At 42.8% G+C, this 288,358-nt stretch overlaps 1 protein-coding gene across 5 annotated transcripts; it reads right to left on the bottom strand.

The window, feature by feature from the left end:
• Positions 1-99,368: 99,368 nt before the first annotated feature.
• CCSER2 (coiled-coil serine rich protein 2) lies at positions 99,369-251,538 on the bottom strand. Of its 5 annotated transcripts, none has more exons than XM_069980636.1 (11): positions 251,327-251,538; positions 239,155-239,230; positions 208,596-209,967; positions 204,568-204,770; positions 176,323-176,413; positions 167,787-167,931; positions 164,132-164,336; positions 150,307-150,393; positions 133,948-134,040; positions 131,227-131,325; positions 99,369-102,151 (listed from the first exon to the last, which is right to left on the bottom strand). In XM_069980636.1, the coding sequence occupies exons 3-11, from the start codon at positions 209,932-209,934 to the stop codon at positions 101,114-101,116; spliced, it is 3,300 nt and encodes a 1,099-aa protein (XP_069836737.1). In that variant the 5' UTR covers positions 209,935-209,967; positions 239,155-239,230; positions 251,327-251,538; the 3' UTR covers positions 99,369-101,113. The 5 variants fall into 5 exon arrangements, with proteins under 5 accessions (XP_069836737.1, XP_069836738.1, XP_069836739.1 ...); XM_069980639.1 differs by lacking the exons at positions 239,155-239,230; positions 251,327-251,538 and adding exons at positions 124,513-124,597; positions 217,064-217,276 and having other exon boundaries at positions 101,953-102,151; XM_069980637.1 differs by lacking the exon at positions 239,155-239,230.
• Positions 251,539-288,358: the final 36,820 nt, after the last annotated feature.

Raw genomic sequence — 288,358 nt, 5'->3', positions numbered from 1 at the left:
TACCAGCCTAACCATTACCAGCATGCGCAGGCATATGAGTGCTAAACACCCCACTCAGTGGAAACAAGGCTATTCAGTCAGTGCAAGTCGCACCCCTGCTCCTTCCCCTGTGTCACATGCTGGCTCTGTCATTCCCCCCACCCAGGCCCCAGGCTCGATCGCCTCCTACCCCTTCACCTCCACTATGCTCCACACCCTCCAGCTAGGTGTCCAAGCGCAACGTTCAACTGTCCCTGCAGCAGACCTTTGAATGGAAGAGCAAATACACTGCCACTCACCCGCACGCACAAGCCTTAAATGTGCACATAGGCAAACTGCAGAGCCTGGAGATGCTGCCCTATCGGCTGGTTGAGACAGAGGCTTTTAGGAACCTCATGGCGGTGGCTGTCCCTTGGTACTCTGCCCCTAGCTGCCACTACTTTTCACAGTGTGCCGTCCCAGCCCTACACCAGCACATGTCGGATAACATCATCTGTGCCCTGACCAACACAGTCAGTGACAAGGTCCACCTAACCACGGACACGTGGGGTCGTTCATATGCTACCTCTGTTTTTAATGGTTCTTTGTGTCCTCACCGCCATGCTGTGTCAGGCTAAATTTTGGAGTGGTTCATATGCTACCTCTGTTTTTAATGGTTCTCTGTGTCCTCACTGCCATGCTGTGTCAGGCAAAGTTTTTGGGTGGTTCATCATATGCTACCTCTGTTTAAATGGTTCCCTGTGTTCTCACTGCCATGCTGTGTCAGGCTGAGTTTTTCAGTGGTTCATATGCCTACATCTGTTTTAACCAGGCTGTTGCCCAGAATTTGGCATAATGGTGTGATTAGGCAGCCTCAGAGGCATCCATACATGCTGCCCCTGCTGTTTCCTGTCCATTTTCGTGGTGTTTCCATCATTTTCTGAGGTTGACAGGTTTTCACATGACCTTCCCTCTACCGAACTTGGATCCCCTGCAAAAATGCTTAAATTTCCCATTGACTTCAATGTAGTTCGTAACTCGAAATGAGCACTCGAGTATTGGGAGATATTCATCTCGAGTAATGAGCACCCGAGCATTTTAGTACTCGCTCATCACTACTGATCATCATTGCCGACCTGGGTCATCAGGAGCACACTCTGGCAGCGGCACAGTAAGTGTACTCCGAGTCTTTCAGGAACTCGCAGGCGAGTGGCATTATGGAGATTCAATCATTTCCAAAGCAGCGCAGGCCACTGTGCTGAGTTTTGAATCCTGCAGCTGTGCTGCAGGATTCTGCGTGACTGGCAGGTCTTGCTGCCAGTCCTTTATGTTTTATTACGTGTTTTTTTGTGAGGATCAAGGGGCTGGTCCAATCACATTCTGGACCAGACCTCCTATCATCAGGTTCCATGCATTTGTTTCTGACTTTCCTGACTTCGACTTTTGCTATCTGGTTCCCCTGACCTTGGCTATAGTGACCTAAATATTTTTTAGGATTCTGATTGTGTACCACACTGCCTGTTTGATTTTGACCTGGCTTTTTAACCTCCCTTTTTGGTTTGTTTGACTAGTCTGTGTTCTCTGTTTCACTGTTAAGAACTCACCTGCCGGGGCTCCTGCGGCGTCCTCTTCGGTCCCGGCTCCTTCTGTCGGCGCTAGGACTCAGCGCCGGCACGGCCGCCCGAGTCGGGTGACGTCACAAAGATCCGACGGCGTCCCCGGTAACCAGGGACGCCGCGGCTCCGTGTCACTCGTGGCGGCCGCCCAGACTGTGCAGCTGAACGGCATCACGCTCGGGCTGAGAGGCGGAACGCTCCGCCACTCAGTCTGTAGCATGCCAGCTGCTGTGTGTTTGGGATCAGAAGGTCGGACCAATGGTGTGCTGGTCCGGCCTCCTGACCCAGTATAAAGTGTTCTCACTGCCAGCTCACTTTGCTGGCTATTGGTTCTACTGATCCCAGCTTCCCAGTTATTCCCTGCATTCTACCTGTTCCCTTCTCTATTGCTCTACCTGGATTTTGACTTTTTGCCTGTCCCCTGACTACCCGCTTCTTCCTGATTCTGTACTGCGTTGCTCGTTCGGTTTCTGACTTGGCTAGTTGACCTTCCATTATTGTGTTTGTCTGTCTGTCTGCGTTTTATGTGTTACACTTATCCAACGTAGGGATTGTCTTTGTGGTTGTCCGCGACCGTTTAGGGTCGACTGAGGCAAGCAGGTAGGGTCAGTGGGTGGATTCAGATCAGGGCCCACTGTCTCCGTCCTGTCTGTACTAACCAGCCGTGACATTCACGTATTGCAAGTTAGGGACTGACGCCCAGTTACCCACAGTCACTTACGGCTGTCCGAGGCAAATAGGCAGGGACAATGGGCTATGCCCTCCTGTCCCTTCCCTGGCCAAATACCACCAGCACTACCATGACACCAATGCTGCTAAAGTTGGTTCTTTAGCCTATTGATCCATAATGTGCACTTACTTTTTTACATGTGGCTTTTCCCTTTTGGCTTTCTTTTCATTAAATAATAACTAGATAAAATTTGTTTTTTGATGTTTATCTGAGGTTGTACCTAATATAAGACCTTCTAAGGACCAGGTTTATTTTTTATTATGTCCTAATATTTTTTTTCCTGCCTTCTTGAATTCCCTTCTGTCTTCAACCATTACTGACTGCAGAAGGCATTAATTCTTAGACAATCTCTTTCCCAGACAGGCTCACAACTTAGTATTACAGAATCATTAAAGGAGAATTCTGGTCATTTGAAAAAAAAAAGACCGCCAGCACAGGGAGAACATAACAAACCTCTCCCCATGCCTGCGAAACACTGGGTCACAGGTGCCCCGCCGTATGGCATTTTTTTTTCCCCAAGTTGTGATGACACCACGACTCGGGGGAAAATACAGTCCCCAGCTGATGGAATGCCCAACAGTTAATCAGTGGCTGCAGCGATCCTGACGTTGTCCATCAACCAGGTCCTGATGTTGCTGCCAATGAAGGTCCTGTAGCCCAGCGTGGGACCCAGAGCAGTGAGCCAGTGCTGGAGAGGCAATTTTTTTCACATGGTAAGACTTCTCCTTTTAAGATGTCTTCCATCTAATTCTGCTGGTTATGTGCAGTGACCTGGCATACAGTATATGTGATCACTCAAAATTGCATTGGAAACGTATTTGCCTTTTTACCCAAAGTGTTAACAACCCAAGGTAATGTGGTAGCTATCAACCAATCTGTCTGGTCAATACTTGGGGTCAATCTTGCCATCCTTTACCAACCTCAAATAGACAAAATTTGCAATAGTTTATGTGATCTTTCTGGATGCTGTAGCTCACCTATTACTATTTATTAGTCTGTATGCTTGCTTAGAAAAAGGGACCCCAGAGCCTGCATCAAAGACAGGGACAGACAGTTTAAGCCCTAGTGGCAGACCCCTGAATACTGTCCCCACCTACATGCCGGTCTTGCGCAAGGCACAAGCAACAACTGGGGTCGGTCCCTATGCTGGGTAAGTTAAAGACAGGACAGGACAAGATGGACAAACATAGACAGGCGGAGCGAGCAGCCGATGGAGTAGGACGTGCAGAGGAGAGCTCCTGACCCACGCAGCTTACACAGAAGACCCCTTCACTCCTAAGGCACCCAGTACATGGGGAAATCTACCAGGAAGTCCTCAAAGGCACCCTCCGCTACCCCCAGAGCCGGTTCGGGGGTCTCACCCATAAAAAGGTACTTTGCCCGCCTCAGTACCGCGGCCCCTCTCTCCCCTAGCCCTCCTCCCTCAGTGCTGCGGAGATCGAGGAGAGCCCGCACCCGGCCCCGCACTGATCCCCCTGCTGCTGACTTACCCCACGGACGAGCGGGAGCTCCGACAGCGGGGGAGACCCCTCTAAGCACCCCGGCTTTGCCCACGCAGCCCTCTCCTCGGCAGGCGCCAGAAGACCCCTCGGCTCCGGGCCCGGCGCCATCTTGCCGTCACGTGGGACGAACGCAGTGCCGGCTAGGAGATCTGCACGGAAGCAGCCCGGACAAGCGGACCGGCTTCCTTGCGGTCGGTGGCTCTCTGTTGCCCACCCCATCTGAGGAGAGAGCAGGGGGGAACTGTCGTGGTGGGAGCCCGCCATCTCCCAGCCTGAGAACTGTGCCACCACGATCCCCTGCACGGAGGCTAGGGAGTGTGCCTCACTGCGGCTCACCAGATAGTGTGCACCTGCTGGGCACCCCCACTCAGCTCCTGCAGCCCTTCCATCGGCCTGACGGACCGGATTGCCCACCATTAACCCTCTCAGGGCTGATAAAGGGGACTCCCCCCCCCTCACTACGTGCAGCCTCCATCACTGAGGCCCAAGCCTATAGCTCTACCATGGCTTCCCAGCCTAAATCACAGAGAGCTGAAAAAGGGCGCCTGGCCACACGGGCTCTCACCCATGTAGCTGCTGAGATCCATGCCTCCCCTGCTGACCCCCTATACCCGCTGGGGGCGGATAGCTCTCCCTCAGGGATTTGGCCCATGCCCCAGGACTCGGACACTGACTCTCTCACCCCTAAAGGGGCCTCCATGCAAGATGTCCGCCACCTCCTATCTCAACTCCCTACAAAAAATGACTTCCTTTCATTGATTTCTGAGGTCAAGAAAGCGTGTATTGAAATATCTGAAGTGCGAAAGGATATCCAGCTGATTACGACTAGAATGGAGACTCTAGAGGATGATCATGACGCTACCAGGGGTTATATAGCACAATTACAATCCACGGTTTGCTCCCAAACTTCCGCCCTGAGCCACATGCAAAGACACCTTGAGGATTTGGACAATAGGGGGAGGCGGAATAATGTAAGGGTTCGGGGCTTACCAGAGGCTACGCGAGATGAGGATCTACCTGAGACTCTGGAGGCTATCTTTAACTCCATCCTGGGGGAGCCTGCATCCCACAAAGTGAAGCTTGATCGGGCTCATAGGGCCCTACGGCCACGGTCCTCCTCTGGTGTTCCCAGAGACGTAATTTGCTGTGTGCATGATTTTCAGCTGAAGGAGCGTATAATGAACACGGCAAGAAATATGCATAATCTGGAGTTTGATGGGGCCCCAATTCAGCTATTCCCAGATCTCTCGTGGATCACCCTGCAGAAACGACGTTTGCTCCGCCCCCTCCTGACCTTGCTGAGGGACAATGACATTACCTATAGGTGGAACTTCCCATTTGCCTTATCTGCCCGCAAAGATGGACGCTCTGCTGTTCTGCGGGACCTCTCGGATCTTACTCGATTCTGTGACACTCTGAATATCCGAGTACCCAAGATTGAGGAGTGGACTCTTTCACCGCCGCCCCCCCCTCTTCCTCCGGTCTGGCAACAGGTGGGGCAAAAGAAGCGTCGACGTCGATCTGGAACTCTGTCTCCTGGTCATCGGTCCTCCCATGGGACCCCCACCTGAACCCATAGTAGCTTGAAGCTAGAGGACTTGGGTTCGACTATGTTTGCCTTAATGCATTAACGGTATTCTTATTGCAATTAGGGTCTTCTCATTGGTTTTTGAAATGTGCATTTTCTTCTCTCTGCTGCGTGGGTCTGCTCTGTAGACCGGAGTTTGTTTCTCTTTCTGCTCTCTCCTCCCCTGTCCCTATTCTTCCGCCTCCGTTGGGGTTCAGGCTTTCTCCGTGTGAGTTTATCTCCCTGGCTTTTTCTTTACCCCATTCCCTACGTTTGGTGTATGGGGCATTGGCCTTGTGCCTTCACTGTAATGTTAATACTTTACCCCTATGGGTTAGTCTTGTCTGTGTCTTCCCCTGCCTTCCCTACCTTGTCTCTCCACAGTTATGTCCTAGTTTACAGATCTCCAGTCCGGCAGCGTCTCTGCCAGGTCGAATCTACTGAAGGTACTCCTCCTGCGGGTCTTTGTTGCACCCTGGAGCCGGGTGAGCCTCCATATGGGCAAGTATCCTCCCTTTATTGCTCCCAATGATTAAGTGTATCTCTATTAATGTGAAAGGACTAAATTCTAATGTTAAGAGGAGACTGGCACTGAGAGAATTGAAGGAGGCCCAGGCTGATGTAGCTTTCCTGCAGGAAACACACTTTGATCACACTGCTAATTTTAGGTTTGCCCAGCATCAGTATCCTCAGGTGTACTCTGCCTCGGCGGGTGGTAAATGTGCGGGGGTGGCTATTTTAATATCACGGCACTGCCCTTTGCAGGTGACTTCCTCCTTTCAAGACCCAGGGGGGAGATATGTTATTGTGGAGGGTACTGTTCAGGGGCGACCGGTTCTACTCTGTAATGTGTATGCGCCGAACCGCACTCAGATTCCCTTTCTCCGCAGGGTCCTCAAGCGAGTGGCTGCCTATCCACCATCGCCACGTGTGATTGGAGGGGATTTTAACCTTCCCATGTCTGGGATGATGGATAGGCACTCTGTTGCAGGTGCGCCTCCATCTCCTGAACTACTTAGACTTTCTAAGGAATTTAGGAAGCTAATTCGTACCCACAATCTTTATGATCTGTGGCGCATTGATCACCCTGCGGAGCGCTCCTATACATTCTATTCTCATCCCCGTCAGACGCATACTAGAATCGACTACTTCTTTGGGAACGTGCCGACTGTGCGTTTGTTAAAGGGTGCCTACATAGGGCCGATCTCCTGGTCGGACCATGGCCATGTCGCCATATCATTGGCCTCTCTGCTATCCCCTACCCGCTGCTGTCATTGGAGGCTAAATGAAACACTCTTGAAGACTGAGATTCATAGGGACTCTATAAAAGAATGCATTTCCACATATTTTAGGGAAAACGAGGGCACGGTTGGGCTGCAGTCCACCCTATGGGAGGCTCATAAGGCGGTAGTCAGAGGGCACTGTATCGCACTAGGCTCCCGACTTAAAAAAGACACCCAGGCACAAGCACAGACTGCTAGGACAGAGATAGCGACACTTGAACGGAAGTTGACTGATCAGCCCACCCTTGGGACATTGCGTAAGCTCATAGCGGCTAGAGCGCGCCTAAAGGACCTTCTCATGCAGAAGGTGGAGCGTCTGTTGCTCTACTCTAAACAGAGATTTTATGAGAAGGGGAATAAAGCCCACACATTGCTGGCACGCATGCTTTCTGACCGCTCGGCCGCTCAGACCCCGCATGTCCTCAAGGATCATATGGGCAATCCTAAGTATCATCCCCGGGATATTGCCTCTGTATTCTCTCACTTTCTCTCTAAACTGTACTCCCTCCCCTCCACCTTGCCCTCGGACCCTGGGGCCCGCCAGCGGCGGATACGGGACTTCCTGAAGGACTGTCGGCTTCCGACCTTGCCCTCAGAGGCACTAGAGGAGCTTAACGCCCCAGTTACCACGGAGGAACTTCAGGAGATTCTGAAGTCCCTGCCGTCTGGCAAAGCCCCGGGCCCGGACGGCTTTACGTATCTTTACTATAAAACTTTTTCTCCTCTTCTTCTACCTCACCTTGTCCTTTTGTTTAACGCCTTTATGCGAGGGGAACAGATGCCTACCCCCCTTCTCCATTCATATATTACCCTTATCCCTAAGCCGGAGAAGGATCCGTCGGAATGTGCTAACTATAGGCCGATCGCGCTACTGAATTCTGACCTTAAATTGTATACTAAGTTGTTGGCGACCCGACTGGGGTATTGGCTCCCCACCCTTATACACAAGGACCAGGTTGGTTTTGTGCCTGGACGCCAGGGGGCAGATAATACCCGCACGGCTATAGATCTCATTGACGCAGTGAATAAGCAGACGGGACGGGCTCTGATGCTGAGTTTGGACGCAGAAAAGGCGTTTGATCGCCTTAGTTGGCCTTTCCTCTTTGAGACCTTACGCTACTATGGCATCTCGGGCTCGTTCCTGACTGCAATTCATGGCCTCTACATTAACCCTACGGCCTCGGTTAAATTACCCAATCAATTGTCTAGTCCCTTCCAGATCCACAATGGCACGCGCCAGGGGTGTCCTCTCTCACCGTTATTATTTGCATTGTGCATAGAGCCCCTGGCGTGTGCCATTCGGAACAACCCTAATATCCGGGGAGTGAGGGTGGGGGATAGGGAATTTAAAATTATGCTTTTTGCAGATGACATCCTGCTGTCTCTGACGGACCCTCTCACTACCTTGCCTGTCCTCCACACCCTCCTGACCTCTTTCGGCCAGCTGTCTGGTTATAAGGTTAACACGACTAAGACTGAGGCCCTTCCTATTAACCTCCCTCAAGCCCAAGTAGTGCACTTGCAGGCCAACTATAAGTATAAATGGTCTACATCGTCCTTAAAGTATCTGGGTATTAAGCTCACACCCTCGTATGATACTTTATATGCTGCAAACTTTCCGCAGCTATTTAAGGATCTCAGGATTCTCCTGGGGAAGTGGGCCTCCCAGTATATCTCCCTCTTGGGTCGCATAGCCTCGGTGAAAATGACCATTTTACCGAAACTCCTATATTATTTTGAAACCCTTCCTGTCCGAGTCCCCCTGAGCGAACTGAAAGCACTGCAGGCGGCGGTCTTTCGTTTTGTATGGGCTAATAAGCGACATAGGGTGCCTAAATCAGTGATGATGCATAATAAGTCCCAGGGGGGCCTGTCCACCCCCAACATCCTCCATTATTATTGGGCCACACACCTGCGCCAGATCTCAGGTTGGGCGTCCCAAAGCACGTTTAAAGTATGGGCGGTGATAGAAAAACTGTGGTTGGCTCCTGTTCACCCGAACTCCTATCTGTGGTCTTCTGCCCCTCCCCCCATTCCCTCCTCTTCCACGCTAGGCCCGATTCTCTTTACTAGACAGATATGGACCAAGTGCGCAGCTCGGTTCGGCCTTTACTCTCGGGCCTCTCCTCTCATGTCCTTCTTGCTAACGCCCGCCCTTGAGATAGGCATGTCCCCCTCAGTGGTGAGACATTGGATAGATAGAAGGTTGTTCCACTATGCGGACATTGTGGACCCAGTGACGCGAATCCTCCGGCCCTTTGATAAGCTCAGGGACAAGTACGACCTCCCTGGTTCGGAGTATTTTTCCTACCTGGCCATACGACATTATATGCACTCGATTTTTGGGTCATTCACAGTTTCGAGGCCCACAGCCTTTGAGCAGTTGATAAGGGCTGGAGGATCCACCAGAGGCCTCATCTCGGCCATATACCAAATTTTGAACTCTCCTGTGGGGGATATGCCTGTTCGACACAAATACATGGATAGATGGGAGGCTTCACTGGGTAGAGTGATCTCCCCCGAGCTGTGGCAGGTGATATGGAGCAGGGCGGCCTCTTCTTCTATCTGTACAAATTATAAGGAGACCCACTACAAGTTCCTGATGCACTGGTATCATACCCCTGAATTGCTACATAAATTGAATAGCACTATTCCCTCGGCCTGCTGGAGGTGTAATGGTGGGGTGGGTACCCTGCTCCATGTCTTCTGGGACTGCCCGCTTATAACGGGCTTCTGGCTTCAGGTGGCTGCAATGCTTTCATCAGTCTTGGAAGTTTCGGTCCCTTTAGATCCCCTAACATACCTTTTTAATGTTACGCCTAAAACACTAGGTAAAAAACCTACCAAACTGATGCTACAGATACTTACAGCAGCTAAGACCCTCATCCCCCGCAATTGGAGGCGGACATCCCCTCCATCATTTGAGGACCTACTGGCTAGGGTAAAAGAAATCAGGGGCCTTGAAAGACTCACCGCATCCCTGAACAACCAACTTCCATTGTTTGAATCGGTTTGGGCTCCCTGGGAAGCTTACTGTGGGCGCTCTGGAGTATCTCACTAATAGAGTAGAGTATTGGATAGGTTGACCTGTACCTCCCCCCCCTCCTTTTTCCCTGCTTTTCCTTTATGTGTTTTCCCTAAGTCTGCGTGTATTTGTGTTTTTACCCTTAGTTATACTTTGTGGTGGGGCTACATATTGTTTTTGATAAAACTGCATAGGTGTATTGATGGTTCTGGCTGATATATGTTAATTATGGTTAGCAATGTTATGTGTCTGTTTTCTAACTTTGCATTTAGCCATACACCCAAATTGGTATGTGTTTGGTAGCCCTATCTACCTGTTTACCTTGTTTTTCTTCTAAAAAAAAAAAAATGTCAATAAATATTACATTTATAAAAAAAAAAAAGATGGACAAACATAATAAAGAATGGTGAGGCAGATACAGGTCAAAGTGGAGATAGCAGAACAGTACAAAAACAGCATGCAAAACTGAGGTCAGAAAGACAGGCAAAGAGGTCAGAATTCCAAGTAATCCAATCCAATATAAGTACTAGCTAAAGCTACAAAAAAACTATTGCAATGAAGTTCCTACAGCACCTTCTTATACGATGTCAGGGTCCCAGTCCAGAGAGTGATTGGACAGGCCCTCTGACATCCAGACCACACAGAACAAAGACTAGCAGGAAGGGGAGGTACAGTAAGTGGAGAAGGCAACTGTCTATCACCACTCAGTCTAAACTATCTGCAGCCTAGGACTAGAGCTAGCAGAAAAAGCAAGATGAGTGTGGTGGAACCGTCCCATCACCAAGACAAAGTTCAGACTGGTGCAAAGAAAACATACAATTATGGCACTGATTCATGACCAAAAGTGCAGTCTCGGACATACTTTACAGGCAGAGTGATGTCTGATGTTTCTTTTGCCTTTATGCCCCAAACTGTGTGTAATATTCCATTGTAATCTGACTAGTGATTTGAAATGTGCGATCCTTGTTTTTGGTATGTGCATTCATGCCCCTGTTTGCTTTGGCATTGGCCAGTGATCAGTCATTGATAGGGTGGTCTCTTGCTTGGCCCTTGAGGTACACTATTTTGTCAGGGTCAGTTAGGGCTCTATTACACCAGCAGATTATCTGACAGGCTTTTGAGCCAAAGCCAGGAATGGACTATAAACAGAGAACAGGTAATAAAGGAAATACTGAGATTTCTCCTCTTTTCAAATCCACTCCTGGCTTTGGCTTAAAAAAATCTGTCAGATAATCTGTTGGTGTAATAGGGCCCTTAAACTCTGAAAGTTCCTCAAGGTTTGTTGCGATTCGGATGTTGAAATCTTTTTTTATATAAAGGTCTTTGGTAAGATTTATCACAATTATTTCTTCATCTCTGTAATGGTTTTCATAGTTACTATAGGAATTATTTGCAAACAAAACAGGCTTTCTAGCCACTAGCCCTTAAACGTGCACTACAATATCTCGCAGTGATTGACATTTTCCCTTAATGCTTGCTGAGTTCTTTTGTGAAAAAAACGCATCACAAGGGTGCATTTTATTTTAAGAACAAATAACGTTATCAATACATCTAACAGTTGACTCTGCTCCAATACTTTTCAAAGAATTTAATTATGTACCATTCATCTCTTCCTAAACCAGCTAAGGTAATATGTCTCTGTATCAACACATTGGCACTGACAACAATCTAGCCAAACACATATAAATTCCTTTGTAGAACCCACTGATTTTCTGAAGTAGCTAAAATGAAGAAAGCAAAGCCCCCTCCTACAGATGCCCTGAGGTCACTGCTAATATACAAAGAGAACAAAGTAATACAATAATAAAAACTGACAATAAGATGTCTGCATGATTTATGGAATTATGAAATGATACTCAGTGGAGACTTTTCATATTTTTATTTTCCCCACAAAGTAGAATCGCAGTAACCCACATCTGAAATGTAAGATGTTCCATTAATATGTATCTACATAAAAAGTAAAATATATGTACATTCTGCTGTCCTATGACCTGCTATGATGATCATAATTAGTAGCTTTGTATTGAAAATATCATAGTTAAGATGGGTAGCGTAATACAAATTTAAAAATATAAAGGGGGTAAGATGCTGGCTATAGAATAAAATGTCTACTGACTAGCAGAACTTACACATCACACACTTAAGGTCTTCATACACCTTTTACATTTGCCAGCTGTTAGCCTCACTCACAGTGGGTTTGGACGTTGGTATAAAGTGTTTGGGGCTCTCCTTACTGTCCACTGAAAGATTATGTCGATAGACATAGGGGTCGGTGTGATGGAAAATCACTACCTGACCCCTTTGTTCTCAGAGACAGTAGGTGCAGCCAGAGTAATGTTGCGGCAGTTTATCTCTCCCCATAGAGAATATAGGAACGCTCGGCTGACTGAACAAAAGTTCAGCCGTAAGTTGTTGAAGTTGTATGCAGGGGCAGTCTTAGCATTTCTGAGGCCCCAAGTGAAATTTTGTCCGGGCCCCCCTCACCAAACCCCTGTGTGCTGCCCCGGTTGTATATAGACCCCCTGTGTGCTGCCCCCAATCGCATATACCCCCTGTGTGCTGCTCCCAATTGTATATAGACCCCCTGTGTGCTGCCCTTATTGTATATACACCCCCAGTGTGCTGCCCCAAGTCATATATACCCCCTGTGTGCTGCCCCAATTGTATATAGACCCCCTGTGTGCTGCTCCCAGTCGTATATACCCCCTGTGTGCTGCCCCCTGTTTATATATACCCCATGTGCTCCCCCACTTGTATATAGACCCCCTGTATGCTCCTCCATTTGTATATAAACCCCCTGTGTGCTCCTCCACTTGTATATAGCCCCCCTGTGTGCTCTCCCACTTGAATATAGAACTCCTGTGTGCTCCCCCAGTAGTATATGGACCCCCTGCATGCTCCTTCAGTAGTATATAGACCCCCTGAGTGCTCCTCCAGTAGTATATAGACCCCCTGTGTGCTCCTCCAGTAGTATATAGACCCCCTGTGCGCTCCTGTGTCTTGGCTGTGGTCAAAAGAGCGGCCTCTTGTGACCTCAGGCAAGACACTTGGGCACCAAAGCAGGGCATGGGGGCCCCATGCAATTGTGTGGGGTGCTTGGTGCCCAAAACCGCTATTGGGTGTATGGCCACCTTTACACAGCTCAAAACTAACCTGATTTAAACTTTGCAGCACAAATACTGTCTAAAACCATGGTAACTCCCTGTACCTATCCTGGACATTATGGTCAGGAGTAAACCAATGACAACTACTCCTAGAAAGTTTACTAAACTGTTTAACTAGGGCAGTAAGAATAGAAATAGTACCACTACATCACAGAACACTACTGAATCAGGAATTAAAGCCCTGCATCAGGACTTAGGGTGCTTTTACATGGCCCGATATGGTACATTGCAAGGGCGCAAGCGTGCACCAATCAGCAAGATCACCATTCCTTCACAGTGCCAGAATCCATTTTAATGTCTATTAGGAGATATACAGTACATGTTAAAAAGTGAAGGAAGCCAGAAAGACGGCCAGTGGATTCCTGAAGTAGAAGTGTACCATCAGTCACATCCATAACAACTAAGTTGTACTGAAGCAGTGCAGAGATATAAATAATGTGTCCTGAGTGTTAGCAATGTGCCATAGTGCTGAGACACTGGTACCGAAACCTTGGCTCAAGGGTCAGAGCAGAGATTGTTTCTGTGTAACACCATTCCTATATGCTCATGGGAAACAAACTGTTATCAAAATATACGCCTCAAAGTGAGAACCATGAAACATTGTAAACTTGTTCTTCCTATAATTGCCAAGTTCAAAGTGAAATTCAAAATTGGAGTAAATTGTCACAGAGCTTGCAAAGGTCTGTTGCTGTGCCATATCCATAGTAGGTGCAACATCACCATCTGCCCATAAAGATCATCATCCTATTAGGTCACTGATACAAGGTCTCCTGTAACATTAGTTATGCCACATATAATCCTTGGGAATCTCTCTCGTATCCTGCTTTTTAATTTTTAAACTTTATACACACCTGTATGGTACTGTGAAACATATTTCTATGAAACTCACATCTTGTCTTGACTGGTTAGGACTAGGTAAGTTAACTCATGATCGCTTTGATCTGGAGACTACAGAAAATAATCATTTGGCTCAGTTCACACTACAGAATTTTTCAGCTGTCATTGCCGATGGCCACCAAAGAGACATGCGATATTTGCAGATGACGACCTCCTACTGGATAGTGATCATGACCATTATAGAGGCAAATATTGGACATCTTTTTGACGGTCTTTGGCAATGACGGCAGCAAAATCCCATAGTATGAACTTAGCCTCAAACTGTCTTTTTAAACAATTCAAGACAAGGGAATTTTATCTGGTAGGTAAGCAGTTTCAGGAACATATAACTATTGAAGTTACTTCTATCTTATCATGCAATACAGGTAAGTTTAACATTCTTTGATACACAAACAGCTTTCTTTTCTAGGCTATATTCCCACATCAGGATTTTACGGCCATCTTGTTTTCAGACAGACTTCTTTTCGAATGTGAGCAAAATCCCGATGTGTGAACATAGCCTTACATTGCATAACAATACACTTATACTTCTTTTTATTTTTGGGAGGTAGGATCCAGTTTGACGCTGACAATTTTAGTAACAGTTTCAGCAACAGTATCATGCTTATTGTTTCAATGAATCACAAAGCACACACTCACATCAGGGAATATAAAATCTATTGGGACAGACGTGTAATTGCTTTAATTACTGTAGATGTTGCGGAGACAGACATTTCAGATACAATAAATATCATACTTGCATTTTCCAATTTATCCGCAGTAGGTATACCAGAAGAGGAGAAATAAAATTACGTGCCAATACTTACAATTTCCCCATGACCAGCAATAATAAAGTTTTGGTTTCTATAGCAGACTTACCAAACATTTGATGTAAGAAAAGGTTACTCTGTTCCTGACTGCCCTTTTGAAACTATGGCCTATTAATATTCAACCTACTCTATATTGTATTACAAAGAATGTGGTGCTCTGTGTTCTTGAATAATATATTGTGGTTTCTTGTAAATTAACACTTTTTCAAGAGAAATGTTAGAAAATATATTGAGGATTCTGCTTAGTAAATGAAGATGAGGTCAGCGGGTGCCCAGCTCAGATCTACATGCTCCAGAAGATGAGTTTTATTTTTCAAAGCTACTGCACACTACTGCAAAGCAGTGCATGGCTATGTTCCTACTATGGGATTTTGCTGCGCTCATTACCAATAGACAGACGTCTTTCTGCCTCTTCCAGGCTGTGCTGCCCTGCTCTGTGGTGAGTCTGTCCATAAAATGGCTGACATGGAGCATGTGACCTTGTCCCGCCCCCCTGTGTCCACAACGAGCCTTTATATTTCCATGGAGGACACTGGGGGCGGGGCATGGTCACATGCTCTTCCATGTCAGTCATCTTATGGACAGACTCATCATAGCGCAGGGCAGCACAGCCTGGAGGAGGGGAGTCTGATTTTTTTGCACATACAATGCTAACCTGCCAACAATATTGCAGCGGTGTAGAGTGTTTTGTTCTACCTCATCTACATCTGATGCCTTTTGGACTACATTATTATGAAACAAACTAAGACAAATGTTATTTTGTTTTTTACATTTTTTAAATAGATTATACAATCTTGCTTTTCTAAATTGATCCATATAGTATAATTTTTTTTTCTTGTCACCTACCTTATAGAGAAGGTAATGAAAAGGAAGTGTGTAAAGCCTGTATTACACAGGGCGATCTTCAGGAGCAATCGAATGCCTCATTCCACGCTCGCTGCCAGCATTATTACACTCGCCGTCAGCTAGCAGATAAATGGGGGGCGGGGGCTCCCCTGCCACAACTCCTATTACACGGAGTGACAGCAGATCGTTGCTATCCCAGTTATATGTCTTTTAACATGTTGAAAGACAATGAAAGACAACTATCAGCCGACATTGACTGATCATTGCCTTTTATTACACATAGCAATTATTGGCCGTAATGGCCCCTAATTGGCCAAATAGGGCCAGTAATCGCTTTGTGTAATAGGGCCTTTAGACTGGGGTTCCATGCGGACCACCACCCATCTATAAAGAGAATACACATTTCTACTTTTCAGATTGAAAACTAACTTTGTTGTTGTCATTTCATACATAGCACACAGCTTTAGTAAGGTCTGCTGCTCTAATGTGATAAGCACTAAAGTCATCTCCAAATGGTTCATCTTTGCAGGGACTTTAAGGGCCAATATTTTTCCGGTCTGGACCTACAATATGATTGTTCCGGTACTCTTGAGAGACAATCCAACCATAATCAGGAACCTATATTAACTCAAAAGGGCAAAATGAGGGACTAGGGCATATGGAGAGGGACCGCCTATAATGGACAACAAATGTAAAGGGTACTTGCCATATGGCATAGTGTCATGTCACAAGTATAACTTCAGGCGTCCAAGTAGGGAGACCTCCCAGGTACAGAGACTTCAATCAATCAATTGAACGAAAGATAAGAGGTTCTCAGCGGAGTGGAGCGTTCTTCGCTATAATTAGCTTTGTTCTGCTCTCCTTGGAGAATTGAACAGAGTGGTGAAGGGCTCGTAATCTATTCCTATACAATGTTAACCCCACATCTGCCAAAATGAACCTATTAATACTAAAGAGGCACAGTGCTCAGTGTACAGTACATTCTATATCATGTTATTACTTATGCTATCATCTATGCTTTTGTACTTGTAGGATGCACTCGTATGCTCTACTTATGTCAAGTGAAAAGTGTATTTAGCCTGTTTTATGGGGATGACAGATTGTAAACATCTTTTATGATCATTACAGTATTCATTTGCTTACAACATTTCTTGTTCTTTCCAGATGGTTCAAGTCAAGTGCGATGCTTTGGTGAATATTTTGTGAATGTGAAGCGCCATCTGGCACCACAAAGCAGCTACGTGGTATTTACAGTACATTCTTTTATTTTGATGCAAACATTTTAAATTATAGACATCTAAACAATTGAAATATTGTTAAGGTGAATGATCCATATCCCCTATGTCAATTCGATTCCTTGGTGTATTTTGTGAAAAAATGCTCCACCCTTCACGACTGATCCCTATAATCATGAGTTGAAAGGTAAATTTCAGTTATTTAGGAATAATTCAATAGCAGCTACTTTAGTGTTTTCAGTTTACTTATTTGAAACATTCCTTAAAATGCCCCCCCCATACTGGGTCAAAAACATGACGTAAATATATGTGCAGGATTTTACTATATGGGTAAAAACTAAAATGGATTGCAAAGATCAATCACCAAAACATGCTTTAACCCCTGAAGGACACAGTAATGGTTACATAATTACAAATAATTATGAAAAAATTGTAACTCTTATAACCATTTTTCCACCTATAGGGCAATTTAGAAGCTTTTTTTGTACAATGATCTATAGTTTTTATTGGTACCATATAGATGAGGATGGGAATTTTTGATCAGTTTTTATTATAATATATATATATATATATATATATATATATATATATATATATATATATATATAGTGTTGCCTTGGATTACGAGCATAATTGGTTCCAGGACCCTGCTTGTAATCCAAACCCACTCTTAAACCAAAGCAAATTTTCCATTAGGAAATCATTGAAATGCAGACAATTGGTTCCCCACCCCAAAAATAATGATCTTTTTTATTCTGAATAACATGTAAAACTTATGAAACAAACATTTATAAACAGCTATATGTGATATATATTATATGGTGTATAATGTATAGTAAGAGCATAAACCTGAAAAAACAGGAGCAGTTTGTAGATACAGGATGGAACTGCAGCTCCCCATAATGCAGTAGCGTAGTACAACAGGCTAGAATAGAGAAGCAGGGCTGCTGTCAGAGGTCTGCATGGTCACATGACAGCAATGGGGAAGGGGTGTGTGTTCAGCATGGACCAATCAGGACTAACAGAGACTGCAGGGAGCATGAAGGAATGAGCAGGACATTTGTGGGCACAGTATAGCAGCGCTCTCTGTCCGGGGAGAGAGGGGTTACAGCTATGAAGAGATTACCCCCACAGTCCTGTCCCCTGATGTGAGATCTGCTATGATTTGGAAGGTGAGGGAGACTTCCTGGGTCAGAGTACAGTTCTGTTAACCCCGCTATGCACACCATGCCGCTACCCCACTCGCCCTCCCACCAAGTACAGGGAGCTCTTAAACCAAAGCAATGCTCTTAAACCAAGTCACAATTTTGAAAAAGTGTGAGCTCTTAAACCAAGTTACTCTTAAACCAAGGTACCACTGTATATATATATATATATATATATATATATATATATATATATATATATATATATATATATATATATATATATAATGTAAGTGTAGTGTCCATTTAAGGCTATGTTCACACAACCATTTTTTGAGCTCCGTTAAAAATGACGTCCATCATTTTGAGTATAAAATAACAGCTGTCATTTAGCAGCCTGGCCTTCCCTTAGTGCAAAGATGGCTGTTGGTACATTATTCTAGTTTGGGGTTACTAATTGGCCTTTGGGTGTGGCTTAATTAAAAAGTCCATTGAATTTAATAGTAAAAATGGAGACAGAACGGAAAAGAAAAACCGCTTGTGAACAGGCTGATGATGCAGACAGGGGGCAGGGCGTGATGTCACAGGAGGCTTGGCTGGATCCCCCAATCCCCTGAGTGATTTACCATCTCTGTCCAGCCTGAAGCAGCTGCAGCAAAATTCTGGAGCTTCATTGCAGTACTGCATCGTATTCACAAAAATGATGCAGTAACACAATTAAATGATGCTAAAAGGCCCAGAGGATCAGAGTTGGCTTTGTCAGTCCCACCTGGACAAAAAAAGGCATAAACAGCATATCACATGTAAGATAATATCGGATAAAGTCCTTATTATGGGGCTCAACCTCAAAGATAAAAGATACTTGATCATAATATGCGTGTGGAGATTAAAAGAAAAAAAAAATTAAGTTAAAAAAGTTCTTTACTTTATTACAATATTGGCACTACAGGTAGAGAATACAGTGAGCTGTGTGGTGTTACAGGTAGTAACAGTGTGCTGTTTCGGTGGGACTACAATGAAATGATAAAGTACTGCAGAAAATTCAGTAACACAATGAAACTGCAATGTGAGAACGCAGGCTAGATGTTCTGCAACAGTTTAGTGCAGGGGATGGGCAGGGTGGAGGACTGCAATGAACAGATAAGGGAAAGCATTGCACTCTGGGACCTTTAGTACTGTGTAAAACTGCTCAACCAGGAAGTACAGAGACACAATACAGAACAAAGACCCCCAAAACAAATGGAGTTTTGGTAGTTTCAAAACTGGGATAAATAGATAAGTAATGCTTCTGCAGACGTTTCATTTTTTTCCCCCTCTAGGAGTACCCCTTTAGGCTATGTTCACACAACGTATGAGACCGGCTGTTCCGTGACACCGGCCGGGTGATCTTTCCGACCGCAGAGCTCTGATGCGGGCGCATCAGCGTGCGCCCGCATCAGAGCTTACCATAGCCCACAGTGAAGCGAGCGGCCGGAGCTGCTCGCTTCACTGTGTGAACTGACAGGTCTTTCTGCGTCCGGAATTCACTAAATTCCGGCCGCAGAAAACTGACCTGTCAGTTTTTTCTGGCGCCATGCGGGATCCCGTCCGGAGCGTATATGATGTGTGTATGCTCCGGCCGGGATTCCATTGCACATAAGGCTTTGTTACGCACCACAAAACTACGGCCGTAGTTTTACGTTGTGTGAACATAGCCTTAAAGTGTAACCGTCACTTTAGGTGACTTTTCAGAATGTGCTGTCCGTGAAGAGCAGCACTATAACTGCCCATTATACCTTCCTATCTCGGTTTACTGTCTTTTTTTGCCAATGAGTGTATTTCATTCCTACCTGAATATACCTATACCATATTGGTATACGCTAGAAGTAAAATAATAAAACAGCTCTATTTATTTTTGTTCAATAGCATCAAATATCTAAATACATAAACAACAGTAAATACCAAATAATAAATATATAATAAACTTTACATTTTTATAAGCTTTATCTCAAAACCTAAACAATTGGCCCTATTTAATTTAAAATGCACCTACATTTTTGTACAATGTTTCCATATATTCTTTATTTAGTACATTTCTCTCTCACATTTCTCATGTTAATCTATTTTGTAAGTTATTCACTTTACCTGTTTTTTGTTATGCGATGTATAAGAATAAGATAAAGTACTTACCATAATAAACAAATTAAAATAAAATCAGAGATGCTGAGGCTTGTATTCTGTAAACACCCCAGTATTGAAATGAACAGTCATTCTGACATGAAAAAGCAGACAATAATTACATGAATAATTGCCTACTCATTTTTAAGCTGTCATACAATTAAATTTAATTGAAAATGTGAACACTTGACTAATCTTGTATAAGAAAAGATAAATGATATGCCATGGGTGTGGCAAGTGTAGAAGGTGATATTTTCAAGGTTAAATCTAATAAATAGCAACATAAGCAATCCAGAAAGTCAGTTCTCAGACAGACACTATCTTTTTATATGAACATATACACAAAAACAGTAAAGGGTTGAACAATTGTTTTTGTATAAAGCCTTAAGCCAGTCAATGTGGCAAAAGGACCAGTCCGATTCTGTCAGGTAAGGGGATTGGTTCTTTTTGTTGGTGCTGTGGACAAGCAATACCCTAACTTCTCAAAGCAGCCTAGGAGGTTCATGATTTTTCTACTCAATATTCTTTATTGAGTAGAAAAGCTGTTTCATATTAATTTATTTTAAGCCAGACTCTGCTGCTGGCCAACATTGCAACTGTCTTGTTTTCATGCAAATAACTTTTGTCTTTTGTAAGGCTGAGTTCAGATTAGGTTTTTGCACTGACTCATAATGACTAGCCCTATGTAGCTATTTGCCTAAATTATAACTTAAACATGCAAAAGAGGAGCCCGTGGAGCCTCATCAAAGAGTCTCGAAATGCAGGACTAGCCAGATATCCCTCCGGGAAGGACCCAGCCAAGGGGTGGCTCCTGTAAGAAAGCCACCAAAACCACCATATTAAGTGGCCCTATAAGTCAATGTAATGACAAGGAAAAAACAAAGGACAGGTAACTATCCACATACAGCTGTTTCGTGGTGTTGCCCCTCATCAGTGTGGAGCAGGATTCTGGCTAGGTGGGAGCAATGCCTAGCAGAACCATAAGAGAAACAGATCGCTGATCTCAGGGAGACCAGCCAAACGACAACACAGCCGGTTGCTAGTGAAAGCGCTCAAAGCGTTGAAGTCCTAGGCGCATTGCCCCCTGGGAAACATGAACATGCAAAAGAAGAGCCCGTTAAGCCTCATCAAAGAGTCTCGAAACACAGGACTGGCCAGATATCCCTGGCCTTGGTTTTTCCGTTGTCATTACATTGACTTATAGAGCCACTTAATATGGTGGTGCCATCCCTTGGCTGGGTCCTTCCTGGAGAGATATCTGGCTAGTCCTGTGTTTCGAGACTCTTTGATGAGGCTCCACAGGCTCTTCTTTTGCATGTTCATGTTTCCCAGGGGGCAATGCACCTAGGACTTTACTGCATTGAGCGCTTTCACTAGCAGCCGGCGGTGTTGTCGTTTGGCTGGTCTCCCTGAGATCAGTGATGTGTAACTTAGGCATCATTAATATCTAGCATTTTATAATTCACTTAATTTTTTTTTAGTATTTTGTTGAGTGAAATTCAAGGTTATAACATTGGCCACTAGGTGTCACTATATTGAGCTCCACTGTCTGTTGTCAAGAATGAACATCAATAAATACAGCAATTTAGAGGTGACTAGGAAGAAAGGGATGGGGAGATTTAAAGCTCTGCTTTCATGCTGTCAATCACAGTGCAGGGAGCTAGCAGCAGAAATCGGAGAGACAGACAGAGAGGAACATAAGGTAATATCCTAGCCGAATCCTGTATATTTTGAGTATATGCTTTTTACATCTATAATTTCATTTTTATTTTATAAATAAGCATTTCCTTATATTGAAAATTAGCTTTGTGGCATTTTTTTTATGCAATTTTACCCCGTCTTTGACAAAATCATGGTAAAAATAAAATTATGCAGTTTTACAGTAAATGGCAAAATTCTTGATAAAACTGCAGAGAAAATTTACATCAAATTTGCTTTAAAAATTACACCAGTATTCCCATGATTGATGCACATTTTTCTAACCACAAATTCACAGTAAAAGTTATGTTTTTTCCTGTTATTGTATTGTTATTTTCAATGAATTAGTGGTAAAAAAAAAAAATGGCAAGAACTGTGCCATTTTTTTACTGCAAATTTGCAGTAAATTTTTACACAATTTTAGAAAGATTTGTGCCAATTGATTAAAAAACGTGTACTCTTTGGCCACAAATTTGCAGTAAAATTAAGTAATTTTGAAACATTTGTGCTGATTGATTATTACATTTTTTTTTTACTGTGAATTTGCTGTAAAAATTGTGCCATTAACTGAAAAATTGCATAATTTTTACTTTGATGTTAGCTTATTTGCTGCAAAATTTCACTAACACATGCAAAAAGATACATTCGTTCAGGAGATTACAGCCCGCACAGCTCTGGGAGTTGGGTCATGACATCACCATTTTATCCCGGAAGTGAAGCCTTAATGCTGTAGTAAGTGCGGGGAAAGAAGCACTTTATGTGCATTTCCCATAATGATGGTGATTTGTATAACTTTTGGGGGGGGTAATACAATACTCTAATAAAACGGAATCCGCAGCGGATTTCACGCTGCGAGTTTGCAGTGAAATCCGCTGTGGATTCTGGTAGTTTGAAGTGAATAGGTCACACACCAGCGGCTGTGTGTGAGGATCCCGGCTGCCCTCGCTCCCCATCAGCCAATCATTGCTTGGGGAGTGAGGGGAGCCTCACACACAGCCGCAGCACCGAGCAGGTAATGTATGCTCCGGGCTGGGGGCTGGGATCGGCGGGGGGGTTAAAGGGACCGGCTTACATATGTAAATCCATAGACCTTCACACTTCCCGGATCCGCAGCGTATTTCGCTGCAAACTCGCAGCATGAAATCCACTGCGGATCCGGTACGTGTAAAGGCACCCTAAATCTCCCTCACTTCCTAGTCACCATCTAAATTATATAGTTACATATTGTTAAAAAGGTTAAAAAAAGACATGATTTAATTGTTTACGTGTCAGTCTGACTTTTGTGGATTTTATTTGTGAAGCTGAATAAATGTCTATGCTACTGATAAACTCACACTATCTGTGCACCGGGTGGAGCTAATTTGGACAGGTGCAGTAAGCTGGTTAAAGACTTTCTGGTAAAAAGACAAGTTCATGACCCTCATGAGGCAGATGCCAATCGCCCCATCACAGGGAAAAAAATTCTTCTCCAATTCCAACATGGCAATCAGAATAAATCCATGGATTAACCTCTTATCACATGAAATGTAGTGCCCATAATTTATATATATTTTGAACTTATTAAATGATCATGCATGCCCATATGGAATACGCTTTGGGGATCTTACAAGGCACTAATTCTTCCTTTCTTGTCTTTTATTTATTGTATCACACCAGGTTTTATGTTAGAGTACTGTCAATGTGAGGGTTAAAATGAGCTGGACCCGGAAGTGTTTGTCCTGATGCTGTTTAGTACTTAAGAAAGGCTCTCCTATATTTAGAGAGCTGAAATGTATTGCTAATAGTCAATAAATTGTTGTTATTTTATATATGCCACTTGCCTGCTGCATAGTTTGTTACTGCAATAAAAACAATGGGGGAGACTTATCAAAAATGGTGTAAAGTGTAACAGGCTCAGTTTCCCCTAGCAACCAATAAGAATCCACCTTTTATTTTCTAACGAGTCTGTGAGGAATGAAAAGTGGAATCTGATTGGTTGCTAGGGGCAACTGAGACAGTTTCACTTGTTTTATGTATGTGCACTTACTGAGCTCTGTTCGCTGTGCCAGCGCTCTTCCACTCCAAGGAAACTACACTCACCCCCCAGCTATGTACAGTTAGGCTGGGTTCACACTACGTATATTTCAGTCAGTATTGTGGTCCTCATATTGCAACCAAAACCAAGAGTGGATTAAAAACACAGGAAGGATCTGTTCACACAATGATGAAATTGAGTGGATGGCCGCCATATAACAGTAAATAACTGTCATTATTTCAATATAACAGCCGTTGTTTTAAAATAACAGCAAATATTTACCTTTAAATGGCGGCCATCCAATTAATTTCAACATCGTGTGAACAGAGCCTTTCTGTGTTTTTAATCCACTCCTGGTTTTGGTTGCAATATGAGGACCACAATACTGACTGAAGATTCTCAGAAGCTTTAATAAGATAAGAGACGACATGTTTCGAAGGATAACACTCTTCATCAGTTCCAATGCACTACCAAGTATGCTTTCTGGAACCTCAGCAATAGACACAAAGAAAGCTTGTCCCACCCCTGGGATCAACTGTGTCAACTATGCTTTACAATTCCGTTTTATTACTAAAGAAAACTGTATACTTTGAAGAATAATCACTGTTTAAATAAGTTCATCTTATTTATCCTGCAGATAATTTATTTGCAAATCTGATTTATAATCCACAGGGAAATCCAGAAACACTGTGCCAAAATATGGTGATTTTATACAGATTTGATACAGATATTTAACTGTAAAACACAGTCCTAGTAAAACCTTTAGCAAAACCCCCAGCAGTCCCGTGGTGTGGATATTTTAAGATTTTTTCTTTTAAGACTTGCTGATTTAGTTGTGGATTTTGCCTTCACATTCAAATCAGAGGGTATAATAATCATAATCTTCTACTGCGGCAATATTTCTGCCACAAATCAAGACAGTTAATTTGCAGCATTTGAGCTATTTACTAGAGATGAGCGAACCTTGAGCACACTCGAGTTTGTTTGAACTCGAACACTCTGCATTTAATTACCAGTGGCTCAAGAAATTGGATGCAGCCCTTGGGAGTCCTGAAAAACATGGATACAACCATAGGCCATGTTCACACATGAACATCGGCCATTGTTTGACACGGCCGATGTTTGCCGTGTCAAACAATGGCTGAAGTCTCACATGTTCACTCGGCCGTGTGAACATCACTTGATTTTAACTGGAATGCGGGCACATTCGGGTCTGCCCGCACTCCAATTAGTCATAGACCACAGTATAAAGTACGGTGAGGAGCCATACTTTACACTGTGTGCACAAGCTATCTTGTACAGCCGCTGTTCCATGAATAGTGACTGCACAAAATAGACCTGTCGTTTATTTTGTGCAACGGCCGTAGTGTATACAGTGTTTATACACTATGGCCGTCGTTCCAAGCACACTAGTGTGATTTTACTCTGTCAATAAACAGCAACTGTCATTGCAATCTGTAACAACGGCTGTTGTTTATGGTAAAAATACATTGTGTGAACATAGACTGTATCCATATTTTCTAGACAACCTTAGATCTGCATCCAACTTGTCCAACAACCGGTAATCAAATGCAGAGCATTTGGGTTTAGACTAATTCAAGTATGTTCGAGGTTCGCTTATCTGTACTATTTACCATAATAGTAAGGCTGGGAAAACTTTCCTCAGTCTTCATGTCTTATGAGTCTGTTCTCTGACTTGTGGTAAACAACCTGATTCAGACTCCACAAAAAATGTTGTCTGGTCTAAAAGTTATCGTTACAATATGAAACTGAGTAAAACTATATTCACAAGAATAATATTGTTAAATGTGTTACATCATTCATACTTTAATTTCTCATCTATTATATCACATGAAACCTGACGAGACTGTCATCGGTGACAATAGAAAAAGACGCTTTTCAGTCATAAAGTTGTGAATGGTACAATTATATCTTCTCAAGCTTGAAACAGTGTTAACTGCTGTCAAGGAAAAACACCGACATGCAGTGCCCAAGGCAACATTAGCTTTCATAAGATATCCTTTACAAAAATGTCATAACTCTGATAGCAGTGCATGGTCTATCGATTGCTCTCTATCTACCAGCAGGAACGTGTCAGGTGCAACAAAAGTAGCTTCACATGTATTGGAAGTCCTTAGAAATTGCCCTGCAGCAAAGCAATAAGGATAAATAAAAAAAGAATAATGCCCATAGAAATATGCTTTATTGAATTTTGCTCCATTTTTCAAACACATTGTAGCAACAATCTTTCATTTACGATTTAATAACTTGACTTTGGAATGTCTGTTTATCCTCAGCCCTGGTAACAAGGAAATAGCCACCCTGTTACCCTTAACAATAACCCAACACTGCGTAACGTAAAGGAGATGGCCACAGCTACCTCTCTGTGTTATTTACATATTTAACAATGCAGATGAAATATATAAACAGCAATATATTATATATTAACCAACATGTTAGACACAGACAGCCGGCAATGCAAGTAAGCTTTCCCTGCGGTATCGCTAAGTAAAGAGGCGGACACTGGGGTGCATAAAAGAAGTGTGTAGACTATGCAATACAACATATAATGTTACATATAGTAAGAAATATAGAATTCAAATCCAGCACCCAGGTCATTGTTTTCTAAAGTTTATTGAAGCAGAGATGTAGGAAGAGGTTAAGGTGGAGGAGGAGCAGGTTAAGATTTTAATTATACATTTCATATTATATATAACATTATATGTAACAGGATAGATAGATTATGACCTACGTATACAACTATACAAGTATACTACGTATACTAATCTATAGACCTGTGTTTGGAGTTTGGTCTTTTTAGTGGGTTTAGGGGCAGACAAAGACTGCAGAGAGTCCCTGTTTAAAAAATGTGCTTATGCCCCCCATAACCTAATTGTACCCTCACCCTTCTACCCTATGGGTGGGTTCACACTGAGGAATTCTTGCAGATTTTCAGGTGGATTTTGCTGAAAAATGCGGGTGGAATGTAAAGAAAGAACATTGTGAATGTACATTGGCTTTATTGGGCGTTCCGCTTATTTGTTCACACAGTGGAATTTCCGCGCTGAAAATTCCGCCGCGTATCCGCTTCCTGCCTGAAAAATTGACATGTCAATTCTTTTGGCAGATTCCGCTAGAGAAGTCTTATAGAAGTCTATGGGGCTTTAATTCTGCTTGAATTCTGCTTAAATTCTTCTCCTATTCTGCCAGAGCTGAATAGGTGATGAATTTCAAGCAGAAAACTTTCTGCTTCTATTTCTCGAGAATTCCTCAGTGTGAACCCACCCTATTTGAGTGATCACTGGGCAGTTACAACCATTTCTTTGATTGGAGTTGTTTACTTCTATCCCCTCCTCCATCTGGCACTGCCTATCACGAGGACTTCAACCAGCCACAAATCATCTCCAAAGAATCTTCCCCCTATAAAATAGACCTTTTTGTGCCACTATATATCAGGTAGCTTCCCTCTCTGCTCCCATATAGTAGTTAGTTCCCCAATATGCCCCCATATTGTGTTAAGCCCCTTCTGTGCCCCAGTATAGTAGTTAGGCCCCCTAAAATCTAGTATTAAGGTCCCCTTTGTGCCCCCATGTAGCCTATAATAAACACATGTTATCACAACACCACACTCTCCTGTGCCCTCTTGTATTTCGGTTAGGTCACTCTGTGCACCCATATAGTAGCCAGGTTCCCCTCTGTGCATTCATATAGTAGGTAGGCCTCTTTTCAGGTTGGTCACCCAGTAGGTAGTATCCCCTATGTAGTTAATTCTCCCTGTAGATAGGAAGTCTCCCTGTAGGTAAATCCCTAGTAGTAACCCCCCCGCCCCATGTATTATTCCCCATGCAGGCAATTCCCTGTAGGTAATCCCTTTGCCAGACACACACACACACACTATGTAATATCACCCAGTGTAGTAGGGACCCCATCATGGTAGGTAATACCCCTGCAACAACCCCCCCCCCCCCCCCCCCCGTAGACTGCAGTGGTTGCAGCGCAGTGATTGGCTGAGTGGCCTGTCAGTGCAAAAACACGCTGTTGGAACATTGACAGGTAAGCTTGGTATCGGAAGCTAAGTAATACATTTTTACAGGTCCATGGCATAATATTATCCCAGCAGAATTTTAATCTGCTGAAGAAATGTAGTGCCATAGACTTTAATAGAAATCAGTATCGCAGAGGATTTTACTGCAAGAAGCTCAGTACATGTGAATCCATTCCCAAAGTAAACTCTGGCCATCTGGTAAAATGCTTCTCTTATTTCCAATGTTACTAACTAAGCTAGTGTACAATTTTCCTTTGAGGTTAATACAATTCTGTAATAATCGACTTTTAAAGAACATGTCAAAACTGTTAGTCAACTAGTATCTACCACAACCACTAATAAATTCAATAGTCAAAAAGTGACTTTTAAAAATAAAAGCCTTTCCATAGCTTGGCTTCATGCATTTTACCAGACAAAAGTATAATCCAGGGTCTCAAAAATGTCCTCCTAAATCATTTTTCAATTCAAAATTCTGAAACACAAAATGTAAGTTTGACAATGTGATTTAGGTATTACATGCTTTATTTATGATTCACATGAAGTCTCCATATACATCTGTGATTTATGCTACACATAAGAATAACTCTTATATGTGTAAAATATATGCAGAATAAGGCTAGACACGGTGCAGTATTTTATAGACATCTCAGGTGTTCAAAGAATACCTTGTTTCCTTGATTTACAGGGACCATTGAGGACCTGATTTACAAGTATACCGTCAGACTTCCTCATACAGCAGAAAAATGTGTTGTAGAATAGTATTGTCCTAACAGTGACATATAGCTCTGGTTTTAGCTCTTGTGCAAGAAAAATTTTCAGATTACCTTGAAAAAAAACGACTGTCAATCATATTTTAAAACCCTGCCAATGTAAAGATTGAGACTATTCAGAGTTTTAATCAGTTTTAATTCTTATTAGATTAATCTAGACATTAGATTCATCTTGACATACACTTTTTTATTGTAAAGTGGTTTTCAGGGATACATATTCTTGGTTTCTATTTTTATACAATTTTATATATTCCAATATGCTTGCTATGCCTATTTCACACTATTGTCACACCACTGCTACCACGCTGTGTACAATCCTTCCCGAGGCTGTGTTGCAGCGCAACACATGATCATGGTAATAAGTTACTAGCCGCTTATGGACATAACAGCAACTCCGTAGGTAATGTTTCGTGTCCATGGTTACATAACAGACATGATAGGTTTGGAATTGGAATGTTATGTATCGATATATGTAGTGCATAATATGTACTGTGTATATATTAGTTGGGACTATTGTTTATGTGTAACAGAAATGCAGATATGTTTATGTCGTATAACCCTCAGGACCATGGGTTATTGATTCCTTAATGCCCAGGTTGTTTTTAGATATCAGCTTATGGGATCATAATCATCCCATAAGCTGATGTCCATAGCTCTGCCCCCTCTCCTCTGTCCCCTGCCACTGTTAGAAGCCTGTAACAGCAGCAGGGGAGAAAGGGGAGGGGGCAGAGCTCACTCTTGCGGCGTGCCAGCCTTACCTCTCTTCAGTTCCCCTCGGCCTCCATAGGTAGAAACCAGAAGCCTGAGGCTTCTGATTTCCACGGCTGCCAATGGGGCTCTACGATTACTTCGCAGAGCCCGATGGTTACCGGACAGAGAATTCTCCCTCTGTAGAAGCCCTATAGATGCTGCTGACCGCAGTATCTATAGGGTTAACTCTCAGTACCGGAGTGCAGCTCCGGCACTGAGAGTTGCGGTGGGTCCCCGGCTACCAATGATAGCTGGAACCTGCCGCGCATGACACAGACACATCTTCTGCGTCTGTGTCGTCCTGCATCAAAAATTAACGTCGCTGCAGCATCGGGCATAGACTGCAGCAACATTAAGCGTGCAGCGGTGAGAGGGGGATAATGAAGCGGAATTTCAATCTGACGAAGTGATGGCATGTCAATGGGATTGTTGTGTCCCCCTATTCTCAGGAATGGGAGAGTTCCCATAGGTCTGTGATATTAGGAGAAATCGCTGTATAAAGCATATTGCTTCTTCTTTTGTTGGCTAGTCATTGGTATATATCCAGTGATGGACTGAGGTATCTGGGACCCACCAGACAAAATTATTCTGGCGGTCTACCAATGAACAACCAGTGAGAAATGACATGTCAGTCAGTGTTTGTGCAGGTTATAAAGCAGGGGGCCAACTGGAGGATCCGACACTGCATATATCTACTACTTCCAGCATCCAGGTACTTAACCCCTTAACGACATCAGGAGTAAATGACGCCCCCCACAGGGTGGGTTTTAACGCAAATGGACGTAAATTTACACCCGATGTTTCCCCGATCGGGGAAGATGGCCTGCTATAATTTATCTCTGCTTGTCGGCACGGGGGCTTCACTCTAGTGCCCTCTAGCGGCTGATCAGTGTATATTATTCACTGATCAGTTGCTTTGAGTTAAAAAGAGTTTTCTGGGGGTTTTTTTCAATTTTTTTTTCTTTTTATGCACCCTAACGCCGCTGAGTGCTGATCAGCATCGCACGTAAGTGTGCCGCTGATCAGCAACTACTAAAACTAAAAAAAACACTACATTACACCACACTACATAAAATAAAGTTTTACACTACACTACATTACACATTTACATACCCCATATACTAATCCCCGTATAAAGATGGCCCCCAGGGTGTTTTCGGTAGAGGACGCATAAGCTATTATTGCCTCCGACACCGAAACAGCCAGTGAAGATGAATGGGGAGATCCTTTTTTCCTCCATTCATCCTCATCCTCATAACCCAGTGATGTGTCTGGGGGTGGCGTAGCGTGCGCTGCCCCCCAGACATGTCTTTTCCGCCAGTACCGTCCCAATAAGAGATGACTGTATGGCATGAAATTCTACAAACTCTGTGAGAGTACCTCAGGGTACACTTACAGATTTAGGGTACGAGAAAACTGCAGAATGGCAAAGGATAACCCTTTGTGCATTCCGCAGCTGGCACCCGCCGGCGGACTGATGCGGGCGTGCGCATCTCCGCCCGTGTCATAGACTCCATTCTATGCTTGGGCGGATTCCATCGTCCATCCAAAGAATGAACACGTTCAATCTTTGGACAGAGGGCGGAATCTTCCCGTGCATAGGAAAGAGTCTATGATCCAGGGATTATTCTAATTGCCATTTTGGAGTCGGGAAGGTATTTTTTCCTGTGATGAGGCTACTGTCGTCTGCCTTATGAGGGTTTTTTGCCTTCCTCTGGATCAACACAGGTTGAATTTGATGGACTCCTGTAATTTTCAACCTTATAAACTAATAATTTGCCTAATACCCCCAAGTAAATTAAAAATGTCCTTTTTCCCCAGCTAAAAAGGTATGGCCGCCATTCCTATTAGAGACTTGCCATGATGCAATTACAAAGCCTCTGTTCTTCCAGGACAGTAGAAACCCCCCACAAGTGACCCCATTCTGGAAACTACACCCCATAAGGAATCTTACAAGGGGGGCAGCGGGGATATGGCCCTCTGGTGATGGACACATTTGTGCCGTAAAAATGAAAAAAAAAATGGTATTTTTTATTTTCACGGCACATGTTCTACATATGTGCCCGTCACCAGTGGGGTCCATATGCTCACTGCACCCCTTGTTAAATTCCTTATGGGGTGTTGTTTTCAGAATGGTGTCACTTGTGGGGGGGTTACTGTCCTAGCAGCACTGGAGCTTTGTAATTGCGACATGGCCTCCATCCTCCATTCCAGCCTCTAAATGGCGCTCTGTCCTTTGGTGGCTTGCCCTGTTCCCATATGGTACATTATGTCCACATGTGGGGTATTTTCGTACTAAGGGGAAATTACCCTACACGTTTTGCGTTCATTTTCTTTTTTAACCCCTTGTGGAAATGTAAAAAATCAAGGCTAGACCAACATTTAGTGTAAAAAAATGTTTAATTTTTACACTAAATCATTGATCTTGTCTTGATTTTTCCATTTTCACAAGGGGTTAAAAGATTTAAAAGAAAACACAAAATGTGTACGAACATACCCCACATGTGGACATAAAGCGCCATGCGGGTGCAGGGTAAGCCTCCAAAGGGAAGGAGCGCCATTTGGTTTTTGGAGGCTGGATTTGGCTGGAATGGATTTCGAGGACCTTGTTGCATTTGAAAGGCCATCGTGTTGCCAAGACAGTTGAAACCTCCTACAAGTGACCCCATTATGGAAACTACACCCCTCAGGGAATGTATCAAGGGGTGTAGTGAGCATATGGACCCACTGGTGATGGGCACAAATGTGGCACAATGTGGCGTGAAAATGAAATATTACATTTTTTAAACTAGGCTCGGTTCACACTATGTACATTTCAGTCAGTATTGTGGTCCTCATATTGCAACCAAAACCAGGAGTGGATTAAAAACACAAAAAGGATCTGTTCACACAATGTTGAAATTGAGTGGATGGCCGCCAAATAACAGTAAATAACTGCCATTATTTCAATATAACAGCCGTTGTTTTAAAATAACAGCAAATATTTGCCATTAAATGGCGGCCATCCACTCAATTTCATCATTGTGTGAACAGATCCTTCCTGTGTTTTTAATCCACTCCTGGTTTTGGTTGCAATATGAGGACCACAATACTGACTGAAATATACGTAGTGTGAACACAGCCTTTAATATTGGTTTAGCCTTAAATTTTTCATTTTCACAAGGGGTTAAAAGAGAAAAAAAAAACACAAAATGTGTTGAGCAATTTTCCCCGAGTCCGTAAATACCCCACATTTAGACATAAAGCGCCATGTTGGCGCAGGGCAAGCCTTTGAAGGGAAGGAGCGCCATTTGGATTTTGGAGGTTGGATTTGGCCAGAATGGATGATGAACGCCATGTCGCATTTACAGAGCCGTCGTACTGCAAAGACCGTGAAAACCCCCACAAGTGACCCCATTCTGGAAACTACACCCCTCAAGGAATCTCACAAGGGGTGCAATGAGGATATGGACCCCTTGATGATGGGCACATTTGTGCCGTGAAAGTGAAAAAAAAATTAAGTTTTCACTTTTACGTCACATTGTTCCACATTTGTGCCCATCACCAGTGGGGTCCATATGCTCATTGCATCCCTTGTTTGATTCCTTGAAGGGTGTGGTTTCCAGAATGGGGTCACTTGTGGGGGGTTTCCAGTGTTTTGGCAGCACGAGGGCTCTGTAAATGCGACAAGGCCCTTGAAATCCATTCCAGTGAAATTCAGCTTCCAAAGGTTAATTGGCGCTCCTTCCCTGTGGAGGCTCATCCTGTGCCCGCTTGGCGCTTTATGTCCAAATATGAGACATTTCCGTACTCGGGAGAAACTGCGCTACAGGCATGGTGTTTTTTTTTTCTTTTATCCCCTTGTAAAAATGAAAAATGAAGGCTAGAACAACGTTTTAGTGTAAAAAATTTAATTTTTCCTTTTTTACGCCACATTATTCTGAAAATCTGTAAAGCACCTGTGGGGTCCAAATGCTCACCGCACCCCTTGTTACATTCCTTGAGTAGTGTAGTTTTCTAAATGGTGTCTCTTAGGTTTTGGCACCCCAGAGCCTCTGCCAACCTGAAGTGGTACAGTCAAAAATGACCAAATATAATGGAGGCTTTGAAATTCACTAGGCGCTCCCTTATATCTGAGGCTTGTGGTTGCGTCAAATAGCGCAATAGGGCCACATATGGGGTATTTCTATAAACTGCAGAAACGGGGCAATCAATATCGGGGTGCATTTCTCTGGTAATAGGTTTATAATTATGAAAAATATTGGATTACAATAAAATCTCTGCACAGAAAATTTAAATTTTTACATTTCTTACACACTTAGCTTTTATTTCTGTGACTCCCCTAAAGGGTTAAAAAAACTAATTTTGAAATTTCACAGAAAATTTGGAAAATTGTTGCTAATGTTTTAAGCTTTCTATTGTCTAAAAAAAATGAAACATAGTTTAATAAAAGCCGCCAACATAAAGTAGACATGTTGCTAATGCTATTTAATATATAATTTATGTGGCATAACCATTTTATGTATAAGCAGAAAAGTTTCAAAGTTTGAAAAATGCCTTTTTTCACAATTTTCCATGTTTTTTTTCCCCCATAAAGATTCGTTATAAGTATCGACTCCAATTTACCATAAATGTTAAGCACCATGTGTCACGAGAAAACAATCTTAGAATCAGCCGGATAGGTAAAAGCATCCCGAAGTTATTAATGAATAAAGTGACACAGGTCATATTCATAAAATTTGTCTCTGTCCTTAAGGCCATTTCTGGCTCTGTCCTTAAGGGGTTAAAGAGACTCTGTCAGTAGGTTTATACTGTCCTATCTAAGGGTACCAAAAACTAGTGACAGAGAAGTTGAACAGAATGATGTATTACTTACAATCTCCTCTCTATTATGTGCGTGAGCACAGTAGTCCTGCATATTCATAAGAAGCAGAAAACTCAGCCCACCAGCTGCTGATTGGAAGTTATCTATCCAGAACTCCCAGAAGATTTGCTTGTACAAATCACTTCACCATTTATAGTTGATTTGCACCACACATGTTGCACATGAGTAAGAGTTACACATCTGCACACTTTGGGGGAGATTTATCAAACATGGTGTAAAGTGAAACTCGCTCAGTTGCCCTAGCAACCAATCAGATTCCACCTTTCATTTTCCAAAGAGTTTGTGAGAAATGAAAAAGTGGAATCTGATTGGTTGCTAGGGGCCACTGGGCCAGTTTCACTTTACACCATGTTTGATAAATCTCCTCCATTATTTCTATATACTTTTGTGTGCCTTTATGCACTAGAATTTGCACATACCACTACATGTAGATTTTGCACAATTATATTAATGTCAATTGACACTATATATTACTAATGCTTATTTAGACAACTTGTATATGGATGTATATTAATTACAATATACTATACTTTTTAAATAGTAATGTTTTTAATCCTAATATCTTTTATTTCTGCATATAAAGAAAACAGGAAAAGCATTTAGCGCAAATGTAGGCTACCCTATTCACTGTTCCTGATTAATGATTTTTGGCTTAACCAAGGACCCGTACAGAGAGTGACATCACTGAATCTCCCGGGAAGTTTGAACTGGACTATCGGCATAGTTCACTGTTGAGAAGTGCCGCCAGCCGGGGCACCTCCAGCACAGACTTTACTGCATTACTGCACAGCAGACACAAGGCATCCAATCATACCTATGTACAGCAAAGGAATCTACTCCATAGACATCGGCTTACAGACGAAGTGAGATCCCCTCCACCACGGACATCGACACATGGACGGAGAGATAGTACATTTATCAGGTACTCTCACAACACCACTTACTGCTCTTTTTTGACAGCTACTATCAGCTACTATTCATTTACACATTGTTATCAGGAACAGTGAATAGGGTAGCCTACATTTGCTCTGAATGTTTTTCCTGTTTTCTTTTGGATAATCAGGTATTTTAGAGATTTTCCTTTTTATACCTATACCTTTTAATTTCTGTAATCTGGAGACGCAACTATTTGCATAAGTGCATAACTGTATTTTACATAGCGTTTCTAGTATGTTCTATCAGTTCCATATGTATTTACCAGCAGATGCCCAGCTTCTTATATTAATCACAGCCGCTATACACACCCTCATTGGACGCCAAACTTATTGCGGACTGCGTCCCTGCGTCCATGGCAACGCGTCGCTTTGATGTCCGGCCCACCACTCTCCAGAGACTACGTCACTGGAGGAGCAGGCGCTTGGATGGAGTGGTGCCTCGTCATCAGCGTGGTGGCGTAGGATGCATGAAGGAGACGTCTGGAAATGAGCAGGAGGATATTGAGCGCATATATACCGGGATGGCGCTAACATGAAACGTGCATTGGGGAGGAGGAGGAGGATCCATTGACCACCAGACATTAGGTATATTTGGCACTTAGCCCTTTATGCATATAGGAAGCTGGGCATCTCTATGGCTGGAATTACACTGTGTTATACCGACATCAGGTTATTGCCATGATATAGGAGCGGGATATCAGACACTGTATTTATGCACTTGCACTTTTCTCATCACTCCTAGATTGATCTGTATATACTTCCTCTTTAATTACACAGTTCAGGTGATTTCTGTGGTCTATCCATACCATTTCTGTATATCTGTGACCATATGTGTGTCTATTAACCTCTTAAGGACCCATGACGTACCGGCACGTCATGGATCACTGTCACTTAAGGACCCATGACGTACCGGTACGTCCGCCCTTTAAACGGGCGCCGCGGCCGGCCGGGTCCCGATCGGGGGAGATAGCCTGCTATAATACATAGCAGGCCATCTCTCCCTGTCGGCATGGAGGGTTGTTAACCCCCCCCATGCCGACGATCGCCGCTATTGGCTGATAAGCCCATAGCGGCGATCGGAACCTTTCCGGGCCATCGGTGGCCCGATGACCCGGAAAAAAATGGCGGTCGGTGCTGTCCGAGGACGGCACCGACCGCCATTACTGTAAAAAGTAATGGTGGTCACGGTACCACCGTCCCGATCGCCGTGAACGGCCGGCCAGCCGGCCGGCCGTTCACGGCGATCAAAGTCCCCACAAGTAATAAATACCTGCTCCGGACCCCTCAGCTAGGTAGCTGAGGGGTCCAGAGCAGGTATTTGTACATTACTCACCTGTCCCGGGGTCCTGATCGGCGTCTTCCGGGTTCCCGGCGTCCTCTTCATCTTGTCGGGACTTCGGCTTCTTCCGTGAGTCCCGATCGGCTTTTTCCGGCTCCAGCGTCGTCTTTTTTCGTATTTTTCCGGCTCCAGCGTCGTCTATTTTCGGATCTTGCGCTCTGCTGCCCCCTAGCGGCTGATAAGTGTAATACACGTATCAGCCACTACAGGGATGTTCAGAATGTAGTAAAAAAAAATTTTTTTTTCCCCAATTTTTTTTTTTTCTATTTTCCGCACCCTATCGCCGCTGAGTGTTGATCAGCATCGCACAAAAGTGCGCTGCTAATCAGCAACTCCTCCTTTTTGGCGTAGGGTGTTTTTTTCTATATTCTACTGCCACGGTCTGCTGATAAGTGCCGAACATGTAACTTTTATACCAGCACCCCCTCTTCTGGTCCCTCGCTGCCCGAGCTACTATAGCTTGCGGCACGATCCGAACATATCAGAAGTAGTAATAGAGCCCTAATATTTAGCAGCCATGGAGCGGACCCAGCGCTTCTGGATATGAAGGACCCCGTATCGCACCAGGACAACATTTTCCAGGTGACGTCCCCCACACTGGAGAAAGGGAGACCCCAGAAGAAGTGCAGAGTGTGGGGTAACAGGGGGATCAGGAAGGACAACATTTTCCAGTGTGACACCTGTCCTGATCCCCCCGGCCTCTGCATACTGGATCGCTCCAAGGCGCACTACACGTCATTGGGGTTCTACATTATCTAAATTCTGTCCCTTATTCCTATTTCAGGGGTCATATTGATCCAGGGATTATTCTGATTGCCATTATGGAGTCGGGAAGGAATTTTTCCCCTGTGATGAGGCTACTGTCGTCTGCCTCACGAGGGGTTTTTGCCTTCCTTTGGATCAACACAGGTTGAATTTGATGGACACCTGTCATTTTCAACCTTATAAACTAATAATTGGCCTAATACCCCCAAATAAATTAGAATTGTCCCTTTTCCCCAGCTAAATAGGTATGGCCGCCATTCCCATTAGAGGATGCCATGATGCAATTACAAAGCCTCTGTGCGGCCAGGACAGTAGAAACCCCCCACAAGTGACCCCATTCTGGAAACTACACCCCATAAGGAATCTAACAAGTGGGTCAGCGGGTATATGGCCCCCTGGTGACGGCCACATTTGGGACGTGAAAATGAAAAAAATGGTATTTTTTATTTTCTCGGCACATGTTCTACATATGTGCTGTCACCAGTGGGGTCCATATGCTCACTGCACCCCTTGTTAGATTCCTTATGGGGTGTAGTTTCCAGAATTGGGTCACTTGTGGGGGGTTTCTACTGTTCTGGCAGCACAGGAGCTTTGTAATTGCGACATGGCCTCCATCCCCCATTCCAGCCTCTAAATGGCGCTCTGTCCTTTTGGTGACTTGCCCTGTGCCCATATGGCAAATTATGTCCACATGTGGGGTATTTTCGTACTCAGGGGAAACTACCCTACACGTTTTGTGTTCATTTTCTTTTTTAACCCCTTGTGGAAATGGAAAAAAATCAAGGCTAGACCAACATTTAGTGTAATTTTTTTTTAATTTTTACTCTAAATCATTGATCTTGTCTTGATTTTTTCATTTTCACAAGGGGTTAAAAGATAAAAAAAAACACAATGTGTAGAGCAATTTCCCCTGAGTACGGAAATACCCCACATGTGGACATAAAGCGCAATGCGGGTGCAGGGTAAGCCTCCAAAGGGAAGGTGCGCCATTTGGTTTTTGAAGGCTGGATTTGGATGGAATGGATTTCGAGGGGCCATGTTGCATTCAAAAGGCCCCTGTGTTGCCAAGACAGTTAAACCCCCCACAAGTGACCCTATTATGGAAACTACACCCCTCAAGGAATGTAACAAGGGGTGTAGTCAGCATATGGACCCCACTGGTGATGGGCACAAATGTGGAACAATGTGGCGTGAAAATGAAATATTAAATTTTTTACACTATAATGTTGGTCTAGCCTTGAATTTATCATTTTCACAAGGGGTTAAAAGAGAAAAAAAAACACAAAATGTGTAGAGCAATTTCCCCCGAGTCCGTAAATACCCCACATGTGGACATAAAGTGCCATGTGGGCGCAGGGCAAGCCTCTGAAGGGAAGGAGCGCCATTTGGATTTTAGAGGTTGGATTTGGCTAGAATGGATGATGAACGCCATGTCGCATTTACAGAGCCCTTGTGCTGCCAAAACACTGTAAACCCCCCACAAGTGACCCCATTCTGGAAACTACACCCCTCAAGGAATCTAACAAGGGGTGCAGTGAGGATATGGACCCCTGGATGACGGGCACATTTGTGCCATGAAAGTGAAAAAATGAAAATTTTCACTTTCACATCACATTTTTCCACATTTGTGCCCGTCACCAGTGGGGTCCATATGCTCACTGCACCCCTTGTTAGATTCCTTGAGGGGTGTAGTTTCCAGAATGGGGTCACTTGTGGGGGGTTTCCAGTGTCTTGGCAGCACGAGGGCTCTGTAAATGCGACATGGCCCTTGAAATCCATTCCAGTGAAATCCAGCTTCCAAAAGCCAATTGGCGCTCCTTCCCTTTGGAGGCTCGTCCTGCGCCCGCTTGGCACTTTATGTCCACATGTGGGGTATTTCCGTACTCGGGAGAAACTGCGCTACATGTTTTGTGTTTTTTTTTTCCTTTTATCCCTTTGTGAAAATGAAAAATTGAAGGCTAGAACAACATTTTAGTGTAAAAAATACTTTAGTCTTTTTTCAAGCCATATTGTTTGGAAAATCTGTGAAGCACCTGTGGGGTCCAGATGTTCACCGCACCCCTTGTTACATTCCTTGAGGGGTGTAGTTTTCTAAATGGTGTCCCTTTAGGGGTGTTTTTTAGGTTTTGGCACCCCAGAGCCTCTGCCAACCTGAAGTGGTACAGTCAAAAATGACCAAAAATAACGGAGCCATTGAAATTCACTAGGCGCTCCCTTATATCTGAGGCTTGTGGTTGCGTCAAATAGCGCAATAGGGCCACATATGGGGTATTTCTATAAACTGCAGAAACGGGGCAATCAATATTGGGGTGCATTTCTCTGGTAATAGGTTTATAATTATGAAAAATATTGGATTACAATAAAATCTCTGCACAGAAAATTTAAATTTTCAAATTTCTTACACACTTAGCTTTTATTTCTGTGACTCCCCTAAAGGGTTAAAAAACTTTCTGGATGTGCTTTTGCAGAGTTTAGGGGTGCAGTTTCTGAAATGGGGTGCTTCGTGGGGCTTTCTAACACACAGTCCCCTCAAATACACTTTAAACCTGAACAGTTCCCTAAAAATATCTGATTTTGAAATTTTACAGAAAATTTGGAAATTTGCTGCTAATGTTTTAAGCTTCCTATTGTCTAAAAAAAAGTGAAATATAGTTTAATAAATGCCGCCAACATAAAGTAGACATGTTGCTAATGCTATTTAATATATAATTTATGTGGTATAACCACTTTCTGTATAAGCAGAAAAGTTTTAAATTTGGAAAAATGCATTTTTTCTCAATTTTTCACGCTATTTTGGGTTTTTTCATAAAGATTCGTTATAAGTATCGACTCCAATTTACAAGAAATGTGAAGTACAATATGTCACGAGAAAACAATCTCAGAATCAGCCGGATAGGTTAAAGCATCCCGAAGTTATTAATGAATAAAGTGACACTGGTCAAATTCATAAAATTTGCTCCGGTCCTTAAGGCCATTTCAGGCCCGGTCCTTAAGGGGTTAATATTTATTATTTTTTTCAAATTTCAATAAAGTAATCATTGTTTATACTTCAAGTGTACAATTTTTCTTGGTGGGCTACTATTTTGTTAAATATATCGCTGCTCTTACAATAAATAATCACTGTCTGTGCTAATGGTTAAACCTTCTTACCTCTAGATGTAGAGGATGCCCTCTTGTCTTACAGGCCTCGGTGTAAAAAGATCACTACAAAGATCTCTGTACTGAACGTTCATACACTCACCGGCCACTTTATTAGGTACACCATGCTAGTAACGGGTTGGACCCCCTTTTGCCTTCAGAACTGCCTCAATTCTTCGTGGCATAGATACAACAAGGTGCTGGAAGCATTCCTCAGAGATTTTGGTCCATATTGACATGATGGCATCACACAGTTGCCGCAGATTTGTCGGCTGCACATCCATGATGCGAATCTCCCGTTCCACCACAACCCAAAGATGCTCTATTGGATTGAGATCTGGTGACTGTGGAGGCCATTTGAGTATAGTGAACTCATTGTCACGTTTTAGCAGAAATCGAGACTCATCAGACCAGGCAACGTTTTTCCAATCTTCTACTGTCCAATTTCGATGAGCTTGTGCAAATTTTAGCCTCAGTTTCCTGTTCTTAGCTGAAAGGAGTGGCACCCGGTGTGGTCTTCTGCTGCTGTAGCCCATCTGCCTCAAAGTTCGACGTACTGTGCGTTCAGAGATGCTCTTCTGCCTACCTTGGTTGTAACGGTTGGCTATTTGAGTCACTGTTGCCTTTCTATCAGCTCGAACCAGTCTGCCCATTCTCCTCTGACCTCTGGCATCAACAAGGCATTTCCGCCCAAAGAACTGCCGCTCACTGGATGTTTTTTCTTTTTTGGACCATTCTCTGTAAACCCTAGAGATGGTTGTGCGTAAAAATCCCAGTAGATCAGCAGTTTCTGAAATACTCAGACCAGCCCTTCTGGCACCAACAACCATGCCACGTTCAAATGCACTTAAATCACCTTTCTTCCCCATACTGATGCTCGGTTTGAACTGCAGGAGATTGTCTTGACCATGTCTACATGCCTAAATGCACTGTTGCATTTGCAGTTGTGCAGTTGGACAGGTGTACCTAATAAAGTGGCCGGTGAGTGTATATTGGTTCATTGTAATCAGATTGCCCCTAAGACGTCTTTTTTCTTAACTAAAAAGCCCCAATCTTGACAACCTGTCTTGGTACTATAACCCACCCTGACCTTGGTCACCCTCCTCTGCACCCACTCCAGTTCAGCTGTGTCCTACTCATACACTGGTGCCCGAAACTGTACACAGAATTGCATATGTTGTCTGACCAGTGATTTATAAAGAGGCAAAACTATGTTCTCATCCTTAGCATCTATGCCTCTTTTGATGCATCCCATTATTTAATTAGCCTTGGAAGCCGCTGGCAATGATCACTAAAGTTCAGTTTACTGTCCGATACCCCCGGTGCTTTTTGAAAGGGGTTTTACCTAGTGCTTTATTATTTAGCACATAACTGTACTTATTATTTCTACTGCCCAGGTGCTTAACTTTACATTTATCCACATTAAACTTCTTTTGCTATTTTTTCTGCCCAAGCCTCCAGGTTATCTAAATCCCTCTGTAAGGGTTCATTCACACGTACAGGATCCACGGCAGATTTGATGGCGCAGATACCAATGTAACAAAATAACAACACAGCATCAAATCTAAGCCATCAAATCTGCTGCGGATCCTGATACCTGTAAACATGGTGGTGATTTCCTTTACTCAATTTAGTGTCATCTGCAAAAATGGAGATTCTACTCTGTAGCCCCTCTATAAAGTCATTAATAAACATATTAAAAAGAAGTGGACCCAATACTGACCCCTGCGGTACCCCGCTAGTAGTTGTTACCCAATCAGAGTATGTTACATCAATGACCACCCTCTGTTTTCTGCCACTCAGCCAGTTACTTAACCATTTACATATATTTCCCTTAGTCCCACCACCCTTATTTTAAAGACGAACCTTACAAGCATGCAGTATCAGGCCATGTTCACACAACATATTTTCGTAAAAGCACGGTCGTTGTTGCTGATTGCAACAATGGCCGTGATCAATGAAAATATATGTTACTTTGCCGTCTATGGAATTCCGGCTGGAACGTATACACATAGTATACGCTCCAGCTGGTATCTCTAGCAGCGCCGCAAAAAACTGACGTCAGTGCACAAAATGAAGCGCGGCTCCAGTCGCACGTTCCATTGTGTCCAGTAGGGAGTTCTGATTGGACTTCCCCAGGCCCAGTCGATAACTGACCTACTCATAGAAGCTGATCAGATTAGTCTGACAGGACTGATCCCTCATAAATCCATGCTGGTGCTGCGTTATAATATTATTTTCATTAAGATACTCCAGTATAGCATCTCTTACAAAGCCCTCAAATACTTTACCCACTATAGATGTTAGACTATGAAGAAGCTGATCTTTTAAGTTTTTGCAACATCTGAACGACACTAATGGTCTCCCACAGAGACAATTAGCTAGAATGGGATCTGCCCATATCAGGTCCCAAATTTTATTGACTGCTTTCCATATAACATTTGCCATTGGACTGAATTTAAATGCCCTATTACTGGCAGCTTTCAACTGTTCTTAAGGGTAGCCTCTAGTAATAAATTGCTCTGTTAGTTATTTTGCCTGTATTTTATAGGAAGTGTCAGAGTTGTTAATTCTGCGCAACCTGAGGAATTGCCCATAAGGCAAAGCGCTTTTAATGTGTTCCGTAAAGTAACTAGTATGATGCAGCAGTGTCATTGCAGCTGTAGGTATTGTGTTAAAAAAAAAAAAAAACATGTTCATAGCATTATTGTTTAAATAAGCAACAAATTCAGAAAAGTTTCTGATTGTTCTATCCCACAAGATGAAAATATCACCCTCGGACCAGTGATATCGATAAATCTATTTGGTGAATACTCCTTAAGTATAATCTTAAAAAAGGTACCAGCATTACTTAAAGTGACACTGTCACCTCCTTTTTGCATTCTGACATCTCTACACAGGTGTAAAGGGTAAATTTAGCAGTTTTCATACCTTATTTTATATCATACGTCATGGAGCTTGTTCAAGTAAAAAGTAATCTTTTATCAACTGCAGATTGTGTTAAGTGGGCGGCCATTGGAACAGGCAGGCAAAAAAGGCCTAGACCCCACCCCCTTTACATCGGCCATCCAATGGGCGTCAAGGGGGCGGGACCAACGGTGCCATTGTAGGCAGGTCTAAGTGGCGCCAATGCTGTGAGGCCACGCCCACTTAATACAATCTGCAGTTGATAAAAGGACACTTTTTAATTGAACAAGCACCATGACGTATGATATGGCATAAGGTATGAAAAACGCTAAATTTACCCTTTACACCTGTGTAGAGATGTCAGAATGCACAAAGGGGGTGACAGTGTCACTTTAAGAATACCAGTGAATTTTATTACACTTGAGGCTATCCACTGGCATTCCAATTTGCTCCTATGTACTATTGACATAGAAAGCTTATATGCAAGGATTCTGCATCAAACAGGTTGATACTATTAGACATCTATTCAAACGGATGGTTCAAAGCGTAGCATATACTAATTTTGTCTGTGAATCACTCACCTTTATCCTGCAGAACAATGCCTTTGTCTTTGACAGCCAATGGTATATGCAGCACGAGTGTACCTTTGCTAATCTATACTTAGCTGTATTGGACAGAGAAATTATTTTTTCAACAACCAACCCTTTCACAATTTTTTTCTAACTTGGAATTTTCTGCACTGACTGTGCAAATTATTAGGCTGCCTTTACACAGAGAGATTTATCTGGCAGATATCCTCCTGCTCATTTCTCCTCTTTTCAAATCCATTCCTGGCTTTGGCTTAAAAAATCTGTCAGATAAATCTTTTTTAAATCATGTGATGATTTTGTAGTGTCCCAGTACAGGTGGTTCCACTAAGTTTTGTTCCACCTGAGCAAAGTATTTCTATTTGGTATCTCACAAAGGGGATGAAGGAGATGTTTTCCACCCTAGGTGTCACTTTCTTTATTATTGTATATTATGCGTGGAGCAGGTATAGTGGGTTAACTGTTGTTCGTCACATGTTCTTTTTGTCCTATTACAGGTGCAAGTCCTTTCACTCACTTTTCCCACCTATAACACTTCTTCTCTCTCCTCTTTTCACAGCTCCACCAATCTAAATGCCGTTTAGTCACCCCTATAAAAGGGAGGATACTTCCTGGCGGCAGGTCTTTAGTTCTTCAGGTCTTCAGTCAGTCTTTTATCAGTAGAGGTAAGGAGGCACTGAGACATTCAAGCAAGCACACTACTTTACTGTTGCTGCCTATCTTTAGTAGGCAGTGGTAAACCCTTGGAAGGGGTCGCCATCCTCTGAGGAAGCCTTGTCAACACCTGAGATTCTTCTTCAGTAATCTAAGGGCAATAACCACAGTAACCCCAGTAACAGTAACCCCAGTAGGACAAATAGCTGGAAGATGACGTATCCTACCGTCTGCACACAGCTCTCCTGGGAAGTCTCAGAAAGTCTGCTATAACCAGTTGTAATGGCCTAGGACTCGTACTACCCAACCTGAAACTAGCTGAACTGGTTAGGGCAGAAGGGGTCAGACAGCACACTCTCACTCTTTAACACTTCTTCTACTAACTTATCCCAGCAGAGTACACTACTACCTGGACAAGGCCCCCAAGACGCACCCCTACTCTTTTCTCTGTACAACTACTTCTAACTACCTGCCTCTGCTCTGAAAGTTACTACTACCATTTTATTGTATTGCACTGAAGATTTTAAGTAACTGTTCATCTGGTTAAGTGCTATCCTCTCTGTTAAGCGCAGATATTGAATCTGAGCCCTTTGCTACTACGCTGGCTTATAGACTGACTAGTTTTATGGCCCACATACACCTTCAATAACTAAATGAATAGTATCTGCACAAAACTGGCATGTCAGTTTTCCGTGAGGCCGCTAGGGATCATGGACGAAATGCAGGTAAGTTTTATATCTAGCAAATTACCAACAACAGCCGTGATTAATACAAAACTTACGTTGTGTGAACATGGCCTTAGGCTAGATTTACACGTAACGTATCCGCAGCATGGGTTAATGACGCTGAGTTTGACATCCACCCAGAGGAAATGAAAATCCAGCTGCGAGTATGTCAGCCCATTGAAGTAAATGGGCAAGTATCAGCAGCGGATATTGCTGTGAATTTGCAGCGAGAAATCCGCTGTGAATACGTTAGATGTGAAGCTACCCTAATAACTGACACCTTGCACAGGAATGTTTGTCATGGCCGAACATTACTGTGTTCTTTATGGGGAGGTGTAAGCTGCAACCAGAAAGCTTTGACTGTGGCTTATCTTTCCTAAAACAAAGGGGTTGGGCAGTGATTTTCCCCATCATGCCTGACCCCTATCACCACTGTCATCATCTGCAAGTGGTCGTTCGGGTGCAGCCGACAGAAGTATAACATGTATGGAGACCTTAAAGTGTCACTGTCATTATAACTTTCAAAATATAAATCAACAGTAGATGTGATACAAGGCAAGTTTGCAATTTACATTTTTTTTTTTTTTTTTAGTTATCATGGAAAACACAGCACTTCCTGTTTTTTGACTGTTTTATTTTTCTCAAAAAAACAGGAAACAGTCAGAAAACAGAAAGTCCTATGTTTGCCAGGCCATCTGTGCACTCACACAGAAAAGGCAGTCATGTGATTGATGGAAATATTGAGCCGTGACTCTCTGTACTGGCCGGAAATCCTGTGTTTACTCTGTTTCTTTCAACCAGAAAATCTGCCTTCTGGTGACTGGACCTGGATTTCTGCTAAGTTCAGCTTTGTTTTACAGCAAAAAAATAAATAAATAATGAATGTATATTGCAAACTTGCTTTATATCACATCTACTGTTGATTTAGATTTTAAAAGTTATAACGACAATTACACTCTAAGGCTGTGTGCACACATTGCAATGAAACTCATTGTAGTATGCATTATTTCATTGCAGTACTGTATCATTTCTGTGAAGATGCACAAGCCAAAAAGACAAAAATGGCTGCACATCGCACTCATGGCTGACACAAAAGCTTATTCAGCTACATTTAAAACCAACATCAGAAGTTAGTATATAATTTGGCCAAACCATATTGCCTCATGTACCACGTGCAGGTCTTCTGATACACATGAGTCCCTAACCAAAAAACATCACTGTGCCGGCCAGCGACCACAGTCCCCGCAAAGCGTGCGCAAACAGAGAAGGGGGGCCACAGAATGGCCCTGCAACCCCATTGTCACAGGACCAGACCCTAAAGGGCCCCCCCAACCCCGCAGGCGCCACCGGCGGAAAAAGTGGACGCCAAGCAACACAAGTGTGAACAAGCTCTTACCTCTCTCCATTCCTCTGCAGGTAGAATGGGAGAATACTAGGAGATCCTCCCCTTATGTACACAGGTGCTTCCTGCTAATTTGGATCACATGGGTCTTACAAAGCATGAGTGCTAGCCACAATGAAAAAAGGGACAGAATACATAAAATATGCACAAGCCAAAAAGACAGAAATGGCTGCACATCGCACTCATGGCTGACATGAAAGCTTATTCAGCTACATTTAAAACCAACATCAGAAGTTAGTATATAATTTGGCCAAACCATATTGCCTCATGTACCACGTGCAGGTCTTCTGATACACATGAGTCCCTAACCAAAAAACATCACTGTGCCGGTCAGCGACCACAGTCCCCGCAAAGCGTGCGCAATCAGAGAAGGGGGGGCAACGGAATGGCCCTGCAACCCCATTGTCACAGGACCAGACCCTAAAGGACCCCCCCAGACTCCGCAGGCGCCACCGGCGGAAAAAGTGGACGCCAAGCAACACAAGTGTGAACAAGCTCTTACCTCTCTCCATTCCTCTGCAGGTAGAATGGGAGAATACTAGGAGATCCTCCCCTTATGTACACAGGTGCTTCCTGCTAATTTGGATCACATGGGTCTTACAAAGCACGAGTGCTAGCCACAATGAAAGAAGAGACAGAATACATAAAATATGCACAAGCCAAAAAGACAGAAATGGCTGCACATCGCACCCATGGCTGACACGAAAGCTTATTAAGCTACATTTAAAACCAACATTCCTGCAGAGGAATGGAGAGAGGTAAGAGCTTGTTCACACTTGTGTTGCTTGGCGTCCACTTTTTCCGCCGGTGGTGCCTGCAGGGTCGGGGGGGCCCTTTAGGGTCTGGTCCTGTGACAATGGGGTTGAAGGGCCATTCCGTGGCCCCCCTTTTCTGCTTTCGCACGCTTTGCGGGGATGGTGTTTGTTGACCGGCACAGTGATGTTTTTTGGTTAGGGACTCATGTGTTTCAGAAGACCTGCACGTGGTACATGAGGCAATATGGTTTGGCCAAACTATATACTAACTTCTGATGTTGGTTTCAAATGTAGCTGAATAAGCTTTTGTGTCAGCCATGGGTGCGATATGCAGCCATTTCTGTCTTTTTGGCTTGTGCATATTTTATGTATTCTGTCCATTTTTTCATTGTGGCTAGCACTCGTGCTTTGTAAGACCCATGTGATCCAAATCACAAGGAAGCACCTTTGTACATAAGGGGAGGATCTCCTAGTATTCTCCCATTCTACCTGCAGAGGAATGGAGAGAGGTAAGAGCTTGTTCACACTTGTGTTACTTGGCGTCCACTTTTTCCGCCTGTGGGGTCTGGTGGGGCCCTTTAGGGTCTGGTCCTGTGACAATGGGGTTGCAGGGACATTCCGTGACCCCCCTTCTCTGCTTGCGCACGCTTTGCGGGGATGGTGTTTGCTGACCGGCACAGTGATGTTTTTTGGTTAGGGACTCATGTGTATCAGAAGACCTACTCGTGGTACATGAGGCAATATGGTTTGGCCAAATTATTTACTAACTTTTGATGTTGGTTTCAAATGTAGCTGAATAAGCTTTCGTGTCAGCCATGGGTGCGATGTGCAGCCATTTCTGTCTTTTTGGCTTGTGCATCATTTCTGTGAAGATGCTGCAGTACCGTGACAGAACTGCAATAAAACACCAGTGTATGTGAACACAGCCTTAAATGATTTAATAAGAGAATTTAATGTTAGGCTTAAAATATTGAAAAAAAGCAATGTTTAGGTGTCACACAGGAAGGCTGATGTATTATATTACTATATTAGTGTATTGTGTAATATCTATGGAGCAAACCAAGAAAATTGTCAAAATAGACCAATATTACAGCTAGGGCTGGGCGGTATACCGCCAAAATACCGATACCGTCACTGGCGTCGGTTAACCGACCTCAACTCTGCCAGGACGGTATCTGCGGTATTTCCCCCCCTCCTCACCCTGCGGCCGCATGCTCTGCTCCCCTCAGTTAATCTTCCTGAAGAGGAAGGCTGGAGATCTGAAAGGTTGCGCACAGGCGTGCTGTGTGCTCAGCGCTGCTGCTGCTTCCGGGCGGCCCTGGAAGCTGCACGGTGTGCCCTGCCTCCCCTCTCCCGTACATAAAGTGGCTGCAGGGGTCAGGTATGGGTCGGCACATCCTCCCCCCACCGGGCACCGCACTCTCTCCCGCACAGGAATCCTCGGCGCCTCGTTATCTTTTTGCAGTGTTGGAAGCAGCCGTGTGTGACGATCTGCCCGGGACACTGACAGCAGATATATGTGCTACATCACTGAGTGACAGGGGCAGAGGATTCCTGTGCAGGAGAGAGAGAGAGCGGTGCCCGGTGGAGCATGGAGGTGCCGACCTATACCTGACCCCAACTGTATGTGCGGGAGAGGGGGGTCCAGAACAGCATGTGACTGTGACTGGGGGCAGATAATAGATAGAAGGAGAGAGATAGATAGGAGTCCTATCTATCTATCTATCTATCTATCTATCTCCTATCTATCTATCTCCTATCTATTTATCTCCTATCTATCTATCTCCCTATCTATCTATCTATCTATCTCCCTATCTATCTATCTATCTATCTATCTATCTATCTATCTATCTATCTATCTTCTATCTATCTATCTCATATCTCCTATCTATCTATCTATCTATCTATCTCCTATCTATCTCCTATCTATCTATCTATATCTATCTATCTATCTATCTCTATCTATCTATCTATCTATCTATCTATCTATCTATCTATCTATCTATCTATCTATCTATCTATCTATCTATCTCCTATCTATCTCTATCTATCTATCTCCTATCTATCTATCTATCTATCTATCTATCTCCTATCTATACATCTATCTAGCTATCTATCTATCTCCTATCTATCCATCCAGCACGCACACAGACAGACAGACAGACAGGAGATAGATAGATAGATAGATAGATAGATAGATAGATAGATAGATAGATAGATAGGAGACAGGTAGATAATAGATAGATAGGAGTCCTATCTATCTATCTATCTATCTATCCATCTCCTATCTATCTATCTATCTATCTATCTATCTACTGTATATATATATATACTGTATAGATAGATAGATATAGCTAACAATATGGGCAGCACACTAAACGAACTGTGGGTGCCAGCAGACGAATCCCAGACCTTGGATCAAGTCAGCAAGTAAAAAAATACTCTGCAGCACTCCGATGGTAATACAAACGTGAAAACGTGAATTTATTCCATATCACAATGTGCAGCAAACTTCACAAGTAATATATGACGTTTTAGCGTCTCCTATGCCATTTTCAAGTGCCACTTGAAAATGCCGTAGGAGATGCCAAAACGTTGTGTATTACTTGTGAAGTTTGCTGCACATTGTGATCTGGTATAAATTCACGTTTGTATTACCATCGGAAAATAGGGTTTTTTAAAAGGTGTGTAGCTTTTAAAAGGGGTGTGTCATAATTATCGTTCAATTTATCGTTACCGTGACCACATGTACGATAAACCGCGATATTGATTTAGGCCATTATCGCCCAGCCCTAATTACAGCTATTAAACACATAATCAAATGTATAGTGAAAGGGATTAGGGAAATTATATATTACACTTCAATAACTTTAATGTTGTACTTGAAGATTATAAATACACATTTGTGTCCACATAATAAAAAAGAATTGCTGCAATAACAACAAAAAGAAGAATAGGAAAAAAGAAGCTCATTTTCTATGTCAATTTTTAGTGCTGTGTGAAAAGGTTTTTCTCTGCGGCTGTTTTTACTTTGTGTGCCACTCACAATGAATGCCTGCTGATGCAATCTAGAACGCAGAAGGATTCTTCTCTATGCCTCCTATTGTGAAGACACACTTATATTTGAGAAATTACAGATCCCGCACGAACCCAGGCTAAGCAGCTACTGTTGAATAAATCACGTCTTAACAATGGAATCTTTGATATTAAAGAATCGCTTGTCATATATAAATTACAGTACATGGGCAATTAATCTTTAGTCTACATAAGATATGAACTTTAATATTGCAGTTGTGGCCAGAGTTTCATAATGTCAATGAATTTAAAGCACAAACAGTTTCAACTGTTCAACTCTAAAACACTAAAAACTTTGCACTTGAATTCTTTAATAATGTTAAATCATAACATATGTATGACAAGATACTATAACAAGTAGATTAGGATGACGGTGTTACTAATGGTGAGATTAGGGGGTGTAGGCACCAGATAATCATTTCATCAGGGCTATTAGAGCCCATAAAATAATTACAGATTATACAGTATGTCCTGTTTAATCATACAGATGGTACATCCAAAAGACTGGTCCTTCGTTACTATAAGCCTGAGCCACATGGCTACTTTGGCCTCAAGATCATGACTATATTCAGGATATCAACCACAAGAATCTTAAAGCGTAACTGTCATTTCAGGGTCATTTTTCAAAAAAAAACAATAAATATCTATAGTACAAGCAATTTCAAGAAACTCTGTAATAGGTTTTATTTACCAAAAGAGTTTCCTTCTGCTCTGAAAAAGCTGATTTCCTAGGTCACCCCTTACTTCAGAAGAAGTAGGATTTCTGTGTCTATTATGCTCTATGGAGAGGGGAGGGGCTGAGAGGAGTGCGTGAGCAAGCACGGAGCGGTCCTGCACAGCACAACACTCTGCAATCTTCTCTCAGCAAGTTCCTAGATAACCACTGTCCTTTCTGACCCCTGAATCCAGCGTTTTAGGTGCCCAGACAGTCTACAAACAACTGACCTCCATGTCTCCTCTTCCTGCTCGCTCATCTCCCTTGGCCCCTCCCCCTTCATAGGGATATAATGGACACAGCAGAACCCATCTTCACTGACTTCTCTGTAATAAAGACGACTTTGCCTGATAATGCAGAGAATAGAAGTGAGGAGGGAGGCTTGGAAATTGCTTTTTAAATACAGAAAGAGGCTTTTTTGCTTAATAAAACCTATTATAGAGTTTCTTGAAATCGCTTATACTACTGATTTCTGCAACAACAACAAAAAAAATATGACAGTTACGCTTTAACCCCTAGACGACCCTGGACGTAGGGTTACGTCATGGAAGTCTGTCCCCAGACGACCCATGACGTAACCTTACGTCACGGGTGTTATTCCCGCTATGAAGCGCGCTCCGGAGCGGAGCGCGCGTCATAGGAGGTGGGGGCCGGCTGCAGTGAGCAGCCGGGACCTCACCGGCAATGACACGCTGCAGCGATCGCGCTGCCGCGGGTCATTAACCCCTTAAACGCCGCGATCACGGCGCGACCGCGGCGTTTAAGTGTAAGTGACAGGGGGAGTCCCCTGTCACTTACCGATCGGGACCCCCGCAGTGTGACTGCGGGGGTCCCGATCGGTATAACGGACTGCTGGAGGTCTCTTACCTGTCTCCATGCGGTCCGATCGGCGCTCTGCTACTCTAAGCCTGCACAGGCAGGCTCAATGAGCAGATCGCCGATAACACTGATCAATGCTATGCCTATGGCATAGCATTCATCAGTGTAAAAATCAAACTAATCTATGTACAAGTCCCCCAAAGGGACTTCAAATGTGTAAAAAAAAAAAAGTTAAAAACACTAATACACTACCCCAAAACCCCTCCCCCAATAAAAGTTGAAATCACCCCCCTTTCCCATTATATAAATAAAACATATAAAAATAAATAAATAGATAAACATATAATATACCGTAGCGTGCGTAATTGTCCGATCTATTAAAATATAACAAGTGTCATTGTGACCGGTAAACGGCGTACACGAAAAGAGGGGAAAAAGTGCGCAGATTACCGATTTTATGTTACATTATATATATAAAAAAATTAATAAAAAGTGATCAAAACGTCCGATCTTCACAAATATGGTATTAATAAAAACTAGAGATCATGGCGGAAAAAATGACACCCCATACAGCCCCGTAGGTGAAAAAATAAAACCGTTATAAGCGTCACAATAGGCCCATTTTATTTATAATTAATTGCCAAAAAAAAGGATTTCATTTAAAAAAAATATATAACATTAGAGAATCTGTGTAAACCTGCATATGGTTGTGTTCGGACTGACCTATAGAATAATAGTGTCATGTCGCTGTTACCATATAGTGCATAACGTAGACACAGGAACCCCCCAAACGTTACCATATTGCATTCTTTTTTGCGATTTCATCAATTTATATCTTCATAAATAATATATTTGGAATTCCATCATACATGTTATGGTAAAATGAATGACGCCATTACAAAGTACAACTATTCCTGTAACAAATAAGCCCTTACATGGCCTGTAGATAAAAAACTGAGAGTGCTAGAGCTCTTAGGAGGGGAGGAGGGAAAAACGGAAACACTAAGATCAAAATTTGCGCGGTCCACTGGGTCATTTTGGGCCTGGTCCTCAAAGGGTTAAGGATGCCACCCAAAATGCTGCAAAGTGCCACATTGTAATGATGCTGGATGGTTGCTAGACTCGAGAACTTGGCTTTATCAATAGCAGTCACCTGCCCTGGGTCCTAATATTGGCTTCTAGTAATCAGATACCACCAAGACTTTTAGTAGGCCAGAAAAGAATGAACAGCAAGCAGATACAAGGAAAATCACAAAGTGTGTACTAGGATTTGCTTGTTTATTGTGCCCTGCCAAAAAATCCTAGCCCATCAGGCGCATATCTCCCCATGTAATTAGGGATTGCCATCCAAAGGATAAACGTAGGAGAAGCTCAAATGAACGATCCAGGAATTGTTCATGTTGCCTGGCCACAGGACTGATCTGGCTTTGTGAAGCCTCTGTTAGCGAGTGTCGATTGCAGAGATTGGCCTTCATTTAAACACAGTATCTAATATGGCCCAAAGTGAGGCATAATAAATGCACATCATCCAACCTAGTACAATGAAGCTAAATGATTTACCAAACGTACTGTATGTCTACTTGAGTATTCCATTGCTAAACGAACAGTTAATGCATAGTAAATTAGATAAATGTCTTTCGAATGAATGATACACATGTAAACTAATATATTTAAAATTAGAAATGCAAAAAAAAAAAAAAAAAATTATATCAACATGCCCCAAACTAAATCCTACTTAAATGTTTGTAAGCTGCAGGGTGAAACTCCAGGGTGCTGTACACTCTTGAGAAGATGAGAATTTTCCTTCCAGGCGTTTTAGTTTTAATCTTTATCTTTTATAATTACAAATTCATCAAAATGATATTAAGGCAACTTTTACACAGCAGTATTTGTCATCTAGAACTAGGAGTTAGTCCAAAACATGGAAGAGGTGAAACTCTCATTAATTTTCTTTACACTTCTGGTTTTGGCATACATATACTGCAGCGTGAAGGTGGCCTTAAGGTATTTTAATTAATCTTCTTGTCCCAAAGACTGCTTGTTAACAGTCGAAGAAAGTCAAGAATCAGACACAGGGATCATGCTTAAGGCTCCATCAGACGGTGTTATGTTCCGATATTTAGAATGAAAAAAAAAATGTGATTTAAAATGGAGCATGATACATGTGTTGTTTAGGTTTTTTGAATTTTCCTTGGTATTTTTAAAGTCCTTTAAAGAGGTCTATGGGAAAGCCACAAGAGGCAGAAAATGTGAGGGCAGGCATTGCGGGGGGGGGGGGGGGGGGGGGGGGTTATGGCAACCTGGGAAATTGACTTGAACCAAAACCCCATGGGGGGCCTAGAATACTTCAGGAACATTACTCACATTTAGAGACGCACAAAGTTTTAAAATAATTGGTTTACTATGATTGCATATTTTTGGGCATAAAATCCAAAAACTTGCAAACCAAACCCTAATGAACCACACTAAAACATGTCTGTGCTCCCCAATATTTCCTCTTCCATGTCCCTTTGCCTCCAGCCGCTAAGCCAATTGTGATTGAAACTGAGGCTTTCACTCCAGAAATGACACGGACAGCCTGCTCAGCCAATCATTGACTGACTGAAATGAGTTGGTGCTACAGCCATTGATTGTCTGAGCAGTCTATCACCCCCGTCACTGACTGTGGCGCTATCTTGTCTCTGTATTTTATTTTTTTTTAAATGCATAATGCACTGTATGTGTGCAAAATCACAATAAAATTACCAGGTAATAATATTAAACCCCAGTTGTTCAGTGCTGATTTTAAAATGCTGGGACACATTTATCTACAATGGAATTGATATACTGTGCAATACTGTGAACTTGGAAAACATTTCAGTATTATTTTTCTGCACCATATACTTTTTATTTGTAATACACAGCAAGAATATGTGCCCCCCCCCCCCCCCCCCCCCAACTGTTTTTCATCAGTCCAACTGGCCAAAACTATGTCACTGGCCTCTTCTGACCCTTTTTAATTAGCACAGTTGTGGTAATTCTCATGCCGCATACACTTTTTAGGGGATACACTAGTGAAAGCTTTGCCCCCCTCTTCCTGTCTCAATGATGTTCTGACACACACACTAGCTCCTTAGCTCAGACAATCCCACTGTTTTAGAACACTGAAATCAGCAACCTTTCCCTGGTGTGAACAGAGGTCTAAATCTGTGGACATTTTTCACCCCCTCCTTATGTCCAATTGACATCCTAAGCCATGGACCCTCAGCCCTTAAAAGGTTAGTAAGAAAGTTTTTTCGCCTTCTTAGCTCTCCCTGCTTGCAGTGCCAACCTCTCCCTACGCCAATGAGCGGCCGAATGGTGTCGGGAGGCAAGTGCAAACTTGCCGATTGGCTGCTGAGCCACCAGCTTAGCAGCTTTTTAACTTTTTTTCAAAACAATGAACAGATACACAAATACACCAAGATAAGGAGAGAGACAACAAAAGACACTTGAAACTAAAAAAATTAATGCCCATTTTAGACAGCCCGAAAATGCATTCTAAGCATAAATACACGGCTTGATAATCGTGCATGAGGGTTGCAAAGCCATTGTTAGCGATGTCCATGCAGCCCTTGCTTAACAGAGAGAATAATAAAGATGTATACTTACTAGTGATGAGCGAACATGCTCATCCGAGCTTGGTACTCATTCGAGTATTAGGGTACTTGATGGTACTCGTTACTCGGACGAGCATCTCGCGATACTCGAGAAAATCTCATCATCCATTTCCTGTAAGTTTTGGCGCTTTTTCTCAGCCAATAAACATGCAGGAGACTCTTTGGTACATCCTGCGATGATGTGGGACCCATACAGGTCGATAGCAGCGATTGGTTGGCCAGATCAGATGACCCTGCCATATTAAAATCTCGGCCACCGAGGTTTGGGTCACATGTATGCTGGAAGATATTAGGGACAGAGCTGCTGCTGGTCAGGGAGAGCGTTAGGGAGGTAAGGAGCGTTCCAGTAGGCAAGAAATACTAGCGAAACAACCAAACAGCCCTTGTAAGAGCTTCAAATCGTTTTTAAATTGTATTACTACAGACTGCTGGCTGGGACTTGCAGTGCAGCTACCACAATTTCAGCAGCACACTGTGGTGATCGGCTGCTGGCAAAAAGGGGACATTAGGTGTTGCATACAGACCCCTAAGAAGTGCTCAGTACTATTTTATTGGGACCTATTGTGGGTGTTGATCTTACGCAAGGCATATCTAAGTTCACAACTGCTTGTTCAGTGTAAAGGGGGTGTCACAGAGTGTGTATAGGTGCAGCCACCAACAGATTGTATCCCACAGCCCCCTAAAAACTAGTGGGCCCTCTACTATATTTTCTGATTTCTGTATATCTTACGCAAGGCATATATCTAAGTTCACTACTGCTTCCACAGTTTAAAGGGGGTGTCACAGAGTGTGTATAGGTGCAGCCACCAACAGATTGTATCCCACAGCTGTAGCCCAGAATTTGGCATAATGGTGCGATAAGCCAGCCTCAGAGGCATCTATACATGCTGCCCCTGCTGTTTCCTGTCCATTTCCATGGTGTTTCCATCATTTTGACAGGTTTTCACACGACCTTCCCTCTACCGAACTTGGGTCCCCTGCAAAAATGCTCAAGTTTCCCATTGACTTCAATAGGGTTCGTTACTCGAAATGAGCACTCGAGTATCGGGAGATATTCGTCTCGAGTAACGAGCACCCAAGCATTTTAGTACTCGCTCATCACTAATACTTACCAATGCTCTCCTGGTATTCTGCTGCCTTTTTCCTGCATTGCCTGCTCACCACAGCCGCCACTGACACTTCTGACCCCAACACCTCTATGACAGGGTGCTCAACCAATCTGTGACCGAAAGGGGACAGTGCAGCCAGTGATTGAAGAGTAACTGAACAGAAGGGGCCAGAAGCATCAGGGGTCCCCACTACGGTGGTAATTAATCATAAAAGGCCTTGGGAAACTTATCAGAGCAGAGCAACACAACCAGCCGTGACAACAGCAAAACAAGGCAACAAATTTGTATGAGGCTGGATTTCCCTTCCATTTCTTCCTGAGGTTGGTCAACTGTATGACATATGTATTTAATATATACAATATACACCAAAGGTAACCTCTAATTCAGATCTCTAACAGATTCACTAATACAGTCATGGCCAAAAGTTTTGAGAATTATACAAATTTTAATTTTTACAAAGTCTACTGCTTCAGTTTTTAAAATGGCAATTTGCATATACTCCAGAATGTTATAAAGAGTGATCAGCTTAACAGCAATTACTTGAAATGTCAATTTTTTGCCTAGAAATTGAACTTTATCCCCCAAAACACATTTCAACATCATTGCAGCCCTGCCTTAAAAGGATCAACTAACATCGTTTCAGTGATTGTTCCATTAACACAGGTGTGGGTGTTGATGAGGACAGGGCTGGAAATCAATCTGTCATGATTAAGTAAGAATGACACCACTGGACACTTTAAAAGGAGGTTGGTGCTTGGCATCATTGTTTCTCTTTTGTTAACCATGGTTATCTATAAAGAAACACGTGCAGTCATCATTGCACTGAACAAAAATGGCCTAACAGGGAAGAGTATCGCAGCTAGAAAGATTGCACCTCAGTCAACAATCTATCGCATCATCAAGAACTTCAAGGAGAGAGGTTCCATTGTTGCCAAAAAGGCTCCAGGGCACCCAAGAAAGACCAACAAGCACCAGGACCGTATCTTAAAAGTGTTTCAGCTGTGGGATCGGTCTACCAGCAGTGCAGAGCTTGCTCAGGAATGGCAGCAGGCAGGTGTGAGTGCATCTGCACGCACTGTGAGGAGGAGACTCTTGGAGCAAGGCCTGATCTCAAGGAGGGCAGCAAAAAAGCCACTTCTCTCCAGAAAAAACATCAGGGACAGACTGATATTCTGCAAAAGGTACAGGGAGTGGACTGCTGAGGACTGGGGTAAAGTCATTTTCTCTGATGAATCCCCTTTCCGATAGTTTGGAACATCTGGAAAACAGCTTATTCGGAGAAGACAAGGTGAGCGCTACCACCAGTCTTGTCTCATGCCAACTGTAACGCATCCTGAAACCATTCATGTGTGGGGTTGCTTCTCAGCCAAGGGAATCGGCTTTCTCAGCCTTGCCAAAAAACACAACCATGAATAAAGAATGGCACCAGAATGTCCTCCAAGAGCAACTTCTCCCAACCATCCAAGAGCAGTTTGGCGATCAACAATGCCTTTTCCAGCATGATGGAGCACCTTGCCAAAAAGCAAAGTTGATAACTAAATGGCTCAGGGAACAAAACAGAACAAAAAACTACTTTTAAACTTCATCCCTGTGCCAAACTGCCGTGGCCTAGAGTGACTATGCATTAGGCTGGCAGAACCTCTCTGCCCTCCTGCCTGCCCTCTTCATCATTAGGAATGCTTCAGGCAGGTATTTTCCTATTCATCAGCTGTGTGAGGATGGCACATGGGCTGGATCGTCAAGGCACCTGTGCAGTTTTCACTGCAGAGGAATAGGAAAAATCCTGCCAGTGGCATTCCTAATGGTGAGGAGGGTGGGGAGGAGGAACAGAGGGGTGGTGCAAAGTTAGTGCACAGATACTCTAGGCCACAGCAGTTTGGCACAGGGCTGCAAGTTTAAAAGTTGTCTTTTAGGAAAATAACTGCATCACCTGCCGAACGGACCTTAGGACAGATCTTGGATTAAAAGCAGCTATCCTAAGGTACAAGTGGTTTTGGGGGGACAGATTGTAGGTCCAGAGTCGCTTTAATATGGTGGTTTACCTACAGGAGCCACCCCTGGCTGAGTCCTTCCCGGAGGGATATCTGGCTAGTCCTTTGTTTCGAGAGTCTTAAATGAGGCTCCGCAGGTTCTTTTTTTAGCATATTCTTGTACACAGGCTGTACAACCACTGTATACTACCATACACACTCTGATGGGAGCCATAATAATGGAGAATCTGACAATATTTTTTCTCTTACTTGAATGAAAAGCAAAAAAAAAGAAAAAATCTCAGTATGTCTCAGTGAACTCCATGAACTTGAAAGCATACCTAGGCACAGTTATCTTTGTATTGGTATGGTGGTCCTATTATAAAAGAAAGTAACATTATGGCTGCATGCCTGAGCCCATAATGAGGTTTAGTAAACGTCTATGTTTTCCGTTGCCTAATAAAATTTAAATCTCATTGTATGGGACATAAATTGGGCAACAGGGATTTTGCCAAGAAGCTGGTTTATTATAAATCTTTCACAACTAGATAGCTTCACCCTATTTACTTGTACAATACAGTATATGCAAAAATTGTTTAGTATTTTTCTCCCAAACATGCTGTACCAATTAAATTAGACAGTTCCATTAGGTCTGTGCATCTCTGTAACCATGATGTTTTCTTACTGTGATTTTATATTGTGCTTCTTATGGTACTGAAAGAGTTACTTTCCTACTGCTGTTAATGGTAAAGTTTAACAGACACTGTAATGAAAGTACCAGAGTAGAACTAGTGCAAGATATCCAGTAATCACTTTTGTAACAGCTGCTCCTTGTCTAGAATTAGAAACCTATTAAAGTTAACTATGCCGTTTTTTTCACCAGTTGGCCATTGATTGTCAATGAAGATTCAATCTTTTTGCACAGCTGCTGTACAGAGACAATGCTGCCAACTTCTCAAAATAAAAATTGCTGTTAGAAGAATATTGATTATTATACTTCTAAGAAATATTACCTTGAAAATCAGTTACTTTAGATTTTACATCTACGCTACTAAGCAAGTCCACAATAAAACTACCAAGTACAATAAAATGATCTCGGAAAGAAGGGAGGAAAGATTCAAAAAACGTACGTTTTAGAAAAAATTATAAATTTTATTTGCTAATAAATCTTAAAAGAGGGCTCATTTTCCTCTCTCCTCGTGCAAATGAACATATTACTACTTCAGGTGCACAATGTATCATACTAAACCTCTAAATTACTTTAATGCAAAGGCCCAAAAGTTCATTTTTCTGTCAGATTTAATGCAATTCCTAAACAATAAAACATTTTGTGGCATGCTTCATGAAAGGCTGCATAATGCAGCAATAACATCCTTGCATCCTCCTATGCATGGCTCAGCCCCCTAAGCCTGTAAGAGAAAATCCATCTGCTGCCATTAAGAAAGTTTACAGTAAACCAGATGTAACAGATGGCCCAGTAATTTTAAAGTAACTAGACCAAACTGTTAAACAGTTCTAAGATATTTATAGGGTGCTTTCACACATAACACATCCGCAGCGCATTTCGCGCTGCAAATTGGCAGCAAAATTCGCTGTGGAGTCATTACCTTGTATTAAATACATATTCGCAGCTTGATTGACATCCTGCTGCGAATGTGTAAGTTAACCCCCCACCGGCTAAAGCATACTGTGCCTGCTCAATGCTCCGGCTTGCTTCGGGGGCTCCCGACTTTTGCATGTCCCTTTCAGTGGCTACGGCAGGGGCAGCGAACTGATTGGCTGAGCGGGATTTCCAGCCGGGAACCACTGAAGCAAAACGGAGCGTGTAGCAGGTATAGTATGCTCTGGCCGGTGGGGGGTTAACTTACATGCAGCGGGATGTCAATCCCGCTGCGAGTATGTATTTAATACAAGGCAATGGATCCACAGCAGATTTCGCTGTCAAATTGCAGCGTAATTTCATCTGCGGATCCAGTGTAAAGGCACCCCAACTGTGAAAGACCTGTCACCACTCCTGGCCCGTATGTTTTATACATGCAAGGCCCATGAAATACCAATCCAGACTGGAAATCCCTCCCCTCTATGATGCGGCTCCATTGATTCTAATGGTCATGGAGATCTTTTACAACGTTTGGCTTAGATGTCAAGTGAAGTCTGTTAACTCCTTATCTATATGCTGGATGATTTTCCCTTTTCCATGGTTGGACAGTTGGATAAAGTGGGTCCCTGCACTACAGTAGAAAGAGCTGTGAATCTGTGTTACTTTGTTATTAATTGATAGAAAAAAAAGTCAAATGAAGATCTAAACAGTGGGCTACTTCATGTTTTTTTATTACTTTATCAACACATTTCCATATAGGTTTAATCCCATTGTTAAGCCAATTGAAACTAACACACCAAGCAAAATATATACAAAACTGGAAAATGTACCCGGCGCTGCCTGGGAATAAAGTGTTAGTGTGTTAATTAGATTTGTTCTAAGGTGCCCAGGAGGCCAATCTAAAGGTATTGTTTCATCTGAGTTAATTAGTGGAATTAGTGTATACCTGTAGTGCATAGTTGGAGGGGTTCTGTATACCTACAGTGTATAGTTTTTAGGGGTCTCGCATATCTGTAGTGCATAGTTGGGGGCTGGGGGGCTGTATACCTATAGTGTATAGTTGGGGGAGTCCTGTATACCTGTAATGTGTAGTTGGGGGGGGGCTGTATACCTGTAGTGTATAGTTGAGGAAGATCCTGTATACCAGTAGTGTATTGTTGGGGGGGGCCTGTATACCTGTACTGTATAGTTTGGAAAGTCCTGTATACTTGCAGTGTATAGTTGGTGAAGGTCCTCTATACCTGTACTGTATAGTTCGGAGGTCCTGTATACCTGTAATGTATAGTTGGTGGAGGTCTTGTATACCTGAAGTTTATAGTTTGAGGGACCTGGATACCTGTAGTGTATAGTTGGTGGAGGTCTTGTATACCTGTAGTGTAAAGTTTGGGGGTCCTGTATTGTATAGTTTGAGGGTCCTGTATACCTGTAGTATATAGATGGTGGAGGTCCTGTATACCTGTAGTGTAAATTTTGGGGGTCCTGTATACCTGTAGTATAGAGTTGGTTAAGGTGCTGTATACCTATAGTATGCAGTAGGTGGAGGTCCTGTATACCTGTAGTGTATAGTTTTGGGGTCCTGTACACCTGAAGTGTATAGTTTGGGGTCCTATATACCTGTAATATATAGTTGGTGGAGTTTCTGTATACCTGTAGTGTATAGTTTTGGGGTCCTGTATACCTGTAGTGTATAATTTGGGGTCCTGTATACCTGTAGTATAGAGTTGGTGGGGGTGCTGTATACCTGTATTATAGAGTTGGTGGAGGTCCTGTATACCTGTAGTGTATAATTTTTGGTTCCTGTAAACCTGTTGTGTATAGTTCGGGGACTTCTATACCTGTAGTAGTTGGTGGAGGTCCTGTATACCTGTAGTGTAAAGTTTGGGGGTCCTGTGTACCTGTAGTATAGAGTTGGTGGAGGTGCTGTATACCTGCAGTATAGAGTTGGTGGAGATCCTGTATACCTGTAGTGTATAGTTTTGAGGTCCTGTATACCTAAAGTGTATAGTTTGGGGTCCTGTATACCTGTAGTATATATTTGGTCGAGTTCCTGTATACCTGTAGTGTATAGTTTTGGGGTCCTGTATACCTGTAGTGTATAGTTTTGGGGTCCTGTATACCTGTAGTATAAAGTTTGGGGTCCTGTATACCTGTAGTATATAGTTGGTGGAGGTCCCGTGCACCTCTAGTGTATAGTTTTGGGGTCCTGTATACCTGCAGTGTCCTGTATACCTGCAGGGTCGTATTTACCATTAGGCACCCATGGTCTGGTGTGTAGGGTAGCACCTTGCAGAGGGGCAGTACCCTCCCGTTCAGACTTGCAATAAAATGTGGTGTCTTTTCGAGGGGGGGTATGGCGGTATTGGTAAGGTCTGGTATAGCGGTGTTATCCAGTCACAGTATGGCTGTATTGGTCTGGTATAGCGGTGTTATCCAGTCACAGTATGGCAGTATTGGTCAGGTCTGGTATGGCGGTGTTCTCCAGTCACAGTGTGGCGGTATTGGTCAGGTCTGGTATAGTGGTGTTATCCAGTCACAGTATGGAGGTATTGAACAGGTCTGGTATGGCAGTGTTATCCAGTCACAGTATGGCGGTATTGGTCAGGTGTGTTATGACAGTGTTACCCAGTCACAGTATGGCGGTATTGGTCAGGTCTGGTATGACAGTGTTATCCAGTCACAGTATGGCAGTATTGGTCAGGTGTAGTATGACAGTGTTATCCAGTCACAGTAAGGCGGTATTGGTCAGGCCTGGTGTGGCGTTGTTCTCTAGTCACAGCATGGTGGTATTGGTCAGGTCTGGTATGACAGTGTTATCCAGTCACAGTATGGTGGTATCAGGTCTGGTGTGGTGGTGTTATCCAGTCACAGTATGGTGGTATTGGTCAGGTCTGGTATGGTGGTGTTATCCAGTCACAGTGTGGTGGTATTGGTCAGGTCTGGTATGGCGGTGTTATCCAGTCACAGTATGGCTGTATTAGTCAGGTCTGGTATGGCAGTGTTATCCAGTCACAGTATGGTGGTATTGGTCAGGTCTGGTATGGCAGTGTTATCCAGTTACAGTATGGTGGTATTGGTCAGGTCTGGTATGGCAGTGTTATCCAGTCACAGTATGGCGGTATTGGTCAGGTGTGGAATGACAGTGTTATTCAGTCACAGTATGGTGGTATTGGTCAGGTCTGGTATAGCAGTGTTATCCAGTCACAGTATGGCGGTACTGGTCAGGTCTGGTCTGGCGGTGTTATCCAGTCACAGTAAGGCGGTATTGGTCAGGCCTGGTGTGGCGGTGTTAAATGTGACGTCTGGAGCTATTATCTACCAATCTATCATGATGCTGATTGGTGAGTGAGGATGGGGCATCTTCAGGTTTAGTGCTTAGGGCAGCAGCAGCTGGTAATACTGCCCTGTATACATGTACTGTATAGATGGAGTAGGGGGCCCTGTATACATGTAATGTACAGATGGAGTAGGGGGTCCTGTATACCTGTACTGTATAGATGGAGTAGGGGGTCTACCAGTTATTTCTGTGGATCTGTTGTGAGTCAGCTTGCCCTAGCAACCATTCAGATTTCAGCTCCCTATGAAAATGAAAGTAGTATTCCTATTGGTTGCTAAGGCTCCCAACTGCCGTTTACTGCTGGGCAGAGCTGCAGCTAATTATGTCACCTGTGTGTGCAGTGTGGAGATTTTCCCATTCATTCCTATGGGGAGCCGCTCTTCCCCCTCCCTCTCCCCTCCTGTACATCTGGTGGGGACGGGACCTTCGCTCTAACCTTCCTGGGTGCCCAATGTATCTGTGGGCCAAATTTGGGGTCAAACGGTTCAGGCGTTTGGAAGTCTATATGGGACAGACAGAAAGACTTTCATTTTTATGATATAGATAACCAGAAACTGGGAATTGGGTTCTGAGGTCACCAAATAATACAATATGGATAACATATAAAACTGATATCACTGTCTATGAGCACACCTCAAGAAAATATTTTCACAACGCCTTTTACTAACAGTGCAAAATCTCAAAATGCCATATTATGAACTTTATCAAGCACTGTGTGACAGATGACATACAATACTAGTTTTGACACTTTTAAAGTATGGAAAAGGTGATTGATTTACTTTACTTTTCTTTACTATCACAATTCAGTTAGGAGGAAAATACTAAAGTACACAAAATATAAAAGTAAAAATTAGTAATAATTACCCGGGTTAAGATTCTAAGTGATAATAAAAATCCTTGCATTGATTCAGTCTGAATCTTCCTAACAGGGCAAGTGAAGGTGCTGGATTTAAATCCACTACTATATGTGGGCGCCTGACTGTCAGCTGCATTTGTCAAATATTAATGAGTTTATAGCCATTAGAGAGTTCTTTTTCATATAAACAGTGTGAAACTTGCTTATCTTGGTTCAGTCAGAGCAGCAGTTCTGTTATTTAGTCATTAACTCTCTGATTATTTCTTATAATTGGATTATGAAATTCAATTTCACTGTAGGATGTAATATGATAAGCAGTTTGGTGTGCTAAGATCTAAAGGATGATTTCAAAATGGCAACATTTCAAAATAATATAAAATAATAACTTGTTTTTATTCTCTCTGCCGTCTAAGGCCGGATTCACATATGCCCATCATCTAGCAAATTGGCCGTCCCATGTACATGTTTGACCCAACTGAAGGCAAATATGCTGGATGGTCCACATGTCTGGAATCATTGATGGGACGCTGGATGCCACAAGCTAAATCTTTCGCACCAGGAGTCCCCATCCATTCCCATCATGAACAGGCCGGATCACCAAACATATGTGAACCCACTTACCTCCCTGACTCTAACGCTGCTGTCTGCATGGAGAGACACTGCTGCTGCCACTGACTGGTAAACTGAGTTTTAGAACCCTGGAAGCAGCTGGTAACCAGGGACCAGAGCAGGTGGCAGTGCTGGACCCAGGAAGGTAAGTGGATGTAATTGTTGTCACCCCCCCCCCCCCTCCCTGGGTATTGCCAAAAAGGGGTCCTGGCCAAACAACCCCTTTAATAATATGTAGTATGCTCAAGTTATGGATATTCCCAGAGACAGGCTTTGCTAGAAATATTCAGTCTTCTCAGTTTTCTCTATAAAATGTTCATTCTATAGAGCATACCTATTGTATAGACAAATACTTTCCATCAATCCTAGGGTTTTTAAAACTAGTCTATCATTTAGGTATATATAATATTCCAGCTGCTTAATATAAATGATTCTCCCTATGAACCTTTGCTCCCGAGATAGAATATTATTGCTTCATATGCATCTTCTGCAACTAGGTGACTTTCATCATCCAGCTCCACAGAAACAAATTAAGCTACATCCACTTCTCTTTAAAATGTAAAATGATTGCAACTTTGCACCATGCCGAGAAATAAATAGGAAACATCTGCCCACAAGAACAGTGTAAAAAAAAAAAAAAATGTTGCTATGTTTTTGTTTTTTTTTTAAACTCTTTAAAATATGCACTGTGCAAACACCATCCCATGCCTTGCATTAGGAACCAGTATGAACTGGGCTTGATTTCTGAGTATGGGGTAAGCCAGGGAAAAAAGAGTGGAGAATCTATAGGTCTCCTGACATAACTTCTATCTAGTTTACTCTGTTTCCCCCGACACTGTGCGGTGCATGCTTTATGTTTGCAATCACCCATCTGTTATAAGTTTTACCTTTGCCATATGTGCATATGAATTGCCTTCTTCAACCAGCATCAGCACTATTGGATTCACTAACATAACACACGTCTCACCTATAGAGTTATTTGATCCACTGATGCATTTTAATGTTGATTATATCTATTATCGGATTCATTTTTGTCTATAAATACGTTGTACTTTTTTCTTAGTAGTTTTCTGCCAATTTTACTTGTGCAATCATTAAAGATGGAGTCAATCTATAACATCATATCACAACCGGGAAAAATATAACTTACAGACTACACCTAGACATATGACAGGTCATATCTATAAAACATACACAAACTTCCAAAACAGAGCAGAATTAACAAACTTTATTGGACATAATCAGCAATAAAAACAATTAAAAACAATAAAAAACTATTAAAACACTGAATGTGGATAATATATATAGAAGAGTGTGTAAAAATGAAAATTTATTGCCAGGCTTGTAAAAAGTACATGTTTCGCTGGAGGTCTCTTACCTTCCTACCAGTCAACTCGGCGCTCGATACATAGAGCCTGCTACAGGCAGGCACTTTGTAAAGATCGGAGATAACACTGATCTATGCTATGCCAATTATCAGCGTATATAATGCAATGTGTGTATGGTATAGTCCCCTAGGGGGGCTTAAAAAGTTTAAAATAAAAAAGTAAAAATGTTTTTCAAAAACATGACATAGCCTCTCCCCCAATAAGTTTAAATCACCTCTTTTCACATTTTATAAATAAAACATACAAAAATAAATACATAAACTTAATACATACTGTAGCATGTGTAATTGTCCGATCTTTTAAAATAAAACAATATTGTTCATAGTACATGGTGAGCAGCGTAAACAAAAAGTAGTTAAAAAAACACCAGAATTTTTCTATTACATTTTATATAAAAGAAAATTAGTTGTGGTGATCAATATCCCCAGATCTCAAAATTATGAACAGAGGTAACTCACTGGCCCTTCTAGCATTTCTGATTTCTAAGGTGATGATTATCTAGTGTCCAGACCTGAGACCAGGAACTAAGTGGGTCATAAACACCAGGGCCCATAAAACTTGTTTACAGAAACAATCTACATCCTGGTCTGTGACAAAACCAGAAACCCCGAGAGGTTAGGTAAGGGACACCGGAGGTCACCCATAGAATACCATTCTTGCATCTGAGCCCTCCAGAAATATGGAATTCATAAATATTCTAGAGGTATGCTTGTGCAGAGGTATACAGGACGCTGATACAAACCTACAATATCAAATATCGTCCCATGGGAACAGGAAGCATTTAGGTAACTCCTACAGTACTCCGCCAACCGTCGCCATGTTTGGTATGTACGCGTGCGGAAGTAAGTGACAGAGGGAATGGCATTGCTGAAACGTTGCAGAGATTTTGGAATATAAACATCTTGAGGCTAGCGGTATAATACCACGGGTATCATAAACCCAGGGTTGTAAAAGGCCATAACCATATTCCCTGGCCTCCTCTGACATAAGAGAAAGGAGGGTGGGGAGAGGGTCTCTCACAGCCTTTTTAAGACAGAAATGGCTGATAGGAAATCGTCATTCTTTGGGGATCCCATGTTGGATGGACTGGCCTATATTCTGCTTCCCCCGACAACAGGACTAAAACGTCATGTAATGTATTAAGTTCTGTTTTTTCTCCCTTTTATTTTAACAACTGTATTTCACTATATATATATATATATATATATATATATATATATATATTTATATGTCTGTGTATTTTATCTTGCATTTTTTTCTTATTTAACCCTTTGTTGTATGTGCGTCTTTTTTTATGACATTAAACTTCACTTTAATAAGAGCCTTCTTGTGTTCTAACGATCCTATGACCCTAGGGATAGCGTTACCAATGGTGAGTTATTAATCTGTTAATGTTATAGCATATAGTCATTTGTAATTGTGTTAGGGGTGTTTAATGTGAGGTGTCACGTCAGCCCTAAATGATGTGTGGTGGCAGCAGCAAGGTTTGATGAGGTTCTGGTTGGCAGCTGATGGAGGGAGGTCCAATATGACCCTGTAGGCTATCAGCCAGAACCTAAGTCACGGGGATTGTGACATTAGTAAAAAGTGATTAATACGTTGCATGTACAAAAACACGGTACTAATAAAATCTAGAGATCATGTTGCAAAAAAATGACATCCAATACAATAAAAGCGTTATAATAGGGCCATTTTATACCTATTTGTAAAAAAAAAAAAAAAAAAAAGTTTTACCGTTGAAAAAAATAGTAAAACATTAGAAAAGCTGTATAAAATGCATATCACTGTATTCAGACTGACCTATAGAATAAAGAAATCATGTCAGTCTTACCGTGAAGTGCATTACATAAACACGGAAGCAACCAAAATTTGTGAAATTGTATTTTCTTTTCCAATTTCACCCCATAGATGATATTTTGGGGGTTTTCAACATTAATGTTATGGCAGATTAAAAGGTGCCATTAAAAAGTATACTTAATTCTGAAATAAACAAGCTCTAACATGGCCCTTTAGATGGAAAAATAAAAGAGTTATAGCTCTTAGAAGATGAGGAGGAAAAATGAAAACGCTAAATTGTCACGGTCCTTAAGGTCAATTTGGGCTTTGTCATTAAGGGGTTAACAATTCATCTTTAACAATTAGGATTCCAAATCACAACAAAGTTGGTTTTTCCAGCACCGTCGGGTTCCCACGCACGGCCCCGGTCTATTCCCATGCACCAGAAGTAAAGTCCCGGCACTCACTAATTCTTTATGTGTGCTTTATTGTGGTATTCACATCATACAGGTACAATAGTAGGAGGACGCGGCATTTCGGCCTGAGGCCTTCATCAGCTCAGGCCGAAACACTGCGACCTCCTACTATTTTACCTGTATGATGTGAACACCACAATAAAGCACACATAAAGAATTGTTGAGTGCAGGGACTTTACTTCTATTGCTTGCTGGGACTAGTGCCTACCACGAGCACCACCACCGCAGCGGAGTGCTGTCTTTCCTCCATACCACTATTCCCATGCACCGTCCCGGCATGAAGCACTGGGGCAGACCCGCTGGCCACCAGTGTTAACATCTCCCCTCTGTGATGTGGCTTCATTAGAATCAATGGAGCCGCGTCAAAGAGGGGAGGGGGTTTCATAACACTGGGGGCCAGCAGACCCACCTTCAGTGCTACATGTCGGGTACGTGCTCGGGATTAGACAGACACCGATCGCAGAGGCGGTGGTTCAGAAAAAGGACCATGCCACCAGCATCTCCGCGCTGGCGCCAATCCATTCAGGTGAAAAAGCCAAAGTGATGTAGTCTACAAATCTGGAAAAAAGATTACAAACAATTTAATTTTCTTAAACCTTTATCATTACCGTACAGTACTTTGTAGAATAGTTATTTCTTTATCTTGGCTTAATGTTCTTTTTAACCACACAAGAAAAACTTTTAGTTTATTCTAAAAATGCTAATTCAGTATTCCTCTGTGACTCCCTCACTTTGATAGCCTTAAAAATCGCATTAATGCATAAATGAGACGGCTGAACATTTGTATTACACTGTAGAATCTGTAACCCATTAATTATCTGAATATCAAACTATTTTACTGCTTTATGTTTCCATTCTTTTGTCTTTTATCTACATTCCAGAAGACTGACCTACAAATGTGTTCCTGATCTGCATAAAATAAAAATTCTTTCATCCAACTTTAAATGAGGTTCCAGGATTTTTTTGTAAGGAAATATTCTGATAATTTTAAATGCAGGAAACAAAATACAATGTGTAGGAGTGGGTATGAGTGGATCAACTATTTTATGAACTATTCACATTTAGAATACAAGTAATATTAATAAACAAACTGCAATAACTTCTCTGTCTTCTCCTCTCCAGAAGCCCATTCATCCTTGAAATCCTTGCAAGGCCATTCATCCTTAGAAGGCCACTGTAATAAATGGAGCTGTCCAGCAGTTAAAGTTACTTACATAGGCTGTATCCATGTTTTTCAGGATGTCCTTGTGCTGTATCCACCTTCTCCAGGCAGTGGGATTCAAATGCAGATCTTTCAAGTTCGTGGAAACCCAGGCTTTCAAAAAAGTTTGCTCTTCTCTTTTTACTTTCAATCTTGCTTCATAATTAAAATTTTGGCCAGTCATTATGTTGAAAAAGTACTTATATCTATCAGATAATATTTCATGTTTGCAAAGTGAAGTTGTGGTATTTTAGATAAACATAGTAAAATAAAATATATAATAACTGAGACTTTGCAGTCATGTATTTAATACCTGCTATTTCATCCCAGCTGTTTGTTAACTTTAGGTTCTCCATTCATGGCCACATCCACTTTCCGTGGCAAACTCTGTGACCAGATAATACCATTAAAGGGGTTATCCAGCGCTACCAAAACATGGCCACTTTCCCCCTACTGTTGTCTCCAGTTTGGGTGAGGTTTTGAAACTCAGTTCCATTGAAGTAAATGGAGCTTAATTGCAAACTGCACCTGAACTGGAGACAACAGTAGGGGGAAAAGTGGCCATGTTTTTCTAGCCCTGGATAACCCCTTTAACCCCTTAAGGACGGGGCCCATTTTCGTTTTTGCGTTTTCGGTTTTTCCTCCTTGTGTTTAAAAGGCCATAGCACTTGCATTTTTCCACCTAGAAACCCATATGAGCCCTTATTGTTTGCGTCACTAATTGTACTTTGCAATGACAGGCTGAATTTTTGCATTTGGTACACTATGAAACCAGAAAAAAATTCAAAGTGTGGTTAAATTGAAAAAAAAAACGCATTTATTTTATTTGGGGGAACTGTGTTTTTACGCCATTCGTCCTGGGGTAAAACTGACTTATGCATGTTCCTCAAGTCGTTACGATTAAAACGATATATAACATGTATAACTTATATTGTATCTGATGGCCTATAAAAAATTCAAACCATTGTTAACAAATATACGTTCCTTAAAATCGCTCCATTCCCAGGCTTATAACGCTTTTATTCTTGGGTCTATGGGGCTGTGTCAGGTGTCATTTTTTGCGCCATGATGTGTTCTTTCTATCGGTACCTTGATTGCGCATATACAACTTTTTGATCGCTTTTTATTACATTTTTTCTGGATTTGATGCGACCAAAAATGCGCAATTTTGCACTTTGGGATTTTTTTGCGGTGACGCCGTTTACCGTGCGAGATCAAGAATGTGATTAATTAATAGTTCGGGCGATTACGCACGCGGCGATACCAAACATGTTTATTTATTTATTTGTTTACTTTTATTTAAAACCTGGAAAAAGGGGGGTGATTCAGACTTTTATTAGGGGAGGGGGCTTTTTACTATAAACAACACTTTTTTTTTTTTTTTTTTTTTACACATATACTAGAAGCTCCCCTAGGGGACTTCTAGTATATATACTTTGATCTCTCATTGAGATCTTTGCTGTATAGATATACAGCAAAGATCAATGAGATAGGCACTCGTTTACTTCCGGCTGCTGCAGACGGAAGTAAATGAGTGCCGAGACGGGGATGACAACGTCCCGGAGGAGCGATCTCCCCCACTAGACACCAGGGAACGGTTGCCTCCGATTAGCTAATTAGTGGGCACGGTGATCAGACCGTGCCTGCTAATAGCATCGGTCCCGGGCTACACGCGGCACCTGGGACCGCTGCGCTTCAAAGCGGGGTCGCCGCGCGGCCCCGCTTTGAAGTGCTAATGAGGACATATGACGTACGGGTACGTCATATGTCCTTAAGAGGTTAAGACCAACAAATATAACCACTTAGCGACCCATGACGTATCTGATACGTCATGGTGCCGCTCGGGGTGTTCAGAGCGGGGTCCCGCCGGGACCGCGCTCTGAACGGCGCTGATCCCGGCTGACATGTGCAGCCGGGCAGTGCCTCTATTAGCCGGCGTGGGTCCCGTTGCCGCGCCGGCTAATTAAGCCTCTAAGTGCAGCTGTCAAACCTGACAGCTGCACTTAGAGGCACTGCGCCGCACGTCCCTGGTGTCTAGTGGGACGGATCTCCCCCCCGCGATGCGATCGCGGGGGGGAGATCCGTTCTTCTGCCCGTGCCGGGCCTCAGCGTCGGAATGACGCTGATCCCGGCTCGGCAATAGATTGCTATGGCCTGCAGCAGGCCATAGTAATCTATGACCGATCTAATCGATCTTTGCTGTGTATATACACAGCATTGATCTCTATGAGAGATCAGTGCTGTCTATATACAAGTCCCCCAGGGGGACTTCTAGTTACAGTAAAAATAAAAGTAAAAAAGTGCTTTTATTAATAAAAAATCCCCTCCCCTAATAAAAGTCCAAATCACCCCCCTTTTCACATTTTATAAATATAAATTAATAAATAAATAAATAAACATATTTAGTATCGCCGCGCGTAATCGCCCGAACTATTCATTAATCACATTCCTGATCTCGCACGGTAAACGGCGTCAGCGCAAAAAAATTCCAAAGTGCAAAATTGCGCATTTTTGGTTGCATCAAATCCAGAAAAAATGTAATAAAAAACGATCAAAAAGTCGTATATGCGCAATCAAGGTACCGATAGAAAGAACACATCATGGCGCAAAAACTGACACCTCACACAGCCCCATAGACCAAAGGATAAAAGCGTTATAAGCCTGGGAATGGAGCGATTTTAAGGAACGTATATTTGTTAACAATGGTTTGAATTTTTTACAGGCCATCCGATACAATATAAGTTATACATGTTATATATCATAGTAATCGTAACGACTTGAGGAACATGCATAACAAGTCAGTTTTACCATAGGACAGACGGCGTAAATGCAAAGCTCCCCGAAATCAAAACAAATTCGTTTTTTTTTTCAATTTGACAGCGCAAATGATTTTTTTCCGGTTTCGCAGCATATGTTATGGAAAAATAATGCCTGTCATTGCAAAGTACAATTGGTTTAGCAAAAAATAAGCGCTCATATACGTCTCTAGGTGAAAAAATGCAAGCGCTATGGACTTTTAAACTTAAAATGGAATAAGCAAAAGCGCAAAAACGAAAATAGGCTTTGACCTTAAGGGGTTAAAGACATGGTGCACTGGATTCACAGTCTGGGGTTAAACCTGATAGGTGGTTTAAGCTCTGTACGTTATCTCCAGTACCCTGTATCTGTAGGGTTACATAGTTATGCTGCCCCAGTCTTCTTCCCAGACATCCAGGCTTCATTATTGCCCTGAGTGCCAGCAGGAGGATAATGGTGGTAGTGTGATTAGATGCCAGAGGGCTTATAGGTGCTAGGAGACTTGACAGATTGACACCCAAAGTAACAGCAGTATGGCTTGCTTAGTTTCTATTGTTAACAGGTACAAACCTTGCTAAATTGAATTCCCAGTGTGACATCTTAGTGACTATTCTTAGGATTGTAAGCTATGGATCTAACCATGAAAGTCTATAACTCTATGAGGTTAGAAATTGGGTTTTCTTAGATACATAATAGTCTAGCCAGAGTAAAAAAGACTGTAACTTAGCGGTTCTAGTATCAGTGCCTCTATTAAGAGCCATTAACTTTAATGATCAGTTTCAATACTACTTCCTATAGCCTTGTATTCTATGGATTTACAAACACCCACAGTTCTCAGCCTTTACATAGCATAGAACCGACCATTTTATATCAGTGTTCGCAGTAATTTCATTGTCAACTTCCAGAGTCACAATGTGGAACAAAACCACTTAGTGCTGGTTAACCCAGACCACAATTTACTGAGCTAAAATGCTGAAACGATAAGGTTAGAGCTTTTTGACTCCCATATTAAAGTAACATATTGGATTGTCAGAAAAGTCCTCCAAAGACACTACTTACACGTCTCAGCTTGAGTCCTTTCCACTTTTCACAGCTACTAGTCAAGGGGCTGTGCAGGAACATGAACTCATGCATTAAACAGTATGTGAACATGAAAATTCATGCAACTTCAGTGGAGGAAATTGTTTCCTTAAAAGATTCATGCCGGCTGTAACAACCCAATAATACGAGGATAGAATGATTTAACTTAGGTGCATTTATTTAAATACAGTGACACTAAAATCAGTTTGGCTGTAACTAGCACAGTATTCATTAGAGTTCTCACAGAGGTATGAATAGTAGAAGTAGTGGCAAGAAGTACATCAGGTTAGAAGGAGCTCTATGTGCAACAGTAACCCTTTTTTTTAACCACTCCTGAATAGAACTTTTTATATGATTAGGAGGCTCATCATACCAGTCTGCTATAAAATGAAAATTAGCAAATAAAATATAGTCTAAAGGAAAAGCAAACCACTATGGTTATTAAAATATGACATTTATAACTTACATTGAAAGAGTTTTCTATCCCCTCTGAACTTTTGCTTGACTGCTTAGACCAGTGTTTGGCTTAAAAGGGTATTCCACTCAAACATGACTTTTGATATGTTGCTCCCCATGGTGAGACTAACAATTACTTCCATACTTGTTATCATCTATTCAGTCTTCTTTCCCTAGTTCTCAGCTGCTGCTTTCTGCTGAAAACACAAAAATCTGTGTGTGAGCTTTTCTCTCTGTCTCCCCCTCCTTTTTGAGACAGCTAATGTAAACAAGCCACTATCTGCAACTTTGTAATGCCAATGAGTTCACAGTGAGTTCAGCAGCAAGTTGACCTCAGATTAACCCTCCCAGCATTACAAAGAAGCTACAATGTTGCAGATACAGCCTGCCAGGGACTTGTTTACATCAGCTTCCTAACAAAGGACCCGAAAATCCATTACAGAAAAGAACTGGTCCCTAAAATAATGGTTATAAAATGTTCTTGACAATTTAGAAAAATGCTGCTGAACTTTTATAAGCCTTCTTTAGAGTTTTTGCTAAATATTGGTGTTGTTCACAAACAGATAAAACAGCTAAACTTTAACTCTGTAATAACATTTGTCCCAAAAATTAATTTGAAGAATGACTCTAATATGTAAAATTCCTCCAAAGTTATCACCACATGAATCTCTAAATCTCCCATTAGAATGGATCAGCAGGTCGCACATGTGCACTGACGCTGTGTACATTCTCTATAGAACCTGTAAAGATATCCAAATACAGGGTTTGACTTTCTCTGGGCCACCCATACAGCTTAAATAGAGCGATAATGCACATGCATGACCTGCCACTCCATTCTTATGGGAGACATGGATCTCTTCTCAAAACAGTGGGTGGCCCAAGTGGTCAAACTCCTCATGATAAGATAGTCCCTTCCACTCCTGTGGATAGAGAATAACTTTGCAAGTTAGGAAAAGCTCTTTAAGGGTCCATTCACACATACAGGATTTGCAGCAGATATGAAGTTGCAGATATAATTAATTATACCAGTATCTCAGGGCCGTTTCTAGGGGCGGGCGAGCCGGGCCACCGGAGGGTGGATCAAGCACTGCACAGAGGTGGGCTACATCCTGATGGGTGGGGGGAGAACATGACCTCTACTCCTAGATGATGATCCTAGCTGCCGATACGTCCCGGTAAGCCCCACCCCAAAACCATAAGCTCCGCCCCCGTTGACGACCTCTGGTGCCAGAGTTCACTGGCCTCTCAACATCCTGTATGTCAGTATAATTTAGGTCACACATTTTCCAGAATCCAATATGTCAGTATAATGAAGGTCCCAGCTTTCCCATCATCCTGTATGGCAGTGTAATGGAGGTCACCCAGCTTTCCCGGCATCCTGTATGTCAGTATAATGAAGGTCACCCAGCTTTCCCAGCATCCTGTATGTCAGTATAATGGTGGTCACCCAGCTTTCCCAGCATCCTGTATGTCAGTATAATGGAGGTCACCCAGCTTTCCCAGCATCCTGTATGTCAGTATAATGGTGGTCACCCAGCTTTCCCAGCATCCTGTATGTCAGTATAATGGTGGTCACCCAGCTTTCCCAGCATCCTGTATGTCAGTATAGTGGAGGTCACACAGCTTTCCCAGCATCTTGTACTTAGTATTATGGGGGTAGAGGTGTACTGCACATGGGCCTATACTAAACAGTGGAGGGAGTACTGTACTGCACATAGGTGGGCAATACAACAGAGATGCCTACACTCCACACAGGGGGCTATACTATAGAGGCTGCATAGAGGGGGCTATACTACAGGAGACATTATTACTATATGGAGGGCACAACAAGAATTACTACAGTTTGGGACCTTATGGGTGGGAAAAGGGAAGGAAGGAAGTGCAGAGCCTGAGATGTCTGTCTTGCAGGTTCTGAAAAGATGAATTGTAGCTGGAAGAAATCATCATGGAGGCCTGAGCCAGATGGAGAGGAAAAGGAAAGTGACGCCTCAGATCAAAGTAGACGTCACTTGTGAGTCACTGAACGATGTTTTTGTACTCAGGCCATAACATACACACTGATTCCTCCTAGTAACCTGAATCTTGATACCCCTTCCTTCCCCAGGACTGAACTGAGTGAGGTCGGAAGGGGGGGGGGGGGGGGGGGGGGGGGGGGCGCTTTTATCAAGATTCACCCTGTGGCCAAAATGCCCTAGAAACGGCCCTGCAGTATCTGCAGCATCAAATCAGCTGCAGATCCTGTATATGTGAATGGTCCTTGAATGGGTTATCCAGGATTAACAAAAGCACAACTACTTTCTTGCAAAAACAGCACCACCCATATCCTAAGTTTTATGTGGTATTGAAATACAGCTGCATTCACTTCAAAGGAATTATGCTGCTAAACCACACGCAAGTGAGGACAAAAATGGTACTGTTTCTGGAAGAAAGCAGACATGTTTTTTTTAGGCCTGGAAAACCCCTTTAATGCCCAAAAATGTCCCAGTTCTAAAGAGGTTAATAAGACAATAAATCAATAAGTATATAGTCAGAATTTCAACTCAGTGATGATAGACAGCCCCATATTCAAAGAATCAGAATTTATTTATTAGTAGATGTTATAGTAGGTTTGGCATCTCTGTTGTCATGGTAGAATGATGCTAGAATGATTGTAGTTGTTCACGCTTCACCAGTTTACAGATGTCTGCCATAAGTATTGTTGTGCATATAATGGTGTTCAAATCAGGACTGTGGAGTCGGTAAGCCTCAGTTCAAACTCTGACTCCTGAATTTTATAAAATAGGATATCTTCATATTACACTGCTACTCCAGCATCCAGAAAGAAAAAAGCACAGATCTCCCCCCACACGATGGACTCCCACAGCTCAGAAATAAGCTGCCAAATAGTGACTGCCAAATTCTCCCTGATCACCCTTATCTAATATGGCCAGTGTTTTATTAGGCTATGTTCACACAACGTTTTTTCATCTCCGTTTAAAATGACGTCCATCATTTTGAGTCTAAAATAACGGACGTTATTTAGCAGACTGGCCTCCCCTTAGTGCACTGACGGGTGTTTGCACATTATTCTACTTTGGGGTTACTAATTGGACTTTGGATGCGGCTTAATTGAAAAGTCCATTGAATTTAATAGAAAAAATGGAGGCAGAACGGTGACAAAAGGAAAACTGTGTGTGAACTACAAATAAAAAACGTCCACTGTTTGCATAAGACGCCCGAAAATAATGATCATGTTCATTATTTTGACGCTCGCGGCAAAAACGTCCGTTATTCAATACGCTGTGTGCATTGGACGTCTGTCTTTCCATTGACTTCAATGCATTGCATTGCAGTCAATTAAATCTCGGCAAAAACGGACGTTATTTTAAATATGAAAATCGGACGCCTTTTTTAATATTTTTGACGTTGTGTGAACATAGCCTTTCTGATATGGAGGAAATGCTTCACCCTTTCTAACTAAATGTATGTGAGAATGTGTTTTTCTGTTTTTATAAATAAGGTCCTTAGTTTGATAGAGTAACATTTATAAAATTCTAATAATTTATATATATATAATATATAATAAAATTTTGAAAGTTTTTCTTTAAAGCTGTCTGAGGAGTCGGAGTCGGTACACTTTTTCCAACTTCGACTCCAACCGAAACTAGCTCCAGACTCCGACTCCACAGCTCTGGTTCAAATGGTGATTGCTGAAGGCGCTTCTCTTCTAACTGCCCCTCAGTGGGTCATTGTAGGAATAAACAATAGCGCACTGGGCAGTTATAGTGTAGGATTATATTATTGCATATTGAGCTTGGTCATTGGTAATTAAACAGGCTGGCCACACACATAAGATTTCTTTCAGCTCAGTTTTTATTTAGCTTAGAGTTATGCTTTCCAATCTTCACCATATGCACGCACACTCAGCTTGACTAAGTATCCATGGGTTCTGAATGGGGTGAAACCACTACCAGGCACCAATGGAGGTCGTTTATCTTCATTAATGGGGTATTCCACCCAAGAGCTAAAAATAAATTGTTCCCAAATCTAGCTGGTCTTACTAACCAAGTATTTTGAGCCATTGCTGCCGATCCTGAAGTACAAGTTCTTCGAAAAAGCCAGTCTATATCCATGTGTAATGCAACGTTTACACAGAACGATAATTCGCCCGATCGTACTATTAATGATGTTGGAGTAACGATTTTTTTTTTCATAACGATCAGCGTTTAGACGGTACAATATATCGTACGGAAATTCGTTTTGGGATCGTTTTGCGATCGCTTAAAGTCTATCTCACACATTGGTTAAATCGGCGAACGACTGTTCACACAGAACGATCTGCGAATTTTTTGCGAACGATCAACGACGATTTGAGAACTTGTTGAAAGATCAAAATGAATGGTGGCCTGGGTTAGGGATGAGGTGTTACAGCTTGGCTGGCCACAGAAGAGATCAAGTTCAAAGGAGCTGAGACCATGTGGATCAGGAAGTGAGGATTTTCAGTAGCTTCAGCGTGAGAGTTAGGATGTGCTGCAGTCAAACAGCCCAATTCATTTAATAGAAACCAATTACAAACAAGCTTAAATTTTCTTAAGTGGAGTACCCCTTTAAGAACAAAAAGATTTAAACATGTTGAAATCAAAATGCCAGATCCCATTCTCCCTTACAGCTGTTATTAGGGGGAGTGAAAAATAATAAAGAACATCACTTAAAATTAAATTCTTTAAAAAAAATTTATTTAACCAAAAAGTAATTCGCTAAATACATATTCCATTAAATTCAATATTATTAAACGTTTTCATGCTGTCTTTTGTTACCAATGACACTAGAAATACTGTAATTCGATGCTTTTATCTTTAGCTACCTTGGTTTTTACATTGTGAAGACTAAAACTGCAGCAATATAAGTTTTCCTGGCTTGAGAAGTTTTTATAAAAAGAACAAACACTCGATTACTTTTCAAAGCGAGATTGAATTATTATCTTTTCTGTACATAAAAGAAAAAGGGATACACTAAAATAATGGTATTTATAGTAAATGAGAATCATAATGCTGTCATAGGTGTCAAGACAACGTTTCTGAGCCTGGTCTCTAAACTAAACTGCTGAGCTACCCTGTGGTTTCATTGCTAAAAGGTTAATTCACTGTCATTCTTAAAATGCCCACTGAAAGGAAATGTCAGATAGAGTTATGATGATGACAAATAAAATGGCAATTTTCAGCATACATGCATAATTGGCAAGGGATTAAATTACATATTTCAGTATGAAAAATATGAGTGTGAGCGTTTCATTTCTGAAAACTTGCCTTGAAAACAAAAGTGTGAATGTTATCTTGTATACAAAGCCATATGGGGCTAATTATTTAGCAAAACCACTTTAATCTTGTAATAGCGCCTTTAATTTTACCATAAAATATATTGTGAAACCAGAAAAAATAAAAATAAATCTGCACATTTTGGGGGATTCATTTTTTTTGTTTACGTCATGCTGTTTCTATTTAACAGGTCAGTATGAGTGAACTAGAGATGAGCGATTATTAGCCTGTTGCCTTTTAGCGCCTCCCTGGGGGCCTGGAAAAGCTGGATGCAGTCCTGAGAAACTTCTTCCAGTTTCCCAGGGCTGGATCCAGCTTTTTCCAGAACCTGGGGAGGATCAGCTCTGAAAAACTACTTTGTAGAAAGCTAATTTAACCCTTTGAACTACCACTGACACGAAGAAGAACAGTTTAAATTCAGTTTTTTACTTTGATGCCAGAATTTAAAACAGATAAAGGAAAACTTCAAAATGTAAAACTGGCTGAAGTCAGCAGCATGGGGGAATATAATAAAAAAACCTCTACTTAGCCCCAGCAGCATCACGTCATAGGATCTCTGACCGCTGCCAGAAGTTATTTTCCCTCAAGTGTCGTTGTTCACGGGCAGTGGCGGTGACCGATGCGACCGAGCGGCTACCTGCGAGGCCACCTCTTGCCACCGCACTGCCCCCCCCATTCCTTCTTGTGACCGTAAGCAGTGTTTTGCTTGCGATCACAAGAGGCAGGCTGGGACGGGCCCCCGGATGACGCGCGGCTCCCTGGCTCTGTTCCGTCCCATCCCCAGCAGTACACGCACCAGTGAGCTCAGTGTTCACGGGAGCTGTTACTTCCGAAGCAGGGAGCCTCCATAACAAGCGCCCCCTTTGCCGGAAGTAACAGCCCTGATGCATACATTGGGGGCACCTGTAAGGGGGATAACATGGGGGCCATCTATAAGGGGGATTACATGGGGGCATCTATAAGGGGGATAACATTGGGCAACATAAGGGGGACAACACAAGGGGGCCATCTATAAGGGGGAAACATTAGGGGGGTCATCTATAGGGATATAAAAGGGGTGATAACATGGGGGCATCTATAAGGGGGTTAATGGGGGCCATCTATAAGATGGATAACATGGAGCCATCTATAAGAGGGATTACATGGGGGCATTTATAAGAGAGATTACATGGGGGCATCTATAAGGGGGATAATGGGGGGCATCTATAAGGGGGATAACATGGGAGCATCTATAAGGTGGATAACATGGGGCAACATAAGGGGGATTACACAAGGGGGCCATCTTTAAGGGGGAAACATTGGGGGGCCATCTATAAGGGGGACTACACGGGGGTGTATACAATAGGGCATGCACAGAGGAATTCATGTAATATAGTGGACTACACAGAGGGGGGCATATACTATAAGGGGGGTCAAAGAGACTAAATGAAGGCACAAAGGGGCCAATACAGATGTGATGGTTGTAGAGAGATGAGGATGGTGCCAGAGGATGGTGCTAATATGTCTGTCTGTCTGTGAATTCGTGGCTCAGAGAAGTTCTCATAACGGCCCAGGGCAGATGTAGAAGAAGATGAAAAAGGAACAACTCTGATCAGAGAAGACGTCCCCTGTAAGTCACTAAATATATCTGCACTGTAATGTAAATAGTGTATAGAACCTGTGTAGAGCTGGGGCTACCTCTATATAACTGGATGACTATATGGTGTATAGAACCTGTGTAGAGCTGGGGCTACCTCTCTATGACTGTATGAGGTGATAGTGATCTCTGTACAGTGGATTTTCTTCAGTAGCAGCCGTGGTGTTAGTCAGTATGTGGTGGTGGTGTTATTTGTTACTTTTAATCTAATAGTGTGTTTTATTGGATTTAGTATACTGGATTTGGTCAGTAACAATATGGTGGTGATGGTAGTGGATGTGGTGGTAATATTTGCCCCTTGTATACTGGAATTATTGACAGTATTTGGTCTCAGTATACAGGATTTGGTTAGTAACAGTATGGCGGTAATATGTATTGTGATAATATTTCCTATATACTGGTATTATTGGTAATATCGGTCTTGAGATTTTATATATATATATATATATATATATATATATATATATATATATACACTCACCGGCCACTTTATTAGGTACACCTGTCCAACTGCATGTTACCACTTAATTTCTAATCAGCCAATCACATGGCTTGCATTTAGGCATGTAGACATGGTCAAGACAATCTCCTGCAGTTCAAACTGAGCATCAGTATGGGGAAGAAAGGTGATTTGAGTGCCTTTGAACGTGGCATGGTTGTTGGTGCCAGAAGGGCTGGTCTGAGTATTTCAGAAACTGCTGATCTACTGGGATTTTAACGCATAACCATCTCTAGGGTTTACAGAGAATGGTCCGAAAAAGAAAAAACATCCAGTGAGCGGCAGTTCTGTGGGCGGAAATGTTGATGCCAGAGGTCAGAGGAGAATGGGCAGACTGGTTCGAGCTGATAGAAAGGCAACAGTGACTCAAATAGCCAACCGTTAAAACCAAGGCAGGCAGAAGAGCATCTCTGAACGCACAGTACGTTGAACTTTGAGGCAGATGGGCTACAGCAGCAGAAGACCACACCGGGTGCCACTCCTTTCAACAGGAAACTGAGGCTACAATTTGCACAAGCTCATCGAAATTGGACAGTAGAAGATTGGAAAAACGTTGCCTGGTCTGATGAGTCTCGATTTCTGCTGCGACATTCGGATGGTAGGGTCAGAATTTGGCGTCAACAACATGAAAGCATGGATCCATTCTGCCTTGTATCAACGGTTCAGGCTGGTGGTGGTGGTGTCATGGTGTGGGGAATATTTTCTTGGCACTCTTTGGGCCCCTTGGTACCAATTGAGCATCGTTGCAACGCCACAGCCTACCTGAGTATTGTTGCTGACCTTGTCCATCCCTTTATGACCACAATGTACCCAACATCTGATGGCTACTTTCAGCAGGATAATGCGCCATGTCATAAAGCTAGAATCATCTCAGACTGGTTTCTTGAACATGACAATGAGTTCACTGTACTCCAATGGCCTCCACAGTCACCAGATCTCAATCCAATAGAGCATCTTTGGGATTTGGTGGAACGGGAGATTCGCATCATGAATGTGCAGCCGACAAATCTGCGGCAACTGTGTGATGCCATCATGTCAATATGGACCAAAATCTCTGAGGAATGCTTCCAGCACCTTGTTGTATCTATGCCACGAAGAATTGAGGCAGTTCTGAAGGCAAAAGGGGGTCCAACTCGTTACTAGCATGGTGTACCTAATAAAGTGGCCGGTGAGTGTATATATATATATATATATATATAGCATTGCTTGGCTGAGGATGGGGGGGGGAGGGCCCAAGTTGACCTGCTCTTGCACCAGGGCCCTAGAGACATTAGCTATACCCCTGTTCACAACCCAGGGGAAAGTACCCGGCTGATGATTTGCCTACTCAGCCAATCCACGATTGCAGCAGTGTCCCATCCCAGTCACTGACTGGCTGAGCGAGCAGTCCATCAGCCAAGTTGTGACTTTACTAGAACAGGAGATCCAGGAGGTGGGCAGGGGTCCAGGGGTTTCTCTACAGGAGCCACCCCCTGGCTGGGTCCTTCCCGGAGGGATATCTGGCTAGCCCTGTGTTTCGAGACTCTTAAATGAGCCTCCACGGCTCTTTTGCATATTCCTGTTTCCCAGAGAGCAATGCAGAGAGGATTTCACTGCATTAAGTGCTTTAACCAGCAGCCGGCAGTGTTATCGTTTGGCTGGTCTCCCTGAGATCAGCGATCTGTTTCTTTTATGGCTCTACTAGGTATTGCTCCCACCTAGCCAGAATCCTGCTCCACACTGATGAGGGGCAACACACTGAAACAATTGTCTGTGGATGGATACCTGCCCTTGGTTTTTCCCTTGTCATTACATTGACTTATAGGGCCACTTAATATGGTGGTTTTGGTGGTATCCCTACAGGAGCCACCCCTTGGCTGGGTCCTTCCCGAAGGGATATCTGGCTAGTCTTTTGTTTTGAGACTCCTAAATGAGGCTCCACCAGCTCTCCTTTTGCATATTCATGTTTTCCAGGGGGCAATACACCTAGGATTTCACTGCATTGGGCGCTTTAACAGGCAGTGTTATCGCTTGGCTGGTCTCCCTGAGATCTGTTTCTTTTATACAAATATAAAGGAGCAGTGAGGCATCATAACTAGGGATGGTCCGAACCTGCCGAGGTTCGGGTTCGTACGAACCTGAACTCTCGGCAAAGGTTCAGGCTGTCTGCCCGCTATGTGGAGAGGGTGGATACAGTGGGAGGACCGCCTGGAAAACTGGGATACAGCCATAGCCATATGCTGTATCCCAGTTTTCCAGGCGGTCCTCCCACTGTATCCACCCGCTGCACGGAGCGGCCAGACAGCGGGAATCTGATGCCGAGCGTTCGGGTTCATACGAATCCAAACCTCGGCAGATTCGGACCATCCTTAATAATAACTGTGAATAGCCAGCCAGTCCATGGCTTACCCTGAGAAGTCACCTAAAGTAACAGGTACGCGTTAAGTCTACATTTATGTATATGATTTTCTTATATTACATTTTAGATTTTATTTCATTTTCAAATACTTATTATCCCTGTCATCATTCAATGGGGTTAATCCACAGCTTTTCTAAACACTAGGCAAATAATGGTCATGCTGTGGATTTTAATGAAGTGAAGTCATTATTTCACGCAGATTGTCTCCACTGTGTATGGAGTGGGGTCTAAAATAACCTACTGAGCTTCGGAATGCCACATTCTGTTGGGATTCTGGAGCCTTAATTTCAACAGAATCTCCAATGTGTGAATATAACCTTAAAAGAATAAAATACAAAAAGCACAAGTTCGCTGTTTGTGAGTGGATATTTCTTACTATAAATCCAGAAAAATTCCATAGCATGCCTCTATTATCTGCATCATCCTCTTTATAAATAGCAGCAATCTGGTGTTAGAAAAGAGCAAAGGAGCGGCTGGAAAATCAAATTATATTTTATGACAGCCCGTGTTTGCTGTGCCATGGAATAATACATGTCCTATGATATGGATCATGTACGTATCAAAGTTAAAAATGCTTACATTTCTTTGTTTGATGGGAAGCCATTCAACAGAATTCCAGTGTGTTTTTCTCTTAGAAAATGTGGTTCAGCACTGTTTTCTTATAGTGATTGCAAGTATTTACCAAGATAGATATGTCAGGTAAATGGATAAGTCATCTGTAATGTACTGTCAGTATATGAAATATATCTTGTGGTGACATTTCTAACTGAAGATCACCAGTTTTATACAGATAGTAAGACCTAGGTGGCTTTTTAATGGTAGATTTAAGGAGGTACAGTATTCCCATCCAAACTAATAGTTAAAGCGACTCTGTTTCCACAATCTGTCCACCCCCCCCCCCCCCCCCCCAAACAGCTTGTACCTTTGGATAGCTGCTTTTAATCCAAGATCTGCCCTGGGGTCCCTTCAGCAGGTGATGCAGTTATTGTCCTAAAAAACATCTTTTAAACTTGCAGCCCTGTGTCAAATTGGCGTGGCCTAGAGTGTCTATGCCCTAGGCCTGCAACGCCTCTCAGTCTCTCCTCCCCACCTCCTTTTCCCCATTAGGAACGCCCCTGGGCAGCATTTCTCCTATTTATTACCTGACTGAACACTGCACAGGTGCCTTAATGATCCAGCACATGTGCAGTGTTTACACAGGTGATGAATAGGAGAAATCCTGCCTGGGGCATTCCTAATGGTGAAGAGGGCGGGAAGAAGGGACAAGGGGTGTCGCAATCCTAGGGCATAGACACTCTAATGCTGCGTTTACACAGAACGATTATCGTGCAAATTTGCACGATAACGATCAAATTCGAACGATAATCGTACGTGTAAACGCAACGAACGATAGAACGATGAGCGAGAAATCGTTCATTTTGATCTTTGAACATGTTCTTAAATCGTCCGCAAAAAATTTGCAGATCGTTCCGTGTAAACAGTTGTTCACCTATTTTACCTATGTGCGAGATAGGTTTAAGTGATCGCAAAAGATCGCAAAAAGAATTTTCCGTACGATATATCGTTCCGTCTAAACGCTGATCATTATAAAAGAAAAATTGTTACTTTGAAGTTGTTATTCGTACGATCGGGCGAATAATCGCTCAGTGTAAACCCAGCATAAGCCATGCCAATTTGACACAGGGATGCAAGTTTAAAAGTTGGTTTTAAGGACAATAACTCCATCACCTGCCGAACGGACCCCAGGACAGATTTTGGATTAAAAGCTATCCGAAGGTACAAGTGGTTTTGGGGGTAAGGGCAGATTATGGGTACAGAGTCGCTTAAAACTTTCAAGGCTCGTCAAGTTTTAACATTTTTGCAAATACGTTCATTTAGAAGATTTGCCTCTTTCTCCCATTGTTGATGCCCTCTAAAATTAGGAATAATTTGCAAGCCAGTGGTCTACTTAAGTGGCATAAGAAAGGTATGTGAGCAGACTTTTAAAAGGGTTTTCCAGCCACATAGCCACTTTCTTCCACATACAGCACCACTCTGTTCTCCAGTTCAGGTGTAGTTTGCAATACGGCTCCAATCACTTTAACGGAAATTAGTTGCAAAACCTGCACCCAAACTGGAGACAAGAGTGGCGCTGTCCCTGGATGAAAGTGGTCATGTTTTTCTAATGCTGGATAACCCCTTTAATTAACACTAGAAAACAATGTTTTTGGATGTTCAATAAAGTACTTTTTGTTTGATAAGATGCATCTGATGGCATCTGATGCTAAGACCCAGCTGGGTTTTAGATAAGAATGTTATATTTTAATAATAAAGGCTTGTGTTTTGCTGGCCCAACTGTACTTTGTAAACATATCTATATTTTACCATAAAGTATTCTGCAAAAAAGAAAAACGAATTTATGATATAAAACTGGAAAAAAAAATTCTATAAATTTAACAAATTTGGGCTAATTTATTTTTATGCCATTCACTGTGTGAAGAAACTGACATGTAGATGAGGCAGATGTTACAGGGTTGCCAATCGGACATCTAATAGGTACAGTACCTATCATTAAGACAGTTAAACACTGCAACTGCTATTGAGCACAACATTTAAATTGTTATATGACTGAAGCCATGGGAATCGCTTGTGTTAGTTGCAGCAGGCTTCCCACTGCTGTGTATGGAGTTGTCTCAGCTCCTGGGCCCCATCTATGCACCCCTTCCCTCACTTAAAACAAACAGTAACAGCACAAGTAATACAGTTTACAGTTTTATAAGTCGTGACTGAACTGAATTGGGATGTTCTAATTATTTTGTTCAACCTCTGTACATAAAATCTAAAATCTTTTTTCTTGCAGTAATTAAATTATACGTTGCCAACATATTAATAGTTGACATCCATTTTTTTCAGCTAGCATAACAGCTGTAGAATAAATATTATGAAAACATAAATCTAGCAAACACAAATAAATGTGTATGTAATAATATATGTAGCCAGTTTATTCATTAACCCCTTCCCATCAGTAATCTATATTTATATGTTCCTACTGCACATACCCCATGCAGTAGGAGTGTATATATACGTTCCTGACTTCAGGGGCTTACTGATGTGTGTGGGACCGCTGCAGTGAGAGCGCTCCCACACACATCAGTGTGTCCGGGGCCAGAGGTAATCAGAGGCCCGCAGCTGCATTTCATTAACCCCGCAGCTGCGATCCCGCAGCTGCATTTCATTAACCCCTTAAACACCGCAATCTATAGTGATAGCGGCAATTAAAGGGGAACTCCGGATAAGAAAAACTTGTTTTCTATTAAAATTTATATAGATGTGTCTATACAATGTCATACTGTATCTGTACAGTTCTGCCACACTGGAAGCTGATAGAAATCCAGGAAGTGAAAAAAATTGCCCCTTGTGCCAATTCACATTGTCTACTTCTCCTGCTGCTCCCCCCCCCCCCCCCCAGGAGACAAATCTTCCATGCATCTGTCTCACATTGTGTGTGTTTGCTGATGATGCATACAGGGGGCAGGGTGTGATGTCACAGGAGGCTTGGTTGGATAACCCAATCCCCTGACTGATTCACCATCTCTAACCGGCCAGAAGCAGCTGCTGCACTAATTTTAATTTTTAATTGTAATGGGTGGGGGCTGTGATGATCACATGAGGGAAAGCATTGCATTATGGGAAATGCCAAACCAGGAAGATCAGAAACACAAAACAGAGCAACCCCCCCCCCCCCCCCAAAAAAAAACAAAAACAAATGTATTTTTGGTAGTCTCAAAACTGGGATAGACAGGTAAGTAATGCGTTATGCTTCTGCAGAAGTTTAATTTTTTTAAACCTCTACCTGGAGTTCCCCTATAAAGGTACTCAGTGACAGAAGCTTCTGCCACTGAGTGATCGAGGTCACACATCTTTCCCAACATCTTATGCTCAATATGATGAGGGTCACCCAGCTTTCCCCGCATCTCATGCTCAGCATGATGGAGGTCTACCAGCTTTCTCAGCATCTTCTGCTCAGTATGATGGAGGTCAAACCAGCTTCCCCAGCATCTTATACTCAGTATAATGGGGTCATCCAATTTTCCCAGTGTCTTGTAGTCAGTATGATAGAGGTCACCACAGTATTTTAAAGTCATTATGATGAGGTGTCATTCCAGCTTTCCAGCATCTTATGCTCAGTATAATGGATATCACATTATGATGGAGGTCACCCAGCTTTCCAAGCATATGGCACCCAATATGAGATGGATAGGTAGGTAGATAGATAGGGCAAGAGGGGTGACTGTGTCCTGGATGCAGTGAAAGGAGGGGTGACTGTATCTGGTTATATGGGAGGACCATACCTGGCTATATGAGGACATATACATGGTGAGGGAGGTATATGGCTACATTAGGACATATCTGGCTACATGTGGGAGATATCTGGTTGCATACTGACATACCTGGCTGCATAGTGGGAAAGTATCAGGCTGCAAGAGGCATACCTAGAAGAGAGTGGCATGTCTAGCTACTGGTGGCATACACGGGTGAAGTGGGCATACTAGGTTGTATGGGGCCTACCTGAATGCAAGGGGCATAACTACTGGCACATCTAGCTACAGGTATTATTACTGGCCACGAAGAGCATTATTAATGGGGAAGAGGGCATTGTTATTTCTACATGGGGCGTAATTTGACTCTACTTAAGCATTGTTACTGGGTCCTACAGATCAGACAATGCTGAAGTTGGTTTCTTAATTAGCATTTTCCTATTCACATCCTTAAATGAAGTGTAGCTGAAAATGGCCCAAAGCATCGGGTAGTTAGCATAAAAATAGGCATCAAAGTGAAAAAACAACATTGTGATTTACATACTGTAGATAAATTGGGCATTTGGGCTTTTTTTTATGTGTATTCAAAGGGTTAAATGAGGTTGGGCCATTGATCTCACAAAAACCCACACACAGACAGGGATGTCAAAAATCATTTACCCATTGAAAACATCACTTATTTAAAGAAAAATGCTGATATGCCCACTGTAATGCCAGTTTTTACACCGAGAACTTCTCTGGGCCAGGCTGTACTCCTTCACATATGATGTGCGACATCCCGCTTTGAGTGTTGGGAGTGTGACGGCAGTGGCCCAAACTCCTGTAACCCTTTTAAAACACATTTATTCAAATAAAATGCCCATCTGTCCACCTTAATACCAGTTTTTACATCTAGAAGCACTTTGGGCCAGCCTGGGAGTGATCAATTGCCTCAAGTCAATTCTTTTTTCTTTTTATCCCAATTTTGTGTTTTCATTTTGATGCCCATTTTTATGCCAACCACTGGGTAGTTTGGGCAACTTTAACTGCATTCTCTTTAAGGCACTTCACTTACAGGTAAGTTATGAATATAAATTTCTGTAAAATAAATAAATGACAAAAAGAAGAAACTGCTGAATAAGAAACAAACTCTAGCGTAATACAGGTCACAATGTTATATGGGGGAGGGGATCTGATCTGGGAGTCAGTTGCTGACAAAGACTTTTTACAGAATCTATGGCTGCAGTGTGCATCTCGGCCTCACTTATAACTGGAAACAAAATATAAGACAGCGCTCCATAGCGTAACTCAGACAGGGCTGAAGTGGTGAAAGTAAGCACATAGAACTCTCACCTGAATAGGTTGTGCTGATGTAAGGCACAACTCTTACTGATAGCATGTGAATGAACCGCAGCCACTTCCGACTAATCCCCACAGGGATTAAAGACAGTCAGTATCCTCCTCCACTCCAAGGCGGGTAAAACAGGCACAGGTCCAAGAGGTAATAGTGATATAAAATATCATAAAATGTATGAAAAGAATTATGCCAGGGACAACGCGTTTCGAGACCGGTCCAGTCTCTTTATCAAGTGTCTAAGGACACTAGATAACATTAGACACTTGATAAAGAGACCGGACCGGTCTCGAAATGCATTGTGTCGCTGGCATAATTCTTTTAATAAATTTTATGATATTTTATATCACTATTGCCTCTTGGACCTGCGCCTGTTTTACCCGCTTGGAGTGGAGGAGGATACTGACTCACTTATTACTGATCGTACTTTCGGGGGTATTTGGTTGGAGTATCTTATCACATGGGGGTACTTGGCTTGGAATGGTTTAGAAACACTGATCTATGTTACATGGATAGGTTGACCATTATGTTTAACTCTTTTAATTGCCTTGGTCGATGAAGATGGCATGATCAAGGGGATTCCTTGCTCATATTATTTCCAGGTGGCCCCTTCAGACAGCAGGAAAATGCTCTACAGTCAGTCTGACTTCAAAAGGATCACAGACTGGTATAATGTGTCTGGTAGGATTATAGTGATACATTACCCCACCCCCAAAAAAGGGAGAACATTGTTTTCTTCAGTTTCACCATGCTAATTATTTTTTCCCAATTTTGCAACATAGTTATGGAAAAATTAAGTCTGGCATTGAAAAGTACAAATGGGGTCACAAAAAGGACCCATGTGGGTCGGTAGGTAAAAAAATAAAATACAAGCACTATGGCCTTTTAAACAAGAGGATGCCCTTTAAAAGATTATTTAATGTGAAATATCTTTCTTTTTCATGCTGCAAAGTTTCTGTATACGTTAAACATTACCTTACATGTACTGCCTGAAGAAAAAAAATACTTTAAACCTAAATTTGACTAATTTGATACATGTGTTACCAAAAAGATTATTGATTAGAGATGAGCGAATCGGGTTCGAGTCCATCCGAACCCGAACGATCGGCATTTGATTAGCGTGGGCTGCTGAACTTGGATAAGGCTCTAAGGTTGTCTGGAAAACATGGATACAGCCAATGACTATATATCCATGATTTCCACATAGCCTTAAGGCTTTATCCAACTTCAGCAGCCACCGCTAATCAAATGCCGAAAGTTGGTTTTCGGATGGACTTGAGCATGCTCGAGGTTAGCTCATCCCTATTATTGATGTATATTAAATTGCGGTTCTGAAACAAATCAGGAAGGGATGCATGGAAGAACTATTCTTTGAACACAGTGGGAATGATATTTACATCTGCAGGAATTAGATAGTTCTTCAGAAGCTGCCCTCCAACCTCTAAGGACAGATTGCTGTTGCTGTAAAACAGACTTTCTGAGTACAAATTATGCTCGGCTGTGTCTGCTTTTCTCACAACTGAAAACATACATAATGTGGAAGGAGCATTATTAAACATTATCTTCTGTGACACCCAAAAAAATCCAGTCTTCCTTCAAATAGAGTAGGACTAAAAAGATTTTAATATTTCTGAAGTGTTAATTTACATTAAAAAATGCTAATTTTGTTTTACCTTTATATCTATCCTTAGATAAAAACAATAATTTATGTTTCTGCTTACTTCCAAGGAGAAACTAATAATAACTACATATAAAGTACTTTTAGGAGTTGTAAGCCATACATTAGCATCTGCTCCACAGTATATCAGGGAAAATAAGTGCACTGTGCTCTAGAAGTGGATATGTTGAAAGAAAATCCTAAGGCACAACTTTCAGCTTGGGTCTTGCTGCCATCTACTGCTTTACAAGGACATTAATATCTTCAGTGAAATTTTAAATGGAAGGCTGGGTTATAGTTTCAAAAGCAAAGATCTACTACCAGCCCTCACAGCTGCCTAAAATGTAACTATAGCAATTTCTGGTCAAACTGTTTTAGGGGGACTCTTCGGACTCTTCTAATGAGGATTTATTAAAATGTAGCGCTGCCATAGTGAATGCATCTAAGTAAAAACTCAAAATTGTTGCAAAAAAGTAAAAAAAAAAAGTCACAAACAAATTCACCTAGTACTCACCACACATAGGCTTCCACCAGATTGTGTGACTTTTTAAAAAGTCACAAATAATAAATTGGCCGCTAATCCCGAATTATGCAAACTTTTGGGTGAATACTCAAAACAGGCAAAAGTTGCATCCAAACAATATTCACCAGTCGAACACTGGCACATAAATAGAACTTAGACCAAAGATGGGCAAAATATCCAATTATTCACTTAAAAATAGGTGCAAAGCCCTTGATAAATTTCCCCCTTAGTCTTTCTCCTTGCAAAAGCCCAGGATCAGATGATTTTCCTCTATTATAGGAACCTTTATAGGTAATTTCTCAATTTGGCTGCCTCCTACAATACCCTGTTTAACCTACAAGGGGCCTTATTCCGATACATACGCCTTTTTACGGCGGATGTATTGAAAGGCTCTTAAGTACATGCTTAAGTACTGATATCCCACCGTTAAGTGCCACTGTCAAATCATGACAGCGGCATGTAACAAGTTCTAGTCGCGTGCGCTGGTATGCTCACGTGATCGGAGGTCCTGCTCCAAAGTCCGGGCTTCCGATAGTCTTATATGGTAATCTCGGGGACCACAGGTATGACTGTGTAGATTGCTTGTCAGCTCATTGCACTTAAAAAACACATACATGTTTGGTATTGTAACATTCGTAACAAATCTATGAATCTATGAAACTATATAACTATTTATATCACAAAATGCATGCTGTAAAAAATAAAAATAAAACAGGACCAGAATTGCTGTATTTTGTCAATCCACCTAGAAAAAAAAATAATCATAAAAGAGATCCTAAAGTCATATATATGTAAAACTTAGTATTAATAAAAATTATACATCTTTCTGCAAAAAAGATAAGACCGCTATGGATCTTGCAATGTGGCGACAGGTTGTTTTTTTTTTTTTAGGAAGATAGTTTCTATTGTGCCAAACAAACACTATACTAATGTGTTATCGCTGTAACCGTAGTGACCAAGAGAATACATTTTTTATGTTATTTTTACTGCACACTTACCCCTCCAAAAAAGGGTTAATAAAAAATAATCAATACATTTTATGAACCTGAAAATGGCAGAATTAAAAAGTATAAGTTGTCCCACAAAAAAAACAAGACAAAAAACAAAAAATAAAAACACAGCTTTTCTTGGAAACCAGCAAGGAAGAAATGTTAAAAAATGGCTTGGTCATTAAAAGGAGAACTCCGGCCAAAATCTATTTTTGAATAAGTTATTTCCTAAGCAAAGTTAGACAAAATAATGTACACAAATTATGGAAAATGCACATAAAGTGCTATTTCCCTCAACTTAGTTCAGGCTTCAATTTCTCTCACGACCTGGGTGTATTTACCTGAAGTGTCCAGCAGGGAGCGCAGTAGATGTAGACGTTAAATTGTAAAAATAACTGGGGCTTTTCCTGTGTTTAGGCACAAAATTCAGCTACCGTGACCCCAGCCCCCAACAGGAGCCCTGTAGTGCAAACATTCCTCTCAAAGACCCCCACCCCCTCCCGGGCTGCCCACTCTCATCAGTGTACGTTAGCTATCCGTCCCTTCTGCCTTGAGAGTAGCCCCCAAGAAAAACATCCCCCCCCCCCATCCGCATGACAAATACCAGCACATCCTGTGTGCAGCATATCTGTCATAGAGGAGCGATCACCCCGCTGCACACAGGACAGGGCTGTTACCTGATCGGTAGTACAAGCCCCATCCTGTGTGCAGCAGGGTAAACGCTCCTCTCCTCCCCACTGCCTGCACTGTAAACACTTATAGCCTGCAGTCAGTGTACAGTTGGGATCACTATAGGGGAACAGATGAGAGAAACATGAAAAAACATTAAAAAAAAATGATTTTTTTCTTTTTCAGGTTTCTCTCTTATCTGTCTGATATGCATTGTGCACACTAGTAGTCATGTGTTATGTGCAGCATTTAGCAATTGTGCCTAATCACATATGTAACCACAACCACCCACGGGGCGTTCCCTTCCCCATTGCGTCTAAATGTTTGGCATATATACCTGTGATTTTGTGAAAGTCTGTACTGCCGTGATCAGGTGGGTGCGCTTTCCCGAAACATGTAGGCCTACGTTTTTATCTTTTGTAACTTTTTATATGCCTCATAATAAAGACAACAAACCTTTTTTGGACGCTGTGGATCTTCTCCTTTTTACCATTATTACCGGGTGGGGCCCGCTACTACTCCACCGCTCCTGCCTGAATGTCCACCATCCCACAACAAACCACCTATGGGGAGCTGAGTTTTTTTTTTCTTTGTTCATGAGACTATGGGAGAATATTGATCTGTGGGCAGTGGATTTTATTCAGTAACAATAGGGTGGTATTATACAGTCACTGTGTGGTGGTAATAGGTGTGAAGGTTGTGTGTGTATCCCGTATAGGAATCTTGGCGATATTTTCTGTGTACACTAGATTTTGTTCAGTATCAGTAGGGCGGTATTATCCCACAACTACGTGGTAGTTATAGTAGTCATGGGTGTAGTCAGTAGTGGAATTATTTGTTCCTTAGTTGTATAATTGAGGATTGGTCTGGTTACAGTTGTTTTCATTAAATACCAGTATGATGGGATTTAGTCATTACAGCTATATGGGTTTATGGTGTGGAGGTATTATTTTATTCCTTTAAATCCTAACCCAAGATAAATTTCTGCATACGCCACCAATAAACGGAGGTGCAGCATACACTGTAAGCATTGTCATTTTCTTACATTACATGGCTGAATAAGGGTGGTCGCTAAACTTTGCCTTGCTGCAGGTGTTGCCAACCCACGCTGTGTCACTGGACTAGTTCTCTGGTATAGTGTTGCTGAAACCAAATTGAATAGATCATCTGCCAGGCCCCTTCTTTAACATCTGATATGATTGTTCTAGGTAAACGTCCACTCCACTATAGCAAATGGTATCTAAGTGCCCACCTAATGTTGATGACAACATTCTTATGAAGCCAAACTATAACCATTTTGAGCATAGCACAGCATACATTAACACTGCTAGGTCTCCTTTATACAAGACTTTATAAAAGTTCTCTAGGTGGACTAGAAAAAATTGTATTTAAGAAGAAAAATTAAATAAATCCATCCCATAATAAAAGTTTAAATTACCGCCTTTTTCTCATGCAGAATCGCCTGAACAATTATTATTCCATTTCTGCTCTCACACAGTAAACAGTGTAAGCGCAGAAGCCCGCCAAAGTGTAAAATTGCTGATATTTGGTCATATAACATCCCAGAAAAAAAATGAATAAAAAGCGATTAAAAAGTCCCATATATGCAAGCAAGGAACCAGTAAAATAGACAGATTATGGCAGAAAAAAAGAAACCCTCAAATAGCCCCATAGACAAAAAAAAAAATCTAAGATTATTTTTTTTTAATAGTTGTTAAAGTAGTTATATATATTGGGTATTGCTGAAATAGTCAGTTCTACCACACAGGGAATGGTGTAAACACGAAACCTACCCAAATTTTTTTTTTTTTTTTTCAACCTCACAAATAATTTTGACCCCTTTTAAAGGATATTTAATGGAAAAACGCAGAGTGGCATTACTAAGTAAAATTGGTGTCACAAAAAAGAAGACCTCACATGGAACTGTAGATGAAAAAATAAAAACACTATAGGGGAGATTTATTGAACTGGTGTTGGCCCAGTTGTCTCTAGCAACCTATCAGATTTCACCTTTCATTTTACAAAGAATCTGTGAGAAAAGAAAGGTGGAATCTGATTGGTTGCTAGGGGCAACTGGACCAATTCTACTTTACACCAGTTTGATAAATCTCCCACTATGGGTTTTTACACACAAGGAAAACACAAAGGAAAAATGAAAATTGGTTTAGTCATGAAGGGGGTTGAGCATCATGCCACTAGGACATGCTCTGGGCTTTTTTTTATATTTTTTTTTCGTCAGACCAAATGAAAACTTCACTTCTAGTAGGATGAAGAATGTCATATTTGGAAGACTTTGCTCTAGACATATGACTGCAAAAGTCGAACACTGGTAAAGGGTTCTACACATAAATGAGAGAGTCAAAAGGCGCATCCCCCAGGCCTTGCTTATCGAGTACCAGCTTTGTGCTGATTACTCTTTGCATTACAGCTGTATTTTTAGCCAATTTGAATGTTTTATTTATTTCATGCATCCGAATGCCTTTTCCTTTTTCTAAGTAAGAAGGTAAAATCTTATAATTAAATATAAATGAATCATTAAAATATAAATAAACGAAAACCAGACAGACATGTTACAAAGATGCAATATTTATTTCTTCCTTTTAAAGACGATTTAGACACAGCAATTATAAAACAGATACATTTTTATTATTATTTGTACATGGAAAGAAAGCCAAACAACAGGAGGCAAGTTGATAATTTTAGGCACAACTCCAAGCAGTAAAGCTCATTTAAAGTGCATATAGTCCCTCCCCCCACTATCTTAATTTATTACTTGTTCTTCTAGACATGGTACAGTAGTTTATATTTCCTTATGTTACTAAAGATATTGCACAAAATATTATACAAGTGAATAGTGTCAGTAAATTGTAAAGTAGTTGATTAATCGATTACTTCTAAACCAATAATCTGTAAACACTTGTTAGAGTGGAGTTACAAGGGATGACACATTAGAGAGAGAGCAAACAGGTAACAAAAAAGTATAATATAGAGTTCACTAAATGAAGGCACTCGATCGTATAACGCTTTCTTTTTCCATGCCTCTTCTATTTCTTTAGCTGCACATCAATATTAATGTCAGTGAAACACAGATGCTGGCAGATCCTCCTAAACTCTAATATGTATAGGGGCCTTTACTGTCTGCCAGCAGCAGATGTCAGGCAGAACAAGGGTCAGGTATACTATTCTGCTGGGAGATAGGCCCTTCCAGAGGGGTCTCCACACTGAACTGCCCCACTTTAGTGTTTCCTTATTACAGGCAGTTTCCTAAATGCCAAGCACGTTAAAATACATATGGGTTGAAAAGAAAAAATGTAAAAAATATTTTGCCACATTTAGCCATTATTACTTTTTTGTTTATCCATTTTACTCTATTGCTGTTATAAACTACAGAAATCCAACTAAGCCTTTCTTCAATGTCAGGCAATTTGAATTTTTTCCCATGATAAGCAACAACTACAATGATAGAGCTACACAAAGAGCTTTTCATGCTGAAGCACCCACATGGGCAGCTATATGGAGCAAAATACACATCTTGGTCAATGCTAATGTTGGTTTCACGTGAGTGCCTATAAAATCACTGGTCACATGGCATTACTAAAATGGGTGACAATTGACATAAAAGTAACCATGTTTTGTTGAAACTTATACTTAAAGGGTACCTCAAATATTGTTGCAGCAGCAGGATACCTGCTCAAACTCCTGGTAACTCCGTAGTCTACTGCTAAAGCGAGTCATCCTCTGCTGAAAGTCCCATAGAGTTATATTACAATGCAAGTCTATTGGTCTTCCAGCAATTCCGTACACCTCTTGCTTTGCAGAGGGCTGTGGGAAATGCTGGGAGTTCGAACTTGTATCCCACTGCCACAACAAAACATGAGGTACCCCTTAAAGTAAGTCTGTGAACAGTTGTACCACTCCACCCTGCTGACAGTGCTAGATTGGTGTAAATCAGTAAAACATGCCTATGTTAATGGTCATACTAGATTAATATGCTATTAGAGATTATCCAACCCATCTTGTGCTACAATCCCAAGTGTCCCCTAGTTGTTCCATTACTGTGAAGTGTCCTGGGGTACAATACAACCGTTATGTGGATGGCAGTGTAAAACCAACCAAAATTGTCAATTGTGCTTCTGTAACTAGTATAACAATAAAGATGGGTATATTTTAACTTCTTTACACGTATGAAATTTAGTACTGTCCACAGCTTGGAGACAAACAAAACTTGCTGTAGGATCTGCATTAATACAGCAACCCAGACAAAGCTATTGACAAAATAATCAAGGCAGCTTCTGTCACATCTCAGATGTAAGAAAGAAATGGTATATTTTAATGTACTCAAATTGACCCACTGTGAAAATTATATATATAAGAACATTTGCAACACAGATTCGGAGACATCTCAGTGCGCAGTCTAAAATAGGTTCACACCTGCATTGGATGCAATGGACCGGTCAGTGACTTTTTGTTGTTCTGCTCTATCGATTTAGTGGCAGGAACAATGGTGGTGTAAACCAAGCCTAAACTATTTTTTTTTTAAAAAAGTAACTCACAAACAGTGTGAGGGAACAATTCTGGGACACAGATCAAGCGCTACTGCTTGCTTAGCATTAGCCAACATGAAGTCACCAAATAAAAAAAATTAAGGTGTACTCATTAAACGTAGCAGCAAATCTAAAAATTCTAGGAAAACCTAGCCCACAATACAATATTTCAGAGTTATGTGAGTCTACTTTTATGGCTACATGTTGAATATGTAAACATATTCTTTATTGTATAGGCTGTTCAGTGCTGAAGAGCTAGTGACCTAGCAACATTAGTGTAGGTTTATCATATAAGCACCATGGCCATAATAAGTGAATGCATATGCACTGGCTAGAGTGACTACTTGTGCCTATTTGAAATACAAATTAGGTCTGTAAAACTAGGGACCCCAATGTTATTTTACCAACTAATAGGGACAATAAGTGAAAGTGAGCAATACTGTCACTTTCCTTCTAGTAATAGGCGCTAGATGATATAAGGTATAGAGCTGAGCAAATCTCTGGTGTGTCCAAACCCAAGCGTGCTGCATTTGATTACCAATGGCTGCAAAGGTTGGATACAGCCCCAAGGCTGCCCGGAACAAATGACTACAGCTGTAAGCAGTAGCCATGTTTTTCAGGACACTCTAGGGCTGCATCCAACTTCTGAAGCTACTAATAATCAAATGCTGCACGCTTGGGTTCTGACAAATCAGAGCGTGCTTGAGATTTGCTCAGCTCTAATAAGGAACTGTTGAGTATTCGCAATGACACAATGCTATCTTGGTCGCTATTGTTCTTATGCTACCTTTGAAGTACAGCCTAATAGATTGCCTTTGAAAATGAATGAGCCTTTAATCATCTGTGCCGATTTCTTAATATAATGTCTTAAAGGGGTAGTGCGGCGCTCAGCAATTATTCACAGAATAACACACATTACAAAGTAATACAACTTTGTAATATATGTTATGTCTGTGAATCGCCCCCTTCCCGTGTCCCCCCACCCCCGCACGTGTACCCAGACGTGTGGTGCGATATACATACCTGACGCGTGTCGACCCCCGTCTTCTCTCGATGCAATCTTTGGGAGGCCATCCCGCATCCCTGCAGCCATCCCGCATGCCGGCCCCCCTCTGCAGCGTCATCAGCCGTGAATGGCTGAGCATAACTGTGCTCAGCCAATCGCGGCTGAGCACAGTTATGACGCGGCAGAGGGGGGCCGGCAGGAGCGGGTCGGCCGGCTTTCCGAAGATGACGTCTTTTAAGTAGATGGCGGACGGGGTTGGTCGACACGGATCAGGTAATGTATAGTGCACCACATTTCCGGGTACACGTGCAGGGGTGGGGGTGGGGAGACACGGAAAGGGGACGCTTCACAGACATAACATACATTACAAAGTTGTATAACTTTGTAATGTGTGTTATTCTGTGAAAAATTGCTGAGCGCCGCACTACCCCTTTAATATTTCTTCAAACACTTGCATAGCCACAAAGTTATAATATTCTGTCCGCCTACATTTGCCAACATTGGAAGCTTTACAGTTAACAGCATGCTGTTAACACAATGATCATCATATTAAAATATCTTACAGTACACTCTTTTAAGCCTCCCATATTACTCAACCATTCAGTGACTGGAGTTTTATTTCTCCAATACAGAATTTCAAAACCTCTGCACCACAATAAACATATATTAAGATACGAACGAGAAAAGTTGGATTGAAGAGTAACATTGTGTTAAAAGGTGGATAATCACTTCAATACCTTAATGTCAGATGCACTTGCCTAAAATGCAGCACTCTATAAACTGTCAACCGGGAATAAGTTACTATAGGCTCATTGAGGCTTTTAACCATTTTCAGTTTTCTCCTTTAATATTTGTATTCTGGTTCATGGATAACTCTAAGGATAAGGTACCCACATTACACTTGGAAAACTATCAGTATCACAATATATAATAATAAAATTAGACATAATTTAGTATGTTCTTAAATGAGCCTTTCTGACTGTTTGGGTCAAGACAATGTTGAACATCGAATCATCACTTACTTCTACCTTATCACTGTTCGCATATATGGAGAAGCAATGAAAAGAACATTATTATGGAAACAGAAAAACACAGTATTATTTCTGGATATACAAATTAAACTTTCATTTTTTTATAGTATCTGAAGCTCAATTATATTTCCCATTAGTTGAAATCAAAAGGAAAAAAACATGTGCCAACTGCAAGTTTTTTTTTTTTTAACTGAGCTAATTCTGATGATACTACCAAATCCCTCTTTTAAGTGAATTTTGTAGTTACGGTCTACATATTCAATAATAAAAATTCCTTTTTTAGCCAACTTTACTATATTGTGCATGTGTAGAAACATTGTCAATTAAATCAATATATAGACTCAAATGTGTACAGCAGACTGTGTATAAATATTTCTTGTTATTGAATTGTAAAAAAAACAAAAACAAAAAGGGCAATGTGCAAAAGGCTAAATCTGACAATAAATACTTTATATTCTCAAATAATTAGATAAATAAGTTACATACTTGCATAGCACTTGAAAGGGCAAAGGACAATGTACAACAGACAGAACACTATACATTACTTATAAATATATGATATGCTGTTGCACTGTGGAATAACATAAACATAGGCTTCAGTACCAGGTTGTCAAAATCTGCAAGCAAGGTTTTAACAGTTGAAATGTAGTTAATGATCTTGCAAAACAGACTTAAAAGGTTTTTGTTGTAATTTACAGAGGGTTTTGATTTACAGAAAATGGGGCCTAGCTAAATATGTACTATCCAGCTTATAATTAGAGAAACATTAACAAAAAAAGGTCACCAAAATATAGGTAAAATAATCAAAAGTAATTATTTGACCTAGTTAGGAGGAAGAATAAAGATCTTTATAAATGGATTTTTTACAGGTTGAAAACTAAACCGTTAAAAAAACAAAAAAAAAACATTGTTAATCCATATGAGGCTATGTTTAATTACAACATTGAAAGGTTCGCTTTAAAGCATTATAACAAAAACTTAGTAATCGACAAGGAAATGTATTCATCCTTAAAAAAATTCAATGTATATAATGTATTTGTTTAAAGGTTTATTTTGTTAATGTGCCTTTGGTTGTGGGAGACGAGATTGTCTCTTTTGGACAAAGCTTTCAACATTTTCTTGAAGACTCTCCTTTTTATTGCTCAGTGGCCTGGTTAGGACTGTAGATGAGATTTTTACTGGAGATTTCTGAGGTTCACTTGATGCATCTAACTTGGGACTATTCGGTTTCTTAAGTTTACTTGGGGGGCGGAGCATGCTACCCTTTGGCATTAATTTGCTCACTGGCTTTGAGGTTTCAACTTGAGGAACTTGTGTTTCAGTTGGTAAAGTTCCTTCAGATGACAGCTTACTGTTACTGACCGATGGTGGAGAGTTGTGACTTAATGGCGTTGTGCCTGGCATTGCAATATGTGACTGTGAGTGAACAGAAGACAATGAATCCAAAATTTTTAAGGCTGACTCAGAAATAACTTGTTTAGGTTGCGGATGGGATGAATAGTCATTGTGCACTCTTGATTGAGATTTCTGTACCAAACTTTGTGAATCATTTAAAGATTGGGTTAAAGCAGGACTCAGATTCAACATTTGAGGCTCTTTTGACGTGTTCAAAGAGACAGAGCTGGTAACTCCTTTCTGTGCCAAGGCATGATTTATTTTGGGTCTGGGGAACTGTAAAGTTTTTGACTTCAGAATCTCTCCAGGCAATGCTGCAGCAGAGTTTACATTAACTTTTGACTTTAGGTCTTTCTTTACATTAACAGGAAAAAGTGTTAGAACATCCAAAGCATCTTGTGGTTTTATATTTTTGTTATTATCAAGCTTTTCATAATTATTATTATCAGCTTCTACTTTAACATGTCCAGGATTGTCATCTTTATCATCTATCTTCAACTGCGTACTCAAAAGATCGCTGAGTTCTCTTTCAGGAATTTGAGTTAGACTTCCAGTATCTTCTTTATGACAATAGGAAACTGGATGGCAGGTGTTGTCTTTAGGTATACTTAGGACCTCTGTATGCGGATGTATTATCAATTTTCCCGAAATGTGGTCTGTAGTACTGGGGGTGCTGATGGAACGCTGTAGTATTTGAGGCTGCACAAAGAGAAAAATACCAGGAAATTACTTTACATGGTATAACAAAGATAGATATAGGCAAGTGAAAAAATGTAGTTAGGAAATGTTTACTTACATACTAGCAAGACACAAAATTCTGTTATGTTACATGCTTTTAGAAATTAAATCATTGAAATATAACTTAACATGGCTTTTAGGTTTAAAGACAATTATAGAGTTAGACAAAAACCTATAGTAATTTATTTAAAGAAAAAAAAAAAAAAAAAAACAACATGCCAACAGGAAAACATTCTAAACATGCACATTAAAGGCAATCTGTCCGCGCTGCACCAGGTATGGAGCTGTACATCCTAGGACAGGTGCTATAGAATGCTATCATCCAAGGTGCTATAGAAATAAAATGAAACATATCTTTATTTTTTGTCTGTTCGCGGTTTGTAAAGTTATAATAGTGGTTTTTTGTTTTTTTTTGTTAGCAGTCAAAGTCAAACTGGTGGTGTCGATTTGCAGCTGCGCATCTTGGATGGAGGATGGGTGAGGATGAAACTCCACTCCATCAGTGGCTAACTTCAGCTGCTAACAAGAGTGACCCTTTTATGTAAGGGTCCACTTATACAGAAAGATTATCTGACAGATTAGCTGCCAAAGATTTGAAGCCAAAGCCAGGAATGGATTTAAAAAGAGGAGAAATCTCAGGCTTTCCTTTATGACCTGATCTTTGTTTATAGTCTGTTCCTGGCTTTGGCTTCAAATCTTTGGCAGATAATCTGTCAGATAATCTGTGTGTGTAAATGGACCCTTACAAGCTGCGATCAACAAAACTAAGGTATGATTCATTTTATCCTCTTACCACCTACCTGCTAGGATCTGACACACTGTACCCAGAACAGAGCTAGTAGATTCACTTTAAACTCAAGATTGCCCATTAGAAACAGCATTCTAAAGGGACAACACAGTAGCACAAGGTGAATGCAATCTTTTAAGCAAAAAAACAAAACACAAAATATAAACCAGTATATATTGTTAAGTGTATTCACTCTCTACGAACATATTAGCTATGTACAGTATTTTCAGAAGCAAAATACAAAACATTATGTAACCCAGGGGTTGAGAAATAACTGTAGACTTCAGGAGTCCATTTGATCAAATATGACTGATTTTTAGAGCCGACCAGGTTGACTTGAAAAGACTGAACCTAATAAGATGTTGGGTACCAGCAGAACATTTCTATCTTGCTCCTGAGATATGTCCGCAATTTCCTTCAAAAACATTAAATTGACCCAGTACTGTATAGCCTTTTCTGCGTTATCTAGTTAGAAAATATCAAAATCCACTATAATTAAAACCACCAACTATCTTATTATGCAACACAAACATTTCCAGTAACTTTTCTGTAACAAAAGACAGATGTTTACAGTGGGGGAAAAAAGAGCACACTTAATAAATTTAATAAACTTAATAAATCACTTAAGTGATTAAAACATATAGTCATTAGATGTAAAGATGAACAGTAAATATAAAATTAGCACATACTAAATTTATTTGTAACACTCTAAACAGTAAAGGGTTCCCCACTTCAGACTACTTACTATTGGCTTAAAGAAATAACAAGGTTTTTGTATGCACCCAAAGTTGAGGCCTAATTTTAATAAAACAGGAAAAACACCAAAAGGTGAGTACCTTCACAATGCACAGTATACGGCTTGTTCATACAGATGCAGCAGACTTAACAGATGTATACCAGCTTTTCTAAGCAAAACAGATTAATGGCTTATCCAAATAATCATGATCAGTAGTGTGCTGCCCCACCCCCCCCCCCCAACACACACACACACAACTACATAAGGAATGGAAACACCTATATTCCTAGGAGAATGATATGTAATACCACTTTAAAAATGACACTCAGTACCAAACTTAACTAGAAAGCACCTATATAATACTGTGTATCTTAAGTAATAATCATGATTCACTCAAAGTTCAGATATATTAACAAAGCTTTATTTATTCCATCACAAAAGAAAAAAAACAAAATCAAGACCTAGGAGGTGGGAGACCCCACTACTGGGACAGAGGTAACTGAGGGTCAATTAAAGTGCATGTGCATATATGTATATATATGCTCCAGTACGCGAAACAGAGTAGTATCACAGGATATAACAATACACGTCACAGTATGTTACCAAAAGTGTACTGGGTCCCAGTCCGCTGGCCTCCCACCTCACTCCAATGCCGTTTCGCACCGCTTCCTCAGTATCCTCAGGATACTACTCTCTGTTCAGCGTACTGGAGCATTACAGCACTGGCACTTTATTTTGGTACATGCATTTATGCTGAATCAGTTGAATATGAGGTTTACATATATGCACATGCACTTAATTGACCCCCAGTTACCTCTGTCCCAGTAGTGGGGTCTCCCACCTCCTAGGTCTTGATTTTATGTTTTTTTCTTTTGTGATGGAATAAATAAAGCTTTGTTAATATATCTGAACTTTGAGTGAATCATGATTATTACTTAAGATACACAGTATTATATAGATGTTTTCTACATAAGAAATGGGTCTGAAGCAGTTGGCTACATTTACTACGTAATGGAGGAGACACATAGCTGCAGCTCAGCTTAAGGAAATGACAGCTGAGCAGCAGCAACCAGTCCCAGCCACTGCATTGTGAATAGAGCCAACTGATTCTGGCGTGTTCACCTTGTAGTGTGTAGACACTCCTGAGAAAGGACGGGTGGCTGGTAAAACGTAGGACATGTTTTTCCCAGCCAACACTTTATTCTTTACCAGATGTGATAGGACCTGATCATTTCTGTGTGTTTAGTATAATTTCTTATTGAGTTTTTTTTTCAACTGTAGGTCCTTCCCACTGCATGTCGTGGATAGGGTTATCATTCTTTGGGCACCACTGCTCTTACCGGATGTTGTTTGCTTACATGTCTGCATATATAAAGTTTTTATTATCATTATCATAATTATGTGCAGCCATTCATTTGCATGTGCTTTTCCTTTTGAGTTACACTGTTTACATGCAATGGCTTTTGCACTTGTGTTCTTTATGCTGCATTGTATGGGCACATATCAGATAATAACATATCTTGTGCATAGGCCATTAATCTGTTGCTCAGAAAACCCTTTAAGGGTATAAACCCACACACCGTATATGCAGCGTATTTACTGCTGCGATACGCAGTAAATACGCAGCAAATACGCAGCAGATTAGATTTAAATAACTGAACACAGCATCAAATCTGCACCACCAAATCTGCTGCATATTTGTTGCGTATCTGCTGCATATACGGTGTGTGTGTTTGTACCCTTAACCCTTTGAGGACCAGGCCCAAAATGACCCAGTGGACCGTGCAAATTTTGATCTTAGTGTTTCCGTTTTTCCCTCCTCCCCTTCTAAGAGCTCCAGCACTCTCAGTTTTCTATCTACAAGGCCATGTAAGGGCTTATTTGTTACAGGAATAGTTGTACTGTGTAATGGCGTCTTTCATTTTACCATAACATGTATGACGGAACCCCAAATATATTATTTATGAAGATATAAATTGGTGAAAAAGAATGCAATATGGTAAAGTTTGGGGGGTTCCTGTGTCTACGTAATGTACTATATGGTAAAAGCGACATGATACAATTATTCTATAGGTCAGCCCGAACACAACCATATGCAGGTTACACAGATTCTCTAATGTTATATATTTTTTTTAAATGAAATCCTTTTTTTTGGCAATTAGTTATAAATAAAATGGGCCTATTGTGACGCTTATAACGGTTTTATTTTTTCACCTACAGGGCTGTATGGGGTGTCATTTTTTCCGCCATGATCTCTAGTTTTTATTAATACCATATTTGTGAAGATCGGACGTTTTGATCACTTTTTATTAATTTTTTTTAATATATAATGTAACATAAAATCGGTAATCCGCGCACTTTTTTCCCTCTTTCCGTGTACGCCATTTACCGTTCGCAATGACGCTTGTTATATTTTAATAGATCGGACAATTACGCACGCTACGGTATATTATATGTTTATTTGTTTATTTATTTTTATATGATTTATATAATGGGAAATGGGGGTGATTTCAACTTTTATTGGGGGAGGGGTTTTGGGGTAGTGTGTTAGTGTTTTTAACTTTCTTTTTTTACACATTTGAAGTCCCTTTGGGGGACTTGTACATACATTAGTTAGATTTTTACACTGACCATTGCTATGCCATAGGCATAGCATTGATCAGTGTTATCGGCGCTCTGCTCATTGAGCCTGCCTGTGCAGGCTCAGTGTAGCAGATCACCGATCGGACCGCATGGAGGCAGATAAGAGACCTCCGGCAGTCCGTTTTACCAATCGGGACCCCCGCAGTATGATCCGCAGGGAGTCCCGATCGGTAAGTGACAGGGGACTCCGCCTGTCACTTATACTTAAACGCCGCGATCGCGGCGTTTAAGGAGTTAATGACATGCGGCTGCGCGATCGCTGCAGCGTGTCATTACCGGTGAGGTCCCGGCTGCTGATTGCAGCCGGCCCCCACCTGCTATGAAGCGAGCTCTGCTCCGGAGCACGCTTCATAGCGGGAGAAACACCCAGGGCGTACAGTTACGCCCTAGGTCGTCTGGGGACAGACTTCCATGGCGTAACTATACGCCCTGGGTCGTCTAGGGGTTAAACCATGCTACATCTGTATAGGAATTATTATACAGTAATTTTGATCAAAAATGGAAGCCATGACACATGACAGTAGTTAAAGGCAATGACAACCTTTGCAGTGGTTTTATTTTTTATTGTTATTATTTTGTTTTGTTTCTTGAATGTAAAATTAGGCACCTAAAAATGACCTCCCATTTAGCTGCTCTAGATAAATCTGTCATGTGGACTCTGTTCTCTTATTGTAAAGGCCGTATTAGACTGCCCAGCTACAGTGTAAGCAAATGCTGATCCATCATCTTGGGGCTCGCTAGTAGAGCCCATTAGATAGCTCAATAATTATGCAGCAAGGGCTGCACGAACATCGTAAGCAGCTGCACATTCTATTATGCAGAATCATTATGTGCTACGGAATCTTTTGGCCCTATATAAATAAAATTTAAGTGTGCAACCAACGGCAGATTATCTTTTGACATGTTGAAAGACAGCGATCAGCCAACGAGCATGCTGATCACTGCTCTATTACATGAGGATATATCTGCCTGATTGGGAAGCCAATCTTTTCATGAGGAAACCATACACACAGGGCAGCTTACACAGGCTGTGGACAGAGATAAAAGATGATACATAGAAGTACACAGATGAGAAACATAGGCTAAGCACAAGTGTAGAGAGATGGGAAAACTCAAACAGCATACTGTAGAGGCTGTAGAAGAGAAACAAAGCAATATTTTGGAAAAAAAAAAAAACTATGTTTGTACTATAATAGTGACTAAAAACAAGATTAAAAATTGCTTTTCAAATGTGTCCATAGCATTAAAAGTATAAAAAAAGTGTTTATGGAGCCTATTTTCATACACATGGCAAACACCACCATTTTTTTTTGCATACATCAGAGATGTGAGAAAACAAGGTAAACTTAAAAATATTGTTATTCCAGAAATACGGTTTTCAGAAACATAGTTGTTATTCCAGAATCATGGTTTGAATTTTTTTTCCTGACCTTTAAAATGAAATCACAGTGGATCTCACTTTTTTCTGTTTTCCACTGAAGCACTGCCTAGCAAGCCCTAGGCAGGCTCCCCCTTGTGGCCTTTTATTGACCCCTTATTAGTTTTCCTGTATCTGTAAAGTCTGATGCCACGCTTATGGTTTCTATATGGCATTAGTGATCCTGCAGAAAAACTGCAGTGTGTATGGGGCTTACAGTATTGTTATTAGTTATTGTAGCAAGTCAAGGACCTGTGTGATCACATCACCAAGGTTTTTGTTTACTAAGAGTAAACAATGAAGGATCCTATTGAATGACAGCTATCAGAGGTCCTCTAAGGAGTATAAGGAATCTGTGGACAAATATACTGAAAAACAGTATACTCTTATTATAAAGAATAACACATGTGAATTTACCCATCTCACCAGATTCCATATTTGTATTTCAGTGATAGCCATGGCTTCAGCTGACAGACACATCTGTTTGCTGGGCAAGATGTCCCTGTTATATTTTTTGCCACTGTGCTGTGGGTTCCAGACACAACTTTCCTACTCTGGCTGAAACCCTATGGTCCTCTTTACTTACATAAAACATCTTACCATATAAAACATAAAATCCTGCTGTAGTCACAACACAAGAACACTCTCTGTACTTGGCTATATGAGAAATACCTTAGGTAGGTTTTAATCCACCTATTACCTATTTAATTGCTTAATTTCATTGGCTGACAGTGTCACCTAGGTGGGGCTTTATGGCAGTTTGGCCATCTCTCCTTAAAAAAAAAAAAAAAAAAAAAAAAAAGATGGCCCAACTGCATGAAGCCCGCCTAGGTGACACTACTCACTGACAAAATAAAACTTTCTAGATATGAAATAAAGCAAATTTAGAGCAGGAAGACAACACAGACAAGTGTTATACAGGTATATATTGAATGTCTAGCATACAATTTTGTGGATGGTGCAGAGTAAGGGTGGTGACAGTATCACTTTAAACCAAAGGGGGGGGGGGGGGTATTCCACTTGTGTCAGCACTTTATTGGCTGAGGTATGAAAAGTGTTACTTGCATAGCACTAATGTTTACTTCCATAAGCTTTAAGGAATGTAAAAATCTCTGTGTTTAGAAGCTCAGCAATACAACTCAGCTTCACTAACTATACAAAATATCACATTCTTAACAAACAGTATGTACTGTATATCGCAAAGTCAGAGTCACAGATTGGTGCAATCAAAGAAATACCTAATAACTTAGATTGTTATAACTGACTTCCTAGCTGTACCAGACCAAAAACAGTGGGCTCCTCACAGTCCAAGAAATACTTTTATATCCAGATACTTAAATAATTTTGATATAAAAAACTACATAAAAACAATGCAGAGTGCATGTATGTGGTCTCTCCATATAAAATGTCAATCATTACCAAGATTTTAGATTATTATCTTACAGAAATACCAGTGCGGTGTGAGCTGAAAACCCCATAATGCTTTACATTATATGGATGTAGTTAGCACAACTCTTGTTTTACCCAGAGATTTCCATTCAATTGATTTAGACTTATTAGGTTTTTTCTTACTTTCAATGAACGTTAGTAGCTTTTATCTGTTTAGAGATTTTACATTAAGAAAAAATTCCGAGCTGAGGCAAAGAAGTGAAGACCATATACAATACAATAGCTAGTACTCTTTCCTGTAGAGTATCAGCTGGGAGGGGGTCACATAAACCCCACTGGTGATATTCTAATACGAAATCTTAGATGATTAGAAGATTGTGAAAATACTTTTAAGAGAATGTATTTAATGATTCGCAAATATAATTGTTAATTCAAATTGAGTGTTTACAGAATAGGAAACACATACATTGAAATAAACATACAATTGTCACCATTGCATGCAACATGCAGGAGGTACCAAATATCAACATGATGTCATCATACAGGGGTAAGGAGTACATGGGTAGAAATCTAAAAATGTACTATACCACGCTTTATCAGAGAAGTAATGGACTAACTCTTCAACTCCTTTCCAATGGCAAGAGTGAAAGCAGCGACAGGGAGACAAGGACAAATGGTATCAGAGAAGCACACAGAGCAGAGACTATTTCAGACAGCAACAGTACAGAAATGCCTGTATTCAAATCTATTTCTTGAACTGCTATCTTTTGTATAGTCCTCAGGGAAATTACAGCAGAGGACTGCTGAAAGAACAACATATGTAACAAAAGCGCCACTAAACCTAAAGCACTATTCTTTGAAGAAAAGTCATAACACGTTCACCTGAACTGAAAAGGGAGAAAATAAATCTAGGTCACAAAGAATATCTAATTGTTTATGCAATAATCAAAGCTATGAACTATCCCATAGAGGCACACACAAGTTCAATTGCACAAAACGGGTTCTAATTAAACATAAATCCAAGTTTTAACCCCTTAGTGACCGCCATGCTGCCTTTTCACGGCGGCCACTAATGGGCTTTATTCCGATGCGTACGCCTTTTAACGGCGGGCGCATCGGAATAAATTACCGCCCGCCGGCGGCTGCAGGACGGGTGATCAGCGGTCAGTGTGACCGCTGACCCCCTCCTGTAACTGCCCGGAGCGGAGGATTCTCCGCTCAGGGCAGTTTAACCCGTTAAATGCCGCTGTCAAACCATGACAGCGGCATCTAACGGGTCCCGGTGGATCCCGGACGGCGCCGTGGTTCACTTACATGATCGCGATGTCCCGCGGCGCCGTCCGGGGTCCCGATGTCTCCATGGTGATTCCGGGGTCCTAATGAAGGTCCCCGGGGTCACCATGGAGATGCCTCATGCTGACAGGGGTGGCCGCGGCTATTGCCTGTCAGCATGAGGCATGATACAATACATTGCAGTACATCAGGTACTGCAATGTATTGTATCAGTGATCTAAGTATTTTACACTAGTGTACAGTAATGTACACTAGTGTAAAAGTAAAAAAAAGTGAAAAAAAGTGTGCACCAAACACAACACAGCCCCCCCAGCCCCCCCCCAATAATAAAGATGCATTACATTCCCCATACACTATAAAACATTACATAAAAGTGATCAAAAACACAAATCCTATACATATTTGGTATCGTTACGTCCGTAACAACCCAATCTATAAAACTATATCAATAATTATATCGCACGACACACGCTGTAAAAAAAAAATAAAAAAAACAGTACTAGAATAGCTGTATTTTATCAATCCACTTTAGAAAATACGTCATAAAAGAGATCAAAAAGTCATATACATATAAAACTTGGTATCAATAGAAACTACAGATCTTCCCGCAAAAAATAAGCCCAAAACCAGCTCTGTCGCGCAAAAGATGAGAACGCTATGGATCTTGCAATGCAGGGACAGTTTTTGTGGGTTTTGGCTAGGAAGATAGTTTCTATTGCGCCAAAGCGGTAATAGTTAAAAAAAACTATACAAATGTGGTATCGCCGTAACCGTAGCGACCCAGAGAATACATGTATTATGTTATTAGTGACCGCCGATACGGATTTTTACGGCGATCACTAATGGGGTCTATTCTGCTGCCATCAGCTCTTTATGGCGATGGTGCAGAATAGTGCAGCGGCGCCGGTAATGCCTGCAGCCCCCTCCTCTCAGCTATCGGAGGTAGCTGAGGGGTTGGGGGAGAGTGTGGGGTCAGTCCCGGCCAGTCCCCTCACCGGTGATCGCCGTTATTATCAGTATAAAGGCGGCTACCGGTAACGGGCATTGCCAGCGCAGCTGAACGCTTTCATCTCTTCTCACCGTGAATCCACAGTGAGAGGAGATGAAAACATGTCCCCCCATCCCCAGAATTAACCCTAGTGACCTGGCCACTGACCCTCCCCTCCCAGGGCGGCCATCTGATCCAAGATGGCCGCCGTCATCACTGTGAACAGACTCTGTTCACAGTGATGGATTCCTAAAAATGATCCAAGCTTCATTCTCTCCACCACCGGAGGTGGCGGAGAGCATGGGGCAATGATCGGTGACCACCCGGTGTGGTCCTAGTACAAGTGATCAGCGGTATATACTATATACCACTGATCGCTTGTTCCAAATGGTGCCGGCACTTTTTTACGCCTGTCACCAAAGTCAAGTGCCCTGGATTACCCGTAACCACCCTAGATTACTTGTAACCACCCCAGATTACCTGTAACCACCCCAAATTACCCATCACCACCCCAGATTACCCGTAACCACCCCAGATTACCCGTAACCACCCCAGATTACCCGTAACCACCCCAGATTACCCGTAACCACCCCAGATTACCCGTAACCACCCCAGATTGCCCGTAACCACCCCAGATTGCCCGTAACCACCCTAGATTGCCTGTAACCTCCTCAGATTGTCTGTAACCTCCCCAGATTGTCCGTATCCACCCCAGACAGCCCATAACCATCCCAGACAGCCCATAACCATCCCAGACAGCCCATAACCATCCCAGACAGCCCATAACCATCCCAGACAGCCCATAACCACCCCAGACTGCCTGTCACCACCCCAGAATGCCCGTAATCTCCCCAGATTGCCCGTAATCTCCCCAGATTGCCCGTATCCCCCCCATAGCCCATAACCATTCCAGACAGCCCGTAACCACCCCAGATTGCCACAGACTGCCTGTAACTACCCCAAATTGCCTGTAACCACCACAGATTGCTTGCAACCACCCCAGATTTCCCGTCACCACCCCAGATTTTCCGTCACCACCCCAGATTGCCCGTTGCATCCCCAGATAGTCAGTGAACACCCCCAGATTGCCCGTCACCTCCCCAGATAACCAGTAACCACCCCTAGATAGCCAGTAAACACCCCAAGATTGCCCATAACCACCCCATACAGCCAGTAACCACCCCAGATTGCCCGTAACCACCCCAGATTGCCTGTGACCACCCCAGATTGCCTGTGACCACCCCAGATTGCCTGTGACCACCCCAGATTGACCGTAACCACCCCAGATTGACCGTAACCACCCCAGATTGACCGTAACCACCCCAGATTGGCACAGACTGCTCGTAACCACCCCAGATTGCCCATAACCCCAACAGATTGCCTGCTGCCACCTCAGATAGCCAGTAAACACCCTGAGATTGTCTATTACCACCCCAGATAACCAGTAAACACCCACATATTGCCTGTAACAAAAATGACACTCCTTCTCTTCTGAGCCCTGCTGTGTGCCCATACAGTGGTTTATGCCCACATATGGGGTACCATTGTACTCAGGAGAACCTCCGTTACAAGTTTTGGGGTGCTTTTTCTCCCTTGTTCCTAGTGAAATTGAGAAATTTCTAACTAAACAAACATGTTATTGAAAAAATTCAATTTTTTTCATTTTTACGGTCTAGTTTTGAATACTTTCCTCCAATACCTGTGGGGTCAAAATGGTCACCACACCCCAAGATAAATTCCTTGAGGGGTGTACTTTCCAAACTGGGGTGATTTTGGGGGGGAGGGTTCTATTCTGTAGACATTACAGGGGCACTGCAAACGCACCTGGCGCTCAGAAACTTCTTCAGGAAAATCATGCACTGAAAATGCTTGGCGCTCCCTCCCTACTGAGCCCTGCTGTGTGCCCACACAGTGGTTTATGCCCACATATGGGGTACCATTGTACTCAGGAGAACCTGCCTTACATATATTGGGGTGAGTTTTCTCCCCTGTTTCTCGTGAAATTGAGAAATTTCAAACTAAACAAACATGTTATTGGAAAAAATTCTATTTTTTCATTTTTACTGTCTTCTTTTGAATACTTTCCTCTAATACCTGTGGGGTCAAAATGGTCACCACACCCCAAGATGTATTCTTTGATGGGTGTACTTTCCAAAATGGGGTGACTTTTGGGGGGGTTCTATTCTGCTGACACTACAGGGGCTCTGCAAACGCACCTGGCGCTCAGAAACTTCTTCAGCAAAATCTGAACTGGAAATGCTAATTGGCGCTCCTTCCCTTCTGAGCCCCGCTGTGTGCCCACACAGTGGTTTATGCCCACATATGGGGTATCGTTCTACTCAGGAGTACCTGCCTTACATATATTGGGGTGAGTTTTCTCCCCTGTTCCTCGTGAAATTGAGAAATTTCAAACTAAACAAACATATTATTGGAAAAATTCAATTTTTTCATTTTTACTGTCTTCTTTTGAATACTTTCCTCTAATACCTGTGGGGTCAAAATGGTCACCACACCCCAAGATGTATTCTTTGATGGGTGTACTTTCCAAAATGGGGTGACTTTTGGGGGGGTTCTATTCTGCTGACACTACAGGGGCTCTGCAAACGCACCTGGCGCTCAGAAATTTCTTCAGCAAAATCTGAACTGGAAATGCTAATAGGTGCTCCTTCCCTTCTGAGGCCTGCTGTGTGCCCATACAGTGGTTTACGCCCACATATGGGGTACCGTTCTACTCAGGAGAACCTGCATTACAAAATTTGGGGTGCATTTTCTCTCATGTTTATTATGAAAATGAGATACTTTAATCTTAACAAATATATTATTGGAAAATTTCTATTTTCCATTTTTTTCCGGCCTAATTGTGAATACTTTCCTCCAGCCCCTGTAGGGTTAAAATGCTCATTATACCCCTAGATTAATTCTTTAAGGTGTCTAGTTTCCAAAATGGGGTCACTTATGGGGGTTTCCAGTATACAAGCCTCCTAAATCAACTTAAAAAAAGAACTGGTCCCTAAAAAAATCAGTTTTGGAAATTTCATGAAAATTTGATAATTTGCTGATACATTTCTAAGCCCCGTAACACCCTAAAAAAGTGAAATATGTTTACGAAATGAAGCCAGAATAAAGAGGACATATTGATAATGTGACTTACTAACTAATTTTTGTCATGTGCCTTTTTTTTTTAGAAGCAAAGAATTTCAAAGTTCGTAAAGTGCAAAATTTTCAAATTTTTCATTATATTTTGATGTTTTTCACAAAAAACACACAAGACAGTGACCAAATTTTGCCACTAACATAAAGTACCATATGTTACGAAAAAACAATCTCAGAATCGCTAGCATACGTTAAAGCATCACTGAGCTATAAGCGCATAAAGTGAGACAGGTCAGATTTTGAAAAATGAGCCTGGTCATTAAGGCCCAAACAGGCTTGGTCCCTAAGGGGTTAAAATTGTTTGCCAAAAAAATATGGCCCCTGAGCACTGAACAAATACACTCATATGACACCTATAATAGGGAACAGAATAGACTGGTCTACGTGTAAACTGCAGTAATGCCTTTGAATCGTGAAGAATCGCTCTAGAAAAATATAGTTTTCGACATGTTTCATTATTTGCTTACTTTAAAAAAAACAAAAAAACATTTTATATACAATATTTAAAGAGTTGAAAGTTTGAAGCTATCAATATAAATTCTGATAAAGTTGAACACTTAAATGTCCCTCTCAATGCAGATTACAGCTATGAGATCAGTAAGGCACAGCATATACTTATGCCAACTGATTAGGTAACTGCACATGTTAGGAAAGTTTCCTCTCATCCACTCCACTCCAAATGTCTCCAGTGGGGTCTATTTGTAAGAAAAAGGCTAAAAGAATGTCCTTTTGGTCTATAGATGGCAGGTACACATCAGTATGTGTAAAGTGAGGCATAGAACGGCAAAGGAGATTATGCTTTTTCCATATATAGGATCCTCTTTATTTAAAAATAAATGTCCTTTTGTAGCCAACCGAATCTATACAGGTCTGGCAGATTCACTGGTATCCTTCCTTTTTTGGATAGCGCAGGTGTCTAAATCTAGGTCAGAACCGCCAGAAGGGTATGCAGTATTCAGACCAATAGGCATCCACAGGTAACTTAAAAAAAAATAAAAATAAATTATATACATACACATTGCCCCAGTAGCCAGAATCCTGCTCCACACTGACGAGGGGCAAATACCCCGAAACTGCAGTCTGTGGATGGATGCCTAGCCTTGGTAACCCTTGTCTTATGTTGTTATACTCGCCACAGAGTTAGACTTTGACTCACAGGGGCCACCCTGGTGTTTCCCTATTCAGATCCCAAAGCTCGCAACAGAGTGAGGACCTGAGGGACTACGTATCAGGGTGGTTTGGTGCTCTCCCCACCAGGAGGCACCCCTTGGCAATGGGCTTCCTTCTCTGGAGTGAGGGATATCTGGCTATTCCCGTGTTTTAAGACTCGTAACTGAGGCTCCACGGACCCCTTTTTTGCATAATATATATATATATATATATATATATATATATATATATATATATATACACACGCACCTTTTTTAGGTAATGCGTTTCGGCTTATTAACAGACAAGAACAAGCCTTTTTCAAGCCATAAAAATCCTTCTGACATCAACCAACATATATACATAAAATGATATTATTCCTCAATATGGCCTCCATCTACTTCTGGGTTGTATTCACAGCCTTGCTCGGAGTATGTAATTTACATCTCAGTCTTCACTACTTATACTGCACTAATTAGTGTTACCCCAAAATCACAAACAATTATTTAATCCAAAATTACCTGTCTTGCAGGTGGCGCACTGCCTGCGCCGGGGATCCCCTGAAGCTCTCCCGAACAGCTGAGCTTCTCATCAGAAGTACCCGAAGCCTCTGTCATCCTCCCAAAATCTCCCGGCAGCCGAGTGTCTCCATACATCTCAGATTAGACTCTCGGCTGCTTGGGAGAGCTTCGGGGGGGGTCCCAGGTGCTGGTAGTGTATGTCACACTGCCTGCGCCGGGAACGGGCCAGGAGACGTGCGGACGCTGGGAACGGGTCCCAGGTGCGTCAACTGTTGTTTTTTGGGTTTTTTTTAATTTAGCTGCAGTTAACCCCTGGCTGACCGCAGCAGGGCTGCGGTCAGGCAGGGGTTAACATTTTCCGGCGTATAAGGCAAACCCCTGACAATCTTCTTAAAAGTCAAAGGTCTTCTTATACGCCCTGTCGACTTACATGCCGGAAAATACGGTAATAAGTTATTAAAATAGAGCACTAGAGGAGGTCAGATTGTTTTATTTCTAAGGTTGGGTTTCAGTGCCTGCTAGGCTTTTAGAGGAGAATGTCAGGAAGACAATACCTCCATATAGTGGCCCATGTGCAGCCCCACAAGATATGGGTAGTCCTCAGGTAGCTCCACATATGGACAGTTACTACATATAACTATTTTATATACAGTAAATATTCATATATGTTACCCAACACACATTGTAGATGCAAAATGCATCTTAGGTGGCTGTCTGCAGTAGCATTTCTGTGGAGGGAGCCAAGGATCAGGACAGCAAAGAGTTCTATGTCTCTGGAACACACAGTAAAAATAACAGTTTCCCATGGTATCTGGTAAATGAATGAATTTGACTTCTCTATCTAGCACCCAAAAAGGCTAAAACTGTTAATTTAAAAGGATTTTTAAGTAAGATCCCACTGTGTGAAAGAGCATAATAGACTTATTTCATCATTCATATTTTGCAGTATGTTGCCATTTACCAACAAAACTAAGACCAAAACACACAATTTTTTGGCCTCCATTCCATTTGGCAACAGAGGCCTATAGACATATTTATTATACATGAAGGGAGGTTTCCCAACATACATGGTAAACATGTGGCACATATGGAATTCGAAATTAGCCTAATATTTCTAAACTTATAGGGGTTTTCACATGAAAACAGACTTGCCCCTTATTCACATGATGTGGATGTTTCAGTGTTAAATGCAAGGTTTAAGCAAATTAGACTTTTGGTGAATTGATCAATTTGGAATGTCTTAGAATGGTTCAAACTAGGAAGGTGTCCAGTCCAGTAATATCGGTTTTGCTCCTTGAGGTGTTCCTGAGCTGGACAAACATTACATGCAATATTTTTCCTGTTAAAAGGAGAAAACAAACGGAAAAAAAAACAAAAAAAACTTCTATATGCCCATAATCTGTAGAAAAACTGGGCTTCCACTTTTTTTTTTATATCCGTCCCCCTGCTGCTGGCTCACGCATATACTTACTACTGATAATTGGTGTCGGGTGGCACGGCCCGAGTCCGGTCCCACTCTGCCATTCAAATCCCGCATGCGGTGATGTCACGTCTCTTCTCACCCCTTCTTTCTCCAGGGCAAATAAGGCTGGAAGTCGGGTTCTCCAATACATCTCACTCTCATAGCAATGCATTAGAGACTAGGACTTCCAGCCTCCCTAGCTGCAAGCCAGTCGGCGTTGTCACATGGTCACCTGTGGGATTTGAACTGCACTGTGGGACCGGACTTAAGCCGTGCCGCGGGACACCAATCATCAATAGTAAGTATATGCACCAGCGTGCAGACAATTAAAAATAATAATTAAAAAAAAAAAAAAAAGTGGAATGCTTCTTTTTATTCCAGGTCAATATATATATATATTTTTAATTTAACAAATACCTGATAGAAAACACGATGGAATTGTTAACATCACCTGTGATATATTTATTTTCAATGTAATTTTTTGAATAATTAGGAAGGATTTATTTACACTTAGTACATGTGGAATTAGAAGAGTTCCTCTACATGCTTGTTATGTTTTGAATTACCAAAGATAGTTTGATGTATATTAAGAACTTTTAATACATATGTTTCAGAATAGAGTAGTATTTAACACTGAATGGCAGGTAAGTGAAATATACTCTGAATTACCGCTCACACAGTTGCAGTTTATTGCTAAATATTGTTAGGAAGGTATTGCCTGAGATAGTTTATCTTTCACAGGAAATGGGCAAACTGAGGATATTTATTTTTCTGGCCAGTAGGAGTGTGGTGACAGGTCAATTAGAAAACACTATCTTGGCAGGAGTTTCTATTATAAATCTCAGCTAGAAGAATTTATCTCTTTTAAATGTTTGCATGAAGGGCATCTCACTCAAAAAAAAGACCTCATCACCTCAGACTTATTTTGTACCACACTTAGTTTTTAGATGGTGGATCATGACTCAAAAGTAATTTTAAAAAAACTTTAAATATCTAGATTATAGAATATCTAAGGAAATTATTTCCATTCATCATTCTATTGACATAAATATTCTTCATTAGTGAAGGTTAATTTAAAGGCGCTGTGCAGATAATACTTTTATATTCAGTGAAGGCAGATGCTAGTGATATCTAGAAACAGAAAAAAGCTGCATCACAGACCAGCTTCAGATAAAATGTCCAGTCATCATTTGGTATCCATGAAAAATACACGCAGGTTGGTAGAAAATGGCTCCATGTGGCCATAAACAGTCATTTTGCAGGTAAATCTCCTGCTTTCTGAAGCCTTGAGGAAAGCTCCATTTTCTCCCAAACTAACAAAACTTTTAGGAAGGAATCCTGGCACTCACCAATATCTTTCTTGAGGTTTTATTCATATAGCTGGGAACAATTAAAACCAATGGTACAATAGGACACATTTCAGCAAAGAAGGCCTTTGTTAACCCCTTAGCGACCCGTGACGTATCTGATACGTCATGGTGCCGCGGGGGGAGTTCAGAGAGGGTTCAGAGACAAGTTTGACAGCTGCATTTAGAGGCTTTGCGCCGCACGTCTCTGGTGTCTAGTGGGTTGTATCTCCTAACCCCCCTTCCCCGTGCGATACGATCGCGGGGGGAGATCCGTCCTTCTGCCCGTGCCGGGCATCAGCGTTGCAATGACGCTGATCCCGGCTCGGCAATACATTGCTATGGCCTGCGGCAGGCCAAAGCCACGTATCACCGATCTCACTGATCATTGCTGTGTATATACACAGCATTGATCTCTATGAGAGATCAGTGCTGTGTATATACAAGTCCCCCAGGGGGACTTCTAGTTAATGTAAAAAAAAAATACTTGTTTTTTTAATTAATAAAAAAATCCCCTCCCATAATAAAAGTCCATATCACCCCCCTTTTCCCATTTTATTAATATAAACAAACATATTTGGTATCACCACGCGCGTAATCGCCTGAACTATTAAATTATCCTGATTCCTGATCTCGCACGGTAAACGGCACCAGCGCAAGAAAATTCCAAAGTGCAAAATTGCGCATTTTTGGTCGCATCAAATCCAGAAAAAATAAAAAGTCACATATGCGTAATCAAGGTACTGATAGAAAGTACACGTCAAGGCTCAAAAAATGACACCTCAATCAGCCCCATAGACCCAAGGATAAAAGTGCTATAAGCCTGGGAATAGAGCGATTTTAAGGAACATATATTTGTTAACAATGGTTTGAATTTTTTAAAAGCCATCACATAATATAAAAGTTATACATGTTACATATCGTTGTAATCGTAATGACTTAAGGAACATATATAACACGTCAGTTTTACCCCAGGGTGAACGGCGTAAACAAGAAACTCCCTGAAATGAAAACAAATTCCTTTTTTTTTTTTTTCAATTTGACAGCGCAAATGATTTTTTTCCGGATTCGCAGCATATTTTATGGGAAAATAAAGTCTGTCATTGCAAAGTACAATTGGTGTCGCAAAAAATAAGGGCTCATGTAAGTCTCTAGGTGAAAAAAATGCAAGTGCTTTGGCCTTTTAAACATAAAGTGGAAAAAGCAAAAGCGCAAAAACGAAAATTGGCTTTGACCTTAAGGGGTTAAAGTCATTCCTTGCTAAAACATGTCCTGTACCAGTGACCAGTGATTGGTCACCTGCAATGTGAATACAACAGTGATTTTTCTGTGCTTACAGTCATTGATTTACTATCAACCTGCATGAGTTTTTCATAAATGGGGTTGGTGAATGACGGAGCTATTTTATTTTATTTATTTTTAATTTAGCCTGTGGATATTACCAATGACTACAAGAAAACGATGCTGAGGATCAAGGTGAGAAACTTACCTTCATCCTCAGCGCCACATGCACAAAAAGGACATATCAGTAGGTTAGATTCATCCAACCTGCAGATAGTTCCCCTTTAAGACTATTTAGCCATACAAACCCTTTAAAGGGTTATTGCTATTTTTTTTTTAAGTGATTGCATATTATTAGGATAAACTAAGACTTTGATAGGTGGGGGGCAGCTTGTGTGGACAGGGACCTGCTGCAGTTTGTTGTCTGTACAATTAGTAGTAGACATTCCAGCCATGTATTGAAAAAAAAAATCTAAGGGATTTAGCAATAAACAAGTGCTTCAGTCCCTCTATTCTCAAAATCATGCAGGTCTCAAAGGTTGGAACAGTTTAGTCAAACTGTTCATATATATATATATATATCTATCTATCAGGTGAAAATAGCTTTCCTCCTTTTGGCCAAACATACCTGTCAAATAATAATAATAAAAAAACATTTTGACATGTCCTAGTGTTCAAACCTCAACTGGTCATAAGAGTAAACAGGGAGAGAAGTGCGCTGTCACACACCTCTTTCCCTGCTGTGCCTCTACAATACCAGGAAGGCCCCCAATAACATACATTATAAGTCTGTCCTGGTCACATGACACAGAGGCAGGAGAGAATGCACACTTCTTTTAGATTTTTCTTGCGGTCATTCGGGGTCTGGGACCATTAAAAACTTTTGCTATGTCTCCACCACGCCAATTCCCCCCGCCCGCCCCAAAACAAGTGCAGTTAGAAACACTGCTTTAAAAGCGTAATGTTAAGTAAACATAGGTTAAAGATGGAAACGAGCCTAAGACTAGATATTGTTTGTAGGCTGTGGAGACAAATAGACCCTTATGGGGCAGTAAACGCAAAATAGTAGGATATTTGTAAGTAAAGCAGTTCATGTTTCTTAATAAAAACATTAAAAATAGCATGAATAATTGAACAGAATGCCTTTAAATTATATGCATACAAGATTTACCTAGGATAAACTTGCAAAAAAGTGTATAAATGTAACGTTTACCAAGAACCTTGGGTAAAAATCTAAAAAGTAACAGTAAATTATTTCTTTTAAAAATTGTAAAAAGTTTCTGAAATTCTAAAAACCATTGGGTCTATGAAATGCTGCTGTCCAACCTAAACATTTTCTCTGTACATAAACCTAAGGAGACCCGTTGATAATACAAGCCCTCAAGATATTTTTCTGTAGCTTGTAACAGACAATGGTAAAGAAAACAAATCCTGGGGATCTAGCTTTAAAGTATTCTCACGTTTATATTCTTAAATCTGTTTCTCCTATCCAGTGGTTAGCAGCTAGATACTAGGAACTGATTCAGAACTCATAAAAAAAAAAATCCATAAACTGACTACATATTCACTGAAAATCAGGGAAGTCATTATCTAACAAAATATCTGTAATGATATGAGAGCTTTGCAAATAAAGATGCTTCCAATTCCTCAGAATACTACTTCATAAACTGGAAAATTCATTAGAACCCTTGAAAACTGTGAGAAAATGTGTTCTTGGAATCAAATTATTATTTAAGGCCTCAATATCATGCTAATGTGTAGATTTTATTGCCTTATTGCTGGCCTTGTTTTAAATGCACGTTTCACCTAAGTGGCAATTCTTTTTAAATTTCCCAGCGGTGAATTGCTAATTTGTTTTTCAACATTTCAACCTGGACTGGGACTTTTAATGATCTTGCTGTATAATATATGTTTATCTCAATTTGTGTTTGGTATATAAGTGTCCTCAAGGGACCCCTTAAGCAAGAGCTAATAAATCTGAAATTCTCGTCACAGACCTTGAGGTGGGTAAATCAATTCTAGAAGTACAATCTGTTTGTCTTTCACAACTGATTTGTGTAGTTACATATCTACTTACCATTCGGACATAGGGAAATGGAAATACACACTGCTTGGAGGATATAAAAAAAAAAAACACACGCAGACCACAAAATTCAGGCATGCCATTAAAATATACAAGGGCTGTTAGCACAAGCCAGAGGTGACACATGCTCCAGATGTTACAGTAAAAATATGTAATCTGAAAAAAAGGGAAAGTGAAACAAGCCATTCCATTTATCAATTTTTCTTTATAGCTCTTCCTTTTAGGTGCTTCTGAGAGGAATTGCAAGAAAGACCTAAAAAAGACGCAGTAGAGTAAAAATACTTTTTTTAATAGACTTGGGGGTGCATAAAAATAAAAAAAGAAACTGTACTCATCTTCCCCGATTCACTGCTGTTCCCAAAGAGTTCAGAACCCGATGCTTTCCCCCTGGATTCCTCTCAAGTTTTATGCCTACAGGAGCTGTACGCTCAGCAAGTCACTGAATGTCACGCAACTAATAGCTAAATTCGGCTGTTACCAGTAATAACAACCAGGAAGTCAGCATTTAAGGCCCTATTACACGGAGGAGCAAACGAGTGCCGACATGTCAGGTCAACGCTTGCTTGATCCCCGTTCCCCGCCGGTGCCATTACATGCATTGGTAGCGAGCGAGTAAGAGCCAGGGGGGCCACGTGAAGGTGCGGGCGGGGGGGGGGGGGGGGGGGGGGGGGGGGGGGGGGGGGGGGGGGGGGGGGGGGGGGTTGGCTGCCCTGGTTATTGCTTTATTATATGGGCAGCCGATAGAAGATGGGGGCGCTATTACACGGAGTGGCGACATTCCGTCCCCCTCTTTTTAAATAATTGAATAATAACAGAATTAAAAGGTAGTATCTAACACAAGTTAAGATGAGCTACCATTTGGACTGGCAGAAGATGCTGATGTTAATGGTAAGCCAAATGGATTTATACAGGTAAAAGGACATTGAGGGCCACTTCTAATATTCTAAACTATTTGAAAATAGCGGGCACATTATTTCTTATAATACAAACCATGACTTCTTTTGAATTAGGGGGAGCCACCTATCCACCACTGACTATTAGGAAACTATTAGGCACTTGTACTCTAATGATTACAGTAGCAAAGGCACTGTACTTTATAGTACTCTCTGGAGCTGGAGCTACCTGTTAGATAGGAGCGCCTCATCTTAGTCATTCAGGGGTACATACAGATAGAACTTCCTTCAAAAGCAATAAGTGGCAAACCGCTTCTAGAGGAAAACATAAGCAGTGCCTATGTGCTAACACTCATCTCTGTATAATTGTCAGGTTCTGACATCAGAATTGGTTGATTATATGCTGTTTGCAGAGCATGTAGTGGAAAATGTCCACTTATGTGTATTATAATCACTGCACAACTTTAACTGCTATTGTAATGACTGTCATTAGGATATAACTATACCTGCCATTAAGCATTCCGTTACGTGCCCTAAGTCAGAGACCTGTAAGGGTGACAAACTTATTGTGGTTATATTTCCCTTGGTAAAAGCCATTGAAATTCATCTAAGACTGCAGATCAGTTTACAATATAATTTTTTGTTTGTTTTAGATAAATAAAGCTTATAGCTTGCATAATGAAGGGTTATGCAGCTTTCTAAAATACACCGGGAGGAAAACAACAATCTGATGCAGCTTTACTCTATTTTTGTGTCTTTGTTTTAAAAATGATAGAGCACATTATAGCCCCCCCCTTGTGAAATCTGCACCCCTTCTTCAGATATGTACTTGCGCCTTAGTTAAAAAGAGACTGATCAAACCTCTTCAGGCTAATAGCGCACATTCTTATTACGGTGTGAAGTATGACAGGCCACAGAAAAGTAAGAGCAATATCAGAAAAATACATTGATAATGAAATGGCTAAGATGGTCTGGGCAAGTGATGGGTGCCTGTCCTGTTTATATACATTGCTTTAGCATTTTAGGAGTAAACAAAGCGCTTTTGTTAGAACCAGCCAGTGTGTGTCTTAACACCATTCATCATTTGGGTAGTTATGCTAGTGAGGAAACGGTGCATGCACAGCATATAACAGGCAGACATATAAGGTCAGGAGGGATGAGTGAGAGGAGCACAGACTCACTCTGTCTGCGGTGCGGTGGACCAGTCCGAGGACCCCCCTGGTATGGGCCCTGCCAGGGAGAGAAGGAGGGAGCAGAATACCCACTCTGTGCAGAAAAAAAGAGGGGAAATGGATAATAAAAAGTAGGAAACGGGGAGGAAAAGCTTCACAAAAGCCACAATACAGAGCACTGGCTTATAGCTCACTTAATGGAGCAATGTTTCAACCAGAACATTACACTTACTGTGACTGAAGAAATATAACAATAGTAGATGATAAATTCCAGACAATAATGATGCACAACAAATGCAATGTTAAAAGGGCAACACACAAATAACAAAAAAGATCTTCACCTGCAAAGGAAAACAAACACTGGAATAAAAAAAGCTCAGTACACACCAGCCAGTTTCTGCTGCCACAATTGGCACTGTGCACATGATGGATAGGAGTGTAAGTCAGAGGGTTCTCCTATAACACAGGTCAATCATTTTTTTTATATGGTCCTTTAATTTCAGAAACAATAAAGCCTATGTGAATAGATTTTTTTTTTTTTTTTTTAAAGAAAGCAACAAAGCAAACAACTTTCTCAGATACAAACCTGTGATAGGGATACAATTAAAGGGGTTGTCCATGATTAGACAGAACACAGCTACTTTCTTGTAAAAACAGCACCAGCTCTATCTACAGATTGCGTGTGGAATTGCAAATCAGCACCATTCACTCCAATGGAACAGAGCTGCAAAGCCATAATCAGGTTATGTCCACACAGTCAAAATTATGGCCTTTTTTTTTTAAATGACAGCCGTCTAAAAACAAATATGGTGTGAACTGGTGTCATGCAGTTTCTGTAAGAAAGCGGCCATGCTTGTCTAAGCCTGAATAACCCCTTTAAAGTAGCCAACCCCCAACACATGTAATGTTACTCACCCCGCCCCCGTTTCCCAAGATGTGGGTTTATAGCTTGTATGATAATTTGTGGAATTTTTAGATGGGTGTATTAGGCCATGGGTCTGCTGATAGATTCAGGGGGTGTATCTACAAACCCATCACCTGATATTTACTCCATTTATTAACATTTAGGTCATGCCCATTTGACTATTCCCTGAACAGACTATAAACCCACATAACTTGGGACAGAAGGGCATATCAAGAAACTGTAAGAAGGTTTGTAATCATGATACTCTAAGCTGCTTAAAGCGCCTCTGTACACACAATCTGACCCCCCCCCCAAACCACTTGTACCTTCAGATAGCCGCTTTTAATCCAAACTCTGTCCTGGTGTCCATTCGGCAGGGGATGCAGTTATTGTCGTAAAAAAAAAATTTTAATACTGCAGCGCTGTGTCTAACGGCCGGGGCTTACATTTGTATATGCATTAGGCTGGCACACCCTCTCTGTCCTTCCTCCTCACCCTCCTCATCATTAGGAATGATCCAGGCAGATTGCTTCCTATTCCCCACCTGTGTGTATAATGAACATGGGCTGAATCTTTATTACACCTGTGCAAAGCTCAAACAGCAGTAACTGTTCCTGGGTCATTCCTAATGAGGAGGAGGGTGGGGAGGAAGGACGGAGAGGTGGTGCCAGCCTAATGCATATACAAATGTAAGCCTCGGCAGTTAGACACAGCGCTGCAGGATTCAAAGTTGTTTTTATGACAATAACTGCATCCCCTGCCGAACAGACCCCAGGACAGATCTTGGATTAAAAGCAGCTATCCGAAGGTACAAGTTTAGTCCTTTAGGAGGACCTGCGTGTATCATGCTGTGTTTATATAGCTATCTAAATTTAAGTACATGTTGTTGACACATTAGACTTTCCACCTACAGCTCTCCTATTACTAAATAATCAAGAACAATAAATTTATTTTGTTCTGTTTTTGGGAACCCAAGTAACTGACCAAGTGCCGACCATCACATCTGCATTCTTAGAAAAGGAAAACAGCATTTTGTAAAAGGGGTGATTTGAACTAGAATATTCCTTCCTCTTTAAATTAGATAGCCCCCTAAGCCCACCCTGTTCCCCACAAAATTTAATTACCCTGTTTCCCAGGAGTTCCTCACCTGTATATACCCTTTGTGAGCAACTTTATTCTGTTTTTTTTTTGTTTTATCTCTAGACAAATTCTGAAAGTTGACAGAAAATATTAATCCAAAGACTGATCATCTAAGCTCATTATAATTATATAATGCAATAATACAAAATTCGATCATAATGGATCTTCAATGCGTCAAAGCCATTAGACAAGATCTCCAATAGATTTGACAATAAATATACATAAGGTACAGAATCAAAACCGTTAAAAATGTTTAATAAAATACAGTAACAAAAATTATGTTCAGCCAAAAGAACATGCAATTTCTTTTGGCTCCCTTAAAGTTGTCCATTATCCTTCATACTTTTGTATATGAAGCCAAATGCATGAATTATCGTGATGCTTAGCAGAATTACAAAACACGCTTGAAAATGTTAGCAAAACAAATTAGTGAAAATGAAGAGTGATGACTGCGTGGTAATATTAAGGCGGTGAGGCAATAGTGACATGTTAAAAAGAGTCTTTCCTTAGATAGTTTTTCAAGATTTTTATATTGATATTGATTGAAAACTGTCCGAAGTATCCTTAGATTGTTTGCAGACCATTGCTGACATAAGGATTTTTTAACATGTTGAAAGACCACGATCAGCAGACATTGTGCACATCCTATAACACCAAACAATTATTGGCCTGAACGGCTGGTAATGGGCCAAGTTAGGACAATCATTTTGCCTCAAAGGGTCTCTCTTTATTCTACAAATACAAGGTGGCCATACTAGAGATCCTTGACAACAACTGATCTCTTAAAGCAGATCTATAGGTTGTGTAATAAGAGTGGTAATTTGTACCAGAAGTCATGTGGTAGTATATCAGTCCACGCTCTCTATGGTATTAGCTTCAGAAGTCTAATTCATCAAATTAAAAACAGGTCAGGCTACACACTATTAACTAGTAGATGCAGTCAACTCTGGATCTCTCAAACAGATACACTAGCAGTGACAGTACAGCAGACTTTGGGGGTGAAGTACCATATGTTTGAGTTTCTAAAAAACACTTGTCTTACATCTCTATCTTTACAGGAACACATCAAAGGCTAGTGACTAGACTGACACTGACTATACCAAAGTCCTTACCAACTGATTACTAATTCTGAGCATAATAATGGAAGGTTTATAGCGGCTTCATAGAACAATGAAAATTTGTCATAACTATTCTGATTTCCTTAACTAAAATAAAGTGCAGCTTTACAACGTGACAATAGCAGATGCAGGCCAGCTTTATAAAAAGTTATACCGCCTCTTGTAAGAAACATAATATATTACAATGTTATATAGATATTTTTACAACGAACTCTGGAATAGTCACGAACCATAACAGCACATATAGCAATTTCCTCTTTCTAAGCATATGTATCAATGAATATCCCCAAGAGAAGGCAACATTCCAAAAAAGCTAAATATTACAGCACTGACCTTGTTCTTTTCCACACTTTCATTTATGCAAAAATAGAAAAAAAATTATAGAAAAGGGTGCTCCCCTAGTACCCCATCTTCACTTGAATGGAAGAGGAATCCACCGATCTGCTAGATCGCAGCTCGTTTACTGGACCTATTCTACGGCCCGATGATCGTTGAGCAAGGGCTGCAGGGACATCATTACCGATATCCTTGCAGCCCTTGCAGCATACATTACCTGCAGGGCTTCTCCTCTGTTCTGTCTTCCGGCGGTCCCGGCCTGTGGTTGGCTGATCGCTCCGTCAGCTGTCAGGCCACTCTGAAGCTAGAGCGCGCGGGACCCGGGGAGGAAGACAGAGCGGCGGAGAAGCCCTGCAGGTAACGTACTGTGCTTTTCAAATAGTTGGTCGCCCGCCGCGCACCGCTATTCCATGATCTGCTTCTCTCATCATATCAGATCCCTTCCAATAGCCATGTCGACATTCAACAAACACAATCTACGACACATCAACTGTGCTATTTCCACAGACCATCAAGGAGATTACCAAGCTCTTTTATTTATAGAATAACATACAGACAACTGTTATCTGCTTAATGCTAATGTGTGACAACACAGTTCTACAATGGACTATACAATTAGGCATACACTAGCACATTCATGTGCCAATATATCTGAAAAAGAACAACAATCTATGGGAATGAAATCCTTAAGAAGTCCAGAGTAAAGAAAAATTTTCAAGCAGACGTGGAGGAACAGAATAAACAAGTTTTACTTACCTCTCCCCGTGACTCTGTAGTGCCGTCTCGCTGTTCTGGGACCCGCCACTAGGTTCGGGGACCTCCTGCTCCAGGGATGTCACAACTCAGATGGATTACCCATTCAGTCAATTGGGACACCACTGCAGTCACTGATTGGCAAAGTGGGTAATCCTTTAGCCGCATTGGGGGGGGGGGGGGGGGGGGGGGGGGAGAATCCAAGAGGGGATTCTACAGCCTGTGACACAGAGCTTCGAGGTGTGAAGAGAGGTAAATAGTGCTTGCTTATTATGTTCTCCCTGCTCTTGTCTGCTTGCAAATTTCTATTTTCAGACTTCTAATTGAACTTGATATACAGATCTATAATTATTAAACTAGATTATTGCTTACATTACTACTAGTTAATCATATATATGTCTGTTTATTATATAGTATACAGACATATACAGCCTTAGTTTTCAGATCTGAGGCATGGACTCCACAAGATGTCTGGTCCTGTAGTATCCAATTCCTAGATGTCCGCAGCAGATCCTTATAGCAGCAAAAAATTTGCGGTGAGGCCTCCAAGGGTCCAATCCCATCTTTTTGCTGCCAACATATTTCCTACAAGACTTAACAGTTCATTTGTCACCTAATCATGCCACCCTTTGACAGGAACTATTGTCAAAAGACGATGCTACTGACTATTTGTTTTAATGCCATGTTTTAATGGCTATTCAGCATATATGCGTGTTAAAATTATACATCTAGACCTATTTATGCATATGCGAGTGTTCTAATCATATCTATCTAAATCAGGAAAAAAAAAAGAAGGTGGCATAAATCTCAACATCCTCACCGTATTTTTTGGTGTATAAAGATGATTGTTTCAGAAGTAAACTGAATTTAAATGAATCTTAGAACTGTGATATTGACTTCAGCTTCAGACTGATCAGACTTAAAAATTGTAGCTAGAGCTGATTAAATGACGGTGACTGATACATGAAGATCCATCTGTATTCTATTCCTGTTCCTTCAACTCCCACATGCTGTATTTAAAGCAGAGAGATTGCTAGCACTCAACTCCTAAGACACAGTTGGTGCAGCGGCTTCTCCAATATTTCATTAAAATCCAGAGTAACTCAGTAACTGCTGAGAAAAAGTGTTCTCCAAGGGATTCTACTGCTTAGGTGCACGTACAAAACCTCAGCAAACAGCCCTAAAAATATGAGTATCATCCATTTCTCTGCAAGTTTAGCACGTCAGAAGATGAACAAGCAACTGGTTTTAACAAAATGAATGGTTCTTGGATACAAGGGGTTTTCATGGAATTTAAGATCCGTGAGGGTCTGATCCAGTGACCCTATAATTTTGCTAAGTGATTCTAATGGGCAGTTTATTACAGATGTTGGTTTCTACTCCTACAGTATCAGCTAAACTCGCATTTCTTGTGTCATTACAGGAGTGAACAAAGTTATGTGTATTAACCAGATAAAAGCTTTGTCACTTGCGTATGTAAGTATACTGAGGCGGTGGAAATAAGCGGGGTCGGATTCTCCTCATAACTCACCCTTTAGGCAATGTTACAATACCTTTTAGTATAGGAGGAATTTTTCTTTGTCATTCAGCTGAATATCTTAAGAACATGATGCTGAAATTGGTGAATTGCAGATCAATACTCTATCTAATCCATATAACAACAACTCAGGCAGTTACTTTAACTACATAAATAGCTATTTCCCCTTTCCTTTCAAAAACAGCATAACTTTTGCCTATATATCAATGCAATTCATGCAGATCTCACAGCACTGATCTCCTATATGCAGGATAACTGATAAATGCCTAACCAGTCAGCATCCAATCTCTTTCAGCATACAGAACTTGGCTATCTTGATCAGGTCTTTATAGTTGAATGAAGTGTCAGTACACATGTCCAACCACCATTTAATCAGGTAACATTAGAACCCCTTGTGATCGGTGGGGGTCCCAGCAGTTGGGACCGCACTGTTCAGACACTTGTCAGATTTCGAGTTGGTGGAAAATCCATTTACATTTATTGCTATAAATACAAAATTACATTTTATCAGGGTCTTGAAAAAAAAAAATTAAGTTGTTTTTCAAAAACTCTGAAGTGGGTCTAATGCTAATGCTCAAAGAAAACACAAAAAATGACTGTGGGGCTCAGAACAGAATAGACACAAGTTAGAAACAAGCTGCTGGTGGTTACAACCAGGTTTGTTAAGGCACACAGACTAAAACATGCAAGAATAGTTACTAAAGCTATACACAAAAAGGCAAAAACACAAATGATAGGTTTGCTTTTCTGTTTTACACTGTTGGCTTGGTTCAAGAAAATATATATAAAATGCATATGCATAGTCTGAACCAGAGACTAATGTTAACATGAAATGGCAGGTTAAGAAGTGAAATCTGCTTCTTTTTAAACCAAACCAATATCAATCTGTATAGTACAGTACTTAGATAGAAGAAGAAACTAAATCGGTTACTCACTGAACTTCTCCTACAAGTGGTCTGGGTATACTTGTCATGTTGTTTTGGCTTTACCACCTTGGGATCCTGGCTTTCTTTCTGGCATTTGCATGATGTTTTCTTAGGGAACAGAGGGAAAAAATATAACAAGCTCCCCAGAAGTTTCAATATAAAACTAAGACAACTTGAAGATGTGAAAAATATTAAGAACCATGACAGCTTACAGTCTTAGGCTGGGTTCACACTATGTATATTTGAGGCTGTATTTGGTCCTCATGTCAGGTCCTCATAGCAACCAAAACCAGGAGTGGATTGAAAACACAGAAAGGCTCTGTTCACATAATGTTGTAATTGAGTGGATGGCCGCCATACAACGGTAAATAACTTCCATTATTTCAATACAACAGCCGTTGTTTTAAAATAACAGCACATATTTGCCATTAAATGACGGCCATCCACTCAATTACAACATTATGTGAACAGAGCCTGTGTTTTCAGTCCACTCCTTGTTTTGGTTGCTATACAGCCTCAAATATACAGCCTCAAATATACATAGTGTGAACATAGCCTCAATGTTGGGAGATTTATCAAGACCGGTGTACCTGTTCACCGGTTCCCTTCCCCCATTGCCATGCGGCAGCCCCAGAGGTCTACACCAGCTCTGGAGCTGGTGTTAATTTTCTTCATGATTAACTTCTAGCTTGCTTTCTGGTTAGGGATGGTCCGAACCTGCCGAGGTTCGGGTTCGTATGAACCCGAACGCTCGGCAGCAGATTCCCGCTGTCTGCCCACTCCATGGAGCGGGCGGATCCAGCAGGAGTAACTCCTGGAAAACTGGGATACAGCCTATGGCCATGGCTGTATCACAGTTTTCAAGGCGGTCCTCCCGCTGGATCCGCCCGCTCCACGGAGCGGGCAGACAGCGGGAGTCATTACCGAGGGTTCGGGTTCGTACGAACCCGAACCGAACTTGGTTTGGACGAACGCGAACCGAACTTGGTTCGGACCATCCCTATTTCTGGTGCATGGTAAAAACAGCAATCAGCATATTTATCCATAGTGCTATAGTAAAAGCATGTCTATCATGTTCATGAAGACCAATATATGACCGTATGGTAGTAACAATTGGTGACAGGTGTGCAGACCTGACAACTTGTCACACAAGTAGTAAACACAAGACCTGAAACACGAGACCTGAAACAGAGGATATAAACACTGTTATTTAAAGAAACCAGTCATGCTGCCTGAACCCCAAGGAATGGGGAGTGGACACTAGTGGCTTTTCCCTGCCCCACCAGCCTTGATTAATAGCTTTCTCCTGATACCCAAACAAGAAGAGATCTGTCACTCATGGGTGGTGAGGATGAAAGAAGCAGCCGGGACAAACTTTAGAAATTACAATGGAAGAAATGGGCTGTTATAGGAATAAGCATCGGTAAAACTAAATTAGGGAATATGCCATATAAGAAAATAAAGAGGGCTCTAAAATCCTAACATGACTTTACATAAAGAATCCTACAAAAATTTCTGCACAGGATGTGAAATTAAAGCTGGCTAAGAAATTGCAAAGTGGTAAAAAATGGTGACATCCATAAGTTTGTAAAGTGAGGCAAGTGGGAAGCATGGAGTCGACAGAAGACTTTCACAAAGAAAAAACTTAAAGCATATCAGTCAGCAGAACAGTTTTGTTTTGCACGACAAGCAATCTGGAACTGTCGAGCTTTATAGATGAGACTCAGGCGAGAAGGAAGAAAAAAAAAAAGAAAGGTCTTCTGACAAAACGACCTATAAAATAAATAGTAGTACTCTGTGTCAGATCTGGTTGGGGAATTAGATATGTGGACACATGATATATTAAAATATCAGTGTGTAAAATATTCGAGGTGCTGAAACGCATCTTTTAAACTGCTCTATATTTTATGAAGTCTTAAAGTCATTTAGGAAAGAAAAGTTAAACTAAAACGTAGTAAAATAGTAGTTTATCAACATGTCTGCTCTCTTCATCATGTGCCAAGATTTACCACAGCCATTTTATCAGTCGCTAAAACATAGTCTACTCTCAGTTTTCTGACATATTAAGTGGATCTGTCCCTGAAATACATGTATTATACAAAGCGAATAATGCGTTCAAGATTTAATTCAATAAATATTTTCTCTCCTCTAAAAACGGTAAGCTGATGCAGTGCTGCAGTAAAGTCAATGGAGAAAAAGTGGCATAAATAAACTATAGGAGTTTGCTCATGAAAGCAACCCGAGTCCATATATCCTATTAGGGTACACTGATGAATTAAAGGGGATCTCTGCTTGACCCCATTTTCTTTTAGAGAGCGCTTAAGCCTTTCATGTTTTACTTGGATCTGAATGGTTGCCATGTTACAATGCACTTTGGCCGCAGTGGCAATGTCTGTCTGGCTGTGGCTTTCCCCACAGAAATGGCAGTTTTTGAGAGGTGAATACATGGCAATCAGCTGATCGTCACAGTCGCTCCTCTATGAAATAATTTGTATTTAATAAGCCCTTTAAACCTTCTATACACAACCATGCTATTGCTGCATTTGTATAAAGCTGAACTAGAACATACATAGGGCCTTACTATACAATCATACTATACAATGGGAAAAAGAAAAAAAATATGAGCAGCTTCACTGTACTATATGTGCCACCCAACAGACTATTGCATAAAGCGCTGTGTATAGGAGGCCGAAGCCAAACAAGATTGGAAGATTTTTTTTTTTTCCTTACCAGTTGTTGTTGTTGTTGTAATTGTTTAATTGTCTCATCTTTTTTCTTTGACTCCTCTTTGAGTTGTTGAATCTCTCTGAGAAGATCTTCCGTCTTGATGGAAAAAAAAAACACATTAATTTAGATGGTAACAGTTTTACAAGGGGTATAGAAAAAAAAATACATTATTTATGTTTTAGTTGGGATAAAGCATACAATTTCCCTGCAGCAGATACTACATTACACCTACCAAAATCAAAGGCCAATGATTTAATACATGGAGGTGGTAGGCCGGAGTGAGCAGGAACAATTCATCCCCCCCTCCACCATGCTTCCAACACAGTGCTTAGGCTATGTTCACATCACATTCCATGATTGGAATAGAAAGACAAAAATGTCAGTGTGGAACCATGCCTAATAGACCCCACTGCCTAGAAACGGTCTCCCTCACTATCATTTTATCAGATAAAATAGTGGCAAAGAAACTTTTCCAACAGTAAGTAAATAATCTTGAGGTGTCTGTTTCATGTGTTCCCTCTAATCGTGCATATACTGAACCAATACAGTAACTGGAACATTTAAGTCTGCTTTTAAACTAAAGATTCTTCTCTGAGAAATTACTGCCCAAAAAGAATGCTTTAATGGACATTACTGTCATGAATAATAGCATGATGAGCTCTTGAGTCACTGCCTTGCCATTAAGTCCTGCAAACTTATCTCTTCTAATGAAATGGATGCATCTATTACAAGAAAACAGCAATGGATTACTTGAACAATAGCAAAGAGCAAGACATTATCCCAGGCAGTAATAAGGAGAGTATAACTTTAAGCCTAATTTGCAGCCAATTTATGGGAATCCAAAAGCATGAGATGCCGTGTTTTATTATCTAATAGTGATTAACTATAAAAGCTTTGGTCATAAGGCATGTACTGTCTGACCTAAGAGAACAAGCTGTACAGAATAATCTATGTAATGAGGGCGCAGTACAATGATTAGGTTCATCAAATCTAATTCACAGAAAATAAATACTTTGTGTACTACTTAGAACTCCTATGTTGCATAGTATAAAACTGTTTACATTGCCTTCTACCACAGTCCTACTAAATATTAATAACTATAAAAAAAAACAAAAAAAACAAAACTATAAAATATACTAAGCTCTGATCACACTAGGATCCTGACTTTCCAGCAGCCTTCTCCTTATCACAGTTTAAAAAGAGAATGAAAAACCTTAAGAAAATTTTAAAAATGGCTTTAAATAGCTTTGTGTTGTAATGCATAATTTTTATCTTTACCCTTTTGGTATAAATGGGACTTTTTTTCTAAAACTAATTTTATGACAGAGGCCCCCAGTGCAGATGTAAACCTAGCTATAAGCTTTATTCAAATTGACTTTTTTTTTCGGGGGGGGGGCGGAGCTAGCCGCGGCCATGCACGGACGTGTCTGAAGAGAGCTCCGACTCTGCAGCTGAAATATAGCTATTATCCTGCAGATATCCTGTGACCACCGACACCTGACACACCGGTACCGGCACCCGAACCGGAGATGAGTAAGACAAAGGTCACCAGACAGTCCCAGCTCAAGGAGTTTGCCCGCCCGCTCCAACAACACGGCGCTGGGGAAGAACGCATGGTCCAAGATGGCGCCGACCCACTACATGAGGAGCCTGAACTCACCCTGGCGCAGGTAACGGCGCAGCTCCTTGAGGCAATCCAGGTCTCTACCACCTCCCTGACAGGCAAGCTGGACGAGGTGCGCACTGATGTGGGGTTGCTGCGGCAAGATCTGCATAAGCTGAGAGACCGGGTCCGAGAGGGAGAGCAGCGTATCTCCCAGCTGGAGGACCTGACAGCGCCCATGCCCGCCAAATTTTCCACCCTGGAGAAGGCAGCCGATTCCTGGTCGCAAAGGGCCGACGACCTTGAAAACCGCCTGCGGCGGAATAACATTAGGGTGCTTGGGGTCCCCGAGAGAGCTGAGGGAAGTGACCCTTGTGGCTTTGCCGAGCAGTGGCTGCGAGACCTGTTTCCCGACACCGCATTCTCTATGGCGTTCGCGGTGGAACGCGCCCATAGAGTCCCGGCCCGACCGCCTCCACCTGGCACTCCGCCGAGGCCTTTCCTGATCCGGCTACTGAGCAGCAAGGACCGAGACGCTGCACTGCGTGCAGCCAGGAAGAAGGGGAAGATCGTCTATCAGGGGTCCACCATTATGATGTTCCCTGATTTCTCCGCTTCCCTGCAGAAGACCCGAGCTACATTCCTCACGGTGAAGGCGAAACTCCGAGAGCGACAACTGCCATACTCGATGGCATACCCAGCCAGGTTACGAGTGATATCTGAGGGGAAGACCCATTTCTTTGCTTCACCTGCAGAGGTTGAAAATTGGTTGAACACCCTGGGTCACCCCTCTCGTGATTGACCTCCACTACAACCTGCTGAACAGTTCTGACAGATGAGTATACCTTGCTACCTGTTGATGGAGACTTCCCTGTAACATTCTGGGCTGAAGAGACCCTTTCCCCCTCCTTTCCCTCCCCCCTTTCCTTCTCCCTTTCCCTTCCCTTTTCCCTCCCCCCTCCTATCCCCCCCTCCCTCCTATTCCCCCCTCCCTCCTATTCCCCCCTCCTTCCTATTCCCCCCTCCCTCCTATTCCCCCCTCCCTCCTATCCCCCCTCACTCCTATTCCCCCCCTCCCTTCTATCCCCCCCTCCCTCCTATCCCCCCCTCCCTCCTATCCCCCCCTCCCCTCCTTCCCCCCCTCCCCTCCTTCCCCCCCTCCCTTCCATTTTTTCCCCTCCCCAACCCCTACCCTCCTCCCTCCTCCTCCTTCCTCCTCCTTCCTCCCCCCTTCCTTCCCCCTCTCTTTCCTCCCTCCCTCTCTCCCTCCTCCCTCCCCTTCCCCCCTTCCCCCCTTTCTGACACAGCAAAAGGTGATCCTGCATGGCCATGGATACGAACACTAGATATCTCATTGACTTTGGGGCTGAATGTTGGTCCGCATGTCATGATTTGTGCCATAAGGCTACCGGGATCACATATACGTTAGGCTAATCCCCACTATGCTATGTTATAATCTCTGTAATGGGTTTTGTAACGCCTAACCTGTAAGCGCCACTAGATGGCGCCCTCTCTCCATATGTGTATATTCGAAATACTCTTTAGTGGTCTAACACTGTACAGCTGACAGACGAGGTTGCATAGTCTGCTATACCACAACTTTTTGCAGACTATCCCCCGTGTCTATTTGCTTGCGGATCCCTCATAGCGCGGGATTCCGTGTGATTTTTTTTCTCCCTCCTGTTGGAGGACTGCTATATTGGTTCTCTTACATGTTGTAAGATTGTTGTTTTTGTAACACCTTTGTTTACACTATTTCATGACTTTCAGGTTACTCTCTCTTAATGTCCGAGGTTTAGGCACACCACAAAAACGGTCACTTGTCTTCTCTCAAATCCAGAAATGTAACCCTCAGATAATTTGTCTCCAAGAGACACACCTACAGAGCACCACATTAAAGTATATGCGTAGGTCCTGGATCCAGTGGGCTATACACTCTACACATACGTCCTACTCGAGGGGGGTCTCCCTGCTGGTTCACCGCTCACTTAGGTGGGAGGTGGGACATGTGTTTAAGGACCCGGAGGGCAGGGGAGTATTCGTTCAAGCTTGGATTGACACCTTCCCAGTGGTTATCATGGGGTTATACCTCCCTCCTCCAGCCTCACTATCTATCCTACATGAGGCGGCCAAATTTGCAGCGGCATACCCCCAAGCTGCTATTATCTGTGTTGGGGACTTTAATCTCATTATGAATCCGCTCTTAGACCGCTTCAGGAGAGAGCCCCCGGGTGGTTTGGTGCCGACACAGACTCCGCTTAGTCAGTTGGTGTCGGAATTGGGTTGGTCGGACCTGTGGCGACTACAGCACCCTCATCTCCTAGAATACACATGCTACACTCCAACTCACCAGGCTCTGTCTCGTATTGATTATATGTTGGGTAATGTTACAACATGCAGGGTACTTGTCTCCATCACACACTTGACTCGCGCTGTTTCTGATCACTCCCCCATACTTGCTGAATTCAATGTTCATCCACTGCGGGTTAACAGGGGCATCCGGAAGATTCACCCCTTCTGGCTTTCTCTGTTTGCAGATCATGATAGGATCCCTGACCAGTTACGTACATTTTTGCATTGCAACCCACCTTCTGACTCTCCTGACGCCTTCTGGGACGCCCTTAAGGCCTATTGGAGGGGATGTATACAATCATCTATCTCATTCACCAAGAGGGAGGCGGCTCGGCAGGAGGATGACTTGGCCACTAAGTGCAAGCGATTGGAGGTGGAGTATGTCTCTGACCCCACTGAACAGCGTAGGTGTGAATGGCTACAGGCGGGCAGACAATATCTACATTGTATATATGAAAAAAACAAGAGGAAATTATTCTTCAATGCGCAGAGAGGTTTTGAGTTGGGAAATCAGTCTAGCTCCCTACTTGCCCAACTCATCCACCAAAATAATGCTTCCCCGGCCATCCTGCGTGTGGAATCGGCGGAAGGGCTCATGCTGATCTCTAGTACAGATATCTTACAGCGATTTGTTGGGTTTTACCAGGAGACTTACCAGTCCAGATTACAGCGCTCTGAGGAGGAAATAGAAAACTTTCTGGCTGCTATCCCGCTGCCTACCCTCACTGAGGGACGGCAGGCGATGCTGGAGTTGCCTCTGACAATGGAGGAGTTAGAGGAGGCGATACAGGACTCGGCAAAAGGTAAGGCCTCGGGACCAGATGGGATCCCTCTGGAGGCCTATGTGCAGTATAAAGATATCCTCTTGCCTCCGCTCTTGGAGGTCCTCCACTCCTCCTTTGACCGGAATCAGCTACCGGCCTCATTCTATACAGCCAATATTGTCCTAATTCTGAAGCCTGATAAACAACCGACTGACTGTGGGTCCTATAGACCTATTTCGTTGCTAAACTCAGACTATAAGCTCCTGACTAAGATTCTAGCAAACCGTTTAAACAGAGTTGTCACCTCCCTTGTTCATGTTGACCAGTCAGGGTTCCTACCCGGACGCAGTACCTCTGACAATATTAGACGGGCCCAACTGGTGATGCAAAGGGGGGCGGGTCGGAGCGAGGACTGGGCCTTGGCGGCATTAGATGCTGCCAAGGCCTTTGATTCTGTAGAGTGGCCCTTCTTGTTGGCTGTCCTGAAAAGGTTCAATTTTGGACCAAAGTTTATAGCATGGGTGGCCCTCCTCTATAAGCATCCAACCGCCTCGATCACGTTAAACGGTCTCACCTCCACTTTATTCCCCCTGGGGCGTGGCACGCGGCAGGGATGCCCCCTGTCCCCCTTACTATTTGTACTAGCCATGGAGCCTCTGGCATCCCTGCTGCGGGCGGACCCTATGTACACTGGCATCCCGTATGTAGGAGGTGAAGATAAAGTTGGATTATATGCAGATGACCTGCTTTTGTTTCTGTCCCACCCGGATACCTCTCTACCGCGCGCCATTCACACTATTGATACCTATGGCGCATATTCTGGCTTATGCATGAATTGGTCCAAGTCATTCCTCCTGTACTTGAGTCCTAGAAGGCAGGGACTACTGGGGACTAGAGTGGAGGGATTGATAGTAACTGACAAATTTAAGTATCTCGGAGTCTTTATCACCAAGGCACCCTCTGAGGTGCTGTCTAGCAATGTCACCCCCCTGATGGGTCACTTCCGTGACAAATTTAGGACCTGGAGCACCCTCCCGCTTTCTGTAGCGTCCGGATAAATCTTATAAAGATGGTAGTACTCCCTAAATGCTCTTATGTCCTGCAGCATATTTTTGTTCCCATACCCAAAACGTTCTTTAAATCCCTTGATTCTGCCATAGTTGGCTTTATATGGGGAGCGTCCAGATCTAAGTTACAGTTGGCCAAATTACAGAGACCCAAAGATCTAGCGGGGGTGGCATTGCCGGACTTATACCTTTACTATCTGGCGGGACAGCTCAAATATATGGAACCCTGGGTCGCATCTGACGTTGTATTGTCGTCGGAGAGACACGTGTTGGACTACTCGGGCCTGCCCTCTCTCTGGTCAGTGCTCCACGCTGACACGATCCCCAGCCAAAACTTACTGCCTGCTATGAGAGTTGCTCGAAAGGTGTGGGAGGCCGCCAAGTACATCACATCCCATACGGACATCCCAGAGGAGACCCCACTATGGGACAACAGTGCCCTGCCCCATCTACTTGAGTTTCATGATGCCCAGTATTGGAGAGACAGGGGGGTATTGTATATGGCAGATGTATATCGAGGGGGGGTGGTGGTGACCTTCGATACGCTGAAGGATACTCGTGACTTGCCCAACTCCAGTTTCTATAGATATCTCCAACTGCGCCATGCGCTCCAGACACAGTTCACTGAGGGGGGTCTCTCGATATCCTCATACCCGCTAATTGGTATAATTCGGTCTCAGGGCCCTGGGGGACTGATTTCCCTGCTTTATTCGCACCTCATCCGACACAAGGCAGCCAGCACTCCACTCCCTGCAGTGGATAGATGGAGGGATCACATTCCATTTATGTCCGATGAAACCTATGATGTCATGTTAGAATCCCATACGCATGTGTCTCCCTCTATAAATAATAGACTCACACAACTGTATATAGTACATCAGAGCTACCTAACGCCAGTGCGTCTTCATAGAATGGGCAGAATCCCGACTCCATCGTGTCCTAAGTGTCAATTTGCCCCAGCTGACTTCTGGCACATGATCTGGGATTGTCCCCGCATTCGGTTATTCTGGCAGGAAGTGGTTCGGGTACTTACGGAGATGTGTCCCATGCAGGTGCCCCTTGATCCTACGGTATGCATGTTTGGTGCCTTGTGCGAGGAGGTGTGGATGCATCACCGGGTGATTTTCCTCAGGGAGACTTTGTTCCTTGCCAGGAAAGCGATCGCGCTACGGTGGATTGATAGGCGGCCACCCACGGTTGAAACATGGATAGCACTAGTTAACTCGGCTCTAGCGTATGAGCGAATTATTTATAAACACCGCAAATGCCCCACCAAATTTCACAAGGTCTGGGACGCGTGGTGCCAGTCGCCACGGACAATGGTTTGCCCTCAAGACCTACCCGACCCTATCTGAAGTGTCACCCTGGGATGTCGAAACACCTCCTCTAGATGATCTTTTGAGCCCTGAGCTCTGTATTATCGTCATGATGACAGTATGAGAAGCTGCTGACCTATGAACTCACTTCTTTTCTATGTTTGCCTAACCTATCTGTAAAGTGTAACCTATCCTTTGTTGTATAATGGTATATGATTTGGATAGCTGTTTGATTTGTTTTACCTATTGGTATGCGTTTTTTTTGTGTATACCATTATGTACACTTTAATAAAACTGAGTTAAAAAAAAAAAAATTGACTTTTTTCTTTCCCCCACACTTTAAGATATAATAAGTGTGTAGTGCTATTCTTGCTTTGGAAAATACTGACCCGGTTGGTTACTTTAAAACCTCTCCATCATATGTGTCACACAGTGCTTATAGCTAATAGGTGAGGCTGTACAAACACATGCTGTATTTTTAGAAGGTCATGAGATTCCTAAACCTAGTTAGCACTAGAGATGAGCGAACTTGCTGGATTTCTGGTTCGTATGAACCAGAAATCTTGGAGTCTGATTCCCGCTGTCTGCTTGCTCCGTGCAGCTGGTGGATACAGCGTAAGGAACGCCTAGAAAACTGGGATACAGCCAATGCAAAGTTTGCTCGTCTCTATTGAGCACCACCACCTTCAGTGATACCAACTGACTGCTTGAGTTTCCAAAAAGAACCTACTTAGAGAAGAAGTGGGCACCTAAAGTGTCACTGTCATTATAACTTTCAAAATCTAAATCAACAGTAGATGTGATATAAAGCATTTATTTTAGTTAGAATGGAAAACATGGCACAAAGAACAGGAAACTGTCAGAAAACAAGAAGTCCTGTGTATCCCAGGCCATCTGAGCACTCACAGAGAGAAGGCAGTCGTGTGATTGATGGACACATTGAGCCGTGACTCTCTGTACTGGCAGGAATGCCTGTGTTTAGTCTGTTTTTTCAACCAGCACAAGTCAGGAAATCTGCCATCAGGAGACTCGACCTGGATTTCCGGTAAGTTCAGCTTTGTTTTACAGCATAATAACAAAAAAAATATAATGAATGTATATTGCAAACTTGCTTTATTTCACATATATGGCTGATTTAAATTTTGGAAGTTATAACAGTGACACTTTAAAGCAGCTGGCACAGAGTCTGCACATTTTGGTGGCATGTCATCAGATACTACTTTATTTTTTCTAGGCTTTATTATTTCATTGCCAATAGTTTGGCTGCTTAAATCAAAATGGGTTTTTTTTAAAAAAAGAGGCTTGGGGGGCAAGGATATGTGCAATTTTCTCAGCTTACTCTACGGTTCTGCTTTAAACAGATGATTCTGCCACAGCAAGACAAGTCTAATTATACTGTAACTATAGCGGCTCAACCTTTCTACATGTAACTGTGTGCAACAGTCACCCCATGTCAAGCATGTCTTTAATGAAATACATCCACAGTGCATTACAAAACGTAATATGTTTCTATCCCCAGTGATAGAGATTGCAGACACACGGAAAACAGACAAAATCCAATTAATCTTGAAAGACACCTTTATCAGGTTAGTTGGCTTCTATATTAGATTGCTGTACTTGTGGAAGGTATTTTCAACCAAAGTAATCTGTTGACCCTTGGCTCTAACATGATGAATAGGTAAGACATCAATGCCCACACATTGTAGGGACAACTCATGTCTGCAAAGAGCTAGTTGGTGTTCATGAAACAATGTATTTTTATTTGCAATTTAACATTCATTTTACATATACAATTTGAGAATACACACACATATCTATCTATCTATATTTATATATGGAATGAGAAGATTATAAAGCTGCCATCCTTGAGCAAGATGGGTTTTGGCGGATTAATGATTTCAGTAGACAATGGGTCCAAACGGAACTTAATACGACTATATCTGATCAGATTCCACCCCAACTCTGGATACCGTAAAGTTGGGTCCTACCACCCTCTATTAGCTGCTACTCTACAATAGAAAACTGTAGTAATATACTGTATGGAGGAAATTATCAGGGTCCCAACTCAAAATTCTAGCGGATATATCTACCAACGGTACACTAAACTTTTTCAAATATCTTATACTACACCACTTTACTCAATCACTGCCTACAAAGAGAATCCTATCATTTGAAAGATATTTTAATACATAATAAAGGACTGTAGATGTTCTAGAAATGCATATAAACCAAAAAACGCTGCACACGTTCCAACATGACGGCCTTTATCAACAGCATAATGATACATGTAATCTAGCACATTATATACATGTCATAAGACTGACAAGGATTGCGTCACATCACGTGATCAGAATAAATGTCATAAACGTGATAATATAACGTAAGACACCATTCAAACCATATGGTGATATTTCATGTATCCTGTTCCCTCATTCTGTAGTATCTGCAATAAAGTGAAATTAAATAGAATGAACAAATAATATATCAAATCATAGAAGTTTCGCTATTTCATAATCCCTATACAAACCATGCGGTTCCAATGTCCTGAGGGAATGAATCCAGAAGGCTTCGCGTTTAAGCAGTAACCGTTTAATGTCACCTCCACTCCTCAGTAAGTGTACCTGTTCAATTACGTGAAACTTGAGTTGTGAGATCTGATGTTGGCATTTATGAAAATGGTGTGGAACTGGTAAAAGGTTTTTACACCTAATTGTTGATTTGTGTTGAATCAAACGATCCTTCATTTTCTGTGTGGTTTCACCAATGTATATTAGGCCGCATGGGCACTTCAACAGGTATAGCACATTTTTACTCACACTTGTGAAAAACTTTTAATTTTATACAGTTTACCTGTGTGGGGATGACACACTGTATCTCCTTTGATCACATTTGAACATTGTTGGCAGTGCAAACATGGGAAAGTGCCTGTTGTTCTGCTCCGGAGGACTCTCTGTGAATCTGAAGCTCTAGTGCCCAAGTCTGCCGTCACTAACCTGTCTCTTAGGTTGCACCCAACAATGTTCAAATGTGATCAAAGGAGATAACCTGTGTGGGGATGACACCCCGTAACAGTAGAACATTAAAGGTTTTTACACATGTGAGAGTAAAAATGTGCTATACCTGTTGAAGTGCCCGTGTGGCCTAATATACATTGGTGAAACCACACAGAAAACGAAGGATCGTTTGATTAAACACAAATCAACAATTAGGTGTAAAAACCTTTCGTTACCAGTTCCACACCATTTTTATAAATGCCAACATCAGATCTCACAACTCAAGTTTCACTAAATTAAATAGGTACACTTACCGAGGAGAGGAGGTGACATTAAACGGTTACTGCTTAAACGTGAAGCCTTCTGGATTCATTCCCTCCGGACGTTGGAACCGCATGGTTTAAATATGGATTATGAAATTGCGAAACTTCTATGATTTGATATATTATTTGTTCATTCTATTTCATTTTATTGCAGAAACTACAGAATAAGGGAACATATGGTTTGAATGATGTCTTACGTTATATTATCATGTTTATGCCATTTATTCTGATCACGTGATGTGACGCAATCATTGTATTATGACATGTATATATTGTGCCGGATTACATGTAATATTATTCTGTTGATAAAGGCCGTCAGGTCGGAACGCGTGCAGCGTCTTTTGGTTTATAAGCATCAATAAATATACAATTGCAGCAAGATGTGAGTGCCAAAATGTTTCTACATTGGATACTGTTTTACCTACGTGCACCACGGTACGAGGATTAACCCTTTGAGGATCAGGCCAAAAATGACCCAGTGGACCGCGCAAATTTTGATCTTTGCACTTTCGTTTTTCCCTCCTCCCCTTCTAAGAGCTCTAGCACTTTCAGTTTTCTATCTACAAGGCCATGTAATGGCTAGTTTGTTACAGGAATAGTTGTACTGTGTAATGGCGTCTTTCATTTTACCATAACATGTATGACGGAATCCCAAATATATTATTTATGAAGATATAAATAGGCGAAATCGTAAAAAAGAATGCAATATGGTAACATTTGGGGGGTTCCTTTGTCTACGTAATGCACTATATGGTAAAAGTGACATGATACCATCATTCTATAGGTCAGTCCGAACACAACCATATGCAGGTTACACAGATTCTCTAATGTTATATTTTTTTTATGAAATCCTTTTTTTTGGCAAATAAATATTAATAAAATGGGCCTATTGTGACGCTTATAACAGTTTTATTTTTTCACCTACGGGGCTGTATGGGGTGTCATTTTTTCCGCCATGATCTCTAGTTTTTAATAATACTATATTTGTGAAGGTCGGACGTTTTGATCACTTTTTATTAATTTTTTTTATATATAATGTAACAAAATCGGTAATCCGTGCACTTTTTTTCCCTCTTTTCTTCTACGTCGTCCACTGTTCGTAATGACGCTTGTTATATTTTAATAGATCGGACAATTACGCATGCTACGATATATTATATGTTTATTTTTATATGTTTTATTTATATAATGGGAAAGGGGGGTGATTTCAACTTTTATTGGGGGAGGGGTTTTGGGGTAGTGTGTTAGTGATTTTCACCTTTTTTTTTTTTTACACATTTTAAGTCCCTTTAGGGGACTTGTACATACATAACTTTGATTTTTACACTGATCATTGCTATGCCATAGGCATAGCATTGATCAGTGTTATCGGCGCTCTGCTCATTGAGCCTGCCTGTGCAGGCTCAGTGACCAGAGCACTGATCGGACCACACGGAGGCAGGTGAGACACCTCCGGCAATTCGTTGTAACAATCGGGACCCCCGCAGTCACACTGCGGGGGTCCCGATCGGTAAGTGAAGGGGGACTCCCCCTGTCACTTACACTTAAACGCTGCGGCGTTTAAGGAGTTAATGTCACGCTGCAGCGTGTTAGTAACGGTGAGGTGCCGGCTGCTGACTGCAGCCGACCCCCACCTGCTATGAAGCGCGCTCCGCTCCAGACGTACCGGTACGTCCAGGGTCGTCTGGGGACAGACTTCCAGGACGTACCGGTACGTCCTAGGTCGCCTAGGGGTTAAGGGTGGAGTGCCGGAATACAGACTTTCAGATGTTCTAGAAATTTCATAAATAAACCTTTATCAAGAGATAGGAACAAGACCTGGCTAGAAATGTAGTCACCCTCAGAATGGGTGAATCAGTTTTTAATATTACCATAAAAGTCGCAAGCTGTGTAAATCACCTCAAAGTTGCTGTACCGTTGGTATATTACTTCAGTTAAACTCAACTTACAATGGCCTCAACATACAATATTTTCAACATAAAATGGTCCTTTCTGGACCATCGTAACTTGAAACTAGACACAATACTTTCTGACTGCTGTATGTAAGGATTTGGTTTATCCATATTAGTTATCTGCTTATTTTTCTTTAAAATCTTTGATTTTTTTTTCCCCTCTCATTTTGGAATGACATTTTGGGAGATTCAGAACCAGTTTTCTATAGAACTTTGGTCTCAACATACAATATTAATTGGTTCCAGGATGATCATTGTGTGTTGAGGGACGACTGTATGTTCCCTGACTTTACAGACTTATGCTGGAGATGACAGGAAGATGTACTATGCAACATTTATGGTGGTTCTGCAGTTATTAAAGGGTTGTGGGAAAAAGTGTACCAAATGTTAGTTAGGTGTGTGGGAGAATCCTTCAAATGGCCCCCAGCTGTAGCCTTATTATCCATGAAGCTGGAGCCCCAGCCATGGGCAAACAAAACAATAATACATTCTATGATACTAATGGTGCATTTACACACAGATTTATCTGACTGATCTTTAAAGCCAAAGCCAGGAACAGACTATAAACAGGGAGCAGATCATAAAGGAAAGACTGAGATGGCTACTCTTAAAATCCAGTGCTGGCTTTGGCTTCCAAAATCTGTCAGATAAATCTCTCAGTGTAAATGCTGTGTAAACGCATTACACACTCACTGATCGCTAAGAAAATGGACAACCACCCAAATCCCTTCAATAAAGGAAATCAGAAGAAGTAGTATACAATAGGATTATATCATGATTTTTTTATATAGTATGAATTTAATTTACAAATGAAAGAATAAGGGTTTCTTGTGAATGCACTACTTGGTTTGCACCTACTATATATACTTCAGATAATTTTACACACAATAGTGGTAGGATCTCTAGCAACCCCCTTGTGGTGAATGTAAAAAAATAAATAAAAAAAATAAAAATGAAAATCACTAATAATGGTGTGAACCTGACCTATTAGGTTTACACTATAATTAGTCATTTTCACTTTTATTTTTTATATTTCATTTTTTACATACACTAGAAGGGGGTTTGCTAGAGAGCCTACCACTATTGTTTGTATAAAAATATTATGGAAGGATATTGATAGGCAATTCACACTTGACCGCAGCAAACCGGAAGACATGGGCAGATTATTTTGACACAGAGAGAAAGAACAATATACTAGATGAAACACAACCACTTATTTCACCAAGTAGATAAGAGAATCTAGGAAGGTTAGAAAGTAAGGGTGTAATAGAGACACCGATCAGCCGATGAAACCATTAGCTGAACGTTTTTTTAAGTCTAGACCTAAAATCCTCGGCCTCCGACCACGTATCGATGTGTAATAGCAATGCACGGCCGACTGCTAAATCCAAAAAACAGTTTACATTACCTGTCCACATTCCTGGTGTTCTCCTGCTCTGATTCAGTCCCGGTCCTGGGCGCTGCAGCTTCAGAGCAGCCGGTTAGGCTGCTCAGCCAATCACTGTCAGTTCAGAAGGGCCACTCTGAAGCTGCAGCACTCGGGACTGGGGAGGAAGCGAGCAGAGTGCAGGAGAACACAAGGAACATGGACATGTAATGTAAACTGTTTTGGGCTAGGGATGCCCGGACATCACTAACTATGTCCATGCAGCCCTTGCTAAACCATCAGGTCGTGTAATCGGCCCAGTAGAAGAGTGCCGATCTAGCATGTCGGCGATCTTTAAAGGACAACTCCCACGAAAAAATTTTTTTAGCTTATTTAATACACATTACAAAGTTATATAACTTTGTAATGTGGTTAAATACCCGGTCTGGCCCCCTTTCCCCACTTTCGGACCCCCGACCCCCCCGCCCGGAAGTTAAAGAATATATACATTACCTATTACTATCGTCACGGTCCTCTTCTCCCGGGCGGCATCTGGTGACGACGACGTCAGAGCTAGGGGGCGGTGCGGGTCTTCTTCCTCCTCGGCGTCTTCATAGAGAGTGAATGGGACGGAAAAGGCTGCTGGTGCACATGCGCACCAGCAGCCTTTTCATTGGCTGGAGCGCATCACATGGCTTCCAGCTTCGTCAGCCCTGATTGGCTGAGGTTGCTGGAAGCCATGTGATGCGCTCCAGCCAATGAAAAGGCTGCCGCTGCGCAAGCGCACTGGCAGCCTTTTCCATCCCCAGGACCCGGAAATCAGAGACATCGCTGGACGGCGGACGGCGGTGACGGTGAGGCGGACGGCGGGCGAATGGAGTGGCGATCATCACCGGAGGGATGGTGAGTATGGTGTCTGTGTGTGTCTGTGTTTTTTTTTTTGGGGGGGGGTCCCGCGGGAGTTGTCCTTTAAAGTATTGATCAGGCTGAAATTGGCCCGTGTAATAGGACCTTAAAGCGTAACTGTCATTTCAGGGTCATTTTTCTGAAAACATTAAATATCAACAGTACAAGCGACTTTAAAAAACTCTGTAATAGGTTTTATGTACTAAAAGAGTTTCCTTCTGTACTGAAAAAGCAATCTCCCAGCCTCCCCCCTCACAGTAGAAGCAGCAGGATTTATGTGTCCATTATGTGGTTATTGAGAGGGGAGGGGCTGTTAGGAGTGACTGAGCACGGAGCAGTCCTGCACAGCACAACACCCTGCAATCTTCTCTCAGTAAGTTCATAGATAAGCACTGACCTTTCTGACACCTGAATTTAGCGTTTTAGGTGCCCAGAGAGTCTACAAACAGCTGACCTTCATGTCACCTCTTCCTGCTCCCTCATCTCCCTCAGCCCCTCCCCCCTTCATAGGCTTACAATGGAGAGAGCAGAGCCCGTCTTCACTGGCTTCTCTGTAATGAAGACGTGTTTGCCTGATAATGCACAGAAAAGAAGTCGGGGGGGGGGGGGGAGGCTGGGAGATTGCTTCTTGAGTACAGAAGGAGGCTTTTTTGGCTGATGAAACCTATTACAGAGTTTCTTAAAATCGCTTATACTACTGATTTCTGCAATAAAAAAAAAACATGACAGTTACGCTTTAAGCCATTAGTCTGATTACCCACAGACATGCAAAAATCAAGTCACCGGTCACTTAAATTCCTGCCTTATATCTAAATACTCTTAAATTTCCCCTTTCTGGTCTCCACCTATAGATATTCTTGTGCTGTGCAGTATGAACCAGAAATCTCGTTGTCTGATTCCCGCTGTCTACTCGCTCTGTGCAACGGGTGGATACAGCGTAAGGAACGCCTAGAAAACTGGGCCAATGGCTGTATCCCAGTTTTCCAGGCGTTCCTTACGCTGTATCCACCCGCACGGAGCGAGCAGACAGCGGAAATCAGACGCCGAGATTTCTGGTTCATACGAACCAGAAATCCGGCAAGTTCGCTCATCTCTACTGACTGTGCGTCTGTGTTCAAACCCCTTATGGGCCTTATTCTGACCATTTTACTCTGGTGTCAGAATATGTTGACGCGTTGCTTCCAAACTGGGATTGCGGGAACTCAGCTGTTAGTATAACAGCCAGGCTCTCCTGTAAGAACCTGGAGTAGAGAAACCTCCTCACTGGGTAGTTTAACCAATAGTTTAATCAATAATAAAATTAAATCAATAGGTTACATGAATCTAAAAATGGCATCATTAAAAAGTAAAATGGTCATTAAGGGGTTAGACAGATTGCTTTTAGAAATTGCTTGTTTAAAAAATCATAGTAAAATACAACGAATCTTAGAATGCAAACACATCACCACAGTGTTGCAGATGAGAGGCTAGTCCTCACGCCACGGCGCTCTTCATATCCTCAGGTCCATAGAGGCTCTCACCCTCCAGGCAAAACAGAAAGTGACAAAACATGCTACGTTTCGGGATAGCCTCTTTCTCAAGCGTTTGTTTCTATGTAAATATACGTGGGTTTTGCCATGCATTTACGTTAATGCAGAGCTTCCTGACAAAACATCACTGTCTTGTGTGACTGCACCCTAATGTATATGTAAATAGTGCTATGACTCTTCCGAACATTTACCTTTAAGAGAGCATCAGTGTCTTGTGGTTCAGGTGTCGTAGGAATAGTCGGCAGCACTTCCTGCAGCGGTGATTCTACTTCACCCTCCTATGGAAACACAAAAACCATGCAGAGTTAATATAGTAACCACATACACTAAAAGGTATTTTTGTAACTTTACACAAATATCTAATACCTGCAGCTAGAGATGAGCAAATTTACAGTATAAACAAAGCGAACCGCTTCATTAGCTCAGCAGTCGGCTTATCAGTTAGCTGCCTTTGAACTTTGTGCTGCTCCGAATGTCTGGAAAAGCTGGATCCAGTCCTGGGAAGCTTGGAGAGGTTTCCAAGCACTGGGCCCAGCTTTTCCAGGCACCCTGAGCGGCACAGAGTTCAAAGGCAGCTGGTTGATAAGCTGACTGCTGAGCTAATGAAGCAGTTTGCTTTGTTTATACTGTAAATTCGCTCATCTCTACCTGCAACATAGTAGCAATATTCACACGTGACACCAAGTCTGCAATTTGCATTGTACGATTTTAGCTTTGCCTGTAGTGATAAAGGTCTGTTATTAGCCATTGAAAAGCATCCTTCAGCAGAACAATCATTTCAATAGGCAATGACACTGATCTTTCAGCTGAGCGATTCAGACTACACAATAATATACCGGAATAGTAACAGAACGCCTTCCACTGTAATGAAAAAAAAAAAAAGTCACCAGGAAAATCAGTCAGTTTTCCCCCTCAGTAATCATTACCCCACTGTATTAAAGCTGCATGTCAAAGGAAAAAAAAAAAGTGTGTTTTTTGCCATGGTTTTACAGCAATTGCAGCCATTTACCTTCTCATTTGTGTTTCAAATGTTTCTAGACAAAATGTAGAAATAATAGCATTTATTTACCAAGAAAATTACAAGGAGAGCAATGCAAAAGCACAGTGTTTTCCTAATATCAATAATTGTGTATACCTAAGACAGCAAGACATGTTGGATCTGGAGCACATATTTCATTGCCAGAGGCAGCATATAGACCAGGGGTCCTCAACTGGCCATTGGCTCCCTCCCTGTCAGTCACCGCTCACTGGCCGCAGCGGTCACAAGAGGCCGCGCTCCCCCTCTGGTGTCAGCGTCGAGTGACGTTCCTGCGCCAGCGGGGAGTGCGGTCTCTAGTGACCGCTGCAGTGCGGCCACAGGAGGAAGAGAAGGGGACGGGCAGGACTTAGGTTAGTATAAGTGTTTTTTTTTATTTTTTATGCTATATGGGGGGGGGGGGTAGGAAGAACAGGGGGGGCTATATACTGGGAGAGAGCACAGGGGGGCTATATACAGGGGGAAAGAGCACAGGGGAGCTATATACTACAGGGGGAGAAAGCACAGGTGGGGCTATATACATGGGGAGAGAGCACAGGTGGGGCTATATACAGGGGGAGAAAGCACAGGTGGGGCTATATACAGGGGGAGAAAGCACAGGTGGGGCTATATACAGGGGGAGAAAGCACAGGGGGGCTTTATACAGGGGGATTGAGCACAGCTGGGGCTATATACAGGGGGAGAAAGCACAGGGAGAGAAAGCACAGGTGGGGCTATATACAGGAGGAGAAAGCACAGGTGGGGCTATATACAGGGGGAGAGAGCACGGGGGGGCTATATACAGGGGGAGAGAGCACAGGGGGCTATATACTGGGGGAGAGAGCACAGGGGGGCTATATACTGGGGAGAGAGCACAGGGGGGGGCTATATACTGGGGAGAGAGCACAGGGGGGGCTATATACTGGGGAGAGAGCACAGGGGGGGCTATATACTGGGAGAGAGCACAGGGGAGCTATATACTACTAAGGCAGTCACCCCCTGTGTACCTAATTTTAAAGGGCCGGTGAGAGAGAAAACGACAGTTTTCCCACTAATAAGAAGCAATTCTGTATGTAAATAGTTGAACGTTTGTGAAAAGTAACTAAACACGTTTCCTACGGATATTCAGCTCGGACCGTCACCTGACAAAAGACCCCGGTAAGTGGACCTTCACTAAAAGTTGTTGAGTACCCCTGATATAGACGTTCTTTGCTATATGGAAGCAGCTAGTGTACAGATATCAATGTACCCATTCAATCCACATAGCAGTGTAAACAAATGGGCACATATTAAAGGGGTTATCCAGGCTTAAAAAAGGCACAGCTACTTCCTGTCCCTAGGTTGTGAGTGGCATTACAATTCAGCTCCATTCACTTCAATAAAACGGAGCGGGAAAACCCACAGGGACAAGAGGGGTGTTTCTGGAGGAAAATAGCTAAGTTTTTGTAATCCTAGATAACCTCTTTAAAAGAGAATCTGTCTGCTGTAATTCACATTCTAAACTGCTGACATGGTTTGATATGTAAAAGGTGTCATGTGTTCCTAACAGCTACCATGTTTCCCTGAAAATAAAACCTAGCTTTATTTTGCCTGAAATATAAGCTGTTCTATACATTCCAATAACTACAGATAGTTATGTGTATTCCATTCATAACACATTGGCTCATGCAATCATCACAAACACTGTCCAGGAAGCCTGCTTTATTGAGGGACTCCGGTCAGGAAACACTAGGCTTGGTTTATTGAGGCTGGTTTATTGAGGCTGGAGTAACAGGTTATCTCCAAGTGTGACTTATGACATTCAGCCTGGAGTTTTATTCACTTTTAGGGTGCCTTTACACACCCCGAATCCTCAGCGGATTTCACGTTGCGGATTCGCAGCAAAATCCGCTGCGGTTCCAGTTTCAGTGCATCCCTATGAGAATACATACTCGCAGCGTGATTGAGCGCTGCGAGTACGTAAGTTAACCCTCCGGCGGCCAGAGCATACATCACCTCCACGCTCCAGCTTGCTTTGGGGGTTCTCGGCAGGATGTCCCACTCAGCCAATCAGGGGCGGCGCACTGGCGCACCGAAGCAAGCCGGAATGGGGAGGAGGTGATGTATGCTCCAGCCGACGGGGGTTAACTTACATACTCGCAGCGGGATGTCAATAAAGGCTAACTTCCGTAAAGGGTGGGGCTACAGTGTAGGGGCACATATTCTTCAAATAGCAAATTTGAACCCCATGAAATAGAGAACCCAGATGACAAAGTTCACATTGTCAATGTGTTCTTTTAAAGGGTAACTTTAACTCTGCCTCAGTAGCAGAAAAACAAAAACAAATTTAAAATTTTCCATCAAGTCTGTAGCCCACTGCTCCACTGCAAAAGCAGGCAGTATACAGAATTGCCATAGGTTCTATTGACTTGCATTGCGATAGAGTCTTACCTATATAGTGGCTACCTCACTGTCATTCAGCGTGTGATAAGGAGTATACTGCTAGGTTTCAGATGCGGCATGTCTGAGACTACTCTGCAGTATGTCACTATTCTACCCAATAATAGATATGATAAATGTTTGGAAGATTTTCTTAAGAATTAAAAGGGGTACTCATTTACTGATTTGTAAAGTACTTTCAATAAAAAAAAAATCTCGCCTTCTAGTAGTTATCAAATCAGGAGAAGTTTTCTATGAGGATTTGCTACTGCTTTAAAGAGTTCCAGGCAGAGGTGGCAGCAGAAAGCCTAATGTCAGACTTAAAAGAATACACCACTTTCTGCAGAGCATACAGCAGCTGATAAGCAGCTGGAAGACTTACATTTTTATAAAGGAATTTTTACAAATCTGATTAATTTTCTGTCACCAGTTGATCTGAAAACAGAGTACCCCTATAAGTATGCCTCTCATAGTAACACATGCTGCTGATACTTCTGGCTTCAGTGGCAATATGAGGGGACATGGTAGTCTATTTTACTGTTACATCTTGCTTTTATTGAACATAGCCTAACACTATGCTGCTGTCTGTAGGTGATGGGTTTTTCCATCCTGGCCACTACTTAAAATACCCCAGTGGTGTCCATAATTTTTTTCCAGTCAGCAGCTTTGCCAGTCAATAAAAACTCAGTGGCACCACACCATAAAAATGTCTTCACTCAAGAAAAAAAGGGCAGCATCATTGTGAAATTGTAGAGGATTTAGATCAGCGTGACACTGATCAGATCATGATGTTTTATTTTTGTGCTGAAAAGCAGGGTTTGAAGGCTTATGCTGCCCACACAGTGCCAGTTAATACAACTACAATCAAAAGCCAATTGTTTGTCTCCAAGATAGCCGCGCTGGTTGCCTCATCAGGGAATAACTTAAAGAAGCAGCGCTTATTAGCCTCATGCAATTCTTTCCATGTCAACAGAGACAAGTAAATTGCAAAGTGCTAGACAGTATGTCCGCTGGCCACAGTTCTCCTCTCATGGGGAGCTATGTTACTGAAGCAATGAAGCAGCAAAAGATTTAATATAAGAGGACATGTGGCATTTTGTAAAAGTATGAAATGAAGGGCAGGGGGGGGGGGGGGGGGGGGGGATTCACTATTGCTTTGTCAGGTCAAAAGAATTTCGTTTTACAGAATGTTTATAAAGGAGCAACTTTCCATTTAGTGCAGGAATAGACTGTTATTTTGTGGATCATGCTATGGTCCAATCCAACGTGCTGCTGCCATATAACCTACATCAACAACTGGGCTAGATACACTTGTAAGCCTCATACATATGGTAAAATTATGGCTCCACACACCATAAACATGGTGCCATACACAACTATACAGTGGCCAGTTAAAGGGGTTGTCAGGCGGTCAGTCTTTTTTAATAATGATTAGCTGTCACTCCCGAGACAAGTTAGTCTCAGAAGTGGATGCTCTGAAGTCAGTGGGGGACACAGACATCAGAGGAGGACACTGAGTGAGCGCAGATAGGTAAGGCTATTGTTTTATAAGCACTAGGAGCAATATACAAAAAAAAAAAAAAAAAAAAAAGGCTGACCGCTACCATCCTTTGCTCATAGGAGTATGCAGCAAAGCATGTTACAGCTTATAGTCCATTCGTGTTCTGCTGGATAAAGGATATGCAAAGAAGCATTTTCCATAAAGGCAAAAAAAAGAGAGAGTCAGCTATCTAGCGTTACCTACTATAGGCAGCAAGCCTGCAAGTCAGTGCTTTTACCAGCCTTAGAACATGACTGGGGATTAATAGCCAAGACAGAATCTCACCCGAAAGGAAAAGTTACTCATCTAAAGACAGCAGTTTCACAGTTACTGGCCTTTGATGTACAGGGCAGATGCTATCACTCCCCAGTCATTTTCTAAAGCTTTTACAGGTGTCAATCGTGGACTTGCAGTGATGTTACCTCAAATAGATGACCCCAAGAGCTAGCTTTTATCCTTCTGGGACAGCTCTACTTTGCACATAAGGTGTCTGCGCCCCTGTTCTACCAGCTTCCAATGATGTCCCACGCCTGCTCAGCCAATTACAGAGGTGAGAATCAGATAATAGCAGAAAAGAAGGGCAGATGGGTCTGGAAGATCTGACCCCAGAAAACCCCTTTAGGCTTGCATAATATTCTGTTCTATATAGACAAATATAAGGCAAAAAAAAAATCACTAAAATGCAACCCGCTGATAGCTTATATATAGCCTGCAAGGATTCATGGGGACTCTAGTCTACCTTGTGGTTGTCTTCACTAGCTGTTGGCTGCAATTACTGAATATTTCTATGTGCCTCACTGCCAGAATTTACAGTGTAGCCGTCTGTAGTGTAGCTGCTGAACTGTTTAGTATGTAGCAAGACATCATGAAAACGGAGCACCCCCCCTCCGAGCAAAACAACAAACTAACAGCCATATTCATCACATAATGGTCCACAGCAGCACCCCACAGATCTCACTAATATAATGGGGACTTTGTCTGCTCTGGTGTTCCCTACTATACATGAAAAAACAGCAGCACTGTATGCACCTTATCTGACTTTTTTCCGGGAAACATGACAATCTTACATGAACAGAAAATATATAAATCCTTTTCCTTTACTAAATTCTTAGCTATATAGTACCTAGTCCACCTCCTTTGGCAATATCTCCATAAAAGTTTCTGAGGATACTGCATTCATTGTGTTTTCTTTTTGTGATAGATAAATGACATCTACTTTAACCTGAATAGCTAAAAGGTCAAATTTGCCTGAGAGGAACCAACTTCCTTATGTCCCTGGAGGAAATACAATATATCCCTTGAATCCAAAATGAATGCTAGAATTCAAGAGTGAGGCTACAAAGTGCACAGGAATCAATTATTTCTGGGGTGGGGGGAGGGTTTTTATATATATACAGTGGTGCCTTGGATTAAGAGCATAATTCGTTCCAGGACTGCGCTTGTAATCCAAATCCACTCTTAAACCAAAGCAGATTTTTCCATAAGAAATCATAGAAATGCGGACAATTGGTTCCACACCCCAAAAATAATGATTTATTATTCTGAATAACATGTAAAACAGATGAAACAAACTTTCAGAAACAGCAGAATATGTGATATTATAAACTACTATACAGTAATGGAGAAAATGGGACGTTCTATAGTGAGTGTGCGATTGTAGAGGAAGGTACACTCACTGTACTAGTGAGTGTACCTTCCTCTACAATCGCACACTCACTATAGAACGTTTAGTTGGTGTTGTTGGATACTTATTCATTGAACTATTACATGCCAAAGAAGTGGGAGTTGGCGGTATCCACGTTAATTGCTCGTGATTGAGCTTATTTGTGGTCTGAAGCCAGACATTGCGCTTTGTTCATGGAGAAAATGGGAAACACAAAGGCTGACAGAGACTGCAGGGAGCATGAACGAATGAGCTGGGTGTATGTGGGCACATACATGCAGCACTCTCTGTCCCGGGAGAGAGGGGTTACAGCTATGTAGAGATTAACTCCACAGACCTGTCCCCTGATGTAAGCCCCAGCCTGACGTGGATCTGCCATGATTTGGAAGGTGAGGGAGACTTTCTGTGTCAGAGTACAGTGCTGTTGACCACACTGTGCAGACCATACCCTCCCCCACTTGCACTCCCACCCAGTACAGGGAGCTCTTAAACCAAAGCAATGCTCTTAAACCAAGTCACAATTTTGAAAAACTGTGAGCTCTTAAACCAAAACGCTCTTAAACCAAGTTACTCTTAAACCAAGGTACCACTGTATTATAAACACACACATACACACACACACACACACACACACACACACTAAGGAGATAATTATTTGAGATAGAATATCAACAATAAATTCCAGAAAATCCCATTGTATAAATTATATACATTTAATATCATTTTGCATAGAAAAATAAGTATTTGATCCCCTACCAACTATTAAGAGTTCTGGATCCTACAGACTAGTTAGACGCTCCTATTAAACTTGTTACCTGCATTAAAAAGACAGCTGTCCTAAATTGTCACCTGTATAAAAAAGACTCCTGTCCATAGACTCAATTAGTCAGTCAGACACCAATAACCTCTATAACATGGGCAAGACAAGAGAGACAAAAAAAGATCACAGAACTGCACGAGGCTGGAATGGGCTACAAAACCATGAGACGCTGGGTGAGAAGAAACAACTGTTGGTGCAATAGAAAGAAAATGGAAGAAATATAAAATGACTGTCAATCAACATCGATCTGGGGCTACATGCAAAATCTCACCTTGTGGGGTATCATGGATGATGAGGAAGGTGAGAGATTAGCTTAAAGGGAACCAATCACGCTAAAAATTAGCCATAAAGCTAGGGAAAAGTGCTGGTACATCACCCAGCACGCTTCCCAAACATCCCCCTGAAGCCTCCGTCCCCTGTACATACAGACCGCAAAGTTAGTTTAATAACCTCCCGCGCTCTATGTAAATTACCAGCCAAGTAGTCACGGTGGGCGGGTGGCTGGTTATCTAGTCACAATCCTGGGCAGGTTCCGGCGCTGTAATCATGCCCCTCTGGGTGTGTTGGAAAGCGCCGCATGCTGATGTCACCTGGGGGGCCTGCATTGCACGTCGGCCACGCCGATGTCTATACTATGCTGCGCATGCGCAGTACAGTGTGTGAAGCAGCTGCTGTACTACACTGCGCAGGTGCAATACAGCAGCGTATTCTCCGGCTGCACTGCGCATGCGCAACATAGTAATGACGTCGGCGTGGCCAACGTGCAATGCTGTGGTCACATGAGACTAAAACTGAGTTCTTTGGCATTAAAAGGGGTAGTGCGGTGTTAAGCATTTATTCACTAAATAACACAAATTGGGAAGGGGGGCATTCACTTAAAACAATACAAAGTTGCATAACTTTGTAATTTGTGTTATTCAGTGAATAAATGCTTAAAACTGCACTATCCCTTTAACTCAACTTGCCGTATTTGGAGGAAGAAAAGTGCTGCCTATGACCTAAAGAACACCGTCCCCACTGTCAAGCATGGAGGTGAAATTTTTTTTTTTTTTTTTGGGGGGGGGGGGGGGGAGTGTGTCTGCTAAGGGTATAGGACTACGCCGTATCAATGGTACAATGGATGGGGCAATGTACCGTAAAATCCAGGACAACCTCCTTCCCTCCACCAGGACATTAAAAACGGGTCGTAGCTGGGTCTTCCAGCATGACGCTGACTTAAAACAAAGCCAAGACAACAAAGGAGTGGCTCAAAAAGAAGCACTTTAAGGTCATTGAGTGGCCATTGAGTGGCAATAATCCCATTGAAAAATTATGGAGGGAGCTGAAGCTACCAGTTACCAATAAAAGCGTGAAAATCTTAAGGATTTAGAGATGATCTGCAATGAGGAGAGGACCAAAATTAATCCTAACATGTGCGCAAAACCCATCACCAACTACAAAAAAAGTAGTGCTTTCCAACAATGATTTTGCCAAAAAGCATTAAGTCTTGTTTTCCAGAGGTATCAAATACTTTCTCTCTGCAAAATTAAAATACATTTTTATAATTTGTACAATGGGATTTTCTGGATTTTATTTTTGATATTCTATATCTATTCTATATTCTACCCTTAATTTAAGACTGTTCAAATCAATGAAAGTGGGCGAACTTACAAAGGGATCCAATAATTATTTCTAGTGATGAGCGAGTACTAAAATGCTCGGGTGCTCGTTACTCGAGACGAATATCTCCCGATACTCGAGTGCTCGTTTCGAGTAACGAACCCCATTGAAGTCAATATGAAACTCGAGCATTTTTGCAGGAGACCCAAGTTCGGTAGAGGTAAGGTCATGTGAAAACCAGTCAACCTCAGAAAATGATGGAAACACAATGGAAATGGACAGGAAACAGCAGGGGCAGCATGTATGGATGCCTCTGAGGCTGCCTAATCGCACCATTAAGCCTGGTTAAAACAGTGGTAGGCATATGGACCACCCAAAAACTCAGCCTGACACAGCTTGGCAGTGAGAACACAGGGAACAATTAAAATAGAGGTAGCATATAATGAACCACCCAAAAACTTTGCCTGACACAGCATGGCGGTGAGGACACAGAGAACCATTAAAAACAGAGGTAGCCTATGAACCACCCCAAAATTTAGCCTGACACCACAGACCCAGACGGACAATACAATCATCCAATAAAAATTGCCGGATTATGGCTTGATTTAGCCTCACCCCCTCATGCAGTTGTGCGTGAGAGGCATATCTTTGGAGGTAGGGTCGAAGAATAACAAAAAAACAGAAGGTGCAATAGCAATCCACAGGTGCAAGGGCTTACCGTATATACTCCTCCCAGCGTACACACGGTAAACACCTGCTCTGTAGATACTAGGCGACATGATACACTCTGTTTGATCAAATAGTTTGCTAAGATCCTCATTTTTTAATATCTACAGAGCAGGTGTTTACAGTGTGTACGCTGGGAGGAGTATATACGGTAAGCCCTTGCACCTGTGGGTTGCTGCTGCACCTTCTGTTTTTTTGTCTGCACTTAAGCCACGAGCAGCGTGCAACCTGCAGTGTGAATAGAGTCATAGATGTGCGGCCAAATTTTCCCTTTTTTTCTGTTGAATGTGGGGGGTGTGGCTACCTCCTGTTGGCCTGCACTCCACCCATGTCCCAAGGGTGCTATAAAAGAGATCATTTGGCTCCTATCTGCCCAGTTGTAGGCTTATTCAGCCCAGGAGAGGCCATTGCTAGTGTACATATGCTAGAGTAGGGACCATGTCTCGAGGATGCCTTAACGTTTGCGACATGGTACACTCTGTTTGATCAAATAGTTTGCCAAGATCCTCATTTTTTTAATATCTACAGAGCAGGTGTTTACCGTGTGTACGCTGGGAGTATATACGGTAAGCCCTTGCACCTGTGGGTTGCTGCTGCACCTTCTGTATTTTTGTCTGTACTTAAGCCACGTGCAGCGTGCAACCTGCAGCGGCCAAATTTTCCCTTTTTTTCTGTCGAAGAATAACAATACAGTCTTCTTAAGAGGCCCCGGAATTTGATTTGATCGAATGAATACACTTTCAATCCTTTAAAGAGTCTCTAAGAGAGGGCAAGTGCAGTAGCCTGTCTATTAAAAAGATCTGGTCAATCCAGCCTTCAAAAAGACTACTACAACATCCAAGGAAGAATAGAAGCTACTGGTGAAAGGCGTGGTCAATCCTGCCTTCAAAAAGGCTACAACAACATCCGAGGAAGGATAGAAGCTAATGTTGAAAGGCCTGGTCAATCCTGCCTTCAAAACGGCTAAAACATTGAAAAAAGGTAGAAAGTACTGGTAAATAGAACGGCAGAGGACATCCGTAAGATGACATCCACAGATAATATGGCTCGAAATGGACAAAGACAAGAATGCTAAATTGAATTTGACTATGAATTTGACTGTAACAGTTAGGGTAACATTCCCCGCGTAATGTGACTTCCCACTTCTCCCCCCACCGCTGTTTCGACTTTGAATTTGACTGTAGCAGTTGGGGTAAATTTCCCTGCGGAAATGCGCACAGATGCGGTGCACCTTAGTGAGCAAGTCAGCCAAATTGGGGTAGGTTTTAAGGAATGGCAGCAACACTAGTTTGAAGAAGTGGGCCACACATGGTACATGTGTGAGCCTGCCGAGTTGCAGAGCTGCCACCAGGTTCCACCCCTTGTCACACGCAACCAAGCTCACTGCTAACTACACAGGGTAATTTGCAGTGAGCTTGGATATGGTTTCAATAAGACATAAATAAATAAAAAAATTAATAAACGTCAGCCTGTCAGTTGACAGGCGGGTGCGCTTATAAGTGACTGATGATGCCTCCAGCTGCACTGAAGACCCGCTCTGACAACACACTAGGGGCAGGGCAGCCCAGCACCTCCAAGACAGAAAGTAAGAAAGACAGAAATCTGGAAATATACTAATGGTCCCAATAGTTTTTGGGGGCTGTGAGATACAAACTCGTGGTGGCTGCACCAATACACTCTGTGACACCCCCTTTACACTCCGCAAGCAGTAGTGAACTTAGATATGCCTTGCGTAAGAAATACAGAAATCAGAAAATATAGTAGGGGGTCCACTAGTTTTTAGTGGGCTGTGAGATACAATCTGGTGGTGGCTGTACCAATACACTTTGTGACCCCCCCCCCCTTTACACTATGCAAGCAGTAGTGAACTTAGATATGGCTTGAGTAAAAAAGACAGAAATCTGCAAATATACTAGTTGTCCCAATAGTTTTTGGGGGCTGTGAGATACAATCTGGTGGTGGTTGCACCAATATACTCCGTGACACCCCCTTACAATGAGCAGTGAAGTTCTATGCAGGTGTACTACAAGTCACAGCAATACAATGTACTACAGCAGCACCACCAGCCAAAAAGTCATAAAAAAAAAGAGTACTGAGCACTTCTTAGGGGTCTGTATGTAACACCTAACGTCCCCTTTCTGCCAGCAGCCGATCACCACAGTGTGCTGCTGAAATCGTGGCTGCACTGCAAGTCCCAGCCAGCAGTCTGTAGTAATATAATTTAAAAACTATTTGAAGCCCATACAAGGTCTGTTTGGTTGTTTCGCTAGTATTCCCTGCCTACTGGAACGCTAATTCCCTCCCTAACGCTCTCCCTGACCAGCAGCAGCTCTGTCCCTTATCTCTTCCAGCATACATGTGAGCCGAGCCTTGCCGGCCGCGCTTTTTATATGGCCGGGTCATCCGATTTGGCCAACCAATCGCTGCTATGTATGGGTCCCACGTGATCGCAGGATGTACCAAAGAGTCTCCTGTATGTTTTTTGGCTGAGAAATAGCGCTCAAACTTACAGGAAACGGATGATAAGATTTTCTCGAGTATCGCGAGATGCTCGTCCAAGTAACGAGTACGATCGAGTACCCTAATACTGGAACGATTACCAAGCTCGGACGAGCATGTTTATACATACATACACACACACACACACACACATATATATGTAAAAGAAAACCAAAAGACACCAATAATTCTATTTTTCTAAAGGTTCAATATAGATCAATTTAAAATAAAAGATATAAAAGCTATGCTCACATTTAATCAAATCTAATATTTTATTTTAATCCAGTGGGGGTAAAAACAAATAATGAATGAATTCATTTTCCTATAGTTTAATGTATAGACTATTACACCTGCCTTACTAGGTATGAAAGGGCATTATATTTCTTCTGCTGGACATGAGTAATTTGGCCTCAGTTAAGTAGCCCCTCCATAATATTGCAAGAATTACCTACTAGAGAGCTGGTAGATTCAAGTTACTGTAAGAAGCAAATGACATCTTGACCTCTGCAACCTCATTGTGTGTTATGTATCATTCCTCCTAGAATGTCTGTCTATAAAACGGTCCTTTACCCCCTCAGCATTTAGGGTTTTTAGCGAAATTGTTTCTATTAGAAAACTCCATATATAAATTGTAGGCACGAAGCATTCCTCCAGTAAGGACATCTCTGAGTGTGTCTTTTTATTCCCAAGGGCCATGATATAGGAAAAGGCTTCACAATACTGGGGTTAAAGGTACGGATTTTTAGAGGATGGGGGGAGAAGAGTTTAAAAAGGATTTTAAACACAAAGGCCTCGACTTTAAAGGGGTTGTCCAGCGAAAACGTTTTCTTTCAAATCAACTGGAATCAAAAAGTTATGTAGATTTGTAATTTACTTCTATTAAACAATCTCAAGTCTTCCTATACTTATTAGCTCCTGTATGTCATGCAGGAAATTTAGTTTTATTTTTAGTCTAACGCAATGCTCTCTGCTGACATCTCTGGCCGAGACAGGAACTGTTATCTGTCTCGGCCAGAGATGTCAGCAGAGAGCACTGCGTCAGACTGAAAATAAAACAAAATTTCCTGCAGGACATACAGCAGCTAATAAGTATGGGAAGACAAGATTTTTTTTAATAGAAGTAAATTACAAATCTATTTAACTTTAATTTATGCGATATATCCAATAAATTAGGACAGTGAAGAGGGGACCATGACCCATGACTTTTTTTCTGGAGTTCTTGAAAAGGTATGGCTGATTTTTATGTTTAATGCAGAGTTTAATATATATGAGCAATGTGTTACTGTTATTTTATCTATATATTTAATATTTTTCTTTATCTAATTTACATATAGAAATGTTTTGCGTTTAAGCCATGACAACATTTTAAATACATATTAAACATAATGATAGTAATAAACTTAAAAATTGGATCCAGGCTTTCTCAGTACCCGGGGAGGAGCGGCACAGAGTGGCAGTCAGTTAAAAGGCAGCAAGCTGATGAGCGGATTGCAGAGATAACGAAAAGCATTGCTTCGTTATTACTGTAAATTCCCTCATCTCTACTTTTAATATTTTGTTTTTCAGACCACTACAGAGGACATGGAAAGGTTTAAAACTATTACAATGCACGTTACAATACTGACTGTGGTGTGACACAGCATTGACACTTAAATTTTTTTTCTTTATGATCTTTTTTTTTGTTTTTGTTCTATTAAACATGCTGCACAAACCTAAAAAAAACACCAAAGACTCACTTGCTGCAGCAAACGTTTTAACTTGAGTAGTTGTGTCTTCACTGTTGTGCAATCTTGGACCATGTGACAGAGTGTCATTTCATCAAGTATTACAGTATTGTCTCGAAGACCCATTATCTGTGTAGATCGTGGGGATGATGGAAAAAAGCTGGGACTTCCATAGCCTTCTCTATGATCAGTGGGAGACTCTAGGTAGGAGGAGCCTCTGAAAAAAACAATCATCAGACATTACATAAAATGACACTGTAAGACCATAATAAATCCAATACACATACAGCAATAACCTTGTTTTACTGATGACAGAGGGGGATCGGCATGAGGGACGGCAGGAGCGGGTCGGCCGGCCTCCCGAAGATTACATCACTGTCAGATGACGGGGGTCAACACGAATCAGATCTGTATAATGCACTACACTTCCGGGTACACAGGCGGGGGTGGGGGAACACGGGAAGGGGGCCATTCACATACATAACAAAGTTGTATAAACTTTGTAATGTGTTATTTTGTAAATAATTTCTTGGTGCCGCACTACCCCTTTAACAGTCAGAATAACTGCTTTTCAAATGTAAATAAAAGAAGCCTTTATTCTGGCTGTGAACAGTGTCAAGGAGGCGGGGCTACCTTTCCCTGGGCCCTAGCACTGCTACACCTCACTAATTATCAGCTTGGTAGTTGGTCAGGGGGACAAATTTGCTTTAAAGGGGTAGTGCGGCGCTAAAAAATTATTCACAGAATAACACACATTACAAAGTTATACAACTTTGTAATGTATGTTATGTCTGTGAATCGCCCCCTTCCCGTGTCCCACCACCCCCGCCCGTGTACCCGAAAGTGTGTGGTGCATTATACATTACCTGATCCGTGTCGAGGGCCGTCCGCCATTTTGTGCCAAACGTCATCTTCGGAAGGACGGACGAATCCCTGCCGCCGCCCCCTCGCCACAACTGTGCTCAGCCTCGATTGGCTGAGCAGTTATTCTGACTGCGGCCGCGTCATCAGCTGCTCAGCCGCAATTGGCTGAGCATAACTGTGCTCAGCCAATCGCGGCTGAGCACAGTTGTGACACGGCGGAGGAGGGACGGCGGCAGGGATTCGTCCGTCCGAAGATGACGTTTGGCACAAAATGGCGGACGGCCCTCGACACGGATCAGGTAATGTATAATGCACCACACACTTCCGGGTACACGGGCGGGGGTGGTGGGACACAGAAAGGGGGCGAGTCACAGACATAACATACATTAACTTTGTAATGTGTGTTATTCTGTGAATAATTTTTTAGCGCCGCACTACCCCTTTAAATGAAATGGTTTTGGTTTTTAGCCACATAGGTGTCAATGCTTTAGTCTTTTTCCATATCAGTAATATGTATTTTCCAGGCTAAATTCATTTATTCCATACCAAATTTTTGGATGATCCAAAAATAGGACATAAGAATAAAAGCGTAATACAGATTTTAAGACTAGTGATAACATGGGAAAAGTCTACGCTCCATATCACAGTATTATTTTTACAATTAAAGTATTATACTCTAATATGGCTGATTAGGGTCACCCCTTTTTCACAGACGCCACGGATCTGAACAAAAGTGAAGTAGAAGCTTTCTTCCATAGACAGTAGTAGAAACACTGTTATACAGTATAAAGGTTATTTAAGCGAGCAGCACTGAGCCCTTGATCAATGGTTGACTTTGTAGCATGAATCATTCTAGCATCAAGGTTTTTTACTTTGTCTACACAAAAATTGATGAAAAATTCCTTTCATCTTCAAGGTTAACTTTCCAGATCAGGATCAATAGAAAAAAAATATTCACGTATAAAAAGAAAATATAGTGAAAGGTTAATCGAAAAGGAGAAAATAATACTGCTGTGTATAACAATAAAACAGCATAAATCACAAGTAATGTGTGACAGTAGGCACTAGTGTAGAATGGCTTTAAAGAGGTATTACAGGGGAGATAAAATCATTGTTTAACAAATCCCAAGTCAAAAGTTGCTTAGAGAGGACCTGTGCTCAGTCTAAAAGAAGCTGGGCTACCACGTGCCCTGCCCGTTCTTCTGGTGTGTGTCTGTGTGTGTGTGTGTGTGTGTGTGTGTGTGTGGGGGGGGGGTCCGACTAAAACCTTTGGCATGTTATGATGTTTTCTATATGATAGGTGTAAGACACAGAGAACCACCATGTTCCCTCAATGACTTAAACAAAATAAAGCATGAGCCTTTCAAAGACGGAATCTAGATTTTTTTTAAAGACACACACGTTGTTGTGTGTTTTCCTATTTTACTGTGCAGCATAAGCATTTATTATTATAGATCATTTGGGCATGATTGTGCAGTACATTGGGGGACAGTGGCACCATGTACTAGGACACAGACACTTTAGGGGGCAGTGATATCATTAAAACGATAGTACCATTATGTACATTTGCTTTAAGTGTAGCATATAAATAGAACAGTGCTGTGCTCCTTTTTTGTGAACCGAGGCCCAGTTCCTGCACATGGCACCGGTCTATTGCCAGGCACCGGCTGGCCGCTGAAGCACCTAAACTACACTTGAACCGAATGTACCTGAGGAGACATTCACTTTAAACTATGTGAGGGGTCACAGTGGCACAAGTAGTTTCTTCAGTACTCTATCCACATTTGTTTTTTCCCTGCCATGCCCAGTGCTCCCACTCTGGTCCCCGTGCCACCTTTGTTTTTTTCACAGCAGATATTACATGCCCAATCACTGGCTTCAGGGATCTTGTGCCATCTGACTGACTACATTATGTCTGCAGGGATATAAAGGTGGTGGGAGGAGGAACAGCAAAGTTGGACATGATGGAAATTAAACAAGTGAGTATACCATATTTTATTTTCAGACAATCCCTTTTAAGTAGTCATGGCAGCATAATTATTCAGATCAGGATCACATGTGCAGCATTGTGCAACAGTAGGAGATAGTAAAGAGAGTCAGGATCAAAAGACAACTGGACAGCAAACTGCATACTAGATATGACCTAAAGTTATCTTTATGACAGCCTGGGCCGGATGGAGAAGAAAGCGAAAATAAACGGCTCCGATCAAAGAAGAGGTCACCTGTGAGTCACTGTTTGTAACTTGTTATTCTGCCTCTGACTGCATCTTATTAAGGGGAAATAGCTAATATTTTTGCACCAGAGTATTATATGAGATACAGCTGCAGGATGTCTCCTATGGTGGTCCCAGTTACTCCTACAATCTTCTAGTTCCAAAGAAAGCAGTTGCAGCAGAAAGACGTGGGGAGAGGGGGTGGGCTGCACTGCCAGGAGAGGTTTGATGGAGTAATCCTGTAGTTCACAGGAAGTCAGCTGACACCGAACAGTTGCACAACTTCCTGGGACACGTAAAGCATTTTGGTTGTCTCACTGTCACATGAAATTACCCATAAACTGTGACTTAAATGTATCTATCATTGTGTGCATTGTCTATGACATCACTTAGTGGATTTTTTAGGGCTCTAAAGTATATGAGGTGGGAGTTCTGCAGGAGCAATTAGGAACTGGTTCTCTACTACGTATGTGTTCCCATATTCCTGCGCCAGGATGGTCTGGTAATGCAGGCCATGGCTCTGATCAGTTATTGTTTTGTTAAACAGAAACTTGACGACTAGCCAAATTAAGACAAACTACATAACCCACCTGCCATTGTGGTAGTGGTCAGGATTGCTCAAGTGGTACTGCTCTTGTCCATTTAGACGGGGAGGAGGCCTTTTCCAAAACACTTGCTGTTGCTGCCGCAAAGTCCGCTCAGTTCTCTCAAAATGGCTCATATTTTCAACTTTTCCTGAAAATGGAAAGCAAAAATTAGCAAAACATCTTCACTAAGGAGAAAAAGAAAAAAATGCAGTTTAACAGTGATAAATAATGTTCAAATAACCATTTGAAGTTGGCATGTATGCATCTAGTGGATGGGTTTTATCAGATTTTCTAATAGTCTATATATCGTAAGCAGCTTATATTTTAGTCCCTAATGTGCACAGGGCATGGATGGTCTGCTCGGCATGAGCTTATGTATTTGGGACACATCCCTGCATGATAAATCTCTGCTGGGGAGGTATACCAAATACAAGTAATCCGCACTATATTGTATATTAACATCAAAATGCATTATTTATACATACAAATATACATATTATATATATAAATTATATCAGTGCTATAACGCAGTAAAGGTGAAAGGGAGACTGTCAGGTGTAGCAGAGAAGCTCCTGTCATTTGTCACAGCTTACAAATATCACAATGTGCCATCCAGTTCAATACAGGACTGCTAGTAAGCTCACCTCAGTCTCCTAATGCTTTGGTTGCACAAACAAGGTTTTCAGGCATTAAATGACAAGTCTTTCTCTGCTACAGCTGTGTACAGCTTCAACAGCCTGTACCAAACAAATATAACAGTAACCATATACTTTATTCTAGTTTCTATATCTGCAAGCTAGCATCAACAAGTACATGAAAGTTGTTAGAAAACATAAGAGTGTTTCTTGCTGGGGAGAATGCCTTGCTTCAGCAGATGTTTCCTTGTCACAGGGCTAGGAATGTTTTCGGCTGCTACGCTGGTGCCAACTAATCTTCCGTATATAGCAAAAGAATCATTTATACCTTTCCAGTCGAAAAGAAATCCACACAGACCAGGACATCAAAAGGCAAAACAAACAGGAAAGTAGCAACACAGGCTTTGTGAAGTATTAGAAAGGTTAGCAAGTCTGTGCAAAGCTTTTCCACCCATAAACTTGCAGCTACTTACCAAAACACAAGCGCCACACAAGGGAAACATTGTGTCACTCTTCAGCCGACTCTTGCACTATTGCATGCAAGACATTTAAACAAATAGGCCTTCCTTCCTACTGAATTCCCACCCTTCGTGTCGCTGGGAATACGGCCCAGTTTTGTCCTGTGACTTGGAAAGAAAAAAAAGCCCAGCCCTAAGTAACCACTTGCATAGCTAGCAAACTAGACTGAAGTCTTTAAGTAGCTGCCTCTTTCAGAGTGAAGGCAAGCCTGATGCGGGAAGGCCTCTTAGAGCGATATTTACTTTTACCCAGTAAATTCCTAGACGTCCTTGCTAGACATCAAGATAAGTGTAAGAAAAGCTAAACTTTAACCTGCACTGCATGAAAATCAACAGTGCTGGGATCAGCATTGTGCTCACTACTGCGTCACAGGCATATAAGAGGTTAAAGAAGCGAAGCAGGACTCTTCATGTAAAGTCATGCTCCGGGTGCTTAGTACAAGCCTAAAACATTCATTAATTCGCTTCTGTGCAGCTACAAAGGCTTAACCAGACGTGTAGAGATAAATAAGAGACGCATTGATGTGATCACTATGGCATGTTCAATCTCATACACTACAGCTACACTAATCACTGGCAGCAGAGGAGCAAGATCAAGCCAGATGGTAAGGGATAGATGGAGTGCAGGAAATTCTCACCACCCATCACATTATGACCAGTCAGGCTAAATGCGCACACATTGATTTTCATGCACATAATCTGTAGAGGACATACTACAATGCACGTGGATTAGATTTCACTAATCATTTCTGCATGCTTCAATTTTGGGGGGCATAGAAACAGACCTCCATGCAAATTTTTAAATCTCCTACTATAATAAATGTTTTAATCGTAAAATCCCCCTCTTAAAGAGTGCCAATAGAAGAATTACATTAGTGACGTGGAGAAGGTGCACTTCCCTACATGCTTGTGGATTGTAAGCACTCTCTGACAGGGTCCTCTCTCCCAATGTACCAGTCTGTCATTTACTTTATTCATGTAGTTTTTTTTTCTTGACGTTACGTTCCGTATGTGAGAGTTCTGGAATCACGGGCACTTACCAATAAATAAATAAAAATTATAATCACTGCCCCCCCCACCACACACACACACACACACACACACACACACACACACACACACACACACACACACACACACACACACACACAAAAAAGCCAGAAGGTGCCAACAGATCCCCAGAGATCCCATAGACTTGGGATCTGTTGGGTTCCTGCCTGGTGTCCACGTAATTAGCCTATGGATAAACATCAGTAATATATACATATCAGTAATCTAATCTCTATTTGGCAGTTTGTTTTTGAGCTGAAAGAGTCCTTGTTGTGTTGCTAGCACAGAGCATTCAGAGGATCTTCTCCCGCCCTGCACACACAGCAGCAGCACCTGGTGACAGAGTCTCCTCCCCCGACCCGGCTGGGACACAGTAGAAGAGAGGTCATTCTGTAAGTCCTGCCTTCTGCTCTCTCATCTCATTAGGGCTGTGCTGGAGGGGAGAGGGTGCAGGCAGTGTCTGGATGTGTGGATGGGTGTGAGGGGAATTTTCCCTTATCAGTAACTTGTATTTATTCATTGCTGACAGTTTAACCCTTACACTGCCTTCCTGCAGCTCATGAACCAGTTATCTTTGCAGGCAGTATAAGGGTTAAAGGACAACTCCGGCGAAAAAATTTTTTGGCTTATTTAACACACATTACAAAGTTATATAACTTTGTAATGTGGTTAAATACCCGGTCTGGCCCCCTTCCCCCACTTTCCGACCCCCGACCCCCCACCCCGGAAGTTAAAGAATATATACATTACCTATTACGGTCGTCACGGTCCTCTTCTCTGGTGTCGGGTGATGTCAGAGCTGGGGGCGGTCCGGGTCTTCTTCCTCCTCGGCGTCTTCATTGAGAGTGAATGGGAGAGAAAAGGCTGCTGGTGCACATGCGCACCAGCAGCCTTTTCATTGGCTGGAGCGCATCACATGGCTTCCAGCTTGCTCAGCCCTGATTGGCTGAGCTTGCTGGAAGCCATGTGATGCGCTCCAGCCAATGAAAAGGCTGCCGGTGCGCAAGCGCGCTGGCAGCCTTTTCTCTCTCATGGACCCGGAAGAAGGAGACATCGCTGGACGGCGGACGCAGGTGACGGTGAGGCGGACGGCGGGCGAATGGAGTGGCGATCGTCACCGGAGGGATGGTGAGTATGGTGTCTGTGTTTTTTTTTTTGGGGGGGGTCCCGCCGGAGTTGTCCTTTAAACCTGTCTGTTTGCTGCAATAAAGAAATCTCTGATAAGAAGAAACTGAGGGAGCCAGAGAAGTGACAGCTATTCACAGAATGGGGTCTGGCTCTTAGTCATATAGTAAGGGGCTCAATTACATGGAGCGATAATCTGCCAAATCGGATCATTGCTCCGTGTAATAAAGACAACAATCATGTGCTGATAAATGTCTTGGTCCTGACCTAAAGACATCATCAGCTGTCAGACGCACATCGCTATGTGTAATAGAAATTCATGTGGCAAGGACTGATAAATATGTAAAAAAAATAATAAAGTTACAGATACCTGTCTGTACTCCCTGTTGTCCAGTAACGTCGTCCTGCTCCCCAAGTATCTGAAGTGACATGCGAATGCCAATCACTGGCCGCTGCACTGTTTCAGTGATTGGCGGATCGCCTGTCACTTCAGATACTTGGAGCAGGACGACGTTACAGGACATCAGGAAGTACAGACAGGTATGTGTAACTTTATTATTTTACACTTATTAGGCAAGAGCTTCATGGACAATCCTAAAAATAAATAAATATTTATACACAACCTGGAGGAAAGAAGGGAAAGGGGAGACATGATTGAAACCTTTAAGTATGTTAAAGGACTAAATAAGGTTCAGGAGGGAAGTGTTTTTAGTAAAAAACTGAGCTCAAGAACAAGAGGACACAGTGAGAGGTTAGTTGGGGGAAAGATCAGAAGCAATGTGAGAAAATATTATTTTACTGAAAGAGTAGTAGATACCTGGAACAAACTTCCAGCAGAGGTTTAAACACGCCTGGGACAGACATATATCTATCCTAAGATAATAAGAAAGAAAATACTAAAAAGGGCAGACTAGATGGACCCAGTGGTCTTTTTCTGCCGACAATCTTCTATGTCTCTACATACATACATACATACATACATGCATACAGTGGTACCTTGGTTTAAGAGCAGTTTGGTTTAAAAGCTCACAGTTTTTCAAAATTGTGACTTGGTTTAAGAGCTCCCTGTACTGGGTGGGAGCGCGAGTGGAGAAGGGGCATGGTCTGTATAGCCGGGTCTACAGTACTGTATTCTGACCATGGAAGTCTCCCTCACCTTCCAAATCATGGCAGATCCACTTCAGACTGGGGCTTACATCAGGGGACAGGACTGTGGAGGTAATCTCTCCATAGCTCCATAACCACTCTCTTCCCGGACAGAGTGCTGCATTATGTGCCCACATCTGCCCTGCTCATTCCTTCATACTCCCTGCAGTCTGTCAGCCCTTGTGTTTCCCATCCTCTCCATTACTGTACAGTAACTTATAATATCACATATTATGCTGTTTCTAAATGTTTGTTTCATTAGTTTTACATGTTATTCAGAATAATAAATCATTATTTTGGGGGCGTGGAACCAATTGTCTGCATTTCTATGATTTCTTATGGGAAAATTTACTTTGGTTTAAGAGTGGATTTGGATTACAAGCATGGACCCGGAACAAATTATGCTCGTAATCCAAGGCACCACTGTATATATAGCAGGTCAGCACTCACACTTCCACACACTCCACAGAATATTTCAGGGGTATTTACTATACCTGTACACCGGTCTTAAATAAAGCCCTGTCCTTATGCACACTGTTGGGTTTTGTAAGAGGAGCATACCACTTAGTGAATCTGGGGGGACCGACACCTTTTCCCTGGTGCATGTCAGGGCCATAAATTATAAAGTCCCTCCTATGTATTTCGATCTTGTGCAATGCATTACGTGTACAACGCACCTAGGACCCTGCAACTACAACAGCTGCATATACTACAACTCCCAGCATTTACTGAAAGTCTGCAGCTCTCAGGAAATGTTGGGAGTTGTAGTACATGTGAAGAGACAAATTAAGAGGTTGTCACCTCAGAAATTACAACTCCCCAAATACTCAATAAGTGTAGGGTATTCTGAGAGCTGTAGCAGTATTGTTTTGGAGTTTGGAGTTGTGGTTACAGATAAAGATCAGATCACCCCCAGCTGCTTCTCCTGCCCCTCTCACCCCCAGCTGCTCCTCCTGCCCCTCTTTTTTGTTCTATCCACTATCAGTGCTGTTCTGGGGTCACTTCCCTACACTGAGCCCACAGATCTATGTATTCTTATATGCCACAAAGCATCCAGTGTAAAATGCACCTAGGACCCAACTACAACAGCTGCAGGCACTACAACTCCCAGCATTTACTGACAGTCTGCAGCCCTCAGGATATGCTGGGAGTTGTAGTACAGTAAAGAGACAATCCTCTGATAACTGCAGCTGTAGACAGATGTATTGCTGGACCTTCAGGGCTGATGGTTGTCACCCACAGATTGCAGCCACCAGGAGTCTCTGCACACAGTGATTTATTATAGGGTTGTCCACTCAGAAACTACAGCTCCCAGCATACCCTAAGAGCTGTATAAATGTAGGAGGTTATGAGAGTTTTAGTTCGACTTCAAATGTTATTCACAAGGGATTTGTCATAGATACAGATGAATCCAGGAAAGGAGCGGGTTGGCATGTCGCATCTCACTGGTTCTATATTGGTGGGTCTCAAGGATCATTTCCTCTGGTGGGCCCCAGGTACCCCAGTCCGACACTGCCTGTGTAATATAGAGGAGGAGGAGAAGCTATAAGTATTGAAGCAGTGGCCTGTTCTCAGTGTGGTGTTTTCTCTCTGAGAGAAGTGTGTGTGTGTTTTTCTTCAGTGTGCTATGGCTGCAGCAGTGTGTGTGTGTGTGTGCTCGCGCTCTATGGATGTAACAGGCTGTGAGTGTGCTACGAGTGCAACAGGCTCTGTCTGTCTGAAAGAGAGCTGATAAATATGGGCCTATGGCTGACCCCTCCATATTACAGGTATTTGGCATTGTTAGCACTGTTTATTTGTGTATGGTGAATATTTAAGTTAGAAACATAGAAGATTGTCAGCAGAAAAGACCACCTGCTCCATCTAGTTTAGTTCTGAATTGTTCAGGACATGGAGGCTGGAGATTAGGTGCATCCACAGGAGAATCTGCTTCATATCTTTTCTTATTCCCTCAGAAGTTGCCCCAGGATCATGCAGGATATTACACAGAAGATTCTGAGCCAGTTCTACTTTACACCAGTCTGATAAATAACTCCCCTGGTGTCTGACTGGCCATTTATGAAGAAGCTGGAGTCGGTCCTGATAAAATTCAGGAGTCTGAGCTGCAGTTAACCAACTCCTCAGCCCTGGGGTTAGCGGTCAGTACTGCAGGGCGGCTCCAGTGCTGACCGTTGCTCCAGGTCCCGCCACGAATAACACAGGCGCAGCTTCTGTGTGGCTGTGTCATCCAGGACCATAAATTAACATTTCTGCAGCGACATTAATTTACAGTGCAGCGACAGGAGGGGGTTCAGTTTGGTCCCCTAACATCTTTGTCCAATCTAAAAAGAACAGCACCGGTTGGAGTCTTATAGAATATGGAGTTCAAGTGCTCGCCTCACCAGACAGGACCCCTCCGCCCGGACATAGATCCACAAAATCAGAAGGAGACAGCACTATTCACAGCAAACGTGATTACTTTATTCACATCCTACTCCCGCAACGTTTCGGCTGATTCTCAGCCTTTCTCAAGCGTGACTAACACAGTGTTCAAACCACTCTTATATGTGCTACACGGCAATTGCATATCAATTAACTTAACAGTGTATTAATTCATCAATTCATAAAAAAATCATTAAGAGATTACAGAAACCAGAATCTTGTAATCATAGTGTGGTATACATTAGTGCATATCTCTTTGTCGATACATAGTGTCAGGTGATACACATTACACACAAAATATCAAGCCTTCTGTGTCCCCACAAGTATCAAATCAACCACACTGTACAGAATATATCAAGTGTAAATACAATTAAAAACAATAAGCAATGAACTACTTTACCACATGTTCCTGTAGCATGGCGTGTTCATGGGCAGCAAACGCTGAACTCAGAAAGTCACTGCGTCAGCGTCATCCTACCACGTCATCACGTCAACCTGCGTGTGACTGGCGCATGCGCAGTGGCGTTCCAGTAACCCGGGCGCCATTTTGGGTAAGGGAAACTAAACAGTCAATCATAGCAGACTAAATGCAAGTGAACCAAAAAATCTGCATACTGCGGTGCTATGTCCGCTAATGTTCATAGTGAGAAAAAGACTTAGGGTATAAACCCACACACCGTATACGCAGCAGATACACAACAAATACGCAGCAGATTTGTTGGTACAGATTTGATGCTGTGTTCAGTTATTTAGATCTAATCTGCTGCGAGTTTGCTGCGAGTTTGCTGCGTATCGCAGCAGTAAATACGCTGCATATACGGTGTGTGGGTTTACACCCTTAAGGAGGATAAAAAACTGGGAATAATCTCCTAGTTAGAAGGTTGATGAAACACAATCTCCACGGCCAAAGTGGTTGGTGGGGATAGCACCCCTAGTGTATAGATTTAGGAACTGCGTCCTATGTGAAAAGAACACAGACTAGGAGATAGCACCTCTCATCCTCACGCTTACAGTGACCCATACACTGGCGTGCATGTAAATCACCTTCAGTCGCAGCATCAACGAGGGGGAACCCCGCACAAAGTCGCAGTCCTACCCCCCGTGATGACGTGACAGGGCCCTCTACTATGCTGTGTAAGCTAAAAACAGCACTTGCTGTAAAGTAGACAAAATGTAGACCTTACTCCAAAGCTATGTGCCACTTTAAGGCCCAGATATTATTTGCATAAACAGAAATTCCTCCTCAGTAGTGTTACGTTCACTTGTCCCCAGTCTGCAACAAATGACCAAAAAATCAAATACTCCATCCAATGGTATTTATTGGTGGCTCAAAAACAACTCATATAAATTATGGACCCCAGGATATACAGAAAAAGAGAGATATCTAACATCTTTGGTCTTGACATCTTGCTGATGGACAACCCAAACAATCAATAAATTGTGACCAGTGACTGGCCATATAATATTAAGAAAAAACCCCAATACAATACTCCACCTTTGGGGAATTTGAGAATATGAAGTAAAAACATGTGCCTGCGTCCCAACAAGATCATTTTAGCCATTCACAGTCTGTCAAATGAATTGGCTACAAGCAAAGAATGAAGGAAAGTTTGTATTAAAAGTATAAAAAAAAAAGCAACAAACCCATGTCACACGTGGTATCTTCCGGTAAATCCACATCTAACATAAGATCATCATCTTCTAAATCACACGAATCAAGATTATTCAGGATGTCCTGTATATAAATACAAAGCAAACAATTAGTAATGCGCATCAAGGCAGAACACTGATATATTCTTAAACATTTAGGTCACAGCTTCCTAGCAATTGACTCAAAGGTCTGTGTGTATTCATATATAAATAGGCATACCTACACATTATAGTATATTCATATTTATAACTCATTATAGCACTTCTCTGGCAGTAAACCGTTTGAGGATAGTAGTGCTGGAGAACTAATGGACTTGATTCAGTCATGATTTGGGTGACTCATGGTTCTGCTTCTTAGCAGAGTTATACCAAGTAAGTGCAGCAGAAGCCCCCCCCTCCTTCGTGTGTCAGCCATGCCCCTACAGAAGTACTGTGGCAGGATGTATAGTTCAGCAGTGGCTTCACCCTTTTTACACTGGGATTCTGCAGTTTCGTTTTTTTTTACCTTTGTTCTTGTTCAACATTTTCAAGTATTAATAAAAGCACAAACAGTACAGATAAAAGTGAATGTACCATCATAATTTGGATTCTTTTTTTCAGGACCTTATCAGCGCCTGCATGGGGATCCCTGTGGTGCAGTCCTTTTTTTTTTTTTTTTAAATGACGTCCAGGTCTTGCTCTCGGCGCCCACAGTGTGACAATATCCCCTCCCCTCAATGACGCACCTCCATTACAACCAAGCAGGGCCGCATCACTGAGGGGAGGAGATATTGTCACACTGGGGGTGCTAGGCTCACCTCTAGGGCAGTGCTTCTCAAACTGTGAGGCGGGCCTCACCAGTGAGGCGCCCCCTAGTTGTTGGTGAGGCCCAGCTGGGGAGCCAGTTTGCACAAAAATAACTATGATCTGCACAATCCTCCAAAATCTCCATTTTAGCAACATTAATTTATTTTGTACTTGCTTTATTAGCATACAGAGCTTGGGAGATGGGTGAAAGGTAGCCCTAGCATTGTTTTCAGCTTTTAAATGGACTTTCACCACAGATGGTGAGGCCCAGGGACCCTCTTAGTCAGTCGGGTGAGGTCCAGCCATTGCCTTGGTCTGTTGAGTGAGGCTCCAGTATAAAAAGTTTGAGAAGCACTGCTCTAGGGCATAGAGCTGGGGTGGATGGCAGCACCACCATCAATAAGGTACTGGGTAAAAAAGTTCCAAATGTATGATGGTACATTCACAGGTACTTCAGTTGTGGATTTTGTGATTCCGACAGTACACAGTGCAAGTAAGATTGACAGGCAGATAGACCCATTACTGATCAGACATAAAAAGGGGGAAGGGGTCACTTTGGTTTATATAAAAAAAAAAAACACACAATTATGCCAGGGAGAACAAATGTTTTTAAAGGCTCTTCTGTGTTTTTGATTTGCTATATACTAGTAGAACCTGTGAAAGACCTTGCTATATTTGTTTACCAGCGAGGAAAATAAAAATTTATTTCTGTCACTTGGAATAGATAAATTCAGCAGGGCTTCACAAAGACTATAGGTCCGCAAAGAACATAGGACAGTCAAAGGGGCCAAAACCTGGAAACTATTAGGACAATCCCACTAAATATGGTGCATGGCCCCAGCATCCTTAGTAGAACGTTTTGAGTATGAGCGTATCAAGAGCACTCTTGGTTGTGGTCTCCAAAACTCCCCAATTTTTTGTGAAAAACATCAAAATATCATTTTTTGTGAAAAACATCAAAATATCATGAAAAATTTAAAAAATTTGCATTTTATGAACTTTGAAATTCTCTGCTTCTAAAAAAAGAAAGTCGTAGCACATAAATTAGTTACTAAGTCACATTACCAATATGTCTTCTTTATTCTGGCATAATTTGGTAAACATTTTACTTTAGGGTGTTATGGGGCTTAGAAATTTATCAGCAAATTATCACATTTTCGTGAAACTGATTTTTTTAGGGACCAGTTCTTTTTTTAAATGGATTTAGAAGTCTGGTATCCTGAAAACCCCCATAAGTGACCCCATTTTGGAAACTACACACCTTAAAGAATTAATCTAGGGGTATAATGAGCATTTTAACCCTACAGGGGCTGGAGGAAAGTATTCACAATTAGGCAGTAAAAAAATTGAAAATTTACATTTTCCAATAATATATACGTTTAGATTAAAGTTTCTCATTTTCAAAAGGAATATGAGACAAAAAGCACCCCAAAATTTGTAATGCAGGTTCTCTTGAGTACAACGGTACCCCATATGTGGGCGTAAACCACTGTATGGGCACACAGCAGGGCTCAGAAGGAAGGGAGCGCCAATTAGCTTTTCCAATGCAAATTTTGCTGAAGAAGTTTCTGAGCGCCAGGTGCGTTTGCAGAGCCCCTGTAGTGTCAGCAGAGAGAAAACCCCCCATAAGTCACCCCATTTTGGAAAGTACACCCCTCAAAGAATTCATCTTGGTGTGTGGTGACCATTTTGACCCCACAGGTATTACAGGAAAGTATTCAAAAGAAGACAGTAAAAATGAAAAACTCGAATTCTTCCAATAATATGTTCGTTTAGTTTGAAATTTCTCAATTTCACGAGGAACAAGAGGAAAAAAGTACCCCAAAATTTGTAACGCAGGTTCTCCTGAGTACAATGGTACCCCATATGTGGGCATAAACCACTGCATGGGCACACAGGAGGGCTCAGAAGGGAAGGAGCGCCAATTAGCTTTTTCAATGCAGATTTTGCTGCAGAAGTTTCCGAGCGCCAGGTGCGTTTGCAGTGCCCCTGTAGTGCCAGCGGAGTAAAATCTCGCCATAAGTCACTCCATTTTGGAAAGTGCACCCCTCAAAGTATTCATCTTGGTGTGTGGTGACCATTTTGACCCCACAGGTATTAGAGGAAAGTATTCAAAAGTAGACAGTAAAAATGAAAAACTAAAATTTTTCCAATATTATGTTCTTTTAGTTTGAAATTTCTCAATTTCACGAGGAACAAGAGGAAAAAAGTACCACAAAATTTGTAACGCAGGTTCTCCTGAGTACATTGGTACCCCATATGTGGGCTTAAACCACTGTATGGGCACACAGGAGGGCTCAAAAGGGAAGGAGCGCCAATTAGCTTTTTCAATGCAGATTTTGCTGAAGAAGTTTCCGAGTGCCAGGTGCGTTTGCAGAGCCCCTGTAGTGTCCGCAGAGTAAAATCTCCCAATAAGTCACTCCATTTTGGAAAGTGAACCCCTCATAGAATTTATTTTGGGGTGTGGTGAGCATTTTGACCCCACAGGTATTTGAGGAAAGTATTCAAAAGTAGACAGTAAAAATGAAAAACTCGAATTTTTCCAATAATATGTTCCTTTAGTTTGAAATTTCTCAATTTCACGAGGAACAGGAGAGAAATGTCACCCCAATATATGTAAAGCAGGTTCTCCTGAGTAGAACAGTACCCCATATGTGGGCATAAACCACTGCATGAGCACATAGTCCGGGCTCAGAAGGGAAGGAGCGCCAATTAGCATTTTCAGTGCAGATTTTTCTGAAGAAGTTTGAGCGCCAGGTGCCTTTGCTGAGCCCCTGTAGTGTCAGCAGAATAGATTCCCCCCAAAAGTCACCACATTTTGGAAAGAGCACCCCTCAAAGAATTCATCTTGGGGTGTGGTGACCATTTTTACCCCACAGGTATTAGAGGAAAGTATTCAAAATTGGCCAGTAAAAATGAAAAACTCGAATTTTTCCAATAATATGTTGGTTTAGTTTGAAATTTCTCAATTTGACGAGGAACAGGAGAAAACGTACCCCAAAATCTGTAACGCAGGTTCTCTTGAGTAAAACGGTACCTCATATGTGGGCATAAACCACTGTATGGGCACACAGCAGGGCTCAGAAGGGAAGGAGCGCCAATTTACAGGAGCAAAACCGCAGCTAGTAATGGTTATTAGAATAGCGCAGTTACTAAAATAAAATAAAAAAAATGAGATTACAGGTAATGTGGGGTGGTTAGGGGCAACCAGGGGTGGTTATGGGCAACCTGAGGTGGTTACAGGTAATCTGGGGTGGTTACGGACAACGCGGGGTGGTTACGGGCAACCTGCTGTGGTTACAGGCAACGTGGGGTGGTTACGGACAACGCGGGGTGGTTACGGGCAACGCGTGGTGGTTACGGGCAACGCGTGGTGGTCACGGGCAACGCGTGGTGGTCACGGGCAACCTGCTGTGGTTACGGCAACGTGGGGTGGTTACAGGCAACGTGGGGTGGTTACAGGCAACGTGGGGTGGTTACAGGCAACGTGGGCTGGTTACAGGCAACGTGGGCTGGTTACAGGCAACGTGGGCTGGTTACAGGCAACGTGGGCTGGTTACGGGCAACGTGGGCTGGTTACGGGCAACGTGGGCTGGTTACGGGCAACGTGGGCTGGTTACGGGCAACGTGGGCTGGTTACGGGCAACGTGGGCTGGTTACGGGCAACCTGCTGTGCTTACAGACAATCTGGGGTGGATACGGGCAACGTGGGGTGGTTACGCGCAATCTGCAGTGCTTACTGACAATCTGGGGCGGTTACGGGCAATGTGGGGTGGTTACGGATAAACTGAAGTTCTTATAGGCAATCTGGGGTGGGGGTCATTGGCAATTTGGGGTGGTCAGAGGCGACGTGTGGTGGTCAGAGGCGACGTGTGGTGGTCAGAGGCGACGTGTGGTGGTCAGAGGCGACGTGTGGTGGTCAGAGGCGACGTGGGGTGGTCAGAGGCGACGTGGGGTGGTCAGAGGCGACGTGGGGTGGTCAGAGGCGACGTGGGGTGGTCAGAGGCGACGTGGGGTGGTCAGAGGCGACGTGGGGTGGTCAGAGGCGACGTGGGGTGGTCAGAGGCGACGTGGGGTGGTCAGAGGCGACGTGGGGTGGTCAGAGGCGACGTGGCGTGGTCAGAGGCATCGTGGCGTGGTCAGAGGCATCGTGGCGTGGTCAGAGGCATCGTGGCGTGGTCAGAGGCATCGTGGCGTGGTCAGAGGCATCGTGGCGTGGTCAGAGGCATCGTGGCGTGGTCAGAGGCATCGTGGCGTGGTCAGAGGCATCGTGGCGTGGTCAGAGGCATCGTGGCGTGGTCAGAGGCATCGTGGCGTGGTCAGAGGCATCGTGGCGTGGTCAGAGGCATCGTGGCGTGGTCAGAGGCATCGTGGCGTGGTCAGAGGCATCGTGGCGTGGTCAGAGGCATCGTGGCGTGGTCAGAGGCATCGTGGCGTGGTCAGAGGCATCGTGGCGTGGTCAGAGGCATCGTGGCGTGGTCAGAGGCAACGCGCGGTGGTTACGTGCAATCTGGGGGGGGTTACATGTAATTTGCCGTGATTACGGGGAACCTGGGGGGGTTATGTGCAACCTGGAAGGGTTACAGACAATCTGGGATTGTTACTGATAAACTGAAGTGCTTATAGGTAATTTGGGTTGGTTACGGGCAATCTGGAGGGGGTCACTGGCAATTTGCGGTGGTTACGGGCAACGTGCGGTGGTTACGGGCAACGTGCGGTGGTTACGGGTAATCTGGGGAGGGGTTAGGGGTAATTTGGGAGTAAACTGCAATTATTACTATAATAAAAAGTGTGTGTTATTTTTTTGTATGTTTGTCACTTTTTGTACTTTACATATTCATTTTCACTGTATTACTATGATTACTGTGATATTTTCTATCTCAGTAATCATAGTTCAGTGACAGAGACCAAATTGGTCTCTGTCACTTTAAATTTTCAGAGTTGGCTGGTTGTGAAGCGCATGCGCACTTCATAACCAGCCAGGACGTCGAGGAGGAAGGAGCTCCGTGGGTTCCGGTGAGTATATGGGGAAGGGGGGGTGACTGGAAGACGGGGGTGACAGGGGGGGGTGGGGGGGGCGACTTGGGGGGTGGGGGGACATCACTTTTTATCCCCTGTCACCAATCATTTATGGTGACAGGGGATAAAAAGTGCCGGGAGCACATGGTACAAGCGATCAGCGGTATATAGTATATACCGCTGATCGCTTGTACCGGGACCCCACAGGGGGGTCCCCGATGACTGCCCCATGCCCCGGAGGTAGCGGAGAGCATGGGGCTTTCATTCATTTTAACTCTTTCATCGCTGTGAACCGACGTTAGTCGGTTCACAGCGATGGCGGCGGCCATCTTGGAAATGATGGCCGCCGGGGGAGGGGGGTAAGTTATCGGGGCACTAGGGGGGTCTGATCTGGGGTCTGATATACACTTATTTCATCTCCCCCCGCCGTAGATTCACGGCGGGGGGAGATGAAAGGCGGCGGCAGCACCGGTAATCCTCTTTACCGACGGCCGCCGCTATAACGTTAATAGCGGCGATCGTCGGTAAGGGGGGGGGGCCGGGACGGACCCCACACACTGCCCCAACCCCTCAGCTACCTCCGGTAGCCGGGGGGATGGGGTGGGGGCCGTCCCGGCCCCGCAGCCTTATTCTCTGCCATCGCCGTAAAAAGCTGATGGCAGCAGAATAAGGACCATTAGTGACCGCCGTAGAAAGCCGTATCGGCGGTCACTAAGGGGTTAAGATGGAAATAAAGGAGGATGCTAAGAGCAGTGGCATGGGGGGCGGGTAAACGTTTTGTTACTTGTAGCAAAAAAACTAAAAAATTTAGATGTATGAACTTTCGTAGATCCCAAAGTAAAATACACAAACATGTGCTTAGTACTAAGCTCAACAGGAGGTAAATGCCTACACAGGTCAAGTGGATGACCTTCCCCATAACAGAAAAGAGTAAAAATGTCTACTTTCTGCAGTAAACAGATTTACAGATCAATTTGCTTTCAGTGTAGTGGAAATCTCTTAGGTTACAACGAATAAGCAGATGTGGATTTGTAAGGCAGACATTTGATTTGAAGCTAATAAAATAAATGTTTCTCGGTGGGCGTTTGGTGCACACTTATGTAACATATTCAGCGGTTGCCGATGCGGCTGGTCAGGATCTATTTGAAGTGAATCACTCCAAAGTACACACAATGCTGCAAATCATTAAGAAGCTAATTTAACTAGTCTGTTCTGCAATGGCTTCTGACTCTGTACAATAGTCACTCTTATACACACACACACAGACGTCTGTATAATGGAACAAGGCAGGCAATTGTCTTTCCACTTCTAAGAAAGAAATACAATTGAGAGGATGGAAAATTTGGAAGGTAAATTTTGTCCTAGTCTCCATTTTTTAATAAAGGTCTCTTTACAGCGCTTTATAAAAAAACTCTAGCTGAAACAAAGACATGGTAATATACATGGCAACATAAAAATATTGGGCCAGCGCCCACAAAAAGCTATTTGCCAGCAAAAGATGTGATCCTTGCAGAAAAATGGAGAACTGAATGGTAGCACAAAATTCCGCTAATCCGGAAGCACCCAGCGTAACAGGTAGACTTTACTATTGCTTTCACTGTGTTAGTATTCCATGCAGTAGTTCCATTGTATTTATAAACCCAGGAGGACAGACCCACCCTGGGAGTAGAAAGTGTAGATGCACTGTAAAATGCACGGAATAGTACATTATTTAAATAAAGCATATGACTAGACATCAGCAAACCTTTCAAAACAAGATTGCACCAGCTATTCCTTTTTGCCGAAGTTCTGCAAACATCATAATTTTCCTTTCTCATGACTCCTCTCATTTTGGATTAAAATGTACAAAACAGAAAAAAAATATACGGTATATATTTGTGAAATGAAAGTGGGGAAAAAAAGCAATTTAGCACACTTTGGGCGATTTTTGTTCTTACACCATGCAAGTTACCGTAAAGGTGATCTGTTTCAGAGATTTAGCAGGCTTCCCCCAAAGCCAACAAACCCCCCTCCCTAGCATGCATTACACACTTCTCAGATAATGTAAGACTGGGTTCACATGTACCTAGTGGGGCAGCATAGCAAAAACTGCATGAGCTTTGCCATAAACTACTACAATTTATACACACTAAGGGCTCGTTCCCACTGAGCAAAAGCAGCTGAATTTCTGCGCTGAATCAGCGCTGAAATTTCAGCCGTTAAAATAGGTGCAGAGCTAATTTCCATTGTGTTGAATGGAAATTCTGCTCTGCAGTTCACACAGTGGAATTTCCGCACTGAACTAATCCGCTTTCCGCCAGAAGAATGAACATGTTCATTCTTCCGCTAGCGGAAGCCTATACAAATCAATGGGGCTCTGATTTTCTGTTTCAGCGCGGATTCAGCGCGGAATACAAGCGGAATACAAGCGGAAATTACTCGCTGAATCAGCGCGGAAATGGGGAAAAGGGGGGGAGAAGGATTCTAGTATATGTTCTGGTATAGTCTAGTTTACTCACCAAATACTCGCTGAATTTCAGCGCTGAATGCATGCGGATTCAGCGCGGATTCCTCGAGTATTCCGCGCTGAATTTGTCAAGAGCTGATTACGAGCTGAACACTTTCCTAGCAGAATACGCAGGGATTCTGCTTGCATTCTGCTTATATTCTGCTCGGAATTCAGTGTCAGTTGATTTCAGGCGGAAATATTTCCTTGCGTAATCCGCTCCTTTTGCTCTGTGTGAACGTAGCCTAAACACACAGCTTTTATTGCAGACTATTACATACTATTACTTTTTTGGTCAGTACCAGCAGCAATAATGCAGCAAAGGGGAACACTGAATACCTGGCATATGCCTCTGTAAGCCATCATTTCTTTTGTTAATAGCTCTAAGAACTGCAAACCTCAGATCTCCACTGACTCTGACTCCACTCCACTCCACTCCACTGACTAGGTTCATCAGAAAGCATAATTAATGATTAGGAATCTATTTCTTTCTTTCTGCATGCTCTATTTAGCTAACACAAAGCTTGTATGCCATTCACTGATATAATAGAACACTCCGCAATGTTAGGATAGAAACAAGCACCTCAGTACTGCAGTACCTTGCATTATGATACCGTGTATTATCACACAACCATAGCGTTATGTATTAAAGCCACTGTAAAGCATGCCTCTCACTATGGAAGATATGGGGTCCTTCAGTAACCACAAGGGGATCCCAGTCACCAGCTAGTTGGCAATCCCTCTAACCATGTGTTTAATTGAATAGGATAACCACATTCAGGGCTGTTTTCCTAAATAGGTGAAGTGGTGTCGGACAGTACACAGATGCAACGGGACCCTGCCATTCATAGCGCTGCACGACATCACATGATCAGAGTAGGGGATAGGGAAGTGCAGGGCTTATGGTCTTTTTACACTGAGCGATAATTCGGCCAATTGTTGTGAGGCAACAATTTTAATTTTTTAACGATCAGCGTTAAGATAAATAGTTTGAAAACATTGTTTTTGCGATTGTTTTAAGATTGCTTAAGCCCATCTCACACATAGGATGAATATGTTTACACTGTTTACACGAGCCGATTATCGCTCAAAGGCAAATAAGTTATATTAAAAAGTAATATGACTTTATTACAGCACTGTATTAAAAAATATTTAGTTTATTGACTTTCTAGAGTTTAACTCCCTGAAATCCTGCCCCCTACAACACTGCTGTCCCAGGCACAGGACCACAAGTGCTTAATGGCAAATACAGCCCTGACAACATTCAAACAAACTAAAGAGACAGCAAATTTACAAGAAAAATTATCTGGCTAAAACTATCTGGCTCTTTTTAGGGGGGGGGGGGTCACTTGCATAGCACCTAAAACCAATCCATGGGACCACTCGATGGCTCTTACCTAACCCTCCATCCATGATATGTACTCAGTCCTCAATAAGTGATGGCAGATAGCTAGGACAGGCTATCATTCACTGATTTACAGTCAAGAAAATACTATATACAGTGGTACCTTGGTTTAAGAGCTCACAGTTTTTCAAAATTGTGACTTGGTTTAAGAGCATTGTTTTGGTTTAAGAGCTCCCAGTACTGGGTGGGAGGGCGAGTGGGGGAGGGGCATGCACAGCGTGGTCTACAGCACTGTACTCTGACCCAGGAAGTTTCCCTCACCTTCCAAACCATAGCAGATCCACTTCAGGCTGGGGCTTGCATCAGGGGACAGGACTGTGGAGGTAATCTCTTCATAGCTGTAACCCCTCTCTTCCCGGACAGAGAGTGCTGCTATACTGTGCCCACATATGTGCTGCTCATTCCTTCATGGTCCCCGCAGTCTCTGTCAGTCCTGATTGGTCCACTCCGAACACACAGCCTTCCCCATTGCTGACATGTGCCACCCCCCACATCTCTCATCTCTGCTTCTTCAAGCAGAAAATCGATGACATCAGAGGAAGCTTCAACTCACAGTCCCCTCAGCCCCCCCTAATGCCTACCTACTGCCCGTCCCCACTAACTCGCCTCTCCACCATCACAGAAGAACATCTCTCCAAACTACTCTCCACATCGCACCTCACCACCTGCGCACTTGACCCTATTCCATCCCACCTTATCCCAAACCTCTCCTCAGCACTTGTCCCAGCACTTACCCATCTCTTCAATCTATCACTAACTTCTGGCATCTTCCCATCTCCATATAAACATGCAACCATCACACCCATCCTCAAAAAGCCATCCCTTGACCCTACCTCCTTATCCAGCTACCGCCCCATCTCGCTTCTCCCCTTTGCCTCAAAACTCCTGGAACAACATGTCTACCATGAACTTTCCTCACATTTTTCATCCAACTCGTTTTTTGACTCCCTGCAATCCGGTTTCCGCTCCCACCACTCCACAGAAACTGCCCTCACCAAAGTGGCTAATGACCTGCTGACTGCCAAAACCTCGCGCCACTACTCTGTGCTCCTTCTCCTTGACCTATCTTCTGCCTTCGACACAGTTGACCATTTTCTCCTCTTACAAATCCTCTCATCCCTTGGTGTCACTAGCCTAGCTCTCTCCTGGATCTCCTCTTACCTCTCCAACCGCACTTTTAGTGTCTCCCACACCACCTCCTCTCCTCGTCCCCTTACTGTTGGTGTTCCCCAAGGCTCTGTACTCGGGCCTCTTCTCTTCTCCATCTACACCTCTGGCCTGGGACATATCATAGAATCCCATGGCTTCAGGTACCATCTTTATGCCGATGACACTCAAATCTACCTCTCTGGTCCGGATGTCACCTCTTTGCTATCCAGGATTCCAGAGTGTCTATCGGCCATATCCTCCTTCTTCTCCTCCCGCTTTCTAAAACTCAACATGGACAAAACAGAACTTATCATCTTTCCCCCATCTCGCTCCACCCCGCCTTCTAATCTGTCAATCACTATCAATGGCTGTACTCTGTCCCCTGTCCCCCAAGTCCGCTGCCTTGGCGTCACCTTTGACTCTACCCTGTCCTTTAAACGACATATTCAGGCCCTGACCACCTCCTGCCGCCTTCACCTCAAAAACATTTCCAGAATCCGCTCTTTCCTCACCCCTGACTCCACCAAACTGCTGGTCCATGCTCTCATTATCTCCCGCTTGGACTACTGTAACATCCTCCTCTCTGGCCTTCCAGCTAACTCCCTTGATCCTCTCCAGTCTATCCTTAACTCTGCTGCCCGACTAATCCACCTTTCCCCTCGCTTTGCCTCAGCCTCTCCCCTCTGCCAATCCCTTCACTGGCTCCCCATTGCCCAACGTATTGACTTTAAATTGTTGACCATGACATACAAGGCAATCCACAACCTGTCCCCTCCGTACATCTCTGACCTGATATACCGCTACCGTCCCTCACGCAACCTTCGATCCTCCAGTGACCTCCGTCTCCGCTCCCCCCTTGTTCGTACCTCGCACAACCGCCTCCAAGACTTTGCCCGAGCCTCCCCCATACTCTGGAACTCGCTACCCCGACACATCCGTCTCTCATCCACCATCAAGTCCTTCAAAAGTAACCTGAAAACCCATCTCTTCAAACAAGGCTACAACCTACAATAACTCTGCATCACACTTGAATGGCTGCACTTTACCTCCTGTTTCTCTCCCTATACCCCATAGATTGTGAGCCCTCGCGGGCAGGGTCCTCTTCCCCCATGTACCAGTCTGTCTTTTGCCTTCATGTAATGTTTTCTGATCTTGTATTGTTCCTGCCTGTTGCCTATCTATTGTATAGCGCTCTGGAACTAAGGGCGCTTTATAAATAAATAATAATAATAATAATAATAATAATAATAATTATGGGGATCTGCAGCTCCATTCTGTACCTACAAACTGCTGCTGTGTTATCAGGTTTATGCGCTTACTATACATTATACACCACATGCTGATTGCTATACTGTACAGTAACTTGTAATATCACATTCTGCTGTTTATAATTGTTTGTTTGATCTGTTCTACATGTTATTCAGAATATAAATTATTTTTGGTGAGTGGAACCAATTGTCTGCATATCAGTGATTTGCTTTGGTTTGAGAGTGGATTTGGATTACAAGCACGGTCCCGGAACGAATTATGCTCGTAATCCAAGGCACCACTGTACTTAGCATCAAGTTACAGAGCCACATGCAACCTTTTGACAAGGTTCACCTTCTTGTCAGGAAATTACAGAATAAATAAATCAGAACTAGTGAGAGAAACGCCACATGTAATAACTCCTGCATCCCCAGTCTTTAGCATCAAGTGGCCTGGAGAACTCAATATCACAGACCTTCCTGCAAAAAGTGTTGATGGAAGCACTGCAGAGTAAGGGCCCTATTACACAAAACGATTATCGGTCATTCCAGCTGATAACAGTTTGGTGTAATAGGTCATGTTAAAAGGCAACGATCAGTCGACACTATGACATGATGTTGGCTGATCGCTGTCTTAAAACATGGCCGATCAAAGTGACAATAATGACAGTCTGCTGGCATAATAGGAGCGACTGCTATCTTCTATGGGCCACTGGGAAGATCTAAGGATCGTCTGGGAAGCCCCTCCTGCGGCTCCCTCCGCTCGATGTCTGTGTATGTAATAGTAAAGAGCGAGCAAAGAACGAGGAGGAAGCAAGCGCTGACCTGATCAGGCTGGGTAATACAGCCCTAAGAAAATAGCTGAAGGAGACCTCTCCTGCACTTCAAAAGGGTGTTGTCACATTTCCGTACACAGTGAGTAACATTGAGAAAAGCTGTATAAAAAGGAAAGCCAAAAGTGACCTCAGTCCATTCATTTTAGAAACGTTGGGGGACTGAATTATAATAGTTTTAGCTTGTATCATAAACTTGTTCTATATTTTGGTGTCTGCTTTAGTTATCACCACAGACAACTCTATAACATGAAAACTGGAAAGCTACTCATTTGAATAGCTGCCATGGAATGATACATCTTTCCTGGACAATCACCATGGCACCCATTCAAATGAGTAGCTATCCAGTTCTCTAGTGAGAGATCCACTTCTTGCTTAGGTGTCCGTCATAGACAGAAGGTCTCAAGTGGGGAACCACTTCTCTATGGCATCAATGGGATTGCCCTGATTGGGAAAACTTTAGGAATTTTGTAATAAAAACCTAAAATAAACATAATAAAGCCACAGTACAAAGAAATTAGAACAGCTGTCACTAGATGACGTCTTTGTTCATGAATGGCAGCAAACAGCAAATATCTGAATATAATGGAATACACAAGTGACTCATAAGAGTAAATGAACAATGTGGACTGTAGATCTAGATCATCTTTTCTGTATAAAATAATGTTAAGCAGTAAGACGCCCAGATTTGTTCTGCACACAACCAGCATGTGTCAGACTCTATTGTTCCTTACTGGTGATTGGCAACTACACAAGATACGATAATTAAATTAACCAAAGCAGCATGAGTTATAGGTGCTGAACTGAAGGGAATACAATAGCGAGAAACAATGGAAGCGATTAGCAGGATGGAAGAGAACGCATGAATAAATCATGAAGAATATGACATCTCATAGAAGCCACAAACAAGGCAAGCTGCCTGATCTTTTTGGAAGATGTCAAAAAGTCAATGGAGCTGCTCGCCTCTCTAATTTGAAGTTACTCTTTGTACTAGCGCTTAGCACACAGCAAGGGCGGCATCCATAGCGAAGGCTTTATAGTGCCTGCATTCCAGTTCTGTATTTGCATATATACATATTGCATCACTGAACCCATTAATGTCGCTTCTAAAGCTCTGCGCTGTGCCATCTCCAATCCCTATAAATACCAATAGAACGCATTCACTGGAGAATCATTCAGGACTTGCTCCTTCTCCTACTGCGGGGATAAAACAAATCTGTTATACAAGATACAATAGAAATCCCTTTCATATAACCATTTCTTACTATTGCCCCTTTATACGTTCTTGGAGCAAATCTTCATGGCTGTCCATATCATATTTCAGTTACTGCATGCTGCAAATGAAACATACGTTGATGTAAATCATCAAAAAACAAAATCACACAAGACTACAGTTGGTCTACTGAACCCTATGACAGTTTTCCCAACCTGTGACTCTCCAGCTATTGCAGAACTACATTTCCCATCATGCCTTTGGGGGGAGGGGGGTCCAATAGCTGGAGAGACACAGGTTGGGGAATACTGCTGTATATGTCGGAAAACCTACTTCATGTAGCCTATACCGAGGACGCGTCACCAAACTAAATAAGCAACTAGCACGAATACCGCTTTTCTATGTAAAGAGAAAACCTCATTTCATTTTCATGTAAAGGGCAATAGAGTTCAAGATGCAAATGAACTTTATTATATGCCTCTATTTTTTTGTGTAGAAATCACAGAATAGTACAAAACCGCACAGTAAACACTGGGATGCTACTGCCACCTCCTGGCTTCACGCTTAAATGCTAAATTTACACGACTTTTAGCAAAACAATTTTAAGTTTCGCTACAGGGGATTTATGTGACGCATTGCTACAAGCAGGGACTTCCACTGATTCCCAAGATGCAGGGGCGGCATTAACCATTACTGAGCTGACTGAAAGTTTCTGTAGCTCAAAAACTTTTAACAAGTGGCTCTATGTATGCCTGACAAATCAAATCAAAAGGAGTTGTTTAGTTTTAAGCCTTTTTCCATACCCTATTCTGTTCACGGACCTTATAATTTTACCAAAGGGCACAGAGACCCTTCTACTCTGGAAGACCTGATCAGTCCTGCTGAATTGTACAGAAGACCTAAAGATTTATACAGATACTGTAATGTTTAAAGGGGATATTCAAGGGGATAGCATGAAAGGGGTTCAGGAGCATGCTGTAGGCATTGCTGGCGGGCAATACCACGTCCTCATACAATATCCAATAGCTGCCCAATGTCAACGTGAAATTGTTAACAGTGGTCGGGCTACTACTGACCACTGCCCGCAACATGCTCATATTGATGGAAGTATCAGCATGAAGGGGTAGACTGAGGAAGTGGAGCTTCAGAGAGCAAAACATATCATATAAAGAACAAACAAATACTGCACAAATCAGGTATCACTGTGGTCAGTCTGACCTGAGAAAACAAGATAACATGTGAGTTTGACTTTTAACCTTTAACTGACAGTATCCATTAACAGGGAAACTAAAAGGTTAGAAGACCTGCTGTTATGTTCCCATAAGCCTGAGGACCCTGAGAATAAAGGCAACTTTCTCACCTTCAACCGCAGTACCGTTTTTGATAAATCTTCATTTTATTCAATGTGCAAATTAGTTACTTTGATACACTGGGGGCAGGATAACTCCCTCAGTGCACCAGTCCACCCCACTGGCCTGCCTCTTCTCTTAATTATTCATCCAGCACCCTCTAGTGATGAGTGCCAGAATGACATCACTGCAGAGCACTGCCTCAATACCAACGAGGATATTGAATAAAGTGAAGATTAACATAACATAAAAGCAGGGGTGCAGCAACCCTTTTTTGAACAGACGTACCGTCCGGCATTAAGCACTGGAGGCTGGCCGGCCTCCAGTGTGATGAAACCCTCTTCCTCTGTGACGTGGCTCCATCACTGGAGCTGCGTCACAGAAGGGAAGGAAGATAGTCACACTGGGGGGCGGCGGGAAGAGACGGAAACCACACGGCAGTTAAAAAAAAAGAAGAAGAACTGCGGCAACGGCATCCCCGCACCGGTCTGTTCATGCAAGGAAAAAAAAAAAAATTACCTAGTGGTACATTTGCTTTAAGCTTTGAAACCCTCATACCCTGGAAAGGCAAAAGAAGATAATTCTAGAAAAGATGATAATTAATTTCCTTTAGCAGCAACATACTGTACCTGAGATGTTGGCCAAAAGAGTAGCCAGTGTATCGCATAAAACTTAAAAAAAAAAAAAAAGATATTGTGACATTTTCTCAGCAGCATTAACTATCCTAGCAGGTTTACCGCATCACAAAATGGAAATTCTTCCGCTATTAATGGGGAACAGAAAAATGGATTGCATTCCTGAAAACCCAATCTGATAATAGATTATTGCTTTGTATTAATAAAATATGTAATGCTGTGCACAGCATGTCTGCAAAGATTTGCTTTCCTTTATCATATAAATTCAGTGTAATAATCCAGCACAAGGGAAACCTTTGCAGATGTACTGTCAGCTGCTACTGCTAGACGGAAGATGAGTGATGCTGTCATAAGAGCCAGAAGAAGCTAATTATCATACACAGGTAAGGGGTGGGAGCTCCCCCCCCCCCCCCCTGTATCAATATACCTTCCCTATCCAGTATGTAAAAACATATTTCATACATAAACCAATTATGGATCGAGGTTGTAAAAGATCTGGAATATGACACAGATATAGGAATTAAAGGGTATTCCGGTATACAATAGTTTACTTCCTTTAAAAGTATGTGGTACATTCTAAAAATCCTTAATATATAGTTATTAAATATTTTCAGTAGTTTCCCACATAATTACTCACAACTGGCCCAAAATGTGATGTTCATAGTTTACCACCAATGGCTACGACCTAAAGTTTGAAGCAAATTTCTCTTTTTTTCTAAACCGCAGTCTGGTTGCCACGCACCATGCCGGTCTATTCCCAGGCACCAGCCCAGCGCACCCTCCCAAAGTGTGACGAAACCCTCTCCCATCTGTGATGCAGCTCCATTAGAAAAGATATTAAGAAAAAAAAAAAAATCACACAATTTAACTATTATTCCCACCATAAAGGGTGATTGATTTCTAATAATTTGTTTGTGCATGCCTAGTAAAAGCATTATACAGAGGAGGCATACACTACAATGATACAAAAAGCATTTCAAGTTTCAACTATGAAAGCCAAAAAGTGTAATAAAACAATGGCTTGGCAGGGCACTGGAAAATCTTATTCTGTAATATTTTAGCAGCTTTAAAATAAAGCAAACTAACAAAACAAGATCGACATTTCGTTCATCAGCTGGCCATGAAAGCCGAAAATTTACATGAGTAGGAACAGCTTTCTTCTACGCTGAAAGACCAAGAAGGGCCTGGAGGCAACACGGTCATCAGACATCGAACACTCAAGAAAAATCATTCAAACCATCCATAAATAGCAAGAAACTGTCCATATAAAGCTATGGGGGCATATCAGCACACACTTACCTCTGTGAAGCTGGCAGGCGTCTCCACTGGCCGCAGGATTAGATCAATCATCTGATCACTAAAATAAACTATCAGGGAAGTTATGTCATCTGGAATATCCCATTAGTCACTTAGGTGCATGGATGATGAAGATTTAGCCTATTATAAGAATTTCCTCCTGAAAAGGTCTCAGCACCATCTAATCTAGGCCATGGAAGTCATTGTCCTCGGTTGAAGGAAATCTTACAAATGGTGAGCAGTATTGTCTACAGAGAGATGGTCTGTGCATTAAGGGTCGCAAAGGACACGTGAGAGCCATATGCCAAACCCAGCTCATATTCACTTGTAATATAATACCCTAAACCCCTTGAGGCTCTATGAAGACAACGCAAATGACAGCCTAAAGTCCAGAGGACTTAACAGATACAGATTTACTAATCTAGCAGAATATGCCAATAATACTACCACGTGCTATTACATATATACATTCATAATAAAACATAGTAACCTAAAATGAATACAAATCTGAAACCACAAATACACGTACTTTTACCATACAAGGTTGGTGGGAAAGCTGTGCAGAAGAAATGCCCAACAGGACACTAGTCCTTTTGTCGTCATGTTCAGATATGAGAGGTCAGTTATGACATACCTTGCAAAATTACCCTTAATGATTTTAAAAAAAGAGCTAGAGAAGAAGGTATATATGTGGTAGATTTTCAGTGATGAACAGTTTGGTCACAAAAAAAGCACCACTGACATAATAAAATGTATAAAAGGTTGGAAGTACCCATTAAATAAGAGAATTAACACGGAATAACCATTTTACAGACCCTTTCACAAATGAAGCTCCCCAAATAAAAGTTAGTCAGGATCTCCAGAGTGCATAAAGGCAAGTTCTTGAAAGTTCTTGGCAAATTGGTTACAGGGTGAAGACATTAAAGTGTGAACATTGAGTGATCAGGCTGAATTTAAAGTCAGTCCTGGTCATCTTAAGGCTTTAATCGCATGTCAGTCTGTTTTCTGCGGCCGTTACTGAGGCAATGTCTAACTTCCGCAAAAAATGCAGATCCCATAGACTTTTATTGGTGTGTCTGCAGACATGTGAATAGGCACATCGAGAGAAATGGGAAATTTGTCCACAATTGCAGATCTGCAAAATTTGTCTGTAATTGTGGACATGTGAATGAGGCCTAACTGGGGCAGGGATATCAAAAACTGTTGACCTTGTTTAGATTTCTTTTGCAATGATGATGACAGTGGACACCCAACAAGAGGGGAACCTGTGGATGTAAACAAAGAAGCTGAGGTCTAATATATAACACTGTTTCATAGAACGGATAGGAAACCAGAATGTCATGGCTGTATAAAATAAACAGAAAAGACCCCAAGGACCAAAAATTAGATCACTAAGTGGAGGAAAGAACAATGGTCTGGTCGGATTTATCCAGATTTCTGTTCCACCAGGCTGATGAGTCACAGTCTGATGCAAGCAGCATGAATCAATATACCATTCTGGACTGTAGACATGTAACACATTGGTGTGGGGAATCTTGGTTCTATTGAGCATCTCTGGGATGAGGCAGAACAGGCTATAGTCAGGGTTTGTTCAGCACCTTCATCCTGTGTATGCATGTCAATATTCCTGCAGAATGATTTCAGCACCTAGTGGAATCTACGCCATGATGAACTGCTGCGGTTCTGAAAGCCAAAGGAGGTCCAACATGCTACAAAAGTGGCTATTCCATGTATATTCAGAGAACAAGCTCCCCCTTATTTCAGCCACATATCCAGCTAGCTCTGGGGGATCTTCAACCTCTCAAACCTATCAGTAACAATTTGCGTTTAATACCATATTGACTTGCAAAAAGGGAACAGCGGGGGTAGGGGAGAGGATAACTTTTCAGCAGACTGCTCCATATTACACCAGAATAACTCTCTCTTCATAGACAACTGTATTGAAAGACTCCTTTTAAAGTTATTACTTGTTCTTTTCTGAAAACACTAAATGTGCCCCCTTCATCCAGAAATCAAGTTATCCATAAAGAGTTAATAAATCTATGTGAATGGCTAATTACGACGATTCTGGTGCGTTAGTTCCCAGCACTGGCAGATTCTAATTACCGGTAATTATGAGAAAGTCAACAGGGCCAGTGCTTCATGGCGCAAAGCGAGGAGCTGGTGAAAGGATCATTAAATCCAACGTTTATGATATTAGGCTCTGACATGGCTAGCGGGGAGCGTCAGCCAAAAATTAGCAGCTTATGCTTCTCACAAAAGTCAAATGAACACTGCAAAAACATCAAATGAAAAATCAAGGGTATTGTCCTGTGCACACTATAAACTATGTCTATGCAGAACAAAATACAAAAAGCTATGGGTGCGGCTGAGGGCGGATGGGCAAGTAAAATTATAAAAAGTTTGTTTTGGCCTGAAGGACGGATGCTCTCTGGCCTCAAAAATCTCACTTATGTATTTAACAGAAAAATATATTTGGATACCACATGTACACAGAGCAGAAACAAAAGCTGCACATTCATGTGGTATCCTGTAATGTCTGACTGAAGTACGCTTAGAACTGTGAAACGCTGTCGTATATGTTGGTGTTATAGTAATATCATTATTATTGTTCACGTAGTTTTTTTTGCATTCATTGAAAATGTGCCTGAAAAGCTCATAGTAGTATATATGTTAAAATAAATCTGTCACCCCCTTAATAAATATACCTGTATAAGTTGTCTGCACCTTTATTCTTTAAAATAAATAAAAAAAGCTCCAATTATGGTGGTAATGGAGTCAAAGGCAGGACCCTCCAGAGAAATAAGACATCCCCCGAAAGTAAGACATAGGGGGAGATTTATCAAACTGGTGTAAAGTAGAATTGGCTCAGTTGCCTCTAGCAATCAATCAGATTCCACCTTTCATTTTTCAAAAAAATCTGTGAGGAATGAAAAGTAGAATATGATTCATTGCTAGGGGCAACTAAGACAATTCTACTGTACACCAGTTTGATAAATCTAATAGTGCCAGTTTTCGAGGGGAAAAAAATATAAGGTAATGTCTTATTTTTGGGGAAACGCAGTATTAAATTAAGTATACTCACAACAGCTCCTAGTGTACCTCATAGAGCTAAAATCAGACTTCCCTCCTCCAGGTTGTGCTGCCCTGCTCTGTGGTGATTCTGTTAATAAGATGGTCCACATGGAGGAGCATGTGACCATGCCCTGTGCCCAGTGTCCTCTATAGGCATATACAGGCTCAGTGATGGACACTGGTGGATGGGGCATGGTCACATGCTTCTCCATGTCAGCCACCTTATAGACAGACTCCCCAGAGAGCAGGACAGCACAGCCTGGAGGAGGGGTGTCTGATTTTAGCTCTGTGGGGTACACAGGGAGCTGCTGTCAGTAAGTGCAGTGAGTACAGTTACTTATACTGCACACTGAAAATTTTAACTATAAAGTGGCCAACACCTTTAAGGCTTTCATGGAAATGCGATAATCATTTTTATACTGTGTGGTACGTGGACTATCATGTTGAACTTTTAATAAGGACAGTCTATGGCGCATACATTAAGTAGTGCTGGAAGTTTTTTCTTTGATTCAGTTTTACCTTGGTGTTACTCACTGCTGTTCATGATACCACAGCAGCATGTAAAGCTGAGCCAGTGAGTGTATGGTGATGCATTCTAACATGGACTACCCTTATTTATCACAAAGTCAGCCATGGTATCCATCTATTATACTACTACAGGATGGAAAATAGCCTTCCTCCAAATAGGAGAAAACAAGCTCTGTAATACCATGCAACCTCCTTACCGATGACCTGTGGCTTCAGAAACCTTGCTTAGGCCCTGTTCTCATCTGCATCTTTACAAATCCCTCACACATGGGCTGGGCCCCATTAAATTCACACCTGATGTGTGAATTTAATGGGGCCCTGCAGATTTACACTGCAGTACCCAGCATTTAACCAGAAAAAGAGGTGCTCTTGTACTATTCTGTCCAGCCCTTTTTCTATCAAATTATTTTTATTCATTTATAAACATTTTATATAACTTGCTAAAATAAAAGACTAAGGACAACAACCCCAGCCCAACAAAAATTACAAAGCATGCAATATACAACTATATGCAAGTTCCCTTACCGTGCTTCAGAAATATTATCTATAACGGAACTGTCCAGCATTTTTACAGGAACTTCCAATGAAGATGTGAACAGAGCATTTGGCTGTGTTCAGACAATCTGTAGCAAAAACATACAGCCTTGGATTTCCATTGCCAATGTTCACTTTCTATGCAGTTTTTACCGCATCTATGTAATGGGACTTGTCCACACTAGCTGATGCAGTTTTAGAATTGAGTCCAATCACAAAGATCCTTTTTTCCTATACAAATTATGTGCTGCGTAAATTGCAGGATGAAATGTCAATGATCCATTAAACAGTACCAACTACACATAGGAAGGCAAAGAAAGTTTCCTTGCTTTTAGAAGATAGTTTGCAATTTGTCCATGGAAAAGACTCCGTACTATCTGACTCCACACAGGGAGAATTAGTGCCTCGTGAGACTTTACTGTAGGATTAATCTGAGTTTTCTATTATATATGCAACTTCCTGAAAACTGCTTCATAAAGCTGCGTCTCACGCTGAAAGAGACAGATAAGACTAAAGTTTCCTGAAGACGGGTAATGACTGCGCCTGTAAGAACTTTGTTTCTGCCTCGGTAAGCAGTATTGTGACTCCCCCATGGCACGCAGACACCCAATTAAATAGGATCCAAGTCATGCATTATTGATAGAGCCCATCTTACAAAGACTGTCAGCGCAGTACACAAGTAAGAAACGACGCCAAAGTACAGAAAGACAATTCCAGCGCCGTAAAACCCAGCCTGGTACAGAATGATTTCTCTGATGAATACAAGTTACAGGTTAAAGCAAATATTAACACATAACACTGATGCTGTGCTGTCAGGGGAGAGTCTTTATTTATGTATTTCTTTTTTTAGTGTTAAAAACCTCATCAATCTCTTTAATTACACATATTATATATTACTAAAGGAAAGCTCTATTAAGCCCCCAACCACAAGTCTTATGTCACTAATAAAATGTCACTTGCTTCTTTAGATAGTTATTTTCTTCCATAAAATCATGGTGTATAGTGCAAAAATGAAAAAAAAGCAGCAGCGACATGACAATAGCTCTTCCTACAGGCCGCCACTAGGTGTCACTAACAAACCAATAGAGAAGAAAGGACGGTGCTGCAGAAATAAAACTGCTAAATGGAAAGATTTGGTGCATACAAGGTAACTATAAATCTGATGATTTGCTATTCATTCTCGGTGTCATGGCGGTGTAAAGGATTTGTTATAAAATCTCTTGGAGACTGGGTCAACATTATGTTAAAAATGCCAGAATCGTAACAATCTGTCTCTTGGTGAAGAATTTGAAGGGTTCTCTCTGCGTGCTGAAGTCTGACCTTACCAGAGGTTACTACAAAGCCTGCAGGGATACAGTGAGCCACATCTAACAGGCAATGCTTTATAAAGCAGATACTGGGACAGCTTGCAGCTAATACAACTCCAAATCACTGTCAGGAGGGTTTAGTGGGTTGTGCTATTATCTATAAAGGATTTAAGGTCCAGCTAAAAAGGGAATGTACCATCAGGCCTGGGCTGAAGCACTTGAGGCGGGCCGACCCACCCCCAGTGGGAGGACACGTCCACCCCTCTATGATTCGGCTCCATTGATTCTAATGGAGCTGTGTCATAGAGGGGTTTCCTCCCACTGGGGGTGGGTCGGCCCGCCTCAAGTGCTTTAGCCCAGGCCTGATGGTACATTCCCTTTAAAGGCAGGGTCCAAAACACACCTTGCACATACTAATACATACACAAAATTACCATCAGCCCATAGTAGAGACAGCCAAAAAAGGGATCCCACTAAGAACACTAAAAGTAACTAATCTTTAGCGGGGGGCAGGATATGCTGTCAAAAAAAATCCTACCGCCATCCTCCCAATGCAGTTACACGCCGGATAGGGATGTCCTGAAGCAGCGCAGTTGATTGACAGCGTATCCTGCCACCCGTTAAAGGTTATAGTTACCCTTTAGCCATATCACTTTCAGGTCATTCCATCTTTAATTCGCATGGGATTTGCTGAGGCTTTCATGAGGTTTTTCCAAGTTTCTTCAATGTGAAACAAAGAGAAAAATGTGAATGAACTGACATTAACGGATGGCATATGGCTTTACATGGAGAGTATGGAGAAGTGATGAGGATGAGATGTACCTCTGGTTGTCTTATTAGTCCCGCACTACAGAAACAGTCAATTTAAGCATTCAGCATTGTTATGGTTAACACCGCCAAATAGCCTGCTTATAAATGGTTTACAGGGAAATTAAAAAAGCTAAAAAATTTAATTAAAGATAGCAAAAGCAATCATAAGGATCTATGCATTACAGGGATTGAGGTCAGTGAGAATGGTATAAGGCTTTTATTCTGTAGCTGAGCTGTAAGGAGAATGAACACCTGCCATCAGGGTCCTTAGCAGCTCATGACTGGGGGTCTCACTTTCTAACATGGGATCAGATTATATTTGTAGCAAACAAGGATTGTTTAAAGTACAAGGATTGTTTAAAGTACACAACACACACATTTGTCATCCATAGCGCCTGTTGTGTGGACACTTGTGTAAGCAGCACAGCCACTGACTGATAGTCTGGAGATCTTTTAACAGTTGCTTAGGTAACTGATTTACAGCTGTTTTCTGAATGACATGTCCGGTCTGTTATCTTGATAAATTGTAGGGTTTGGGATTAAGATCTTTAGGGACAGTACCTGGCTGATACAATGTGCTGGCCCTCTGATTTTTATTTTCTTACAGATTTAAGCCCATATTACACGGGGTGACTGCTGACATCGCTCTTTTGCTCCTTGTTCCCCCGCTCGCTGCTGCCACTATTATGCGCACCGGCAGCGAGCAGGTGTGAGCCGCAGGGCCGACTGCCTGGGTGATCGCTAGATCGTCCGGGAAGCCCATCGAGGATAGCGGCGGTCTGCTTCTATTTCACAGAGCTATACGAGTTCAATGATCAGCCAACATCTGCAATGACTGCAATGATCAGCCAACATTGTTCATGTCAGCTGATCGTTGCTTTCTATTACACGGGACAATTATCGGCCGCGTACAGGTTTGGCTTTTTATTTATTTTTCTGTAAACTAGTGCAAACTTTTATACTGCTTAGGAGCTCGCGACAACTATTTATCATGGTGGCATCTGTCATAGGTAAACATGGGAGGAATAAGTCAGGATTCCCACAACATGGACCATTTCCATTGACAAACTGTGTGAGTCGCAGCGTGAAAAAAAAGCCTACTTTGTAATGAGCTTGAAATAACCAATTCCCTTTATTTGTTGCTATTGCTTCCATAGATTACTATAAGCAGTGGAAGCACAGTGAAATACATTGGCAAACAGCTCCACTTGTAGGCTACATTCACATTTAGCAGTAGTATGCCACATGGTTATGTGGTTTTCACAGGTGAAATGTGTTACCAAATGTATTTTAGATGAAAATAAAACACATAATTCATGGTAAAACATGTGCGGTTTTTCTGCGTGCCATGCTACGTTTATATGTAACCCACCATTACAGTTTACACAACACAAAAAGCTGCCTAATACTTTAATACTGTTCACTGAATAGGATTTACACAAATCCCAAAACTCAGAAACTGTTCTGCCCTAGTAACATGTCAAAAGTGTTGATGAGTGAAGGCCTGAGCTGAACGCTTCACTCCCCAGCTGTCTGTCTTCTTTCTCTGCTGGAGACCGTTTCCACTGTAGGTCTTCGGTAAACGTCTACATCGAGACAGAGTTGCAGCAAGCCCAATCGTGAAGAGCTCAACAGAGTGCTTCTTCTGGTTCTATCTAATGATCAGTCCGAACACCCAGACCCCAAACTTTTGCCATGTCTGCACGATGCACCGAAATAGCGATACTACTATCGATATTTCGGGCAAAAAAACGGTTCAATACCAGGATTTCCTGGTATCGAAACTTTGTTAATTAGCATTATAGCGCAGTTTAACAAAGTATAGAGCAGAGAACACGGCCGGCGGCTATCTGAGCGCCGGCCGTGTTCTCTGTGTGCCGCCCCCTGCTCCCACCTGTCACTTCCTCCGCGCTCTCTCTCCCTCCGTTCCCGGCGGCGCCAATTTCAAATAGCCGGCACATAGCAATTGCTAGTGCCGGCTGTGTAACTGTGTAGATGCCGCTGTCACACTGACAGCGGCATTAACCCCTCCTGAGCCGCTCCATATGCTGCAGGGGTCAGCTACTGTGTGTAGCAGACCTCCGCTGCCGGTGTCTCTCTGATAATAGGGTCCGGCTCAGCCAGACTCTGTTATCAGAGAGATGATTTATGTGGCATGTGGAGCTGCACGGAGGAGAGCGGGACGTCCGGGAGTGGAGGACAGAGAAGGCTGGAGGTGAGGAAGCTGAAGACGGAGAGCGGGGGTTGGGGAGAGGAGGACGGAGGAGAAGGCTGGAGGTGAGGAGGCTGAAGAGGGAGAGCGGGCGGTCCGGGAGAGAGGAGGACGGAGGAGAAGGGAGAGGAGGTGAGGAGGCTAAAGAGGGAGAGCGGGTGTCGGGGAGAGGAGGACGGAGGAGATGCGGCCACTCCATCTGGCTGCACTGTGAGGTGGGGGCCAGGGCCCTCAGATAACTCCCGGGCAGACATCAGTGGGGGATGACCAGGAGGTGCTCTGATGGGGGAGGGGGGCTGTAACCTGCAGATTACCCTGCCGCCCAGATCCTGGTCACCAAGCCCTGGAAGCACGAAATGTGCAACTACAACCCTCATCATCCCAATAGCTGAACTGTGTGTGTTACATGACTACAGCCCTCATCATCCCAATAGCTGAAGTTTGTGTTACATGACTACAGCCCCCACCATCCTCCTGGTAGCTGAAGTGTGTTTTACATGACTACAGCCCCCACCATCCCCTTGATAGCTGGTGTGTGTTACATGACTACAGCCCCCACCATCCCCTTGATAGCTGGTGTGTGTTACATGACTACAGCCCCCCACCATCCTCCTGGTAGCTGAAGTGTGTTACATGACTACAGCCCCCACCATTCTCCTGGTAGCTGAAGTGTGTGTTACATGACTACAGCCCCCACCATCCCTTTGATAGCTGAAGTGTGTGTTACATGACTACAGCCCCCACCATCCTCCTGGTAGCTGAAGTGTGTTTTACATGACTACAGCCCCCACCATCCCCTTGATAGCTGGTGTGTTACATGACTACAGCCCCTACCATCCTCCTGGTAGCTGAAGTGTGTTTTACATGACTACAGCCCCCACCATCCTCCTGGTAGCTGAAGTGTGTTACATGACTACAGCCCCCACCATCCTCCTGGTAGCTGAAGTGTGTTTTACATGACTACAGCCCCCACCATCCTCCTGGTAGCTGAAGTGTGTAACATGACTACAGCCCCCACCATCCTCCTGGTAGCTGAACTGTGTGTGTTACATGACTACAGCCCCCACCATCCCCTTGATAGCTGGTGTGTGTTACATGACTACAACTCCCATCATCCCCAGCTAGCTAGTGTTTCAATTTCTATTCTTGTGAGGTTTTTTTATGTAATTTATTCAGTATCGAATTGATATCGAGCATTGAAAAAAAAAAGTTGGTATTGGTATCGAACTCAAAATTCTGGTATCGTGACAACACTAGTCTCTAACACATGGCAAATGTATTTCTTTAGGGTAGCTTCACACATACCAGATACGCAGCGGATTTCACGCTGCGAGTTTGCAGCAAAATCCGCTGCGGATCCTGGTAGTGTGAAGTGAATGGGTCAAATACCCGCAGCGTAATATTCATTCTGCTGCCAGTATGTGACCTTGCCCCTTTAACCCCCGGACCCCGACGTTCGCAGCCCCCGGCCCGGAGCTTACATTACCTGCTCAGCGCTGTAGCTGTTTGTGAGGCTCCCGGCTGCCCTCGCTCCCCATCAGCCAATCAGTGCTGTCGTGTACACACAGCAGTGGCGCGGAGCAGGTAATGTATGCTCCGGGTCGGGGGCCGGGGGCTAAAGGGGCCGGGTCACATATTGGCAGCGGAATGAAAATTCCGCTGCGGGTATGTGACCCATTCCCTTCACACAACCAGGATCTGCACGTGTGGATCCGGTACGTGTGAAGCTAAAGTCACAGGGACACTTTAAAGTGATTGAAATCTACGTTATTTAAAAGCAGCAAAGAATAGAGGGGGGGGGGGGGGGTAGGGAGCCTTAGGGTGCACATTGTTCCATAATATGAATTCATCTCTTAAAGTAAAAGCTGTTTACATACACAGAGCTCATAATGAAAGTCTATGAGTCCTGCCTTATCCACACTCTTGTATCAAGTGAGCTCTCAAACACTATGAGCGAGTGGTGGAAGCAAGATTCACAGGCTCTCTGGGTGCTAGCAGCATATAAACAGCTTTGAATATGATAGAATATTGTATATTGCCATATATGTTGCCTAGGGCAGAATCAAAGACATGACAAATCCACAAATGCAGCTTTGGATGCTAATGGAGTATAAAACTGGGAAAAACCTGACAGCTCACTGGTAACCAGTCCAAAGAACAGGATGGACAGAACTCTCTGGTGCACTTGGCATAAGCGTCCTGCAGAAATAAGTCTGTCTGAGAAAGGGAGCTCCACAACCCAGAAGAGCCACCAGAAAAAGAGATATTAAACCTTCAATGATTGTGTAAACTGTAAAAGAAAGGTCAAAACAAAGTAATGTATTAATGGAAAACATAAAAATCTGTCAGAACGTACCAGACTGTTCATTTCTGAAGAATCATAGCTTCTGCACGGATGGACGTTCCCAATAGGCTCCATGCCTTCTTCATCCCACATGTACGTCCCGTCAGAGCTGTCAGATGGAGAAAGTTCAAGAGACGATGGATCTCTGTATTCCATGTCTGGAGAAATCCTGGTCTCTCTATAAGGACTGCTGCTTGTTTCTGCTTCATTTTGCACTAAACAGGTTTATAAAAAGAGAATCAAAATTATTGCAACAAATAAGTATTAGCACGAGAGTGAGCCTCTTCGTGTCCAGAGTTTACTCTTCTCGTTGCCTTCTAAAACACATAACTACTTGCTTTCTCTAAATAGGGAGCCATATGAGGTCTTATTTTTTGTGGGACTAATTTTACTTTGCCATGACTTCTTTCATTTCACAATAAAATGTACAAGAAATCAGAAAAAAAATACATTTGTTGGATGAAATTGAAAAAACAAAAACAAAAAGCAATTTAGCAAATTTTGTTCTTACACCAAGCAAGTTACAGTAAAAGTGATCGGTTCTCTGTATTCTGTCGACCAGTGCAATTACAGTGATAGCCAATTTATATAGTTTGTTTTAGTACTTAACAAAAAATTAAAACCTTTTCTTTAAAATTAACATGATGAAAACTCCTCTGTTCTAACCCCTAAATTTTTTATTTTTCCATCTATAGGACTGTATTAGGGCTTATTTTTTGTGCCATGATTTATAGTTTTTAACTGTACCATTTTGGTTTTGATTTGATATTCTAAACTTATTATGATTTTATTATTTTTATGAACTTTTTTCTGATGCATGATGCCACCAAAATCAGCAATTTTCATGTTTTGAATTATTTCCCAGTTTACCATGTGGGATTAAGAATAGCGGATTTTAATAGTTTAGACAATTCTAGATGCAGCAATAACAAATGTTTATTTTGGTCTACAATTTTTTATTTGAAAAATGGGAAGAGGGGGCTTTTACATATGTTTTTTTTTGCAATCTTACTAATACTGATGATGCCGTGATCTAAGCAATGCTATAGCATTGCAGAGATCAGTGAGATTGATGCTGTGCTAATAAGAGTCTGGCTTAGCCAGTCTCTATAAGCAGTGACTCTTTGGCAACATTGGAAGGCAAGTATGGCACCCATAGGTACCCACAATCACATTGCAGATTGGACACCTGACAGGCTTGGCATTTGTCATTCAATGCTATGATAGCATTACATGGCATTGAAAGGGTTAAAGGGGCAACTATCCAACCTGCTGACAACCCCCTATTGCACAGAAGAACTAGAGGAGGAAGGTGCAGTTAGTTGTGCTCCCTCTGGTCCAGTGCAACTGTTAGGAGCACTAGCAGGACCATTAGGAGCACTTCCCGCCCCCATAGCGCTGATCCAGCCTGCTCCCAGGCAGACGGTGGATCTGCGCTATGGGCAGTGCTCCTATCAGTGTCACTGGACCGCGGGGAACAGAACTAAATGCACCGGAAAGGCAATGAGGGGGAAGGTAAGACATACCGTCCTCCTTTGCGTCTTCTGTGCAACAGGGGGCTATCAGTAGGTGATATTCAAGAATGCCACTGTAAGGGCCATATTACACGGGAAGATTATTGAACAAAAAAAATCTATATATTGTTCGACCTTAAAGGATAATCGTTTTGTGTAAATGCAGGTAATGATCAAACGACTAACGAGAAATCGTTTATGTGTCGCTGATCATTAAGTTTTGTACTGACACTAAAATCATTGTTAATCATTCAGTGTAATTCCACATCATTCGCCAGGGGTAAGGAAACTCGGCTCTCCAGCGGTTGCAAACTGCAACTCCCATCATGCCTGGACAGCCAAAGCTAAAGCTACAGCTATCCAGGCATGATGAGAGTAGTAATTACACACCAGCTGGAGGGCCAAGGTTCCCTACCCTTAGAGTAAATGATCGTAGTAATGATCATAACTGGTGAACGATCGTTTGCGATCATTTAAAAATGCTTTGTCTGAAAGGACCCTAAGACAATAAGGCCCATAGGTTCTAATGGTATCAGATATTTTATGGAACTGACATAACGTGGCTTCCATTATGTCCTAAGATCACAATGGAAATCTTAGCACAGCCTAAAACTTGATTTTGCATGCAGACATAAGTTTTGACTGGGTGGAGTCCTAGTGTTGGCCCCTCACTGATCTCTGAACTCTGCGTTGTCACACACTTATAATGCAGATAATGACAATTTACCCCCCTCCCCCAAGTGTGAACTTACCAGTGTATTTACGAGAACAGACAGACAGATAGGGTACAACACTAGCTGATCAAGTGATGCTCTGCTAAAGCATCATGGTACTGATAGCAATGCACAGAGGGAAAAAAAGAAAAACTGACCATAAGGAGACAGAAGACTGGACTACAGGGAAGGAAAAACTAAATACATAAAGAATGAACTGCATGAACTTCCCTGGCCAACCAGAGTACTGTTTGGGCCCCACTAGTAAAAACATATTCCTACACAGAACATAATATAACTGTGCAGCACCATATTACCTGCAGGAGCGTCTAGCAAATCCCACCATGCAACACAGGTAATAACCCTAGCAGATGACTCTAACCTACTGACAGCTGCCTATTGTGCATGGGGTGCTGAGAATGAGGGCAAGTCTCTTATCTTTATCCTTATTGCTGTTTCCATGCAGTTTGTGCTTTAATCTGGCGTTTATCCCCAGATCACGGATCCGGCCTGACCCAGGTCGGCTCTCTCCACTGACAACCATTAGAAAGGACGGCCCCTTCCTCAGTGACAGGCGACGGATTAAAGTACAGACTGCATGGAAACGGCGCCGAGGATGAAGGTAAGACACATAACTTTATCCTCAGCACCCACTGCCCAATAAGGACCTATCAGCAGGTAAGATTAGTCTAACTTGTTGATTGGGTGGGTTAAAGGGAAACTATCAGCAGGTTAGACGAACCTAACCTGCTGATAGCTCCCCATTGCGCACTGGGCAATGAGGATAAAGGTCTGTCTCTTATCTTTATCCTAATCGTCATTTCTGTGCAGTCTGTACTTTATTCCAGTGTCTGGTATGGCCGTTTGGAGCACTGGGAACAGGGCTACTGCTGGCTCTTCTAATCAGTCAGTGGAGCGAGTTTCCTGGGGGCAGGCCAGAACAGCGCTCCAGGAATGGAAGCCCCACCGCCAGTGCTCCAAACGTCTCTGTGACATGTCAATGACATGTCACAGAGACATCATTAAAAGCAGTATGTCACAGGTAGTCATTAAAAGCAATATTAAAAATTGAAACATGTAATAGATACTTTGGCCTGGAACGTTAATTATCTGTAGGTGCCCTAAAATAATACTTCAGCATGTAGGTTAATTCACATTAGGTTCTGGAGCTTATTTCACAGTGTACTTATCTCCTATTACATAATGTCTCATAAACCATTCATAACCTTTGATTGTTTTGGAATTCTGCTGTTTGCTTCTAGCCATACTGTTGGCTAAAAGACACAAATGGCAACACCCATAAGGGAGCAACTTGGTATATACACTGGGCTTTGGGAATTAACTCAATACAAGTGGTAAAGGACTAGGAAAATATTTCTGAAATATGCAGCAGTGCCACGTCTGTTGCGGGTTGTGTCTCATACTGCATTTTTTCTACCACTTGTTCATTTGTTTCCTGAATACAAAATACAACAGCTTTCTTTATAGTCTTCGTTAGAAATTTTCTAGGATTTAGCTGCTACACAGAGAAAGAGTCACGGTCAATATGAATATGTTTTAACATTATCAGGCGTGTCAAAAGTTAGTGATCACAGCGGGTCTCACTGCTCAGACCAGCAGGGACCAGGAGCTATAACCAGAGAGATAGCAGCAGTGGCCAAGCCAAACTCCCTGGCCGCTCACTAATTCTGACAGTTTGGCCTCATTATGGTCTATGAGGCTGAACTGTTGGAAATACTATATGTAGAATATTTAGAGTGAAACCCAATGATTTTGATTTGAACAAAAATGAGAACAAAATCAGGAAGTTTACCTGAAATAGTCACACCTATCCATTCATCTAAATGATCAGCATCACTTTGCTTCTTATCTTGTAGTTCAGGCAATAATTGTTCTGGTGGTTTTTCTGGCTCTTTCTTCTCCGGTTCTATATCCGTAACAGTCTTATTGCCATCTTCCAGATCTACGAAGTCATCACTAAAGTCTTCACTAAAGTCATTCTTGTCAGATGATGACAAGGAAGAGATCGAGAGCTCATCGACATCTTCACTGTAATAACTATCTTTGCAGTTGTGTTTATCCAGGTTTTCGCAGGAGGACAACAAGTCAACCTCCAAATCCTCCTCCATGTCTTTACTTGATCTTTCTGTTTCCTGACAAGTTCCATTTAACAATGGTTCTATCTTGTCCGTAACTGGGACAGCAAAGGGACCTTTACTATCGTTACATATGTTCTCCCTGGTCAAATGTATTCTATTTGTTTTCTGTAGAGATGGACGGCTCATTCTGTAAGCCAACGGAACAGATACAGCAGGACCACCTGAGAAGCCAGGTTTCTTTAGAGCTAGAGAAGACCCTGCAGAATATGTCCTTGTAAAACTAGACTTTAATTGTGGGTCATTACCATTGGATAGGCCATATTGCTTTACAGTCCTTGTTAGAGTGTTTTGTCTCACAGCTGTTTGCATGGGTATATGTTGTGACTGGTAAGGCCTTGTTGGATCTACTTCTCTATTAAATGAATGAGATCTGGTCAAGTGTGTATTTGGAAGCAAGGAATTCTGAACAGAATGGGAAAAACTCTGTGATCTTCTAACACTGGAAAAAGGTTTACTCTCAGTTGACAGTGCTCTACTCGGAAAGTTTCTACTTGTGGCAGAATTAGCTCTTGGTCGATGTAAACCTGTCGGGGGTTTGCTTGTGTAAAATCCATTAACCTGAGTTTTACAGCCATTGAGCCCAGAGTAGGTAGACCGTCCAAACTGTGTACTTTTTGAAAATTTATTTGAATTTGACAGTAAGTTTTCATTCAGGTCCTCTTTCTGTGACAACAACATGTTGCTTTGCTTCCCAGATTTTAGGGGGTCCTTTTCCACTGCTATCTGGTAATGAGAAAACTTTTTTTCCGTAACAGTGTTAGAAAGGTCTCTAGAAATGTGGCCATTGGGTTGACATTTTAGCTTCCTCCAGTCCACTGAAAAACCTGATGTCCGATCATGGTCACTGTGCTTCTCCCCACCAAGGTTTGATTTATTTAAAGTAGTGTATGTGCCATTGGATGTCCGCTGAATTAAGCTTACTGAGGACTTGGGTCCACCAAATTTAGGCAACTTGGAACCTAAAGAGGCTCGAATCTGTAATTTTTCTTCCATGAGAGGGCAGGTGCCTTCAGATTTTTAATGGATCTAAAGGGAAAATAGAATAAAGATGTTATACAACAATGAAGGAACTTACATAAGAAGTCTGAATAAACAACAAGAACAAAATGGCAGACATCTAAGTGAATAGGAAATCATCCAATAACTATGCAGCTAGGTACATATGTCTTAGAATGATGGAGCAAATATGGAAGCACCTAATATCCTCACCTGCTTCTTAAATCATATATATATGGAACTAGATGTTAGTTAATAAGGTTATAGCTGAGAGACCTGAAGAAGCCTGCAGAGCTTTAGACATCTCACCACTAGGCACCGCACTGAGAACCATAGATCACTTACTAAACCAGTGAACACTTAAGGCCCTATTAAACAGGTTCACGGTGAGGAGCAAGCGAGTGCCAACCTGTCAGATCACGGCTCGCTTGCTCCTCGTTGCTCAATCACTGCCAGCACTATTACACACGCCAACAGAGAGCGGGTAAGAGCTGGGGGTGAGCACAGGAGATAGCGGCAGTCTGCTGCCGCAGACCGTTGTTACCTTCACAAATTTTTCAATATGGTGAAAAACAAGGATAAGTCAACATCGTGCATGTCGGCTGATCATTGCCTTTTAACAGTAGCTATTACACCAAGCGATTATCAGCCGTAAAGGCCAATAATCGCTTGGTGTAATAGGGCCTTGAGAATGACACACCACAAAGAGGAAACCCGGCATATTCTTGTTTAAAAAAAAAAAAAAAAAAAGCGCACACACTTCATCAAGCCACTGTCATTCTAACTGTTCCTCCTGAGCACTACTTCCTAGTCCCCACCCTGACACAAGGAAATGGGGGGACCAGCCAATCACTGGTGGATCACCGCTGAAGCCTGTGACTGAGCATCAATTTCAAAAAGAGAGCAAGAAGTAGAAATTAGCTCGGTTTCTTTTGCGAAATGGATGCTCAGTCATAGGCTTCAGCGGTGATCCACCAGTGATTGGCTGGTCCCCCATTTCCTTGTGTCAGGGTGTAGAGAAAGGGACCAAGAAGTTGAAATCAGCACGAACATGAGCACCATCAGAGAGGAGCCGATAGAACCAGCAAGGAGAGCTCTTCTCTGCTTTGTCTAGAGTCTAGGATGAAATACAGGAATTGTGTGCGTGTGTGTGTGTGTCTGTCATCCATAGTAGTGTACTGTAAATTATAAACCCAGCATAGGGTAGACTGTTCACCTCTAGTGCAACTACACCAACATAATGTCATGGCATAAAAGTAGTAGATGCTGTGATGTCACAGGACAGCGGAATGCAATTAAGGATGGTTTTGCAGAGTGCTCAGGTGTTCTCCGCAAAATGCAGAGGCTCCCATAAACTTCTATTGGAGTGTCTGCACCACAATTGCGGAACACATTACAAACTGCCCTATTTATTTAGCATCACAGATTGTGGATCTGCAAAATTTATGGGATGAATGAATAGCACCATAGAAATTAATGGGTTGCAAAGGATTCAGTATTTGCTGATCAGCAAATAATAAATTATACCAACATGTGAATGAGACCTCACTCGGTTTAAAAGCTCAGTAACTTTTTTCTTTACAGATTTTAAATTCCATACCTAAGTGTTTACAAGAGATCAGGACTCATAGGGCATTGGACATATATTCCAGAAGCACCTGGCACATGACATCAGCGTACAAGCTTACCAAAAAAAGATCCAGGATACAGGGCAGTAATCAACACATTGTAGCACAACAGCAGCTCATGTATCCCAGCTACACTGACCTTGAAGACCGTAAATCAATATCACATACAAGAGAAGAGTCATATTTAATGAGTGACACATGAGCGCCCTGGTAGTCACAAAGCAGAGGGGTGGTGGGGCTCCTAAAGGAGGCTGTGCCATATACGTGACTCACAAATGCTCAGTCATGAGACACGTACACTTCATACAGATGTATTCATGGTTCCAGGCTCCTGAACATCTGTGTCCAGCTGCATCTCCTAACAAGGTCTGGGTTGCCAAAGTCCTTAGCATCTGTGAGTTCCCCGTACAAGCAGGGCTGTGGAGTCGGTAAGCCGCAGCTCTAACTCCAACTCAGACTCCTGAATTTAATCAGGACTGACTGAGTCCTGACTCCGACTCCTGCTCCTTCATAAATGGCCAGTCATATATCGGAGGAGTTATTTATCACACTGGCTCAGCAGCTTCTACCTAATGTCCTACATGATCCTGGGGCGACTTCTGAGGGAATAAAGGAATACTGTATATAAAGCAGATTCTCCTGTGTGTGCAGTGGATGCAGCCAGTCTCCAGCCTCCATGTCCTGAACTACTCACAACTAGACTAGATGGAGCAGGTGGTCTTTTCCTGCTGACAGTCTTCTATGTTTCTAACTAATAATTCACCATACAAGAAACACTGCTAACAATGCCAGATACCTGTAATATAGAGGTCACCCATAGTGATATACAGGGGGTCACACACAGTGATATAGAAGGTCACTGTGGGGGCACGCAATAGCACGCACACACACAGCCTGCTGCAGCCATAGGACACACACACAGCCTGCTGCAGCCATAGGACACACACACAGCCTGCTGCAGCCATAGGACACACACACAGCCTGCTGCAGCCATAGCACACACACACAGCCTGCTGCAGCCATAGCACACACACACACAGCCTGCTGCAGCCATAGCACACACACACACAGCCTGCTGCAGCCATAGCACACACACACAGCCTGCTGCAGCCATAGCACACACACACAGCCTGCTGCAGCCATAGCACACACACACAGCCTGCTGCAGCCATAGCACACACACACAGCCTGCTCCAGCCATAGCACACACACACAGCCTGCTACAGCCATAGCACACACACACAGCCTGCTACAGCCATAGCACACACACACACAGCCTGCTACAGCCATAGCACACACACACACAGCCTGCTACAGCCATAGCACACACACACACAGCCTGCTACAGCCATAGCACACACACACAGCCTGCTACAGCCATAGCACACACACACAGCCTGCTACAGCCATAGCACACACACACAGCCTGCTACAGCCATAGCACACACACACAGCCTGCTACAGCCATAGCACACACACACAGCCTGCTACAGCCATAGCACACACACACACAGCCTGCTACAGCAATAGCACACAAACACACAGCCTGCTACAGCAATAGCACACAAACACACAGCCTGCTGCAGCCATAGCACACAAACACACAGCCTGCTGCAGCCATAGCACGCACACACACAGCCTGCTGCAGCCATAGCACCCACACACACACACACACATACACAACCTGCTGCAGCAATAGCCCACACACAGCTTGCTGCAGCAATAGCCCACACACAGCTTGCTGCAGCCATAGCGAACACCACACACAGCCTGCTGCGGCCATAGCACACATACACACAGCCTGCTGCAGCCATAGTGTGCACACACACACACACACACACACACACACACACACACAGCCTGCTGCAGCCATAGCACACACACACACAGCCTACTGCAGCCATAGCGCACACACACACTCACACACAGCTGCTGCCATAGAACACAGAAGAAAAACACACACACAATCTTCTCTCAGAGAGAAAACACCACACTGAGGACAGAGGTTACAGCTACACTACTTATGTCTTCTCCTTCTCCTCTATATTATACAGGATATCTTCATATTACACTGCTGCTCATATACAGTCATCCAGTATCCAGGAAGAGAACAGCACAGGTCTCCCCCCACACAATAGACTCTTCCAGCTCAGAAACAAACTGCCAAATAGTGACTGACAACTTTTCCATGACCCCCCTTATGTAATAGGGCCAGTGTCCTATTAGAATGTTGTTCATAATATATATTCATGAGCAAAACTTGTAAAAGTTCATATTAAAATTCAATTCTGCATATTTTTTGAAGATTTTTTAAAGCTGGAGTCGGTACATGTGCCGGGCTAACACAGGTGGGGAATAGGAGGCAATCTGCCTGGAGCATTCCTAATGAGGAAGAGGGTGGGGAGGAGGGACGTAGAGGTGGTGCAAAGTTAGGGCACAGATACTCCCATTTGGCTTGGGGCTGGAAGTTTAGAAGTTTTTTTTTAGGACAGTAACTGCATTACCTGCCGAACGGACTGCAGGACAGATCTTGGATTAAAAGTAGCTATCCAAAGGTCCAAGTGGTTTGGGGGGGGGGGGGGTCAGATTGTTGATACAGAGTCACTTTAATTATTTTATATTATTTTCTACATAACCGCAGCTAAACTGAAAACGTTTTCTGATGCCGGACAACCCCTTTAAGAATAGGGCTCATTCACAGAACTCACGGAAGTAAAATGTAAGTTACACAATGCCCACTGACATGAATGGGTGGCTATTTAACTCATGACCCGGTTGAGCGTGCCGCTGTAACAGAAATGCCTAAACTAGCACAACTTCATAACATCCATATTACTGCATATTGACTGCATTTTTACTGCATTTTTTCCTCATATCAAATTTCTGAGGACATTGTGCAATTTAGACAACATTTCCATCTTAGCATCTCATAGTGTAGTACCCCTAACTGTGGGACATGGTCTCAAAGCCTAAACAGTAATAAGCAGCACAGCAAGGTAGGGCTTACACTAAGCACTGAACTGCTGTTGACAACAAACCAGACCAGGAGGGTTGCATTCAGGAGGCAACACTGTGTACATAAAGTAGTATTTAGACAAGGGAAAGCTGTCCAAAGCTTTACGGATGGTCAAAAATGAGGGAAGCCTTGATTTACCTTTCATTCATAGCAAGGACCATCTGGAGAGGCAGATAGGCTCACAGATGTAGGTGCACAGGCTAGGCTCTCGTCTGCACTTACCAGTAACTAAGCTCCTACCTCCTCCAGGCTTCGGACCTGTTCTGTTACTAGAGAGTGACTGAACGTAACAGGCAGTGACTGTAGGGAAGTGTGCCACATAGTAGCCAAGGGTTTTCTTCTAGAGTAAGAAGTCAGTTTTGGTAAATGTAGTAATACATGCCTTAAGATGAGGCGGTCCTTTTTCCCCCCCAAGACATCTCCAGAAGCTGGAGCGATGATGATCGCTGCAGCATGGTACACTAGGGGCCATGTGATGTATGTACAAAGTATGTTGGCATACTAGACCATAAGTAAAACTTTTTTTTTCCTAATCAGGAAATCCGGAAGGAAATTCTTGAGGCCCCATTCACACGTCCATGTCAGTTTTTACTTTCAGGAAATCCTGATCAGGAGGCCTCAAATGTCATCAGGAAAGTATCAGGATTTCCTGACAGTAATCAGTTTTTACCTTCAGGAAACCATGAGGAAAAGCCTTTAGGATTTCCTGATGAGAAAAATAAAAAAAAAAGGTGTTCTAGTTAGTATGCCAACATACAGGGCATGATGGGAGTTGTAGTTCTGCAACCTGGATGGCCACAGGCTGCAGAAGTACAACTCCCATCATGACCTGCCAGCAGGGGCATGGCGGGGGGTTGTAGTGTGCAATCTCACCAGTCCTCGATCCTGCTCTGGCTGCTTGTCCCCTTCATCGTGCAGTCCTGGGGTCCATTCGGTAGCACTGTAGAGGTCCAAGGGGGACCGAGGTGTGCGGGGGTTCAGGCCCGGGAGACAGAGAGGTGTGCGGGGGTGCTGGCCCGGGAGACAGGTGTGCTGGGGTGCCGGTGGGCTCTAGACCATTCCGCAATCTTAAGCACTTTCCTGATGTACATCAGGAAAGTGCCAGTGATTCCGGCGCTCCCACAGACTTCTATGGGGGCGTTCGGGACGGAATTCCGGACAAAAATAGGACGTCCTATTTTTTCGGGATAATTTTTCCGAAACAGACACCCTTCCGGAAAAATCCGGAAAGGTGTCCGTGCCTAAATAAAGTGTATGGGTCCGGAAATCCGGGTGGTTTTTCCGGATGAGTGAAGGGGGCCTGATGGTTTCCGGAAGGTTAAAACTAATTACTGCTAGGAAATCCTGAAGGTTTCTTGAAGCCTTTTGAGGCCTCCTGATAGTAAAAACTGACACTGCCGTGTAAAGAGGGTCCCGAGCACTGTTAGGGTGGGTTCACACGTAGCGGACTGCTGTGGATTTCACGCTGCGAGTTCCGCAGCTATATTCCTCTGCGAGTATGTTAAGCCCCATGCCCCTTAGCCCGCTACCCTTTACTCATCCACGCTCCGGCCTGCTTCTGTGGCCCCCAGCTCAGCACTGTACTGCCGCACCCACTGATTGGCTGAGCAGGACGTCAACGGGACATTTAAAATATGATAGCAACATAACATTATTGTAGTCTGGCTGCTGAGACCTCTACTGATCCCTCAAATGGATGGGCAGCATGAGTGGTGTACATACTGACAGAAAACCCATGGAAACTCTATGCTGCTAGGACACTGCAAGGGATCATTCCATTAGATCACCAGCTATCCTCCTCTCTTCTATCCTGATGCTCCATTACAGCAGACTCCTCTCTCTATTTGCCAAAGAGGAAGTGGAGAAGTATCAGGGCCACCATGTAGTGCTGGGAGGTCCAGTCATCAGTGCGTCCGCCATATACTCCCACCTACTCCTGCAGGGATCGATCCAGGATATACGTGCGGCTGTACAGAGCTGTTCTCTCCCCTTAGGCTTTGTATTGGTAACATCTCATTACGTCTTACAATCATGATATTTGTCAACAACTTTTATAGCTGAATTGTTGAGAAAAAAATATAGTATATAATAAAAAATATATATATTTATTTTTATATTATATTTATTTCATGAGAATAATGGGCAGTGTAATGGAGACACAGAATGAGATCTAAGCTAAGTGATTGACACAGTAATATCAATTAGTAAACACTAAGAGGACACAGAAGAGCGCCCCCTGTCCCTCACAGATGACACCACAGCAGAGCACAGCACCAGCTCATTCTGGACTGATGTAACCTTCACTGTTTCCCTTGGGTACTACAACTCCCAGCCAGCCTGTCTTCAATAACCTTGCATCAATACATGGTAACTACTAATAACATTCTGTTGTGTCTTCCCTTTAAAGCGTTCAAAACAAAGTAAAACTACAACTCCCAGCATGCTCCCCACTTAGTGACCAGTTGCAGGAGAGTGGTCTCACCTGTCCGTCCATGTCGGGGCGTCAGTCAGGACAGTCGGTGACTGGTGACAGGAGAGGGAAGTGGCTGGGACGGTCGCCTATCTCCGGGCCGCTCTGCTCCCTTGATTTAAAGCTGTGCTGCTCATTGCCAGCCGGCTCCTCCAGCTCCTCCTGCTCCCTCACCACTCCTCCATCCCAGCCGGCCGGAAGTGGCGTGTGTGCGGCCGCCGCCTGTCCTTACAAGTGACGTCAACACACACATCATCAACGAAATCCGCGCCGTAGGGGTTAAAAACAGCTGCTGGATGTAGCGACATCTAGCGCTGGAGGGACGGAAGTGCATGGCTGCTGTACATGTTATCTGCGCCTGGTGATCGGACAGGGATCAGTCCATAACACAAGCAGCACGAATAGGCAAAGTATCACTAGACATGTTATGATGAACACTTCCATCTGTCTATAGGAAAGCTGGATCAAATAAAACAGGAACTGCACAGGCACACGTGTATATACTGCACAGGCACACATGTATACACTGCACAGGCACACATGTAAACACTGCACAGGCACACATGTACTGTACTGCACAGGTACACATATATACTGCACAGGCACACATGTATACACTGCACAGGCACACGTGTACACACTGCACAGGCACACATATATACTGCTCAGGCACACGTGTATACACTGCACAGGCACACATGTATACACTGCACAGGCACACAAGTATACACTGCACAGGTACACATATATACTGCACAGGCACACGTGTATACACTGCACAGGCACACATATATACACTGCACAGGCACACAAGTATACACTGCACAGGCACACATGTACTGTACTGCACAGGTACACATATATACTGCACAGGCACACGTGTATACACTGCACAGGCACACATGTATACACTGCACAGGTACACATATATACTGCACAGGCACACATGTACTGTACTGCACAGGTACACATATATACTGCACAGGCACACGTGTATATACTGCCTGTGCTGTACAGCTGTTGTGCTGGCAGCCTCGCCTGTCCCAGCAGTGGGGTGGGTGGGGGCAGCATTTGGTGATCACCAAGACCCCTTGATGGAAGAGGACCATCCACCTAGACTATAGTGTATGCTGTGTGTCCTTGTGTTTCTGATTGGAATGACTGATGCAGACAGAGGGTTGCTTCTCTAGAAAGTTTATATACTTAGGTCTTTTCCAGGCGAAAAACTACTTTTTGGAGTTATGTGAAAACTTTTTACATGACAGTAACATTAACACCCTCCCTGCTGGGCCCTGCCCTGGGGCGTAGCTAGGATTCACAGGGCCCATAGCAAACATTTTTAAGGGGCCCCCCTGCCCTACGCACAACACAAAGCACTGCGTGCGTGTGTCTGTATATGTATATATATGCTTTACTGTTGGTGCACTGATAACCACTGACCTCTGCACATTTTCCTTTTCTACTTGATTTCCAGCTGGAGAACAGAGGTCAGAGGTTATCAGTGCAGTAAGACAGAGATCTCTGCTTGTTAACCCTTCTTTTGTGTTGCAGCATGTAAGTAAACATTGGGTCACTTAAACACTGCAGAACATAAGGGGTTAAGCAGAGGGACACATGCTCTTACCTTCTCCCCTGGGCCCCCCTCCTGCACGGGGCCCCATAGCAACTGCCTACCCTGCCTCTATGGTAGCTACGCCACTGGCCCTAACGTAAAAACACCCATACAGGGGTATATGGGTCCATTTAAAAGCATACGAAAGAGCAAAAATCCTCAATGTACAGTGATTAAGTGGGTTGTCTGGGTAGGACCCTTTAAGGGTGCGTTCACACATACAGGATCTGCAGCAGATTTGATTTGCTCTGAATCTGCAACTTCAAATCTGCTGCAGATCCTGTATGTGTGAACGCACCCTAAAGGAGTATTTTGGAAAATAAAGAAGGAGGAGTAGAAGGAGTGCCAATAAAGCCCCCCCCCCAAAAAAAAAAAAAAAAAAGAAAAGAAAAAAAAAGAAAAACTCAATTGCTTGTATATTAGATCTCCCCATATGGGGCGTGCAAGGACACAAACATGTATTTTTCATAGAAACATATGGATATATCCGTGCTGTCAGTTTCCATGTCACACAAGCAGTGCATACTTACTTAGTGCGCTGCTGTGTGATCCGGCACTCCTACCTGCCACCAGTGTAAGTACAGACCATTGTCCCACCTTCTTCAGAATAACTGTCAGCCGGAAGAGGTGAGGAGATGACACAGCAGAGCCACAGAGCAGGACGGGAGCGGACAGTGGCGGATCACACGCAGATCACTAGGTAAGTATGCACTGCCTGTGTGATCTAGAAACTCACCGCACAGATATATATGCATATCTGTGCTGTCTGTTTTCCTGTGCTGTCAGCCGCACATCTGTTTACACAGGAAGATGCACAGCCGATAACAATACATAAAAGCATGCTCAAAAGACGCATTCAGCCGAGGATCGGGTGTTTTCCCACTCCTCACTTTTGGACAGGCTGATTGGCCGCAGGAAGGTTTCTAACAACACTCCTGGCTGATAATCGGCCTGTGTAAAAGGCCCTTCATTCGTTTAGAGAAAACCATCATCTGCCATGTTACCATATACAGTAGAATTGCATCCAGGTGACTGATTCCACAAGTCTCCAAGCTCAAAAGACACTTTCCCCTTCTCCCCCTTCATCACATGGCTTTAAAGGGAAATTATCAGTAGATAAATTCATGTACCGTTCAAACTGCATTCTTCTGCCTGTTTATGCATAGCTGAATGTGCATAAGTAGATGTTCATGTCGGAGGAGGGCCCCAAGTGCACCAAAGGCACTATTTTTGCATATTTACTTAGGAACATATTACCCCCAAACAGCGCCACTTAGAAAAATAAAAACACAGGTGCTGGCTAGGTGGCTTTAGGGAGATATCAGCAGGTTCCCTTTAATAACTAGAACATTCTCTCCCTCTTTCCAATTACATGAATTATTGCAGAGACTGCAGAAATCATACATTCTCACCACAGAAAAATATCTCCCACTTTTCCCATAATACATTCAAGTTATATAATCTTTCTCTCTATTTCTGTGGCTGACATCAGCAAGAAAGATAAGGACTGCAGTACTGCAAGTCTACTCCTACTCTACCCTGTACGGAGATAGATTCAGAAATAGTATGCAGAAAGTAAGCGAATAAAGCTACCAAACAGCACACGGCATTCATTTTTTAAGTGATAGATTATAAACTTGAACTTTCAGACTGAAACGTATATAAAAAGTTTTAAATGGATCTCAAGAAGTTTTATGCTTTAAAAGACCCATAACTGCTCCATAACTAAACAAAACTTTGCACCTAGAAGGGCTTTTTAAAGGGGTTATCCAGTGTTACCAAAACATGGCCACTTTCTTTCAGAGACAACATGACTCTTGTCTCCAGTTCAGGTGCGGTTTGCAATTAGGCTCCTTTTACTTCAATGGAAATAAGTTTGAAACCCCACCCAATTTGGAGACAAGAGAGGGGGGAAAGTGGCCATGTTTTTGTAGCGCTGGATAACCCCTTTAAGCTCCATTCACTTCAATGGAACTGAGCAGCAAAACCCTGCCCAAGCTGGAGACAAAAGTGTCTCTGGAAGAAAGTGGCCATGTTTTTGTAGCGCTGGATAACCCCTTTAATAAGCATGGTAAAATATTAAAGAGACTGGCTTCACAATACATTTGGGAAAATGCATAATTGCATTTATAACGCCATGGGAGCTTTAACACATTCTGATCAAAAGTTTAGGGATAAGGGTTTCCAGCAGCAACACACCACCCACCAGTTATCTAACTGTTATCTAGCTGTTATCTAAATGCTACTTTAAAGGGGTTATTCACCAAAGAGTTAATAAATGAAATGCTCCCTAACCTAGCTGGTCTTACTCACCCTGAGTATTTTAGCTTTCTTTCCTGCCCACTGCTGTCATTACTATTGCACAGTAAACACAGGACGGTTTTATTTACTGATTTTGCATCACATCAACCCAGTATGTATTCCATACTAGCTGAATATGTAGCAGAACTGACGCACACATGGTGTAGCAGAGCTGACGTGCACACAGTGTAGCCATTAGCTGCATAACGGGCATCTGTGTATCGTGTTGTAGTGTTTAGATCTCTGCTTGCTGACTGTGGGAAAGGACGACAAAAACTACCTTTTTTCTCAGAATCCCTAGCCCTATGGTAACTAATGGTGCATTTACACAGGCAGATTTATCTGACAGATTTTTTAAGCCAAAGTCATGAACAGACCATAAAAAGGGAACCGGTCATAAAGGAAAGACTGAGCTTTCTCCTTCTTTCAAATCCATTCCTGCCTTTAGCTTCCAAAATCTGTCAGATAAATTTGCCTGTGTAAACGCACCATAAGGTTAGAGTCGTCTAACTGAAGCTGTTAGGGCCCTTTTACACAGAAAGATTATCTGACAGATTATCTGCCAAAGATTCGAAGCCAAAGCCAGGACTGGATTTGAAAAGAGGAGAAATCTCAGGCTTTCCTGTATGACCTGATATCTGTTTATAGTCTGTTCCTGGTTTTGGCTTCAAATCTTTGGCAGATAATCTGTCAGATAATCTTTCTGTGTAAAAGCGCCCTTAGTATCCTTTGAAGAGGTTCTCTCATCAGAGACATCCCCCATTAGTATGTGGACTCCATGGCACCAGCTGCTGATTTTATTGGGGGAATCCAGGTCTGGACATATATTTCTCCTACAGCAGGGGATACGTAGTATGACTTGGTAGCCATGAGGTGAAAGGTTGTCCATGTAATTCATTTACATCTCAAGCCCCCCACAGCAGCTCTGGCATAGAGGGGGGGGTCCACCCTATAATTTGGCATACAGACGTGTGCTTATAGGCTGTCTTAAGGTAATGTTACATAAATGTTCTTGTTTAGCCATTTGAGGTTTAAATTCACATGAAATGATCTGGAACTTATAGTCTGTTCATTCTACACAAAGAGACACATTTACAGAGGATTCCACGGCTCAAATGATTATCCCAGCACAAAGAGCGTTTCAGCGCCAGGCAGCATGAAGCCCATTCAGACAAAAGCAGCGATTATTGGAGTATTATTTATACGTAATGTCAAAGTTAATATCACTTCAGCAACCCCTCCAACCACTTAATAACCAGCAGGCCAGTATAGACGTATAAGGTGAGACTTCAGATCAGGAATCCATGAAATTCTGTGTACACACAAAAATAATGCTAAAAGATCTGGCGACAATCTATTATGTACTGGAGCAACCTGTATGGCCCGTGACACCTGCTCAACATCTCATGTTCTACTGGCAGATAGGTCTCTATCAGAAGTGTCTGGCAGTGGCTTGTCCTTCTCTGCTTATATCTACATACAGAGCCAGAAAACCCATACAGACCAAATACTCCCCACAGCTAAATGTTCTTTCACAATGCAATCTAAACAATCCTATGTCACACTACCATCACAGTTTCTGTTATAATGGAGCACATGATTTTTTTCATTGTATCACAGAGTCACCAGCTCTCAGTTTGGTTTTACAGAGAAGAGTAGCACAGCAGGCGACATTGTTATGACTGTCAAAAGGCAAGGGTTATCTGAACTCTAGACTGGGCTACAGTATGTACACACGCTGTATTTCGGTCGATATTTTTACCACAACCAGGAGTGGGTCACTGTATTGGTTCCACATTTGTTATGTTTTTTTAATAATACAGAATAAATGAGGACCAAAATACGGTGTAGCCCAATGTATAACACACACAAAAAAGGCTAAGGGATACACAACCCAATATACAAAATCCAGGTGCTAAACCTCCATATAGAAAAACTCATTATGTAACCAACAGAACAAAGTATATAGAAACAATGGTAAGCACACAATGATAGATTACCTAAAATTCATACTTTATTGGAAATCACAAATACAATAATATGGCAAAAATACATGATTATATCCCCCTAAAAACAATTAAAATCATCCCAAATAATTCAAGAGTTGTCAAAGAATAAACAACAACCTACTCCCTAGCCTGTAAAATACAGGAGAGCTCTCTGGTATATAAAAATACTATTCAAATGTAACTGGTACTGTACATGATAAGGTCCTCACCACAAAAACATATCAAGTGCAAGTGCATACACAATCCGAAGCAAAAATATAGTGCCAAAAAGAAGTGCTGAAAACAAATGTAATATGAAATAATACAGCTACACTATGTAATAATATGGGTCCCGCCTCGGCCGCTGAATGGCAGAGCTGCCTTCAGACGTCACGTCTCATGCGGCAGCTCTGACCAGGAAGCGGCCGCGGGATGGGAGTACCGGGCGGCACCATCCGGGCACCGGCGCTGGAACAGGGGAGGTAAGTGACCTCCGGCTTCAATTTCCACCCCCTCCCTGGCGATCCTCAAAAAAAAAAACCCGGCCCGGAGTACCCCTTTAAAGTGTCACTGTCATTACAATGTTCAAAATCTAAATCAACAGTAGATGTGATATAAAGCATGACTGCAATATACATTCATTTTTTTTATCATGCTGTAAATCCAGGTCCAGTCTCCTGAAGGCAGATTTTCTGACTTGTGCTGGTTGTAAAAAACAGAAAAAACACAGGAATTTCGGCCAGTACAGAGAGTCACGGCTCAATGTGTCCATCAATCACATGACTGCGTGCCCTGTGAACGCTCAGATGGCCTGGGATACACAGCCCTTCCTGTTTTCTGACTGTTTCCTGTTTTTGTTTTTTTTAAGAAAAAAAAAAAGTCAGAAAACAGGAAGTGCTGTGTTTTCCATGATAACTAAAAAATAATAATAAAAAAATGTTAATTGCAAACTTGCTTTATATCACATCTACTGTTGATTTACATTTTTAAGGTTATAGCAACAGTGATACTTTAATTTCTACTTCACAGGTGTCAAACTTGGCCCTCCAGCTGTTGCAAAAGTACAATTCCCATTATGCCTGGACAGCCAAAGCTGTGTCCATGTTTCCCTGGACTCCCTAGGGCTGCATCCAACTTCTTCAGCCACTGGTGTTCAAATGCTGAACCATCCGTCTCGAGCATGCTCGAATTGTGCTCATCTCTAGTAGTTAGTATACAGCAATATGAGTTGGCATCCCTTTCTGACAGGATGTTCATGTACAGGATACCAGGCAAATATGGTATTCATATTGTTTTGGCATGGAATTTAAATTGTTGTGCATCCCAATGTTCTGGGGGAAGTGACCATTGACTTGTCATTTCAGTGCTGTCTTCCCCCTCATTTCCCGCTTGCTGTCTGTGCTATTACAGGGAGCAGCGGGAGGGGCTTCCCGAACAATCTTTAGATGGTTTGGGTGACCCATTGAAGTCAGTGGAGGCCTACTGCTGCTACATGGAATGACATGCAGCAGACCATTGCTGCACACATCCTGATCTTTTATCATGTTAAGGACCACAATCAGCCGATATCGACCACGAAGATCACGATCATGGCCTTTTAACGTGCTATTACACTAAACAATTATTGGTGCAAATGGTAATCAGTAATCAGCCAAGTAATGGTGTGTTTACACAGAGAGATTTATCTGACAGATTTTTAAAGCCAAAGCCAGGAATGGACTATAAACAGGGAACAGGTCATGAAGGAAAGATTGAGATATCTCCTCTTTCCGAATCCATTCCTGGCTTTGGCTTCCGAAATCTGTCAGATAAATCTCTCTGTGTAAACGTACCATTTGGACGATAAATCACTCAGGGTAATAGGGCCTTAGGGCCCGGTGAGGCACCAGCATGAAAAAAGTACAGGATCTCCAGTCTAGACAACAGACCTTTATAACAAGTTTCAGTTTTGACATAAACAATTATTTCATTTGTCGTTGTCAAACAGATCTTAAAAGTGTTTAGGACTTTGCATAACTTTCCATTATGCAATAACATACACACATTTACATACAGTTGCCTCTCTGTTTCAGCAGTTATAAGATTTTAATGTTCATGAATGAATCTAGTCATACATAGGTATGTAAATTGATAAGCAAGGATGAGTAATAAGCTTTGCAAATCCATCCAGGCACTGTGCTTCTCAGTGCAAGCAAGTCTGATGGGTAAAGGCAGCTTCCTCCGACCCCAGTTAGTGAGTGGCAGCCTTCCGTCTGGGGTTAAATGCCCTCCATGAACTTGCTCCTGCTTATTATACACTAGATCCATCATTCTGTCCTCATAGATGATTCTTCTAAGGAACCACATCAGCATATTTACTGATAGGAGTATACCTTTATCATGGATAAGTACTTTGCACTATGACCATAATGTTAATTCTCAGAACTGCCTGTCTGTCCAATGCCATGGCTATCTCCATACACTATAGGTATAGTTCATCATTACTTCTGACGCAAGATCTAGAAATAATAAAGATAATGAGCCAAGCATAATATTATGCAGGAGAGGACCTTTCATAGACTTGTTACGAGAAAGTAAAATATAGATATAACTTCTGAAGGGTCCACAATTCAGGGACCCTGACTGCAAAGACAGTCACTAATAAGCAGAGAGAAGAAGGCATGAGAACAAACAGGACAGGGTAAATGAAAAGCAGAAAGTTCTTTTTAGGATTTTCGATTGATAGTCTATCCTTAAAGTGACTCTGTACCCACAATCTGCCCCCTCTTAACCACTTGTACCTTCAGATAGCTGTTTTTAATCCAAGATCTGTCCTGGGGTCCGTTCGGCAGGTGATGTAGTTATTGTCCTAAAACACAACTTTTAAACTTGCAGCCCTGTGTCAAATTGGCGTGGCCTAGAGTACCCATGCCCTAGGACTGTGACACCCCTCCATCCCTCCTCCCTGCTCTCCCCATCATTAGGAATGCCCCAGAGAGGATTTTTCCAATTCATCACTTGTCTGAACACTGCACAGGTGCCTTAAGGATCCAGACCATGTGCAGTGTTCAAACAGGTGATGAATAGGAGAAATTGTTCTAGGGGCATTCCTAATGATAAAGAGGTTGGGGAGGAGGGACGGAGGGGTGTCACAATCCTAGGGCATGGGTACTCTAGGCCAAACCAATTTGACACAGGGATGCTAGTTTAAAAGTTGTTTTTCAGGACAATAACTGCATCACCTGCGAAATGGACCCAAGGACAGATCTTGGATTAAAAGCAGCTATCTGACGGTACAAGTGGTTTGGGGTGGGGTGGGGGTCAGATTGTGGGTACAGAGTCGCTTAAAAAAAAAAAAAAAGCATGGCCTATGCATGGCCTATACTGGCATAACCAGAGATCCTAACGAGGCAGCGGCCGAATACAATTGGAAAAAATTACTTAAATGGTAAAACGATAAAGGATACATAAAAATAAAGGAATGAATAAAAATTGATTCACAAAAATGTACAATTCTATGGGAAAAATTATCTACAATAATTTTTTACATAGCACACAGCCAACAATACTCTCTAAGCCCAAGTGCTAAATCATCAAGACTCTATAGGGGCACAACTTCAGAAACTGTAGCCTTGGGGATTAGCAAGAAAAGGCTAGACAATAATGTGTTCCACCTACTGTAAGATCTCTTCACAAAAGGTACAGACAATGTTTCAGCTGTATCAACAGAAGAAGAGATCTTAATATGACAGGAAAGACTTTATGGATGGATGACCTACACTGCATAAAAAGCATCAAATAAAAATACACCCTTAAAAGAGGTGTTCCCATGTCAACTACCATAGCTAAATTTGAAGAGCTTGTCAAATTAAATACTTTATATAGACATCAATTTAGTAATCTTTCCGACCACTGCTTTTAGAGCAGAGCGGTGGTTAATAACCCAGACAAAAAGCTGTCAATATGGGAGGGGAACAGTAAGTATATAGCAGGAGAAGGAGGCAAGTCTGGTAAATGAATGTACATGTAATGGCACAGATACATGTGTGCTAATGAAGTGCTGCCTACTCACTAGACAGCTAGTTATAGCTGTTCAGGTGTTGCACACTGTAAGTAAGGTGGTGCCATATAATGTAATGTTTATATGATTTATTACACTCAGCCCATCACCAGCACAGAGAGTGCCCCAGGCACTGCAGATAATTCATGAGTAGGGGGTATGTACATATTTCTTAGCAATGCACAAGAGATCCAGGCATCTCTTGTAAACTGTGCACTTCCTCTGGTATGGTTGACTAAAGCTGGTCATACAGATAGGTTACCTGACAGCTATCTATCCCGACCCCTTCATAGATACGTATGCATGTATTTGGAGAGGAGAGTGAGCTGGTCTGGCAGTTTATCTCCCCGAGAACAAACACATCAGGTAGCTGAAATCTAACATGCCCTATCCTTCTTTCATATATGCCATCAGGGGAAAATATAGTCCTGGTTCTACTAAAATCGGTGGGTTTGGGTGACGCTTTACACTCCTATAAGTCCTTTCAAAGCTGACAGAGAAGAAAAATGCTCCACAAAAATCTCTATATCCTTGCTTACAATTTTAGTAGACAAAGGAACATTTATGACTCTATGGCTGATGGATGTTAAAGACTAAGAGCTTGTCACTGGTTCCTGGATGAAAGCAAAGACTGTAAAATGAGCCTGGATCTTGGATAAAGATAGAACAATAACTCTTCAAAGGCTACAAACACATTTAAATGCATTTGTTATGAATCATATGTGCTTATGATTTAAAAAAAATCCTTAGAGGTCTTTATTAAAGCATTTGCTTCCTTTCTCTTCTACATTCTACATGCTTTCACATACACAGTGCAGTCTACTCAGTCCTGATCAGGGAAACATGCATTAAAAGAGTTGTCTGACGGCTTTTTCAGATATGACATTTGATGTTATAAATCAGCCTAGAGAACTATTTAGGAGAGGAGAGATGGAGAATGAGCAGTACTGCAGCTCTTCTGATGGATTTTACTGCGAATAAGACAGAGCAACCTGCATTGTATGCAAATACATGTAGGCAGAATAGATTTTTTTTAACAAAGACCTATGGGAAATGTTTTTGGGTTTTTTTGCACCAAGATAAACACAATAATAAAATTGTATTTGGAGTTGTCCATTGGCTCTAAAAGTGATACAATGCTGTGAATCACAAATATTTAAAGTAGACTTACAAAGCTACATAAAAACAAACGACACAATACAGTTTGCAATTTACATCCTTATAAAAGACTGTAGAACAATGCACAAGGATTTACCCAGTGTCTGTGGCTCAAAATTCCCACTCTTCATAAAAAAAGCCATACAGTTCCTTCATCCAAGATGCACATCATTGCAATAAGATAATAAAATGAAGACACTGGATTATGTAAAATAACAACACACCAGTGAATAAGCTTCTTGGGCGTTTCCGCTGCTTTCCACAATAATAGTTATGATTTAAATCATAAAAAGTCATTATGTAAAGCTCCGCAGCTGCTGACAAAACCAAAAAACAAGATAAAAGACTGGGAAACTACATGCTTAGAGGTAGCAAGAATAAAGAATGGAGCTCTGTGTCATTTTCATCCCAGAAGTGGAGACACATCTCTGAATATACCCTGGTAATGGTATGAAGAAACAATACACCATATAGTCACTACCTCTTCAGTCACTAGACTTTAGTCACTTTCTTATACCATTGTATATAGACTTATAGGTCACACCATATCTGCTTGTTCAACAAACTAAAAATGTACAACAAAACTACCAGGAATCATATAAACGCATACAGAATTTTCATGTCTGCAACATTCCTGTTCAGGGATGTACTAATAGTTACAAGAGTTAAAAGGAGTATTCAGATTTTTTTATTTTATTTTTAATTTAAGAACTGGACCTGGCATGAACAGAGAAAAAAAAACTTTATTCCAGCACTGCCACCACTCTGATGCTCCCAGCTAGGCCTATAGTGATGATGTCACAGACATCATCAACGTGACCCTGCAACCTAACTGACCTTTGACCTTTGCAATCAGTAATTGGCTGCCATGTCATGTGAGCGATATACATGACGTCACCCCTGCAGGTGAGCTGTGAACACTGGAGCAACAAGGGATTTTTTTCTATTTTATGCCAGTTCTAGCCTTTGTTTAACATGTAAATACCTCAGAAAACCTCCTTAATACTAGGTATATCTAAAAATACAAATAACTTGCCCACATATTGTGTTTTCAAAAATTGCAGTAAAAAACACATTAATGTGACCAAACCACAACGTGTGGCCTCAGAGACACATAGGTAGTGGTAAGGAGTAGAGATGAGCGAACTTGTTGAAGATTCAGGTTTGCACAATCCACTCAGCAAATAAATCCCACTGCCTGTAGAAGGTGAATGCAGCCCGAGGACTGCCTGGAAAACATGGAGACAGCTATAGATATCTGCCTACAGGCAGTGAGAGTCAAATGCTGATCGTTCGGGTTTGTGCAAACCCAAAAGTCTGTTCCTCTCTAAGGGTGGGTTCAGACTGAGGAATTCTCGCGGAAAATGTCAGCGGAATTCCGTCAGCTGGGCGGAACATCTGGGCGCTTTTCCGCCGGTCCCATAGCCACCATTCTATGGGCCGGCGTATTCCGCTATACGCTGAAAGAAGTGTCATGTCACTTCTTTCAGCTGATCGCGGAATACGCCGGCCCATAGAATGGTGTCTATGGAGCCGGCGGAAAAGCGTCCAGATGTGCGGGCGGACAGCTGACGGAATTCCGCGGACATTTTCAGCGAGAATTCCTCAGTCTGAATCCACCCTAATAAGGAGTGCAGCTGATGTTGAGCAGGAATTTTCTTCACTCCTAATAAGATAATAAATGGAATACACTAAAAGGGAGCAGCGAAGATGGAGAAGTTTCTGTGAGTTCACACCAGACCAGGAAGCTTTTCACTGGAGTTCTCCATCACATACAATGGTAACACAATACATTATTATTTATAATATTAAAAATAATCTATAAGTAAATGTGTTTCTAGTGTTAATGTGGTTATACGAATATTTAAGGCCGGGTTTACACATGTCCGGCGGTGCGGCGGCGTTTCCCTCCGGCGCAGGAGAAAAGCGCCGGAGGGAAACGCATCTTTGAACTGATCCCATTGTTTTCAATGGGATCGTTCAAAATGTGCGGCGGTGAACTAGTGGCCGCCGCATCGCCGGACCGTCGGTGCGTTAGGACGTGTCTTGCAGCGTCCTGGCGGACCGCCGCTCCGGTGATGCGGCGCCGCACCAATTCAATCGAATAGAGCGCCGGATGCCTCGCCGGGCAGGACGCATGCCGTTCGGCTCTGGCATCCGGCGTTCAGGCAAATAGTAGCCCATATATCTCCCCCTGTGTGCTCTCCCCCTCCCCTATAGTCCCCCCTTGGTCCCCCAGTAGTATATCACCCCCCCTGTTTCTCCTCCAGTAGTATATAGCCCCCCTGTTGCCCCCCCAGTAATATTTAGCTTCCCTGTGTGCTCTCCCCCAATTAGTATACAGCCCTGCTGTGCGCTCTCCCCCAATAGTATATAGCCCCCCTTGTGCGCTCTCCCCCTCCCATATAGCCCCCCTGTGCGCTCTCCCCCTCCCATATAGCCCCCCTGTGCGCTCTCCCCTTGTAGTATATAGCCCCCCTGTGAGCTCCCCCAATTAGTATATAGCGCTCCCCCGCAAATCCCATTGAAAATGACAGGAGAACATACTAGGGAAAAAAATGTCAACTGATGAGCGCAACTTGTGACAACTGATGGGAACTGATGACAACTGATGGAAACTGATGGCAACTGATGGTTTTTAATGAAAAGACGGATAGAAAAACTGATCACAACTGATGCATTTTTGGCATCAGTTGTGACATCAGTTGTGGTCAGTTTTTAGGCAAAAAACGCAACTGATGCCAACTTATATATGTAAACCCAGCCTAACATGTTCCCTTTATTGAGGATGAAACACAGAAACAATATGAATCCCCATTATGACATAGGTGTGGCCTAGCCTGAGCACACTAAGAGCCAGCGGGCATCACTTAGTGACACGGCAGCCGGCTGGGTTCAGTGGTAACTCATCATTAACTGCTGAAACAAATCTAGGACGCAAGATTAATACATTCTAACACATTGCAACAGAAATCAGAGAGAACAATAGCAATGCTCAGGAGTAATAATAACAATAATAATAATGATATCCTGTCAGGATTGCAGGAGAGGCGTCTAACAGCACAAGCTATGAAGTCTAAAGTCTATCTCTGCTGTGGAGTAAATAATTAATGTGGCAAGAAAATTCTTCCAGGATGAAATCACAAACATATGTCTGCAGAATGTGTATTGTAAAGAGATGTATGGTAATAAGCACTGAGATCTAGTTCCAATATGAAACTATAATTGTCGCTATTCACATTAGATAACTGCCAATAGTAAAAAAAACAAAACAAAAACAGGATAGAGCTAACTTCCCACTAAATACCCCAAATCCAGGAGAGGACACTTAGTTATCACTCTGTAAATATTTCACTGTCATCTCCAACCACTGTTTTTGGTAACATCAGCAAAATGTCAAGTTTTTGTCTTTTTTCCCTGTCGGTTTAGTGTTCTGACACATTTACTAAAGGCACACGACACTATTTTTCCAAAAAGCACACAAACCCAAAATTTTTGACCAAAAACCCGCCAAGTGGGCATATTGTGAGTGTGATATGGATGTGTCCTTTAAAACCTGCCACAAACAACAGATTTTCTAAGCAAACTGTCATTTTTTTAGAGGTTTTCTAATCTAAAAACCAGCCACTTCTTGTGTGGTGGGGTGGTCAGGTTTTAGTTTTGTTCCCTAAAAACCTTCCAGATTTACTAAGGGCATGTGGCATATAAATGGATTGGAAGAAAAACACACAACCGACAGGATAACGGCTTAAAATTGCTGCATTGTTAGTAAACTAGGCCCAATGATGTGCTTACTAAAACAATGTCTGTTGTTATGAAATACAGCCATTGTTTTTACATAGTGTGAACATAGTCTAAAGGGGGTACTGACAGAGTGTCTTGGAGGTAGATTACAGCATTGGGGCCAGTTATGGCAGTGTGGCGAGTGTGAGCTCTACCCCCACTTCCAGGCCATTGGTCTGGTCATGCACGGTCCCTTCCATATTGTTATGTAGACATATATGTTTTGGGTTCCATTATTATTACCATCATGTATATATGGCCATTTTATTATATGTAGAATGCCACACTATACTTGGTAATCTCAGTATCTCATCCCAATACAAATAGTTACCTATTATGATGTTCCATGTTTAGACAGCCCAGGGCCACTTTAGTCCCTTGGCCCAGTTCATTTACGTACAACCTTTCACAGCTGAGTTTCTGATTGCCCCAATCAGACGTGGTGGATAGTGACACAATGAGCCCAATGTGTGTTTGCAGCGGGGGATGTGTCCATATTGGGACTCTATCACGGACACTCTGAGCACATGAAAATGTGTCAGTCCCCTTACCCCGCCCCCACCCCTGTACAGTACCAAGTGTGTGTGGTGGCAGCAGAGGGTCCTTGTCGCCCCTTACTGCTGTCACTAAATAGAAATGAGTTTGTATATAAAATCCTCCATCAACACTATGTAACTTATTGGGTAGCAGTAATAAAATGGATAAAACATGCGTTGTGTGAATATGGCCCAAGAATGTAGTGGCAACTTTAATGCCGTGCTGGTAAAAATAACAAAGGCACTATACTTACCCGCTCCCGTTCCTCTGGTGCCCACTTGTCTGCTTCTTTGGGTCCCGACTCACTAACAGTCTGCTCAGCCAATCACTGGCTGCGGCGGGACAGCATAGTGATTGGCTGAGCTGCTGCCAGCTGTCAGCAATGTGCAGCGTGAAATCCGCTGAGATACGGTACGTGTGAATCTACCCTATGAGTACCTGCAGTTTGGGAGCTATGTATCAACAGGCTGATTTCCTTCATACAATATGGAGCTGTGATAAGGTCCAAGGGTTGTGGGAAAAAGTAATGAATTATATGCAAGATGTTTTGCAGATCGACCCTGGGGTAGAATTGTCACAGATATTACTGGGCGGGTTCCCAAATGATGGTAAAGAAGGCTCCTTGAACAATAAACTATTCCTTCTGGTAAAGATATTGATATCGAGGAAATGGGGAGGTGATACAGCGCCTAGCTACGATCAATGGACGGAACTGGTAGAAAGAAATATAAAATATTAACGGCCAGGAAAAACTTTGTAAAGTCAGAGAGAAAGTGCAGGAAACTGTGGCTTAGGTGGGAATCTGCAAGGACCAGCTCAGGTAGTCATTAGTTTCAGTCTCCTTCCCCCCTATATATAAAGATTATTATTATTTTTTCCCTCTCTTCCTCGCGGATGGGGTGGGCGGGAAAGGGTGGGAGGTAAATGAATGTATATGTTAGTTTTTTTTGCTTTTTTATAAGTCTGCTACTAGTTTTTGTGGCAGACTTCTTTTGTATAGGTTTTAAAAATAAAAAATAAATATCTATAAAAAAAAAAATAAAACAGCAATTTAGCGGGTCTTTTTGTTTCTTCTAGCCTCACCCATCACTCTGATGCATCAGAATGACATGTGAGGACAGAGAAAGCAAAGAGACCCATAAAACGCTGGTGGCCATCACACAGCCGTGTGATACATAGCTCCCAAACTGCAGCTACTTCTAATAAAGAGAATGAAATAAAGTAATGGTTTTCAAGGAGGGTGAGTGCCGCCTTTCCTGTTTGTTTCTTATGTAGCATATTAATACCTATTTAGCTTCCCTAAAGGATACAAATAATAGCATATTCAGACTCTAGTAAACTTTAATTATTTCTCCGTAATATTTTGTTTCCCCTAAAACAACCCATTAATACACATTTGAAGCCTTGTGTTCTTTTGCGGATTTGCCCAACTGTAGACAGCTTTTTGCAGCGTCCATTATTTTTCACCTAATGGATTTTGTAGATAAAATATTCTAACAAGGAGCATCATAATCCCACACTAAACGCTCCACTCTGGAAATAATTGCAAACCATTAACTGGAACAGCAAGAGCTACAGACAGCCAGCGTACAGAAAAACTGAGCAGAAGGATCTTATTAGAAAAGAGAATGAAAACTAGAGGTATTCAGTATAAATAAGGGCTTGATAAATCCCAGCAGCGGGGAATCAATGGCCACAGTGGCTGCTGACACTTAAATCTTAGGGATTTTGGCGTCTATAAAGGGTCCACAGTAAATTGGTTCCAATAATAGGTAAACTCAAACATAAAATGTCCTATTCATGTGTCTTATACACCAGAAAATATGGTAAATGTGCAGGACATCCTGTGGCCCTGTGTGTTACCACTAATGGTAGGGCATCCAACTGGCATTTTTTTTGAATGATAATGTTTCCCACAAACAGCAAGGGTTTCCCAGAAAGGTATTTGCCTGTCCTTTTATCATGTTCATCACCTGTCAGACATTTATGGGACCAGCTGGGACACACCTTTTACAATCTATATGGATGCAGGGTCTACAGGCCCAGCAGCAACATCTGTAGGCAAATATGCCGCAGGATGCAATGTGGAAGTTGTATATGTATGTATGCCTCTATGCCAACCTGTATCTCATCTTTTACAAACGTTAAAGCGGCACTATCAGCAGGTTCGGGCCTGCGGCTCTGTACCTCAGGATCCCCGGGCTGTCCTCTTTATTTCTCTGCGGCCCGGTAACCCGTTGTTTTTGGCTAATTACTGATATGGTAATTAGCGTGCTTGGAGCATTAGGCGCGTTCCCCATGCTCCCGGAGCACCCGCTCGTCCTGCCTAGACTGCCTCCTCCCGGCCCGACCCACTATGCATATTCAAATATGCATAGCTAGCCGGTTGTTATGGCGCATGTGCAGGGAGCAGCCCGTTACAACCGGCCTAGCTATGCATATATGAATATGCATAGGGGGCAGGCTAGGCAGGACCAGCGGGTGCTCCGGGAGCATGGGGGCCGCGCCAAATTCTCCGAGCACGCTAATTACCATATCAGTAATTAGCCAAAAACAACGGGTTACCGGGCCGCAGAGAAATAAAGAGGACAGCCCGGGGATCCTGAGGTACAGAGCCGCAGGCCCGAACCTGCTGATAGTGCCGCTTTAACGTTTGTAAAAGATGAGATACAGGTTGGCATAGAGGCATACATACATATACAACTTCCACATTGCATCCTGCGGCATATTTGCCTACAGATGTTGCTGCTGGGCCTGTAGACCCTGCATCCATATAGATTGTAAAAGGTGTGTCCCAGCTGGTCCCATAAATGTCTGACAGGTGATGAACATGATAAAAGGACAGGCAAATACCTTTCTGGGAAACCCTTGCTGTTTGTGGGAAACATTATCATTCAAAAAAAATGCCCCGGAGCACCCGCTGGTCCTGCCTAGCCTGCCCCCTATGCATATTCATATATGCATAGCTAGGCCGGTTGTAACGGGCTGCTCCCTGCACATGCGCCATAACAACCGGCTAGCTATGCATATTTGAATATGCATAGTGGGTCGGGCCGGGAGGAGGCAGTCTAGGCAGGACGAGCGGGTGCTCCGGGAGCATGGGGAACGCGCCTAATGCTCCAAGCACGCTAATTACCATATCGGTAATTAGTCGAAAACAACGGGTTATCGGACTGCAGCGGAATAAAGAAGACAGCCCAGGGATCCTGAGGTAAAGAGCGGCAGGCGCATATCAGCAGGTTCACTGGCCCGAACCTGCTGATAGTGCCGCTTTAAATGCATCCAAACAGGGTACCAAAGCCTCCTTTAAATTGTACAGTTTTTCACAATAGACTTGTTCTTTTACTCTATGGCTTTGTTCCCACTAAGAGACCGGGCCTGCATTTATTGGGAAAAGGCAGCCGTCTATAATCGGTATTTGTGGCCTTCATTATCCACCATTACTAATAGATGGACATATTTTTCCAATACAATCCTGTAGTGGGTACATAGCAGTATATTGTAAAGTAAGGGTGTATAAATAAGCCTAGCCTCTCCTGCCCTATAACATGTTACCCATAGATTGCACATATTCCCAAGCTGACAGACTCCCTTTCAGTTACCCTAAGAAAGTAGTCATGTGCATATTAATAAATCCAGCTAGGAAGTGGTTAAAGTGTTCCCAGTTTCTCTAGTAACTCTAGAACTGTTGCAGCCAGCATCACTATCAGTAAGAGAGTGAAGCATTTACATTGTAACTCCAGTAACACTAATGAAAACCTACCAGAAACCTGAGAAAGCTGAATAAGCATGTGGGGGACACAGAGACACTTAGAGGGAAGTATAATAACCACTTATAGATATTCCAAACGCACTTCTAATGTAACTAAATATACTAAAATCATCTAATGGCAATATCCTTTGTAATCCTTCACAATTTCCTTTAGAATAGGGCAACAATTCACACCTGCTGGACTTCTGGTGACTGTTGGGTTGTGACAACTAGTACATCTTTAGTCACGTGATGTATGTCACAGCCAAAATCGCTGTGTATACCGAGACAAAAAAGCCATTTTTAGGTTGTCTGTTATCCGATAATATGAGAAGTCCTCCTGCCACACAATGAACGATAACAGAGAGGTGCAGTGCCTCAAGTAGACAGATCTATAGAGGAAACTACATATTCCAATATACAACTACATTTCCAACTACTACTCCCATCCAGTAGCACATGCACTTTTCACAATGCATCTTATGTAGCGGAGGGGGAAACATTCTGGAAATCCAGATTCATCATCTACATTGACAACATTTTATAAACACTTCTTTTTCCACAACTACATTATATACTATCTATCAGGGGTAGGGAGCCTTGGCTCTACAACTGTTGCAAAACTACAACTCCCATTATCCCTGGACAGCCAAAACTAAAGCTTTGGCTCTCCAGGCATGATGGGAGTTATAGTTTTGCAACAGATGGAGAGCCAAGGTTCCCTACCTCTGCTATATACTGTGTTATCGTTTTTGGAACTATATTCAAGTACTAAAAAGTTTTTGCTAGACAATATTTACATATAATTTTAGATATGTACTATAACATATAAACAATATATATATAAGTCAAGAAAACTCTTTGAAACAGTGTGAGCACTATAACATTTTCCCTACAGACTTCACTGTCGGACACTCCTGGATATACTGGATGATTTTTTGTAAAGCTCTTTAAAGCTTAAAACAATAAAAAGTAAAGTAGGCTATATCGATTACTGTTACCTTGTGGGAAATAGAGGTGTTAGATGGAAGACCTTCATCATCCTCCTGGTCCTCAGTATCTAACCGTGTTTTGTTCATGAAAAATGTATTCCCTCCCAGTAAAACGTAAGCTACAGAAGAGCAGAGTCATCTTCCTCCTAATAAATAGTTAATGCAGAGCACAGGTTGGAGGCGACTCCTTTGTGAGCTTATGTTTTGCAGTGACACATCCTCAGGCCTATGAGATTTCTGCAGATGCTGCAGCATCATCCACGTCAGAATCATCAAAAGGATGCCAAGCCCTGTATGTCCCAGCCCTCTTGTAACAGGATAGGGAAGACTCATTGGGTTATATTATCGGCTGTACAGTCACGCCACACTAGACTGGAATCATTATGAAATCACGAGATACTCACTAGACTGTGACAACACCATATGAGTATTAGGTACTGGCTAGTTTTGTTTGACAGTGAAGTTGCATATATTTTTTTACTTAAATTATATACTATACTGAGCACATTGTGAATCCAATAAAAACACTATTACAGCCATGCTTGTTTTCAGTTGTGCAGTATGTCCTATTGGTGCACCTATTGGAGCTGGGGAGTGAAGCACCTAGTCAAGTGTTTCACCCAGGTCTATCTAACTTTTGTAGGAGTCTGAGCATCCATCAAAACTTATGACTCAAGAACACACAAAAAGTTTTTTTTTTAAGTGACAGTGCCCATATAAGCAACAGACTCTACATTAGGTTGCAAAAAGTGCACCACTTTAAAGGGGCTTCCCATTCAAAATAGACTGGTGGAGTGCTGACAACAAGGACCCACATGGACAGCTGTTCAGCGCCTTCAACACAGCTTTTGTTCAAGTGAAAAAGCAAACTTTGTTCACTGTGTAATGCAGGGCCAAAACATGATTGGTGTGAGTGCTAAGTGTTCAGACTGGGGTGGGACAGTGCACGGATTGGATGAGCAGGCCGTCAGTAAACCGGTTGCCAGAGAAGCAGGTGGGATATATCCCTGCAGCCCGATGACTCACCCATGTAGCCAAGAGGCCTCCTTTTATGTAGCCAGATACCTCCCCATGTACCCAGATACCTCACCATATAGCCAGATACCTCCCCATGTAGTCAAGATATCTCCTCATATTTAGCAAGATATCTCCCCATGTAGCCAGATGCCTACCCCTATGTAGCCAGATGCCTACCCCTATGTAGCCAGATGCCTATCCCTATGTAGCCAGATGCCTACCCCTATGTAGCCAGATGCCTACCCCTATGTAGCCAAATGCCTACCCCTATGTACCCAAATGCCTACCCCTATGTAGCCAAATGCCTACCCCTATGTAGCCAGATACCTACCCCCTTGCAGCCAGATAACTCCCCATGTAGTTAACATACCTCCTTCTATAGCCAGATACCTCCCCATGTAGCCAGATATCACTTTCCCTTTTCTACTTCATCTGGCCCAGACCACCATGATGATTTCTTGCAGCTACAATTTATTTCTTGCCAGAGAACCTGCCAAACATCTTAGGCGCCACAGTTTTCCTTTAACTTCCCTCCCTTTTTCCTACCCTTATGTAGCCAGATACCTCCCCAGGTAGCCAGATACCTCCCCCCATGTAGCCAGATACCTTTCCCATGTAGCCAGATACCTACCCCTATGTAGCCAGATACCTCCCCATGTAGCCTAAGTTTTTCCTTTAACTTCCCTCCCTTTTTCCTACCTATAGGCTCCCATACAGTCATAATTCCGCTGTTTAGTGTCATGCGCTGTAAAGTGAGTAGGTGTGTGGGTGGTCCCCGTATTTAGGATCCCTTATTTAAAAATAATATCCTCTTCTATGACCCCCATAGAGTAATAATGCCCCCTGCCCTTCCCCCACAATAATGCCCACCATTCTACTCCCTCCCCCTCCTGCCCCAACAAACACAAAAAATATTCATACTCACGTAATCTGGGCATGGAGTGGTTCTTACTCTCTTCTCCAGCCTCTGAGCCACGAGGAGATCAAAGGGAGAGTAAGGTCTGAGGGGGAAAAGAAAAGAAGAAGAAAAGAAAGAGCAAGAGAGAGAAGGTGAAGTGGGGAGAGGAAGAGAGAGGAGGTGAAGGGGGGAGAGGAGGAGAGAGGAGGTGAAATGGGGAGAGGAACAAAGAAAAGGTGAAGTGGGGAGAGGAAGAGAGAGGAGGTAAAGGGGGACGCCGGGGCTGCCCCATCTTCCGGTCCACATCCAACTCCTGTCACAGCCTGGGGCGGGGTAACCTCGTGCACCACAACTTATCACCGGCCCGGTTCTCTGGCAGCTGGCCGGACCCTTCTTTATCAGGACCGACTCCTGCTCCTTCATAAATGGCCAGTCATATATCGGAGGAGTTATTTATCACACTGGCTCAGCAGCTTCTCCCTAATGTCCTACATGATCCTGGGGCGACTTCTGAGGGAATGAGAAAAGATATAAAGCAGATTATCCTGTGTGTGCAGTGGATGCAGCCAGTCTCCAGCCTCCATGTCCTGAACTACTCAGAACTAGACTAGATGGAGCAGGTGGTCTTTTCCTGCTGACAATCTTCTATGTTTCTAACTAAATACTAACCATACTTAAAGAAACACTGCTAACAATGCAAGATACCTGTAATATAGAGGTCAGCCATAGTGATATACTGGGGGTCACACATAGTGATATAGAGAGGGATCACACAGTGATATAGAAGGTCACTGTGGGGGCACGCAATAGCACGCACACACACACACACACACACACACACACACACACACAGCCTGCTGTAGCCATAGCTTACACACACACACACAACCTGCTGCATCTATAGCACACACACACAGCCTGCTGCAGCCATAGCACACACACACACACACACACAGCTTGCTGCAGCCATAGCGCACACCACACACACACACACACACACACACACACACACACTCGGCTTGCTGCGGCCATAGCACACATACACACAGCCTGCTGCAGCCATAGTGCACACACACACAGCTTGCTGCAGCCATAGCACACATACACACAGCCTGCTGCAGCTATAGCATACACACACAGCCTGCTGCAGTAATAGCACACACATACATAGCCTGCTGCAGCCATAGCACACACACAGCCTGCTGCAGCTATAGCATACACACACAGCCTGCTGCAGTCATAGCACACACACAGCCTACTGCAGCCATAGCACACACACACACAGCCTGCTGCAGCCATAGCACACACACACACACACACACAGCTTGCTGCAGCCATAGCGCACACCACACACACACACTCAGCTTGCTGCGGCCATAGCACACATACACACAGCCTGCTGCAGCCATAGTGCACACACACACAGCTTGCTGCAGCCATAGCACACATACACACAGCCTGCTGCAGTCATAGCACACACACAGCCTGCTGCAGCCATAGCACACACACAGCCTGCTGCAGCTATAGCATACACACACAGCCTGCTGCAGTCATAGCACACACACAGCCTACTGCAGCCATAGCACACACACAGCTTGCTGCCGCCATAGCGCACACCACACACACACACACACACACAGCTTGCTGCAGCCATAGCACACATACACACAGCCTGCTGCAGCCATAGCACACACACACACAGCCTGCTGCAGCTATAGCATACACACACAGCCTGCTGCAGTCATAGCATACACACACACACACACACACATACAGCCTGCTTCAGCCATTGCACACACACACACACACACAGCCTGCTGCAGCTATAGCATATACACACACACACACACACACCTGCAGCCATAGCACGCTGAAGGAAAACACACAAACAGAGGTTAATGCTTAACTACTTATGTCTTCTCCTCCTCCTCTATATTATACAGGATATCTTCATATTACACTGCTGCTCATATACAGTCATCCAGCATCAAGGAAGAGAACAGCACAGATCTCCCCCCACACAATGGACTCTTCCAGCTCAGAAACAAACTGCCAAATAGTGACCAACGACTTTTCCATGACCACCCTTATCTAATGGGGTCTGTGTCCTATTAGAATGTTGCTCATAATATATATTAATGAGCAAAACTTGTAAAATTCATATCAAAATTCAATACATTTTTTTAAAGATTTTTCAATACATTTTTTTCCTAGCTCTAGCTCCGACTCCGACTCAACGACTCCAACTCCACAGCCCTGCCAGCGACGCTAAATCCACCCCCATCACCCCCTCTCTGCCCCCATCACTATCACCTTCTTTACGTCGCCGCTCCTGGATCCGACAGCCGCAGGGGGACAGCGGGCAGCAGACGTTGCTGGTGCCCTGCTCCCCATGTGATCACCCTGACTCTCTCCATCTTCCCCCCCGCAGCATCTCCAAGCCCTGTCCCCCACAAAACGCTGGTGAGCTGCTGTGGTGGAGAGAGCTGCCGTGGTGACTGGTGCTGGGAAATTGCTGAATGATAGCACTGTGCCGGCACTTAAAGCCAAAGTTTATTTATTTTTCCCCCTCCGGCGTACCCCCTCAATCTGCGGCGTGTACCCCCTGTGGTACGTGTACCGCAGGTTGAAAAACACTGGGCTAGAGCACATGGGCTAGAGTTATCTGCATGAGACAATACCTTAAAGTTAATGTACCACCAGGTACATCAGCATGGATTTTTTACATTAACAGACTGAAGCCGATGCAGGATGCCAATGACATGGTCCTTTTTTTTGAACCACCGCCTGGTTCCTGAGCATGAAGCACTGGGGGCAGGACTGCCAGTATGATGAAACCCCCTCCGCGGCTCCAAAGATTCTAATGGATTCTAATCTGCTAATCTGCCAGTATAAGGATGGAAATATGCCCGTTCCATAACCCATTAAAGTTAAGGTCTTTTATACTCATTTGACTCTGCTACTGCCAAGAGACCCTGTACATACACACTAGAAGTAATGCATCAAAATGGCCATTATTTTTCAGTAATTTGATTAATTCACCCAGAAAGTTAGAAATAGATTTTTTTGTGAAAATCCTAAATTTGATCTTCGCAAAAAGTCACTGTGGGCAGAGTGATGTCGGGCGGTCCGGAGAGGGGTGCAGGGTGGCGCGGTGAGGTGCAGGCCAGGCGTTGCGGTCTGGAGAGAGGTGCAGGGCGGTGAGGTGCAGGCCGGGCAGCGCGGTCCGGAGAGAGGTGCAGGGCGGTGCAGTGAGGTGAAGGCTAAGCGGCGCGGTCCGGAGAGAGGTGCAAGGCGGCATGGTCCGGAAAGAGGTGCAGGGCGGCGCAGTGAGGTGCAGCCTGGGCAGCACTGTCCAGAGAGAGGTGCAGGACGGCGCGGTCTGGAGAGAGGTGCAGAGCAGCGGGGTCTGGAGAGAGGTGCAGGGTAGCGTGGTCCGAAGAGAGAGGTGCAGGGCAGCACGGTGAGGTGCAGGCCGGGCTGCGCAGCCCGGAGAGATGCGGAGACAGCGGCCTCTAGCCTCTTAACAGAGCCGTGGCTGACCTGCGGCCCGCTCCCCTCCCGGCCACACAAGAAGGTCCCCTGTCTTTGGAGGGACTGCAGAATGAGGAGATAGCGTCGCTGCGGGTCCTGGTGCTGTAGAGCGGTTTAGGGGGGTGCACGATCCCGCTGTACAGCTCCAGGATCCGCAGGGACGCTATCTACTTATTCGTTAGTCTCTGCGGCCTCCTCCACAGACAGGGGACCTGCATGTGTGGCTAGGAGGTGAACATGTGTACCAAGGTGAGAGGAGAAGGGCTATGTGCACTCCTGCCTTACCCACCCCCAGCTGCCCCACTCACCCCCAGCTGCCCCAGTCACCCCCAGTCCCTCTCAGTCTCCTTCAGCTGCCCCACTCAACCCACAGCTGCCCCAGTCACCCCCTGTCCCTCTCAGTAACCCCCAGCTGCACCATTCACCCCTCAGTCACCCCCAGTCCCCCTCAGTCCCCCCAGTCTGCCCCAGTCCCACTCAGCTGCCCCAGTCCCCCTCAGTCCCCCCCAGTCACCCTGAGCCTGCCCCAGTCACCCCTCATCTATTCCTTTATACTACTACACCACTCATCTTTACACCACTCATCTACTACACCCCTTATCCACTATACCTCCACTACTACACCCTACCTTGATGGAGGCACAAAAAAGATCTCCTATACTATATGGGGTCACAGAGTAGAACATATTTGGAAAAACTATTTATATGGGGCACAAAGGAGGCTTGTCTACTACATGAGGGGCACAGGAGGAGCACTGTTACAGTGGAAAGCAATACAGTTGTTGTCTCAAACGTCATTAAAACAGTATCTGAGTTTGCAAGAAAACTGTTCTGTTTATTTAGCAAAAAGAAATAAAAAGAGATTTAAATCAAGAATCGTCCCAAAAATTTTTCAAAATCGGGATTTTATTTTTGGCCATATCGCCGAGACCTAGCTGCAATTCACGTTCCAAACTGCTGACACTGTTAGATGCTATTAGGTTAAGTAATTTATCAAGGGATTTGTGCCTATTTTAGGTAATTAATTAGATTTTTTACCCATTTTTGGTCTAAAATCTATTTATGAACCAGTACTCGACAGGCAAATATTTTTTGGATGCAACTTTTATCTGCCTGTTTTGAGTATTCACCCAAAGATTTCCGGGATTTCCGGGATTTGCACCCAATTTATCATTTGCAACAAAAACTGGTTCAGGCCTACGTATTGTCAGTACCAGGTGAATCTGTGTGTGACTTTTTTGGGGGGGACTTTTTACTTGCAACACAATTACTATGACAGTGCGACTTTTCCATAAATCACACTCAATTTATTGGAACAAAAAAAACACCAACCCACATTAGAACAGTAAGGGGGAGATTTATGAAAGGGTGTAAATATACACCTGGTGTAAACTGCCCACAGCAACCAATCACAGCTCAGCTTTCAGCTCTGGTAAGCTGAAAGCTGAGCTGTGATTGGTTGCTGTGGGCAGTTTACACCAGGTGTATATTTACACCCTTTCATAAATCTCCCCCATTAATGTCCACCTTAGTAAATGTCCCCCATTGTTCCTTTCATAGATTAAGCTGTGTTTCTGGGCTGTAGAAAAATACATTTATTTTCTGGTGCAAAGTTTCAAAGAGGTTTTTTCCAAGCTTTCACTTTAAGGATTAGCCAATGGTAAATCCAACATGTATTTTGAGGATATGTAACAGTAATCTGAGGCTGACACTCCACTACAGGATTAATCCCAGTCAAAATGTCTAATCCACACAGGCTATAAGATGGCTTTTCCATGCTGAATCTATAAGAATTAAAGTTCTTGCTTACATCTGCAGGTTTATCATACCATTATCATCAGGGGAGTGGGAAGTAAGCAATAACCAGTAGCAGATCCCATCCTTATTTTCTATCTGTGAGCTGATTCAGGTTAATGATAAGCAATTATTGATTAGCTTGGATCCAGGCCGTCTGTTTACCTTTTGGAAAAGACCAAATGCTCTCTGCAAGGGGCAATAAGCATGGAGCCGCAAAGCAGATGGTGAAGTAGATTGTGGTTAGATTGTTGAGATTGCACCTCTAAGGCAGGCTTACTGACTCCATGCTAGCAGGAGGTAGATACTCTTTTAGAAAATAAGTAGGAACATAGAATCTTCCATAACTTGCTCCAAATAAAACATATAGCCATAGAACCAATATCATAGCATTGGGTAGGACGAGTACATCACAGGAAGTCCAAATATATCTGTCTAACTGCATCATCATATAAGGGATAAGTCACGTTCTGAATGTCCAGGGCAAATAATGTTTGATATGCGAGGAATCAGTACGTTGAAATATGAATTATGAAGAAGGGCTCGGGCCCGTACCTTCGCCGGGGCACCTGGGAAAGTGTCTTTTTGATATTTTCAGGTGTGTTCCCTTGATGTCTGAGGGGGATGACTGAACATTCTGAGTCAGAGATCTCAGGTGATGGCCTTCAGGCCAACCCTTTTGGGCCTAAAATGAGGTTTAGGGAACATTTGAGAGTCACATAGTTGGGGATCCAATCAAATAGGTTTGTGCACCATTTTCTATGCCCAATCCCCTGGGGAGGAAGAGCCTATACAACGTATCTCTATGCTAAGTATCTGAACTTTCTTATTTTATCCTTTTTATTTTCATTGTTTGCAGTGTCTGTATGTCTTTTGTCAATCATCTTTTTGTCACCAACGCACTGTACATTTTTGATGCATTAAACCTAAAAGTTTGATGGTTTGTCTTGTACCCTAAAGCAAACCTAGTTACCTCTGTGAAGAGTGCATGTGCGATGTGTGACTGTATGCTGTATGAGCGGGTGGCTTACTCTACTGTGTGGGTTTGTCTGCTTGTGAGTGGAACACTTTTGGGGTTCCCTGTCTCCCCAGTAATGTAACTGATAAGGTGGTGGCAGCAAAGTTTTGTGTGTGTGGTTCGTGTGTGTGTCTGGCAGATTGACAGAGTGCTGGGCTTTTTATTAAAGGGAAACTGTCAGCACTTGGGCCCTACCTAAGGTGTGTCAGTGTGCTGTAGTTCGCAGTCCCCTAGTGAGCATGGTGCCTTTTGGTAATTTGTCTGTGCAGTGGATTATGCATACTGTAATAAAAAATCAAAGAGGAGTTGTACCTCAGCGTTTGTGTCACACTCTACTACACCACACCTCACTACTCCTTCCTCCCTCCCTCTTCTTCATGAAAATGCTGCCCGGCTTCCTGCTCACTCAGCTGTCAGTTTGTGTCGCTGATTGCAGATCAGTAGGCAGTTTATGTCTGAAAGAAACACTCAGATATAGTTGAATCCCTGAATTTAAGGGTACAAACACACACACCGTATACGCAGCAGATACGCAGCAGATTTGATGGTGCAGATTTGATGCTGTGTTCAGTTGTTTAGATATAATCTGCTGCGTATCTGCTGTGTTTCCGCTGCGTATCTGCTGCGTATCGCAGCAGAAAATATGCTGCGTATACGGTGTGTGTGTTTGTACCCTTAATGTGTTGGAGCTGTGGTCTAGGGATAAATCACCTGCCTAGAGATCACAAGCAGTTCTTTCTTTGATTCTAATCTCTTGATGGAAATGAAATCTAATTATGTATTTTTAATTTTTTCTCTTTATTGTAGCATTTATTGTACAAAAAATTCCCAATTAAGTCCGAATTAGTTTTTAAATTTATTTTTCATACAATTATGAGACAAATAAAAGATATATAGCTTTTTTAGTTTTCTCGTCTTTGTATTAAAAATACTAAACTAGTTTGGAATTATAATACAATTATGATACAATAATGAGAAAAAGGAAAAAATAAATAACTATATTTAATTTCCATCAGGGGATTCAAACCAAAGAAAGAACTGCTGATGGGCTGTAGACAGGTGATTTAACCCTAGACCACAGCTCCAAAACATTTGGGTTCAGAGATTCAACTATATCTCATTGCAGATCAGTCCTCTATTGGCAGATACTGTCTGACAGCTGAGTGAGCAGGAGGCCGGGCAGCATTGATTATTAAGGAGAGGGAGGAAGGAGTGGTGAGGTGTGCTAGAGTGTGGCACAAATGCTGAGGCACAACTTATTACAGTAGGAGACCCAAGATTGCGCATAATCCACTCCATGGACAAATTACCAAAGGCAACATGCTTACTAGGGTACTGACAACTACAACACACTGTCAGCCCCTCAGGTAGGGCCCGGTGCTGACAGATTCCCTTTAAGTTCCCAGGCTGAGACATCATCACTATACCAAGCTTTGGCTCCACCACCATACAGTGGAGCAAGAATTTAATCCTATTATTCTGAAATGTCACCCTGCAGCCGACTTATAGCGTACAACTATAAGGTACTAGGGGGGAGTAAACAGAGTGAAGGACTTTAAGGGCCCTATTACACAGGGCTGATTTGGCAGATTATCGTTCCATGTAATAGAGACAACGATGATCAGCTGATCGTGTTTTCTTTCCTCTGGTTCCGCTCTAGCTTCAGAGTGTGTTTCTGAATTGACAGGCTGCTCAGTCAATCTCTGGCTAGGACCACCGTGTCCAGTGATTGGCTGAGCGGCCTGTCAGTTCGGAGCTTACAGGGGCGGTTCTGGGAAGTGAGCAGAGGGCAGCAGAACATCAGGGGCCGTGAAGAGGTAAAGTATATAGTTTATTTATTTATTTTTTTACACCATCATCAGCTGTCGTCTGGGCATTGCTATTACACTAATGAGCGCCTGGCGGCTGATGATTTTAGGTCAGGACCAAACGACACGATCAGCTGATGAATTCCCCTTTCAAAAAGACTGGCCCATCAGAACAAACTCTTTTAATTCCATATACTGTCTAATACTGTGATAGCTCTTTATGGGTCTGAATGGAGATATCCACTCATTCTGATGGTTCCAGTCCAGTCATGCATCATCTGGATGCTCTCTGATTAACCACTATATATATATATATATATATATATATATATATATATAATGTTCCTACTGCACATACCCCGTGCAGTAGGAATGCACATATACGTTCCTGACTTTAGGGGGTTTGATGTGTGCGGGACCACTGCACTAAGAGCGGTCTTGCACACATCAGAGTCCAGGGAGCCGAGGGTAATGACAGGCAGGTAGCCAAGGGTAATGACAGGCAGCTGCGATCTCCATAGAAAACCTCTCCTGCTCTGGACAGTTCCTGTCTCGGCCAGAGATGTCAGCAGAGAGCACTGTGTCAGACTGAAAATAAAACACCATTTCCTGCATGACATATAGGAGCTAATAAGTATGGGAAGACTTGAGATTTAACGTTGTAAATTACAAATCTATATAACTTTCTGATATCAGTTGATTTTAAAGTAAAAGATTTTCACTGGACAACCAGTTTAAATCTATGAATATTTTTTCCCATCATGTGTGAAAGTGGCTGCAAGGGAAGATGAGTGGTTACCAGACAGGCCCTTTGTTTTCTGTCATGCAGACGCTTTGGCACGACTTTAAAATGTAAAAATATGTGTGTGTGTGCATGTATATATAACTGCCCGCCTGAATATGTATTCATGCACAGACTTTTTACTTTCAGATTACTTCCATATGTGTTCTGACAATATCATTAACAGATTTTGGAAGGTTTTCTTTTTCTTATTCAAAATGAATCTGTTATAAGCAAAATAAAATATACTGGAAAAGTGCTATCAGACATCAATACATATCTCCACCCATGTTCTTATGGAATGTAACATATAGCCATTGGATGGAGTCAAGGGCCACATCTGAGGCTATCATGTGTCGGATTGACCAGCTGTTTAATAGATCCTCTGCAGATCTCATTAAATCAACCAGTAAATTACTAATTGTTACAGCTGCACATTTCTCTGCCCAATGTCTTCCTCTGTCCCTGTCATTTGACCAGTCGGGCACAGCTGTATAGGGAGCTGCTATTTATCCAAAGTGTGAACTGCACCTGTCAGTAACAAAAACAAGCGTGCAATGCTGCTCATCTAGGAGGCTGCTCATCTAGGATGCCCCATGTCCTAAAGTTCTAATGAGCAGGCCTTTATCATGGGAGAGTTTATCTAAATCATATAATATGGGCACAGGTTAGGTTTTAACTAGGGATGGTCCGAATCTGCTGAGGTTCGGGTTCATCTGATACCCGCTGTCTGCCCGATCCGTGCAGCGAGTGGAAACAGTGGGAGGACCGCCTGAAAAAATGGGATACAGCCTATGGTTATGGCTGTATCCCAGTTTTCCAGGCGGTCCTCCCGCTGTATCCACCCTATCCACGGAGAGGGCAGACATCGGGAATCATTTCTGAGGGTTCGGGTTCGTACGAACCCGACCCGAACCAGGTTCGGACCATCCCTAGTTTTAACTAAGGAACTTACAAAGTTCACAACAAAATCTGCTTCAATTGCCCCCTGTCAGTTTCAATAGGATTACATACTCGTAGCGGAATTGTCATTGAAACTGACAGGAGGGGAATCGCTGTAGATTTTGCTGCAAACGTGCAGCATGAAATCTGCTGCGATTCCGTTATATGTGAAGCTACCTTTAGAGCATGTTTTTCCCTCGCCAAATTCCCAGGCACATAAATTTGGACAGGATGAGTGGCTTCACATCTTCACATATGCACCATTTTAAGGTATAATTTGTGTCTTTTGTAAGTGTGGTTCAAACAGGATTGGCCTAGCGCCATTTTGTGCTTTTTTGCGCCATTTTTAAAAACTGAAAACACACATATCAACAGTACTATTCTGACAGAAGTGGTGGAAACTTAGTTAAAAAATTTTGCGCAATAAAAGCGATTGCGCAGATATTTGCGACTTTTGTATAAAACAATGATAATTTACCCCCTGTGATGTGATGTGATGTATTGATGTATGTGAAAATGGTGTTGACAATTATTCACAGCTGTGCTTTCATTTTATCTGTAGGCAATGAGAAAGGTGAAGAAAAAAAAATTTATATGTAAGGCCGCATTGGCATTTTTTTTTTTTATGTTGGTGTTTTTGTAAAGCCTTAAAGGGCGGCGGTAAAGAATTATTCACAGAATAACACACTTTACAAAGTTATACAACTTTGTAATGTATGTTATGTCTGTGAATGGCCCCCTTCCCCGTGTCCCACCACCCCCACCCGTGTACCCGGAAGTGTGGTGCGCTATACATTACCTGTCACGTGCCGACACCCGTCTCCGATCTTCAGTCAGTGACGTCTTCTTCGGCCGGCCGGCAAACAGCTCCGACTGTTCCGAATGCCGGCCGCCCTCTGCAGCGTCATCTGATGCTCAGCCGCGATTGGCTGAGCATAACTGTGCTCAGCCAATCGCGGCTGAGCACAGTTGTGACACGGCAGAGGGGGGACAGCGGCAGGGATTCGGCCGTCTGTCCGAAGATGACGTTTGGCACAAAATGGCGGACGGCCCTCAACACGTATCAGGTAATGTATAATGCACCACACACTTCCGGGTACACGGGCGGGGGTGGTGGGACACGGGAAGGGGGCTCATTCACAGACATAACATACATTACAAAGTTGTATAACTTTGTAATGTGTGTTATTCTGTGAATAATTCTTTACCGCCACACTACCGCTTTAAGAATTACTGTTTAATCATAGAATTGTTTGTAGGGTGCACTCCTGTGTGTGTCTTTTCTGTTCTTATACACTTTGGTTTCTCTTCTAGACCTAGAGTGGCACTCCCATTTGTATACTGTAGATTGGTTCAGCCCCCTACTTTGTTTAATGAATTGTAAATATCCGGTGACATCCGACTCTTTGTATATACAGTATATAAACTTATTTAAATGTATAAAGAACGTATATGGAGCACTAATAATAAATAAGAAGGATAAAATGGTGAGGACAACAGAAAAGAATATGTAGGGATAATGAGATCCCATTGCACTATGTGCAGTTCTCTGGTGTACAATGTCTTCAATAATGTCTTCTGATAGTATGGTATATCCACAAAGCCCCCATCAACTTCATCAGCCCAAACATGAGGCACAGTCACTATGTCTATTTACTAAATAGCAGTATATGCCTTGTTTTTATAGTACTTAAATGTTTTGTACACTGTAGTAGATGTTGGAATATCTTTATGAAGGTATTCTGACATATACTGGCAACATATCCCCAAAACAGGATGTGAAAGGGGCCTAAGCTCCACTTTTATTGCACTTTATGACAGTAATTGGGGAGGGGGGACTGTCTGCCAAGGAGAACCATAAGGGAGGACGAGCTCTTCACCCCGGCAGATAAGAGATGCTTATCATTTATCATTTATAATGGCAGCTGGTGCTATCGTGTGTAGGACAGTGCTCCATTTATATGTACAGAGCCAGTACACTATGTATCACTATATCACTGTATAATGGTCACAGTGTGGCAGCATGCTTCCTGACCTCTCTCTGCTGGGGCTGGAGAGGAGGAGGCAGGATACCAATGCTGCAGCACATTGTCACACCACCAAAGAAATGCATCCTCTCCTCAGCTCAGCCAGCATGAATGTGGAGAGGGGGGCTGTGGGCTTAGGAGCCTGATCGCCACTGTCACCCCACTAATCCTATCCCTGGGCAGCCTCCATATTACACGGAGCCTTCCATGGTCACTGACTGCAGTGAATGACAGGAATCATTACTATGCCTCCTCCCCGCAGCCCCCGCCCCTACAGCTGTTGCATACTACCCACCTTTGGGCTGGCGGTGCCCATTCGCCTCTTCCTATGTCTCATTCACATCAGCAGGGAGACTAGAGAGGACAGGGCAGATGATGGGCAGCCATTCGGCCACAGCGGGTCCTGGCTCTTCCTTTCAGCAGAGGTGTCCTGGTGACTGTGCCCTGTCAGGACACTGGGCACTGGCCAATGTTCGCCCTGGTACTTGGGCACGTGTGTGACGTAGAGGCTGTGGAGCACGCATGTGCGTCTGGTAGCTGCTCGTGTACTGAGGGTGCAGGCACGTTGGTGTGACGTCACAGCTAGAAGGCTGTGTGCTGCTGATGCTGGTGTGGGGAGGTGGGGGCAGAGCTCCATTCATGGCCGCCGGCTCAGTGACTTATCCCGGGGCTGTGTCTGTATCGCAAAGCATTCCTTGTTTATTGACTTTCCGGGTCAGTGGAGTAGAGGCGTGCAGTGATTTACCATCTACACAGCCCTAGTATATACTGCCAGCTCTATGGGGATAAAGCAGGACTGTAGCTGTAAGGTCGCACCAGACCCTCTAAGCTAGGGGGGAGCCAGGTTCCCCCAGCACATTGTTTTCTGGTCTCTTATCTGACACAATACACTGTGAGGCGGCATTGCTGTGCTGCATCCATCTGCCTCCTCCTCTCCAGCCTCAGTGTGCTGGGGACAGAGGTCAGGAAGCTACTGCAGGGTGCACTGTGTAGCAGCATTGCTGTGCTGCCCCCTCCTCTCCAGCCTCAGTGTGCTGGGGACAGAGGTCAGGAAGCTACTGCAGGGTGCACTGTGTAGCAGCATTGCTGTGCTGCCTCCTCCTCTCCAGCCTCAGTGTGCTGGGGACAGAGGTCAAGAAGCTACTGCAGGGGGCACTGTATAGCAGCATTGCTGTGCTGCCTCCTCCTCTCCAGCCTCAGTGTGCTGGGGACAGAGGTCAAGAAGCTACTGCAGGGGGCACTGTATAGCAGCATTGCTGTGCTGCCCCCTCCTCTCCAGCCTCAGTGTGCTGGGGACAGAGGTCAGGAAGCTACTGCAGGGGGCACTGTGTAGCAGCATTGCTGTGCTGCCTCCTCCTCTCCAGCCTCAGTGTGCTGGGGACAGAGGTCAGGAAGCTACTGCAGGGTGCACTGTGTAGCAGCATTGCTGTGCTGCCTCCTCCTCTCCAGCCTCAGTGTGCTGGGGACAGAGGTCAGGAAGCTACTGCAGGGTGCACTGTGTAGCAGAATTGCTGTGCTGCCCCCTCCTCTCCAGCCTCAGTGTGCTGGGGACAGAGGTCAGGAAGCTACTGCAGGGTGCACTGTGTAGCAGCATTGCTGTGCTGCCTCCTCCTCTCCAGCCTCAGTGTGCTGGGGACAGAGGTCAGGAAGCTACTGCAGGGGGCACTGTATAGCAGCATTGCTGTGCTGCCTCCTCCTCTCCAGCCTCAGTGTGCTGGGGACAGAGGTCAGGAAGCTACTGCAGGGTGCACTGTGTAGCAGCATTGCTGTGCTGCCCCCTCCTCTCCAGCCTCAGTGTGCTGGGGACAGAGGTCAGGAAGCTACTGCAGGGTGCACTGTGTAGCAGCATTGCTGTGCTGCCTCCTCCTCTCCAGCCTCAGTGTGCTGGGGACAGAGGTCAGGAAGCTACTGCAGGGGGCACTGTATAGCAGCATTGCTGTGCTGCCCCCTCCTCTCCAGCCTCAGTGTGCTGGGGACAGAGGTCAGGAAGCTACTGCAGGGGGCACTGTGTAGCAGCATTGCTGTGCTGCCCCCTCCTCTCCAGCCTCACGGTGCTGGGGACAGAGGTCAGGAAGCTACTGCAGGGTGCACTGTGTAGCAGCATTGCTGTGCTGCCTCCTCCTCTCCAGCCTCAGTGTGCTGTGGACAGAGGTCAGGAAGCTACTGCAGGGTGCACTGTGTAGCAGCATTGCTGTGCTGCCTCCTCCTCTCCAGCCTCAGTGTGCTGGGGACAGAGGTCAGGAAGCTACTGCAGGGGGCACTGTATAGCAGCATTGCTGTGCTGCCCCCTCCTCTCCAGCCTCAGTGTGCTGGGGACAGAAGTCAGAAAGCTACTGCAGGGTGCACTGTGTAGCAGCATTGCTGTGCTGCCCCCTCCTCTCCAGCCTCAGTGTGCTGGGGACAGAAGTCAGAAAGCTACTGCAGGGTGCACTGTGTAGCAGCATTGCTGTGCTGCCTCCTCCTCTCCAGCCTCAGTGTGCTGGGGACAGAGGTCAGGAAGCTACTGCAGGGTGCACTGTGTAGCAGCATTGCTGTGCTGCCCCCTCCTCTCCAGCCTCACGGTGCTGGGGACAGAGGTCAGGAAGCTACTGCAGGGTGCACTGTGTAGCAGCATTGCTGTGCTGCCTCCTCCTCTCCAGCCTCAGTGTGCTGTGGACAGAGGTCAGGAAGCTACTGCAGGGTGCACTGTGTAGCAGCATTGCTGTGCTGCCTCCTCCTCTCCAGCCTCAGTGTGCTGGGGACAGAGGTCAGGAAGCTACTGCAGGGGGCACTGTATAGCAGCATTGCTGTGCTGCCCCCTCCTCTCCAGCCTCAGTGTGCTGGGGACAGAAGTCAGAAAGCTACTGCAGGGTGCACTGTGTAGCAGCATTGCTGTGCTGCCTCCTCCTCTCCAGCCTCAGTGTGCTGGGGACAGAGGTCAGGAAGCTACTGCAGGGTGCACTGTGTAGCAGCATTGCTGTGCTGCCACCTCCTCTCCAGCCTCAGTGTGCTGTGGACAGAGGTCAGGAAGCTACTGCAGGGTACACTGTGTAGCAGCATTGCTGTGCTGCCCCTTCCTCTCCAGCCTCAGTGTGCTGGGGACAGAGGTCAGGAAGCTACTGCAGGGGGCACTGTGTAGCAGCATTGCTGTGCTGCCTCCTCCTCTCCAGCCTCAGTGTGCTGGGGACAGAGGTCAGGAAGCTACTGCAGGGTGCACTGTGTAGCAGCATTGCTGTGCTGCCCCCTCCTCTCCAGCCTCAGTGTGCTGGGGACAAAGGTCAGGAAGCTACTGCATGGTGCACTGTGTAGCAGCATTGCTGTGCTGCCTCCTCCTCTCCAGCCTCAGTGTGCTGGAGACAGAGGTCAGGAAGCTACTGCAGGGGGCACTGTGAGGCGGCATTGCTGTGCTGCCCCCTCCACTCCAGCCTCAGTGTGCTGGGGACAGAGGTCAGGAAGCTACAGCAGGGTGCACTGTGTAGCAGCATTACTGTGCTGCACCCTCCTCTCCAGCCACAGTGTGCTGGGGACAGAGGTCAGGAAGCTACTGCAGGGTGCACTGTGTAGCAGCATTGCTGTGCTGCATCCATCTGCCTCCTCCTCTCCAGGCTCAGTGTGCTGGGGACAGAGGTCAGGAAGCCACTGCAGGGTGCACTGTGTAGCAGCATTGCTGTGCTGCATCCATCTGCCTCCTCCTCTCCAGCCTCAGTGTGCTGGGGACAGAGGTCAGGAAGCTACTGCAGGGTGCACTGTGTAGCAGCATTGATGTGCTGCCTCCTCCTCTCCAGCCTCACTGTGCTGGGGACAGAGGCCAGGAAGCTACTGCAGGGTGCACTGTGTAGCAGCATTGCTGTGATGCCCCCTCCTCTCCAGTCTCAGTGTGCTGGGGACAGAGGTCAGGACAGGGTGCACTGCGAGGGGCAGACCAAATGTTCCATGTAGTGCACAGGCTCTGGACCATGGAGCACTATTCTGCAGTCTGTAGAGGTGAGGCAGTCATGTAATAGCACCATCTGTCATACATTACATTTCTGCCAGAGATCAGTGCAACTGGAACATGCCGGAGTCCGATTGTTCGGCATTTGAATATCGGTTGCTGAAGTAGTTGACAGCAGCCCTGGGGAGTATTGGAAAACATGGATACAGCTATAGGGAAACTTGATGAGCTTTACCATCTGGGCCCATGAGTCGTTAGCTAGGCCCCTGGAATAAAGCGCACATTGGGATCCAGCACCAAAGTAGCGGTGCCAGTTTTGTGCAATAACAATAAATTTCACTAATATTATGTTTGTTAAGTGTTAAGTTAAAGGGGTAGTGCGGCGCTAAGAAATTATTCCCAAAATAGCAACTTTGTAATGAATGTTATGTATGTGAATCGTGGGCCCGGAAGTGTATTGTACCATACATACCTGACGCGCGTGGTCCCCGTCCCCAATTTCCTGTCAACGACGTAATCTTCGGGAGGCTGGCCGAATCGCTGCAGCCGTCCCTGATACTGGCCACGTCATTGGCTGCTCTGCCGCAATTGGCTGAGCTCAGTTATGCTCAGCCAATCGCGGCTGAGCAGCCGATGACGCGGCAGAGGGGGGGCCGGCATCAGGGACGGCTGCAGCGATTCGGCCGGCCTCCTGAAGATTACATCGTTGACAGAAGATCGGGGACGGGTCAGGTATGTATGGTACACTACACTTCCGGGTCCACGTGCGGGAGTGGGGGAACACAGGGAAGGTGGCCATTCACATACATAATATACATTACAAAGTTGTATAACTTTGTTATGTGTGTTATTTTGTGAATAATTTCTTAGCGCCCCACTACCCCTTTAAGTTAAATTTTTTTTTCATATTGGATGCAAACCAACACTTTTCATTTCTCCCCTCCTGCTACATCATGACCCAGTGGACAGATGACTGGGACGGAACACCTCTGCCATAACTGATTGACTAAGCAGGCTAAATCCCACCAAAGCCTGGAGAAAATGACATTCGGCAGGGTACAGCAGCCTGGTGATGCAGCATGGGAACGAGGTCCATAAATGACCCCCACCCCCAGGAGGGGGGGACTTCTCCTTTAAAACATAATTTTGCATTATATCCTGTGAGACTCAAGGGGGTTTCTTTTCTGATCAAAGTCATTTGCGTTTTAGTTTCCTTCTGTATCTGGCCCAGGACACAATGAATACTTCCAGCTAAAACACACAGCCAGGGCAACTAAGGAAAGGAAAAGGCAGATTTTTAGTCTTGTTATGATTGAAATTAAAAACAGACTAAACACATGAAGTCCTTGCCAGTACAGAGTGTCAAAGCTTAATGTGTCCGTCAGTCACATGACTGCCTTCTCTGTGAGCGTGCAGATGACCTAAGAAACATGGGACTTTCTGTGTTTAGACTCACAGGAAGTGCTGTGTTTTTCATGATAATTAAAAAAAATTATGAATGTAAAATGCAAATTTGCTTTTTTTTTTTTTTTTTTATAGATCCTGTCTCTCACAGTTGAAGTGTACCTACAATAAAAATGCCATACCTCTCCATTCTTAGGCCATGTTCAGCACTTGTAAGAGACCGGCCGGTCTCAGAAAAGATCATCCCGGCCAGTACTGCAGTACTGGGCGGATGATCTTTTGCGCCGCTTAGTTCTGACGCGGGCGCATCCATGCGCACCCGCATCAGAACTCTCCACTGCACACTATGGAACGTGCGGCCAGAGCTGCTAGCTCCACAGTGTGCACTGACAGGGTTTTCTGTGTCCGCTATTCAATGAATAGCAGCCGCAGAAAACTGACATGTCAGTTGTATGTATACACTCCGGCCGGGATTCCATAGGAGGCAACATCACGTATATTTTCGCATAAGTCATGGCCGTTGTTGCAATGGGCAACAACGGCCGTAGTTTTACAAAAATATATGTAGTGTGAACATAGCCTTAGTAGGTGGGAAAACTTCCGCAGTGTATCAAATACTTATTTTCTGTACATGTATATAACTGATTCCGTTGTTGTGTTCAAAGGGTTTTCTAATCAATCAATGAAGGCTTCTAGTAATGAAGTAAATATGATTGAAGCAATGAAACTTCCAAAGAGCCATAATCCACTGTATGGTAAACCAGTGCTAAGCTGTAAGTGTACCACAAACATGCTGTGCTCCTGACAATAGTGCCAGGCTGATTGACAGTCCACAGGCACGTTGCTTGCTTCAACAACAAGCTCTAGTGTTGGACTTCTGGAAGCCACTTATTTCTGATGTTATTTAATTACTTATTATGATGTATCACATTCTCATGAAATCAAACTTTTCCTCCTTTCCTTTCTTTCTAGCATGTATTTACCTATAAATGAAGCTACAAGTGATACATTATTCTAGACATGTCTGCTAATTATACTTGTGTGAGTGAAAGTGAATAGACCAGATCCTTTATCCATTCCACCCTTTTGGGTGCCTCTTCATAGATTGTGAAACTGTGAAAATCTATAATACCAAGAAGGACAGCTTTATATCCAGGCAGCAGCTGTGTGACCTTTTTTTTTTCATAGCACCAAAGCATAAAAGAAGCGATTGAGAGGCATGAATACTCTGGACAGCTTTTTCAGCAATCTACAGCTGTTATATTTTTCCCATAAAATCTCAATTTCTTCTATTGTATGTCATAATATACCCAACTAAACTTTACCTTCTACCATTTTACTCCTGACAGTGACTAGTCTTCATTCTCGCTACAGGCTTATATGAGTTACCACATGACTCCATCCACTCAACAATAACAGATATTTTTAATTTTGGAACTGACATGTTTTCTACAGAATAATATGGATCATTTAGTTAGCACTGAAAATTTCTACCACTATTTGTGATTTGTCAGTTAGGGCTGGAAACACACGTGCAGTCTTTGTTACTTTTTTTGTGGCACTTTTTGACCCATGCCAAGAGTAGCTCCACAAAGTAGTTAAACAATTAGGGCAGTTTTACATAAGCATAACAGTGCTTTTAATGCAGTTTTTGTGATATTTTTCACAATAAAGGCAAAGATTTTCCTTATTTAGAATTTATTTGTTGTTTTTTATTTATTTTTTTTCTTACCAGATTTACTAATTTGGCACGTCTCGTCAGACTTGTCAGATTTACTAATTTGTCACGTTGGGCTCCAATTTTGGTTGAAAAATCAATAACAGAAAAACAGAAAAATTACATTTAAAAAGATTCATTTTTATTTAGTTTTTTTAATACATCTGTAGGGCTTACTTGGAAGTATGCTTTTGGAAAGCTGCCACAAGAGTTTATGAGCCAAAACTTGGAGTGGATTGAAATAGAATGGGTACTTATACTTCTGCTTCCTTCTGGAAACAGGCACCATGTGATCTGCTGTACCAACAGCACCAATGCCAGGACCGTGTTTGTGGAGCAACCAAAAATTTCCTTTCGTGAGTGGTCCAAGCCCGGGTCCCCACTTAGGCCAGGAAGCAGCCGGGGCCCCGGTGACCAGAGTGGCGGTATGCAGCCACCAACGCTGGAGCCGGGAAGGTGAGAGCATGTTATTTCTTTTATCCTCCCCTTCCTCAGGACTTGTGAAAAAAAAGATGTCTATGTCCTTTAAATATGAGATGTTGCTTTATTATATACTCCTGGACAAAAAATATATAATGCTCCGAGAATTTAGTGGAATCCAATGAAAATTTGTTATTGTGAATGTAATGATGATGTATGTAAGTAATTTCAATATTAGTTAGAAAGAATAAGTTTAACTGTACAACCTCTTTGGGAAGATGTCTTACTGCTTTTTGGACACAAGATGGCAGTAACCATTTTTTTCAGCCAGCACACTTAAGTAGACCAAAGGGTCAACAATTTATGTCATGCTTATACATGCCTAAGAGCAAGTTGTCAGTCTCTTCCCTAAACACTGAGCCTATCACAAAGCCCTTCTAGAAGGTTCTGTCCAGATTCTGCCCTATCAGATGTCGATTTATCACACAGCCTGCTCCACCAATAGGAAACTAGTCCAATTTCTTTCATATAGGTTTGCTGAGTAGAGCCTTGAAGAGGATTTTATCCAAGTTTAGTTCCTGACCAGATCTACATTGAAACAGAGTTCCTGAGGGGGGTCCTTCCCATGGCCTGGCCCTGCAGCTGGCTTCTTAGTAACTTAAAGACTTTATCCTGGTTTCTTCTTACAAGTTCTGCAAGTCAATTTATTAACAGAAAATGTGATTGTCAGCTCACCGACCAAGAACTCTCTGGTGCCCCGGATTCACATCTGGCAAATGCGTGGTACTGTAATTCGGAAAAAGGAAACGATAATCCAGCACTTGATGCAGAGAGATTCTTTTTATTTTTCCAAAGCCAAATGTACAGACAACACCTAAGTGCAGTGACCCCACAGGACGCGTTTCAAGCGCATGCGCGCTCTTGATCACCTGAGTTGCACTTGTGAAACCCTTCCTTAAATCATCACCACTACAGGTGTAACAAACAGGTGCACAAGTTAACTCTTAAAACAAACCATGCTATCTACTGCGGTGACATATCAATTTTGTAAAAAAAAAATATATATACATAGAATATACCTAAAATACTATAAAGGCAAAAGGAAGCTGACTGATACATGCATTTAACATTACACTGTATTATAATAAGTACATTTTCATAATCATGCAAATGAATTCATATGAGTACAAGTGTATATAAAAGCAACAAAAATACCCCAAGCATAATAGATTATTTAGTATATGCACAATAATGCAAACTGAATGTTTTTAATATACTAATTATTCATTTGTTTATTATATATTTTTATTTATTTGTTTGTGCTTGGAGTAAATATTATGGGTTGTATCAGATGGAAACCAGTACTACGTGATACACTGTCTCGGTATAATAATACTTGATACCTGGATGAGTCACTAGTAATAAAAGTTATGAGGAGATTGAAGCAATGCTGTTGTGAATGATGCGGTAATGAATGATGATAACTGTGTGTGAACAGCCTCTAAGGGTGGAGACACATGTGTGACCAAAATAAATGTATGTAGTTTGATTCTAAACCAAAAAGAACTTGGATGATACTAGAAATAGAGTTACAACTGTGACAGATATGATCATGTATAGCGTGAAAGGCAAGAAAATATATTATTAATAATGATACATAAGCTCTCGGCGTATATTCATACCATCCGGAGTTCTTGTACCAAGAATGAACTGCCAATAGGCTTCCCGATTTTTTAATAATTTTTCTGTGTCGCCTCCTCTAACTTTGGTATAAATTTTTTCTATGCCATAAATCATAAAATTATCACTTTTTTTATCATGTTGATTAATGAAATGCGCCGAAGCCCCTGATTTGTGCCGAAATGGATTGCCAGAAATGTCATTTAAGTGTTCCAATGCACGTACTTTAATTTTTCTGGTTGTGCAACCTACATATTTAATATTACATTGAGAACACTCTATGACATATACCACATTATTAGAATTGCAATCCATCCTTTGTTTGATGTTGTAGTGATTGGTGTTAGAATTATTAGAAAATGTACTACAAGGTCTGACAAATTTACATGTGCGGCAAGGATAGCCACCACACTTAAAAAAGCCATGTTTATGTAACCATGTGGGGGTCCTTTTATCTGAGGTAATTAAACTAGGAGAAAGTATATCTCCCAATGTTTTAGCTCGCTTGGGAACGATGGCAAAACCCTGTGCCAAAATTTCTGACAGTTTGTCATCCTCCATTAGGATATGTACATGTTTTTTAATGATGTATTTAATCTGATTGAACAGTGGAATATACACCATAGACAATACTGGTTTAGTTTTAGATTTATTGAGAATATTTTTCTGTTTGGGTTTTATGAGACTGTCTCGGCTTTTTTTAGAGACAATATGTTTGGCCCTTATAATGTGATGATTAGCATAACCTCTCATTTTTAATCTATGGGCTAGTGCCTCTGATTCCTGTATAAAGATGTTACTGTCCGTGCAGTTCCTCTTGAGGCGTGTGAGCTCTCCAACAGGAATGGCACGAACTGTGTGTGGGGGATGATTACTATCTGCCCTTAGAAGAGTGTTCCCAGAAATGGGTTTACGGTAAGTGGAAAAATTTATTTTTGTTGCTTTTATATACACTTGTACTTATATGAATTCATTTGCATGATTATGAAAATGTACTTATTATAATACAGTGTTATGTTAAATGCATGTATCAGTCAGCTTCCTTTTGCCTTTATAGTATTTTAGGTATATTCTATGTATATATATATATATTTTTTACAGAATTGATATGTCACCGCAGTAGATAGCATGGTTTGTTTTAAGAGTTAACTTGTGCACCTGTTTGTTACACCTGTAGTGGTGATGATTTAAGGAAGGGTTTCACAAGTGCAACTCAGGTGATCAAGAGCGCGCATGCGCTTGAAACGCGTCCTGTGGGGTCACTGCACTTAGGTGTTGTCTGTACATTTGGCTTTGGAAAAATAAAAAGAATCTCTCTGCATCAAGTGCTGGATTATCGTTTCCTTTTTCCGAATTAAAGTCAATTTATTGCCTGCTAATCTAAAGGGGAGGGGGGGGGACTACCACAGGTTAGGGGATTGCACCTATTTACGCTGTTGGGGATTGTCGCTAAAGTCTCTCAAATTCTTCTAGCTTCCACTAGGACTGTGTACATAGCAGTTGTAGAAATTGCTACTAGCCTGTGCACCCCGCTGAAACCTGCCCGGCTCTAAGAAGAGGTCAGACAGTGGACTTTTCCTTGTAATTCAAGCCTTGGACCTGTATCACTAAATCTCGCACTCTGTGATCTCTCTAGCATTAGACGGAACTTATGAGATTTTTTTCTTAATTCCAGGTTTTGGAGAGTTACTGCTTGCATAACACTATCTGGTGAGAGTTTGTCTTGCTGTGCCTGTTCATAATTTCATCTAGATCATCAAACAAGCAGTCGAGCCAGGTCCAGAACAGTACCTATAGCAGTCTAGGGTTCTTGTTCCCAACCCCAATGCAAACCAAAGGCCCTATTATATGTATCAATATTTGGCCGATTCGGCCAATTATCACTCTGTGTAATAGAGACAACATTCAGCTGATGAAACTATCATGCATTTTAGGTCCAGCTCTAAAATCATCGGGTGTGTTATAGCAATGCTTGGCTGACGGCTAACGATTGAATAACCTGGCATACATTACCTCTCCATGCTCCCGGTCTTCTGCCCTCTGGTTTCACTCCTGGTCTGGGCCAGTGATTGACTACTTTAAAGCTACAGCCTCAACGCAAGAAGTGAAAGTAGAAGGCAGGAGAAGGCCAGGAGTGTGGAGAGGTAGTGATTGCCAGTTTAGAGCAAGGGCTGCATGTCTGGGCAGCCCTTGCTAAACAATCATCGACCCGTGTAATAGGCTCAGTAAATGGCCCTCGTTCACATTATTGATCGGGCTGCCATAGGCCCATCTAAAATAACACTAAGGGGCATATAATGGGCACTGTGACACAAAGTTTCCTTTTTAAGCACCTGGAAATGGTTCAGGCAGAGACAAGGGTGTGTAATGAAGGTGGCCCCTAGGAGTGGATGGTAGATTGGGAAACTGTAGGATCTGCTTGTTGGCGGATTAAAAGATCCTCTCTACTTATGGTCTATCTGGAGCTTGTTTACTGTGTGTGTCCTCACGCGCCACTAATCACTGCTCCCAACACCTCCTAACAGCTTAAAGTGGTCTAGATGGCAGGATTCTCATCAAAACAAATGTCCAAATTCTCCCAGTTCAGTGATGTGCCCTCATTCAAAGTCTATCAACTACTCAAAATGTCTTTAAGCGTATCATAGAGGCATGTCTAGCAGGAGACCCAGAGACATTCCTGGAGGGCATAGGGCAGTGTGATCAGGTAAGCAGTAGAGTAAACTTGCCTATGGCTGTATCCATGATTTTTAGGCAGTTCTTGGGCTGCATCCACTTTCTCTAGGCAACGAGATTCAAATGTCAATCATTTGCATTTGTGCACTTATCTCTAGTAAGCATGGCTTCTAGCGTGGAACATACCCTAACAGTTTGGTTTATTGGTTGCTATGATTAAGAGTCCACCTTGGGCTAGTAGTGTGTTAGACAGAGGGAAACTTAGATTTTACTTCACAGACTAAGATTATGACTTTTCATATGCAGTGGCATAGCTAAAGAAGTAGCAAAGGTCACCACTGCAACCAGACCTGCGTGCCAGGGGGGCCCACTGGGCACCTCACTACCTCCTTTCATTTACCAGCTCTCCCAAATCAGCTATGATAATGATAGCCAGTTAGGACAGCAGTGATGCTACAGGCTGCTCTTCTCTCTGCTCTATTTAGTTGTATCAGCAATCACTGATGCAACTGAATGGCCAATTGCTAGCAGAAGCCAGGGGGCACTGCCACTCAGCAGTTCTCTGTTTTGAGAAGCAGAGCAATTATCCCTGCCGCCATTACACAGCAGTCAGACCTAACCAGAAGAGGCCAGAGCGCTGGAGAAGATCAGGAACCTGGAGAGTTGAGACTACCCACCATAGAACTACAAAACTACAACCCCCACCATGCCCTACTGACAGTTCATGATGGGCATGCCCGGACTGCCAATCTGGCACACTGGGCAAATGCCGTGTGGGCTGCCCGGGCTGCATCAAAAATGTTTTTGTTATTAAAAACTAACAGCGCTGCTTAATCAGCTGCTTTGGGCAGCTGCAGCGCTGGATGTGAGGGCCGCTGCCAGACAGTAACCTCGCTGTGTCTGTGCTGCAAGACGGCCCGACACTGTTACTTCAGGGCCGGGCGGCATCAGCAACAGGCAGGGGGGCTCAATGGGCCACCTGCTGCTGCACCCAACGCTTTAGCTTGATCCGCAGCCCTGACTGATAGAGCGAGGAGGAGCTAAAGGATACAATTTAGCTGGGGGAGGGGGGTTGTTAACTACCAGGGGGACTACCAACAGTGGATGGGGGGGGGAATAGCCCTTTGGGTGGCACCACGCTCCTGCACCACAACACCTTGGTGAGTATTGTAACTGGGGAAGGGGGGAATGGGTCAGATGGGGTAGTGTGTGTGTGGAGGGGGGAGGGAGTTGGGGGAGTGTATGTGGATGGGTAAGGTGGGGGAGTGTGTGTGGAGAAGGGGTCAGGTGGGGTAGTGTGTGTGGATGGGGTAGTGTGTGTGTGGAGGGGGGAGGGAGTTGGGGGGTAGTGTGTGGGGGGCATGAGGGTCAGGAGGGGTAGTGTGTGTGTGGGGGGGGAGTTGCAAGTAGAGGGGTCATCTGGATAGGAGGCTTAGGGTATGTTCTTATTATAGAATTCAGCAAGGAATTTCGCTTGAAGTTCCGCCTATCCCAATGGGTTATTCATTCAAGTTTTCTCTGGTGCAATCTGTGCTCTGCCCAAGGAATTGACATGTCAGTCCTTTGGGGCGGATCGCACAGCACTTGAGAAAACTCAATGAATCGATGGTTCAGGCAAAGTTTCAGGCGGAAGTTCCCCTAATAGTGACAGTAGTCTACTGGTTGGTACTTAGTGACTTTTTTTGTTTACTTTACTCAAGTAGGGACTTCTCCTCACACAGCATTACTTTTTGCTGACCTGGACCATTCTGCATGTTGGTAAGTATTGTAGTAGGGGGTGTAGTGGTGTGAATTGCGTGGGCCCGTGCCCCGGATGGGTTTATTCAGATATAGCGGAGCTGAATGTGTCATGTTACAAGTAGTGCATCCTCAGAGTTAAAGTAAAGTTTCCTTTGTAATTTTGGGCAGTGATCGCTATCCTGTCACTCTCCTGCTGCTGCAGAACTATAACTCCTGACCTGTCCAGATGGCCAGAATCTGTCTGGGCATGCTGAGAATTGTAGTTTTGCTGTTTCTATGGAAGCAGTTTCCCAACCAAATAGTGGAGCAGCTCTAGGGATAGCAAGATCCTTCAGGGTAACTTGTCAGAAGTGTTCTGTAAATGATAGTAAAGTATCATTTTAAGGAGAAGCATTGCGTACATTATTCTATGGATATTCAGCACTTGTGTTTTGGCAACATATATGTGGAGCGAAAACTTGATGTGGTTGGCAGGAAAAAAAGAGTTGCAGATCACAGTCTTGGGGTGCAGACTTTATCACAGTAGAGATTATACCAGTGCCAGTGTTCATGCCATCTCTCTAGAGAATCAGGACCCCACTGTGCCAGGACCAGGTAGCTAAAAAGTTGCTGGGTGACCTCCAACATGGTGATATTCCTCATATGGTCTCATAACAGATAACCCTCTTCAGACTGGACCTATGGCGGCTATCTGTGGCATTATGTGAATAGCTCTCTATATATGAGCAGCTCATCCCAGCTATTGAGTTTTAAAAAGGGTGTGTTTTTTTTCACTATTGCCCCTTATGCCTTAGTGGCACCACAGTCTGTTTCCTCCTCTGCCCCAGACCAGCATGAGTAATTATTTAATTGGGGGAAGGAGGGTTGGGGACTGAGGTGGATGATTGCTTGAGGGGGATAATTGGTGGCTGTCTGGGGGGAAGGCAGGCTGCCACTTTGTGCACACAGCCTCATCATTTATATCTGGATCCAGCTCTCAGACCTTCTGTTATAGATTTTGCAGCAGCTGGGGTGTGTTGTGAGGTTCTGCAGCAGCTGGGGTGTGTTATGAGGTTCTTCAGTAGCTGGAGTATATGAGGTTCTGCAGCAGCTGGGGTGTGTTATCCGGTTCTTCAGCAGCTGAAGTATATGAAGTTCTGCAGCAGCTGGGATGTGTTATGAGATTCTTCAGCAGATGGAGTGTATGAGGTTCTGTTCTGGTCTTTTTTGAGGTTCTGCAGCAGCTGGGGTATGTTCTGAGGTTCTGCAGCAGCTGGGATGTGTTATGAGGTTCTTCAGCAGCTGGGGTGTATTATGAGGTTGGCAGCAGCTGTGATGTGCTAGGAGGTTCTACAGCAGCTGGGGTCTGTTATGAATTTCTGCTGCACCTTGGATTTGTTAAGAGATTTTGCAGCAGCTGAGGTGTGTATTATGATGGGCTGCAGAAGCTGGTATTTGTTATGAGGTTTTTCAGCAGCTGGGGTGTGTATTATGATGTGCTGCAGCAGCTGAGGTGTGTATGATGACGTTCTATGTGTATTATGATGTCAGTATAGCACCGTTCACCTTTATAAGTACAGCCCCTTACTTTGTAAAGAGCCAGACATAATCTTTTAGCTGTAATTTTTGTACTACAAATTCCAGCATATAGCACAGCTGCTTCAGAACATTATAATATACTACTGGTGACAAGCCAAACCCCGCAAACCGCACCCACCGTAGGCCACACCCCACACAGACCACACCCACAATAAGCCACACCCCTTGACAACACTAAAGTGTCCCTGGAAAAGATTTTCAAATGTTGGAAACTATGCATGGTGTGTGTGGTAAGATGTAGAACTACCATCTTCCAGCATGGTGTGGGTGGTAATATACAGGACTACATCTCCCAGCATGGTGTGTGTGGTAATATACAGGACTACATCTCCCAGCATGGTGTGTGTGGTAATATACAGGACTACATCTCCCAGCATGGTGTGTGGGGTAAGACGTAGAACTACCATCTTCCAGCATGGTGTGGGTGGTAATATACAGGACTACATCTCCCAGCATGGTGTGTGTGGTAATATACAGGACTACATCTCCCAGCATGGTGTGTGTGGTAATATACAGGACTACATCTCCCAGCATGGTGTGTGTGGTAATATACAGGACTACATCTCCCAGCATGGTGTGTGTGGTAATATACAGGACTACATCTCCCAGCATGGTGTGTGTGGTAATATACAGGACTACATCTCCCAGCATGGTGTGTGTGGTAATATACAGGACTACATCTCCCAGCATGATGTGTGGTAATATACAGGACTACATCTCCCAGCATGGTGTGTGTGGTAATATACAGGACTACATCTCCCAGCATGGTGTGTGTGGTAAGACGTAGAACTACCATCTTCCAGCATGGTGTGGGTGGTAATATACAGGACTACATCTCCCAGCATGGTGTGTGTGGTAATATACAGGACTACATCTCCCAGCATGGTGTGTGTGGTAATATACAGGACTACATCTCCCAGCATGGTGTGTGTGGTAATATACAGGACTACATCTCCCAGCATGGTGTGTGTGGTAATATACAGGACTACATCTCCCAGCATGGTGTGTGTGGTAATATACAGGACTACATCTCCCAGCATGGTGTGTGTGGTAATATACAGGACTACATCTCCCAGCATGATGTGTGGTAATATACAGGACTACATCTCCCTGCATGGTGCGTGGTAATATGCAGGACTACATCTTCCAGCATGCTGGGTGGGGTAATATGCAGGACTACATCTTCCAGCATGCTGGGTGGGGTAATATGCAGGACTACATCTACCAGCATGGTGTATGGGGGGTAATATGCACGAGGGGGAGACAGCGGCACAGTAAACTAGGAACCAGTCGCATAATACTTTACAGTTCATTTAGGCATAGTGGCACATCATTCAGTGACAGTAGAGTAGATTTGGGCATCCATGCCACCTATGTTTACTTCCCTACAGCTATTATCTGCCCAGTCACTGGCTTCAGGGGTCTTATGCCCTCTAGTGCTGAGGTCAGCAGTAAACACAAAAATGAAGGAGCGGAGCGGCAGCACTGGACACAGCAGAGACAAAACAGGTGAGGATAGCATATTTTATTTTCTGACAATATCAGACTGTGTATATATATATATATATATATATATATATATATATATATATATATTAAAGTCAGAAATAAATACAGCACTCGTATAGCCAATGCTGTGGTGCCAAGCGGTAAATACCGGTGACCAACGGTGTAGGATGATATAAATGTCAAGAGATACCGCAGCACTCCAGAGATAAACTTCAAAAAGAGTGTGAGATGTAAGGTTTATCCCGAGGTCAGTTTTCTGATCCGTAGGTTGATATCCCGATGCATCACCTAGTCTTGCTGTGTCCTCCGTGCGGCGGACCTGCATGAGCTGTGATCCATGTTAATAGGAGTGCCTCAATCACAGTATTCCCTTTAGGTTTCAGTACGAGACCTACCCTCGCATGGTTTACTTGTTCATTATCGCCCTGCAAATTACTTTTGAGATCCTACAGCAATGTATATTTATTGTTTCCATATCAACCACCATCCAGTCAGTCGTACGAGCGTGTGGGCGGTCATTCCAAGTGTCAGCGATACGCAATACACGCATGCGCATTGGCTTTGTTTACAAACACTCCTATGAGCCTACTATGCGTCTCGATACTACATACTTTGGCCGTATTAGTCATCCTGGTGAGTGGATTACCCACTACTTTCAGATGTTTTATTGATAAAATTCTCACGTTATCTCAATTCTACTTTTTTATATTTGCGCACTGTCTATTTTGACCACTAATATGCATTTGGACACTTGAATATTATTATGGGTGTTTACGATATCACGTATATTTGTAATTTTTCACAGATTTTTTGCACTTATTTCTTTATTGATTGTAATTATGTAAAGCAATCACCTTAATTGTGTACCACGTATATATTATTATTGTAAAGCAGATGTATCACCACTGCTTGAAAAAGCTCTCAGTGTGGAGAGCAAAACGTAGCTGTTTGGGGAAATAAACACGTCTTTTTGAAGTTTATCTCTGGAGTGTTGCGGTATCTCTTGACATTTATATATATATAAAAATAATTTTATTTTTTTATTTATTTTAGATAATTCAGAAAATCCCTTTAAGGAGTCATGGTGGCTTAATTATTAAGATTACGGTTCACACATGTGGCAACGATGTGTGACAATAGTAGGAAATAGTAAGGATCTAAAAACATCTGGGCAGCAAACTCTTCATATATGACATGTGACCTGAAGTCGTCTTCGTGGCAGCCTGGGCCGGTGGAAAAGAAAGCAAAAATTAACAATCAGAGAAGACGTCACCTGTGAGTCACTGTATATAACTGGTTATTCTGCCTCTATTTTGCACCAGGGCCAATGTTCCTTTAGCTGCTCCCTTTTTCATATGCATCTTCAATAAAATTTGGATTTTAAACTAAAGAAAAGTGATGCTGGAGAACTACATTTCTTCTCCTCAATCAGGCTGCCATCTTACATAGCAGTTTTTTTTTCTCCAACAAAAACAAAAGCAGAGTAAAAAAGAATTGGGAACTGTATTGGGCTTATGTCTTGCCATTAGTGGCGAGCTGTTCCATGTTTTTGTGAGTCTGCATTTTCAGCCATAGCAACGTGCCCCCTCCAAGTGTGAATGGTGTTGTAGGAGAGCTAACCAAAGTTTTTTCTTAGTCTTTTTGTCTGTGTTGCAGATGAGGGGAGTGGCTGCTTCCACTTATCCCACTCTGGGGGCTATTTTGGCCAATAATAGTTGGATCCTGCATGCCCAGAGTATAGGCTTATTATTAGCCTAGGAAGGGTCAGTTTTTATTGTAGGTTTCATCCTAGGCATGAGGGGGGCCTGCTTTTAGCAATTTTCATTTCTGTAAAGGGTTCCTATGATTCAGCAATCACAGCAGGAACCTGCAGGTAGGCAGTTCTCTTTTAACATAAGCAATGGTACAGAACTCCCGGAAGTGCATAGACTGCATTGTAACACACTTACAATGCAGGCTTTGGACCTTTTTTAGAGTTCCGTACCATTGCTTATGTTAGAAGTGGACCGCCCACGTGCAGGATGTTTTCGGAGGATCCCACCGTGATAACCAAATCATAGGGACCCTTTAAAGGGGAACTCCAGGTAGAGGTTAAAAAAATGAAACTTCTGCAGATGCACATAGCATTACTATCCCCGTTTTGAAACTACCAAAAAATCAATTTGTTTTTTTTTGTTCTGCATTGTGTTTCTGTACTTCCTGTTGAGCAGTTCCCAGAATGCAGTGCTTTCCCTCAGCTGTTTATCACAGTCCTCCACTCTGCCAATTCCCCGCCCAAATCTGTTGCAGAACATCTAGGCTATGTTCACACATTGCAGTTTCATTGTGTTACTGAATTATTTGCAGTACTTTATCATTTCATTGTGGTCCCGCCCAGTAGTGGATTATAATAGGTCCGTTTCGGGCGGTAGCCCGGGGACCTGAGCTCCTGGGGGGCCCATGGCCACCCAAAAAGACTTATACTTTTAGTGGTGTAATGTCTCCTGGCTACAGTTCTGCCATGATTTGCAAAAAAAATTGTGGCTTATCTACAGCAATTGTGCACAATTTAAAGGCATCATGACAATATTTGTCCTGTACTATGTACTGTACCATGAACACCATGCTAGTGGTGAACAGCCCGGGGCCCATGGTCCCGCCCACACAGCACATTGTATTCTCCACCTGTAACACCACACAGCATACTGTATTCTCTACCTGTAACACCACACAGCACACTGTATTCTCTACCTGTAACATCACACAGGGCTGTATTCTCTACCTGTAACACTACACAGCATGCTGTATTCTCTACCTGTAACACCACACAGCACACTGTATTCTCTACCTGTAACACCACACAGCACGCTGTATTCTCCACCTGTAACACCACACAGCACACTGTATTCTCTACCTGTAACACCACACAGCACGCTGTATTCTCTACCTGTAACCCTGCACAGCACACTGTATTCTCTACCTGTAACACCACACAGCACACTGTATTCTCTACCTGTAACACCACACAGCATGCTGTATTCTCTACCTGTAACACCACACAGCACGCTGTATTCTCTACCTATAACACCACACAGCATGCTGTATTCTCCACCTGTAACACCACACAGCATGCTGTATTCTCTACCTGTAACACCACACAGCACACTGTATTCTCTACCTGTAACATCACACAGGGCTGTATTCTCTACCTGTAACGCTGATATTGGAATAAAGTAAAAAAAACTTTTTGAATTTATTTTTCCTTTTCATTTCCACACACATATTATGATTAAGCATCTTTTATCTTTGAAGCTCAGCACCACAATAAGAAGTTTTATCCCATATTATCTTACATGGGATATACATTTTACGCCTCGTTTTTTCTCCAGGTGGGATTGGCAGTGCCGCCTCTGATCCTCTGTGCCATTTAGCATCATTTACTTGTGTTACTGCGTCATGTTTGTGAATACGCTGCAGTAATGCAATGAAGCCCCTACATGTGTGAACACAGCCCTAATTTCACTGCAGACTTTTGCACAATCAGTGAAATCAGTACAGCAGCTGTTTCTGGCTGGTCAGAGATGGTGAATCATTCAGGGAATTGCGGGATCCAGCCAAGCCTCCTGTGACATCACCCTGCCCCCTATCTGCATCATCAACCTGCACTCAGCAAACACACACAATGTGAGACAGAAGCATGAAATATTTGTCTCCTAAGGTGGGAGAGCAGAGGGAGCAGGAGACAATTTGTATCAGCTACCAGTGTGGCAGAACCGTACAGATACAGTAATACATTGTATAGACACATCTATATAACTTTTAATGGACTTTTAATAGAAAACTAATTTTCCTTAAGTGGAGTTCCCCATTAATGCTGGTTTAACTTTTTTTCTTTAGAACCCTGACACTGCAGTTTTTGAGCTTAACACAGAAGTGGATACTGCCACACTCACCAAATGATAGGTATTAGAGATGGTCCGAACCGAGTTCGGTTCGGGTTCGTACGAACCCAAACCCTCGTTAATGATTCCCGCTGTCTGCCCGCTCCGTGGAGCGGGCGTATCCAGCGGGAGCACCGCCTGGAAAACTGGGATACAGCCATAGCCATAGGCTGTATCCCAGTTTTCCAGGCGTTCCTCCCGCTGTATCCGCCCGCTTCACAGAGCGGGCAGACAGCGGGGCTCTGCTGCCGAGTGTTCGGGTTCATACGAACCCGAACCTCGGCAGGTTCGAACTATCCCTAATAGGTATCTTTCAAGGGTACTGAGTTTCATATTTCCCTAATAGATGTGGCTGGCTTTTTTTTTTTTTTTTTTTTTTTTTTTTACATTTAGGCCTTATTCACACATTCCATAAATTTATCTGTAATTGCAGATTCACAAAGTGGCACGGAGTGTCCATAATTTTTGCGGATCCATAATTTTTACAGAAAAAAAACTTCATAACGTTTTCTAAAAATATGAATCACTTCAATTTTTCCATTTTTGTGCGGGGCCATAAAAAATACAGATTGTGGATACACTACGGACAGATTTTGTTACAGATTACAGACCAAGATTGTGGACAAAATGTACCGTCCTGAGAAACTACTGAACGTGTAAAGCCTGAAGCTACTTACCTGGGATGTGCCTCTGCTCTCTATGCAGATGCATACACTCCCTGGAGTGATTGAAATCAATGGATTGTTGAAGTGATCATTGTTTTTACTATTGTTTACATTTTTCTGTATTTTTTACAATGTCATCAATCTATCAAACTATAGAGTATATTTAAAAATCCCCAGAAGACTACATTAAAAAACTGCTAGTTAAATATTTTATCTTTGTACGGTAAATCATTTTGATTTTGCCCTTACTAAAGTCTCTAATGATCTCCTTACCGCCAAATCTAAAGGTAACCATTCTCTGCTCATTCTCCTGGATCTATCTGCAGCTTTTGACACTGTGGACCACCAGCTCCTCCTCTCCACGCTCCACTCTATCTGCTTCAAGGACTCTGCTCTTTCCTGGTTTTCCATCTATCTCTCTGACCGCTCCTTTAGCGTATCACTTTCTGGCTCCACCTCATCTTCCCTCCCCCTTACAGTCGGGGTTCCTCAGGGATCAGTCCTGGGTCCTCTCCTTTTCTCACTTTACACTTTACCCATCGGACAAATCATCAGCAGGTTTGGTTTTCAGTACCATCTCTGTGCTGATGATACCCAGCTGTATACCTCCTCCCGTGATATCACCCCCGCTCTTCTACAGAACACCAGTAACTGTCTGTCTGCCGTCTCTAACGCTATGTCCTCCCTATTCCTAAAACTCAACCTTGCTAAGACTGAGCTTCTTGTCTTCCCTCCCTCTGCTAAACACCCCCCACCTGACATCTTCATCTCTGTCTGTGGTGCGACCATAACCCCTACACAACAAGCCCGCTGCCTTGGGGTTATGTTTGACTCAGATCTGTCCTTCACTCCTCATATTAAATCTCTTTTTACGTTCCTGTTATCTGCATCTAAAAAACATCTCTAAAATCCGTCCCTTCCTTACTGTCGAATCTGATGAAACTCTCATTGTCGCTTTGATTTATTCCCGTCTAGACTATTGCAATTCCCTACTAATTGGCCTTCCTTCCTCTAAACTCTCCTCTCTCCAGTCCATTCTCAATACAGCGGCCAGGCTCATCTCCCTGTCCAGCCGCTATACCAATGCCTCCCCCCTGTGCCAGTCACTACATTGGCTCCCTATTAAACACAGGATACAATACAAAGTCCTCATGCTCACCCACAAGGCTCTCCACAGTGCTGCACCTCCCTATATCTCCTCCCTCATCTCTGTCTTTCGTCCTACCTGTGCCTTACGCTCAGTAGAGGATTATAATAGGGGTGTTTTGGGCGGCAGCCCGGGGTCCTGAGCTCCTGGGGGGCCAATGACCACCCAAAAAGACTTATACTTTCAATTGTGTACTGTCTCCTGGCTACACTTCTGCCATGATTTGCAAAAAATCACTGTTTTTTTAATGGCAATTTTGCACAAATCAGGACGCCAGGCTAGTGCTTCCATAGTTACAGTGGGGTGGGGGGGGGGGGGGCCAGGCTTGGTGAACAGCCTGGGGCCTATGGTAAAGTTAATCTGCCCCTGCTTACGCTCCTCTAATGACTTACGACTAACATCCACCTTGATCCGCACCTCTCACTCCCGTCTCCAAGACTTCACCTGAGCTGCACCAGTTCTATGGAATGCATTACCCAAGACTGTCAGACTCACCTCCAATACACAAAGCTCCAAACGTGCCCTCAAAACACATCTGTTCAAGCAGGCTTACCAGGTTACCTAATTTTGACTGCTACCCTCAACCACACACACAGACACACACATCTCCACCACGCACACAAACACACAGACACATACATACACACATGCCAAGCATTTAAGCACTTAGACCTGTGCATGCAGGCATTGGCTGGTGACAGGTTCACCCACCCCTACCAGCACTGCCTTATTTATAATGATGGCCGGACCATAAGAACAATGAAGCACTTTGCCCCTCTGCCATTTTGTCTCGCACCCCCTTCTGATAGTAAGTAAGCTCATGCATGTGAGCAGGGACCTCACTCCTCATGTATGGATAATTATATGTAGATCTTTGAAAGTGCTGCGGAATCTGTTGGCGCTATATAAATAAAAATTATTATTATTATTATTTTTATTACATGTAAGCATGCCATTGATAACTACAGCAGCATTACTAGTATATGGTATGTAGTTTCCTTGGTTCCAGGCAAGACAAACACTTGCGGCTGACAGAACAATAAGTGGAATTCCAAATATGTTTGCTTTGACTCAGTTTCTGACTCTTGTAGGGTAAAACCTCTAGTCAGGAAGAACAAAGCTGGGGAGAGGTTTCCTTGCACTATAAATAAATGTGCCTTTAGGTCAACAATTCTAGCCTTCAAGTAGTAAATTCATGAAAAAGCAGCAATGCAAAAAGGTTAAGCACAAATACAGTATGACTCAGGTTAGAGTGCTGTATTGCTAAAAATTACAGCTTAAGGCTAGGTTCACACTATGTAACTGTGCGGCTGTATTTTTTATGCGGCTGTAAATGTGCGGGTGAACTCCGGCCGTGGGAAAAAATAGACATGCGGCTCAAAACATACGGTCATTTACTTGGAAATCTGGTTCAACTAAAAATAACAAATAAAATCTTAAGAAAGTGATGCAAACACCTCTGGATGCATCTGGGAAAGCAGGGAACACAGTTTACATGAATTGCTATTACCGGGGTTTGCGATCCTCTGCAGTAATGCCGATGTCTCTCATGGTTAATCTATTAAAATAATAAAACACATTTTCGTTGTAATAAAGTCCCTTTCGTTGTTCAATAATTAAATTTAAACTAATCCATCATTTTGCAATTAAATATACTGTTAAAATAAATATATATATATATATATATATATATATAAATGTATATTTATATATATATTTATTTTTTGACAGTATATTTAATTGCACAATGATGGATTCGTTAGAATTAAATTATTGAACAATGAAACTGAATTTATTTAATCGAAAATGTGTTTTATTAATTAAATATTAATTAGTACAGGAAGCTCCATAAGCCGTTAATTCATATTGCCGGCAAAAGAGCATTCTGTACTAATCATCACTTTAATGAAAACATCAAATGTTTCTTCTAATTATGTTATCACAATAGCATTATTAGAAGAAACATTTAGAATTATATGTGCGCTCAGCTGATTGGCTGATCGGCTGAGCGCACATATAATGAGCCGGTCCGCAGTACAGTGACTTCATTGTGCTGCGGACCAGCGAAGAGGACACATCGGGGTGAGTATAGAGCTCTCCCCACCCCCTCCCCAGCACTGCACCCCTCCCAGCAAGGAAGGGGGGGGGGTCAATTAACCCCTTCCTTGCTGGGATGGGTGCAGTCTGACATCAGTCTGGCCCCCAAGGGGTTAAGGGGGATGCAATACATCCTCCCTTAACCCCTTGGGGGCCAGACTGTAAGCAGCTATCTGTAAAGATGCTGCATACTGTAAGGAGTAATAATGGGGGGGTTAGTGTTAGCCATTTTATACTGGCTAACACTAGGCCCCGACTTAGTAAAGTAAAGAAATAAAGACAAGACACAAGTTAAAAAATTTTTTTATTCAAATAAAAACACCCCCACACCCCTCATTGACCATTTTATAAAAAAAAAAACAACAAACAACCGCTGGTCATCGACGTAGTCCACGGAATCCGACGTAATCCACATGATACCGATATCTGAAAAACAAAAAGGGAGAAACACACAAAAAACACACAAACAGGAGCACAACACCCATCATTGTGAGCGGTGTTGTGCTCCTTACAGTATGCAGCATCTTTACAGATCGCTGCTTACAGTCTGGCCCCCAAGGGGTTAAGGGAGGATGTATTGCATCCCCCTTAACCCCTTGGGGGCCAGACTGATGTCAGACTGCACCCATCCCAGCAAGAAAGGGGTTAAGTGACCCCCCTTCCTTGCTGGGAGGGGTGCAGTGCAGGGGAGGGGGTGGGGAGAGCTGTATACTCACCCCGATGTGTCCTCTTCGCTGGTCCGCAGCACAATGAAGTCACTGTACTGCGGACCGGCTCTTTATATGTGCGCTCAGCCGATCAGCCAATCAGCTGAGCGCACATATAATTCTAAATGTTTCTTCTAATAATGCTATTGTGATAACATAATTAGAAGAAACATTTGATGTTTTCATTGAAGTAAAGTGATGATTAGTACAGAAAGCTCTATTGCCGGCAATATGAATTAACGGCTTATGGAGCTTCCTGTACTAATTAATATTTAATTAATAAAACACATTTTCGTTGAAACAAAATCAGTTTCGTTGTTCAATCATTTAATTTAAACGAATCCATCATTGTGCAATTAAATATACTGTCAAAAAATAAATATATATATAAATATACATTTATTTATATATATATATATATATATATATATATATATATATATATATATATATATTTATTTTAACAGTATATTTAATTGCACAATGATGGATTCGTTAGAATTAAATTATTGAACAACAACAGGGACTTTATTACAAAGAAAATATGTTTTATTAATTTAATATATTAACTATTAGAGGCATCGGCATTCGGCATCATTGCCGGCTATTTTTGAAGTACTCCGTACGGACCGCCTGTCAATCCACGGCCGCATTTCCAGCCGCAAACAATGGTCTTGTTTATTTTTTACGGGACCGTTTACGATCGGGCCGTAGATTCATACATAGTGTGCACTGTGCAGCCGTATATCGTATACTTTCCAGCGTACGCATGAACCGGAAAAATCCGGCCGATGATTTACCGCCCGCAATACAGCCGCACAGATACAGAGTGTGAACCTAGCCTAAGGCTGCGTTCACACTACGTATACTGTATTTCAGTCAGTATATGTATATTTCAGTCAGTATAATTCAGTCAGTATTGCAACCAAAACCAGGAGTGGATTGAAAACACAGAAAGGCTCTGTTCACACAATGTTGAAATTGAGTGGATCGCCGCCATTTAATGGCAAATATTTGCTGTTATTTTAGAACAACGGCTGTTATATTGAAATAATGGCAGTTATTTACTATTATATGGCGGCCATCCACTCAATTTCAACATTGTGTGAACAGATCCTTTCTGTGTTTTTAATCCACTCCTGGTTTTGATTGCAATACTGACTGAAATATACTGACTGAAATATACATATACTGACTGAAATATACGTAGTGTGAACGCAGCCTTAGGCTATGTTCTCACTTCGAGAACATATCAGGCAAAGCCAGACGTCTCATTGTATAGGAGGCAGCTTATAAAGATGATCAAGAGATGAGCAAATTTACAGTAATAATGAAGTGAAGCACTTCGTTATTTCTGCAATCCTCTCACCAAACTGCTGCCTTTAAACTCCCTGCTGCTCCATGACGATCCTCCACAGGTGCTGGGGAAAGCTGGATCCAGTCCTGGGAAACTGGAAAAAGTTTCTATAAAGTTTCAATAAATTTAATAAAAAAAAAAAAAAAAAAAAAAAAAAAAAAAAAATATATATATATATATATATATATATATATATATATATATATATATATATAGTGGTGACTTGGGTTACTAACATAATTCGTTCTGGGACCGTGCTTGTATTTTTCATAAAAAAATCATTGGCATGAATAAATAAAACTAACATTTAGAAACAGCTAAACAAGTTAATTATAGGTTACTGTTCAGTATAGCAACCAGCATATGGAGTATAATGTATATTAAGGGCATTTTGTAGATACAGGATGGAACTGCAGATCCCCATAATGCAGTAGCGTAGTACAACAGGCTAGACTAGAGAAGCAGGTGTAAGTGATTACACGGGACATAGGACACAAAGTTCCTTGGACCCAGTAGGGTGGAAAACAGACATTTGACAGTGGAACCAGCAGCAATAATAGTACTGTATTGGACCCAGTATGGTTTAGAACAGACAATTGACGGAGGAGGAGGAGGCAGCAGCACTTGATTGCACCCAGCCCAGTATGATTGAGAAGAAACTATTGCAGGAGAAGGCACCACTTGATTACACCCAGGCCCAGTATGGTTAAGAACAGACTATTTGAGGAGGAGGAGGAGGAGAAGGAGGCAGTACCTGATTGCACCCAGGCCAGTACAGTTAAGAACAGACAATTGACGGAGGAGGATGTTCAGCCTTGGAGTGGTGGCCTGGGAATCCTCGCTGATGATGTTGTTCAGCGCACTTTTCAGAACATGAACAAGTGTGATGATGTTGTTGATCCTATAGTGCTCACAAACAGAGGCACGTCCTCAAAAGGGATCAACAATTGGCAGGAAATGTTCGAAGAAACCTGTGCGTTATGAGGTTTATCACATGTACCATACAAGGTGTATGACTCAGTCCTCTCTGCTGCACTGCAGAGACAATGTTCCTCCCATTGTGGGCTACAACACTTCCCACCGTTAGTTGATGTGGGGTCAGCCATTCATATATCTCCTCCCTGATGGTCTGTAGGAGCTCCTGCCCACTGTTGCTCCTTTCAACCTGGCTCACAAAATGGAGGACAGCCTGAGAGCACCGGGTCTGACATCGTTGGTAAGACACCGGGGCAGGTTGGACTGCAGTCAAAGCGGCGGATGGTTGCAAGGTGGTGGAGGCAGAACTTGTGCAGAACTGGCCCCCTAAAGCACCTGGGAGGTGACAGTGGCAAGAATGAGCCAACTTCCTGATGGTCTTCTGGGAGGATGTTGACCCAGGTATATCTGAGGAGACTAACTTAAGGTCTCCCCCTAACAGGGGTGACGTCACACATCCTGATATTCACAGAAAACCAGGATACAAGGGATTATAGGAGTAATAATCCCTTGTATCCTGGTCTATTCTGTGATATTTTTTGTTATTGTTATTTTAACTAGATTCGTTATGAACTTTCTCAAAGTTCGGTTCGGTGACGAACCGAACTTTTTGCAAAGTTCGTAACTAATCTGGTTTGTTACGGTTCGGTTTGCTCATCCCTAATTCTAACTATTTATTGGATTCTTCTGATAGACTGCATTGACTTAAATATCTCCTACAAAGACCACCAGACCTGACCCAGGTCCTTACACAAAAATCCTATACAAAAAGGCCACCACTATTATTTCAAAATACTGATAACTTTATTTATATCACATATAAAATCACAAAATGGAGTAAAATTATGCGCACAAGAGGTACTGTAAAATTACATAAGAATAATAAGACAAAATGTTGAATCTGTATAAGGGAATAGGTATATTATCTACCACTGGAAATGGTAGGTGAATCCTTCTCAGTCCCTACAGAATAGCCTGGGCTGGAATGTACCTGCACAGACTAAGCTATATACCTGCCATTGCACCAGTCCCGGATGAACAAAAGTGCCATAGTGAATAGACAGTTCCGAGTCACATAGAAAGTTCAATCCCAAAGACCTAAAAACAGTACCTGATGTAAGCTGCGTGCTACCACCTCTAACGCACGTTTCGCGTTCCACTTGATCACAGAGGAGTACTAGTCCCTGTTGTCCTGCCCCTTATATACTAAGACTGAGGATCACCGGTGTACAGACGCCTCCCACATTGATCACATGATCGCACGCTACAACACGGCGTCCCGACGTCAGACGTGCACCCTCGTGAGCGGGGCCCGCTGACGTCACAGGTCGCGTTGCCGTAGCAGCGAACATGTTTACAACGGGGGTGTGGCGTCTCCCGCATCTCTTTCTATGTGTCTCAGAAGCATCCTATCTGTGTACCACAGAGCATTCCAACCCATATGACACAATATATATGTCCCGATAAGTGATGCCGATACAAAGTCAATATTGTATATTATAGACACATGGAGTAAAAGTGCATAAAATGATTAAATAATTCATCATTACATAAAAAAAATATATATGTGTATGTGTATAATACATTCATGTAGCAAAAGTGCATATAGCTATACATAGATCCAAAAAAATAAATAAATATATATATATTTGTGCATATAATTCATTCATGTTGCATACGTGTATCTTTTACATATTTGCATTGACTTAAAGCGAATGTACCGTCAGGTACATCGCTTCAAGTTTTTATATGAATAGACCAGCGTTGACGCAGGGATGCTGGTGCTTTATTGAACTGCAGCGGCGGGTCCCGCATCACGGCGCTCCGGTCCCCGGTTCCCGGCCGCTTCCAGGGGTGTCTGACGCCGCCCGAGACGCTACGTCTCAGGGCTGCTCAGCCACTCAGTGAAGGAGGCGGGATCTGAGCGGACTTCAAACGGATCCCGCCTCCTTTACTGAGAGGCTGAGCGGACCTGAGACGTCACATCTCGGGCCCACGTCAGACACCCGGAAGCGGCCGGGCACCGGAGCGCAGTGATGCGGGACCCGCTGCTGGAACCGGGGAGGTAAGTGGACGTCTTTTATTTCAGCCACCTCCTCCCCAGTCCCCCCAAAAAAGTGCCCCCATGCTGGAGCACCCCTTTAAAGATATGTATCTGATAGTACATTCTCTTTAAACTGACTGAGTATGTGCATAGATTGAATAATGTAGGGATGGGCCCAGCCTCCTGGAAGCTAATGGATAAGGTTGCTGATCAGGGGGCCCGTTTATGATGTTTATTTCTACTACTGTTACATCTTTAAAAAAAAAAAAAAAAAAAAAAAGGATGTTATTTATTTATTGGACACAACTCTGGGAACATTGTAGTATATATAATAAAAGCACCTGTAACTAGGCAAAGTTTCATGATATTACATGAGAGAACACTTAGGGGGAGATTTATCAAAGGGTGTAAATTTTAGACTGGTGCAAACTACCCACAGCAACCAATCACAGCTCAGCTTTAGGCAGTGCTGAAAGGAAAGCTGAGCTGTGATTGGTTGCTGTGGGCAGTTTGCACCAGTCTAAATTTTACACCCTTTGATAAATCTCCCCCTTAGTCACTATTATTATTCTGAGTGTTATTTAATGAAACATATAATGTTGGATCATGATGTGTCATGCACATAAAGCCTCTATATAACCCTACAATATGGCGAGAGCACTACTGAATAGTAATCCTCTACATGCCCTGTTTTCTGACATTTTCAGTAATATGTCTGAGATTAACGTCACTTGCTCTAAGTACCTGTTCCCTATTGATTTTTATAATTTTTTTTACTCGGTAGAATTATTCATTGGGACTATTGTATTCCAGTAATATCAGCAGCCTGCAGTAAATTATTCACATATTATTTTTTTATATAAAAATTGAGATTTATAGGAACAATGTGACACAGAGCATTGTTCCATTAAGTAATATTTCTACTAGTTCTGTTTCTTGTACGGGTCACACATGTTTATCTAGGCCAATTTATTTCCATTGTTCTTTTTCTTCAGCTTTGTATTATGTCTTTTCTGATAACTGTTGGAGACAAAACAATGAAAATGCAAAATGACTTTATGTGTGTATGTGAGGGAGACCAGATTGTTTACTTTAGCTGCAAGGGAGGAAGCCATGTCACTTGCTATGATGTGAGAATACCATCAAAGCTATGTGATGAAAGTAGCTGATGGCTCCTATTAACAGAAGAAGCTGTGATAGGATTGGGGCATTCCATTTAAACCTATGTGCCCAGTTGTTGAAGTTCAGGTTGGCACATGCCCTTAGGGCTGTTTTCTTTAGACATAAAACTCCAATGTAAATCTTCCAGGAAAGTCTGTGTGCCTCACCTCTACAAGTGTTTTATTTTTATGTTTCAAGTGATTTTAAAAACATTCACAAAAACTTGAATATCCAGAACCAATACGCTTTTGTACACCAAGAGTAATATATGTAGAAGCAACGAGTAAGATCCTTTTGGATAGTAATGCATGAGCGATAACAGATATGTATGGATTTCTGACCAATATGTTATTTTATGGATGTGGAATGAACATTTTCTCTTGAATTGTGTTTTTGTTATTGAGCTTCAAGGTAATCTGTGCACTCCACAGTTAAATCAAATAGAATCAACTCAGATCAATTAGGACTGGATAAAAGTTTCTGTTTGTAAAGGGAATCTACCAGGACCCCCATTACTAATAAAATGCTAGTAGAGCCTAATATGGAATGTTATATAGTACATAATTTCAGCCTTTCTAAAAATCTGAATTTTACTCAATATGCAACTGGCTTGTCTTTGTGCACACAGGGTGCGGGTTCATTACAGGTGCACTGCTAATTTCTCTTTCTACCCTCTGCTCTTATTTTCAATGTCACTTTGTATGACCGTTCCTCCCTTGTGCTCAGACATTACCCAAGGGCTAGAGTGACATCTCACACATGCGCAGTAATTTCAATACCTTAATGCTCAGGCAGAGTTCTTACAGAACATAGAGGAGTATACAACACTGATCAGATAAAACCACAGGATGGATATAACTACAGAACATACAGGAGTATACAGCACTGATCAGACACAGCCACAGGATGAATATAACTACAGAACATAGAGGAGAATATTGCACTGATCAGACACGGTTACAGCTTTGATGTCAGGACAGAACATAACAGAAATAGAACACTGGCCAAGTCTCAGGCCTTATGCACACGTTCAGTATTTTTTTCTGGTCCTGAAACAACCCATGAGAAATTGCGGATTGGACATCCGTATTGCATCCGTATTTCCGTAATTCAATTTTTTACTACTCATTGCTTTTCAATGCACTTCATCCGTATTTTTTTGCGGAAATACGGATGCCAACATGTTACAATCCGTAAACAATCCGTAACCAATTGATTTCAATGAGAGGATCCGCAAAAAAAATGGGTGCGCACCTGGTTCGCACTAGGACATGTCCTTTTTTTTTACGGATTGATTTTCATCCATTACTGCTACTGATCGTGTGAATAGTCCAATAGACTTCAATGATAAGGAAATACGGATCCGTAAATTACGGAACGTGTAAATAAGGCCATAGGGTGTCTATTACTACAGAACATATGGGAATATACAGAACTAATCAGATACAGGCACAGAATGCAAATTTCCACAGAACATCCTGGAGAATACTATATACCAAACCCTCAGGAACAAAGGCCCGGGGACGAAAATTCCATCAAACATAACCACATCTTTAGGATATAGCTTGTAATCAAGTTCTTTAAAATAATAATACACAGTGAAAAGACTAAAAATACAGTCCCCTGGTGCTTACAGTGGTCAGCTATCTTTTGCTAGAGGGGTGCAGGTCCTAGCAAATACCACCAAATCTGCAAAAATCTGCAGAATTCCATTTATTAAAATGTACTCAAAGCCCCTTCAACATGTTTTATTGCATCAGCAACGTCTTCAGGAAGCAAAGGATAGCCGAATAATAGGTATGGGTAGCCAATGGATAAGAAAACGAAACCTGGCACATGAAAACTGGCTTAGGCTATGTTCACACAACGTTTTTTCTGCTCAGTTTAGCAGGCCTCCCCTTAGTGCAATGACTGGTGTTTGCACATTATTTTAGTTTGGGATTACTCATTGGACTTTGAGTGTGGCTTAATTGAAAAGTCCATTGAATTTAATAGTAAAAACGGAGAAACAACAGTGCACAAATAAATAATTCAAATGAGACGTACCTCCGCACCTGCCCGAACTCGGCTCAATCAACTAGGGGTTGGTTGGTTGGTTGGGTCCGATCACCTGGACACACTGGGACGGTGCTCTGCAAACTTGAAACAAGTCTCTGAATGTGATAGCAAAGGAATAAAGATGATGCGGCACACGTCCAATCTTTGCTCGTGGTAATTTATTGTTCACATGCTCGTGGATACAAACAAGAACATAGGCTACGATCGCTCGCGCTCTCACCGCGCTTCCTCCTGGCCCATACGTCATTACTACACCCACCCCCTCTATATACGTGTGTGCAGTTAAAGAGACAGTACAGTTACAAATAACAACTATATGAAACACACCATAAATAGTGAAAATAAAAACAATGATAATGCAAACATTCGGATATAATAGAAATAAGCAATAACTTTAAATATCATATAATAAAGTGCCATCATAGAGTCCATTTTATAATATTGCTTGTAAATCTGTGCGGTCATTGAGACCTAACGGACCCAAAGCTCCTGTGCGTAGGATGAATTCCATTTCTTTTTTCAATAATAAGGTATGTTTATCACCACCTGTTTTCAAGTTATTGATACGTAACAAACCCATAAACTTCATGTTTGATACATCACCCTGGTGTTTGTCTCTAAAGTGTTGGATCAGTTTAGGACATCCCTTCCCTGTTCTGATTGAGCGCAGATGTTCTGAAAAACGTTTAAACAAAGGTCTTATTGTTTTGCCTATATAGAAGAATTTACAGTTACAGGTAATCGCGTACACAACATAAGATGTTCTGCAAGTGATGAAATCATTAATAAAAATATCGTGGCCTCCCAAACAGACCCATTGGGTGTTGTTCATGTAGCTGCAATAACTGCAGCTACCACATTTGTGATTACCCTTTGGGAGGTCACGATTAAGCCAGTTGCCAGATTTACTCTCTGCTGCCATACGACCATGGACCAATTCATCCCTAAGGTTAGTACATCTTTTAAAAGCCACTACAGGACGTTCACCCATGACCTCCTTTAGGAGTTCGTCCTCACCAAGTACATGCCAGTTCTTATGGATAGCTGTTTTTATAATGTTGTTCATCGGGCTATGTCTGAAACTAAAAAACATCCTATTGGATGAATCCTTTTTATTTTTCCGCGAGTAAATCAAATTCTTACGTGTAAGACCTCTGGCTCGTTCTAAGGCCCTATTCACATTTGTTTCTGGATAACCACGACTAGTCAGACGTATTCTCAATTCATTAGCCTGGGTTTCAAACCCCTCATCTGAATTGTTAATACGGCGTAGCCGAACAAACTGGCCGTACGGTATGGCCTCCTTCACATGCTGCGGATGAAAACTCTCATACCGCAACAGTGAATTAGTGGCCGTAGGTTTGCGAAAACCTGATAGACATAAGGTACCAGCACGTACTTCTAGGTGCACATCTAGAAAATCCAAACTCTGGCCCCCGAAGCAAGATGTAAAATGCATGTTCACATTGTTGTTGTTCATATAATCCAAAAATTCATGGAATTGAGATTTATTGCCTGACCACACGATCAATATGTCATCGATAAATCTCAGAAAAGTTTTATGTGTAAAGAAAACCGGTTATTTGGGGAAAAAATAATATCTTTTTCAAGATCGGCCAAAAATAAATTTGCAAAAGTAGGTGCGACCGGCGTCCCCATCGCCGTCCCAGCCCGCTGACAGTACCACCGGTCAGCGAACTGGAACGAGTTATGGGTGAGCACCAATCGCAACATGTCACACAAAAAATCAATGTAAACTGTGTCATATTGATCCAGGGATAACAAGTGCCGACGGATAGCCTGCACACCCGCATCCTGAGGGATGCGGGTGTATAGGCTCTCAACGTCGACACTGACCAGTGAAAAGTCATCCTGCCAACAAAAATTATCCAGAATCTCCAATAATTCACTCGTATCACGAAGATACGATGGAACTTTAACTAATAGGGGGCGGAGTACCCAATCCAAGTACTTGGATAATGGTTCCAATACCGATTCCTTTCCAGCTACTATTGGCCTACCCGGGGGTCGGTCGATAGATTTATGGATCTTGGGTATCCAGTACCAATATGGTTTTTTGGGGTGCTCTATCATGAGCTTTTCTGCAAACTTTTGTTTCAAAATTCCCCGCTCCACACCCTCTCTAAGTAACGTTCTCACCTTATTCTGGTAGGCAACAGTGGGGTCCCCTTTTAGTTGTACATAGGTATTGGTATCCCCTAGCTGTCGATAGGCCTCCTCTAAGTAGTACTCTTTAGAAATTAATACTACATTCCCTCCCTTGTCTGCTGGTTTCACCACGATGTCCTTGCTCAATTTTAACCATTTTAATGCATGTAATTCCTCTCTGGATAAATTCATCCTCTCGGTCGGATAAATAAGTGCTTTAACATCTCTGATGACATTTTGAGCAAAGACATCGAGGCTACTACCAGCAGGCAAGGGGGGATTAAATTTAGATGGAACACCCCCTCTAAACTCACCAGTGACTATCGGCTCATTACTCTGGTCCATCCCCTGCAACTCCATCAAGACATCTACCATCTCTCTATCGGTGTCAGTAAAACTTGGATTAAGCATAAAACCCAGTTTTCCTACTTCCACAGGTGTTTCGCCTACCAGTGGGTCCATACTACACACACCCTCCTTCCCCGAGAAAAAACGCTTCAGGTTAAGTTTCCTTATGCCTTTGTACAGATCAGACAGAAATTCACTATGATCATAATCAGTGTATATACAAAAATTAAGACCTTTTCTCAACAATGATATACATGCAGGTGTTAATTCATATTGTGTCAAATTGATAATCTCCCCATCCCCCTCCGTACCCCGATGTTGATCATTACCTGTGGTGCATGTTCGGGCATATTCTCCTATGGGTGCCAGGAGACATGTTTCCGTTTGGCACCTCTTTTTGTGCCTCTTCCTACCCCTCCGTATTCTCTTTCTAAAGGGATGGCACCCTCCTTAGCCACAGGTATGGCCGGGGCCGGATAAGTCCTGGTATGGGTTACGGGGTCACTCGAGTCTGATCCCGAATCTGTAGTCCAGTAGTCAGCTGATCTTTTTTGGTTCCTCTGTCTTCTCGTGCGTCTGATATGTCTTGGATTCCACGTGAATATTTTATTGTTGTCAAAGTCCTGTTTATCTCGCAGATATTTGTTCCTCTTTCTTTCCTTTATCTCTGTCTGTATTGGTGTCAGTTTCTTTTCCACTTTTTTAAGCACCGCTGTGAATTGGTTGTCTGTTTGTCGTGTACGTAATTCAGTCTTGACTTTTAACAACTCTGCTGTTACATCCGCATACTCTTTCTCTGTGCGGGTTAGAATTAGTTTTGTTAAGTTCAGGGAATGTTGTAAATGGAGTTCATCCCATTCTTTTTTAAAAGCAATATCATCATGAAATTGGGAAATCTCTTTATAAACTCTAAGACCCCGAGGAGTACGCTGGCTTGTTACATAGGACTGTAAAGAACTAACTGTCCAGAACAATTTCACCTCTTTTTCAGCCAAAGTATTAAGGCGATACTCCAACGTCTTGGCACTGAGTAGTTGCAATTCATCCTTAGTGTTGCATATATCAAAAAATACGTTTGCATCCTCACGGCCCTGGGTAATTGATACAGTGTCCAGGTGTAAATCTCCATTGGGACCGGTATCACAACCTTCCTCCATAGCGCTTACCCCTTCAGCCATCGGTGTGCTTAGAGGTTGAACACAGACATAGAAGTAATTCAAATGAGACGTACCTCCGCACCTGCCCGAACTCGGCTCAATCAACTAGGGGTTGGTTGGTTGGTTGGGTCCGATCACCTGGACACACTGGGACGGTGCTCTGCAAACTTGAAACAAGTCTCTGAATGTGATAGCAAAGGAATAAAGATGATGCGGCACACGTCCAATCTTTGCTCGTGGTAATTTATTGTTCACATGCTCGTGGATACAAACAAGAACATAGGCTACGATCGCTCGCGCTCTCACCGCGCTTCCTCCTGGCCCATACGTCATTACTACACCCACCCCCTCTATATACGTGTGTGCAGTTAAAGAGACAGTACAGTTACAAATAACAACTATATGAAACACACCATAAATAGTGAAAATAAAAACAATGATAATGCAAACATTCGGATATAATAGAAATAAGCAATAACTTTAAATATCATATAATAAAGTGCCATCATAGAGTCCATTTTATAATATTGCTATTGCTATTTTAGTTTGGGATTACTCATTGGACTTTGAGTGTGGCTTAATTGAAAAGTCCATTGAATTTAATAGTAAAAACGGAGAAACAACAGTGCACAAATAAAAACTGTGTGTGAACAACTAATAATGTTGGTTGCTGTTGCATCTTCTGTTTTTTTTTGTCTGTACTTAAGCCACAAGCAGCGTTTAACCTTCAGTGTGAACAGAGTCATAGATGTGCTGCCAAATTTTTCTTTTTTTCTGTTGAATGTGGGGGTTGTGGCTACCTCCTGTTGGCTCTACCCATGGACTCTACCCATGTCCCAAGGGTGCTATAAAAAGAGATCATTTGGCTCCTATCTGTCCACTTGTAGG

This window comes from Dendropsophus ebraccatus, chromosome 8, assembly GCF_027789765.1.
Source record: "Dendropsophus ebraccatus isolate aDenEbr1 chromosome 8, aDenEbr1.pat, whole genome shotgun sequence".
Classification (NCBI taxonomy): Eukaryota; Metazoa; Chordata; class Amphibia; order Anura; family Hylidae; genus Dendropsophus; species Dendropsophus ebraccatus.
Note: the sequence above shows the minus strand (reverse complement) of the source record. Positions and strands in the feature narration are given on the sequence as shown.

Bases quoted from the DNA above. Each gene is read 5' to 3' on its own strand.
- CCSER2 (XM_069980636.1), bottom strand. From the start codon at position 209,934: ATGGAAGAAAAATTACAGATTCGAGCCTCTTTAGGTTCCAAGTTGCCT. The intron at 204,771-208,595 runs GTAAACTTCCTG...AAACCTGTTTAG, and splicing joins GATAGGTGTGACTATTTCAG to TGCAAAATGAAGCAGAAACA. The intron at 102,152-131,226 runs GTGAGTAACCGA...CTCTTTGTGCAG, and splicing joins CCACTTGTAGGAGAAGTTCA to CCTCAAATACTACAGCGTTC.